The sequence below is a fragment of the Apodemus sylvaticus genome, chromosome 14 (genome assembly GCF_947179515.1).
Source record: "Apodemus sylvaticus chromosome 14, mApoSyl1.1, whole genome shotgun sequence".
Taxonomy (NCBI): Eukaryota; Metazoa; Chordata; class Mammalia; order Rodentia; family Muridae; genus Apodemus; species Apodemus sylvaticus.
In genome coordinates this window covers 56474944-56763301 of record NC_067485.1, presented here as the reverse complement: position 1 = coordinate 56763301, position 288358 = coordinate 56474944, and the positions used below count along the sequence as shown (strand labels likewise).

At 42.8% G+C, this 288358-nt stretch overlaps 1 protein-coding gene across 3 annotated transcripts; it reads right to left on the bottom strand.

Annotated features, from left to right (window-relative positions):
* Positions 1 to 57552: 57552 nt before the first annotated feature.
* On the bottom strand, positions 57553 to 179576 carry Znf438 (zinc finger protein 438). Of its 3 annotated transcripts, none has more exons than XM_052157234.1 (5): positions 179505 to 179576; positions 141990 to 142067; positions 83273 to 83340; positions 60492 to 62292; positions 57553 to 58665 (listed from the first exon to the last, which is right to left on the bottom strand). In XM_052157234.1, the coding sequence occupies exons 3-5, from the start codon at positions 83307 to 83309 to the stop codon at positions 58125 to 58127; spliced, it is 2379 nt and encodes a 792-aa protein (XP_052013194.1). In that variant the 5' UTR covers positions 83310 to 83340; positions 141990 to 142067; positions 179505 to 179576; the 3' UTR covers positions 57553 to 58124. The 3 variants fall into 3 exon arrangements, with proteins under 3 accessions (XP_052013194.1, XP_052013192.1, XP_052013193.1); XM_052157232.1 differs by lacking the exon at positions 179505 to 179576 and adding an exon at positions 179133 to 179479; XM_052157233.1 differs by lacking the exon at positions 179505 to 179576 and adding an exon at positions 178771 to 179123.
* Between the last annotated feature and the right edge of the window lie 108782 nt (positions 179577 to 288358).

Below are 288358 nucleotides of genomic sequence, written 5' to 3'. Positions count from 1 at the left end.
TTCTGTTAAGTAAAACATGGATTTATTTTCCCCCTGATACCACCACCTGTCACCTGAGCTGCACTCACTCTAATGGGCCCCTAAAAGGAAGGAAGGAGCCATTGTTAGGTTGTTCCTGATCACGGAGAGATGGCCTGGAAGCAGTGCTATCCTAGTCATGCACCGTGGGCAAGTTCAAATGTGGCTGTTTCCCAGGGTGCTTCAAGCAGCCAGACCTTTGGTTCACATGACGGTTCATTCCAGAAGGCCTGGATCCCTCACAGTCACCATCAATCTTACTCACTTTCCACAGTTATAAAGGAAATGGGTGGTTATTTTTAAATATCTGGAAAATATATTCATACACGGAGAACAAAGTAAAAGCGGCCGTGAGTCAGCTTGCTAGAAATCCAGGGCCTCTCATCTGGGTCTTCCCACGTGTGCTGCTGGAGAAGACGGCCGCCGCCATGCCGGGCCTGGGATTATGCAGACAACTCTTCCTTAAGAGTGTGACATGAGCATGTCACCCTGTGGGCTTGTGGACAGTACTGTTGAAGACTGGACCCTGGGGCTGGAGAGGTACTCAGTGGTTAAGGGTACTTATTGTTCTTCCAGAGACCTGGGTTTCGTGCCCAGCGCCCACACTGGGTCATTCACAATCACCTGTAACTCCAGTTCCTGAGGTTCTGACATACTCTTGCGGCTCCACGGTTACCTGCAAGCATGTGATACACAGAAACGCATAAGGAGACGCCTTTCCTGTGCTCGGTCCTCGGCAAGGACACCCGGTGTGTGCCAGGCAGTGTCATGGCTTTGAGGACAGGGCAGCAGACAAGGAAGCCAGCCTCCTTGGAGACCCTGGTCTGGTTCTGAGAGAGGCGGAGCCACAGGACTTGCCTGTGAGCTGGGTGGTCAGAGAAGATCCAGGAGAAGCTTCCCAGCTTGAGTGGCCAGGCAGACAGCCTGCAGCCAAGGTCCTGGGGTAGAATGTGAAGCCTTCCCCCACGTTCCCTCCTGTTGTGCTGGAACAGAGCCCAGTCTCCTGCCCACACCAGCCTCTCTTCTTTCAGCTCATTCCTGAATTCTGTTGCTCAATTGTATTTATTCAATCATTTTCATTTGAATTTGATAAACTCCAGTATATACTGGATATGCTTTTATGTACATGCGTTCACGTGTCCACGTGAGTGTGGGGGTGTGTACACGCGTAAATGAGCGCAGCGGAGCATGCCCCAGATGTCATCATCGTGAACCCCATCTACCGGGTTTTTTGGTTTGTTTGTTTTTGTTTGGTTTTTTTTTTTTTTTTTTTGTTTTGTATTTTGAGACAGGGTTTCTCTGTATAGCCTTGGCTGTCCTGGAACTCACTCTGTAGACCAGGCTGGCCTCGAACTCAGAAATCCGCCTGCCTCTGCCTCCCAGAGTGCTGGGATTACAGGCGTGCGCCACCACTGCCTGGCTATCCATCTACCATTTTTGAGACGAGGATTTTCACTGGCCAGGCAGTGTGGGCGCTGCCTAGGTTGTCTGGTCCATGAGCCCCAGAGATGCTCCTGTCTCTGCCTCTCCAGCACTGGGATTACAAGCATGTGCCCATGCCTGCCGGTTTCCATGGCTTCAGGGATTGGATGCAGGTCCTTGTGCTTATAAGGAAAGTACTTCACCAACTGAGCTGTCGCTCCAGCCCAAATATGAATACGTTTAAAAAAATCATTTTTCTCTTCTGTTGTGTTTTGGGGAATGTACACTGTGAGCATGCGATTAATGACCTGTGGGTAATGTTTGGTAAGATGTGTTCTATGAAGGTGTGTGCTGAGGGTATGTGTATATATTCCAGTTGCCCCAGTACTGCTTCGGGCGGTACCAATTCTACTCCCTGCTGGGGTCTGGTTTCCTTGGAGAGAGTTCCTCTGAGTCACAGGAAGCTCTTTAGGGCACAAGGGGACAAACGTGCTCCCACATAGTTAGGGGACATCGGAGATGAGTTCTCTTCCTCCCTGACCACTGAGTTGGGCTCCCAGTTGTGCCCTGGAAGGTTCTTGTCTCTTGCAGTTCTCTGTCCACCGATGGTTCCTAGGAGCATTTGCAGCTACGTTTTCCCATGAACACTGTCTGCCTGCACTCCACCAAGGATGGAGGAGGGCAGGAGCTATACGGCTCAGAACACGCGTGTCTCCAGGAAGAAAGTCTAGCACCAGCGATGTTGCCTGCCCTCCTCCAAAGGCTGAAGGAAGAGTCCACGAGCAACTTAGCACCTAAATTGTCCTCTCTTGGTCAAACCCCTGGGAGGGTTATTGGCCCAGGCTCAAGGAGGTGACCATAGGTGACCTTCTACACACAATGAGGCATTGTCCGTCCTGTGGAGGAGACTTCAGAAAGGGTTGTGTCCCGCCAGCTCAGCTGCAGAGGGCAGACTGGAGGGGGAGATCAGAGACGGACAAGAAGTACTGTTATAAACTCAGTGCATCTTTTACTTTATAGAACCAGGTGTGTAAAAGTCCTAGGGAATACCGAAGCCAAATGTTACAGAGATTTTATTGGCCTGTTTGTCAATGCTGTGGAGTTCACGAGTTAAAAAACCCGGAGATGTCCTGCAGGACAAGGGAGTGTCTCCTGCTAGGGACAGCCAGAGCCACTGAAAGGGTTGACAGACTCTGTGTGTGAACCTAACTCTGAGGGCAGAGATTGGTTCCTCACCTCCTCCACAAGGGCGGTCTATGCAGATTGGAAGCTCACCTGCACCACAGATCCCCCAGGGTCAGCCCTGTCTTTCTGGGACCAAAGTTGCCTCCCTATTTATCTGTATCCCTGCCTCCTGAGCTTAGTTGTTGTATTCACTGAACCCAGGAGTATTCACACTGATGTGGGAGTGTGTGTGCACAGTTCAGATGACCTAGTATCACCTTCATCTCTGTTCAAAACTACTGGCGTCCTGCCTCCCCACTCCTGCCAAAGACAATCCTATGCCTCTTGGGTATTCCACAGTATGTCCACTCGTTTCCATACAAGCTGGTGCTACCCTTGGGCACCTTGAGTTGTATAAGACAGGCTGAGAAAACCACAGAAAGCAAGCTCGTAGGCAGCGTTTCCCAATGGTCTTTACTTCAGTTCCTGCCTCTTTGTTCCTGTTTTAAGTTCATGCTTTGGTTTCCTGCAGTGGTAACCCATGAGGTGAAATAACCCCATTTCCTCCCCAAGTTACAATAGAAGGAAACTAAGACATTGCTGTAATCTTGGTGTAGACCAGCTCTTAACTGTAGTCTGGGGAGGTAGTTCAGTCAGAAAAGTGTTTACTACGTGTCGTAGTTTGGGTTTCTATTTCTGTGAAGAGAAAGCATGACCACAACTCATATAAAGGAAAATATTTAATTGGTGCTGGCTTAAAGTTTCAGAGGCTTGATCCATTATCATCATGGTAGAAAGTATGACAGCACACAGGCAGGCACGGTGTGGGAGAAGGAGCTGAGTATTCTTCATCTCGATCCAAAGGCAGCAGGGAGATGGAGACATATTTACCAGACTTGAGCTTCTGAAGCCTAAAAGCCCATCCACATCACACTTCCTCCAACAAAGCCACACTTACTCCAGCTGGGCCACGCCTCCTAATAACACCACTCCCTATGGGCCTGTGGGAACCATTTTATTCAAACCACCATACTATCCAGGTATGAGGTCAATTCCCAGGCATCTGCGCCTTTAATCCCAGCACGGGAGAGGTAAAAGTAGGCAGCCAAACCCTATCTAATCAGTGAGCCTAAGATTACAGTAAGACACCTTGTTTCAAAAAATACAGGTATTTGGTCCCTAAGAAATAATACCCAACATTGATCTGTGCTCCCAACACACACATACACACACACACACACACACACATTCACACACACACACATTCACACACACATACATACACATGCACACAGGTACCACACATATATAGTCACACATACTATACAAACACACACACACATATACACCATACACACCATACACACCATATACACACACCACACATACCATATACACACACCATACATAATATCATACACATACACTCACACACATACTACACACACTTTCACACATACCACACATACTATACACACACACACCATACACACAATACACACACCATATAGACAGACATTATACATAAACTCACACACACATACACATACATACCATACACACACTCTCACATATACTACATATAACATATACACATACCACACACACAAATTTAGCTTTCCTTACGTGCCAGTTTGTTTGTCTGGTTGTTCTTAAGAGAATGAATTTCACTTAATATATTCTCTTTTAAGTTTATTTTTATTGTTGGGGTACGTGTGTAGAATTCTTTGCACCACATGCATACAGGTGCCTACAGAGGCCAGAGGAGAACTTCAGGTCCCTTGGAATTGGAGTTAAAGGTGATTGTGAGCTTCCATGTGGGTTCTAGGAACCAAATCCAGAAACAAATGCAAAAGAAGTAAGTGTTCTTACTTGCAGAGCCATCTTTTTCTCCAGCCTCTATTTAATGGTATTCTGAACCAAAAGTAATTTTAAAAGGCAGAAGTTGTAGAAGAGAAATGCCAAAGTAGCCCCAAGTCAAACATAGTGTGTTGTTTGTGATGGCTGGCTCTCCTAGCTCCGTGCCAGCACTTGGCCATTTTGTGTGTCTCTTCCCATGCCCTTGGCCACACATCCTCCCAACTGCCTCAGCTCTGCTGCAGTAGCCAGTTCTTTGTACAGCTTATAACTGTGAAAGCTTATTTTATGTGGGTCTATTCTGAATAAATGTGGACAAAAATTAATGAATACCGACCTTTCTTTCTTTGTCTCTTGGCAGATAGCTCTGAGACCCATGCCAGAAATTCTCCCAGAAGAAACCAGCTGTTTCTAGTATCAAGTAGTGATTGGCACCTGTAGAGGATCAGGATGAGGTGCTGGTAGAGGCAAAACAGTGGGCAATGTGGCAGCTGTGGCACATGGTGTGTTATTACCAGATAATCTTAGGACAGCCAGTTATGAACTTAAGACATACTGTAGAAGTGTAAGGGCCTCTGTAGAACATCTGGGGAGACCTTTTTACCTGCAGCCCAAAGAGCAGAATGTGTTGAAAGTTAGACCTGTGATCTAATTGTGAAATTGACCAAACCATATAGGACATTGAATGTACAGCCTGGACAGGTATCCCTCACCAAATTCAGAGTACTGATAAGGAAACCCTAGGGCCTTAAAGTTTGGAATTTGGACTGTGCCTCAAAGACTTAAATCCCAATGATCTATCCTGACTCTTTTAAGCTACTATTTACTAGAGTGGAACATTCTCTTGATGCCTCAAGACCTTGCCAAGATCTTTCCCAGGGCAAATGACCGGCAAAAAGACACATTGATCTCCTTTTTAAAATTTACCTTGAAACCCTTTTATTTCTATCTAAATACTACTTATGGCTATATCTCAGCTTCACCCAAGCAGGAAAGAATAATGAGAAAATAACTTATTTATAGCAAAGAAATTTTGAAAAATCTTGCAGTAACTGGAAAAATGGGGCTAAGGGAGCTTGTAATGACGCTCGATTGAGCGGGTGGAACAATACCTTAGGAGAGGCAAATTCAGTTAAGACAACATTTATGTCTGACATTCAGTTCCTGGTAATATGTGGAGCCAGTCCTCACAGTGCTAGGGCAGGTTCTGAAGTTTCAATGGTAGATTTCAGTAACTGAGGTAGAGATGCTAAAACGAACTTTTCATGGCACTAAGAAAGAAGCTGAAAGGATCGGAAGTGTGGGAATATTGGAATGGGTTTATTAGGCAATCTTAGTGAACTGCTCTCTTGATTGTGTACTCTGGGAAGGCCAAGTATGTACCCAATACATGTAAGCAATGAAGAGCACACTGGTGGAGGGTGGAAGTAGCTGGGCACAAGCATTGGCAGGGTTGAGCTAGTTTGCAAATAGCTTTTCTGAGTCTGAATCCCTGTGGACCTGGGATTCCTGTTGCTTGCAGGCTTGCTAGAATTCTAAGTGAGAAGCAAAGTGAGTGTACACTAACGGTGGTTGATGAAACCACAGTGGCAGAGAGGTAAATCTTGGTGCTCTGAGAGTCAGCTATGAGGAAAGCTGAGCGGGGGAGCCATGGGATGTGCGATTAGAAACTATAGTGGAATTTCACAGTCCTTCACAGAGTCTCTTCTCTGAATTGGTTCACAGACGAGGATTGCTATTCTTGGTTGTCAACTTGACTATATCTGAAATGAACTAAAACCCAAGCTGCTGGGTACACATCCCTGTGAGAGATTTTTCTTGATTGGATCTTTTGTGTTGGGAAGACCCACCTCAAATCTGGACACTCCTTCTGGTGTCGGCATATGTAAATGGCATGGAAGAATGGGGCTTGCTCTTTGCCTGCTTGCCTGTATGCCCTCACTCTCACTAGCAAGTCCATTTCTTCATTGGCATCAGAGTCTACTTCTTCAGGATTCTGACATACAATGAAGACCAGCTGTGATATCTAGCCTCGTGGCTGGATTCTTGGACTTTCTGTCAGGAGACAACAATTGTTAGAATAGTTGGACCACAGTCTCTAAGCCACTCTAATAAATCCCATACATATATATTCACTATATGTTATTATATGTTCATATAATTAATTATATATTCTGTAAACACACATATATCATTTTATAAATTAAGCTTCTCTAGAGAACCTTGACAAAGACTCAAGCACCAATCATTGACGACAGAACAAATATTGTTGCTCTGAGTTATTGTACCATTACCACAAGTGTGTTCTATTGGTGGTCCCCTACTCATGCCCCAGAGAGACTTTTAACAGTGCGACATGCACTGGATAGAGGGACTTAGCCTTTTCCATGACTACTGGGTATAAGAACTAGGTTAGTGCTGACATCAGGGATGTCCAGGGACATTGTGTTCTTGAGCTGAGAAGCTGAGAGAGTTCCCAGATCAGACTGATTTGTCATGTATACCTTACATGTGGATCCACTTTCCTAGGTCTGCAGGTGTAAGTGGGATAGCTGCTTTTGACAGACATGCCACATTAGGGGGATGACAATGTGGACAACTCTCAGCCTAAAATCAGAAGATCTTGGGAGGAATTTCAATGGCTTCAGCCACCACTGAAGACTTACAGAGAACTAAGATGTAGAAAGCATGGGGGAGTTCATCCCCAGGTCCACAAAATTATATATATATGTGTGTGTGTATATAAAATATTAATATGTTAATATAATATCAATATAATATACCATAATATATGGTATATTGTTTATGATATATTATTTGTGATTATATGATGTATGGTATATGGTATATGATACATAGTATATGATATATAATATACAATATATGCATACATACATTAGTAAATGTAATGAAATAAACACACACCCACACAAAATTTTGAAATGCATGGATAATGGTTCCCAGCATTTTTGATTGTAAGCCTCATCTCTTTGGACCGAGTGAAAAATGGATGGACCACTGTAGATGTCAGTTAGGTCTTAAAAGTGATGTCCAAGGAGCCTGAGGACTACAGTGAGCAAGTATGTGGTGGAGAGATGGGAAGAGCAGAGAGGTTTGTGTACTAGGAAGAGAGGTGGGACTGGAGACAATGACGACAACGAGGAACAGCCTGATATGAGTAACCTCTACTGCCACCTGAGGCCATGGAGATGTCCAGATTTCTCCTTCCTCTTTGCCTGGGCAGCTTGAAAGAGCCAGCTCTGAGGGCATGAGAGCAGGAAAGCTGGCCACGCCCTCTCCTGGGCACCACAGGAGACCTGGCCCTGGTAGGTTAGGCACAGAAGAGTTGGCAGGCTGACCACCTCAGCCACCACCCTGCCCAGATCCAGGGCTTTGAGTTAGCTCACCCCAACGTCTACCCCATCTATGAGCTAGTAGAGCGTGTGGTCCTGTAAAACCAAAGTGCAGAATCTTCATTAAACAGGGCAACAATGGGATATCGAACAAGAGTCCCGGTGAGGATACAGTAGTGATAGAGTAGAAGCCAAAGGTCTCCAACCACACCAATGACACATAGCAATGAACATTTGCAAATAAAGATGTGTGGACAAAAGGGTACACTGTGTGACATATTGTGACATACTACAGCTTCCACAGTGAGACTTCTTTTTTTTAATTTGATTAATTAATTAATTAGGTTTATTTTTGGAGGGGAGATTATGAGGAAGGAGGTTATGAGGACATGACTGGGATTGAGGTGCATGATGTGAAATTCACAAAGAATCAATAGAAAGCTTTAAGAAGTGCTGTGTAAGTTGAAGACACATGCTCAGTGTGGTGTTTTAAACACCCGCAAGCCCTTGGTGTGGGGCTCTCTCATGACAGAAGTTCTGACCATTTTCATCACTGGCAGTTAAGAAGATCAAAACCAAAGGAAGAAAGACAGAAAAACAGAAAGAGAGAAAGAAAGGCAGACAGACAGAAAGAAACAAAGAAACAAACAAAGCAAGCTATATAGTTATGTGAGAGACAGACTAAAACCAGAACTGTGCTAACTCTAGCTGTGACATATGAGATGTCTTGACAGTCCATGCGATGGGTCCTGCTGATCCACAGGGGCTCCATCTTGTTTTTAATAACTGGACTCAGGGAGCAGTAAGTAACAGTCGCTCTACGTTTCTGCTGTGATGTTTCCTGTGAGGTGAGGGACAGGCTGAGGTGAGGGACCTGCTGCAGTACATTGACATCGGGAAGGGAAACTGCTGATGACCAGTGGTGACCTGCTTTCAATGTCAGCACTCTGCTCCTGGGAGACCCAGCCCTCCAGTCACTGAGTGCATGGGGAGGCTGTGCGGTCTCAGCAACAGGCCTACATTGCACTACAAGTGTCTTTTGACACTTGAGTGCTTGGACCTAGCTTGGATGCTACTGAAAATTCCGGGGTACAATGGGGGAGGGCTGTTTATAGCATCAGGAAACATCTAGTAGGAAAGGCCATGCTATATCCCATTCTCATCTGTCTTTGTTCCCTTCATTCCAGAACCCACATCTCACCTCCCTATCCTCACCAGAGCTAACCACCCCATCTCCCTGCCCTTGCCCTGCCCACCACTGCAGCTCTGCCTCCAGTTATTTATGCTGAGCTTGCTCTCCCATGCTCTTCCCCTCCCTCCCTCCCTCCCTCCCTCCCTCCCTCCTTCCTTCCCTCCTTTCCTTCCTTCCTTCCTTCCTTCCTTCCTTCCTTTCTTCCTTCCTTCCTTTCCTGTCTAATTAATTATATGGCACAGCATAGATACCAGTGTGTAGCCTACAGTGGTCCTATGATCCCCCTGCCTCAGCTTCCCGGGGTCTGGGATCACCTGCTTGGTAACCATGCTCAGTACAGGTCTGGCTTCTGAGCAGAGCCATCAATGGACTGTAAACTTACCCCTTTCCCACAGGACCAGCCCCAAGTCTCCGTGGAGGCCCAGTTGATCTGGTTCTGAAATCTGTTAGATGCCCCCCCCAGGTCCCCCAAATGGCAGCAACAATGTTCTAAATGACCAGCTGGGCTCAGGTGAACAGAAGGATTCCTACTGAGTCAACATTCCTCAGTAATCTGGTTAAGTGGATTTCTGATTGTCAAGAAAAACCATTGCTTCCCTTATGTGCCCCTACCCTAACTACCTGGAAGGACAAATGTCCAACAGATCAAAGCCCACACTACCTTGACTCAGGCTACCTCCAACTACTAGTTCTCAGACTACCTCCAGCTAGCTCATCAGTCTCCCACCACAACACAACACAACACAACACAACCCCTAGGAGTGCTGGGATCTCCTGCTGCTTTGCTCCCCTGCCCACTGAGAGATAACCTTGGCAGTCTGAACAAATGCTTCCTTTCCTACCTATGGAGTAGTCCAGTTCCGTGGTTCACTGTACCCTTACTTACCAGGACCAGGAGAATGTAATGGCTAGAGCTGATCGCCTAGACAATCTATGATTGGTGGAAGATACAGCACAAGGAATGGGCCTTCATCGAAAGATACCAAAAAAAAAAAAATGTTATTGCTTAGAGCGAGACCTTATGTCCTTGGATGCTTCAGGCAGGAGGAGAGCCCAACCTCTTACCCTCAGGAGGTCCAAGGAGAGTTTTCCAAACAGATAATGAGCTGCCTCCAACCCGAGCTATCCTGGCCACAGCTGTCCTTCCTGGTGCTGATGGTCATATAGGGAAAGCAGGTGCTGCTCTCACGGAAGGAAGCCAAACAAAAGATGAGTGAGTGAAGAAAAGATGATGGGAGAAGAGTGAGTTCACAGTGCCAGAAGATGCAGAGGGCTGAGCCAACTGACACAGCATCCCGGAGCGCCATCGAAGCTGCCAAGTCAGTGGGTGGCGAGCTAAAAGAGCCACAGTGACTTCCTGTTCTCCACGGAGAACCTGGCTCTTGGCTTAGTTTTCCTTCCTACTTTGGATTATTAGTGTTATTATTGTGGTTCCGGATCCTGCCAGGCAGGGCTGAAGGACGGGAGTGTGGACTAAGTTTTAGAGAGAGCTTGCTCAGCCTTTGCACTCCTGGATATCAGCCCAACCCAAGAAGCTGCTATACAGGGCTTGTCAAAGCCTGGGGCAGGTGGAGGTGAGCAGCGTTTCTTTAATGTATCGATGGGACAGTTGCCAGATGTTCTGATGGTGCAGAGGGGAGAGTCTATACTGCACACCAGCTCTTACAGAGTCTTTCCAAGAACTATTCGTCCCATGAGAACTGCAGTGAGCTTGGCGTTTTCATTCCCAGCACTGTGACAGCATGCAGATGGTTCGGGAAACTCTCCCCGCCATCCCCACCTAGCTAGAGGAGGAGAAATGTAGACACTAGGATCTCCCTGCAGTCACTCTGTGTTTATGGGGAGCAGTTCAGAATGCTCTGCATACTTGGTCATGTTGAGCAGTCATCCAGGACAGGCAAGGAAACAGGTCTATGGCTTGTCTGTCAGTTCTCTCTGTATGGCCCCAGGGTCTCAGAGTTTTGCTAGAGGTTGGGATCATGACATGAGAGCAGGGCTGAGTGTCTACCCTCAGGGACCACAGTCAACAGTACAAGTGTCATATCCCTAGAAGCTGGGATCACAAAGTGGCTAATTATCTGTTCTTCAGGAATAAACAGAAGCGGGACACATTTGACTTCCCCAGAGGTTGAACATGCTCTAATAAGGACACCATATCCTCCTCCTCCTCCTCCTCCTCCTCCCCCTCCTCCCCCTCCTCCCCCCTCCTCCTCTCCCCCTCCTCCCCCTCCTCCTCTCCCCCTCCTCCCCCCTCCTCCTCCTCCCCCTCCTCCTCCTTCCCTTCCTCCTCCCCCTCCTCCTCCTCCCCCTCCCCCTCCTCCTCCTTCCCTTCCTCCTCCCCCTCCTCCTCCTCCCCTCCTCCTCCTTCCCTTCCTCCTCCCTCTCCTCCTCCTCCCCCTCCTCCTCCTCCTTCCCTTCCTCCTCCCTCTCCTCCTCCTCCTCCCCCTTCTCCTCCTCCTCTCCTCCACCCCTCCTCCCCCTCCCTGTCTCCTCCATTCCTCCCCTTCCTCATCCTCTTCCTCCTCTTCTCATTTTGCTGTGGGTTAGGAAGCCCAGCAAGAGGCAGCGATTTGGACGTCATGGCTGGAGAACCATTGCCCCAAATGCAGTCCCCGGCTCCTGCTCTTCTTCCTGTTCGTCATTCATCACGCTGCTGCCACTGACACTGCCGCTGTGGATGCAGGGGAGGAGATGTATAGTTTTAGGGTAGGGGCTAAGCATGTAAAAGATGTAAGGAGAAAGATAGGCCCTGGCAGCAAGGCACCGAAGACACCACAGGGAAGGAATTCCTTCTAGCAAGGCATGGAGACCCCAGGAACATGCCAGCACCAGGGTGGCCACTTGTCAAAGTCCCTCACAGGACCCCCTGACTGTATCTCTCAGCCCCTTTGGGGATGGGGAAGGGGGCCTGGCCTGAAGGCCACTTTGGGGCAAGCACCACTGCGGACTTGGGTGAAACGGGACTAAAGGACTCTAAATAATTCATAGAGACACATGTTTTCTGGACCTTAGGATAATTTAGAGGCCAAGGTCAGTGAGCCCTTGTTTAAAATGTCTAACTCGAAACTCACTCATTGTAACCACTTGTCCAAAAAGAGGGTTTTATTTGAAGGCCAAACATAAAAGGTTCTTTATTAATTGTTCGATTATGCCCAGAAGCAGCATGTCTCAGAACCCCACGTCTTCAAGAGCAGATTAACTCCTTCTCCCTCCACGGTGTGCCCAGCCACTCTGCAGGCCTGTAAAACTGCAACCCCCATTCTCTCAATATAGTGGATATTTTATGGCAGCGGCAACCATTTCAAAATAATTTTCTTTTTCTCTGGAATGTGGAGAAATCAAACAGGGAAACCTTCAACAAAGCTCATTCTGATTTCTCAAGTATAGACATTTAAACTATCCCAGGGGAATTTTTTTTTTCTTGACACTGAATTAAAAATGAAAAACTGATCACATTTTAATTTTGTCGCATGTGTTGCTGTGGAGGTCAGAGGACCATTGTAGGAACGGATTCTCTCTGTCCATCACACATGGGTTCTGGGAATGAACTGGAGCCATTAGGCATCTTTATCCGCTGAGTTGTCCCACTGGCTTCCAAATTATGTTTTAAGTACGAAAACTGAGTCCAGCATTTGAGACAGGCCTGGCCTTGGAGGCTCGGTGGTGAGCGCACAGTAGGCTTTCTGGCTGTTCCCTGAGGCGTGCAGCAGCTGCTGGAGGAGGCTACACTCCTGCAGCTTGCCCAGGCAGGCTTTGAACACAGAGGCCTGGATGTGCCGTCAGTCAGCTGTCAGAGGCTTCCTCAGAAGCAAGTGAGCGACAGCTCTCTTCTTCCACACACCTGCCCATGCCAAGCCTGGCACCCTCTGCTTCTCTCTGCCCCTGGCTCTGTTGGGAGCCCTACAGTCTTTTGGGAACCACACTGCCCTCTTAGTAGGATGTGGCAATGGCGGTCCCCTTTCCAGCCATTTCTAAGCTATGTGATGTGCTAATTTTCTCGTTTGTGCCTAGAAAACCTCTGGTTTAAAAAAAAAAAATCACATTTGAGACCCAAGTGAAGTCAACCCCCCACATGAGGGTGACTTCAGCGACCCTGTGTGGTGGGGCACGTGATTACACTCTCCTTGCTCACCCACCGATCGTGTGATATCTGGTCCTCCCCTCTATCCTTTCCTTTCCTCTCCTCTGTGTTATAACACTGTTCCTGAGGCGATTCAAAGAAACATCTAGTCACCCTAGATAGGAAACTTCAAAGAAACATCTAGTCACCCTAGATAGGAAACTTCAAAGAAACATCTAGTCACCCTAGATAGGAAACTTCAAAGAAACATCTAGTCACCCTAGATAGGAAACCTACAGTCCACCAAACTGGTGAGGCCCGCCTTGGTGAGCCAGTGAGCTTGTTCAGTGTTACTTGCAGGAGTGTGAGTGGAAGGTGACTTGCAAAAGCAGAGATGCTGCGTGGTAGGCGGAGTCACCTCAGCACGAGCCAGCGAGGGATGACTCAGGCAAGCAGAGGCGCTGCGGCTCCTCACAAGACCTGCAAGGCCCAGCAGCCTCAGCCGCTCTCATTTCTTTGGGGCCATTATTCCTTGAATTCTCCAACAACAATTTTCTTGCTTATGTATGATTATTTATTTATTTATTTATTTATTTATTTATTTATTTATGAGACGTTGGAGCTTAAACCTAGGGCCTCACACACATGCAAGGCAAATGCTCTGTGTCTGAGACACTTCCTCGGGCCTGAGTAAGTTTTACATTTTTAAGTGAGTTTGTCAGGTTGATGCACAGAGCCTTAGATCTCACTGCGGCACATTTATATATATGTGGCCTTGTGCTTTGCTTCAACTTATTCCTCTACATATTTCCTTTAAATTCTGACAAACAAAGGTGCTGTGGGGCTTTGAGTGTAGTGTGTGGGCAAGGTCCTGGATTTGATCCCCAGCGCTAATGCATAAATAAATAAGTCTAGAGAAATTATTTTTTTAAAGAGAGAATTTGCTAAGGCAAACACAGCAAGGATCAGGGTTGAGAATGAGCCGGAGCCCTCCCGTGCATTCCGATGTCGCCCAGTGTGGCCCGCAGAGGTGTTCCATAAGTCAGAGTCTGCATGTTCTGACCAGGGAGCACTCAGGTAACCATGGTCAAGGGCAGAGAATGACCTGCCTGCTCTTAGAGCCCAGGCAGAGTGTGTCTAAAGTGACACCTACTGAATATTGAATATTCATTGAGCCGCTTAGAGTCTGTCTATGAAGGGAAGGAAGTAGACCAGCGTACTCCAAAGACATTAACTCACATGCTCAAGACCAGAGAGGGTCATAAAGATCTGCGATGTCACAGGTGGAAACCAAAGCTCAGATGGGCCCACCCACTTACCAGAGGCCCCTGAAAAGGCTGGCGTCATAAGTCAGGCCTGGCTCTCCTGTCCTCCAAGGGCCTCAAACCATGCCCTTATTTGGAAACTGTTCTTGTAGCTGTAATGAGCTAAGTTGAGGTCATTAGGATGGGCCTGATCCAAATGACTGGCTGGATGTGACTAGTACCCTGTAAGAAGGGGCTTTTGTGACTCAGATGCTCACATGGGGAACACGCCTTACAAACAAGAAGGCAGAGAGAGAGAGAGAGAGAGAGAGAGAGAGAGAGAGAGAGAGAGAGAGAGAGAGAGAGACTGTTAGTCCAAAATGGCCCCAGCCACGGGAAGCTGGGAGAAAACAGAGCCCAGGCTGTGCTCTATTGAGATCCCAAGCCTGCCCTCAGGAACTCAGTGCTGTAAAACAGTGATTGTTTGCGACCTGAGCCTGGGTTTGTGTGCACCAGCCAGGGCACAGAGCTGGAAGCAGGCAGGCTACCTCTAGGCCCCGTGTGCATCACCAGTCTGAACACCCAGCAGTGTTCAGGAGAAGCCTAGGGAGAATGAAGCCATGTGCCTCCAGGGGTGGGGGTGGGGTGGGGTGGGGAGTCTTCCTTGTCTTCACTTTGGAGAACTGCATTCCCAGTTGGGCTGTGATGGGTGCGCAGACTGCAGGAAGGGGCTTGTGCTTTCAGGTTACACAGGGCTGGAGGTGCCTCCTCAGAGGCTTCTGACTGAGCATGTGCCTGGCGAAGGCTGAACCTAGGGCTCTGACCTATGGGATTAAAGAACCTCCGTTGGTCAGGGGTGGTGGTACAACCTGTAATTCCAGCATTCAGGAGACCAAGACAAGAAGACTGAATTGAAACCCAGCCCTTATAGCCTGAGATTTTACCTCAAAAAGTCAAATGACCCATTGCACCTGAGGGCCCGACATGGACAGATTTCCTGAAGTAGGTGGCAAGTCTGGGGCCAGCACCTTTCCCCCCAAGCGCTTGGCCTGTTTCCTGCCTTCCTCGTCCAGGGCCAGAGGTCTGAGGCTGGAACGCTGGGTCCTGAACTTTTAACTCACTCCAGATGGCGTACTGAGTCCTCTTAGAATTTAGAACAAAACAAAGAGAAAAAGAAGATGGTGTGGGACTCAGTAACACTCCCTGTCGTTGTGTGAGACAAGGCATATTCCCCAGAGACCATGCAGCAATAAAAGGTTCTTCCACCTCTCACAGAGAGTAAGAAAAGTCCAAAGGGTGAGGGGCGGGCACCATCTACGGAAAACCCTCCCGCTCACAGCCAACCTGTGATGTGCTGTTCAGTGCTCAGGCTACCTTCGAAGCAACTGCAGGCTCAGAAAATCAGACTTGTTTATTTGACTCAGTGAGAACTTAAGGCCACACTGGAATGCCAAAGCTTTAAGGAAAACCCCAGTCAAGAAACTCTGGACTCCCTCCCTTTCTCCTCTCCCCTTCCCCCTTCTCTTTCCTTCCTTCCTTCCTTCCTTCCTTCCTTCCTTCCTTCCTTCCTTCCTTCCTTCCGTCCTTCCTTCCTTTTTTTCCTTCCTTCCTTTTCCTTCCTTTCTTCCTTTCTTTTCCTTCCTTTTCCTTCCTTCCTTCCTTCCTTTTCCTTCCTTCCTTTTCCTTCCTTCCTTCCTTCCTTCCTTTCTTTTCCTTCCTTCCTTCCTTCCTTCCTTCCTTCCTTCCTTCCTTTTCCTTCCTTCCTTTCTTTTTCTCTTTTTCCTAGTATAAAGATTTATTGAGGGGGCGTGGGTACCTGGAAAGGAGGGAGAAGGACGAGAGGAAGAGAAGAGAGGCCGGTGGTTGGAACAGAGAGAGAAAAAGGGTGAAAGAAAAAGGAAGCCATTTCTTTCTTTAAAACAAAACAAAACTTTATTTATATTCTCTATATATGACTGTTCTGTCTGTATGTATGCCTACATGCCAGAAGAGGGCCTCCGATCCTACAGATGCTTGTAAGTTAGTTACCTTGTGGTTGCTAGGAATTGAACTCAGGACCTGTGGAAGAGCAGCCAGTGCTCTTAACCACTAAGCCATCTCTCCAGGACTTAGAGTCCATTTCTTTAAGGTAAAGTCCAGGAGATAGGTGTGTGTGTAGGGCTAGAGCTCTGTCGGCTGTCCCAGTGTGACCTGGTTCCCATGCACTGGTCATCTCTCATGGGGAGGATGCCTCCACAGGTGGGACCCCCTACTTCCACTCAAATTTGGGGTCACCTGGAGAGCTGCCCAGGCAGGACTCCCAGCTGCTTCTGAAGTCCCTGACCCTTTGAGAGGGAGCATTTCTATCCTGAGCAGCTTTAAATGCAAACAAAAGAATGTCCCAGAAGTCACAGTCCATAGCTGTTTGGGGAAAAAAAAACAACCTTAAAGCCCTTAATACATTTTGTACATACTTTGTGGTTTTATAGTCACTTTAATCTTTCTCTTTCCACCAAAGATTCAGGCATTACCTGGGCCAACACACAGTTGTACTTCTAAGCAAGACACTTGTAAACCTGGCTTGGACCTCACCCATAGCAGCTCTGTGACACCTCCAAGGCCAAAGGGGAACACGATAGATTGAAAGACATCCAAGGAAGCACCCTGTGCTTTGTGTCAAAGGGTTGCTTTGTTGGAGTTCTGTGACTCTCTGTCAGGCCAGCTGGAACTGGGCATTCCCAAGTCTCCACATTCCAGTTTGATACAATTGGTTCCAAAGGTCCTGGAGACTGCACCCTGCCAGCTAGCTTTTTGCCTGCAGGGCCTGCATAGTCCAGACTTGGGCGGGTTGCTGAGAGCAGGGTGGCTAGGAGCTGGGTGAAGACCAGGAGGAGCCTCCTGCCTCCTGCAGTGCCTCAAAGCTCTGCAGGATTCTCCAGCTAATCAGGCAATTCTGGGATTCACTGTCTTCCTGACTAAGAACTCTGCATGCACCCGACCCTGACTGTCCTTCTGTTGCTAATGAACTGTTTCTAGTTCTGCCATGAGCAGTTTACTCCTGGTCCAAATTTTTTGTTTTAATGAAAAAGAACCTAGAAATCTCTACAGGGGCCCTCTAGACTCTGATCCTCTCCACTGGCCATCCGCGCTAGAAACCAGTGTTCGGGAATGGGGGGGCGTCACAGCTGTAAACCAGGGTGTGCTGCTATGTGAGGGTGGAAATCACACCATCGTGGCCTGGGAAAAGAGACAGAGCCAAGGTTCCAGGACAGACTGGGTCCCCACCATGACACATCCCTCAAGGGATCACGAGTCTCTGGTGAGAAGGCACCTCTCTCTCGCTCTCTTCCAGTCCATGGGTGTCACCAGGGCTCCATGTCAGGCTCCTGTCTCTCTAACATTCCTTCCTCATTGGCTTACCATCCTGTGACCAGCTTGAGGGGAGGCTGCACAGGTAAGTTTTGCTAGATGATATGGTGTTGTGCCGGTGCAGGCCTGGGGTGGGGGTGGGGCAGCACAGGGGCTCCAACAGCTCCGTTCGTCAGGCTTGCATTTATTTTCTCAGTGCTAATGATGGAGGCCCTCCTGTGTGCGAGGCTTGCTCCAGGGTTGCACTTCCATCACTGCTTTTGAAATCTAAAGCTTTATTGAAATAGAGCTACACACACACACACACACACACACACACACACACACACACGAAACCACATATTGTGGTGTATGCCATTTGACAAACTGGGACATGCATGCCTGGAAACATCCCCGTAGTCAGAGTAATAAACATCCACCCCGTCCCATAGATTCCTCTGCCTTTCCTTATCTTCTGTGGTATATGACTTCAAGTGTACATGATATTTTACTACATATATAGTCAATGAAATAATTTCTACTGCCATGCCCATGGCCAGAGCAGTTACCTCACACAGCTCCTGTGTGTGCACATATGTTAAGAGCCCTGAAGAGCTACTCTCTAAATTTTTTTTCTAATACACAACTCAGTATAATTAACTTTGTCCCCTGACCTCTGTGCTTGCCTGGGCTCTTGTATATTGCTCAGGATTTTTAAAGGTTTTTGTAAGAAGAACACTTAACGTGAGATTTAACATGACAAGTGGTGTCTGCGACACACAGAATGCAGGAACTGGGCTGTGCCTCGGACCACTAGAACTTACTCCCCTGAATCTTTGTGGCATGGCACATGTGTGTAGTGCATACGTATGTAGGTCCATATGTGTGTGGGTACATGTGTGCATATGAATGTGGAGGCCAAAGTTGACATGAGGTGTCTTCCTTGAGTGCATTGAGGCAGACAGAGGCTCTGACTTGTACCCATAGAGACTAATTCAGCTAATCTAGCTGTCCAGCCTGCTTCGCTGACCTCCTGTCTCTGCCTCCCAGTGTGTGGGGCTTCTACAGGTGGGCACACATCCTGAGCTTTTACATGGGTGCTGGATCCAAAGCTGGGTTCTCAGGCTCCTGTAGCCCCCATCTTGACCTTTCTATGATCTGACAAAAGGATGATTTTCCCCACTTAGCACAGTAATACCACATATCCTTATAAACCAGTTCATCTAAGTAAAATCCAAGTCAATTTAAAGATAAAAGATGCATATCTAATAATACGCTGGTGATCATGACTCTGAACAGCCATTGGGATTATGTGTGTTGCCAGGATGAATGGTACAAGGAAAATGGCAGTGAGGGAAGTCTGGGCAGTGTCCCCAAGGAGGCAGAGGAGGATGGGGCTGGGGTTACAGGACTGTGGACTCCCTGACTGGCCTTCAGAGCTTGTCGTGAGAACCACAAAATCACCAGGCAGAGTGGCCAGCTGTCTTGAACCCTCATTCCAAGTCAATAATGTGATTCATACACAGTTCTCGGATTGTGGGCATCTGGTATCGATTATGAGATAATATCAGCAACAGAAGGTAGCAGTGCTCACCCTGGTCCCTTGATGTCAGTCAGAGTGGCAACTTAGTAGCTGAGCCACTTTAACTGTAGCTGCGTGTGGATGTCCTGTGCAAGAAGAGACAGATGAGAAGTTAGAATTGCTGCTGTCAGTGCATAGACACAAGTCATGGCTCGGACTTGGGCCTTGCATGTATGTGCACAGCAGCAGAAGAATCGAGAAGAGGCAGTGGGCCGACAAAGGCTTGCAGACATGGGGCGAGTGAGGCAGGGCAGTCTTCTGAGGCAGTTTTCTCCCAGGAGACTCGGAGTCTTGAACCTCCAGACTGAGGAGAGAGAGCGCCCCTATGAACCAGGACAAGCTGGGAACCCTTCAGTGTTTCCACCTCCTCAGCCAGGACCATCATGTCATATGTCAGGCCACTGCAGGCCTAAACCCTGAGACTGTAGTGTGTGGATCAAAAGCACTCATTGCTAATTGTCCTAGAGTTAGTAGACAAATGTTGTTACACCCATTTTACAGATAAGGAAACCGGTTAAAAGGCTGACCTCAAGCTAGTCTCAGAATAAAGCTCACAGCCTCTGGCCTTTTCTTCCCTTTGCTCGCCAGTCAACAACGCCTAATCTTGCCTTGAAGGCAGCGCACTCCCAGGAGCCTGGAAGCCTCTGTTGCCTCTGGGTTCGTTCCTTCACCTGCTAGCCTCACAGCCTATAGGGCAAACAGCCAAGGTCTTTTGCTCTCTTTCTTTGCCTGACTCTCGCTGATGCCGTGAAGTGTGTCTCACTGCACCAAGGTGCAGGTGTCTTGTCCTTGGGTTTTGTTGTTTTGTTTTTACATTTCTTACTACATTTTATTTATTAATTTGGTGTGTGTGCATGTGTGCTCTTGCGGGACTCAATTCTTTCCTTCCACCATGTGGGTCCCATGGAACAAACTCAGGTTGCCACTTAGTGGCAATCACCTCTACCCTCTGAGCCATCTCACTGGCCCCATTTCCTCATTTAACAAGGCAAATCTTAACTACTGATCCCTCCTCTAGATTTGCAAGATCAAAGAACCAGAAGCCCAGGGACTCTAGCTCACGGAGGTGAGGTGCTTTGCTGCTGCCCAAACACCTAGCATTCTGTAGAGAACTATGATGGGACCAGTCAGCTCAACAAGAACTTCTCTGATTCAAAAGACCATTCAACCCATGCCCCAAGGGTACTGGGATGGAAGGACTGTGAGGAACAGAAGGATGAACCCTGAGGAGGTTACAGTGAGGCCCTTCAGCTGCCTATGAGATAGTCAAGCCCACTCTCTGAGCAAACACCAAACCTAAGCACCGCAGGTTTCATCTGGGTCCAGCAACCTCCACCCCAAACAACCCCCCTAAGTGTGCTGAGGTGCAAGCAAGGAACTGGTACCCCTATCGTGTAGCCTTACATCTATTGCAACAAAGTTAACCTTGAGTCAAGACAGTTCTAAAAGGTCTTCACCTGTTTCCAGAATGGGACCACCACAAATGGCCCCATAGACAAGAAGCTAGATACGGTAACTGAGAAAGCAGCAGCTATGGCTTGGAGGCAGGCCTAGGGGTCAGCTGCCTGGCATCAGTGAGGAGGAGGGTCTGCAGTGAACTACAAGCTAGCCCTGGAAAGGTGAAAGCAAATAGAATATGGTTGAATTGATGGCTCACATAGCCAAACAAGGTTGGGTCCCTGCGTCCCTGCCATTGTCAAGTGCTAACTGGCCAAGGCCAAGACTTGATAATCCAAGACAAGGTCCAGAAGGACCAAGTGACCTCTTTCCTAACTGCAGGAGCAGCACTCGGACATTGTGTGATATCTCTGATTGGTACACAGGAATATGTACTGGGTATGAGGCTCCCCATTGGCTTGGTCTATAGTACATGCAGAGACAGCCAATTTTAATAAAAATTCTCTAGGTCTTTGAATAGTTTCTTCTGTAAGTTGTTTAAAACAGAACAAAATAAAACAAAACAAAAAACAATAACACCTTGGTAAGATGGCACCCATCCCCTTCAGCTTCCCTCCCACACAAGACTCTCAGTCATGCCTGCTCTTTTCTTTTTTAAAGACTTATTTATTTATTTACTTATTTATTTATTTAATGTATGTGAGTACACTATAGCTGTCTTCAGACACACCAGAAGAGAACTCCTACAGCTGATAAACAACTTCAGCAAAGTGGCTGGCTACAAAATCAATGCAAGCAAATCAGTAGCCTTTATATATTCAAAGGATAAGCAGACTAAGAAAGAAATTAGGGAAATGACCCCCTTCACAATAGCTACAAACAGCATAAAGTATCTTGGGGTGACTCTAACCAAACAAGTGAAAGACCTATATGACAAGAACTTCAGATCTCTGAAGAAGGAAATCGAAGAAGATCTCAGAAAATGGAAAAATCTTCCATGCTTGTGGATTGGCAGGATTAATATAGTTAAAATGGCTATCTTGCCAAAGGCAATCTACAGATTCAATGCTATCCCCATAAAAATCCCAACCCAGTTCTTCATAGAGCTAGAAAGAGCAATTCTCAAATTCATCTGGAATAACAAAAAACCCAGGATAACTAAAACTATTCTCAACAGTAAAAGAACTTCAGGGGGATTCAGTATCCCAGACTTTAAACTCTACTACAGAGCAATAGGGATAAAAACTGCATGGTATTGGTACAATATCAGGCAAGTGGATCAATGGAATAGGATTGAAGACCCAGAAATGAACCAACACACCTATGGTCACTTGGTCTTCGACAAAGGAGCTGAAAGCATGCAGTGGAAAAAAGATAGCCTTTTCAACAAATGGTGCTGGTTCAATTGGAGGTCAGCATGCAGAAGAATTCGCATTGATCCATTCTTATCTCCTTGTACCAAGCTCAACTCCAAATGAATCAAGGACCTCCACATAAAACCTGACACACTGAAACTAATCGAAAAGAAACTGGGGAAGACCCTGGAGGACATGGGCACAGGGGGAAAGTTCCTGAATAGAACACCAATAGCTTATGCTCTAAGATCGAGAATTGACAAATGGGACCTCATAAAACTACAAAGTTTCTGTAAGGCAAAGGGCACCGTCAAAAGGACAAAACATCAACCAACAGACTGGGAAAGGATCTTCACCAACCCTAAATCCGACAGAGGCCTAATATCTAATATATACAAAGAACTCAAGAAAGTAGAACCCAGAGAACCAAATAACCCCATTAAAAAGTGGGGTACGGAGCTAAACAAAGAATTTTCACATGAAGAACTTCGGAGAGCTGAGAAACACCTTAAGAAATGTTCAACATCATTAATCATTAGGGAAATGCAAATCAAAACAACCCTGAGATTTCACCTCACACCAGTCAGAATGGCTAAGGTCAAAAACTCAGGAGACAGCAGGTGTTGGCGAGGATGTAGAGAAATAGGAACACTCCTCCACTGCTGGTGGGATTGCAAGATGGTGCAACCACTTTGGAAATCAGTCTGGCGGTTCCTCAGAAAACTGGGCATGACACTTCCTGAGGACCCGGTTATACCACTCTTGGGCATATATCCAGATGATTCTTCAGCATGCAATAAGGACACATGCTCCACTATGTTCATAGCAGCCCTATTTTTAGTAGCCAGAAGCTGGAAAGAACCTAGGTGTCCTTCAACGGAGGAATGGATACAAAAAATGTGGTATATTTACACAATAGAGTACTATTCAGCCATTAGAAACAATGAATTCATGAAATTCTTAGACAAATGGATGGAGCTGGAGAACATCATACTAAGTGAGGTAACCCAGTCTCAAAAGATCAGTCATGGTATGCACTCACTGATAAGTGGATATTAGCCTAGAAACTTTGAATACCCAGGACATAATCCACAAGTTAAATGATGTTCAAAAAGAATGAAGGAGTGGCCCCTGGTTCTGGAAAGACTCAGTGCAAGAGTATAGGGGAATTCCAGAACAGGGAAGTGGGAAGGGGTGGATGGAAGAACAGGGGGAGGGAAGAGGGCTTATGGGACTTGCAGAGAGTGGGGACCCAGAAAAGGGGAAATCATTTGAAATGTAAATAAAAAATATATCAATAAAAAAAGAAAGAAAATATCATCCTTAGTGAGGTAACCCAATTACCAAAGAACATGCATGGTATGAACTCACTGATAATTGGACATTAGCCCAGAAGCTCAGAATACTGAAGATACCACCTAGTCACTCTTATAATGACTTATAATGCTTTAGGTATTGTTCAAATGCCTTCATCTTTACTAGCATCTAGTGCTCATAACAGTCATATGAGGTGATTATTACTTAGTTTACTGATGAAGACATGAAGAGGTTAAGAGACTTAAGTCACACAACTAGCCAGATGAGATAAAATAGGACTTCGGGAACAAACTATTTTCTTTTTTGAGTGTACTGGCTGGTTTTCTGTCAACTTGGCAAAAGCTGGACTTATCACAGAGAAAGGAGCCTCCCTTGAGGAAATCCCTCCATAAGATCCAGCTGTAAGGCATCTTCTCAATTAGTGATCAACGAGGGGGAGGGCCCATTGTGGGTGGTGCCATTTCCTGGGCTGGTAGTCCTGGGTTCTATAAGAAAGCAAGCTGAGCAAGCCAGGGGAAGCAATCCAGTAACATCCTTTCATGCTCTCTGCATCAGTTCCTACTTCCTGATCTGCTTGAGTTCCAGTCTTGACTTCCTGATAAACAGCAACATGGAAATATAAGATGAATAACCCCCTTTCCTCCCCAACTTCTTATGGGACTTGCGGGGAGTGGGAACTCAGAAAAGGGGAAATCATTTGAAATGTAAATAAAAAATATATCAATAAAAAAAGACTTATTTATTTATTTATTTATTTATTTATTTATTTATTTATTTATTTATTTAATGTATGTGAGTACACTGTAGCTGTCTTCAGACACACCAGAAGAGAACAAAAAGAAGAAAATACACCCACCAGGAATAGACAGCTGGAAATAATCAAACTCAGGGCTGAAATCAACCAAAGAGAAACAAAAAGAACTATACAAAGAATAAACAAACCAGGAGCTAGTTCTTTGAGAAAATCAACAAGATAGATAAACCCTTATCTAATTCAGACTAACCAGAGGGCACAGAAACAGTATCCAAATTAACAAAATCAGAAATGAAAAGGGAGACATAACAATAGAAACTGGAAATTCAAAAAATCATCAGATCCTACTACTAAAATCAGCAGATCCTAATCAACAAAATTGGAAAATCTGGATGAAGTGGATAATTTCCTAGACACATAACAGGTGCCAAAGTTAAAACAGGATCAGATAAACCATCTAAACAGTCCCATAACCCCTGAAGATAAAGAAGCAGTCATTAATAGTCTCCCAACCGAAAAAATCCCAGGACTAGATGGTTTAAATGCTGAATTCTTTCAGACATTCCAAGAAGACCTAATAGCAATACTCTTCAAACTATTCCACAAAATAGAAACAGAAGGAACACTACCCAATTCGTTCTATGAAGCCACAATTATACTTATACCTAAACCTAAAAAGACCAAACAACAACAACAAAAAAAACTTCAGACCAATTTCCCATATGAACATTGATGCAAAGTTACTCAATAAAATTCTCTCAAACCGAATCCAAGAACACATCAAAACGATCATTCATCACAATCAAGTAGGCTTGAAGGGATGGTTCAATATACAGAAATCCATCAACATAATCTACTACATAAACAAACTCAAAGAAAAAACACACAATCATCTCATTAGATGCTGAGAAAGCATTTGACAATATTCATCATGCCTTCATGATAAAAGTCTTGCAAAGATCAGTAATTCAAGGCCCATACCTAAACATAGTAAAAGCAATATACAGCAAACCAGTAGCCAACATCATATTAAATGAAGAGAAACTTGAAGCAATCCCACTAAAATCAGGGACTAAAAAAGGCTGCCCACTCTCTCCCTATCTATTCAATATGGTACTTGAAGTTTTAGCTAGAGCAATTAGAAAACAAAAAGAGGTCAAAGGGATACAAGTAAAGCCAAAAAAAAAAAAAAATCACTCTTTGCTGATGATATGATTGTATACTTAAGTGACCCCAGAAATTCCACCAGAGAGCTCCTAAAGCTGATAACTTCAGCAACGTGGTTGGATATAAAATTAACTCAAACAAATCAGTAGCCTTCCTATACTCAAAGGATAAACAAGTTGAGAAGGAAATTATGGAAAGGACATCCTTCACAATAGTCACAAATAATATTACATACCTTGGTGTGACTCTAACCAACCAAGTGAAAGATCTATATGACAAGAACTTCATGTCTCTGAAGAAAGAAACTGAAGATCTCAGAAGATGGAAAGATCTCTCATATTCATGGATTGGCAAGATTTATATAGTAAAAATGGCCATCTTGCCAAAAGCAATCAACAAATTCAATACAATCTCCTTCAAAATTCCAACTCAATTCTTCATACAGTTAGAAAGAGCAATTTGCAAATTCATTTGGAATAACAAAAAACTCAGGATAGCAAAAACTATTCTCAACAATAAAAGAACTTCTGGGGGAATCACCATCCCTGACCTCAAGCTGTATTTCAGAGCAATAAACTGGTAAAAACTGTATGGTGTTGGTACAGAGACAGGCAGGGAGATCAATGGAATAGAACTGAGGACCCAAAAGCTCCTATGGTCACTTGATATTTGACAAAGGAGCTAAAAACATCCAGTGGCAAAAAGCATTTTTAACAAATGGTGCTGGTTCAACTGGAGGTCAGTATGTATAAAAATGCAAATCGACCCGTTCTTATCTCCTTGTACAAAGCTCAAGTCCAAGTGGATCAAGGAAGTCCTCATAAAACCAGATACACTGAAACATATAGGGGAGAAAGTGGGGAAGAGCCTTGAACACATGGGCACAGGGGAAAATTTCCTGAACAGAACACCAATCAATGGCTTATGTTCTAAGATCAATAATCAACAAATGGGACCACATAAAATTGCAAAGCCTCTGTAAGGCAAAGGACACTGTCAATAGGACAAAATGGCAATCAACAGATTGGGAAAAGATCTTTACCAATTCTACATCAGATAGAGGGCTGATATCCAATATATACAAAGAACTCAAGAAGTTGGACTCCAGAGAATCAAATGACCCTGTTAAAAAAATGGGCTACAGAGCTAAACAAAGAATTTTCAACTGAGGAATATTGAATGGCCGAAAAGCGCCTAAAGAAATGTTCAACATCCTTAGTTATTAGGGACATGCAAATCAAAACAACCCTGAGATTCCGCCTCACACTAGTTATAATGGTTAAAATAAAAAACTCAGGGGACAGCAGATGCTGGGAAGGATGTGGAGAAAGAGGAACTCTCCTCCATTGCTGGTGGGATTGAAGCTGATACACCTACTCTGGAAATCAGTTTGGGCTCCTCAGAAAATTGGACATAGTATTACCTGAGGACCCACCTATACCACTCTTGGGCATATACCCAGAAGATTCTCCAACATGTAATAAGGACACATGCTCCACTATGTTCAAAGCAGCCTTTTTTATAATAGCCAGAAGCTGGAAAGAACCCAGAAGTCCTTCAACAGAAGAATGGATACAGAAAATGTTGTACATTTACACAATGGAATACTACTCAGGTATTAAGAATAACGAATTCATGAAATTTGTAGGCAAATGAATGGATCAAACTTGGAAATATCATCCTGAGTGAGGTAACCCAAATCACAAAAGAACACACATGGTATGCATGGTATGCACTCACTGACAACTGGATTTTAATTAGCTCAACAGCTCGTAATACCCAAGATACAATTCACAGAACACATGTAGCTCACAAATAGCAAAGACCAAAGTGTGGATACTTCAGTTCTTCTGAGAAGGGCAACAAAATACTCACAGGAGCAAGTATGGAGATAAAGAATATGTAGTTTATGTAGAGAAGACTGAAGGGAAGGCCATCCAGAGACTGTCCCACCTGGGCATTCATCCCATATACAGTCACCAAACCCTGACACTATTGTGGATGCCAAGAACTAGTTGCTGAAAGGAGCCTATAAATGGCTGTCTCCTGAGAGGCCCTGCCAGAGCCTTACAAATACAGAGATAGATGCTCACAGCCAACATTGGACTGAGTGCAGGGTCCCCAATGGAGGCGTTAGAGAAACGACTAAAGGAGCTTGAAGGCTTGGCAACCTCATAGGAAGAACAACAATATCAACCAATCAGACCTCCCAGAGCTCCCAGGGACTAAGCCATGAACCAAGGGGTACACATGGCTCCAGCTGCATACGTAGCAGAGGATGGCCTTGTCAGGCATCAAGGGGAGGAGAGGTCCTTCATCTTATGAAGGCTCAATAGATGCCCCATTGTAGGGGAATCGAGGACAGGGAGGTGGGAGGGGGTGGGAGGAGGAACACCCTCATAGAAGTAGGGGGAGGGAGGGTGGGATGGGGGCCACCTAGGAGAGGGGAACTGGGGAAAGGGATAACATCTGAAATGTAAATAAAGAATATATCCAATAAAAACTGTTAAAAAGGCTTTATTTATTTGCTTATTTATTCATTGTATGTGAGTCCACTGTAGCTGTCTTCAGACACACCAGATGAGGGCGTCATATCCTTTTACAGACGGTTGTGAGCCGCCATGTGGTTGCTGGGAGTTGAACTCAGGGCCTCTGGAAGAACAATCTTTAAAAAAAAAAGTGTTGAAAGTGTTCTTAACCACTGAGCCATCTCTCCAGCCCCAGCCCGCCCTTTCCTCAACAACACCTGCTGTTGCCTTCCGTGCTACACATCCTCAGCCATCACTGATGCAAGACAATGAACTTGAGAGCCAGTGTCTCGGGCTGGCTTTTGGCGACCACTGATTGTCCAGTTCCTTAGCTTTTGTGTCAAGGCCCCGGGGGGGGGGCTGAGAGAGCCCTTGTTCTTCTCCAGGATGCAGCACCGTGGCATCAGGCACACCCTCCTCACCGACCTTCATCCCCAAGCTCACCTTGCTCCTCTTCACCGGCTCCATTCAGTTTTGATTTGCACCCGGCCTCCAACTCAAGTCCCGGCTCTGGTCAGAAGTCAGTGACCTAGTCACGAGCGATGGTCAGAAGTCAGTGACCTAGTCACGAGCGAGCGGTGAGATTCCCTGATGGATTGGAGTTTCTGCTGACCTAATTCCCACGACCTGTTTTTCAACCTTTTCTATCTTCCTCTTTCTTTTTTTATAAGAGTAAATTGATGGTCTGAGATCAAGCAGTTTGTGCTGCCAAAAATCCAGGGAGGCTACGGAAGGTCAGAGCACTGTAGAGAAAATGCTTCCCTGGGGCCAGGATCACCCAGAGCCTCCCACGCACTCTATGTCAGGCCCTTGTTGGACAGAAGGCTGCAATGCTGTGCCATGCGCTCTCACAGGGCAGGAGGACCCTGTGTGCCCTCACTGGGGCAGGAGGACCCCGTGCGTCCTCACCAGTGCAGGACTCCTGTGTGTTCTTACCGGGCAAGAGGACCCCGTGCGCTCTTACCAGGGCAGGAGGGCCCCATGTGTTCTCACCAGGGCAGTATTCCTGTGTGTTCTCACTGGGGCAGGAGGACTCCTGTGTGTTCTCACTGTCCGGTTCTAATGCCAGAGCTTAGGTGTTGAGGCACAAGTCACTCTGATGTAGGTCCAACTAGGCCTCCTTGTTGAGGAACGTGGGGCTCTCCATTTCATGCTCCCTACACTGAAGGCAATCCCTTATGCTGGGATGGTGAAGGTCTCCCTACAGCCTCTCCATGGGGTATGCCTAACAGACACGAGTTTTCTTGTGTCCCTTCAACAGGAAGGAGCCCCCGAGCAGGCAGGCCTATTACTGACTGGGATGGGCCCCCCTAGCAGTGACCATCCTCAGCACTTTCCTCAGCTTAGTGCTGAGTGGGCCCCTGCTCATTAGAACCTATCACATTACCTGGGCACTCAGGGGAAACAGGTTTAGCCGGGTTTGAGGTAACTCAGTGGGGGAGCTAGAACTACTGAGGCACAAGCCATGTGGTGCCATGTGTCTGCTTCCACCACAGGGCACCTCTGCTTCTTTCCTCCCTCCCAGCATCCCTTGCTCCTGATGTTGCTGGGTCTGTTATAGGCCAAGTAGAAACTGGACATTACAGGAGAGCCCGTCTCCAGGGTACCACTGGTCACATGACTCTGCTCACAGCGATAGCTGAGATGGAAGGTCTGGAATGATTTTCAAACGTCTCCTCCAGGGATTTAGGATGAGGGAAGAGAGGAAAACAGACCCAGCAGTGAACTCAGGCTCCTAGCCTTGCCTCTTTGACCGGCTTACAAATGCCTCAGGGTGAGCTGCAAGTGCAGGCTGGGCCCCTCCACAGCCCTGGGCTGCGGCAGGGCAGCGCGCACGCACGGAGGAGTAGGCCCAGGGGCCACAGTGCTTAGAAAGACTGCCTGGCTTTCCCAAAGATGCCTTGGGCAGGCCTGAGAGCAAGGAGAAAGGGTTTGACTAGGATTTCCCTTGAAGAAAAAATAGTTTTCCCTTCTGTTCTGAGAAAACCACAGCCCTAAATAAAATGCAGAGATTTACTAGTGTGGCAAGAAATTTCTGTCCCCCAAAGAGAAATTCCTTCATGTACTCTGCTGACTCAAGAGAACTGACAGCCATATTTGGACAGCTGCCCTCGGGCTGACCTCCCTGATACCTCATGGAAAAAAATGTCGAAGGAACTCTACTTAGAATAATTATATTTACAGAGCCCCTGCTCCATCCAGTCCCCCTCCCCTCTTCCTCTCCCCCTCCCTTTTCCTTCTTCCCCTTTCCCCCTCTTCCTTTCCCTCTCCTTTCCTCCCTCCTCCCTCTCCCTTCCCCCCTCCCACTAAGGAGAAGCAAGGGTACTTGCTTCTGGAATTCATCAACAGTAGCTGTTTACTTCCATTTGAAGCCAGGAACACATTTTTCCTCTTCTGTGTTTTAGTTTGGGTGGTGAGGAACTTACAAGATGGCAATCACAACTTTGTCACCACCGTAGGAAGTCAGTCCATTCACCTCAGATGTTAAATGAGAGATGATCACACACCAGGGCAGGGAGAGTAGTGAGGCACTGGGTAGCCCTGAGTCCAGTGTTTCTGAAGAAGGAATTCCGTAGCTAAACCTACTAAGGGACTGCTGTGCTCAAAGAGTCTGCTGGTTCTGCAGGATCTTTTTCTCTTCCTCTTCTTTTTCCTACTCTTCATCCTCCTCTTCCTCTCCTCTACTGTTGCTATTATCCTTGGTGCTGAGGAGGGATTGGGGTTTTGTATGTGCCAGACAAGCGCTGAACCCCTGAGCTACATGTCCAGTCCCCTTGTATTTTCTTGAGTTTGTTATTTTGGGGCTCTACCTCCCCACAAGACAATGAAGGGTGACAATGTTTCCCAGACTTCCCAAGGTCTCACAGAACTTGTAGGATTTTTCAAATGGTGCCCAATTTCTGGACCTTGACGAGGTAACCCTGCTCTAGTCCAGGAGAAGCCAATTAAGTCCTTAAACTTGGGAAAATACCATCTCTCAAACATGGGCTGGCTCTCTAAAACGCAGTCCCCAAGATCTTCTGTCTCTAGAATGAAAATTCCAGAAAGCTGTAGGCTAAGACTGCCTCAGGAAGGCTGGTCTAGAAAGCCACCGTTATGGCCGGGCACTGAGGAATCTTCCTTATCGTCCTGTGCACATGGGGCTGAGGCTGTGTCTCTGGGGCTCACAGAGAGCTATTTGTAAATGTGAGGGCTGAGCAGGAGGGTGTGGCCCCCTGGAGGAGGTGAAGAGCTCTCAGACCTGGGAGAGGCAGTGTAGGTCTTGCATTTCTGGGAGAGACAGGAGAAGGAGGTTTGCAGGAAAGGCCCTAGCGGAAGCTGTTCCCTGGGTCAAGGCCTAGCTGGCCTTTCTCTTCCAGCTTCATGAGCCTCGGCCCACTGAGCTCCCAAACACAGGCGTTCCCAGAATCTTTTGCATTTGGCAGTCAAAGCCTCCAGCGTGGAGTAAATGTTACTTTATGGGGAGCTGCTCCTTGAGGTGGCTTGGAGAAACACACTATTTTGTTTTGTTTTGTATAATTTAATTTGGTTTATTTTTAAAGAAGACTGTGAAGTGAGATCTCCCATCTGGCTTCCCAGGATGTCCCGGGTCTGGTGGAGGCCAATGCAGGGAGAAGAAGTTGTTACTAACAGATCGGGCTCCCAACTACCCACAGGTTAGGGTTAAATTGGTGGGTAAGCATGTTTGTAGCCGGAGGAAGGCAGACAGCAGACTTTAAATCAGCTCACTTCCTGCTGGGCCCAGGAGGGAGCAAGACTTGTGTGTCTGGTGTCCTCAAGCAGTGACAGCCCCAAGGACAGGTAAGAAGGTGCGGCAGGTCTGATGCCTGCTTACCCACCTGCTTCCTGTCCCTTTGTATTTCAAGATGGGATTATCTGAATTCTTACAGCTCTCAAGGACAGTTTTAAACTAAATCCAGGTGACAGCTTCTCCCTTAGCTCAAAATAGGACCCTTTTCACCCTGCAGGTGAATTCGACATGGAAATCTGCATAGGAAAGTAGCCAGGCTTAAATAATAAATCACTTTCTATTTCCTGACAGTGGCTCCAGCCTGGTGCAAGCAGGAGGCCTCTGCATTTATCACTCTTCTCTGAGGAATAGTAATGGTTCCTGGGACTCAGTGAGGGCTGCTGGTCGGTCAGGCACTGGTATAAGGACAGAGGGCTTGCTGACTCACTGAATCTGTTATTTATGCCCATTTTATAGATGGGATTTAAATCCTTAGCCTTTGTGCTCCTCCCAGGGCTAAGGTACGGGGCCTCTAGCCATTCTGATCCTATGCTCAGAATGAAAACATTAGGTGTGTGGATTCTCATATGCCTCCTCTAGAATGAGATGGGGATCTAGGGATTTCTCCTGGGAGAGCAGGAACTGGAAGGGGCTGGGGGTGGGGGTGGGGAGATACGTCCTCGGGAACTTTGTTCCTGGGGTTAGAGGCAAGAAAGAGGATCAGCTCACAGTGCTCCAGGAATAGAACAGGTACTCTGGGCTGGTGGGAAGCTGGTGACTCACAGGTATCTGGTCACCCTCACTGCACTGCTGCTCTGCCTGTCACCAAGAGGCTCAGTCCCAAAGGCCTCCATCTGCCCTGCTACCCTGACTTTTATGCGATTCCACACAGACCTGGGCCAGGCAGGCAGACTCTCACTGCAGAGTGCCTGAACCTTTGCCTCCTAAGGAGTTCTGGGGGGAGAGGTAAGGAGGCTTCCTCACCTCCAAATTTCCGCTCTAATTACTGTCTTATTTTGGGGTTTAATGCTGTGATCAGACACCACGCCCAAGGCAACTCATAAAGGACAACATTTAACTGGGGCGGGCTACAGGTTCAGAGGTTCAGTCCATTGTCATCAAGGCAGGAATATGATAGCATCTAGAAGGGCATGATTGGAGGAGGCCAGGAGGAGGTGAAAATTCTATCTTCATCCAAAGGAAGCCAGGAGCAGACCATCTCTCACATGGCCATGAGGAGGGTCTCAAAAGTCTACCCCCACAGTGATGCACTTCCTCCAACAAGGCCACACCCACTCCAACAAGGCCACACCCACTCCAACAAGGCCACACCCACTCTAACAAGGCCACACCTCCTAATAGTGCTACTCCTTGAGCCAAGCATATTCAAACCACCACATTCCATTCCCTGGCCCCCATAGGCGCGGTCAAACACATGAGTCTATGGAGGTCTTTACCTAGCCAGAAGAAAATGCTAAATACATTTAGTCCAACTTCAAAAGTCCCCATAGTCTATAAACAATCTCAACAATGTTAAAAGTCCAAAGTTCTGTGGGGGAAAAATCGGGGGTGGGGGTGGCGTGGCAGGTCTGTGCATCCTGGAACACTGGCAGGCAGGGCCCGCATAGAAGACTGGCTAGGCCAGCACACTGCACGATGGGAACAGCGGGCGCCCGAGTACCAGTAGAGCGAGAGACTGCCCGGCTAGTGGGAGGTCTTGGCCCTGAAGACAGGGCCTTTTGCACTGCCCCGGGGAAACTATAGAGGAAGCTTGACTGAGAAGAGGCTGGGTCCTTCCCTGGTGGCTGGAAACACTGAGGCCTGCTCCATGCTTCTATGTGGTGGGTTTTGATAATAAGAGACAGTTCATAGTTTCAATGCTTTATTACAGAAAAGTAGGAAGAGAAAAGGAGATAGAGAAGTAAAGAGGGAAAGAGAAGATAGAGGGATGAGGGATGGTCATGGCCACAAGGAAAGGGGGAAAGAATGGAGAGAGAGGGGAACAGAGAGAGAAGCAAGAGAGGGCAGAGAGGGCAGAGAGGGGCAAGAAGCCTTCTTTTTAGTAGGCTGGGTTACCTGGCAACAGGTAACCATGGGCGGGGAAGGCCTGGCTGTAGCCAGGTGACTGTAGGGGTGGAGTCCAGTCAGAACACTAGGGGTCTGGGGTGTGGCCATACATGGTTGTGACTGATGGCCACAGGATTATGAAGTTGAGGAATCAACAACAGTCTGGGAGCATGGCTCACAGGTTCTGTCCCTTGTAGAATGTTCTACTGGGTCTCCAGAGTAAGCCTTGCTCAACCAGGCCAAAGACTGCCTTACAAGGTCCCACAAAGTTCAAAGTCTTTTCTGAGATTCATGAAATCTCTTAACTGTAATCCCCTATAAATCCAGAAATAAAAAAGCAGATCACACACCTTCAACATCACAGGATAGACATTATCCTGTATATCCGAGGCTTTTCATTCCAAAAGCTCATGATGAGGAAAGACTGGACCAAAGTAAGACCAAAACCCAGCTGGGCAGACTCCAAACTCAGCATCTCCATGTCTGAGGTCAAAGCTCCAACTCCTTTTGTCTGTGTTGACTGCAACACAATTCCTTCTCTTTGTCAGCTTTCCCCAGCAGGGATCCCACGGCGCTGGCATCTCTCAGATCTTGGGGTCTCCAAGGCATCTTCAGCTTCACAGCTTCTCCTTCCAATGTCTGGGATCCACACATGTTCTCCTGGGCTCCTCCGGAGGGCTTGGGTCACTTCTCCAGCTCTGCCCTCTGTAGCGCTCTAGGCTCTGGCTGACTCCACGCCACTGCTCCTACTGTTCTTGGAGATCATCCCATGGTACTGGCATCTTCAATTTCTTGGGGTCTTTTGCTGCGACGAGGCTTCACTGTTAGCCTCTCATAGGCTCCTCCATGGTGCCAAGCCTCAACTTCTTCACATAACCCCCAGTCCTAGGCCATTGATTCCAACTGAGGCTGCACCTTCACCAATGTCTAAACATTTAAACCACCACAATTATCTTCTGTTCTAGTTGAGGCCTTCTATGTCCGCCGTGTGGGTGACACCTCCACCCGTGGCACTGCCTCTCCTGTCCACTAACACTTCTTTCCATGACTCTTCCCCACTCGCCCTGGTGCCCTACCCTCTTTAGGCAGGTGCCCCGTGTGGAGTCATCACCGAGCACTGCCGCATGAAGTGGGAAAGGATATCAGCTGTGGACGCCTGAGCCGAGACACATGGACTTCTGTCACCTCTCACTGGGGTCTTAGCAAACCCTGGGAAGCCAGGAGCACCCAGGAAGGGAACTCTTTCCTGTAGTCCAGGAAATGGAGAAGCTGGGAATTTACCGTCCTCAGATGTATAGACGAGAAATATAGGGCACACGTACTTTACCATCTGAGGGGCCTCCCAGCTGCCTTATGCACCCCCATGGCAGAATCAGGCCTGGCCATCATTCTCTGTCAATGCCAGACTCACACAGTGACTTACAGCAAGCACTTACTACATGTCTGCTAGGCTGACAGTGGCCACAGCCCCTGGGCATGCTTCTGGTGTTTGATCTCAGATGCAGGGTGCTTGGGTGAGAGCTTGGGTCTCCTGAACCTTGGCCTGCTTGGCCCCTGCAAGCTTCATTGGAGGGAAGGAGGCTGCCACAGGGCTATTCTGCTTCTTTGTTCTGCTGCCCCCGGTAGTTCACAGGACATAGACTAGAAACCAGAAAAAGCAGTAGGGTCCTGTCTGTTCCTGGAGGAAAAGCCAGGGCAGGTTGGGAGGTGGCTCAGGGGATAAAAGGTCTCTCTGGGACTCACATGGTAGAGGGATTGAATAGACTGAATCCTGGGAACCTCCAGCAAGCCAGCCCTCTTCCTCAGCCTGCCGTAGGGGTGACTCACCAGCGCTCCCCTTCCCTCTGCTCACCCCTGCACAAGGAACCCGATTCCTGTCTCTTACAGGACTCCTAGCTTGGTCCTGGTCTCCTTTTCCCTGCAAGCCTGCAGCTGTCTGTCTGTCTGTCTCTGTCTCTTTTTCTGTCTCTCTGTCTCTATCTCTGTCTCTGTCTGTCTGTGTGTGTGTGTGTGTGTGTTGGGGACTTCAGGGCTGAGTCCTAATGCTTGGATTGGCCTGGGCCTTTGCTGCTGACTAAAATCATGCCTGTCACCCTGTCACCCTGTCACCCTGTCACCCGCTCAGCCCTGGACACCCTTCCTGGCTCATCAGATTCCCTCTCCTCCAGCTCCCAGCCCTGCCTCATGGTTGTCCATCTTGGAATCCCAGAGACTCCCAGTGTGTTCCAGCTCTGCTTGGCCTGGCAGCCAGCTAGTTTGTGGATCTCTAGAAAATTGCCTTGCTGTAAAGAGGTTGGAAGGAACTGGTTTTCATTGCTATTTAAATGACAGGTTCTGGCTCTGTGAACTTTGGTAAAATTAACTCCTCATTCTTGTGGAAAGAAAGAAAGAAAGAAAGAAAGAAAGAAAGAAAGAAAGAAAGAAAGAAAGAAAGAAAGAAAGAAAGAAAGAAAGAAAGAAAGAAAGGAAGGAAGGAAGGAAGGAAGGAAGGAAGGAAGGAAGGAAGGAAGGAAGGAAGGAAGGGAGAAAGAAAGAAAGAAAGAAAGAAAGAAAGAAAGAAAGAAAGAAAGAAAGAAAGAAAGAAAGAAAACCAACTTCCTGAAATAACAAGTTAGTGGGCAAGTGGTGCTTTGGAAGCCGAGTCTGCTCCAGTATGCATGCTCCGTCTCCCAAGGCTGCATATGCTTGCTACGAACACAGCGCGTCACCATTTTGGAACATGTAATCTCATAGTCACAGGGCTGCAACATCTGCTGACTAGTTGTGGCCTGGATGGATCATTCACACAGCTTCTAATTTTACTCCTTGAGTTGAACAGGAAAAGTTCTACGGAGCATGTGAAATTCATCCTTTCCAGCATCCGAGGGCCCTAAGGAGACACCTAGCCTTCCATCAGGCCCTCCTAACCAACTGGCTCTATGGTTACACACCATGCCCTCCCCACACTCTTCCTTACACGCACTGGATCAAGGCCACGGGTGGGACAGCATTTTTCCCCCTTTGGTAAAATTAACTCCTCATTCTTGTGGAAAGAAAGAAAGAAAGAAAGAAAGAAAGAAAAAGAAAGAAAGAAAGAAAGAAAGAAAGAAAGCTTTAAGTTCACGTGACCTGTGCTGGCCTCTTATTTTGGGATTAGTCTGGTGGTGTGAGCCCACCTTCCCGTCTATAAAAACAAATTGAAAGTTAGCAGGAGAAACTCAACCCCTGAGTCATGTGGAGAGAATTCTGTTTTAAATCCTGCTTGGGCTCTCTCTGTATCCTGCTGTTCTTAAAATGAGATGGGGGTTAGTAATGGTCTGTTCTTAGCCAATGTAGCCCATGTTCCTCATGCCTCAGCCAGGCCTTGGCCTCCTGGTCAGGAGAGAACCACACCCAACTGAAAGCAGTTTGGGGTCAAGCCTTTGCTTCAGGGACTTGCTTCTCTAAATATATTTGCAGGGTAGTATTTTCAGAACAAGTTTCAACAGGCCATAGAATAAATGCTCAACTGAATAATATACGTGACTAGCCAGGCATCCCCTCCCCCAACACACACACACACACACACACACACACACACACACACACACAGAGTTGTTATAGCATTAGTCAAGTCCTGGGACCTCTCAGAGGGAATGTTCATACTGGTTAGGTCTTTGAAACTTCCAAGGTTTAGAAGCAAAAAGCCTGGATCTAATTCACTGTGGCCCCTATGGGAAGTTCTGCCCATATTTTGTTGGCACCTGTCTTTCTAAAGAGACCTTTCACCCAATTTCTCCTGGAGAACTGGGACAGTGATGCCCACAGTGAACAGCTGGAGTGAACCAGGAGACTCCTTTGGTTGGCGGTAAAAGATCAAGCAGACGGCGACCCTCCGAGTCTTTCTAGTTCAGGTCCACTCAGGAGCGGGATGACAAAGCAGCGTTTCCTGGGAAAGGCCATCCCTCAGTGTCTGCACCCCGAGGGAGGTAAGGTGAGGCAGGTGACCTGGACTCCAGCTGAGGTGAGGATCTTACACTGCATATCTCAACTTCCCGGGACTGTAACAATGTAAGGAGAAAAAAAAAATCAACTAATTAAGGTTTATTTGGACTCACAGCTTTGGAGCTATCGAAAGTCCATGCCTGGGAAGATTCATAGACTTTGGGGACTGTGGTGAGCAGCATATCATGGTGGTAAGCCATGATATGCAAAAGACATTCCCTTCATGGCTAAAATGAAGTCAGCAAGATGAAGCTCAAGTCCCATAATTCCCTATGAGAGCAGGCCAGTGACCTAGGACCCACTACCAAGAGCCTCACATACCCAGCAAGTCATGAGCTGAACTATATGCCAGCAGGCCAGAATTTCCTTCCTTCCTTCCTTCTTTCCTTCCTTCCTTCCTTCCTTCCTTCCTTCCTTCCTTCCTTCTTCCCTTCCTTCCTTCCTTCCTTCCCTCCCTCCCTCCTTTCCTTCCCCCCTTCCCTCCCTCCCTTCCCCCTTCCCTCCCTCCCTCCCTCCCTCCCTCCCTCCTTCCTTCCTTCCTTCCTCCCTCCCTCCCTTCCTTCCTTCCTTCCTTCCTTCCTTCTTTTTTCTTCTTTTTTGACAGGGTCTCACCATGTGCCCTTGAAGTCACTCTGTAGAGTAGCTGGCTTCAAACTTACAGAGATCTGCCTGCCTAGTCCTTTTGAGTGCTGATACTAAACCCCCTTCCATCATCCATGCTTTCACCATCTGAGTATTGACACTGGCTTGCTCTGATCTTTCATCACTCCCCAGGGGAGTAACAGAATCTACCTGAGGTAGGTCAGGTGCAGGATAGGAGACCCTGACTACTCACTGGTATTCTCAGAAGCAGCATTGGGTAGAAAGTGGGAACAGGGAGCAGACCTGAGTAAGTGAGTGAGGGATTCAGTGATTCATCGAGTCAGGCGGTACCTGCAGCTGCTGTGATACTCAGCGGCTCTGCCAAGACAGCACTCTTCCACTCGGACCGAGTGATAGGACCATCCACTGAGAGCGGAGAGGATGCCTACTGGCCGTGAAAGTCACCGGCCAAAGTTGGCGATTCCCTTCATAGTCACAGAAAAGCTCTGACAGGCCACTTTCAACTGGCTAGACAAACCCAGACTGTTGCCGGGGATTTTGGTGGAGAAATGATTCATCAAATTCCAAAGTGCCTCAACTTCAGATTCATGTTCCTTACTTAACTGAGAACTGCCCTTCAATGCTGGCCCAGTGAGAAAGAGTAGGCTGAGACTAGGGACAGCAGGGACACATCTCAAAGGGCTTGGTGCTGTCCTGCATGTTTCTCAGCCACTCTGTCACTGAAGCAAGGCAAGCCTGTCTAAATTCCCACACGTCGCATGGATGCTGTCATAGAGCTGCCATGATCTGGGTCAATGACATCAATAGTTGGAGTTTGAAAACAACCGTGAGCTTTAGCTGTGCTGTGAGGGGCCTCCGTGGGGGAAATGCTTGCTGTGTAAGCACGAGGACCTGAGTGTGGATCCCAGTACACACATGACTGCTGGGCATGATGGCATGTGACTATAGCCCGGGGTTTGAGGTGTTGGACACAGGCAAATCTTGTGGGCTTGGTATCTAGTTATCCTATGGTCAAGAGCAAGATAAAGATTGAGAGACCCTGTCTCAAAGAATAATGTGGAGAACAATAGAGAAAGACATCCCATGTCGACTTTTGGCCTCCACCGAAGACCAGCATGTGTACCGGTGAACATGTCTGGACCAGTCTCCACATACACACATAAATAAATGTCCTCTTGACTGTGTCCTCCAAGGAGAGCCAGGAGGAACACAAGCAGACTGACTGCTCCTCCACAGGTCCCAAGCTCAGTTCTCCATACCTGGAAACAGGAATGTATACACTTCCTTTACCAAGAAGCTTCAGGTGTCTGTGGGAGAACACAGGGCTGAGGCCGAGAGCATCCTGCACAGGGGACCACCAACCCCACTCCCTTTGAAGGCATGTACAGAGCCATATTGGGGCAGTCTTGCACTTGGTCAGAGTTTGACTTTGGTCAAGGTTAACTTCTCCCAGTTAGCCAGGATTCTGCTCCACCTAGGGTGGAGTGCACGTAGTAAAGGTTAAGTTCATTGTTCTTCCTGGTATAGGAATTCCTGAATTAAACAGGTGACCCACCCAGCTGCCGGAGCAGTCAAGACGAAGACCTCCAAGAGAAGCTAGACAACTTCCACCGGAACTCAGCCTGGAGTCTGGGGGGAAGGGTTTGCCCGAACTGTTAAAAGGTCCGGCGCCATTAAAGTTTACGGCTTTGATCAGTGAACATTGACTTAGCCGTACTTTTCGCCGCTCTTCCCTATGACCCCAAAATTCTCTCAACAGGTAACCCAGTTTACATGTAGCTGCTGGCGGCTACATAGTGGCGCCTGAACGTGGGAAGACCTGGCACGAGAGAATTTCTTGAGGTAGCCCTATCCAGCGAAGCTTCGCAGAAAAAAGGTGAAAATTAATGGTGTCCGCACGGTAAGCAACATAGAGGGCAAAACTAGCGCTAGTGAATTCGTGTCTATGGTTGTGAGTGCAGGAATGGATACAGTTTTTCAAGCATACTGCGTGGACCCAGCGCAGGACTGCTTGGGTTGATAAGATAGGGAAATATGGGGAAGGAATTTGGTAGGCATTTGCCCAAAGCTCGTAAGAGCTGATTTCGGCGAAAAGAAAGGGGTTTTTAAAAATAGGCATATGTCCATAGCTTCTAAGAGCTGTTTAAAGAGGAAAATGGATGCAATTGCTTAACAAGCACGCTTAACTTTCTGTGTATCTTTCCGTGTTTGTCCCGGTGCACCGACTGTCTATGTGTATGTTTATGTCCTCTCTGTGTCTTTGTGTGAATGACTGTTTCATGTTAAAAAGAAAAAATTGGTAAAGATTACATCTGCTGGTAACCTTTTGAGCTAGCCACAGTTTGTGTGGGGATTGATTCAAAGCCACGCTGCAGCAGCGTAGCTCACTCACCCAAGACAGAAACATGGCTGGGGAAAAAGCCGCTCTTAAAAGCCCAGAAACCTCGAGATTTGGGAAGACCTTGGTTTGGCTTGTGAAATTCATGTAGTCGCTTTATACATGTTTCTAATTGGTTTTAATGATATAAGGCTTTACATTTCTTGACTAAAGAGTTATAAATTAATTGGTTATTATGTAAAAGGTATAGTGTTATTAAGAAAAGGTTAGTTTAAAACTGGTGATTCAGTGTTAGAGCTATCTTAACTAACTACACGTGGCCTAACGCCACTCATGCTTTGTTCTTGTTTATAATTGGATTTAAAGGTATATTTTGCATGTCTTGACTATAGAGTATTGGCTTAAGTCACTGCACATGATTTAAAAGGTATAATGTTATTAACAAAAGTTAGGTTAAGGCTGGTAGTTTAGGGTAGTCGCCATTTTGAACACGTGGCATGATGGTTAAGGCTGGTAGTTTAGGGTAGTCGCCATTTTGAACACGTGGCATGATGGTTAAGGCTGGTAGTTTAGGGTAGTCGCCATTTTGAACACGTGGCATGACGATTAAGGCTGGTAGTTTAGGGTAGTCGCCATTTTGAACACCACATGGCATGACGCAATCCAGGAAATACAGGCCTTTAAGACGCTCCTAAATTGGCATGGTGTTTTGTGTGAATCTTGGCCTGGAGATTGGATTTTAAGAGTTAAAATAATGTCTCTTTAATAAGTTACACTGGCATACAAACCTTGTGCTGTAAATATGTGTTTGCCATTAATTTTAAAGAAAATAGATTGTTTAAAATTGAGATTTGCTTCCAAAATTACAATTGTGCTCTAATATTGCAAGAAAACATTGAGTTACAATAAAAATCAGTGTGTCATTGGCTACAGTTTTCAGTTTGCAGGCTCATAATTCTTAACATCTTGTAATTAAGATAATTTTAAGAGTGATACAGCTGTCTCCAAGATTAAAAAGGAGATCTCAGTGGAAATGTATTTGATATCAAGTAGGTTCCTTTGACCATGGAATTACAGGTTTCTTTTGTTTAATCCTTAAATTGTCCTTGTAGGTTTGGGTCTGGTCTTAGATAAAAGGCTCAGATTAGAAGATATTTACATTTGAGGAATCTCATACAATGTCCTTGCCTAGGACTCAAGGTGGATCCTAGGGCAGATAAAAAAAAAAAAAATTTACATTTGAGTTAATGCAAAGCTTAGAGCTGCCTCAGGGGAAGCTAGTGAGGAAGCTTGAGAAATTGTTTCTGCCTTACAGGCCCCACCTAGGGAGTGTTTGGCTTAAAAAAAAAAAAAAAAAAAAAAAAGTTTTTGACTTATCCAGGTGTGGGTTAAAATGCTGTTCAAATCTATGAAAGGTCAAGGAGGCTATAAAAGCATTAACATTTGGCCTGTCTACTCCCTATAAAATTATTGTAAATTTAAAGGGTTGGTTTTTTGCTTTACATTCTGATAGTTATAAAAGCATTTGCTTCTAATTTTAAAGAAACAACAAAACAATGTCATTAGAAAGTTTTTGCCTCAAGGAATGGCTAACAGCCTTATGTCCTGTGAGAAAAAAAATGTTTGTCTCTCTTTCAATACAGAAGTTAAGATCTTAAAAATTTCAGTGTATAATGTTCATAGAATGTTTGTTACAGGCCCTTGCTCCTATAGACTTTTAGAATTTTTAGGTAAATGGCTTTAAAAGTTGTTAGGATATATTAATTGGCTTTATCTTATTTACCTCATTTTAAGCTTGCCACAAAAGGTCTTAAACCTCTGTTTTCAAGGTAGGAAACATTTGTTCCTTGCTTCAAGCAACAATCAAATTTATTATTAATGGTGGGTCTATTACATGACAAGCATTTTTAGGCAAAATTAATAATTGTTATCCAAAAGATAATTTGTACTATCAGATCACATGTTTATTCCTTTAAGTTTCTCCCTGCTTCAACACAGATACCTGAATTGGGTGCTATAGCAGCTATTTTTAAGATGTTAAAGGTCAAGCTTTTAATAATAGTAGATATACATAGCTCATGGTTTATAATTGCTTAAAATTGGTCCATTTTTAATACTGCTAATTCTTAATATTTACAGTTTATACAAATGTGATTCAAATTTCTAAGAACAAAGGATATATTCTCTAAATGACTGTCCTTTAGGTATTTGAAATAATTTTATATTTTGTGCACATCAAATTATAAAGATTTGTTCTTGATGTCCTCAATTTCTACCTCTACCACGTAATGGTGTTAATCCTAGAGGACTTAGTTATAGATAAATGATATTCATATTTCTAATTTAAAAGATTAAAAAAATATGTACATGTGACTAATGATTCATTTTTAGGCTGTCTAGTTGCAACTGCTCTAACAGAAAAAGCAACTATATTTTATATAATTACATAGTTATTGCCTATGTTATGGTTTATACTTTGTGTTCCAACTTAAATTAATAAAACAATATCTTCTTGGAAGAAAGAAGAGAGGGGAAATTGTGTCCCTGTGCATATAATTTAAATTATGCTTACATGTTTTTAAGAAAATTTTAAAATTTTAAAATTGGATGCCAAGAAACTCCTTGCTAAATGTATATGACATCTTGTAATTAGACATATTGATGTCTAGGTGAAATGAAGGAATTCACTTACTAACATATGCCATGATCCTGATTTAATATTGGGGGAGAAGGCATGTCCTCTGTTTTTTCCACAGAATGCTGCAGAAGATATGCTGATTGTGCTTGCTGAATGCCCAGACCATGGTAACATAAGAGCTATATTGGATATATGTTCTTGACTTACCTCAATTGTTAAATGTCCCAGGTTAGATAAATTGCCTAGCTTCAAGCTTTTAGACTTTGTGGGACAGAAAATAGAGACTGTTAAGCTAGCTTAGGAAAAATTAATCTAAAGAAGAGTTAAAATGACTCTTCTCCTTATTGTGTTCAGCTGACTTAACCATAGACTAGTCTAGAAATAATCCCAATATTGAAGATTCCAATTTTGAAGATGGCTAACAATCTTCAGCCAGCTGTGTTAATTTAACATATAGTCTCCACTTTTCCTGAGAAGTAACAGCTTAATTCTTGATTCACAAGGCTACCTCTCCCACCTCAGAGGCCAAGCTTTGGGTCCTTAAAGTTGTTAATTTACAACTGAATTGGATACTTCTGGGACAAGTTAATCCTATTTCACCTTTAACTCTTGACCTTGTCTGTTAAGCAGACTGGCTGTCTCCACCCAGGCTCACCTGGATGGAGAGATTACATGTCTGTTAAAGACACTTGCAGACCCCCCTGGCTTCAAAACTTACACAAGTGGATCTCCAAAGAGGGAGCCACATAGAACTCAGATCTATGTGTGTTTGTTTATGAACAAACATGGGTACCAGCGAGACGTGCGAGGCAAAGCACTGCATGGGGAGGTGAATTTCTGCTTCTGAGTCCCCAGGAAGTACACCTAATTGCATAGGGGTTAACGTCGAGAGGCTGTCCTTAAAATAATAAGGGAGCCTATTACCCCTCCTCTGAAAAAGACGTTATACAATATTTAAGAGGAATTACGGTCAATGCTTCCCCTCCTGGTTAAGGCCCGCCTTCTTATGAAGGATATTTATCCACTTGTTTTCTACCTCCTCGTGTTCAAATTAATAAAAAAAGGGAGGACATGTACAGAGCCATATTGGGGCAGTCTTGCACTTGGTCAGAGTTTGACTTTGGTCAAGGTTAACTTCTCCCAGTTAGCCAGGATTCTGCTCCACCTAGGGTGGAGTGCACGTAGTAAAGGTTAAGTTCATTGTTCTTCCTGGTATAGGAATTCCTGAATTAAACAGGTGACCCACCCAGCTGCCGGAGCAGTCAAGACGAAGACCTCCAAGAGAAGCTAGACAACTTCCACCGGAACTCAGCCTGGAGTCTGGGGGGAAGGGTTTGCCCGAACTGTTAAAAGGTCCGGCGCCATTAAAGTTTACGGCTTTGATCAGTGAACATTGACTTAGCCGTACTTTTCGCCGCTCTTCCCTATGACCCCAAAATTCTCTCAACAGGTAACCCAGTTTACATGTAGCTGCTGGCGGCTACAAAGGCAGATGGTACCCAGGGACATCAGCAGTGGCTCTGTCTGAGCCCTGCATGGGGTGAGGGTGGGTAGGTGGTCACAACTACTGATTCGGGAGGGCTGGCCTTGGGCAATGGCTCCATCTCTTCCCAATGGCAAGAGAAAGACAGTACTAAAAATAATAAAATAAAAACAAGCCATTGGACACCTCTGAGTGCAGAGTGCTGTTAGGTAGGCATCACCCTTAGAATGTAAGCCAGAAAACTCTGGGGCCTGCCTCATTTAAAGACTCTAGGGAAATCCAGAGAGCCAGAGAGATATCTGGTCAGATAGTCCATGTTTAATGGTCCAGAAGGAAGAGGGAAAGTTTATGCTGGAATCGACACTTCTACTTCTGCAAAGGAGAACCCTTGCTCAGGGTCCTCTGTGGTAGTATCTCTGAAATGACCTGGTGCTGTATTCCCATCAGCTCTTGCCTTCAGTATTAATAACAGTACCATTCCTATCTGAAATGTCTTTTATAATTGTGTGATTACACACCTCATTTATCCAATTGTTAAGGCAAGAGACTGATTAAATATTAACCAGTGCTTGGTTCTTGCGGTGTCATTAGTTGGAACACAACCCTGTAATCTCAGGTAACACACGATGGTAATTAGCCTTTGCATTCAGTCTCGGCTGAAAAAATGGAGCAGTCAATCTAGATAAGGCCCGGCTGGAAAATGCATTGCCTCTAAATCCCATTTTATCTCCTAGTCTGGAGTGAGCTCCATTTCAGGTTAGCTCGGGGGTTTTAGGAGTAAACCTGCCATTGGTTGAAGGGTGATAGGTGGGGGAGCGAGGCAGGGCTGGCATACCAAACAGCTTAATTCCCAAATACACAGTCTTCTCTGGCCATAAATCCCACTGGGCTTTACAAGTTGTAATGGGAAATTTCTTCAAAGCACCAAGATGGAGAATCTGGGCTGGGTCAAGCATCATTCATTGTGCAAGCTCGTGCTGAGGCAGCAGTTGGCCCAGTTGCTTTTGTCATTTTTCCTGGACCAAGGAGGGGCAGGACCCAGGCTCTGGGGCCTGTCTGGACCAGTCTCTCAGGGGGCACAAGGACCCTCTCCTGACCTATGCTTTGTTTTTTTTTTAAAAAAAATTATTTCCACCCCTTCCTTTCTATGCACACAGCCCTCTTCACCTCTGCCCACCCCTTTTGGGGACAAACCACCAGTGTCTGGCTTAGTGAGAGTCTTAGGCATTAGGTTAGCCTGGTCTCTCCAATAGCATGTTTCAAGATGATACAGTCTGGAGATGCTAAGCCAGAGCAAGGCCAAGAGGGACCCAGGTGTCCTGTATGACCTGGCAGTTAGTGTCACTAAGGGCCTTCCTGCCCAGAACACCTGTCTTCTTGCAAGAATGGGTGACTTGTCATCAGATCTCTGACTATGTGGGGGCCACAGGGTCAACAGGTACCCTAGTAATTATTGTGTCCTAACTCAGGCATGATGGGATAGCATGTCCCATCAAGACTCCAGGCTGCCTAGTACCAGAGGAGCTCTGGGTCCCACAGAAGTGCTCTCCTTCTGGTGCAAACACACTGCTGGCAAACATCTGGAAGATGATCACTCTGAGATGGAAGACAGAATCAAAGGCAGTGCCCTTTGTAGGTACAAAGGGTGCAGAACTTCCCTCTTCCTGGCTACTGATGAGATGGATTCCAGAAGGAAAAAAAAAAAAACTAGCTAGTCATTACTCAGAGAACATAAATATACTATTTGCTAAACTTCAAGGGAACACCTACAAAGATCTGGGCTCAAAGATTTATTCATTTGTGGCTGAACCATATGAGGTAGCAGAGGTGCAGAGGCCGTGGGGTAAACTCCTAGCTCGGGCAAGGCCTGGGTGTGGGAGGCCCGTCGGGCGGACAGCAGGCTCCTTAAGACCAGGGCTTCAGACACCACAAGCTCGGCGTTTGATTGCTGTGTAGATTGGAGTTGATGAAAGACCATGGCTTCTGTATTACATGTCAAAGATCTATTTTAGGCTGAGGAACAAGATGAAATCAAAAGTCTCTGCAGTCAAGACCACATCTGGGTGGCAAATTTGGGGTTGGCATTCATTGTTCAGCAGGGGAGAACCATTTAAATTCTCGAAAACAAACAGACTGGCACCAAGCCTCCCTCCAGGGACACACAGGCAGTGCGCTTTTGACAACTCATTTGCTAGATCCTAATTATACCGTAGGCTTGGGCTGTCGTGCTGGTTGTTTGTTTATTTAATTGCAAAGTCAAGGGGGAAGCTGAGCGCAGGATTACCCATCATTCCCCTCTGGAGGCTAGAAACTTGGGGCCCTCCAGCAATTGGTGCACAGCATCTGGGGAACTGTTAAACCAGCCTTTCAAAATAAGGAGCCTCCATCACTGGCCCCTGCTTGCTAATTTCTGGCTTGACAGCTTACCTAAGGACTTGCTTCTGCATTTATTTAGCTCGAAGGCAAATTCTATTGGGCAGTTTCTCCCCTTCTGCTAGTTAAGAGATTTTATTTCTCTCCGTAAGGTACCCATGCTTAGCCAATTACCTCTTCCTGGTCATCCCATAGCGGAAACTGGTGCCAGGAAGCAGGGTTTTCCCAAATGCTGCACTCCGGAAGCACGCACCTTGGTGTGTGCTGATGGGTTCATAAAAGAGAGAGAAAGGGGTTTAGGGAGTGTGGCACAGCAGTGTGGGGGAGAAGGGGGTGCCCAGGTGGGCCCATGCCCAGGTATCTCTTCCCCCTGAGGGACCACACGCACACAGACATGGTATACAGGTTTATTCAGGGCAGAGGATGGGAGTTAGAGATGGAGAGAGAGAGAGAGAGAGAGAGAGAGAGAGAGAGAGAGAGAGAGAGAGAGAGAGAGAGAGAGAGAGAGAGGGAGAGGGAGAGGGAGAGGAGGGGCAAGTAGCCCCTTTTATAGTGGGCCAGGTCTACCAGGCTGTTACCAGACAACTATGGGAGGGGCACACCTGGCTGTTGCCAGGTAATTATAGGGTGGAGCTTAGACAGAATACTAACATGTGCCTAGGTCATTAATTAATCTATCAATTCATTTCCTTTCCTCTCATGTTGCAGTATCTATAGCATACCCTCTACATCCGGCAGCGTGCCCTCAGGGCTGCTGAGTCCCAGAGCCCTGACAAGCTTGCTTGAGCCTCCCCTGAAAAATGGAGCCTGGACTCGCTGCAGTGGGGCAGCAGTTTAATTGGCTCTGGTTTCAGCATTCCACCCGCCGTTTCCCCTGGAGGTGAGCGGCACGGGAAAGAAACAGCAGAAATTAATCAACTTCCCCTATCATTTGTAATGGGAAAGAGAGGGGAGCATTCAGACATTTAATTACAATATTTTGTAATTGTTAAGCCACCAGTGACATGCAGAATGCTCTTGGTGAGCAGACACAGATGTGTTTTGTGAGGAGGATGACATGCTCAGCAAAAGAGGCAGTGACTGTAGCCACCTCCTCTCTTTCTTCCTGGAGAGGGACCAATTCAAACAGATAATGTGACTAGATTGTTTTAATTACATTGCTCACATTTCATCAAAAAAAAATCTGGGATAAACGTGAACCAAAGTCAGCTGGTAATAACAAGGCCATTTCAAGTTCTTGGATGACAGATGAAACGCGTTCAATATATTCCTGTTTTGTGGCCAGCAAGGATGTTTAAGACGACAACTGAATTCAATTAGAATGCCTTGTTCAAATTGGCTTGGAGAAGAGGACAAGGAAAGCCTGGCGATCACTTACCTACTGCAGAGCTCAGGGAAGCGCCGTGGACCAGCATCTAGCCTCGTGCCGGGCGATCGATCGTCCAGAGGCTGGTGCTTCTGCCTTGGCCACGTCTGGCAAGCAGATCCTCGGAGAGAGTCAGCTGCTTGCGTTTTCAGCCTTCGCCTTCCATAAGCACTTAATTCATCAGGAAGGTATGGGAGTGGAGAAAACACAGTCAGGTGCTGAAAGACGGCCCCGCTAACCGCATCGCTTTCAAGAGCAAGGACATTCTGATGAAGTTCAGTTCCAAATGTTGTGGGAGGGGGAGGAGGCTTGTAGGTGGCTCCTAGTCTGGAGAATGAGTGCCTGTAAGACATGACACTTATGGGGCTAGCCTGTGGAACAGAGATGGCTACTCTTCATTTGCGTTGCCTCTTGGGGGCTTTTGTTGAAGTTCCTCATGGTAAGCTCCTCCACCCTCAGCTGTGACGTTCACAGCCCTGGAATTGGAGTGTGCCCACAGCGAGGTTCACACAGTTAATTGCTCCGACCTTTGGAGACTTCTGACGTGAGGAGCCATCTCTGAGCCAAGCTCACACCAGTGCTCCCTTTGTTCAAGTAGCTGTTCTGTTTCCCAGAGCGAGAGTCGGAGGGTAAGATGAACAGCGGGCTTCAAGGTTAAGACTGGTGGGATCCGTCCACCCTGGAGGGTGCATTCTGTGCGTGATACCTGGGCGCTCCTCAGGCATTATGTCACGCGGGAACGGGGTGTTTTTTATAGGCGTGACTCTAAGTCCCAGCCACTCACTCAAGTTTCTAGTCTCTTGGGTTCTAGGGCAAAGAACTGGAGCCTGAACAGAGTTCACTACGAGGTGTGAGCAGAGAGAGGGTAAAGAGAGAGGCAGTAATAGGGTGTTGCTAGAACTTGGAGGTTCCAAACTCGGGGCTGATTGAAAGCTATGCCGTGGTTGGAGGGGCGGGCTCATGACACGTCTGGTGTGTGTAGCAGGGCCTTGGTGGGCCTGGTCTCCTAGGAGGCTAGGAGAGCGGGGTCTCTTTCCACAGGAGAAAGCGAGGAGGAATAGGCTGGGGGCAAGGTCACTGAAACACATGCTCAGCCTGAGCACTAACTATTTTCACTCAAGTTTCCTGGTGATCTGCCATCTGGAGAGGGTGGTGTGGCCTGGGAGAACTGTGTGTCACAGACCCACGGCGCTGTCCCTTACTGTCTCTTTTTGTCCTCTATTTAAGACATTCTTCCAAGGATGTCCATGAACTTGAGCAGGCCTGGGAATGGCTTAAGGGATTGCGGAGGGCTGCGTTGGCACCAGCCAGAGCTGGTCCTTAGGAAATGGGTAAGTGCCAGACAATGGATGTCATCCAGACTGCAGAGTTCTGAATGTAAAAGGCCCAGATGAAACCTCACAGTATGCTGCCTGAGTACTGTGTGCGTTGGGTGGGGAGGGGGCTTGCAGCTCTCCCCTCGCCACCCACCCCTCTGTGCAGAGCCACCTTCCCAGGAGCCTGGGTAAACATCCTGGCCCCAGCAGTGGTTTGTCTTCCACTTCTCTATGGGCTCTGACACCAGCCATGGATTTTCGAGGTTATTAAATAAAAGGCTATTAATGTGGCAGTGCATGTAGGGTCTTGCTGGACATGTTGGAAGCTCCTTGCAACCGTAGAAGACCTCTGCTCTTTCTGAGTGAGTTTCCTGTGATCCCGATGGCCACAGCATAACATGCCCCCCTCTCTCATAGGATATATGAAGGAATGACTCGGGACGCAGTAGCACGAGAGCAAATGTCTCCATCCGGTCCTAGGATTCTTCCTCTGGAACTGTCAACAGAAAGCTACTAGTGTCTCTTATGACAGTGGACTTCATGGTTTGGAAATTTCTACAGCTGTCACTGAATAAAGTTCCTGGTGAACGAACGGGGCCCAGAAAAGCATCTGAACTTTGCGGATACTTATGGAAGCCTGTCCCCTGCAAGGCTCTTGCAGTTAGAGTTATTCTTTTGGCTTGTGGGTGCACACGTGCAGAGGCCAGGGGTTGTTATTGAATTTCCCCTCGACCATGCTTCACTTTCCTTCTTTTTGGCGGGGTCTCTCCTGAACCTGCTCATTTGGTTAGGTGGGCTGGCCAACACACCCCAGGGAGTCTCCTGTCCCTGCGTCCACAGACTTACAGATGCCCTCTGCTGTGGGTGCTGGGGACTGAATTCCTGCTTGTGCAGCAAGCATTTGCTACCTGAGCCATCTCCATAGCAATATTCATGACCAGTGTGACAGTCACTTCTCGTTTAAGATGTGTTTGACGTGGTGTTTCAGCACACACAGAGGGGAAGCAAGGTAGAACACCCAGCTGGGGCTAACACCTGTCCATTTCCTTCTCCCTCATGTCTTCTGCGCATTGCAAGAGCCAAACTCTCTTCCTCCATGTGTGAACAAATCAAAGAGCACAGCCTGGCGGCTTCCACCCCTAACTTACACAGAGCTTAAAGTGCAGGCGTCTTCTGGCCATGCTAATTACTCTGTGTTAGCCTGGCAGATTGAACCAGTGTCCAGACGGGCACACTGGGGAGGGGGGTTCTCCACATGAGTGAGAGTGCCCAGGGCCTGTGTGCTCATGATAGGGAAGGTCTTAGGGGACCTGTAGGGTTGGACACCCCACAGTTACTGGGAACTGGGGATAGCCTTAAAAAGGAAAAGCGTAGCTAGTCTCTTAAGCCAACCTGCTAACCCTAAGAGAGGGAGAGGGAGAGAGAGGGAGAGGGAGAGGGAGAGAGACTGCTGGCGAGCACCCGTAAGAACATGTAAATTATGTAGCCTTTACACTGGAATGACTAGGCCAAGCAAGAGCTAAGCAAAAGGGCTTCGCGCTACAGGGGCTTGCAGCACCACACAGGCCAAGACACAGTAGCATTTTGTCACCACAGAGACTCAGTCTAAGTCCAGAATCTTCTCTTGGGGAGAAAACAAGAAGTTAGAGAGCACTTTGAAATGTAAGCGACCTCTTCTCCAAACACATTCCGTTCTGCCTTTGCGGCCCTGCTGGCCTGGTAGCAGGACACTCAGCCTAAGGCAAAGCTGGAGGAGAGAGGCAGGCCCATCTGCTTAAAACTTGCCGGGCTCAGGGGTCAGGGGTGGCTTCCTTTGTAAAGCAGAGAAGAGAGGCTGTGGACCTAAGTGCCAGAGTCCCTGTGTTCTCTGGATGGCTTTCTGCCATGCCATTTCACCTTAGGATGAGAGATGATTTCAAGTCCCATCCAGAGCTGGCAACTGCTACCAGGTGGGACAGTCCTCAAGGGATGGCTTCACAGATGCACACAGCATGGCATAGTAGGGATGCCCAGGGCACTGTAAAGCAGGGGCGCCAAAGGCTTGTTAGCCATAGGTACCCTGATTCTGCTGAGCCTAACCTGCAAGTCTGTAAAAGTTACCCAGGAGGCCCCAACAGCAGGAACCTGAGGATCAAAGAGCCTGGAGAGGCCATGCTGCCTAGGAAGAGGGCAGCAGGCCAAGGCCTGTGGCATTTATCACACTGTAGTCGCCCAGCAGTGGATCCTAACGTCCACCTGGAGCAGCCTAGCCACCCAGACCAGTGACGCAGGTTAGAGTGTCAGTAGTATGCGCTACTTTTATGAAGCAAAAGCTGTGTGTGCTGGGTTAAACAATCTGGCTTTCTTATGGGTTGTTCTCTGTGGGACAGTCACGCAGTGACCTCAGGTGGGAAAACGCAGCTTGCTAGCAAGTGAATTCCTCACTTCAGAACTGTGCTGGGGTCTGCCTCAAAGATGACTGTAGTGTTAACCTCCAGTCAAGGGAAGTGGTTTCTATCTTTTCACAGTAGGCTTTAGTGTGTGTGTGTGTGTGTGTGAGTGTGTGTGAGTGTGTGTCATCTGTACATGCACGTGTAGTGGCTAGAGGTCAACGCTGGCTGCCCTGCTCAGTCTAATCCTCCTCATTATCTGAGGGCTTCTCCGTGAGCTCGGAGCTCACTGACAGGCTGGACTAGCTAACGTCTGAGGCCCTGGGATCTGTTCCCACTCCTTCAGCGCTGGAGTTAAAGACATACGTCACCGTGCCTCACTTTTTTTTAAGTGTTGAGGATCCAAACTCAACTCACCATGCTTCCATATTAAGGACTTTGCCCACTATGCCATCTTCCAGCCCCTAAAGCTAGTTTTTTTTTTTTTTCCAATTAAAAAAATAGCAAAAACATTCCCACAAAGAGACTATGTATCCTCCACCCACCTCCTGGAACTCCTTTCCTGAAGTCACCCTCTGTAAATTTTCTGTGTAAATTAGGCCTATATGTATTTTTTCCTCCATTTAAGAATGCAAATCTGGCATAGGACATGAAAATCTCAAGCTGGTACTGACACGGGAGCGTCCCATAGCAAGCTTACAGGATACTGGAAGTTGCTACCTGCAGGTCACTGGCGAAGAAAAGCCCACAGCTCTACCCAGCTGTGAACATTTTGAGTGACAATAATGACTTGAGTGGAGAGGCATGCAGGGTGCGACAGTCACGTGAATGTCATGGGATAACAGAATGCTTTCTGATTGGACTTAAGACCTGTTTGAGAGTCTTAACACTTGCCTGGTGCTGTAAATCTGGTCAAGACCCCATGTTTGGGGAGCTCATAGGCCCAAAAGGTAAGCCTACTACTTTTATATTAAATGAGCTTAGAGACAAACTGCCCCCTGACTTCGTATGTCTACACTCACAGATAAGCACAGCTCTCATGTCATCAGAGGTTCTTTGTACAGTTGACCCAGAATTTCACAAGTGGTCAGAGCGCAGACATTAAGTGGCCATGAGGTGCTCAGGACACACTGGACATCTAATAGCATTCCCCTCTCCACAGAGCTCAGAAATCATCTTGGAAGATGGGGTAGTCTGGAAGAGCCAGAAGCTGGGGAAGAATAGACCAAAACCCTTGGACATGACAGGGCCACTGCGCTCACAAGCTCATGGTCAAGCCAGCCAACACTCCAGCATGGAGCCGGGAAAGGCTCGGCAGTGGCCAAGGGGGTATGGGCGAGCTGATGGCTCCTATGGGAAAGAGGTGATGTCTTTAAGGGTGTGGCCCCTGGCGGACTGACCATACTTCAGTAGAGGAGCACACAGCCATGCGCACATGTGCAGCACAAACGGGACTTGGTGGGCTGTGAGAAACAGAGGGGGAACATGAGCTTGGAGGGGCTAGGGCATAATTCAAGAGAAGGTAGGAGAGGGAGATGACTGGTCAAAACATGCATGCATCATATTTTCAGATATTAAAATATTACATTAACCAAATAGGAACCCCATATGCATGCTTCTTTCCCACATATTTTAACATGTGATGGGCTATCTCAATCTTTTACTCCAAAGGACAGTGTGGTAGCTATTCTTGCTTTCGACTTCACTAATCTGGAATTAACTAATACCTAAGTGGCTGGGCACACCTGTGAGGGATTTTTTTTTGTCTTAAGACATTTAAGTGGAATGTCCCATTTCTAAACTAGCTCTTTGAGACAGGAAGATCTACCTTTAATGTAGGCCACAGCGTCTGCTGGCAGCCTATACCAAAGAAAGGAAGCTTGCTCTCATTGGCACGTTCATTCCTTCACCAATGTTAGAGCCTGCTTCATCATTCCATTGTACACCTGAGACCGGCTGAGACATCCAGCCTCTACTATTGGATTCTACCTTCTTGTTGGTAGCAAGCCAATGTTGATCTAGTTGAACCATAGCCTATAAACTAGTAGTTCTCAGCCTTAATGCTGCAACCCTTCATGTTGTGATGACTCCCAACCATAAAATTACTTCATTGCTATTTCATAATTAAGTTTGCTACTATTATAAACCCTACTGTAAATGTCTGATATATGTAGAATATTTGATGTGGTCATAACAGGGTAAGAACCACTGCTGTAAGCCATTCTAATAAATCCCTTCTCTCAGTGTATATATACATATATATGTATATACACACACATATGTATAATATATGTATATATACTTCTAGAATGTCTATATGGATATATACACACATAAACATATATATGTATATATACATTCATTCTATAAGTTCTGTCCCTCTAGAGAACCCTAATGTACATAGTATTCTATTATACGTAGTACTGTAACACTTTTTTAGCCCATTCTGATGAGTTGTACCTAGTCTTTCACTTATAAACAAAAATTCAGGGACCAGTTGTTCACCTGGGTCCTCACATACTGACTCTTAGAAGTGGGATTCTTGGATCAAAGGGTCTTTGCCTTTTAAATTTTATGTTGTCCAATTTCTTTCTATTAATGGTAGATCAACATATCCATGACATTTTCCTGTCTAGACACTGGGTCTAGCCTCCCAGTGCCAGACTGGACTCATTATTGTCAACAAGTTCCTCAGTCACATCATGATGTTACACTGTTGCCCTGTTCCTTCTGCAAACACTGTTTGGACTGGACTGCCTGCGTGTGAGAGGCAGCATATTTGCCTTGCATGTGCTGGGGCTTTGGATTGATGCCTGGTACCGTGACTCAAAAACAAGCACCCGTGAAAGTCAGATTTCATGGCACTAGAGGTAACTTTTTTGGGTATCGTCATTGTCAAAGCTTGGCTCCATATATCCCATGACAAATGTCACAAAGGTGCTTCATTGCTGACAGGGTAGTGGAGGCACACATCATTACATTTACCCTAAGCCAGAGCCTCAGGGTGGTTGGTAGTACCTGTGTTTGGGTCACATCTGTGCATTGGGTCATCTCTGTGCACTGACCCTGACACTTAGGTGACAATGGATTAGACTGCCCTTTCTGCCATGTCTCTGTTGAGGCTTGCAGACTTGAGTTCTCCGTGTCAGCCTTTTGGTATGGAGTCAATTCATGCCTAATGAGAAAGGTTCTTAAAAAAGTTTGACTACTGAATAGGTATTTGGTCTCTCAAAAATAACATGACCTATTGTTAACGGCTAACAGAAATGGGGGCATTTGGGACTGGAACCTGCTTAACTTTACATGAAGCCTAGAACAAGGGGTTGTGATACCACTTTTAGCTGCTATCTCTGGTTTTCCCCACAGCTTCCTAAGGTTAAACAGTATACTGAGGCATTTCAACAAGTCCTCTGTGGTCACTGTGATGTGTTCCCCAAACAGTGCTTGCACCCTGACCCTGAGTCCACCATACACCCGAGAAAGAGGGCTTGTGGTCTCATGATGGAACCACCATGGTCCAGGGTAAGCATGAGAAGTCTCGCCCTGAAGTCACACTCCTGGAGACAGTTCAGGGGCATAAGCCAGCACCAAAGCCTGGATCAACTGCTGCCTGTCCAGCAGGACTTGAATCTGAAACCCTATGCTGTTAAACCCGACAAATCCTCTTGTTCTCAGGAGCCCAGTAAAAAAAAGAAGACTCTATAAAACATGCACAGAACAAAGCATGTAGGCACTTGAATAGAGCAGCCCCGTCCAAGCTCCAAGAGATTGGAGACTCTTAGTAAATAAACCAAGGGCAACATTTATTGCCAACAATCGTGTCACTGGAGCCGTGCAGCTGGGAGAGGAGGAGCCTGCAGTTTGGAGCCAGAGAGTTCCGGCCGCGGAGCACACCCTGGCTCAGTTATTTACTGTGTGCAGATGAAGAGACATCCTTTCATATGAGGAACAGTTCTGCAGAGGAGGGTGGGCTAAACCAGGAGGAGCTCCAGAGAGCCAGCGAGTGCAACAAAAGGACGGGAATAAACATGACAAGTAATAAAACAGATCAGAAGATGCTCTAACTCTCAGAAATAATTTACGGCCAAAAGAAAAGGGGGGAAAGTCTGGCTTTGGGACAGTTTTCTGAGAAGCAAAGACATTAACAAAATTAAAGTGCTAGGATGAAGACCCAATTTGCCTCAAAGCCGTCCTAGCTACGTACAGGCTTGGCACTTTATTAAAAAAAAAATGCAAAGCGACAAATTTACATTTAGCTGATGTAGACACATTTCCTCCCCTAGCAATGATCTGTGTGCTATTTCCTGCATAGCATGAGCTTTTGTGTGACTCCAGGCTGACAAGGGATCCTTCCTGTCCTCAAGAGGCTAATGGTCTCAAACCAGCATCTGGGTGGTGTGTGCTTAAGACAACAGCTTCAGCAGAGGTGGGCCAAGGGGCGGGTACAGGGAAAGGGCAGATCTGGAGTGCCTACCTTCGCATTCGTAAGTGTGCTTCTTCCCCTCTTCAAAAGCTTGAACCCAGGATCCTGCACTCTACCAGTGAAGCTATGTCCCCAGGGCGAAGAGTCTTAGAGATACCCTGTGGGTGACCCCAGTCCCTCTATGCCATGAATTGGTGCCAGCAACTTCAGCTGCTGCCCTGAAACACATTCTGGAAAAAAATGTGGCGCTAGGCATGCCTTCTGCTCACCTCTATTCTCTTCGCACAGCTTGCCACCTATTTCCAGAGACTGTTCATCTCTACATCAAGGGCTTGTGGCTGAGTGGGAGCTGTACAAAGTGCTACCAAACTCAGCTCTGCCTGTGAGGTATGCATCTACCAGAATGACCATTTTGCTCTTGGCCAATAGGCCAGCTTTTCTGAAATCCTGCTTTGTACCTCAGGGACTGGATGGTCTACGAATCATTTCAGAGTTTGAGCTTAAATGGTATTCTTGATAGATTATAGGTTTTATAATCTTTATAATACTTATTCTTAAAAACTAGCAAAATTATTGAGTGGGACAGGTATTCACACTGTCACCTAACAGAAGGGTCTAAAAGCATCGAACACTTGGGGGGGGGCTGCTGTGATCTCTCTGAAGCTGAGTTGAGGGTGATCAATGGATAAATCATGGCAACATGCTTGTGGGACTCCAAACCAGATCTCTTACACAGGTTTGCAAAACTGTTAGCACTAAGAGTCTCCTCCTTGCACTGATACAGCCACAAGGTGCCTATGAACAGCTAGATGCTTAAAAAGTGATACAAGACTTAGTAGCTTATCCATTCAAATCTTTCTCCATTTCTGGGAACTTTCTCAAGCCTGTGCCTGGCAAACAGAATAGGACTTGCCACGTGCATGGAGCTGAGACCCCTCTGCTCAGAAAATAACTCTCTGGGTTGTACATTTTCCAGTCACAAAGACTTCCTGAAAATAACTTTCTACCGAGCAAGTAGATTTTTTTTTATTAGCTGAAGTATCTATTTTTTCCTATTATTTTGAGAAAGAACACTAGAAGACTTGATGGCAACTCTTCAAAGCACTGCACATTTAAGAAAACAACAAAAATTTTAAGAAAATGCGTCTTGAAAACAGATTTTATGTTACGGTAGAGTGTACACTTTTAAAAAGACTGTTCTAGAGCATATGCAAATAAGCCAGAGACCAATAAATGTCAACTTTATCATGTAACTTTATACTACAGTTGGGACATTCCACAGCTACAGAATTAACTGTTAATAAATATAATCAAATAGCATCAACATAAGAACACATGTACATATATTTCCATTCTCTCTTTCTCTCTCTCTCTCTCTCTCTCTCACACACACACACACACACACAAAACACACATACTCGAAAGCTTGCAATTGAGAACAATATTCTTTACATTTCAATTTCCTAATTTTGATATATTTATTATTAAGTAGTCTACGATATTGGAGAATGCATGGAATTTTAAAGTGAGACATATGTTTAAAAAAAGCATCCAGGCCACATATTTTATTTCTTAAGAAAATAAAACTACACACAAACATTTCCTCTGTACCCTGGCCCTGGCCCTGGCGTACTGGATCCTTCCGGTTAAATGCTAACAGCACAGACAGTGAGACAGGTGGCACAGCATCCCTTCGGCTGGGCAGGACGGCCTCAGGTCACAGCCTTGCTTCACTGGGGAGCTCAGAAGCTCCCTGGTTAGAGAAGGTTCCCAGAAGAGCCCAAAGTCTGGTGGGGTCCTCACAGTTGTGCTGGTGCACCCAGTGAAGAAGCAGGTCCTCCTTCCTCCCGAGCATCTGAGCGCAGAGCAGGCAGTTAAAGCCTGCGCGGGACCAGAGACGCCTGGCTGGGTGCTGCGGGCCAGTCATCCCCCACTGGCCAGCCTCCTCTCTGTTCTCAGGAGGGGCTGGGTGTCTTTTCGCTCTAGGGAATGCTGGAGAGCCCTCCATGGAGGCGTAGGGCTTCATCTGATCCCTTCTCTCTGTGTGCCGCTGCAGGTGGGGGCCATCAGATCTGCCGCCTGGCAGCATTGCTTCTTGCAGCCGGCCTTGAATTTCCTCCCCATGAACATGAAGCAAGTGAAACTTTATTTCAGCAAAAGACTGAGCAGTGATCTGGCAACGGCCACACCTGATTTGCAATTTGACTTCATCTGCCTGGTTTAGAAGGAAATCTTCTTCCAAACTTGACTTGGTTTCCCTGGAAATGGAGAAATAGTCTAGGTAAGATATACTAGAAAAAAGCAACTGGATCTCTTGCTGCCGGGTCTTGGCATTGAGGGATATAAAACACCATGCTAGGAAGGCAGGGACTGTACAGAGCTCTGTAGAGCCTCTGCAGAGAACACAGGCCACTCACGGAGTCACTCACAGAGCCGTGCAGCTTTCAGAACACCAGGGACCATTTCAGAGGAGTCCTGCATCCCCCTAGTGAACCAGCTCCCTGGGTACCACAGATGTACACAACAGGAAGATTAGGTAACAAGACAGGAGCTGCCAAGGTCCCCTGTGGCACTGCTGGAGATGCCCCACTCTTCTGCCCCCCCCCCCATTAGGGAAGTCCCAGCATCTTATTTCAGGATGGTCTAAGCACATGGAGGGCACATTAGGGAAAGGCACATTAGTGGAGATGGGAAGTGTTAGGATTCTGTCTAAGCTCCACCCCACACTTACCTGGCAAACGGCCAGGTATGCCCTGCCCCATAGACCTGGCCCACTATAAAAGGGGCTGCTTGCCCCTCCTCTCTCTAATCTCTCTTGCCTCTTGGCACTCTCACCTCTCTGCCCCTCTCTCTATGTGGTCATGGCCACCTCCACTTCTCTCTCTCTCTCCTCTCTCTCTCTCTCTTTCTCTCTCTCTCTCTCTCTCTCTCTCTCTCTTTCTCTCTGCCTCTCTAACTCCCATCCCCTACCCTGAATAAACTCTATTCTATACCATGTCTGTGTGCGTGTGGTCCCTCAGGGGGAAGAGGTGCCTGGGCATGGTCCCACCTAGGCACCCCCTTCCCCCACACCGCTGTGCCACACTCCCTAAACCCCTCTCCTCTCTCTTTTTATGCCCCCTTCATTGGTGCTGAAACCCGGGAACAACCCCATCAGGAAGAACTACTGATTTAAGGCGAGCCGAGAGACAGGAAAAGCTGGGCAGGCGGCTTGTTTTTATTCATCATAATACAGAACAGAAAATATTTAGAGCAACTGGAGCAATAAAAACAAGGAGCAAAGAAGCCAAGGTCCTGGACAGGGCTGCCTTCTCACTCCTCAGTCACCGGAGCTGTGCGTGCGTGGGCCACACTATGGGCACTGCCCTGGTCATTACTGCTCAAGTGCCTGCCCTGTCAGCTTCCAGATTACAGAGCTTGTTTTTCGTTTTTGGTTTTGTTTTTTTAAAAATAATGTCAAGGAGCAGTGCTTACAAAACAGAAAGACATAGGAAAAAGTTAATTTGGCTTGTCAGGTAACGAAAGACACATGTGGGGGGTGAGCTGGAGCACCTCAGGGCCTGGTGAGGGGGGTAGCCTCACACAGCACATGAGGTAGATAATGCTGGGTAGGTAAGAATTCTGCAAACAATAATTTGGGGGAACTATTTTATAGCGACTACTAAAAGCTATATATAATAATCTATTATTTTAATTTTTAGACACAAAAATAATCTGTCACCTAACTATTTCCAACATACTCCAAACTAGAATTTGTGCCTTGACTTACACAAGTCTGAGTAGTTGTGACTGAGCACTGTGACCAACAAGAAACCAACAAGAAATGGGGTCATTTTTCACAGAACTGAGGGGGTGGGAGAGGTGGCTTATTTTACCTATGATAAAGATATTGCTATTGCTGTTGTTTTTGAGCCAGGGTCTCGCACAGCCTAGTCTGACCTTAAGTTTCTGACTTTGCTGTCTCTTGCTGCCAAGTGCTGGCACTATATAGGTGTGCACCACTCCTCCTGATGAGTTTTCTGAATCTTAATCTTTTCAAAGCACAATAGACTTTCCTGTCAGCTGCCCTCCCATGAGCACTTACCTCTCCAGTGAGCAGTCAGGTCCTTGCATGGCGGGATCTCTGTCCTTGTGTTTTGGTGTGTCTCCTGGCTGCAGTTCACTGGGGGAGGGCTCTGTGCTGATTACAACCCTGTGTACCTCCTTCAGATGGCCGAAATAGACTCGGACATGACCAAATACTTTGGCACAAAATTCACAGCACACTAGTTTCTTGGGGCGATTGTCACCATGGTGAAGTTTCATATGTGCACTCAGGCTGCCGGGACGCACATAGGTCTTGCGACAAATCCCACAACTATAAGGCCGCCTGTTGGTGTGTGTATTCATGTGGTCTAGAAGGTGGTGCTTGAATTGGAAGTGGTAGTTGCAGACTGGACACATGTGCCAGGGCTTCTTAATGCCAGAGAATCCATTTCTGAGTGCAGAGCTGGGCTTTGGGGCAAGGCTGTCACTTTGCTTGGACCCAAGACATTTTGGAGGCAGGGCATTATTGAGAACATCTTGACCTAGGCAGCTGGGAGCCTGAGACAGCACAGTGGCAGGAGATGCCAGGGGTGCCAAAGCAGACAGGACAATGACAGGCTTGGGCATGATGCTACGATACTTTCTCGAAGCAGCCCTGGGCTTCTGGTCTCTGGCTTCTTGGGGACTGTTCCTTGCCCTCTCCATGCTATCTCCACACATACCAAGAATGCATTTCCTCCTCTTCCCCTGCAATGCTAGAATCTCATCTGGCACTTTCCATTTTCTTGCCCTTCTCTTTATCCCACTGCTGGGTTTTGCCTTGTGGCTGAGATCTAATTTGGTGACAGGACAGAAAGCACTTTCACATGCACTCTGCTTAGACACATGCAGAGCAGGAATCTTGCTGGCTGTCTCCGTGGCTACATCGAACCCTTCTAGGATAGACAGTCTCTCATCACAGTTTGCTCTGCATCCAGATGAAGACAATTCTGCATTTTCAGCATCTGGTTCCACTTTGCCCACCTCTGTGGTTTTCACTCTTGGGAAGGGCGGGATGGGCAGTTTATCCTTGGGTACGACAGAGACCACCTGAAGTGCACTGCTGAAGACAGGATGTGCAGGAGCTACCTGTTCTTTGAGGTCTTCACCAGCAGCAGCAGGCATAGTGGGTACCTCCTTCCTGGCACAACCTGCCTTCTGCATACTTGCTGGGAGGCTCTGTGGGGAAGAACAGTCCTCTGTAGTGTATGCTCGGATGGCAGGAAACTCAAGATCTCCACAGCTGTTGGTCACTAGGGGACTCAAATCTCCTTGGCCAACACCACTGGTCAGTGTAGCTATGTTGATGTTGGTGGGAGAAGCGTTCAAAGTAGGCATTTGCTTCCATGGGCTATGTTTGTGAGGCAGCTCAGGATGGGCTTGTGGGGGAGGAGTCAAATGACATAGTTGGGCTGGGCCAGGAGGGTCACTGGAGCCACCCTTGGGAGAGCTCAGGTCCTGTTTCTTTCTTAATCCTTTGCTACTTAGTGGTTGGTATCGAGGAATAGGCAGTTTAAGGTTTTCATGTATGGACATTCTGGGCTTCTGAAGTGGCTGGGCTGAGGTAACATTTGGCAAAGCAACAAAAGAAAATGCCCCCTCTTGGCCGGCCACCTGCATCAGAGCATAGTTCTGGGTGGGCATGCCCAGAGGCTTGGATGTTAGAGCCAGACTCCCTTGGTCAGAAAGCGAGGAAGGGTAGGGTAGCACTCTGGATGTTAGGACTTTAGGCACAATTTTTGGTGCAATGGTCCTAAACTGACTCTTGCTCTGTAAGGTTTTCCCACTCTGTGCTGTTCCAGAAGGAATGTTTGATTCGCCTGCAATGACAATACACAGATTACTACAATGTATCTGTTCTGAGCTGTAACTTCAAATCACATCTGATCTGGGCTAGAGACCCGGCCCAGCACGTAAGAGGATACGCTGCTCTTGCAAAGGATCTGGGTTCATTTCTCTGCACTCATGTTGGGTGATTCACAGGGGCCTCAACTTCAGCTGCAGGAGATCCAATGTACTCTTTTGTCCTGTGCAGGCACCTGCACTCATGGACACCCCCCCCACACACACACACAGTGAACTTGTGAATGTGCAGACACACACACACACACAACATACACACACACACACACACACACAGACTTATAGAATTAAAACAAATCTAATTTATCTGTTCTGAACAGATAAATTACCTGTCTTTCAAGACAAGGCTTGAAGGTCAGCCCCTTGCCTTGCTTTCCCAGGGGCTGTAATTCTCCACTGTTGCAACACAAGTCTCCTGTTAGAATGTCAGCCATTAAACAGAGCTTCTAGAGAGCTGGAACTCTGTCCTTCCTGTCCTTATGTTCTGTTAGTCCTTTATCCAGCTTCTGTCTTTACCCAGATTTGACCTATCATTACAAGTCGGAGCACCCCACTTTCCTTCTGACCTCCAGAGCTGCCATGCATCCCCTCCCGTACGCCCTAGCATCTTTTGTTTCTCACAGATGCCTTGCTGGCACACCTGAGCCCGACGAAGTTGAGACACACTAAGTCCATCACTCCCCATTGCCTTCTGGTCTAACGCAGACGCTTTCGCACCCACTGGTTTCTTGCTGGGGGTTAGGCCACCCCTTTGGTGCTGGCAGTGCAGTTTGCTTTTCAAAGTGATGGGTTTTAGACTGAAGGTGGCTTTGGTGCTGTTCGTGTGTGACTTGTAAATTTTCTTTTCACAACTTTCAAAGTATTTATGAATGCTTTTGCAACTAAATAATAATTATTAAAAAACAACTGATGTGACACTTTAAAAAAATGTTAAACATAACCAAAGAGACACAGATGATAAAAGTACATAGCTGAAGGGGGTGGGAGTTGGGGACTCACAGAAGCATCTTCTAGGATCGTAATAGGGACAATTTTAACTGACAGAATAATGTTTCATTTATCTCAGATTTATTGGCCTGACCACAGAGCAATTACTACAACCTTAAGAGAACAATTAAGGAAACCTTTTGGCTCCTCAGTCTAAGGACTGAATCATCCATTTTATTCCCCAAGGCCTCAAGGTCACAAGGGCTGGCTGTGGAGAAGTTTCTTATTTTTAAGTGCCTCATATTAATCAAACTTCATTTAAGCTCAAAAGTACTAGTGCACACACTAGTTTAGGAACTGAATATTGCAAGTCCATAATCCCCTTTCTGAAAATTGTGGGGACGAATGAGTGTTGGAATTTGCACTTTCAGATTTTAGAAAAGTAGCGAGAAAGAAACACACACACACACATACACACACACACACACACCACAACTCTGCATGGTATCCATAATTAAACCCACCGCTATGCCTGCAGCAAAGTACATTAGTATCATAACACAGCAGGCAAATCGAAGATTTGAATGGTTTTATTTCGGTTCAGGGTTTTGCCTCTGAATGACTTAGGTACCCCGATTTTTGATTTTAGATTTTGGAGCTCTGTGTAAAGACTTTTAAGAAACATTTGTTTGAGGAGTATCAGGGATAGGAATGTGGGAATCTAAAAATCCCCTGAAATATACGGTAACAGTTTTAAAATCGACCCCTATTGACTGCACAGTTTGTGAGCCAACAATTTGAAAGTTGCTTGTTAACACTTTGGTGATAAACAACACAGTAGGAATAATTTGCAAAGTAGGAGAACTGCTTTGGAAAGTTCTTTACTATTAGGTTGGAAGCTCCTGTGGCTACCTGCACGACAGTAAGCTGCACACAAAGCTGCACTCAGTGAGGAGGACAGGGGCAGGTAGAGGATGCAGGGAAACAGCTCACACCCTTTGAAATCATAATGAGAACAGGAAATTATGCTGCCGAGGTTAAACTGAAGCAGTCAGAGCAGCAAAGAGGACAGGGCACACACAGATACACGCAGAGGGAAAGTACGAGGGGAGAAAGGGACGAGAAGAGGCACAGACGCAGAAGAGTTGACTCTCAGAGGCAGGACACAAAGATGTCAATCCAAAGAACAGCACTCAACAGCCAGTGTCAGGGTTCCTGACGGCTTCCAGACACTGAACTTGGGAAAAACGAATTCCTCCTTTTATGACTAGCTATTAGAAAGTAAGCTTCTGAGGGGTTGAGTTTCTGAAGAGAACCTTAATACATGTTACACTTCCATATCAGACAGGAGGGAACTGACTGCCACACATAACCTGCTCCACTGCTCTCCATGCATCTCTCCAACACGGCAGGGACAGAATCTTCCAGGAAAAGCAATGACGTCAGAGAAGAAAGATGCTGAGATGGCTTACGAGCTGTCTGGGAGACGAGCCTGTGGGAAGAGTTTAACTAAGGAGGCAGACCCGCACGAATGAGCTGGTAGAGTGCAAAGGATGAAGGAAAACGCGGGCTGGCCATCAGCATTGCTTGTCATCTGACTGGCTACAGTGTGAGCAGCCTCTCCTACCCCACCATACTCCCCTCACACCCCCTTCCTCCCTGCCCTGCCTCAAGTGGCTTTTGCCAGGCATTTTGTCACAGCAGGAAGAAGAGCAACCAACCAGAGGCCTTGCGTAGATGTGATCCCTGGAGGCCCCCAGCTCCGCCCCAGCAAGGCTGGATGCTGATCACTTGAGGAACAGTGTGGACATCCTGCTGTCACAGGCCAGGTGGTAAGTGGCAGCCAGAGGAGCCCGATGCTGGGGAGGAGATCCCTGAGTCAGCTGGCTCCAGATCTTAACCTGCGGCTGAAGAACAAGCTTTGCCAAGAACACTGAAGTTACTCTGCTGGCACGCACCTCTCAGGAGGTGCGTGAAAAGGCGGGGTTTCCCATAAGGCGGTAGGTACGGTGCTCCATTGTCCAGAACCACAATGAACTGGTGCTTTACTGGAAAAGGGAGGCAAAGAGCAGAAGCTCACAACGGGAGGAAGAAGAGAGCAAACCCAGGAGCTCCTTTAAGGCCCAACAGCGAGCTAAGAATATTTCAAACCCAACACTTGGCAGCTGTAAAAGGAAATGACAAACATACATGGGGTTTTAGGGGACACTATCTCATCACTTAAGATTTCGAAGTCGGGGAGTGCATACCCAGATATATCCCCCAGTATGACAGAAGGGTTCTTAGAGCGGCCTCTGTGGGTTTGGAATAGCTAGGGGAGGCCAAGAATCGGACAGAAGCTTATTGTCCACTTGCTACCCTGTCTGGCTCTAGGGTTGTACTAAAAAGCAATTTGCCAATGAACGAGAGGCTTTATCTGTGCTTGTCTAATGAGTATGTCTGAGCATGCCCAGGCAGTGGGGCGGATGGAGGGCGGGGGACCGCCTGCAGGAGTGGCACCTTCTGTGAGATGTGCTCTGAGGCCTGAACTCGAGCTGTCAGACTTGGTGACAGCTCCTTTCCCCACCAGACCACCTCAACAGCTCCACATGCCGTTTGTTTCTTTCTTTGTTTGGTTGTTCATTCATTCATTCATTCATTCATTCATTCATTCATTCAAGAACTGATGACCAGAGAGTGGCAGGCAGCACACCACTGTCTTATATATGGGGACCTACAGCTCATCTCCCCTCAAGGACAAGCAGGAACCCAAGCCTTGCCTCGCCACACATTTGCAGTACACTCCAGTTATGTTACAATAACTACAATTTAAAAAATAATTTTCTGAGCAGCAGGAGTCCTTAGAGGAGATGAGCGCCATTACATGTTTTTAAACTCTGAACGTAGGGAACGCACGACTGTGGGGAGCCTTTCCTGTCAACACAACAGCAGTTCACTGTACCACCCCTGACAGACTTTCAGAGACTGCACGGTCTAGCCCCGCACCTGCAATACTACGTTCTAGACATTAGGGAGCTATGCACTGAAGAACAAGCAGGGATTTCCACTGGAATTTATAATTTCTGGAAATTCTGTAAAATTAGCCATAACAGAGTTAAAGAGATTCATAGGACCCTCAGGTACTAAACATAGACTTTTATTAACTAAGAGCATAAAAGGCTCACTCAGTAAAATTAATTCTGTAGCATTATTCAATGAGCATACTTAATATTAAAATTTTAAGTGCGGAATGTTTTTAGAATTTAAGGATATTAAAGAAACCATTTTGAAAAGTGACATCTACAGCTGATGAGACTGATCAGACTGTGGAGTAAAGGGAAACAGGGAAGGGATGAGTACTTCCTATGACCTGAAATCTATAGCAGGTATTTAATTGGACCCACATTTAACTCCAAGGAAGTGTCATTGCTCCCCTTTTACAGATTAGGAAAAGCGAGGCCAAGGAGAAGGTTAGCAGAGTGCACGTAGCCGATGGCATATGTACACGGCGGGGCCTGACCTACTGCTTTTGGAGGAGCAACTTCCCTTTCCTTCCCTTTCCTGCATCCTAATCATTCCCAAACTAGATTAACAGTCTAGAATTTTAGGGAGAAAAAAAAAAAAAGAAGACAAATTGAAACTAGATGGCTTGACAAGTCTGTGACCCAGTAAATGATACTTTTAGGAAGTTATTAGATAGAGCTAATTTTTGTAAAATTCAGCGGGGTGGAAGGAAAGGTAATTTTTTGAGCAGAGCTCGCCACTTACTACCTTGGGATTCTGAGAAATCCACAAAGGCTGGAGAAACCAGCGTGGAGATAAACGGAGTGCGCCTTTCTTTCCCTCCTCCATCAGCAAATGCCTGGCTGAGGAGCACAGCTCGCATAGTAGTGGGAGGAGGGGTCAACCAGGGCTCAGGAGTGTCAGTCTATCTGTCCTATCATCAGAGTCCTCAAAGACAGGCCCACAGGGGTTCTCTAGATGGCTGTAATCCAGGCCCACAGGGGTTCTCTAGATTGCTGTAATCTGGTCCCTTCCCAGTGTCCAGGGCAGAACTGAGGGTCCTGCCTGGTTGATGGTACACAGGATGTTCCCACCCATTACTTCCCGGTTTGGTGAAAATTCCTTTATTCCACCTGCAGAGTTAGGAGGTGCTGTCAAATAAACTGGCAGAGACATTTTAGAAACTGTTCTGGTTTTAATTTCACTAAACTGGAAAAACAAAAACAAACAAACAAACCAGTTTCAATTTGCTGGGTGGGGGTCTAGATTCTCCCTCTTGCATTTGGCTTTGAAATTGGAAACTTTGGTGGGGTTCAAAGTTTTCAAGATGGTCTGTGCTTAAAATAAATATGTTAAAACTTAGAAATCTAAGATAAAAGAAATAATTCAAAATCCAAATGACCACAACTCATTTTGTTGAAAAAAATTAATAGATGCACCGGCAATGTGCTTCACAGCACAAACTTTGACGGATATAGGATGGCAAACACACCGACTCCCTACACTGTCGCACTGTGACGGCTCACATCATCATTACCTGGACCCAACGTCCAGGAAATGTAACACAAGAAAGCACATTTCCAGCTGAAATCTGGGTCTGGTTTTGCCCTGTCTCCCTGGCACACCTGCCCTGCACTTCTGAACTGGGCTTTCAGGTACCAAGCCCCCTCTCTCATGCCGACAGCCATAACCAGCAGGCTTTTCTACTTGGCTAGGGCAGACAGGTAGACTTAACTGCCTCTCTTAGTAAGAAAGAGAATTCTCTTTTCTTCTAAACAGTATCTCAACACGAAGAAGTATTTTATGTGCCACGCACCCAAAGTAAGGTGAATGAGGAAGTACTGTTATAAGCTTTCACAGATGATGATAAATAATAATAATCTAAATAAGATGCTGGCACTCAAATTGTGGCTTCTGGATGATTTCCCATGTCCCTGGGGTAGTAGCTATGGCCAAGTTCACTCTCTGGCAGAACAATGGAGGGGCTCAGGTTCTGTTAGATTTGATGTCACCTACCTCTGCAATGCTCTTGAGTTTTGGCAAGTCACACTGTGCATATATGTTGTTATCTATAAAATGGGTACAAAGGTGGAGTCCTGGTAAGAGACATGGATCCTGGAGGGTCCAGGGTGGCTCTCAGCAGCTGCCTGCTCAGCACATCCTCTTTCTCCTGCCAGTAAGCAATCATGAAGCTTCTTGTATTTATTTATAGTAGGAATTAAGAAAATACACAAAACTGAAAATTTCATTGTATGGATGGAATAAGTCTGAATTTTTTACAGATGTGTTTCTTTTATGAGAAGAAATTGAGGAAAGGGAAGAGAAATGCATGTTAGTAAGGACTGCTCAAACCCTGCCTCTCCTGTGTCCTTGCCCAGTATCTGATCCATCCTGTCAGATTTTATTCCCAGTGGCACCCGTCTCAGTTGTCAGTTGACTAAGTGTTAATTGGATTAACAGTTCAGTGTGAATGGAAGTTAGCATTTGAATTTTAAGGAGCTGAGTTGTGGGATAGGGCTCCTTACTTTTGTTTACACAGCAGGGAAGAAAGCTACTGGCTTGAAAGCTGGGTCCCTTTCTGGTCCACTAGGGAGGAAGGGTCTAAGAAGCTCACCGGACACATTTCTATAGGACAGTAGAAGTGAAAACTGTGGCCTGGGGTAGGAAAAGAGTTTTGATAGTGCTTATTTGTAGATTTAGTAGCTTACTAATTAATAAGAAATTAGTTCAATAGGACAGGAGAGATGGCCCGGGGGAAGGTAGAGGTACTTGTAATTGAGCTCAATGGTTCTAGGAGGAAACGATGTATAATATGTAGCAGCACAGAGCTGTTCATGACTACCACACATGTGTGCATTTCAGCTGACATGTGTGCATAGCACATGCCTTTAAGAACACAGTAGTAAATAAGAGAGCATCTTTACAAAAGCTTGAGTACAGAAAGAGGGGTTGGGCATCAAAAGGACCCGAAGTCTACAATACAGGGTAAATTAGATAAGCAGGAAGACCAAAGGAAGAGGAAACAAATGTTCTTTGTAAAGATTTTAAAAGTTAATTACTTCAAATATTAATGGTAATAAAAGAAAATATTTACAAAATGTGGCTACCGAGACTTAATCGCTAGCTCCTTAGGGAGCTAAAGTTCGTGCTCCAAATGAAAAGTAAGTTTAGAAGGCAGTTTTAGCTAAACTATCTCTTAGAAAATACCAATTTCAACAAGTTTCTCCTTGTTAAAACTTTTATAGTTTTTATTTTTATTTTATAAAAAGGACTTTTTATAAAAGAGCTTCAGATAAGAAACCCTGACAACCATGCAAGGAACACACTTTGTTTTTTAAGTTATCCTTGGCAGAAATAATATGTAGCAACACAAAAGCTTACTACTGCTATACAACAGTCAAGCCAAGTGTTTCTCCAAACCTACAAAGGACTGGAGAGTGCAGGGATTTATCGAAGTACTAAAAACTTGCCACAGACTCTGTAACTTCTGAATGTTTCCAGAACTGCTAACATTGTGTTACATATGAAATTCAGACCCTGGTAACTGAACTCCACACCATAGGTGCAGCAGACCTTCTCCTGGTGTCTTTACACTGTGATTAGTACCAGTGCACCCTGTCTTCCCAGGGCATTCTGATGCTAAAACAATGCGAACCATCTCCTGAGTTTAGTGCCTAGCACCAATGCCTAGGCATGAAATCTTCCATCAGCCAATGAAAATAGCTATTTTTTTTTTTTTAAAAAATCATGTTTTGTTTGTTTGCTTGCTTTTAAGATAGGGCTTCATATAGCCTGAAGTGGCATCCAGCTTACCATGTAGTGGAAGATGACCTTTAATTCTTGATCCCAGAAGTCATACTGCTGTCTTCACAGGGCAACCAACCCACTAGGTTCCACCTGTACTCTTTCCATAAGGACTAGGATTACATCTTTTCTATCTTGTATTCAATAGTAGTGACAATAGTTAAGTGTCTGTGATGAGGAATAAGATGACATTTGATAAGGAAAATGGAAAGCTAAGGTTCAGCATCAGGCAGTATATTTTGTGGGATCCATGCAGAAGGTTGGATGTTTCTTTCTGTTCATCAAAACGTCATCATATAACTTAAATGGTTAACCTTTTACCAATGGTACTATTAGAAGCAAGATCCTGGTACCACAAAGATACTATTTTTATTTTGTAATTTTAAAAGTAAGATTATACTGAAGGGACATTTTGGGGGAGTACACGAACTGTGTTTAGCAGGTGAGAATTGGAAGTGTGTGGCATAGCGATATCAGTCCTGCCCAACATGCCTCAGAGCCTGGACTCAACCCCTGCGAAGATCAAGAAAAGGAGTGAAGAGGAAAGGAGAGAGCTGTGCTTTCTAGTGCAGCCTTACAAACCCTTCATCTTAGCACGATTTATCTTTGACTCACAGTGATTTATAACATTTTTGTTGCACTTTTCCCCACACCTCAGCTTTTATGCCAACAGCTTATGATTTATAAGTACAAACATATGAGGGGCTGGGCAGCTGTGGATCTGCTGCAGGGAAAGCAATCCCTGTGATTATCCCACTGTTTCCTCACACTGGTTGTCATGTCAAGTCTTGCCTGTGGCTCCTTAGTCAAGGTGCATGTTTCTTTAGCATGGGTACCTACAATCCAAAAGACTGTGTAGGCAATGAAATGGACAACAAAATGCCAGGCGTGTGCTCTGCATTCACACTGACTAATCAGGTAGAGCGGGAGAAATCTACCTACCATGAATAGTGGCCAATGTCAAAAGCTTGAAACTTCCAGTCTCAAAAGCTCACCACAATCTACTCCATTGTTTGTCTGTTGTCCTTGGACTTAGTCACAGGGACTCATTCAAGATTCTCCAAGTCACATTTCCCATGATTCTCCAAGTCACATTTCCCATGCCTCTCTTGCCTTTCTTGCCAACAATTGTCAATGATCTCCTGAGAAGTGGCTGCCATGTGGGAGACCCTTCGCCAGCCTTCTTTTTGTTCTAGCCTCCATTGTGTTGTTAATTATGCTCACAACTTACCTGTCTCAACAGAGTAAAATACAGACAGACTTAGGGTGAAGAGATGGAAGACTGCTAACTTCACTTTGTATCCCTTCCTTGCTCTGCAGTCAGCATCATAGAGATCTCCCAGGCTCAGGAGGCCTGCCTGGACCCTTCTAGGTCACTGCTGGCTGTCTTCCTTTTCTGCTTTAATTGACCATCATGACTTTTATCTCTATACTAATACACTATCTGCCTTTTCCCACACACACAAAAAATAAGTTCCATAAAGCAGGAGTTGTTTCATCCACTGCCAGGATCCCAGCCCCTAGATTACTATCTGGCGGGTGCACACTGCAGTATTTACTGACTAAAGAGGCGAACTAGGAATTCTAACCCATATTGTTTTGTTTTCTTTCTCTTAATTTTTTCCTGACCATAAAAATATGAAAAGCACAACAGCAGTGAGTAGCCAGGCTCTGTCTTCTGCTGCAGCTCTGGCTCTGCACCCTTCTCTCATGAGAACATGTTCTGGAGGGAGGATGTGCATTTCTCCTGTCTGGCTAGGAACTTCCTTCCTACTCTTCTTCCACTTCCTCAATCCTTACATTCCATTAAGTCAGGGACAAGACATTCCGTCTTATCTTAACTTGACTCCATTTTCCACTCTATTATTAATAGTCAATCTATGGTTGTGGAAACTGAACATTTCTTGCAAGGTCACAAAGCTGAAAAGAGCTGGATTTAAATCCAGATCTACACGGCACCAAAGCACTTCCTTGTTCTAAACACAGTGAACTCACTAACTTGTTTTAAAGTTCATTCTTTAATGAATATGTTAGTCTCTACCAGTGGATCTATCAGGTTTCCAGGGAGGAAGGTAACTGTTAGTGAAGGTTGGTCTTCTAGTTCTATCAGCTGCTCATAGCTTAGGCTATAAAAGCAGGTAGTGGAGCTTGCATTCAACGGGTAGGCCTGGCACCTAGGGACATGCTTTTTCATGCTTTACTTCTGGTATGCATGCCAGGCTTGCAGCAAACTACTTCTTGTTCCAGCTGTAATTGTGTGTGTGTGTGTGTGTGTGTGTGTGTGTGTGTGTGTGTGCGCGCGTGCACGCGCATTCCTTGGCTTATATGTAGGAGTCAAGGGTTGATTCTTGCCTTCCACTTTATTGAAGCAGGGTCTCTTTTATTGTTTCTGACACTGCTGACTAATGCAGGCTAGCTGGCTTGACAGTGTCTGGCAGGTTCTTCTGTTTTCACTTCCTGTCTTAGGATAGGAATGCTGGGATCACAGACTCATGACACTGCATCCAGCTTTGTACCTGCTTGCTGGACACTGAATTCAGGCTGTTGGGCTTGGTGACCATCTTCCCCGGCCCTAGAAAGCTTTATACAGCAGAAATTCCTCAAGGAAATTACATGATATTTTAAAGTACTGTGCTAGCCAGCTCTTTGGTGCTGTTATTAAAATACATGACAGGGAAGCATAAGAGATGGAGGCTTATTCTCCTCACAGTTTCAGAGGGTTCTGCCCATGTTTTCCTGGATCCAAAAGGATCCTCTGGTGTCAGCGTGTGGTGGAGGAAGTTCGATACCTCTGCTGTCAGGATGTAGAGGGAAGGAGGAACACTAGGGAGGAGCCAAGCACTTTAAGAGGAACCATTGTCAAGTGGGAGCCACATTTAAAGAGTGTGTGATGTTTTTATTTGCAATGTTTTAAAATATAATAAAGTTTACAAAAACATAAAGACTTTTTACATGAGACTGAAATGAGATTCTGAAAATACTATAAGTATATAGAAGATCTGCATACCTTGGTCAACTAAAGTGTTCCAAATGATCAATATATGCTGCATATAAAGACTCATTCAAATACAAGTTAACTAAAACTATTGTTTCTATTTGTAACAGAATACAAGAAGTTCACAGATGTGGTTTAACAGTTCACTTTGTAACTAAACTCTAACATGGCACCAATTGATATTTATATTCTATAAAAATCATTAATTACCTGTAAAGGCTATTAAAGTAGTTTCCCCCATTCAGCTGCTACAAAGTTGGATTTCTCTTAACTACTTCAGTATGAACAAAATCACAAAGGATTAGAAGCAGGATCAGATATGGGACTCAAAGCTACCTTCAAGCCTGGAAGTCAGGGCTGTCAAGTCTGGACTCAGTAAAGTGTTTGCTGTGCAAGCATGAAGAACTGAGTTTGGAGACCTAGTATCTACAAAAAAGCCTGTGTGTCTATGATCCCAGAGCTAGAGAGAACAGGGAGCAGAAAATTGGATTCCTGGAGCTTACTGTCCAGCCAGCCAACTTAATATAATCAAATAAGCTAAAAGTTCAGTGAGAGACCTTGTCTCAAAAAATATCTGGAAAGCAACAGAAGAAGAAGCCCAACACTGATCTCTGGCTACACACACACACACACACACACACACACACACACACACACACACTCATATACACACATACACACACACACCATATCCATACCACACACAAACATATGCATACACATATACATCCTCCACACACATATACACACACATACATATACACTCATACACAAACACATATATACATCCTCCACACACATATACACACACATACACATACACTCATACACAAACACACATATACATCCTCCACACACATATACACACACATACACATACACTCATACACAAACACACATATACCATACATACATATACTCACATATACAAACATATACACAAACACACACAGACATATACAACATATACCATATAAACCACATATATACCACATACTAACATACACTACATACACACACATATATACACATATAGAAACATTAAACATACACACACCACATACACATACAAACATATACACCATGCCCACAGAACATACATACATGGTACCATATACACTATATACATACACACTCTCACACACACACACATATATATATAAACATATACACACATACATACACATACAAATGTATACATACAATACAGACCACACATATGCACTTACACACTCATATACATACACATACACACACACTCATACCCCACATATACACACATGTACACATGCCTACAAAGTTTTCAGTGACTATGGATTTCAAAAATATTGGAAAGGGCATATATACAATCCACACATATTCACACAGATACATACCCCATACATCTACACAAATACACATATATACACACACACACAGAATTTTCAGTGAACATTGATTTCAGAAATATTGCAAAAGACTTGCAATATTCTTTGATTTTTGTTCTGGAAAATAAAGTAAATTTCACTAAGCTAGCTCATTTATGTTAAGATGTAATGTGCTATTTTAAAATATATAAGTCCATATTTTCAGGCTTCTAATCATTAATGTGGGGAGTACAAGTAGCTACAGCTATGTAAGTAAATGCTCTGAGAGCTCGTCAGTAGCTTTAGGAGTTCTGAGGGGCCCTGAGGCTTGAGCAAGGCTGCAGCAGGTGAGATGCGACTCTTCCAGGTGCTACAACCTGTGCACAGGGCTGGGGTGCGAGCTGTGGAAGTGCTTTGCTTTTTCAGTTAAGTTTTCATCCCTAGCACCCTTGTCTCCTTAAGAATATGCCAGAGTAACAGGAAATGTTCTGACACTAACAGAAATTCATCTGAATGAAATATTATTAAAAATCAGTAATTGGCAACATTAGAACAGATTAAAAAATGCTTAGCAAAATTCTTAATTAAAATGTAATTTTCAGAATCGTATGTTACCTAATACGAATGGATTATCTCTTAACTTCTTTTCTATTTCATTAAATTTATAGTTTTCCTAATTTTAAAAATCACATGATTTTGTTGATAGTATATCTTTCAAAAATAAACATTGTTTTTAAAGCATCAAAAACCAGAAATATGTTAAAATTATTTTAAATAAGTTTATCAAAACCCAAACAATCATAAATTGCTCCGCTGCTTTCTGTCTTTGTAGCAACCAGGATCAAGCTCAGAACTTTAAGTACACTAGTAGACAAAGAATTCTGCCACTGAGCTAGACATCAAGCTGAGCAGTGCTTTCTACCATGCTGGTATTTTTGTAAATATCTTTAGGATTTTGATGTCAATTAATCTGAAGACAAGAACAGTATGTCAAACACTATTAAAAGCATTGCCACATTTTTGAGTCTCTAGTCCTATCAGTATTACATTTTTTAAAACAAAAATATCTATCTTATATTCTTGGTTTACATAACAACCTAAAAACCCCTCTCAAACTACTTGGCTTTTATCCCTGTTCAACTCATCACACCCACCATCTGCACAAATAAAGATGCAAGCATCTGCTCTATGGCAAGTGGTCTCAAGGGCAGATGTGTGCGCACCCTTGTGTTCATGTCACCAAGGCTGGATACATTATTAGAACAGATGTACACAGTCTCAAAGTGCTGTGTCCCACAGTGAAATGTCTCCAACTGCTTTCTATCAGAATACATAACTGCTATTTACACCTGCATTTATGATAATGATAGAACACAGCAGGGGTTCTGACAAGTGAGATGTGATGCTATGAAATATATTTACATGGTTAATTGGAATTCCTGGAGACTATGCTGCCAAGCAGCCACACTGACAGCAACACATGCCCAAGTAAACTGTCTGCTTACCATTCCGATGTTTTTATATAGGTATGTCAGAGTACTCATATTCTGAATTTACTCATAAGAATATTTTAAATTCTAATATTTTATTCCAAAATAAAAATAAGCTCCCAGCTATAGTCTAATACATTATTTTAGGTGACCCAGGTCATTTCCACCTGGCTATATAAGGTTATAAAACTAAGTGTGTATGTTTCCCATTTGTCCTTCTGTCAACAGAATAATGTACTGATAATATACAGCAATGTTTTTCAGAAGTTATTGCACTGGAAAGTCTCGATTTCCAACATTAAACAGCTAACTAACAACAGCTTGAGAATGTCATTTGTATTTGGTCGGCAGCAGAAAGTGGCACAAAGGTCTAAGAGCAACACTTAGACCATTCATTAGGATCAAATGTTTCCATATGACGATCACATCTTTAGAGCAATATTGGTAATGCATGAGAAGGATTCCCTCCCCCACCACCTAAGGAGGCCAGGCCAAAAGGCAGTGTTAAGTGCCACACTGGAGGCATAGACTACAGTGTTCTCCTTGCTCCCATTGGTTCATGCAAGGGCCGTGGAGCCTGAGCACTTACAACAGTTCTCTTTACAGCTTTTATGAGCTACCATGCCATGGTAACTTAGAGACTATCTACTTTACTAACTTGAAATTTAAAATGTCCCAATCACCCGTCGGTATAACTTGTGTTTGCACATAGCAGATGTATATGCATGTGCATGGATAGAGGCACCATATACCTTTTTTGAAACTCTTTTGAGTTTCTCACTGGCTAAGAGCTGGATAACTGAGATACCCTGGCTGCAGGTGAGTGTGCGCCCCAGGGGTCTGCCCATCTCCAGTGCTGGGATCACCCCCACTTCTTGTCTCCCTTTTATATATGGGTCCCAAAGTTTCAACTCAGGTCCTCAAGCACATTACCCACTGAGCCATCTCTTCTTGACTAAATACATTTTATTCTGTAAATTATCTTAAGATTTTATTGTGTTCTAAAGGAACATTTATAAAGAGTTGATTTTTATTAAAGATTCTGTATTCACAAATTTGTCCACATGATAAAATTTACTTGTAACTCCCAGTCCAATGCTCATGCCATCCTCCTGCTTACTCACACATGTGAGGAGCAAAGAGAAATCTGAGCTACGTGATTCACACCATTCACCACTGAGGTCAGGCAAGGTGATGCTCTGCCTTCTGTTCCAGCCTTCATGCTATAAATAAGAGCTCTTTTCATGGTCTATTTAGCACTAGGACTTTTGTATTTTGTGTTTGTTCTCGTTGAGTTACTAGAAGGGCTCTCAGCACAGTGCTTGTGTTTCTAGACACACAAGAAAATTGTGTGTCTTTTGAAGAAAGTGTGAATGACTGATACACCTTTGCTCAGCATACAGGATGCTGCTGGGTCTGTTCGTTTGGTGTTAATGAATCAAGTGTATTAAACTGGGTATCTTTAAGCTGAAATATGTGAAGCAAGATTATCGATTGGTTGCTGTGACCAAGGCCCTCAGAAAGTCAACTGTGTATCTCCAAAGGGTGGTGGTTCTGTGTTGGCTGGTGCAGTGCTCTTGGAGACTTCAGAGAGTACTCGACTGTAAATCCCAGCCAGCTGCCCGCATCTGCCCTCACATCCCAGTCTGCAGCCCTGCTCACCCTGCCTCTACAAAGGCATGCTGTGCGCCGTGGCCCCGGAATACATAAGAACTGGCTAAGTGTAATACTTCCTTCTTCTTTCACTGGAATGAAGATAAATCTCATTTACCAAAAAACAGATGAGGTGAAGAGAAGAGGGAGGAGAAAAACTCCTCAAGAGGAGGCTAAGAAAACATGCTTTGTAGCATGTTAAAAATGTAAGGCACATAATGAGGCAATCGATGCCTTAGGCAGGCCTCAGGGAGCAGAACTCACGCTGGCCTGGCAGCAGGGGCTCCTAGCAAGGGCAGGTGCTGAGCTGAGCCCACACTGTGTTTGATTAAAGAGTATTTGCTTCTATTGACCTTAGAACTCTATCCAGTTTGGTGTCTCAGTAAAACGCTAAGATTGAAACATTTTCACAAAATTTGTTATGATTTAGAAGCATGTTTTGGGACCTGAGCATCCACAATACAATTCAGTAGACATCTAAGAGTCCATTTCATGCCAGTGAATTTTTAACTCTGTTGAGGGAGAGAATGCATCAGCAATTTTATAAACAGTCCAAGATGAGTAAGATCTTTTATCTTCAAATTAACAAAAAGAGGCAAATATTGACTAATTATTCCAAGTATTTTTTGAGATCTAAAATGTCATAGTCACAAACACAGATACTTTATGTAATGGGTATACAACCACTCATGTACATGAGTCATAAGGATATCTTTCTGACAGCACCACAGCATTCTATTTACTTCACTTATCTCTTTAACAATGTACTACAACTTACTCTGGTACTTACTTTGTTGCCCAGGCTGCCTTGGAATACACTATCCAGCTAACTGACCCTAAACTCATGGCAATCCTCCTGTCTCATCTTCCAAGATAATTATAAGTATGAGCTTTCATACTTGCCTATTATTTTAAAAAGTGGTATTATTACTATCATTGTCATTGTCGTGGTGTATGTGTGTGTGTATGTGTGTGTGTGTGCGTGTGTATGTGTGTGTGTGTCTGAGAGTGAAAGGCTGATATTGGGTCTCTTCTTTAATCATGTTTCACCTTACTTTTTAAAAATTTTTATTTATTTTTACATGTATGGATATGCCTGTGTACCATGTGCATGACTGCCCTTGGGAGTTGGAAGAGGGTGCTGGGTTTCCTGGAATCGGGGTTAGATATGGTAGTGAGCCATCATGTGGGTGCTGGAAACTGAGCTATGTGCGCTGGAAGAGCAGCAAGTGCTCCTCACCTCTGAGCCATCTCTCCAGCCCTCAGTCAGCTTCTTTGACATGTGTCCTGGGGACTGAAGCTGGGTCAAAATGCATGTGCAGTAAGTACTTTACATAGGCCTTTAAAAGTATATTACTGAACCAGAAAGGCCTTTAAAAGTGTATCACTGAACCAGACTCTAAAAAAGAATTCACATATGGATTCACAAGAAAGATAGTAATAGCAGTGGCTCTGAGTCAGACAGTCTACACATGGTAATTGGATAACGTGTTTAGCTAAGTGCAGTGGTCCTGAAGGGAGCATTCAGACACACAGTGTCTGCCTCAAGGCATCTGCTCTCTCTACTTCCACCCCCTATTCTCATTAAGTAGAAACAGCACTCATAATGTGAAACCTCTCTTTAGGTTAATAAAATGTTAAGGTAGAGTCCTTAAAGGCAGCATGAGGATGCACAGCAAACACTTTGTACCTGCAGCTGACCTGCCTAGAAATCAACAAAACAAAATCACAAGCTTGACAAACAACTGAGATTCCCACGAAACCAAGCTTCCAATGGATTTAAAGGACAGACAGACCTTCAAGTTCCCCGACTTATCCAAAGTGTAGAGTCTAATGCCTAGCAGGCATGAACAGAGCGAACTCTTCTCAACACAGACTACCAGTCAGAGAAGTATTGACAATGTGATGTGTAAGTGTGTGTATGAATGTGTGTGTGTGTGTGTGTGTCTCGGTTAAACAGAAATTAAATAAATGCACTTGTATTTTCTCTTGTCTCTCATTTCCCTCCTGACCCTTACTTCCTATGCTGCCCAGGCTCCTTCTGCCTCTGCAACTATCTAGAGCATGAGACACAGCTCCCGATGAGAACCACCTAGGCCATCATTGAACTGGGCTTTCAACACATAATCCTCTTAGGTTATAGTATGCTAACAGAATACTTTTCTTAAGATTCAGTGCCAAAGCCGGGCGGTGGTGGCACACGCCTGTAATCCCAGCACTCTGGGAGGCAGAGGCAGGCGGATTTCTGAGTTTGAGGCCAGCCTGGTCTACAAAGTGAGTTCCAGGACAGACAGGGCTATACAGAGAAACCCTGTCTCGGGGGGAAAAAAAAAAGATTCAGTGCCAAAATTCTGCTGATATCCTATGTAAATTGCATTTTGAAAATATATGTGCTTAAAACCCTGAATTTTTAAAAATTCCATATTTATAATTAGCTATCATTAGTTGCCTAATTCTATCAATCAGCATTTACTTAACAAATGGAGTGTGCCCAGAAAACTCATGTCATACAATCTGTTTTCAGAGACAGGAATATAAGCAGAATCATAACAAATGAATCTAGTATTTTTCGTTGTTAATATATTAATCAGGAAACATTTGAATGAATAAATTAATAGAAAACTAGTTACTCATATAAAATTGATTTTTTTCCTCAAGTAATTTCCCATAGTATAATTTCTGTTTATGTTGACTTAAAATGACCTTAGGAATTCAAATATATAATTTAGTATTGATCAGAAAAGAAAAAGATGACCAAACAATTATTAGCAATCTACTTTCTAAGTTTATATGGTAACAATGGAAACAAATAGTGACCTTGGGGTTGTGACAGATCTGGGTTCAAACCAATGGCTTATTGGTTGGCAAAAAATTTCATTTTCTTGAACCTTTAAAATAAAAATTCCATTCAACCTACTGTGAGGTCTAAATGAGCAAAGGGCAGGAAGCTGTAGTGTAGTAGAGTGACCATCACACAACCCTGGACTAATCGTCTACTCTTTCTTACCGTTACTCCTACTTCTCTATCAAATTCTAGGATTGGGTCTTCAGCAAAGACCACGGAGGAAGTTCCTAGGGATTCTAAGTGTCTAAGAGACTCAAGGGGCTTCATCTGGAGGACAAGTTAAAGCTGGAAACCAAACTCACATAAGAGCTCAGACACAGCATAGAAACAAAAAAATGCCAAGGCCAGGCAAAGCAGGTAAGAGGTGAGAGGATGGTATGCTCTACTTCTCTATGAGCTAGAGGGCACGCAGTTCATTGATTAGAGACACATCATATGCTCTACTTCATGCAGTTCATTGATTAGAGACACATCATATGCTCTACTTCTCTATGAACTAGAGGGCACGCAGTTCATTGATTAGAGACACATCATATGTTCTAGTTCTCTATGAGCTAGAGGGCACGCAGTTCATTGATTAGAGACACATCTCAGAGACTTGTAACATCTTAAAACTAAAATGAATGTTTGATAATCCTGGACTTCGAATTGGAAACAGGTTTAGGCACAAAAGTAACCTGTCTGAGGTTTCACAGCTTCAGGGGTGGAGGTAATTAGGACAGGAGTCCACTTTCTTGATAGCTGACCCATTCGTTTTTGCTTGTTATTCTTATGCAACTCTGCTTCTTGTTTGTACAGATAAAGAAGTGGTACTAGTAAGGACCCTAAATAGCTACTGCTACTTGCCACTTCAAAGGATATCCACCCGAAAACTCAGAAAACTCATGGTCTTCATTTCTCCTTAGGACCTGCTCCTCTCTCTCATTCCTACATCTTTTCCTGACTTAGTGTTCAGAGCTTACATTCTGTGGGTCTCAAGGGAAGTGATTTCCTGTTGGCCCCATGTGTGGATGAGGTCTAAGACATGGAGTCTGTCCCAGCTTACTTGATGATGGGCACCTAGGATGATGCTTGGCTTTCCAGGCAACTAGACAACCCAAGTAGGAGGCAGCTGCTTGCATACCTCACTCATGGGGCAGGCATTGTTTTAATAACAACCATGAAGAGAGATGGTCATAAGTGCCCACTCTGTACGGTAACGTGTTGAGTGAGGAATGTAAATCATCTCATTAACTTCTATATATCCTATACAGTGGGATTTACTATATTTTAGAGAGTTATAGACCCAGGTATAAATCACACAATGTACCTAAGTCACACAGTGTACCCAAGGCTATAAGATTAAGAGACAGAATTGTGTTTCAAATGCAGCATCCATGCTTTGTAAAACTTAAGACTATTTTTTTAGGGGTAGAGATCTGTGTCTATCACATTTATTTTAAGGATTTTTATGAAAATTCTATTAAAATTATGATCTATACTAAGATTATTCAGTTTTACAGTATTAAAGATAACATCTTTTCTTACACTCATGTCAGAATATCTCTTCTGTATAGACTAAGCAAGGGAAAAGGGAGATATGTATCCCTCCTTCACGTCAGTTTATTCTTTATAAAAGGACAATGCAATTAGTCTTTATTATGGAGTCTATTTCTACCTATAATGTTTCTCTGAACATTCTAGAAATTTCTGTTAAAAATTAATTGTGGTATAATCTATGTATGGTATCAACATTTGACCTACTAAGGACACAGGGGTGGGCCAAACCTGAACAAGGACAAGAAAGATGCCAAAGTGGATGAGGGAAAGGCCATGAGGTGTCAACTAAGGAATGCTGAGCGTGAGAGAAATAGTTTTCACCATGAAAGTGGGCAATTATCTAATACCAAAAGCTCAGTTCTCGATTCACACATACAAATAATATCATAGAGATGGAGAAGGGTATATGTGGATGTTAGCCCAGGAGCTCTGAATACCCAAGACACAACTCACATATCAAATCATTCCCAAGAAGGAAGGAAGGAGAGGGCCCTGATCCTGAAAAGGCTTGATGCAGCATTGAAGGGGAGTACCAGGACAGAGAAGTGGGAGGGGTTGATCGGGGGAATGGGCAGAAGGAAGAGGGCTTATGGGACTTATGGGGACAGGGGAACAGGGAAAGGGAAAATCATTTGGAATGTAAACAAAGAATATGGAAAATAATTACAAAAAAGAATGCATACATATATGAATGTATTGACAGGTAATGAAAAAAGAAACCATGAAGTTGAAAAAATCTAGGAGGGGTTTATCAGAGAGTTTGGAGGGAAGAAAGGGAAGGGAAAATTGGGTAATTATTTTATAATATCAAAAAGTAAAGAAATAATTAAAATGTTTTTTATAGGTTTCATGAAGGGAAATTAATTTTTCTTACAAATTTCATTTTGAATGGTATAAGAACAGGTAAAAATATAAGCAAACATTACCTCTTAACATATGTGTCCTTGTGTGTGTGAATTAAATATGTATGAGGCATGAATGTAAAACTTATTAAGATACCTGAGTCATTATGCCAGTGAAGCCACATCCATAATCCCAGTGACATCTATTACCTCCAGCTAACTGGCAATGGTGAGCTGGCCTCCCAATTCTGCATACAATGAATTGGCCTGCTCTTGGGGCCTTTCAGCCTAGGAAAGGAGACATATCCATATAATGTTCTGCCAACCTGGGAAACCATAATCACTAGATTAATTTACCAAAGGAAATGAACTTTTGGATGTAATTGGAGGCTTTGCGTTTAATTCTAGGAACTATGACACCTTATGACTGGAGGTGGAGGCATTAACTAGATCAACTAAAAGCATTACATTGTACTGTGTACAGTGTCGTCCTCTGCAGCACGCACTGTCTTACCTTGATCTTTTGGTGGTACTGATGAAGAATTCCGCATTATGATATATATGACCCGAAGAGTAGCTTTCCTAAAATATTCAAACACATAAAATCATTAGGAAGTAGTTGAGGTATTTTGTTAATATGTAGTAAAGTATGAATTATACAAGCTTTTTAAAACTGTTTCTCTCCTAAGTGAATGGCAAATATGCTGGAGTGGACTTGAGGGATGCTGGGATACTTTTTTGAGGGCTTTTACCCCTGCTCACAGTCATACAGAAGTAAGCAAAGTGAAAATATCTGCCTGATAACTAACTATATTTCATTTAAAAAGTAATTACCAAAATAAATTAAAAATACTGATAATTATAATACTAAAACAAACACTAAAATGTAAACAGTAAGCTATAAGGATAACACAACTCTAACACAGTCACTTAACAATCTAGTCTTATCAATGTAAAGTGTGGGTCCGAAGCCTGTGAAGGAGCATACTAAATGCTGATACAATCATACTAAAAGACAGGTGCCATGCAGTAGTCATATAGGAGAGCACATGGTGGCAAATTCACACATGTGTCTGCACTATGCTTGGTCATGGAATTCCAAGTTTTCCAAGTTAACTACACATTAACCAGTAACATCTGGTCCTCAGTATTCATGGGCCTTGGTACTAAGAACCCTTCAGAGATCATAAGTCAAGGATATCCTCCAGTGTGCTATTTATATATAATCCATTAAATTCTCCTGCATACTTTGAATCATTTCTAGGTTACTCCAATCCTTGGATACAATGTAAATGTTATGTAAATAAACAGTTGTATATGGGTGTATCCAACTTGAGGCCTATGGCTGCATGTCTCCCAAGATAGCCATGAATGTGGCTAAGCACATTTGTAGGTGAAACAGTTCTATAAAATTATTTATTTGAGCCCAGGATGGTCTGGAACTCACAGTAATAGTTTTTCTTCAGTCCCCGCCCCAAGTATGAGCAACATGCTTAGCTATAGATGTAGCTAAAAAAATATTTTTAAAGCAAGGCACGGTAGTACATGCCTATAAATCCTAGCATTTGGAGCTGGAAGCAGAGAGATGAAGAATTCAAAGCTAGCAGCCTGGACTACATGATAGCTTGTCTAAAAATCAAAACAATAAAACTTATCACCACCACCACCACCACTACCACCACCACCACCACCACCACCACCACCACCACCACCACCATTATCACTATTATTTTGAGACAGGTTTCACTACATAGTCATAAATAGATGGTCTGGAACTTACTATGTAGGCTGGACTTGAACTTGCAGAAATATGTCTGCCTCTGTCTTTTCTAAGTGCTGGAATTAAAGGCATGTACCACCACATGAGACAAAAACGTATTTTGAGGATGTGAAATACAGATATGGAAAGGTAACTGTATTTGTGTAAAAAAAGACAAGACCTGTGAAAAAATATTAACCAATATTTTTATAAGCTTTTTAAGTACAGATGTTTTTCTAAGCAATAACAACAAAACCAGTTGTGATCAATACTGATGGAACTTTCCACATTTTAAAAAATGGAAACTGGGTTTAAAAAAGAAGATACAATTTTTAAAACAAATACAGAGTAGCAGAGGCCACAACAGTCCTTCTACATAAACAACAAAAAGTAAGGATAAAATAGGTAACATAACCTTTTCAAGACAACAGAAAGCAGTTCATAAGGGCGGTGGTAGCGCACGCCTGTAATCCCAGCACTCTGGGAGGCAGAGTCAGGCAGATTTCTGAGTTCGAGGCCAGCCTGGTCTACAGAGTGAGTTCCAGGATAGTCAGGGCTACACAGAGAAACCCTGTCTCAAAAAAACCAACCCCCCCAAAAAAAGATCCCAACGAGGCTGGAGCGATGGCTTAAGAGGGCTGCTACACTGTCTAGGCTCCCAGAGGATTTGGGTTAGATCCCACTGCCCAGTGTGGCAGCTCACAACTGTCTGCAACTCCAGTTCCAGAGGACCTGATACTCCTTTTCTGGCCTCTACAGGCCCCAGAAAAGTGAGTGGTAAGAAGACATACTATAGGCAAAATACCAATGTACATAAAATAAAAACAAATCTTTAAAACAATATGAAAACACAAACAGATAAACAAACACAATCCACAACAATGGATCCCAAACAGATAGGAAACCACAACAGGAAGCTGGATAACTATATGCAGGAAGCAGAGGCCTGACTCTCTTGGTAAAATGGAGGAAGAGTCTCTCCATTGTGTTTCTTCTTCCTTACAATTCTTCAGCATACAAAGAAGCTATAAAATATAATCCATAATAAAGAAAATAAGAAAAAGTCACCCAGATGTTAGAAATATGAGGTATTTATTTCATTTGTTAATGGATTGCTTATAAGGGATGCTGGAAGAATATATCAGCAAATTTTAAGGCAGAACAATAAACACTTCCCAAAATGAAACCCAGAATGGGGAGTTAAATAAAAGCAAAATACAGAAAATATAAAGCATCATGAACTGAGCTGTAAGACAAATAAAAAGCTCATGTCCTATGGGGATTCATCCCAGATACAGTCACCAAACTCTGACACTGTTGTAGACGCTAAGAAAGGCTTGCTGAAAGGAGCCTGATATAGCTGTCTCCTGAGAGGCCCTGGCAGAGTCTTACAAATACAGTTAGTTAGATGCTTGCAGCCAACCATTGCACTGAGTGCAGGGCCCCAATGGAGGAGTTAGAGAAAGGACTGAAGGAGCTCAAGGGATTTGCAACCTCATTGGAAGAACAACAATATCAACCAACCAGACCCAGAGTTCCCAGGGACTAAGCCATCAACCAAGGGGTACATGTGGCTCTGGCTGCATATGAAATATAGGACATCAATGGGAGGAGAGGTATTTGGTTCTATGAAGGTTTGATAGATGCCCCAGTGTAAGGGAATCGAGGATGGGGAGGTGGGAGTGGGTGGGTGGGCGAGCACCCTCATAGAAGAAGGGGGAGTGGAGACAGAAGAGAAGGTTACTGGGAGAGGGGGTAACCAGGTAAGGGGATAACACTTGAAATGTAAATAAATTAAAATTTTTTTTAAAAGCTCATGTAAATAGCTAGAGAGGGGAAAATGGGAAGACAGGAAAGTTTCTTTATGAAATATTAGCCCAAACATGATGATGAAACTGTAAACATATTGATCTAAGCACTTAAAAACCTGCAATATTCAAAAAAGATGAAGATCAAACCACTCCTTGGCATATACCCAAAGGATTCCCCGGCATGCAATAAGGACACATGCTCCACAATGTTCATAGCAGCCTTATTTATAATAGCCAGAAGCTGGAAAGAACCCAAATGTCCCTCAATGGAGGAATGGATACAGAAAATGTGGTATATTTACACAATGGAATACTACTCAGCAATTAAAAACAATGAATTCATGAAATTGTTAGGCAAATGGTTGGAAATGGAAAATATCATCCTAAGTGAGGTAACTCATTCACAAAAGAACACACATGGAATGCAGTCACTGATAAGTGGATATTAGCCCAGAAGCTCTGAATACCCAAGACACAACTCACATATCAAACATTCCCAAGAAGAAGGAAGGAGGGGGCCCTGGTCCTGGAAAGGATTGATGCAGCATTGTAGGGGAGTACCAGGACAGAGAAGTGGGTGGGGGGTGATTGGGGAATGGGTGGAGGGAAGAGGGCTTATGGGACTTTTGGAGAGGGGGGAACCTGGAAAGGGGAAATCAATTGGAATGTAAACAAAGAATGCAGAAAAATAATAATAATAAAAAAAGATGAAGACCACAGCAAAGACTATCATGATCAACCTACTCAAAACAAGTGCAAAGAATGGAAAGGCACCTGGAGAGAATGAGATTCCTTACAGAGAAAAATGTGTTCAGAGTAGCAAGAGATGCCTTATTAGGAACAATGCAAGTAAGAAAACACCATGCATGAAGGAGGGAGAGAGAGAGACAACCTGCAATCTAGAATCCTCTGTCCCTCAAAGAAATGCTAGGCCCAGACAACATTCTCTAAAGGCTCTTGCGTCATTAAGGAAGAAATTACTCCAGCCATACACACATTCTCAGAACCTGGAAAGGTAAGTTTGAGCAATGGCTCAGTTGGTAGTTGTTTGCTGTGCAAGCATGAAGACCTGAGGTTGGATCCCCAGCATGCCCATGTAAAACTTGGCATGATTGTACATGCCTGCAGTCCTAGCACTGGGCACACTGGAGCTTGCTGGCTAGTTTGTATAGCAGAATACCTGGAGCTCCAGGTCAAATGAGAGACTCTGTCTCAAAAAACAGTATCATAGAAAAACAATGGGAAAGACATCCAATATCAGCCACTGTGCTTCCACATGCACATACAAGTGTACCTGTATATGCAAACACACACATACACAAAGAAAACTAAAAAGAAGTTATTCCTTACTATTAAGAACTGAGCAGTATCTAGACACCAAAGATAGACAGCGACTTTATGAGAGAAGAAACTGATTTATTATGCTGCCATGAGCATATATGCAGAGGTAACAAACAAGATTTTAGCTAATCAAATCTAACAATGTGATACCATGCTGAAGCAGTCAGGGTAGCTTAGCAATACACACTGATTCAACATTCAAAACCAATGTCATTCATATATTAATCAACTAAAAAAGAAAACCATGCAATAACTTTAATAGGTACAGAAAATACATATGATATGATGTAAATCCATACCTGGTTAAAACTTTAGGAAATAACTAATTAATCAAAAATAAAATAAAAAAATGGATATTAGAAAGGACAGTCAACTTAGTAAAGAACACCTGCGAGAACCTTAATGGTAATGTTGGGCTAAGTCATGGAAAGCTGTCGCAGCTGAGAAAAGGATGCCATCCTTGCCACTACTATGCAGAAATGCTGGGGACAGTAACTTCAGCCATGACGGATCAGTGGATACCCGTTTGCAACACAACAATGAGAGACTTTAAACCAGCTCACAAAATTTAATATGCACCATATACCCAAGTCTAAAACTTAAAAAACAATAAAATTCCTAAATAAAACATTATGATTTTTATTACTTACTCATTTACTTATTCATTATTTTCCCAACTCTAACTCTAAAGCCCTAACTTTAGAAAATAGTGTTTTGAAAACTGGCAGGGTTGATTCATGACAGTCCTCAGCTCTGTCGTGTGGCATAAAATACAAAGAAAGTTGTTCTGATCACTAGAATTTGCAGTGTATCCTGAAGTCCCATTTTGTACAAATCTTTCTTTTCATGCAAGACTGTTTGATATTTTTAGGGTTTTTAGAATAACTTTAAATATATTCCTTGCATTTTGGTACCTAGAGTAGAATACTTGAGAGCCATAGTTGGGTGCTGTGTAAAGTAAAGGTGGATTTCATACAATTTAATTGAAAAATAAATACATTGTGCAATTAGTATACAAACAATAAAGAAAATACTGGATAATCATATCATAATGTAACAATTTAGATAGGATGGGAGCGCATCATATAACTATTTGAGAGGCGAAGAGGCATTAACATAATAACTGACTGTAGTTTTTAAGCCTCACACAAAGTGCAGCTCTGCACGATGGCAAGGCACTGGCATCTAGGTCTTCCTTCAAGGTGTAAAAAGACCTGTGAAAATCATGATCTGGCTTTTTGAAAAACTTGAAAAGGTGAAAACTATATTTATGTAGAAAAATCTATCAGAAACAAATCAGTAAAACCACCAGTTACAGCAAAATTTATCATATTGAGCTTAATAAATCACACATTTTGAGTTTAGTCACTATATAGTATTTAAAAAGTTGACAAATGAGTTGATAAGTTTACTGGATAAAATCAGGTAAATTGGTGACTTGAGAAAGTGAAAACTTGATTCCTTCTTATAGACAGACTTTATGGTAAGTAAGTATTGCTGGAATCCATCATACTGCCTTGCTAACTTTCCTACAAGTCAGTTTAGAGAAAGAGTCTCAGAGAGAAAAGACCACCTCTGTGTCCTCCTCATCCTGCTGCCATTGACCCACGCTGAGAGTTTGTGTGGCATGCTCTCATGTGTTTGTAGGGGCTCCGACCACAAGACTCAGTGCAGATGTCCATCTAGATTAGAGTTTCCAGAAGACTGTTTCCTAGGGATTCAACATGCCATAATCCCCATCAAGACATGCTGTCAGAGAATAAATGTCATAATAAATTTGACCAGTACATCTTGAAATGTGAAAATACTAAAGTGGAAATATAAAAACAGGAAACTTGACAGGGCGTGGGTACTGATGCTGGGCACTGAACTGAGGGCTTTGTGCATGTTAAGCATGGTCACTGCCTTTGAGCTCCTCCTGCCTTGTTGTTTTGAGATAGCAGCTTGTTCTGTAATCTAGGCTGGCCTCAAGCTTGTGATTCCTTCTCCTCAACTGTGTCACTGGTGGGGTTACAATTATGTACCACTGCACCCAAGCTCTTTACATAGTGACATATGCTACAGACCTAGCCTGACCTGCTGACAGATCTTTCCTGTTTGGTTCTGTTGTTATATCATGTCTGTTGATTCTAAAATATAACACAGTGATAGTCAGACAGATCTGATACTACAATAGGTACTCCACAGGTGACCACTCCACCCAGTCAACATTCTTCACTAGAGCTCTTGAGACAAGATTCTATTTACTGGGCATTCGCCAGCTTTGGCTTATCAAAAATAAATGCAATATAGTGAGTATTCAATTTCTGTGCCCACAAATGGTTTTCTATCTTTTGGGTAAAGGAGTACTTAGGAGTAACACGATCTCTAACTCTATAAGTAACTGCCTAGTCAAAGTGGAGGTGCGCTATTCCATTGTTTAAATAGTCATAGAATATACTTAAAAGGTAAATGTCCGGTTTCCAATTGTAAGATCTGTCTGTGCCTATGTTCTCACCTATACTGACTAGCAATGTTTTGAGGCAGTTTCTGCTATAATAATGGTTTCCCTTTTTAATTAAAACTTTTAAGTCAAATCTACATTAGACATCTTTATTTTGTTTTAAAGATAGAGATACCAGCTCTCTTCCTCAAAGACAAGCACTTTCAATTCTTAGAACTTAAAGTTTATATGATCAGTATTCAGCTATCCATATATCTACATGTGTTAAATACACATTTACAGTCTTATTCCTTAGTTTTAGGTAATATCTACTGCTGTCTTTTAAGAATGAAAAGTCACTCTGGTGTGTCTGAAGACAGCAACAGTGTATGCATATACATAAATAAATAAATCTTTAAAAAAATGAAAAGTCACTATCTCTCAATAAAAATGATGAGTAATAGTAATTTCTAGGTATAGACTTCTACCTGAAACTAAAAAGCTTTATTTCATTCTCCTCTGATTGACATTATCAGTATAAAGATACTGAAGATTTCAATGCTTTGCATAAAATTTATTTCTCTACAGAAATCATGTTAAGATCTTTTTTTTTTTTTTTTTTTTTTTTTTTGAGTCAGGATTCTCATAATTGTAGCTCTGGCTGGGACAGAACTCACTATGTAGACCAGGCTGACCTGGAACTCATAGAGATCTGCCTGCCTCTGCTTTTTCAAGTGCTGCAACTACAGGTGTGTTCTGCCTGAACAATGTTAGAAACATCTGCACATGTTCTCACCCATTTGTCCAATGTTTGGTGGGCCCTTTCAACCCGAAACCCTGGGAATTTCAGTTCTTGAATATTTCATTACACACATTTACACAGTTTGCCAATCATGATGACACACTATTATATTTAGGAGGTTGAGGCAGGAGGATTATAAGTTTGAAACCAGCCTGGACTATGTAGCAAGATTCTGTTTTAAACAAATAGTACTCATCCTTGACACTGTTATGTATCAGTTCTGCAAGGAAACTCTAAGGATCTGATTTATTCTCTAGCCCCACATAGAGATCTAGGAGAAGCAAATCTGAGCAAGTGAAGAAGACAGCAGTTGTTACCGCTGGCATCCACATGCACACACATGTGTAGTCATGTGCAACTGACGCTCTACCCAAGAGCCAACTAATAGAACCAGACTAGATGGTTGGCAACTGAGGATGGATAATGAAAATTAAGTGGTGGTGATGGCGGCGGTGGTGTGTGTGTGTGTGTGTGTATATGTATGTATGTATGTATGTAGAACGGAATTTTATTCAGCCAAAGAAAAATTAAATTGCAAAATGTGCAGCAGAATGAATGGAAACAGAAAGTATTATACTGAATGAGGTAATCAGACTCAAAGTTAAATTCACAAACTATCTCTAATATCCTAGCTTAAATTCTTAGGTTAATGTATTTTTAACTTAGAGTGTTTGCAGAGTTCAAGGAGCTAGAAACAGTGCAGGGGAAGAGGCCTTTAGGAAAGAATTAATACAAGAAGATATATTGATGTAAAAGTAGTCGTCTAACTGGAAGTTGAAGGATTTAAGTAGAAATTGTGGTGGAGAGTGTAGAGAAAATGGATAGAGAGAAGGATTAACCAAAACTAACCTGTATGAAAAGGCCACATGAAAATATAGTAGTTTATAAGCTTATTAAAAATACAATTGTAAAAAACATAATGGAGGTAGCCTCTTTATGACTTCTCATAGGTTATTAAACAAAAATTCCAGTATCAGGCATGGGATACCTCCATATAAGGTGTTGATCAGGAAGGCCCCAGAGGCCCATAAACAAATCTAGGTTATTGTCAGTGTTTTTTAATGCCCAGCAGAACTAAGATATCACACTTTGATTACAGGTATAGTGAAATCAAACTACTGCTGACCTGGAAACTTCCTCCCTGAGATCCAGCATTCATAGTCCTAGAAGGTGCTATGTAGGATGCTAGAGGCACATGATATCATGAGTCATGTAAACTACAATAGTGATATTATAGGCAAGATTTGGCTCAATGGTTATAAGTGTGACCAATTTCTTCTGGTTGGAATGGAGGCTGGTCTGATATTATAGAACTGGTCAAAGGCAGGAGCTCAAAGAACGTATAAAAGAATCTACTGTTGTTGTTCTGCCAGACAAATATGTTGCCAAGGTACCTTATAAACATCTATTTATATCTATAGATTAACATATTGTTAGTCTATTGTTCTCAATGTTAGACAATTTTGCAGTGTGTAGTGTTTAATGCAGGGAGAGGCTCATAACCAATTAAAGTGCTAAGAATGTGACTGTTGAATACTCAGTTAAAAATGGGTAATCTTTACCAGCCCCTTCCAAGGCTTGGAGCTCCTCATAAAGAGTGAGTAGAAGGAATGTAAGAATGGGAAAGGGTACTGAAAATCAATATCTTCTGGACATAATAGGGCTGTTTCACTTATGCACTAAGAGAAACTGTGGTTGCCTGCACAAGGCCTGAACAAGAGGAGGCCTGTCAACATTGTAATAAGGATACAGCAGGGACTCATAGGCCCTCCCTAGCTCTCTAGAAGGACTACTGTCAGTTAACAGCTCCTAGGGGTATATGTGATTTTCTTCATGGTACAGCCACCGGTAGGCTTTTCATGTCTAGTAAATAATCTCCAACCCATGCTTATGAAAACAACCCTAAGTAAACTCAGTGGTTCATATACACACAAAAGAAAGAAGGACGGAGACGTGGTATGAAGAAGGGCTTCAGCAGGTGAGGAAAGAGAGAGAAGTTATGGGGTTGACAATGACCAAAGTACATTATATACATACATGGGTTTGTCAGACACAACAAGTTTATCTTCCTGTTTCTCTGGATTTTAGCTGGATGTGTGAACAGTTCTTTGTTGATATACAAATTCTGACAAAAAAAATGAGAAGCAGGGCTCAGAGCCCGAGGCTTTGACAACTGCCTCCAGAACAGCAGTTGTAGGACAGTGTGATGCTCCCATCCCTGAAAGGAGTGGGTAGTGTTCAAGAGGCCTGCCCTGACAGCACCAGAACATTCTTGCTGTGACTATTAAAAGACAAAGTGGTTTTTTTTTTAAATAAAAACAAACTAGATTAAAGCAATGAATGAAAAAAATCTTATATATTTTATTTGAAGAAAGTAATCTTTAAGCCTTTTTGTGTAGTTCTGGACTAATTTTCTAATTATAAAAATCATGCTTCCTTGAGTAATAAGAATGCTGTGTTGACTGAGGTGTAGCCTAGCTGAAGATCAGGTGAACCCAATTAACCCAGTTTTATCTTGCACATCCTAAGTGGTTTATTTTAGCAGTACAATGCTCCCTAAGTCCTTTAGGACCCTGCAAGGAAAACCCATAAACAGACTCTCAAGGCCATGACATTAATTTTGCTGTCATTTTTATGCCTTAAGTGTACATCCAAGAGTACAAAAATTCTTGTCCTTTGGGAAAGAAGGCAAATCTGAAACTAATTATGGTAGTTATTATCATAATACTATTAAATTAAACACTATGACCTTAGTAAAATTTATTTTGGTACAATTTTGCTAATGAATGCATCTTCTCAAATGAGATTAGCTCATTCATGCCTAGAGCAAAATGGTTTGACAGAGGCCTAGTAGAACAAAAACCAACACACAAAACATGGAGTTTTCATTTTCATAAGGCTCAACTGGAAAGGCTGATGTAATGAACTTGGCGCCTCTGGACTTGTTTTGCAAAAAAATGTTACATGTGTTACAAAGTTTTATCTAAGAGACAAACCTTCAAATGCCATTGGGTGGAATACTGAATCAAGAGTCTTCTCTGTCATAATTACTGCCTCCCAGAGACAATCATTACTACTTCCTCCTGTCATCTGTGTGCTATGGATTTGCTTATAGTCATCATTACTATTTATTAAAACTTAATAGAAAGTTAAGAGAGAAAGGAAACACACTAGTGTTCTGATAGCAGATTTCTGTGATTGAGTTTTTTAATATATATTATTTTCTATATTCTTTGTTTACAATCCAAAAGCTTTCCTCTTTCCCAGTTTCCCCCTCCCCATGTCCCATAAGTCCTCTTCTCTCCATCCATTCTCCTATCTTTCCCCCTCCCTTTTTGTGATTGAGTTTTTAAATATCCTTTTCATGTGTGAGGTGTGGGGTGACTGTGCATGAACATGATGTAGTGGATGTGTGGAGATCCATCAGAGAGCAACTTTGGATGCCAGGCCTCGCCCTCACATTACTTGAGACAGAATCTCTTCTCTGCCACTGTGTATGACAGGCTAGCTGGCTCACAATCCTGTGGGCATTCTATCTCCACACCTCATTCTGCCATCGGAGGGCTAGGTTTATTTACTCACATCACTGGGCATACCTTTATATGAGTTCTAGGCATCCAAACTAAGGTCCTCATACTTGTACGTTAAGTGCTTTTACCCACTGAACCATCTCCCCAGCTCCTATACCTAAACTTCAAAGAATCAAGTTGCTTTATGTATTGGCAAGACAAGATGGACCAATGGCAATATGTAAGCTCAATGATGTCCTGCTAGATCAGGTTCCTAGCACCATACCAGCACTGGGACTGAGCTTCAGGTAGAAAAAGAAGCCACTTGGACTGGCATGAGGACATGTTTTATGTATGAATTCTCCAGTGCTGAAATTGTGTAGATAATCAGACCACAATGGGCTTATAAATGCTCAAGGACAGAGATTAGAGCCAAGGCCAGTGAAAGATTACTCTGATGGACAGTGAAAGAAAATTAGGCAAGTAAGATTACCAACCTCATGCAACTACTAATGAGCAGGAAAAAAATGATGAGGTTGAATTCAGAGAAAATACAGACAGAAAAAAGAACACTGGCGATATTATTTGAATGGAAATATGCAACCTTGGGAGGTGGGAGGTGGGAGGTGGGGGGACCCTCTAGAATGTAGCAGAGACCTGGGAGGTCAGAGAGTCTCAGGACTCAAAGGGAGGGACCTTAGATGAAATGTCCAACAGTGGGGAGAGGGAACTTGTAGAGTCCACCTTCAGTAGAAAGACAAGGCATCAAGTGGAGGGATGGGATTGCTATCCCACAGACAAAAACTCTGACCCAGAATTGTTCCTGTCTAAAAGAACTTCAGGGACAAAAATGGAGAAGAGACTGAGGAAAAGGAGGTATGGTGACCAGCCCATCTCAAGGGAATCCTCTCAAGTGGAGGCTCCATACCTGACACTATTACTGATGTTATGGTGAGTGTACTTACAGACAGGAGCCTAGCATGGCTTCCCTCTGTGAGGCCCAACAAGCAGCTGACTGAGAGATGCAGATACTTACACCCAGCCAATGGAATGAAGCTGGGGACTCCTGTGGTTCAAATAGGGAAAAGCTTAAAGAAGCCGAGGAGGAGTATGACCCCACAGGAAGACCAGCAGTTTCAACTAACCTGGACCTTCGAGATCTCTCTGAGCCACTAAGCAGGGAGCATCCACAGGCTGGTCAGGGGCCCCTGACACATACACAGCAGAGGACTGCCTGCTCTGGCCTCAGTGAGAGGAGACACACTTAACCCTTGAGAGACTTGAGGCAGCAGGTAGTGGGGAGGCTTGGAGGGGTGTAGTGGGTATATGGGATGGGGGTGGGGACATACTCTTGGAGACTGGGGGAGGAGGAATAGGATGAGGAACTGTCAGAGGGCAGAACAGGAGTGGGATAATGATTGGACTGTAAAAAAAAGATGAAAGATAATCTAAAAAAAAAAAAAGAAGAGGAAAAATGCCATGTGAAGAAATAAATTCCTTAAATTCTATTAAAACCAAGACACAGGTGTACTTTCCTAAACTTAGCAGAAATGCTTCTAGACACCTTATTCCCTGATGACGGACTTAGCAACAAGTGTCAATGGGCCTGCTGCTGATCAGATGCAATCATAAGCTGAGATAACATTAAGTACTTTAAAAACACTTTTTATTTGTCTAAAATCGAAAGTTAACTTCAGAATAAGATTTCAAATGTCTTTGTTGGGAATTTTAACTTAATATAGACACAAGGTCATGGAAAGGTGAGAAGACTGTGGAGGGCAGTGAGAGTCCACGTCCCTGTAAGGACTTCCAAATCAGTTTACTGCGGGCATGCTAAGATACTGATCCAAAGACGACTCTTGGGAGAGCCTTTCTAAGTCTCTATTTTTATTTCTTTGCCACATTTACCCCATCTAGTCCATCAATCCCTATTTCAAGATATAGTTTGTACTTCAAACTGAAACATTTTGCAAACTTTCAATCTAGTGAATAAAACATTTTAAAATTAATATTTAAATGCTCCATTGTATTTTGTTCTTAGCATTTTTGAAAAATAGTGAAGATAAAATGATTAAAACTAAATGTAACAGATATGACAAGTACTCGGATAATGAAAATAAAAATAGATAATATATAAAAATATATAAAATTGTGTGTCTCATCTAAGGTCACCCAAATTGACTCCTGGGAGCTTCCTCCATCCCAGGTCTCTGAGAGTTCCAAGAGATTCCACCCTACCCCTGGACCCCTGCAGTCACAGATTTCCATTCATTCATTCTCCTGGCCATCAGGCCCTCTCTCCTGTCTCTCCCCACACCTGATATTGACTCCCCCATTCCCTTCTCCCACCCAGTTCCCTCTCTCCCTCTGCCTCCTATGAGTAATTTTTCCCCGTTTCTAAGTGAGATTCAATCTTCCTCAATTGGGCCTTCCTTCTTGTTCAGCTTCTTTGGGTCTGTGAAGTGTATGATGGCTATCCTGTACTTTATGGCTAATATCCACTTATCAGTGAGTACATACCATGTATGTCCTTTTGGGTCTGGGTTACCTTACTCAGGATGATATTTTCTAGTTGCATCCATTTCCCTGCAAAAGTCATGGTGTTGATGCTAGTGACCTTATCCTAGACACTCAACAATGGGATATAGAACCTGAAGAGGCCAGGATAAGGATACCAATCCACCCACAAAAATTTCGACCCAAAATCTGTGCTGCCTAAAAGAAATATAGGGACAAAGATGGAGCAAAGACTGAGGAAACAGCTAACCAATAACTGGCCCAACTTGAGACCCATCCCATAGGCAAGCACCAATCCCTGACACTATTAACAATACTGTTATGCTTGCAGACAGGGGCCTAGCATAACTGACTTCTGAGCGGCTCCTTCCAGCAGCTGACTGAAACAGATGTAGATACCCACAGCCAAACACTGGATGAAGTTAGGGACTCATATGGAAGAGCTGAGGGAAGGACTGAAGGCCCTGAAGGGTATAGGATCTCCAAAGGAAGACCAACCGAGTCACCTAACCTTAGGAGCTCTCCGAGACTGAACCAGCAACCAAAGATTATACATGGACTGGACTGAGTCCCCCTGAATATATGTAGCAGATGTGCAGCTCAGTCTCCATGTAGGTACCCTAACATTTAGAGCAGGAATTGTCCCTAAAGCTGTGCCAGTCTGTGGAATCTATTCTCCAACAAGGCTGCCTTGTCTGGCCTTAGTGGGAGAGGATGCATCTAACACTGCAGAGACTTGATGTGCCAGGGTGGGGGAGATACCCAAGTCCCCCCCCACAAAGGAGAAGGGCAGGGAGGAAATGGACTCTGTGAGGGGGGAATTTGTAGGAGGGGGCAGCAATTCAGATGTAAAAATATATATAATTAAGTACTTCTATGTATCAAAGGCAATTATAAAAAGGTAACTGATAGGAAGTTATTTTTAAATCAAATAATAGGCTTGTAAGATATTAATATTCAGAATTTATAAAGATACAATTAAAACTAAGAAAACCAACCATGTTTAAAAATGAGAAAAAGACGGTAAAACTATTGTTGAAAACATCACACATTTTAAGTTGTTAGAAATACAGAAACCACACTGTAACTAACCTCAAACTTCCTCCACACTGGGTATCTTTCATACCATCTTACCAGCAGGTATGATGCAGGCTGTTAGCAAATAAAAGTCACCAACAGCCTTAGCCACAGCAGACCGGTATTCTAATAATGACATGACAGGCAAGATATGCCCACTGGTGTAATAAGGGTATGAGTGTTACAGAGGTAACCAACTCCTTCCTGTCTGGACTGAAAGCTTGCTTCACAGGGCAGAATTCATGCCTGGCCCTGTTCAACTGGTCAAAGGCCCACGACTGGTCATAGGCCCTAGTAGGGAATCTACTAATACGGTCTGCTAAATGGCCATGTTTTTAAACTGTCTTCTAAATATTTGTGCTTATACTAAAGATCAGTACTCCTCTGAATCTTGACCAGAGGTTAATACAAAGACTCAAAGCTGATCAAATTACTGCGATTAGGCCACCTGGGAATGTGCATCCATCACAGGGACAATTGAACTTCCTCACGCCAGTATCAAGGAACATGCAGAAGATGGGGGCATAAAGAATATAAAAACCAGATGACCAGAAAGAACTTTGAGAAATATGACCTTTGGACATGGCATGGCTATTATACTCATGAACTCATAACAGCTGTGGTTATCTGCACACGATCAGTCAACACTCCAAGATGTATGGGAGGGAATTAGGAGGTCCCACCTTTGGCCAAGGAGTTACTGGCTACTTAGGATAGGAAAATAATTTTTCTTTGGGGCTAGTATGCTGCTCTTACTCAGGTGGACGGCCCCACACCAATATGCAGGCAGGCAGAGATAATTTGACTCGACGGGGAAAAATTTTAAAAGGTCATGAAGGTTGGATGGGGACATGTTGAGAGGGTTGCTAAGGTATGGGAGGGAAATGATCAGGATACATTGGATATATGCATGAAATTATTAAAATAAAAATACTAAAAATGTTCAAAACCATGGCTAAAGACATTTCTCCAGAAAAGTATGTAAATGGCCCCAAACATATTAAAAAGATCTTCAACATCACTAATCACTAGGAAAATAGAACTCAACTCCACAATTACTCCATGATTACTCATTAAAATAACTATTGCTTAGAACAAAAAAAAAAAGACAAAACAAGTTCTGGCAAGTATGTGGAGAAATTAAAAGTCCTGGTGGAAGGTAGCAAGATCTCAAAGAGAAAATATACACACACCCATGTTCATTTATCATTCACACCAGCCAAGAAGTGAAATAACTTGTTTCTGACAGCAGCAAAAAAATGGGTAATTGAAGTATAGTATTTCCATACAATAGAATATTACACAGTCCTACAAAGGAAGCAAACTCTAATAAATACTGTAATACTACAACATGGATAAACACTGAGACCACATACAAAAAGACAAGTATTGCAAGACTGTTTACATACTAGGGTAGCAGTTAACAGAAACTGAAGCAGACAGTAGTTTCTGGAGGAAAAGGAAGCTGTTTGATGGAAATTTCAGTCCTACAACACAAATGAGTTATAGAGTTGGTTGTATATACCTGCCAGTGTTCAACTGTACAGTTAAAATGGTTATGACAATAAGTTCTATTAAGTGTTTCTCTTGTTAGGAAGAGCCAAAGGTACCAGTAGTTACGATGCCCAGGTCCTAAATAAAGCACACAACTAGGCAAGACGGCAACCACTCAGTATGCTAATTTCTGGAAGCACACCAGACAAGTCAGACATTAGAAGATTAAAAACAGAGATGAAATAATATTTTAAAATATGCAGCACTTACACTAGGTATTTGTCTATATAAGAATGAAATATAATAAGTTGTACAATGTTTCTTCATCATTTTTATGAGCATGAATTAATTGCAAAAAATAATATGTTGTTGGTTTTTTGGGGGGAGGGGATGACAGCTTCTCTTATAGCTCAAGGTGACCTTAAACTCACTATGTAGCAGATAAAGCCCTTGAACTTCTGAGTGTTGGCGATACAGGCACCATCACACTGGGTTTATGTGTGTGGGCTGGGATCAAACCCAAGGTTTCATTTATGCTATGCAAGCATTGTACTAGAGCTCCATCCGTCCGTTGCCTCCAATGAGTTTCACTGTGACATTTTCATATACATATAAGGTGCTTGATCTTACTCATCAGTGACACTGGAATGTCTTTTGATAAAGCATATTCTATTTTTTTGTTTATTGCTGTACTTATGCATTTTTGAGGAAAATATTTAATACAGAAGTAGTAACTATAAACAAAAGGTACCAGCCAGGAGCTCTTTAGGTCTTGCCTACCAACAGCGGCTCTTTAGTCCCTGTGTTGGGGCTGCTTTGTTTCTTTACTTCTTTTTTTGTTTTGTTTGTTTTTTTTTTTAAATTTACTTTTATATATGTGAGTACACTGTCACTGTCTTCAGACACATCAGAAGAGGGCATTAGATCCCATTACAGCTGGTTGTGAGCCACCATGTGGTTGCTGGGAATTGAACTCAGGATCTCTGAAGAGTAGGCAGTGCTCTTAACCATTGAGCCATCTCTCCAGCCTGCTTCTTTACTTCTGAGACACATATCACTGCACTTCTCTGGACACCTTACCAGAAAAGCTGGCATCTTCAGGGTAATGTTAGCAGTGGACAGAGCTTCAAGTGACAGAAAGTGATTTCATAAATATCAGATATAGGCTCTGGAAGAAATCCCAGTACCTGACCTACCATCACCCAGATAAACTCTCATATGGCAGGTTCTGGGCAACATCAAATTTAAATAATTCAACTAAAATGTACCATCATAAAAATTAGAAATCCTTAAATTCTCTTTGAGATTAAAGCAGCAAGGCCACTGCTTCCTATGCTCTCCAATACCAGGTGAGCATGAACACCACCTCAGCAAGAACAGCAAACAGAAGAGGGAACCACGGCATGTTTGAGGTTTCTCCTTAAACACTAAGCTATAGCTTAAGGATCTAAAATATGGAGAAAATGTTTACCTAGAGATAGTCCTGTCTAAATTTAAAACTTAAATACAATTAATGGGTTGAATCTCTTTTGATTTTAGTATCCAATATTAAGTACTAACATTGCAAAAATCAATCATCTGCCACGATGCATTGACTAAACACTGTTCTTTTTCCTCTATGAATTGGCTAGATGGCAAAGTTAATTTGAGTTTAAGAAAAGGATTATTAAAATAAAAAATTAGTTTTGAAAGTAGAAGCAACAATAAAGTGGGAGGGAGCTGGAAAACACTGCTAGGAGGCACACTTCTGAGTGAGTACAATTCCCACTTAATACTCTTCTGGAAACCTCTCAAAGGCCTGTCTTATAGACAAACAGCTTATCCCTTTCAATAGTACTCAGGGAAGGACTGGCAGGGAAAGACATCATGAAATAATCTTAAGAAGGTTGTGGGATTCAATGGAGGAATGGATACAGAAAATGTGGTATATTTACACAATGGAATACTACTCAGCAATTAAAAACAATGAATTCATGAAATTTGTAGGCAAATGGTTGGAACTGGAAAATATCATCCTACATGAGGTAACCTAATCACAAAAGAATACACATGGAATGCAATCACTGATAAGTGGATATTAACCAGCCCAGAAGCTCTGAATACCCAAGACACAATTAGCATATCAAATGACTCCCATGAAGAAGTAAGGAGAGGGCCCTGATCCTGGAAAGGCCTAATCCAGCATTGTAGGGGAGTACCAGGACAGAGAAAAAGGAGGGAGGTGATTGGAGAATGGGTGGAGAGAAGGCTTATGGGACATATGGGGAAGGGGGAACTGGGAAAGGGGAAAGCGTTCTGGAATGTAAACAAAGAATTTAGGGGGAAAAAAAAAAGGAAGGTTGTGGAATACTGGGGAAACTCTAACCCGGCTAGGTTAGAGAGAAATACAGTCACATTTACTGAAATGCTGGGTCAGCAGTAAAGATGGCTTGTAGGGCTTGGGCTCACTGTGCTTCCTCTTTTTCTATATCCACCATATGCAAGTATGTATATGCACTATCTCTGTGCATTACTAGTTCTCAAGTCTAAGTATATAATACATATAATCACATCCTACATGATAGCATTCAGTTAACAGCAGACCATATGCTACAGTAGTTCTCTGTCAGTAAGTTTCTGTGTTGCTGTAACAAGAGAAAACCAAGTTAATGGTAGACAAATCATTGGCTCTAGTTTCAAAAGTATCACTATTTCATTGTGGAGAGGGCAAGGGAGAGCTGAGAGATGTGCAATATAGTGTCCAGGAAAACAGAAGAAAATAACACAGAAAGGAGGCTGGACAAGATATACTACTACTCAGGGACAAGTCCCAATGATTGGCTTTATGTAGCCCTCCTCCCAATAGTGTCACTGAAATACAGAAAGGCATACTCATGCAGTAAGCCAAGGACTCATGACCTATTAAGTCTCTGGAAAGCCCTCACAGACACACCCACAAGTTTGCCTTACTAATCTTAGGTATCCTTGATCCCATCAGGTTGATCAGAAGAACCACCACAGGTTCCATCACTATCATGAGCTGAAAAAGTCCTCTCAACTAGAAAAATCACAGCATGAAGTCACAGCTAGTGTAGAGAAATCTGCTCAAGTCATGTAGAGACAGTACATATAGTCATTCAATGTCTAGGACTTAGTAGTGACAGTCAATCTTGATGTTACTGGGTTATTGTGACTATTTCAGCATGGATTCCTTCTACTTATTAAAAAAAGTGACTTTCACAGAAGCCTTGGCCAGATCTTTGTGGAAGGATCCCCGAAGACACTATTATCACATGAGTGACAACTCTACGTATGCCATTGTTCTTTAAGACCTTTCAATGGGAGTGTACAAGGTGAAGGTTACTGTGGAAGAACGTGGCCCTATGTACGTATAGGCTAGTGTGTGTACATGCGGGCATGTGTGTGTGTGTGTGTGTGTGTGTGTGCATGTATATGTGTGCATGTGCATGTGTTTGTCTTAGTTTAACACAAAAGTTAAGTAAAGGATTTAAAAAAATTTTTAAAAGGCTTATTAAAAAATATTAAAATATTTTTGTTTATCTGTATTATTAATGAATGTCCTTGTGCTTACACAGTTATTATGAATGACTAAATTTTTAGAAGGTCAGTGAGTTGGTTCAGCAAATGCCTGTGGCTAAACCTCATGACTGGAGTCTAGACCCTGGGGCCCACATGGTGACTGTTAGCTGTCGTTTAACTTTTATATCTGTGCCATGACATATAAGTGCCAGCTCTATCCCCAGAAAAACAAATAACATGTAAAAAACTTAAACATTTTATGAAGTAAGGTACCAGTAACTTAATAAATTAATTAGAATAAAGAAATAAACTAAAGTAAGATATAAAAAGTAAATTGAGTTTCTCCTTTGAGCAGAGCCAACCAGAGGAGTCATTTAGCCTAGGTCGTCTTCTGCTCCATCCCCTTGCTGGCCAGGACCTGCAGGTCAGTTCTTTAAGTTGCACTCAGATGGCCGCCCTAGATAGGTATTCGACCTTCATTTCTCCTGCACTGTTCCCAAATGCAGATATGTACACAGCACTGTGCTAAATGTCTGAAGTATCCAGTCAGGGGATGTACACGATGGGTTTGTAGCTTAGGGGCCATAGACTGCCATATATCACCTGTGTTCAGGTTTGTGCCAGAACACACTATGTACAATGATCTGCTTTGTACTAAAAGCAGTCAGTAACTATTCTGAGAGAGAAAGCTAGGAGCTACTTTAAGATACTTTTCTATTCATGATCAAATACTTATTTTGATTTTCAAGTAAGATAACCTGAGAATTTTTAAAAAATTCTTTGTGCCTTCTTCATTCTAATTTTACAATGTTATTATACTCAATAAATACTTTTCTAGTAAAATCAACTGTGCAAAATCTATCCATCAGCCATATAACACAGAAATTTAGATTGAAGTTCTATTAAGATGACATTATATGTAAGTTCATCAACTTTTTGTTTTTCTACTTTTTCCAAACTGAAAAAATCTGCTTATTAACAGATTAATTAAAATGTCAGTACCAAAGTCAAAAGAAAAGTAATCTAAAGTGACAAGTATGCAGACTCACCCAGAGGAACGGAAATCCTGAGACACTATGCTGCCTACCCTTGTACAATTTAGCTCTTTCCTCCCGATAAAGACCATCCTTATACTGATGAAATTTAATGTCTGTCTTCCCCAAAGACTCAAGACCCTACAAGGGCAGAGCTCACATCTGTCTTGATCCCATTACTCCAAGAGCCTTGGTGAATCATCTTTCAAACACATTTGGCAAGTTGTCTTTAAAGCATATAAACCTAAGCAAAAGGAGCCTACAATATTTTACATATATTCTAGAACAAAATACTTCCATTTATAAAGGTTACATAATCAACCAAATACACCAAAGTCTGTAGAATTAAAACATAGGATGAGGACAGAAACAAAAATAATTTGTCCAAATGACCGAGAAGTGTGACAAAATTGAAGCACATGCTTTCTAAGCCCAAAGCCTCCACCTCTACCTCCTAAAAAACAAAACAAAAACAAAACAAAAAAACAAACAAAAAGAAAACAGTCCCAAAGGCAAACCCTTTAACAAAATCGCAAATGCCTTTTGAAATAGGATTATAGTACTACTATACTCTAAAGGCACGCTACAACTGAAAAAATTATTGATAGATTGCTTCAAAACTCATCCTGAATTAAAAAAACCACTTTATTGAATTTCCTTAACACACAGAGATACAGAATACACACAGGCACTTTTTTTATACACAGACACTTACATACTTACACATCAGCTTTTACTCCTGATAATTAATGAGAGGAAGCCAAATTTTAACATTCCCTAACAAAAATGTAATTTTCATTATATTTTGTACAATGAATTGAGTTATCCATGAACTTGTACTCTAGCTCTAAGACAATCTTAAGCAAGAAAAACGTTATACTTTTTCTAAATCATATAGAAATAAAAGGTTCCTGGGGCAAGAGAGATGGCTCGGTGTTTAAGGACACTAGCTGCCTGGTACAGGGCCAAGTTTGGTTCCTAGCACCCTCAAGTGGCAGTTCACATCTGCCTATATAACTCCAACACTAGAGCATCCAATGCCTCCGACTTCCCATGGTGCATGCATTCATGTGTATATACTCACATAGAAACATACTTGAAAAGACTGAATAGATTTTTTTTGTTGGTTTTTTTTTTTTTCCTGAGATAGAACCCTGTGTAGCTCCATAGACCAGGCTGGTCTCAAACTCAGAGAACTGCTGGCCTCTGATTTCCAAGTGCTGGGATTAAAGGTATGAGCCACCACCACCTGACTAGAATAGACATTTTATAGTCACAAAAAATGGCTGATGAAAAATTATATACATCTGTATTCATGTGTTCATCTTTTATCAAAGCAGCTTAGTTAGTCATGAGTAAGTCAACACTATCAATGACCACACAAAGCAGGTGTGGGGAACTTCTGTAAAGGCTCAGAGAGGAAGTACTTTCAGTTTTGTGGCAGGTCTACTGTCCCTCACTATTCCTGTGATTAAAACAACATAAAGGATATCTATAAAATTTCCCCAAACTTCTTCTGAGCACTGAAACTGAATTATCTAATTTTCATTTATATCAGGATAATCTTTTAGGTTTTCCCCTACCCTAATAATTCAGAAATGTAAAATTCTGAGTTTCAGGCCAGCCTAGCTTATACAAAATATTCTAAGTTAGCCAGGGAAACATAGAGAAAATCTATTTGAAGAGAAAAAGAAAAAAAAGAAACAAAAACCCACACAAACAAACAATCTCACATTCTTAGTTTGCAAGCCTTGCAAAACCAGGTGCAAGGTGGCCTGTAAGTTATAGTGTGATATCCTATGTCAATGGCTTACCACATACAACTGATTCATACAACTAATACAGAAGTTCTCAATTTGTGCAACCCTTTTGGGGGGTCACATATCAGATATCCTGCATTTAAGAAATTTACATTATAATTCATATCAGTAACAAAAATACAGCTATGAAGCAGTAATGAAATAATTTTATAATTGGGAGTCACCACTACTTGGAACTGCATTGAAGAGTCATAGCATTAGGAAAGTTGAGAACCACTGACTTAGTAGCTATGTAACCTTCTCTTTAATGCTATCTTAACCCCAAGCCAACAAAGGAGGAAGTCTGCTACTATCACTAAGAGGGAACTAAGCAATCAGGCACGTGCAGGAGTAAGCTATACAAGTAATGTAATAACTGAAGCAGAAAGATAACATGAATAAGAAATTAAATGTAACGAGCAGGAATCTCAGCATGTGTTAGTTTAATTTTCATTACGGCTAAGGGATCGTTATTTTTATGATCCCTATCTTACATACAAAGAAATCTAAGCTCACACAGTGAGTAAATGGACAGGTATCATGTTTTTTTCCTGACAGGTACATTGTTTTCATCATCTGTTATTTTCTTATAGTTTCCACTTCATGTGAAAAATTTCAGAAATTAATATGTACCATAGATTAAACAATGTGGTAGGCTTCGTGTTTAATAATAAACTGCTATGCTTTACTGAGACTTTCTGGACAGTAACAGAAACTGGAGGGTTCAAACAGAGACGACTGGTATTTTCAAGAATGGCTGGGCACCAAGGCCCTCTTCCTTCCCTTGTGTTAATCACAGGAGTAAATGCTGGAGACAAAGTCCCAGGAAAAGTGTAGCAAAGAGGCAGGTCATCTCCACGATCTCAGAAGGACCTCTGAGCTTTCTTACTTCCAGTTCCTTGCAGCTTTGCTGTGTGCAGAGAGCATGCAGATACCAGCAGCGTCTGTCCCTTCCTGCTATGCTAGCAGTGCGGCTGCTCACAGCCGTAGTATAGTGAACCTAACTGTGTTGATTTGCATGATGTTCTTGTTTCTACTGCTTTGTTGGTTCTGAGGATTGCTGTTCCAAATCCAATAATCTGCAGAATAATGGATTCTTTAGTGGGCATTTGAAAAAAGTTGGGGTTATTAAAATTACCTAAATACTTATAATTTATTTTAGCATAGTGTTAAATTGCAAAAGTGGCTTTCAGAATTTATAATGAAAGACTAACTTTCAAATAACTTCAGAATAAAAACAGTGAAGAACTTGACATTTGAGGACTTTGGCTGGCTAAGGAAATAAGAAATGGCTAAAAGTGAACTTATTCCAAAGAGCTGTCAGTGGAAGGCAGCTCTGTGCCAGACAATTACTTCAGAGTCTGCCTTCATTACTTACAGAAACATGAGGGAACGTAAATGGCAGATGCTCTCCACGGCACTGGGCGAGGGACATGAGACACTGAGATTCTCAGCAGAACAAGAGTCAGGGAAAAATTAATCTGGCCAACATTGTAAAATGTATTTGCCAAATTTCCTTAAATTTGTACTTTTCCAAAGATCTTTGCTCTCAGTAAACTGCACAATTCTCTCTGCGTGACTAGCACAGTAAGAACATGATACTTCTCACCAGAAGGCAAGCAGCCATGTTTCCTGAGGTGGTTCAATCAATGAGTACTGCGAGGGGAATTTTCTGGCTGAAAATTGTACTCCAACATTTTCATTTTCAAAAGCCCACATCTCAGAGCTATGCCTCCCTCTCCCTCACCTTTCCTGCCCTGAAGCTCATCAAACTGAAATGGTCCGGCCTTGAAAGCCCCTCGGATGGGCATGTTTCCTCTTCTGCACTGTGGACCTCCTGGCACAAGCGGCATCGTCTGACTGGAACCTGGACATCTGAGTCTCCTCTGGGTTTTCCTGGTGCGCTCCTGGTCAGTTCAGCCTATGTGCCCTCCTCAGCTCTACAGCCCAGGCACACCAGCTTTCCTGACTTTCCTGAGCAGGACAGTGCTGTCTCAGTAGTTTCCATATATGTTGCACTTGCTCCCTGTAATGACTAAGTGCCCAAGGTGGTCGCCTGAACAGAGGGTTTGCTTTACTCATGGTCTCTAAGGTTCAGATACTATTTGGCCAGGTCACTCTGGGCCTGTGGTGAGGGAGTCCATTTCATGATAGGAAGAATAGCAGAGAAGGCTGCTCTCCTAACAGTGGCTGGGAAGCAAATGGAGAGACAGACAAGAAGGGGTGGAGTCCCAACATTTCTTACAACAAAATAATTTCCTTCCACTGGGCTCCAAAAGGTTCTCCTACCTCTCAATGGTGCTACGGACTGGCCAACAAACCTCAATTCATGAGCCTTTAGGACACACTTAAGATTCAAACCATAAAAAAAGTTCTCAAGGCAAAATCATCCAGACCCAGATTGGTTCACATAGCCCCTTTCATACATGCAGCGAACCATATATCTTTCTCTCACATTACTGAGATTTTACTTACATACTGCCTAGTAACTATCAGGGAAGCTTCAGAAGAGCGGGGCTCACATGCCTTTATGATGAGCACCTATCAAAACAACAGAAAACTCAAGAGGAGCTGGGTCAATAATTGTGATACAACTGACATTGCAAAGTCTTCTTTTAAAGCGTTTTATCTACAGCTAGAGTAGCTGCACTCATTGCAGCCATAGGCTGGGTTATAGGGCACCAACCTACTTATTACAAATTCTCCTTTAAACTGTTCAACATATGATGAGAACAGGCATACTCCACACAGCCACTGGCCAGGCCACAGGGTATGTCATGCTCAACCTTCTGAAGAACTGCCAGGCTTTTTTGTTGACACTTTCCACATAATCCTCACTGGCAGAAGATGAAGTTTCCAGGTGCTACACATTCCCATAAATACTTGTTTCTATTTTCCTCTTTATCACATGATATCTCACTGTGACTATTCTGAACGACCAGTGATATCAAGTGTCTTTTCATGTTCTCACTGGCAATGTGTGAATCTAAGAAAATAAAATGTATATTTATGTGTACATATTTAATTGGGTTATTTTATTATTGTTGAATTGTAAAAGTTCTGCAACAAGTCTGGATACGAGCCTTTTACCAGAGATATGATTTGCAAATATTTTTCCATGCCCTGGCTTGTCATTTTTGCTCTGAAAGTTTTTAATTTTGGAGAAACCCAATGTACTAATATTTAGTTTGTTGCTTGTGCTTTGAGTGTCAATCTGATAAATTATTTTGCATAACTCAAAGTTAAAAAGATGTTAAACCCTGGCTTCCTCTGAGAGTTTTTCATATTGTTTACCTCTTATCTTCACGTCTTTAGGTAACTTCTCTATGTACCACAGGGGCCCCTTTTGTTTTGTCTGTTGTTCTTGGAGCACTGGTTGAAAGCCACCCTAACCCTATTGGTTTGTCTGGACACCATTACTAAAACTCAGCAGAGCAGAATGCCAGGGTGCATTCTATTCTATGCACCTGTCTATCCTTATCGGAGTACTGAACTGCCTTCTTTATAACAACTTTTAACTTAAGTCATGCCACTAAGAAGGACAAATCAATATTCTCCCCCACAAGACAACTTTGCTGCTCTAAGTCCTGAAGATCAGATTGTTAATACACGCAGTACGAGGATGTTTGGGTCCCACGGAGCTCACTCTGAATATGTAGTTTAGTACGTGCAGGACTGCCATGCTGACAGTATCAAGGTTCCAAGCTTAAGAACTCAGAGTGTCTTTCCTTATTTAAATCTTTAACTCCCAAATTAATTCAACATTTGGGCTTACAAGTGTTGAACTTTCATTAAACTTATTCTTATTTAGATGCTACTATAAATGTTACTTTACTAATGTTATTTTCAGCTCACAGCTAATACATAAAAATGCCATGACTGTGTTCTTCAGCCTTGAAAATTTTATTTAGCATAACCATTTTTTCTTAATATGTTTCTTAAGAGATCTTACAAACAACATCTTGTGATATACAAATTGGAACTTCATTCCTTGTCTATTTGTCCTGGTTAGAACTTTCAGAACAAACAGAACTGAACAGAAGCAGAAACAGAACAAAGACTAATCCTTTTCCTAATGTTGAGGGAAAGTGTTTTAGTCTTCCACCACAAAATATACCTGCTGACAGGTTTTCAGAGATTCTCTTCATTAGGATAAGAAGTTCTCTTCTACTCTGTGTTCTTTCCTACCACACGAGGAACTTAGCTGTTATTAAATGCATTTTCTGTGTCTGTTAAGATGACATATGGGTTTAAAACCATATACATTGATGTACTATGTTCCTTGATTTAAATGTCGCATCAACCTTGCATTCCTGAGATTGACCCACCTGGTACTAATTTACAATTCTTTTAGTTACTTCATTTAATATACTGGTATTTTGTTGAATACTTTTGCATCTACATCCACAGTGATATTTGTTTAGTTTTCTTGTTAAAGTGATACTGAGCCACAGAATAATCTGGGAAGCATGTTCTTCCCTTCTACTCATTTTAGAAATCATGAACTACTGTCAATTCTTCTTTAAATTTTTAATAGAATGCATCAGTGCAGCCATCTGAGCCTGAGAGAGGGAGAGGGGACAGGGATATGGGAGAGGGGACAGGGATATGGGAGAGGGGACAGGGATATGGAAGGGGGAGTAGTGTATGGGGAGAATCAACTGCTTTACCTATTTTCTTTGTTTTCTTGAATAAGTGTTGGCATATTTTGTCTTTTAGGAACTATTTCATCTAAGTGAGCAGGAGAATGTATTTGTTGTTAGTATTCATTTATAAGTCTTTACATCACTGCAACATAAGCAGTTAGGTCCTGTTCTCACTGTTGACTTTAGTATTTGGACTGTTCATTAATGTTTGTCAATTGTTCTTTAATGAATCAACTTTTCCATTCATTGACTTTGTTCAATAGTTTTCATTATCTACTTTATTTGGGTTATTATTATTGTTGTTATTGTTATCATGAGACAAGATCTCATGTGCTATTTGTTATGTGCTATGCATTATGTAGTACTACTGCTGCTACTACTATGGCTGCTCCTAACAAAGTCTCAGTATGTAGCCTAGGTTGGCTTAGAATTTGCTATGTGTACCAGGCTGGCCATGAACAGAGATACAACAGAGAAGCATCTTAAAAAATGCTCAACCTCATTAGTCATTAGGGAAATGCAAATCAAGACATTTACTTTTACACATAACAGTAAACAAAGCTTCAATCCTAAATATGCTCTCTTGAGCAGATCTCCATCCTTTCCTGAGACATCTTCTGGAATCTCAGTGAGGAGAATCTCAGTGAGGCTCTCTCACTATGTTTGCAGTTAAGAGATCCCCTACCTTCCTGTACCTCTGTGATTTTATTGATTGTGGTCCTAGCAGATGCCCCTTATCAACCATCCCATGACCTCACTTAGATTCTATAGCAACCTCTGAAGACAGTCACTTCAAAACCCATTAAAATGGCAGGTATGTGCTGTGAGAATGGTGATGGGAAGGCCGCTGAGAAGCCCACACACATGCTCTGAAGCCTTCTTTCTTTTTTTTTTTTTTAAATATTTTTATTTTCTATATTCTTTGTTTATATTCCAAATGATTTCCCCTTTCCCAGATCCCCCCTCCACATATGTCTCATAAACCTTCTTCTCTCCATCCATTCTCCAATCACTGTCTCTGTCCTTATATTCCCCTCCAGTGCTACATCAATCCTTTCCAGGATCAGGACCCTCTCCATATTTCTTCATGGGAGTCATTTGTTATGCGATTTGTGCCTTGGGTATTCAGAGCTTCTGGGCTAATTAATATCCACTTATCAGAGATTGCATTCCATGTGTATTCTTTTGTGATTGGGTTACCTCACTTAGGATGATATTTTACAGATCAAACCATTTGCCTAAAAATTTTGTGAATTCATTGTTTCTAATTGCTGAGTAGTACTCCATTGTGTAAATATACCACATTTTCTGTATCCATTCCTCCTTTGAGGAACATCTGGGTTCTTTCCAGCTTCTGGCTATTATAAATAAGGCTTCTATGAACATAATGGAGCATGTGTCTTCATTGCATGCTGGGGAATCCTTTGGGTATATGCCCAGGAGAGGTATAGCAGGGTCCTCTGGAAATGTCATGTCCAGTTTTCTGAGGAACCGCCAGACTGATTTCCAAAGTGGTCGAACCATCTTACAGCCCCACCAGCAGTGGAGGAGTGTTCCTCTGTCTCCACATCCTCGCCAACACCTGCTGTCTCCTGAGTGTTTGACCTTAGCCATTCTGACTAGTGTAAGGTGAAATCTCAGGGTTGTTTTGATTTGCATTTCCCTAATGACTAATGATGTTGAACACTTCTTAAGGTGCCTCTCGGCCATCTGAATTTCTTCAGGTGAAAATTCTGTTTAGATCTGTACCCCAATTTTTAATAGGGCTATTTGGTTCCCTGGGATCTAACTTCTTGAGTTCTTTGTATATATTGGATATTAGCTCTCTATCAGATGTAGGGTTGGTGAAGATCCTTTCCCAATTTGTCGGTTGCCTTTTTGTCCTTTTGATGGTGTCCTTTGCCTTACAGAAACTTTGTGATTTTATGAGGTCCCATTTGTCAATTCTTGATCTTAGCGCATAAGCTATTGGTGTTCTGTTCAGGAACTTTTCCCCTGTGCCCATGGCCTCAAGGGTCTTCCCCAGCTTCTTTTCCATTAATTTCAGTGTGTCTGGTTTTACATGGAGGTCCTTGATCCACTTGGAGTGAAGTTTAGTACATGGATATAAGAATGGATCAATTCGCATTCTTCTGCATGCTGACCTCCAGTTGAACCAGCACCATTTGTTGAAAAGGCTATCTTTTTTCCACTGGATGTTTTCAGCTCCTTTTTCCAAGATCAAGTGACCATAGGTGTGTGGATTCATTTCTGGATCTTCAATTCTATTCCATTGGTCCACTTGTCTGTCACTGTGCCAATACCATGCAGTTTTTAACACTATTTGCTCTGTAGTATTGCTTGAAGTCAGGGATACTGATTCCCCCAGAATTTCTTTTGTTGTTGAATAGTTTTAGCTATCCTGGGTTTTTTGTTATTCCAGATGAATTTGAGAATTGCTCTTTCTCTGTGAAGAACTGAGTTGGGATTTTGATGGGGAGTGCATTGAATCTGTAGATCGCTTTTGGCAAGATGGACATTTCAAATGTATTCATCCTGACAATCCACGAGCATGGCATTTCTGAGGTCTTCTTCGATTTCCTTCTTAAGAGACCTGAAGTTCTTGTATAGATCTTTCACTTGTTTGGTTAGAGTCACACCAAGATACTTTATATTGTTTGTGGCTATTGTGAAGGGTGTCATTTCCCTAACTTCTTTCTCAGCCTGCTTATCCTTTGAGTATAGGAAGGCAACTGATTTGCTTGAGTTGATTTTATAACCAGCCACTTTGCTGAAGTTGTTTATCAGCTGTAGGAGTCCTCTGGTGGAGGTTTTCGGGTCACTTAATTAGACTATCATGTCATCTGCAAATACTGATAATTTGACTTCTTCCTTTCCGATTTGTATCCCCTTGACCTCCTTATGTTGTCTAATTGCTCTAGCTAGAACTTCAAGTACTATATTGAAAAGATATGGAGAGAGAGGACGGACAGCCTTGTCTAGTCCATGATTTTAGTGGGATTGCTTCAAGTTTCTCTACGTTTAGTTTGATGTTGGCTACCGGTTTGCTGTATATTGCTTTAATGATGTTTAGGTATGGGCCTTGAATTCCTGTTCTTTCCAAGAATTTTAGCATGAAAGGATGCTGAATTTTGTCAAATGCTTTTTCTGCATCTAATGAGATGATCATATGGTTTTTTTTCTTTGAGTTTGTTTATGTAGTAGATAGCATTGATGGATTTCCTTATATTGAACCATCCCTGCATCCCTGGGATGAAGCCTACTTGATCATGGTGTATGATCGTTTTGATGTGTTTTTGGATTCGGTTGGCAAGAATTTTATTAATTATTTTTGCATGAATATTCATAAGGGAAATTGGCCTGAAGTTCTCTTTCTTTGTTGGATCTTTGTGTGGTTTTGGTATCAGCATAATTGTGGCTTCATAGAATGAGTTGGGTAGAGTTCCTTCTGTTTCTATTTTGTGGAATAGTTTGAAGAGTATTGGTGTTAGGTCTTCTATGAAGGTCTGATAGAATTCTGCACTGAAGCCATCTGGTCCCGTGCTTTTTTTGGTTGGGAGACTTTCTATGACCCTTTTTATTTCTTCAGGTGTTATGGGACTGTTTAGTTGATCTATTTGATCCTGGTTTAGTTTTGGTGTCGGATATCTGTCTAGGAAACTGTCCATTTCCTCCAGATTCTCCAGTTGTGTTGAGTATAGGCTTTTGTAGTAGGATCTAATGATTTCTTGAATTTCCTCAGTTTCTGTTGTTATATCTCCCTTTTCATTTCTAAGTTTGTTAATCTGGATACTGTTTCTGTGCCCTTTGGTTAGTCTGGCTAAGGGTTTATCTATCTTGTTGATTTTCTCAAAGATCCAGCTCCTGGTTTTGTTGATTCTTTGTATGGTTCTCTTTGTTTCTACTTGATTGATTTTGGCCTTGAGTTTGATGATTTCCTGCCTTCTACTCCTCCTGGGTGAAATAGCTTCTTTTTGTTCCAGGGCTTTCAGGTGTGTCATTAAGCTGTTAGTGTATGCTCTCTCCATTTTCTTTTTGGAGGCACTCAGGGCTATGAGTTTTCCTCTTAGCACTGCTTTCATTGTGTCCCATAGATTTGGGGATGTTATATCTTCATTTTCATTAAGTTCTAAAAAGTCTTTAATTTCTTTCTTTATTTCTTCCTTGACCAAGGTATCATTGAGTAGAATATTGTTCAGTTTCCACGTATATGTAGGTTTTCTGTTGTTTTTGTTGCTATTGAAGACCACTTTTACTCCATAGTGATCTGATAGGAGGCACAGGATTATTTCGATCTTCTTATATTTGTTGAGGTCTGTCTTGTGACCAATTATATGGTCGATTTTGGTGAAGTTACCACGAGGTGCTGAGAAAAAGGTATATTCATTTGCTTCAGGATAAAATATTCTATATATATCTGTTAAATCTAATTGGTCCAAAGGTTCAATTAGTTTCACAGTGTCCCTGTTCAGTTTCTGTTTTCCTGATCAGTCCATTGAGGAAAGTGCAGTGTTGAAGTCACCCACAATTATTGTGTTAGGTGCAATGTGTGCTTTGAGCTTTAGTAAAGTTTCTTTTATGAATGAGGGTACCCTTGCATTTGGAGCATAAATGTTCAGGATTGAGAGTTCTTCTTGTTGTATTTTTCCTTTGACCAGCAAGAAGTGTCCCTCAGAGTCTCTTTTGATGACTTTGGGTTAAAAGTCAACTTTATCTGATATTAGAATGGCTACTCCAGCTTGTTTCCTGAGACCATTTGCTTGTAAAATTGTCTTCCAGCCTTTTACTCTAAGGTAGTGTTTGTCTTTGACACTGAGGTGTGTTTCCTGTATGCAGCAAAATGTAGGGTCCTGTTTACGTATCCAGCCGGTTAGTCTATGTTGTGGTGGTGGTTGTCTTTTTATTGGGGCATTGAGCCTATTGATGTTAAGAAATACTAATGAATAGTGATTATTACTTCCTGTCATTTTTGATGTTGTTTTTTCAATTTTATTGGTTATCTTCTTTTGGGTTTGATGAAAGAAGGTTACTATCTTGCTTTTTCCAGGGTGAAGTCCCCCTCCTTGTATTGGTGTTTTCCTATTATCCTTTGTAGGGCTGGGTGTGTAGATAGATATTGGGTAAACTTGGTTTTGTCATGGAATATCTTAATTTCTCCATCTATGGTGATTGAGAGTTTTGCTGGGTATAGTAGTTTTGGCTGGCATTTGTGTTCTCTTAGAGTCTGCATGAGATCTGCCCAGGATCTTCTAGCCTTCATAGTCTCAGGTGAAAAGTCTGCTGTGATTCTGATGGGTCTTCCTTTATATGTTACTTGGCCTTTTTCTCTTACTGCCTTTAATATTCTTTCTTTGTTTAGTACATTTGGTGTTTTGATTATTATGTGACGGGAAGTATTTCTGTTCTGGTCCAGTCTGTTTGGAGTTCTGTAGGCTTCTTGTATATTCATGGGCACCTCTCTCTTTAGGTTAGGGAAGTTTTTTTTCCATAATTTTATTGAAGATATTTGCTGGCCCTTTAAGTTGTAAATCTTCACTCTCATCTATGCCTATAATCCTTAGGGTTGGTCTTCTCATTGTGACCTGGATTTCCTGGATATTTTGGGTTACAAGCTTTTTGCATTTTGCATTTTCTTTAACTGTTGAGTCCATGGTTTCTATGGTATCTTCAGCATCTGAGATTCTTTCTTCTATCTCTGTATTCTGTTGTTGATATTTGCATCTATGTCCCCTGATTTCTTCCCAAGGCTTTCTATCTCCAAAGTTGTCTCCCTTTGAGTTTTCTGAGTTGTTTCTACTTCTGATTTTAGATCCTGGATGGTTTTGCTTAGCTCCTTCACTTGCTTGTTTGTGCTTTCCTGTAATTCTTTAAGAGATTTTTGTGTTTCCTCTTTCATGACCTCAGCCTGTTGACCAAAGTTCTCCTGTATTTCTTTAAGTGTTTTTTGCGTTTCCTCATTATTGGCTTTTGTATTCTCCTGGATTTCATGTGTTCCTGTACCAGCATCATGACCAGTGATTTTAAATCCAAATCTTGTTTTACTGGTGTGATGAGGTATCCAGGACTTTCCCCCAATACTTGCTCTAAAATCTCTTTATTCAATCCCAACTCTGTTTTATATAGGCTAGCCTCCAAATGTTTGGTTGAAGTCAGGAGTCCCACCTTGGTCTGAGTCCAATACCTAAAAGTTTTCTCTAAAATTGCCTTTTCCTAACTGCATCCTATAAGAAATCTTGGCATTCAGGTTTTAGGTTAAATTCATAATATTTCCTAATTTACCCATGGTCTTTTCTTCTTTGACCTTCCAATTATTTGGGAGTGTTATTTAATTTCTACATATCTGTTTAATCCCCAAATTTCTTTTCATTGCTGCTAACTATATTGCATGGTGGTCAGATAGTGTATTGTGATAGTGCTTTCTTTATACTTGTTATATGACCTAATAGTTTGCTCTAGAGAGGTCCTACATAGGCTTCAAAAGAATGTTCATTGTATTTGTTCTATAGCTGACTGTCAGGTGTTCTTAGTCTAGTGTTGACCCTGGGAAAGGAGCCCAACTTGCTCTGGTATATTTAAAATAAACACTTATACCATCCCCAATAGTAAGATGCACATGTAATAAAATCTAGTTTGGAGTTACTTTCTTACACATTTATTTTTAATAGTTCTGAGGGGCACAAATTAGGAAATAAATTTACTTGTCCTATTTTTTATGATTAATTTCATATCCTATAATAGAAAAGATTATCACTTAAAAAAGTACTGAGATTTCTCCAACAACATGTACACTGATGTAACTTAAAGACTAACCATTGATTTATATGAAATTACAGATCAAAGAAAGGCCGAAGTTTTGTTTCTAGATCATCTTGTAGTTAGCACACGATCACCAGCTATTGCTTACCAAAGCATGGCTCTTAGTTAGCAACAGGGGGATCCTATCATTTTCAAATATAACATTTTCTGTGTTACATGCGTGTGCATGCACACACAGACACACACACACACACACACACACACAGAGAGAGAGAGAGAGAGAGAGACAGACAGACAGACAGACAGACAGAGACAGAGATAGATAACCCTGAGGCTGTAAAGAAGAATAAGAGGCTCACAATGCTTACCCTCCCTCCAGGGGAACTGAGTTCAGTTCTCAGTATCCATGTGAGATGACTTATAAGCACTGTAACTGCAGTTTTAGGTATATGATGTCACCTTCTGGTCTCCATGGGCACCCATATATATGTGGCATACATTCATATATACGTGTGTGTATGTGTGTGTGTGTGTATGAATGACAAAAGTATATGTCAATATTGAACCACTGGTTTTGTTGTGTCCTTTACTGAAAGTAATGAAAATACTTTCCTTTTTTCATTTTGTTTATTATTCACTTTACACCTTCGTTGCAGCTACCTCTTCCTTCCCCATCTTCTCCCAGTCCCACCCTCACAAACTTCTCCCCCATCTACCCTCTCTCTCTTTCTTTTCAGACAAAGGGAAGACCCATCCCCTATGGGTATTGACTCATCAGAGCACATCAAGTAATACCCCATTTCAAATGTTTTCAAGCCTGTAACAGTCAGTTTGAGTGAAAGAGAACAGCACCAACTGTGTGACCTACGTCATGAAGAGTGACGTGTTAGAAGGGAGTATTTAAAGCAGTTGTGGCTTGTGCACCCATGGCAGCTACCAAGTACAGGCCTGAATCTGAAACATGCTTTCAAACTCATATACTATGCCGTCTTTCAGGTAGAGGAGCACATTGCAAAGTCTCCACAAAAGAAGGGTATATGTAGAGATTTAATGAAAGTTTTCAATGACCTTCATCATATAGGTCTTGCTCTAAATCTTATTCGCTCCTAAGGACTGGAGGGAAAGAAGGTCCAGGCTCTCTGGGCTCCATCCCTGCCTATGAAGCTGCATGAAGGAAACAGTGTGCCTTCCCACAGTGAGCACTTGAGGGAGAGGACAGAAGAGTCACGAACAACACAAGAGTGCACTTAAACGGGGCATCGACTAGAGGAAGCAAGATTTGCTGAAGGAAAAATGCAGGCTACTGGATTAATGGAGGAAACAGGAGGAACTAGCACTTGCTGGTACTTAGGAGGCAGGGGTTCTACACTTTGACAAATGCTGAAGGTCCCCTAGTCCTCCAGGGAACAGCCAATGATGGGCCTCTCAAGTGACAGCTGGGCACAGACATAGAAGGGTGCACACTGTCAAATCTTCCCAGACACAGAAAGAAACAGGGGCTGCGCGGCTGGTGAAGTCAGCATCTTGCAGAGGGAGCAGAAAGGCGCTTAATCTAAAGGACTGGAACACCACTTCCCTTTGACAACTGCAGTTTAAACACAATCTTTCTTTCTATGTTGGCAAAGAATATATCTCCAAAAATATATTATCCCTTCACCTACAGTGCTATTCAAAAAACTAGTGAAAAACATGTTTTCATCACTCTTTTGTTTATTAAGCAGCAATTCTGCCGTTCCTAAGTCAATTCTCTTTAATGTAAAACAATTTCAGGTTAAATAGTTAAATTTTAAGCTATTATAATAAGCATTCTTTCAAAAAATAAAAACTAAAATCTGATATATTGTAGAACAGGAAATATTCAAGAGGATAACTATCAAAATCCCAACTCAGTTCTTCACAGAGTTAGAAAAAGCAATTCTCATATTCATCTGGAATAACAAAAAACCCAGGATAGCTAAAACTATTCAACAACAAAAGAAATTCTGGGGGAATCAGTATCTCTGACTTCAAGCAATACTACAGAGCAATAGTGTTAAAAACTGCATGGTATTGGCACAGTGACAGACAAGTGGACCAATGGAATAGAATTGAAGATCCAGAAATGAATCCACACACCTATGGTCACTTGATCTTCGACAAAGGAGCTGAAAACATCCAGTGGAAAAAAGATAGCCTTTTCAACAAATGGTGCTGGTTCAATTGGAGGTCAGCATGCAAAAGAATGCGAATTGATCCATTCTTATTTCCATGTACTAAACTTCACTCCAAGTGGATCAAGGACCTCCATGTAAAACTAGACACTCTGAAACTAATAGAGGATCACCGTAAAAAGTGATTTAGGTTGTCTCATGTGCTCCTACCTTCACCAATCAATCAATGTAATAAAAAGGAGAAAACAGAAGAAGATGGAAGACTCTAAAGAATGCATGTGTGTGGAATGCAGTCACTGCTAAGTGGATATTAGGCCAGAATCTCTGAATACCCAAGACACAACTCACATATCAAATCATTCCCAAGAAGAAGGAAGGAGAGGGCCCTGGTCCTGGAAAGGCTTGATGCAGCACTGTAGGGGATTGCCAGGACAGAGAAGTAGGAGGGGGTTGATTGGAGAAAGGGAGGAGGGAAGAGGGCTTATGGGACTTATGGAGAGGGGGGAACCAGGAAAGGGAAAATCATTTGGAATGTAAACAAAGAATATAGAAAAAAAGAATGTATGTGTGGTGACATCTAACACAGACATATATATATGTATGTATGTATGTATGTATGTGTATATATATATATATGCATGTATGTATATATGTATGTATGTATATATACATGCACACACAGTATGTACATGTACATAATTAACCAGATGTGCACCAGCCTATAATCCCAGCACTAGGGAAATAGCAAGAAGCTCTGCTGCAAACTCCAGGCCAGACTTGGCTGCACATCAAGACTGTCTCAAGAAAAGAACACACATATACATGCACACTCATATTTCAATTATGACAGGTACTCTTAGTTACCCTAAATAAAAATTGTATTTGGCTAAGGGAAAGTAGTTTTCTTGTCAGGTTATAAAGAAGAGGTCCAACTTAAAATTATGTTTAGTAAAAAAAAAAAAATCCTGACCAAATAAAAGTGTCAGAAGTGTCTCACACTTTGCCCAGCATCTCTCAGAGAGGAGGCACATATGCATAGGCCTGACTGGTTTGCTTGTAAAGGTTTGCTCCTGCACAAGTTCTTTGAAGAGTCCTACTTTTGAAAAAATAATCTTTTAAAACAAGTACAATATAAGATACACATAAAGAATCAGAAAAATGTTTTTTAAATTATGTGCATACATGTCTATCTATGTGCCAGAAGATCTGTGAGCTATCCACTATAAATGCTAGGAGCTGAACATGAGACACTGCAACAGCAGCAAATGCTCTTATTACACTGAGCCATCTCTTCAGATCCAGAAGACTCTAACTAAAGAAAAGCTAACATCAACCACTGCAAGTGTCTTAGAGCATGACAGCAGGATCAGCAAGATGGCCCAGTGGGCAAAGGCATCTACAGCCCCGAGCCTCATCATAATCTTCTCATCTCCTTTGGCACAAGTCATGGCTCCAAGTCTAAATTTCCTGGTAGCCTACATTTTGTATTGACCCATTTGCTGTTTTACATTGTAGACCTGCACAATAGCAATTATTAATAACCATGCTACAAAATTAGATCATCTTGAATTTTCCTTGAAAGAAATGAAACTACTTTTAAATTTAGCCCCGGGCAAGTTCTTAGGACGAAGGCAGGAGCAGAGACACTCTTTCCCCAAATCTCACAACAATGATCCCTACCCCAGTTGTTAAAATAATTTTCCTCTGAACCCTTCTGACTTAGGACTTTAGTCTGCATTGCTTTCGGCCATCTTCTAAGCTCCTACTAGGATGGTGCATTAAGTTCTGCTTACAGTGCTCAATTACTTTTCAAGTTCCAAGTTCCAAAGCCTTTTAAATTCTTAGAACAAACCAAACCAAACCAACCAAACCCCACATGGTTAAGTCTATCACAGCAACACTCCTGATAGCACCTTCTCTCTTGGTTACTTTTCTATTGGTTCTATAAGACACCGTGATGAAGGCCATGTATTGAGGAAAGGATTTATGTGGGGTGTACAGTTTCTGAGGAATAAAGGTCCATGGCCATTGTAGAGGACAGCATGGCAGAAGGTGCGCAAGCTGGAGCAAAAGCTAAGCGTTCACATCTCAAAACACAAGTAGAAGGCAGAGAGAGGAGCGAGAAACAGGAAGGAGAGAAAGAGGGACAAAAGGAGGAAGGGAAGAGAAAGAAGAAAGGAGGGGCAGAGAGAAAGAGATAATGACTGAAACTAACTCAAAGTGTCATGCATCTTTTGAAATCTCAAAGCCAACCTACAGTGACACACCTTCCAACAAGACTATACCTCACAATCCTTCCCAAACAGTTCTACCAAACTGGTACCCTTGACTAAAGCAAATGAGCCTATGGAGACCATTCTCATTTAAACTGTCACACACAGCACTGGCATGCGCTCTGGTTCCAGTTTTGCACAGTACAACATTTTCCTCCTTTCTCATCTACAGCATGCCCCCACCACCAGTGGTAACATACACATACTGTAAGGGCCCCACTGTGCCTTAACACTGAGCTCATCCTTTGGAAAATGGGCACAACCGTGAGCTACATGGCAGGCCTGCATGCCTCCTTGTACCTGATGCACCTCTGTTCCATAGACCTGCAGATGTTTATCTGCTCAGAAATGGAGGCCTGGGGAGCAGAGTGAAGCTCACTACTCTTTTCTCCTTTCTTTCTAGAGAAATATGAATTGCCTAAGGGGAAGCCTTCTCAGTATTATTCATGGCCTATGGAAGACCCCGAGTACTGCCTGATCTGTCCTGATACACAGAACGCTGATCCTCCTCCCTAAAACTAGGCCCAAGCTCAGGCTAGATTTCCTGACCCTTGTTTTCCTCAACAATAAGGAAACAGCACTGCTCTTGCATAAGTCTTTGCCTTAAGCATACTAAACAAACCCACGTCTCTTCTGTAACAACAGCAGTAATATCATGTGGCCTTATAAGTCCCTATATCTGCAGCCCACCAGCCTGTTTAACTTTTCCCTACTGCAAATAAACGTCTGTGTAGCACTGCCTAAGTGCTCTCATTCATGTTCTTGTTTCCTGTTCCCTCCTTGTCTTGACATCTTGCCCATTCTCCATGATGGCGTCTGCACACATCATCCGCAGGGCCTGCTTAGTCTCTATCTTACTTGACCTCTTCGCCCCAAGTGACAACCATTCTCAACCTTCTAGTGCTGCTTGCTTCTCAGTGAATGTGAGGGAGAGTGCTGATTTCCCCCTACGTGAACATCAGACCTCACTGTATACCTTCTCCTTAGGGAGTCTTACCCAGTTATAGCTTTATTTACCACACTGACAGCTTAAAATCCAGCTATTGGTATTCCTAATCTCCAGTTCAGACAGCTCTTTTCTGAGCTCCCACCTCTAAGCCTATAGGCTCCTGTCTGTCTGCAGCCTAGCGTGAGCCTTACAAACAGGAATCTTGGATTTAAAACTATCTCTCCCATCACGTCTGACATCAGGGAACTTAACACTGGTGTCTCTCTCCCTTCCTAAACCACACAGTAACAACTGGCTCCATCCAATTCCTGTCATGTACCTTGCTCTCCCTTCTCATCCCTGAATCTTCCCTCACCCTTTCTTGAGTTCAAACTGCTCATTTCCTAGTCAGCCCTTACAGTTTCAGATCCCTGTTTACCTTTCCTCCCTAGGGAAGCAGAGCAAGGGAAGGAGGGAGAAGCAGTGCAGTCAGACTGAATTAAAGAAAACACTAGGCCATCCAGAGGAGAAACCAAACACGGGCACACAGATAAGAGGTCCACATGGGCAACCCTAAGCTGTACGAAGAGCTAGCTGAGTGATCACAGGCTGCACACAGGTGAAAAGGCAAATAATAAATTTTCGACAATCAGAAGGAAGCTGCCTGGTACTCCCATCCCTGCAGGTTTTTATCTGGGTGAACAAGGGTAGAGAAAGATGTCCCCCTTTCCCTCTGCAAACAGTCTGTCTCAGCACAGCACACTGACTCACCTGCTCTGAGGATGCTCACACACAAACCTAACTGAAGTGTCAGCCAACTAACATGTCAAAACTACTCTGTACTCTTAATTAACAACCCAGATTAAACAATGTAATGCCTCTGCTACTTTTGAAGTGACGTTTTACATTATTTTGTCATATATTATACATAAACAAAAAAATCAAAATATAATTTCCAGACTATTACTCAATAATGAAAAGGAATGAACTCATGTAACAACTTACATATAACATGTAAAACTCTCAAGTGAATTACACTAAATGATTGCATACCAAGAGCTTACTCACTTAATAGTCCACAATGCTGAAATGAAAATACTATGAACACAGGAAGATATCAATGATCAGCATGGCTTATGGATAGAAGGAGATAGCTAAGAGGCTAGGCAAACATGGCTTAAAAGAGTAACTTGAATCTCTGTGATGAAAACCATCTTTGAACACAGTTACAAAAAGCTTTATCTCAAATAAAAATTACACATGTGAGCATAGGCACATGTGCATACACACATATGAGTTTAAGGATAATTAAAAGAAATTTGATAAAGATGAAGACTGTTTCAGAGTTAATACTCTAGAGCAATGGTTCTTAACCTTCCTGATGCTGTAACCCTTTAATACAGTTATTCATATTATGGTGACTCCCAACCTTAAAATTATTTTGTTGCTATTTTATAGCTGTAATTTTGCTACTGTTGTGAATTGTAACATCAATTTTTAATATGCACAGTATCTGCTATGTGACCTCTGTGAAAGAGTCATTTGACCTCCCCCCAAAAGGGGTCCTAACCCACATGGGGGAAGCACTGCTCTAGAGGTGACCACTAAGGGAAACCGAGTCGAGTGCATGCCATATAAATTACATGGGGGAAAGTTCATGCGCCTTTATCATTTTCTCAAATATAAATCTATCAGGGAAAAACAGCTTTACGGATAGGGAAAGAAAAGTTGTTTTGCATGTATGAGGCCCTGGATTTCATAGTGGGAATTTCAAAATAAAAAAATAAATGACAGACAAACCAATAGACAGTATACAGTCCTTTAAGTTTTAAAGTCTAAAGTACTTCCCCACTATGATAGCAGTTTTGGTTGTCAATCTGACATAGTTAGAATAACTTGGGAAGAGAGTCTCAACGAGGGCTGCCTTGTTAGTTGATGTGGAGAAGGTGAAAAGACCCACTAAGACTACGTATGGCTGGTACCATTTCCTGAATGCAGGAGAGGGGAGTTGACCCCTTGTCAGCATGCACATAGGTGTTCTCTCTCTGCTCCTGACAGTAAATGTTACCAGCTGCTTCTTTCTGCTTTGACTTCTGTACAATAATGGACTGCAACCTGGAATTGTCGCTAAAATACGCCCTCTCTTTTAAGTTGAATTTTTTTTTTTTACCCTACATCAGAAACAAAACTAATACAAGCACATTCTCAAAAGTGATATACTCCTTACCCTAGCCACCAACTTGATGCTTTTCACAGGTAGTCTCAAGTTTCTCCATATTCCATATTGGTATCAGCTCATGGAGAAAGGATAAGAGGGTAGACAGATATCTTTAGGTCATACTGAACACAATAAAGCCCTAGTATTTTAGAGAGGACATCTTGAAATGAGCTTGAAGGTCTGAGATCATAATGACTCTATATAAGACAACTACTTATGACCTAAGAAAAACTGACTTTTTTGGCACTTTGAAGTGTTAAAAAAAAAAAACCTCAGAATTAAATTACAAAGTTTGCACACTTGTTTATGCAGCTGGTCTTTTTAAAATTTGTGGTGCTTTAAGTCTACAATTCTAATGGGCTCACTGGTGACATTCCAATCCTTTGAAAAATAAATGAAATGTCATAAATCATTTGACAGTTCTTAAGCTTAGATTTTTATCATCACTCTGACTCTAAAAATAAAAAGCAATATGTAAGGATGGGATCTTATTTAGTGCCCTACAAAGCTCAAGACAGAAGATAAATCATACTATTACATGTCATTTAGAACCCCAACTTTAATACTTGGGATTAAATTGCCATAATGCCTGTGGTTACTCCCATGAGAATCCATACAAGGAGAACAATTTTTCTACAAATATTGTAGAAGTCTGGTCCTTCCTGTGATAAATGGACTGTGCTTGTGTATACTCAAATACTTCCTATCCACACCTATATGGCGTCCTACTAGATATCTGGAAGGCTAGACTTACTCTTCAGTCTCTATCCAGTAGAATGCTGGATTATGTATAAAAAGTAAAATACTGATGGGAGTCCTTTGAATTAAAATATGGTTTTGCATGTATGTCAGTCTACATGTATGTGTTTGTAAGACTGTTATACTTCCATATAACTTTTAGAATTGATTCACTACAAAAAATAAAAAAGAAAACAAAACAAAAACATCTTTGTAAAAATGATAAAGATTCAGCAGAATTAAGGGATGAATTTGGGGGAAATGTCATGAAACCAAGTCTTGCATTCCTTGAACAAAAGGTCTCATTTATTTAGACGTTTGACTTCTTAGTTTTGATTTGCTGTTTTAACAATATAGATTTTATATGTGTTTTATTAAACATGTTCCTAAATACTCCATTTTATTGAAAGTAAGGAAAGCATGTATTACTAATTATTACATTTCAAAAGTATGTCTCTCAGGCCTGCTGTATCATAGTCCCTCTGGAAATGTCAAACACATCAACCTCAGAAGCTATTTTAATAGCACATTTCAAAAATGGAACACTGACTCTAAACTTGGCAGTAAAAGGAATGAACAGATAATATCTAACAAGCCCATGCTGTTAATGGGATCAGGTGGCTTGTGTAAACTGCTCTCAGTTCCTCTGTCCGCTACAAAATAGATACTGTTCAGATAGGGTAACCGAGAGCTGCAATGTCACCCATTCTTAAGTCAAGGGACTCACAGTGCCTAGCTGCTCTGTAGCCGAGTCTTCTAGCTAAATTTCTGCCCAGTCATGACCAGGGAATTTCAGACAGAAGATTAAAGCAGGAAGTAGTCAGTACTGACTAGGAAGCAGTCACGACACTCCATTTTTGGCCTGTATCCAGAGTCAGAGCTTTCTGATTTACTTTCCTGATTTTCCATCTTCTTCTCCAGGCTGTCAGTCCCTTCTTCCCATTCCTTTGCTCCCCCACCTCCTTTCTTTTAATATTCCCACCTAGCCTTTGCCCCACTCTTATTAATTCATCGAGACAGGTCCTGCTTCGTGTAGGCCAGGGTGGCCTCACACAATCCTGCTCTGCTCCCCTTGTCTGACCTTTGTTTGCCTTCTGCTGGCTTCTCTTCTGGTGTTCCTCTGCAAAGTCTTCTGTGCAGGCTTTGCTTTGACCTTATTTCACATTCTTCTTGATCAAGACACAGAGAAAAATACCTTTGAGGTCTTTTGTTTAATTCTCAATCTGTCTTGTTCTAAATGTCTACAGGCTTTTTTGGATTACTTTTCCTTTCTATCATAAGACACTCTCCTCTTAGGCAATTAATATTTAATGCATCTCTTTTTAGTCAGAGTCCAACTGCTCTGTGCATGAGCTGGCACCTTGGAGTTAGGAAGCTGAGGGGTTTATTTCATTCTTACGCTGCCCAGGACCCTGGCTGCTAGGCTAATAGCAATGACTATGGATGCTCTAAGACAAACTCACTGCAGACTTCCTCTTCCTCCCTATTGTCATCAGTCACAAAGGGGAGGAGTAGGAATGGCTGGGTAAAGTCGGTCAGAAGCTTGATGAATGCAAGTAGAAAAAGAGACATGTTCTTTAGAGACTTTTCCAGAGCGAACAGGAACCACTGCACTGCCGCTCAATGCCTATGTAGTTATGTTTCAGTGTCATGGTGTGCTATATTCTATTCTTCTGACCAATACAACGGGGTTTAGAATTTTTCAAACTCAAGAATATAATAAGATTTTTTTAACAAATTTAATTTGTTCTATAGAGAAAAACACAAAATTGATGTTTATTGGACAAATGATGGCAACAACATTTATGGTTTCAACCAAAGCCTCTGCCTAAAGACTGTCAGCTTCATCAGGACTGTATGAAAACCCCTTCATCTTGAGATATAGCCTATGTACAAACAACTAATATTTATGGGTTTGTTCCTCAAGTAACTGTTTAGATCCTTGAGACTGCTGAGAAGTACTGACATTTCTGCTTTGTGGAAAATGGCCACAACCTCAGTAACAGGTCAGTTCTGTTACAAGAAGCATCAATCAAGAAATCCACTATCATCATCCACCAATGGTCCACATAAATGATAAAACCGTGTAGCACTAAGACCACATGTCCTGGCTACATCAACTCTTTATCTTGAAATCAATGTTTAGAAAAGTCTTTTTTTTTTTTTTTTTTAGTGTTGGCTCAATGAAGGCTTAAGAATTGCTTCAAACTTAAGAAAACTTGGTGACTTACACTTGAGAGACTACATTGATGGGCAAAGTAAACTTTTCTTTAAAATCTTAAAGAAAATTAAGTTCTGCTTAATTAAGCTCTGAAAATTATGCTTCAGTTCTGTGTTAAATGACATATGTGGCCAACATCCAATATCTCAAAGCACTTGCCTAGTTCTCCTGAGTAACTGCCTTTGCCTCCAAGGTCCAGCAACTTTACTGGGTTCTTTGAATATTTAGATTCACTCTCTCTTTTCAACTCTAAAAAAAAAAGTTAATAGTAAAGGTTGGCTTAATTTCACCGGTTTGGGAGTTTGGCTGAATCATTAATTCCATATATAATGGACCTATTCCATTTACTTCTTGAAATGTAGACTCTTCCAGGGTGATATAAAAGGGGGGGGTTTAAAATAATGCTACCTAACATTGTACCTTTTATCAAGAAATGGCAAGGTACTGGTCTTTACCAGTCTCGTATAAATCCTGTTAAGAAATAAGAGTTTTAGAGCACATGTAATTTATTCTATCCTGAAACAAAGCAGTAGGTGAGGAGAAACCTCACTTACACAACTAGCTCTTCCACAGTGTATTACTTACCGTTAAACAGCATCTATACAAGACAGCTTCCTGAACACAGAGGAAGAAAGACTGCAGGAACAGTACCTTATGGTATCTAGGCAACACCTGGTGTAGCTCTGTGCCCTATTTATTTCTATTAGAATTAGAATTCAGGCATGTGATGGTTGTCATGGTGGCATATATTAACACATTTGAGTTATAAAATCAAGTGGACTTTTACTGAAAGATGCTTGGTTTGTAAGATAAATTTACAAATGAAAACTAGCTTTGCTAATTAAACAGGAGACATTTTCTGTAAATCTACATTTATAGGTACAAGGATGTGAGACATACACACAATACTTTAAAAACCCTCTAAAATCTATTAGGAAATAGATGTTAAAATCAATAATATTCCCTTCTATGATTAATATTGGATTAGATATAGGATGCCTCTTATATAGAAATAAGATGAACTGTCATTTGATGAATCTTAGCTAAGCCTTTCTGAAGCTTCCCCAGACTGAATTACCTTGGCAAGCAGAGTGACTTCAGTCTGGTGCTTTCCAGGGGGAATGGAGCTTTCAGTAAGGGATCCTTAAGCCTTTACCTCTCCTCCACACAAGTCCGCAGCATGAGAAAGGCTCTCCACATGGTGCACTACATGCCTAGCTGTGCTCAGGCCCCAGACCTCGTGTGGCTCCGGAGGTTGTGCCCCACTCACTCCTCTCCGGCTGCCTTTTCGCTCCTGTGATCCTTCCATTGTGTTGTTTGTTTTGACAGCAGTGTTTCTGAGTCCCTGTTTTTCCTGAGTTGTGCTTCTAAATTTACAAATTCTTGTTTTCTAATTAAATTTAACTGTGTCTAAACTAAATTATAACTTTAAGTTTCCCAGTTATCTATAGAAAATCCCACCTCATTCTCTTCCCTATGGACAACCTACTGCCCCACACTGCAAACGGTCCATCCTTCCTCCCACTGATTTGTAATATACTGTTTTACTTATAAGCCATGTCTACACATAGAAACGGGTCTATTTATCAATTCTCTTTCTTTTTCCACTGGCAATTTTATATATTCTTATATCAAAGATAGTTTCAACTACTTTGGTTTTTATATTAAGTCATGGCACAAAGGCGGGAAAAACAGATCCTTGATACAGGGTGCAAGCCCTATAGGGGTACATTCACAATTTTTGGAGGCTATCTCTTTCCTAAGTTCAAAATTATAATGTCAAAATTAAATTTAATCAAAAATTAAAAACATAATAGCATTTAATGCTACTAAGATGTTAACAGAAACAAAATCCCCCCAAATTTGTTAGGCATTTAATTTTAAGAGCATTGAAAATAACATTTTCTCCAATGGTAAGTCTTTCTTTCCTAAATTTTATTTGTTGAGGTCTCACAGAAGCAAGGCTGACCATGAATTTGCTATGTAACTGAGAATGACCTTGAACTTCCAGACGCTTCTATGTGCACCTCCCAGCTGCTGGGATCCCAGGGCTGGGCCACCTAGTTTGGTTTCTGTAGTACAAAGTCTGAGCCCATGGCTTTGTGCATACTAAGCATGAGCTCTGTCCAATGAGCTATATCTTCACCCCCCTTTTAATCTGTCGATGTAAGAGTTTCCTTTGTACCTTTTCAAAGAAAAGTGCCATTTTTTCATTTAAGTCAATTATATTGTGTGCTATGTAACTTGTACCCTTTAAAATTATACCTTTTAGCACTTTCCTTGCTCCCAATCTGTAGGTTTGCCTTCTATGGTTTTAGTTACCCAAAGTTGACCATGAAATAAAAATATTAAATCATATTTTCCAAAACTAAGCACACCTAAAGTTTTCTTTTATCTTTTTTATGTTAATTGGTCGGACTTTTAGAGCTTTGATAGCACTTTTTATTCTTTTACAAAATTTTTCTTTATATTTCAAATATTATCACCTTTCCTGGTTTCCCCTCCGCAACCCCCCTATTCCCATCCCCTCTCACCCTGCTCACCAACCCATCCACTCCCACTTCCCTGTCCTGGCATTCCCTTACACTGGGGCATCAAGCCTTCACAGGACCAAGGGCCTGTCCTCCCATTGATGACCAACAAGACTATCCTCTGTTCCATATGGTGCTGGAGCCATGGGACCCTCCATGTGTACTCTTTGGTTTGTGGTTTAGTCCCTGGGAGTACTAGCTGGTTCACATTGTTCCTCCTATGGCGCTGCAAACCCCTTCAGCTCCTTGAGTCCTTTCCCTAGCTCCTCCATTGGGGGACCCTGTGCTCAGTTGAATGGTTGGCTGAGAGCATCCAATCTCTGTATTTTTCAGGCTCTGGCAGAGCCTCTCAGGAGACAGCTATGTCAGGCTCCTGTCAGCAAGCACTTGTTGGTATCCACAATAGTATATGGGTTTGGTAACTGTATATGGGATGGATACCCAGGTGGGGCAGTTTCCGGATAGCCTTTCCTTCAGTCTCTGCTCCACACTTTGTTTCTGTATCTCTTCCCATGGGTATTTTGTTCACCATTCTAAGGACTGAAGTATCCACACTTTGGTCTTCCTTCTTCTTGAGCTTCATGTGGTCTGTGAATTTTATCTTGGATATTCCCAGCTTCTGGGCTAACATCCACTTGTTAGTGAGTGCTACTATGTGTGTTCTTTTGTGTTTGGGTTACCACACTCAGGATACTTTCTAGTTCCATCCATATGCATAAGAATTTCATGAATTCATTGTTTTTTAATAGCTGAGTAGTACTCCATTATATAAATGTACCATATTTTCTGTATCCATTCCTCTGTTGAGGGACATCAGGGTTCTGTCCAGCTTCTGGCTATTATAAATAAGACAGCTATGAATATAGTAGAACATGTGTTCTTATTACATGTTGTGGAGCATTTTCTGAGTATATGCCCAAGAGTAGTATAGCTGGGTCCTCAGGTAGTACTATGCCCAATTTTCTGAGGAACTGTCAAACTGATTTCCAGAGTGGTTGTACCAGCTTATAATCAGACCAGCAACGGAAGAATGTTCCTCTTTCTCCACATCCTCAACAGGATCTGCTGTCAACTGAGTTTTTGATCTTAGCCATTCTGGCTGGTGTGAGGTAGAAGCTTAGGTTTGTTTTGATTTCCATTTCCCTGATAACTAAGGATGTTGAACATTTCTTTAGGTGTTTCACAGCTATTTCATATTCCTCAGTTGAGAATTCTTTGTTTAGCTCTCTACCCCATTTCTTAATAGGGTTATTTATTTCTCTGGAGTCTAACTTTTTGAGTTCTTTGTATATATTGGATATTAGCCTGCTATCTGATATAGGGTTGATAAAGATCTTTTCCTAATGTTGGTTGCCATTTTGTGCTATTGACAGTGTTCTTTGCCTTACAGAAGCTTTGCAATTTTATGAGGTCCCATTTGTCAATTCTGGATCTTAGAGCACAACCTATTGGTGTTCTGTTCAGGAAATTTTCCCCTGTGCCCATGTATTCAAGACTCATCCCCAGTTTCTTTTCTATTAGTTTCAGTGTATCTGGTTTTATTTGGACGTCCTTGATTCACTGGGACTTGAGCTTGGTACAAGGAGATAAGAATGGATTGATTTGCATTCTTCTACATGCTAACCATCTGTTGAACCAATACCATTTGTTGAAAATACTGTATTTTTTCCACGGGATGCTTTTAGGTGTATGGGTTCATTTCTGGGTCTCCAATTCTATTCCATTGATCTACTTGCCCGTCACTATACCAATACCATACAGTTTTGTTTTTGTTTTTTTTGTTTTGTTTTGTTTTTATCATTCTTGCTCTGTAGTACAACTCCGAAGTCAAGAATGGTTATTCCACTAGAAGTTCTTTTATTGTTGAGAAGGGTTTTCGATACCCTGGGCTTTTTGTAATTCCAGATGAATTTGCAAATTTGCTCTAACTCTATGAAGAATTGAGTTGAAATTTTAATGGGGATTGCATTGAATGTAGATTGCATTCAGCTAGATGGCCATTTTTACTATATTAATCCTGCCAATCCATGAGCATGGGAGATCTTCCCATTTTCTGAATCTTCTTTGATTTTTCTTCAGAGACTTGAAGTTATCGTCATACAGATCTTTCACTTGCTTAGAATCACACTAAAGTATTTTATATTATTTATGATGATTGTGAAGGGTGTTGTTTTCCTAATTTCTTTCTCAGTCTGTTTATCCTTTGAGCAGAGGAAGGCTACTGATTTGTTTGAGTTAATTTTATATCCATCCACTTTGCTGAAGTTGTTTATCAGCTTTAGGAGTTCTCTGGTGGAATTTATGGGATCACTTAAGTATACTATCATATCATCTGCAAAGAGTAATATGCTGGCTTCTTCCTCCCCAATTTGTATCCCTTTGACCTCCTTTCGTTTTCTAATTGTTCTGGCTAGGACTTACAGCACTATATTAAATAGGTAGGGAGAGAGTAGGCACCCTTGTCTAGTCCCTGATTTTAATGAGATTGCTTCAAGTTTCTCTCCACTGAGTCTGATGTTAGCTACTGGTTTGCTGTATATTGCTTTTACTATGTTTAGGTATGGGCCTTGAAATCCTGATTTTTTTTCCCAAGATTTTATCATGAAGGGGTGTTGAATTTTGTCAAATGCTTTCTCAGCATCGAATGAGATGATCACGTGGATTTTTTCTTTGAGTTTGTTTATATAATGGATTATGTTGATGGATTTCTGAATATTGAACCAATCCTGCATCCCTGGGATAGAGCCTACTTGATCATGATGTATGATCATTTTGACAAGTTCTTAGATTCAGTTTTTCGAGAATTGTATTGAGTATTTTGCATGGATATTCATAAAGAAATTGGTCTGAAGTTCTCTTTCTTTGTTGGGTCTTTGTGTGGTTTAGGTATCAGAGTTATTAAGGCTTCATAGAACGAATTAGGCCGTCTTCCTTCTGTTTCTATTTTGTGGAATAGTTTGAGGAGTATTGCTATTAAGTCTTCTTTGAAGGCCTGATAAAATTCTGCACTAAACCCAACTATCTGGTCCTGGGCATTTTTTGGTTAGGAGACTATTAATGACTGCTTCTATTTCATTAGGGGTTATAGGACTGTTTAGATGGTTTATCTGATCCTGATTTAACTTTGGCAACTGGTATCTATCTAGAAATTTGTCCAATTCATCTAGATTGTCCAGTTTTGTTGAGTATAGGTTTTTGTAGTAGGATCTAATGATTTTTTTGATTTCCTCAGGTTCTGTTGTTATGTCACCCTTTTCATTTCTGATTTTGTTAATTTGGACACTGTCTCTGTGCCCTCTGGTTAGTCTGGCTATGGGTTTATCTATCTTGTTAATTTTCTCAAAGAACCAGCTCCTGGTCTGGTTGATTCTTTGTATAGGTCTTTTTGTTTCTACTCAGTTGATTTCAGCCCTGAGTTTGATTATTTCTTGCCATCTATTCCTCTTGGTGTAGTTACTTCTTTTTTCTAGAGCTTTTGGATATGCTAGTGTATGCTTTCTCCAGTTTCCTTTTGGAGGTACTCAGAGCTGAGTTTTCCTCTTAGTACTATTTTCCTTGTGTCCCATAAGTTTGGGTTTGTTGTAGCTTCATTTTCATTGAACTCTAAAAAGTCTTTAATTTCTTTATTTCTTCCTTGACCAAGTTATCACTGAGGACCAGCAAGGAGTGCACAAGGCACAGGAACAGTGTGGAGCAGCTGGGACAGGCCCCTTCCAGTTGCCATCTGCACCTGGAGCTAAGGCTGTTCCAGAGCCCTCTGTACACAGGTCCCTCCAGGAGAGAGCTGGTCTCACAGGAGTGCTGACACAGACTTACAGACCCACAGAAGAGACAAGCTCCAGCCAGAGACAGCAAGACCAACTAGCACCAGAGATAACCAGATGGCGAAAGGCAAGCACTAGAACCCTACCAACAGAAACCAAGGCTACTTGGTATCATCAGAATCCAGTTCTCCCACCACAGCAAGTCTTGAATACCCAACACACCAGAAAGCAAGATTTGGATTTAAAATCACACCTCATGATGCTGATAGAGAACTTTCTGGCTGAGATGTGCCAGAAAGACTGAGCTTCATGAAGATTCAAGCAGGGATCCATCCCATCGAAGGAGTGACACAAAAGCACTGAGAGTAAGGGGCAGTGTCTAGATGAGTGTGCATTAAAATCATGGAAATTTCTGAGGGAAGTCATTCAAGAAGTTGCCAGGCATTTGTGGCAGTTAAGCGGTTGATTCTAAGGGAATAGGACAGAAGCCAAAGCAAGTGCTTAGCCTGGACAAATGCAGACTCCTCATGGAAGAAGAACAACATAACAATGCAGTCATAAGACGGCATGGGCACCGGGCACAGGACATGGAGGGACCCATGTGGTAGTGCTGTGGTACAGAGCAAGACCAGGCATCGTGTGCAGAGCAAAGAACCAAGACTTGAAAAAGCAAAAGCAAAAATGATATTGAGTCAAGGAGGGGCCATATCACATCAGTTTTGTTATTAATTTTTATCATTAAGAATTTGTTTTACTATACCTAACTTATAATTAAACTTATTCATTGGCACATAAAGTAAAAACACAGTTATTCCTAGAGTTCAGCACTATCTGCAGCTTCAGACTGACATCTACTGGAAGATGAAACATACTCCCCACCAATAGGATCTACTGTCATTCTTTCACTGCAAGAAACCTGGCAGAGGCCACCCTAACCAAGACCAAATTTAAGCCCACTAGTAATAAGTCATGTTGATATACTTTACCTCTGATCTGCAGTGATATAAACCTAGGAAAACATTAGACAAATACCAGTTGAGGCCCATTCTACAGAACACATGACCACTACTCTTGAAAAATCTCCAGTCCCCAAAGATAAGGAAAAAAAAAAACTGCGCACAACAGAACAGACTGAAGAAATGAACACTGGACACAAGGTGAGACTCTGAAATGGACTAGAAGGGAACTGTAGAAAAAAATGGAAGCAATCAGAGGTAGTCTCAGAAACAGCTGCATTCCACTCATGTTGTAGTTTTGGAAAAGGGACGGCTTTCTGGGTGGGAACACCATTTCATGCTCCAGCTACCTGTTGCCACTGGTCTACAGAAGTACAGCTAGTGCCCTTCTACTGGCTGGCTTTCTATCAAAATCCTGGCCAAACTTACCAGTTCATGCTAATAATGTACTTATGAAACTCTGAAAGGTTTTTTTTAAATTGTTGTTGTTTGTTTTATTTTATCATAGATAATTTATATCATATGCTCATGACAATATTTTATTTCTTCTCATTTCCTATGATGGTTATGCTTGGCTGTCAACCTGACCATATCTGGAGTGAAGTACAATCCAAAAATGGAGGGTACTCCTGTGATCCAGATCTTGAGGCTGGAAAATACACCTTTAATGCAGATCTTGAGGCACACCTATAGTATGAACTACACCTTCTGTCAGAGGCCTACATAAAGACAACGGAAGGTTCTTCTTCTTCACCTGCTTGCACTTACCTACCAGCATATCTGTTGGAGCCTACCTCTTCAGGATTCCAGAGTATACAGAAGACCAGATGAAACATCCAGCCTTGTAGGACTGAACATCTCCTAAATTCTTAAGACTTTCATTCACAGCTGGCCACTGTTGGGTTAGTTGAACTGCAGCCTGTAAGTCATTCCAATAATTTCCAAAGAGTCATATATAGGACACTGGGGCAGACAGCAGGAAATATGGCCAGGCAAGCTATCTTTCTGTTTATGTTGCTAAATTCAAGCAGGCAGTATAAACCTTATTGACTAATATGTCTGTCTGAAAAACTGTAAAGCAACCAAAAGAGTGGGACAGATGAGATCATTTGAGTTCCTGGCTTCAACCACATCTAAAGCCAGATGTACCTGTGGAAACCAAAGTTATATGAACAACTGAGTTCCCTTTATTTTCAAAGGCAGCTTAAACTAACCCAGTACCCAAATGGAGACTGAATCTTAATCAGGAACAGGTTTTGTTTAAGTCTCCGGCATGACCTTGGCATGTCCCCGGTCACTTCCAATCCACTCCTAACACTGTCCTTACAATTTAATGGGTGCCCCAAATTTCTCACCTCTTTCATGTATACTTGAAAGGATCATGAATGGATTAGAATATCTGTAACTATCTTTCAGTATGTTCTACCCTGTAAATCATTAAAGTTTACCAGAAACCTAAAAATATTTTTGAAAGCAATTTTGTGAAAACATTTACAAAAAAGGTTACTTTGTTCTAAATCTTCAAATTACAGGTACAGGTTTAGAGACTGAGGCCATCACCTCTAGTCCAGTATATCACACTGCTATTCAGAACCTTACTGCCATTATTGGCAATGAGCAGGTACCAGAATTCAGACCTAGCCATGGGTGCTAATGGCTGCTTCAGACGAATGGCAAGAAATACAAAGTGAACTGTCAGGATATTCTCTGACCATGGAGGTGGCAAAAGCATAGCAATGTATTCCGGTTCACGAATGTTGGAAGCATGCAATATTAACCAACACTAGTTCTGGAAAGTTTATAGCACTAATAAAAATAAAATTCCATAAAATCTATATAAATTATCTTCTCTCTCTCTCTCTCTCTCTGTGTGTGTGTGTGTGTGTATGTGTGTGTGTGTGTGTATGTGTGTGTGTGTGTGTGTACATGGGAAGACTGCATGTTTATGTGTGTGTGTGTACATGTTTGTGCAGTGGGATGCCAATTCGGCTAGAATGGCCTATCTGTAAGTATAAGGCATTTTCCTGTCTCCCCATCCTCAGGACCCCAGGCTTGCATAGCAAGCACCATACTGACTGAGCTAGTTTTCCAGACTCTCAAATCATCCTAATGTATACTTTCATTAGGGTTTTTTTCTTCTATTTTTGTTTGATTTTTCTGCTTGAATTACAATTCTTTCAAACTATTCCTGCTTTTCCTGCCTATCTATAAAGTCACAGTGACTCTCATTAGTGTATTATTCTCACAACACCCAAGTTGTTTAATACAAATACAAGACAGTACAAAGTTTATAGGCTAACAGATAGGATTTGAAGAAGTTTGTCAGTGATAAAGTAAGGCCTGTGCTCAACTCTTGATTCTAAGTTAGTTCTTTACATTATATTCCCTTATAAGTAAAATCATAAAGTTATAAGACCAGGCTATTCAGACACACTAACCTGCAACCAAAACTAGTTTCTGTTGTTGCCCAGACTTTGAGTTTCAGAAATCCCATTTCCTTGTTTTTGAAATTGAGTTCTATGATAAAACCTATATGAAGACTGCACAGAGTGGGCCCTGTATAAACACTCTGATGCTTCTCCCTCTCTCTGAGACCCCAGTAAGTCAACCATCAAGTGAAAACTTAAATATCTATTACAGAAGTAACTCAAAAAGTATAGCAATATTGATGAAACATAAATAAACTCATTGTTAACAGTCAAAAAGCTCACAGTAGCACATGTTGAGACAGAGGCTGGCGCTGGGTGTCTTCCTTGACCACTCCCCACCTCTTCACTGAGGTAGGATCTTGCTCTTGAACCTATATAGTCTCTGTTTGGGAACCTAGCTGGCCAGCTTGCTTGGGAATCCCCTTTCTCTGCCTCTCAAACACTGGGATTACAGGCAGTCCACTGGGGATCCAAACTGAAGTCCTCATGCTCCCCAGGGAAGCACTTACCCACCGAATCACCTCATTAGCACCCATGTTGAATCTTTAGAAGGAAGGGGGAATCACATCAAAACTTCATGCCTTGGACTTACTCTCAGTTGCTCATGGTCTTTAAGGTAAACAATAAAAAACAAAGAGCCCAGAAATGTTCTACCACAGGATAGTCTGGGGAACACTGAGTGTGGGTGTACTAAAGCAGCTATGAGGCCACAGCAAGAGGCAATGCCAGATTTGCTAAGGACCCAAGCGACCCGAACTTCTGGCTCCTGTAAGAAACCACTCTTCTGCTTACCCGTACCCTTGCACAAGGATGGACCCAAGGTGTTTGTGACTGACACAAGCAGGTGATTAGCTAAGTCTAAAGCAAGGGGCTGCACTAAACACAGACATGTGTAGGGAGGGAGGTGTATGCATGAGGAGGATAGGTGTTAAGGTTGGGAACCAAATACTGATCTGTCGCCAGAAAAGTAACTGGTTACCCAATTTAACTAACTATAAAACATTAAAATACATAGCATGACTTAGAACACTGCTTCATATTTCAACTTAATGATGGAGAACAGTATGCCAACAACTACTTATACATGTAACTCTGACTCCTGAAGTGATCCTGCAGGACTAAGGCTGTGTTACTGAATATGTGGAAGGTTGTTAAATGTTTTATAATGATTATGTTAAAGGTCATATTCCTCATACACATAACCTCACTTACTATTATGAGTTAGACATGTACATGAACAGACAATGGTCTCCTTCCATTAAATGCAAACTTTCTGAAATTACTGCTGAAGCTGCCAGGCTCTAAGAGAAAAGAGATCAAATTAACAAGAGTGAGGCTGTATAATCAGTTTATGAAACAAACTGTACTGGGGATCAAGGGTGATAGCACCAACTCCCATATATCCAAGGATACTTTCCAATGTGACTCCTCTCCTTTTCTCAGACCATCACAAAGTCTAAGTCAAGCTTTTTCTTACTTCTTTCCCATTCAAATATACTTGAATAATCAACTTATTTTGGTAAACACCAACTTGATCATGCTACCCACTGCAGAAACCTCTGAGGGTTGACTTCCCACTGCCAGAAGCACAAAGACCTGGCTCCTTGACAGGACATTAATGGATTTCCTACGTTTGGCCAATACTTCAAATCTAGGAGTCTTCTTCCTTAGCTGAATATCAAAACCAATAGGGAGCTTTAAAAGCTAAGTAGGTTGATAGCCTATGCCCCAGAAACTCTATTTAACAGTTCTGAGGTGAGATTCTGAGACTTGGGGCTTTAAGAAATCTGGGTGACACCCACGAACTGCCAAGACTGAAACATTTCAGCTATTTTCCAATGATTCTCACCAACATAAGCTAACTCTTCTGTCCCAAACAGTGGTGGCAACTTGCTTGTCTCTACTCAGGCCGACTATCCCCTTAGACTATCATTTCTTCCCTATTCTCCTTATAGCCCCCATTCATCTGGAACCCAATGGACCCCACCACTGTCTTTGGAGACATGGGATCCACAATGGGATTGCCATTCTGAGCATCCTAACTCCTCTCATTTCTTCTGTAAAATCTTTTATGGCAATGACACTGTTTCACTGAGGGTGCTTCTTTAAGACCTTGAGCCTTGGGTTTCAGGCCCCAGGGGAAAGTAAACTTTCTCTAGCATCTTTTGTTCACCCTTCCTAGCCTCTAGCTTTGACAACAGTATTAAGCATAAATCAGGTACTCATGTGTGTAACACTTAATGATCACTGAATAAATTAAATTCTCTTAAATTTATGAAGTGATTTTTCTTACAGTCTGACAACCTAAGCTGTCAACCTCGAGATTGTTTATGCACACAGTGACATGTTTTTCACTAGAAGCATCGTTATATCAATGTAGGAATGATAATCACTTGTTCACAAAGAGTGACGTGATGTCAAATATGAGGGTGATAGCTATTAATATGTTTTCCCTATAGATAGAATGATTTCCATGTTTATGTATTTTCCATGCATATGTATTATGCTGTGTAGATGAGCAGGGAGGGATAGTGAAACAGCTCTTTATCTCTCTACACCTGCTTAAAACAGCCCTCTCATGGAAAGGGACAGCTGAGCCCCTCCTAATCACTGTGGGGAGGACCAGAGAGACTGAGTACTTCTCACTCAGTTCAGAGCAGTAGTTCTCAACCTTCCTAATGCTGTGACCCTTTATGTAGGTTGTGGTGACTCCCAACCATAAAGTTATTTTATTGCTACTTCATAACTATAATTTTGCTACTGTTACAAATCATAATGTAAATATCTACTATATAGGATATATGATGTGCAACCTCTGTAAAAGGGTTATTCAACACCCCTCAATGGAATATCGACCCACAGGTTAAGAATACTGGTTTAGAGTGTCAGGAGCCTATAGGTCAGTGTCTGACATAGTCTCCAAGTTGTACTAAAGGGAGAGTAGTCAGAATGAAAACCAGAGCTCCAGTTCAGCCCATTAAGTCCCTGACCAATCTCTAGAGCCTTTGAGACACAGAGGTATAACTTCTCCACAGAACAGCACAGCGCATGGCAGCTGCCTGGAGTTAGAGCAGTATTGCTAACAGGAGTGAGAGTGAGTGTGTGTGTGTGTGTGTGTGTGTGTGTATGTGTGTATAAAATGCCCTCTGCATTCCAAACAACAGATTAGACATGAACTTCTGGGTTCATAAATAAGGAGTATTTGTGAGGTTGGGGCTGACTGTGCCTGCACAGTATTTTCCTAAGCTAAGGTAGCAGCCAGGAGAGCATAACAAAAATAACTAGCTGCCATGAACATGGGTCAGCATCTGTGAGAATGACACCAGAGGGAATGACGGGAAAAAGCCAAGGTCATTCTTAGTTTGCTAATTGAGTATTACTAGACACTATTAAAGGCTGTGTTAAATCTTGTGGGAGACAAATATTAAGTAAGATCTACAAATAATACAAGACTTTAGCATTAATTACTATGAAAAAGTGTGGGAAGGCTCTTCATCCTGGGAAGATGAGCAAGATGGACACTGGGAAGCTGACAGAATGCTAAGTGGGAGAATTAACCTCATAACCTATGATGGGGAGAGGAAATACAAATAACAAAAAGGCCACATGGTAAAACACAAGAATGGAAACTAACATTACATACAGATAGCAGAGAAAGCAAGATCCAGTGCTTCCAACCAGAAGCTGAAACTTCATGGTTGTACATGATACGGTAGTTTGAATAAGAATGCCCCTCCTTCCCTCAAAGCGCATGTATTTGAACACTCAGTCCCCAGTTGGTGGCACTGTTTGGGAATGTCTAGGAGTGTGGCTTTGCTGGGGTTGGGGGAACTCTGAGGGTTCAAAACTTCACACCATTCTCAGTATGTTCATATATGCACTCTCCCTCCCTCCCTCCCTCCTTCCCTCTCTCCCTCTTCCTTCATCCCTCCCTCCTTCCCTCTCTCCCTCTTCCTTCCTCCCTACCTCCTTCCCTCTCATTCCCTCTTTCCTTCCCTCCCTCTCTCCCTCCTTCCTTCCCTCTCCCTCTGTCCCTCCTTCCCTCCCTCCCCCCTCTCTCATTCCCCTCCTCTCTCTCTCTCTCTCTCTCTCTCTCTCTCTCTCTCTCTCTCTCTCTCTCTGATTCATGCTTGTGGTTCAAGGTGTGAACCCTCAGCTTCCTGCCCGGCCTCCATGCTTGCCTACTGCTTCCATCTTGCAGTCATGGGCTCTAACCCTCTTGAGCCAAAGGAAACTCTTGCATAAGTTGTCTTCTTTGTGATGTTCTACCATAACAGAAAATTGGTACACATGAGAATTAAGACAGAGGAAGCAGCCAGCTTGGTTTAGCAGAAGCCACCACTGAAATCAGAAGAGCACAGGTATCATGCAATTTAAAAGACTAGCATGATGGATTTAAGAAATTATTGATGTTCCATTTCCCAAGAAGGATTGCATATTCAAGAGAACAAGGTGCTTTGAAATTTGAGAGTCAAAGTGGCAAAGGTATCAGTCACCTTTATTCTTTATCCTTTATTGAGCTGGGGCTAAGACTTACGTGAAGTAACTTGATTTAGCAAATGTCTTCTAACTTCTGAAACTTCCATACTGGATGATGCATGACTTCCATCCTTATCTGAAAGCAAATGTAATAGATGTGTTAAAACGGAAAGAATTGATAAGTAGCTTACAGAAACTAATTAGATGATTGCACCTGAAAAGCAATAAAAATTATATGAAGTACTATAAAACTGCCATTCTTTATACTAGGCGCCCAAAGAACCTAAAATAAAACCCTAAGCCAATGTTCGCAGGCTTTTAAAGGTAACATATATAATATTCTCATTCGTTTAGTTCACTTCAGAATAATAAAACTTTGAAGAAAATGTTACTTAACACTTAAGCCTGGTTTTAAAAAGTATTTAAAATGTACACGAGATCTGAAGTCCAGTTACTCTCCTGGTGAACAAGGGAATACCACACCAACTATTAGTTCCTGTTTTCAAGAAATGCATAACCCTCCAGATGAGATAAGCAAGAAAAAAAAACCCATTGAGGTAGGTCCATTAAATGGTACAAATAATACAAGACTTTCTGGGACTTCCGCATTAATTACTATGAAAAAGTGTGGGAAGGCTCTTCATCCAGGGAAGATGAGAGATGACAGTGGGAGGCCGACAGAATGTTAAGTAGGAGAATTTACTTTGAGATCATATCAAAGATTTAAATACTATATTGTTTCCTAAGGAGTTAGATATTAAATTCAGCACATGAAGCTTCAAATTATACCTACAGTAAGCCACAAAAGTTTTCAGCAGGAATCATTCAAGTTTATATTTTAAAAGCATGGCTATTGGGCTGGAGAAAATTGCTCAAAAGGTAAGAAAATGTACTGCATATGCGTGTTCAGAATGCAGTACTCATATAAGAAGCTGGACACGTGCATATATGTGTACCTACAACCTGGGCTTGTTGGCTGCTATAGTAGCTCCAGATTCAATAAGAGACCCTGTCTCCAAGGAACAAGGTGAAGAGTGATAGTACAGAACATCTGATGTCTTCTCCTTGCCTCCACACATATGCACACGGGCACTCACATGCAAGCCCTATATTTCCATGCATACGGAAACACACACTCTCTAAATGAACTTGATTATTTATATAATGGAATGCACATAAGATGCTGTGAGAGGAGCCCATAGGCAGGGAATCTCTCTTGATACTACAGTAGTCAAGGTGAGAAGAAATTGACACAATTGCAATAGAAGTAAAGCATTTTAAAAAAACTCACTTAAGATGTCCTTTAGAGTAGGAACTAGATTAGTGACCCCATCAATCACCCCAGACACACAACTGTAACCTCCACCAACCTTGTCACAAAGTGACAAACACAGGTAATCTAGGCTATAATAGACTTTCTTTCTAATCTGAGGCATTAACTATAACCTTAAGGAAGCTGTTCTAGAACACCAGAGCCCAATCTGTGACCAACAGACACACAATCATCCACTTGAAAGGCCAACTTTAGAATGGTCTCAGTGGCTGCTCTCACTGCTCTGAGTTAGTATTTGTTCATCTTATAAGTAGTTTATTCATCTGAGGATGGGATTCCACAAGGAAAGAAAGGCAAAACAATGGGGTACCTGCCCTGTCTTCTCCTCATGGAAGAAAGCAGTCTGAGATGAACTCAATGGGTACTTGTAATCTTAGAAAAAAAATTCAGGAAGGCAATGAAAGAAAATAAGAGCATCCATGAACTGGGATATTTAGAAGAAATAAGTAGAATTACTAAACCATATCCTATGTATTTATAATTATCACTTAAAATATTTTCTTAGGACAGATACAAAATAAAAACTTATTAACCTATATTTTTAAATTATTTTTGATTATATAACACCAATGGTTGATCCTGAAAGCATACTGAGTAGGTTATATTTAGAAATATGTGTGTGTGTGTGTGTGCAGGTAACAACGATTAATTTAAAAGAGGCTTTGAAAACACATGGTATGTACTCACTAATAAGTGTAAGATCCATCCACCTTTAATCCGGACCATACTTTCTGCTAGCAGCCTATAAAAAGAATATGGTAGAAGGAAGTGTGGTCTCTTTGCCTGCTTGCTCTTGCTGGCAGGTCCATTCCTTCACTGGTATTAGAGCCTACTTCTTTGGAATTATGGCATATACTGAAGCCCAGCTGAGACATGCAGATTCCTGGGCTAAATAACTACTGGATTTTTGGACCTTCTATTGGTAGATAGCTATTGTTGAACTAGCTGGACCATAACCTGTTAAGCCATTCTAATAAATCATGTGTGTGTGTGTGTGTGTGTATTATACACACTCTGTGAGTTCTGTTCAATTAAAGAAACCTGACTAATACTAACCTATAATGTAACTGATCCCAGTTAAACTTAGTGAGTCATAAAACAAAACAATATGAATGGTAGAAAGGTACTTGAAGAGAGATGCAAAGGTCTTAAGGGGATTTAGAGAGGCTAGAGGATGACAGTAGTCATAATATACTAGATACATGTATAAATTTGGTAAAAGACCAAATTTAGTAAGTTATACAAGAACAAACAATCAAAAATTCCCAAATGATTTGACGGTGACCAGCAGTAACATATTCCCTTAGGAATGGCTGTAGATTTCTCTCTCCTGTGTCTACCGTGAAGGAGTGCCTGCTGGATTCCAACCATAGTAATAGGTGGGAAGACATAGACACAGTAAGATACAATTCTCATGATGAACAGCCAAGTAGGACAGAGCACAGTATACTGACAGCAGCCATAAAGGTGTGTGTATAGGATGCCAGGGCTCCATAGCATGAGATAGGAGCTTCATCTATTAAATTTCCTTTACTGCATATGACAAAATGATTTCTAAAACAGTCCTTTATAAATCTTGGCATTTTCTAAACAAAGTGAGTTTACAGATGACAGAGAGCAGGCTAATATTCATGAAAATTTTAAGTAATCTTTTAAATAAGTGAAACTTTTTTCTTTGTTTTTTGGTCTTAAGGTTGCAAAAGGAGTTTAGACTAAAGGAAAAAAACATATAGAAACATATATATTTAGAGTAAAAAGAATAAAACCCACCAATCCACCAGCCAACCAACCAACCAAACAAACAAAAAATCCTATCTTCTACTACCGCAACCTGTCCCTCTGTTCCTCTGGAGATAACTTTTAATATGCTTGGTTAACTGCTTATTATTGTGAGCAATATGGCAACAGGCTTCAATGAAATCATGTATATATGCATACATGTGCAGTGTGTGCATATATGCAGTGTGTGTGAGACTTCAAATCCAACACTACAGGAGATTTTAATAAGAGTTTTTAAAGAAGAAAGGAAAGAAATTAGAAGGGTAGAATAGATATGTGCAAGCTCAAATACAGGAAATACCGAGCTATAACAAATACAAATATACACTGTAATCACGCTCAAATTCCTTAAAATTAGCTAACAAACCCTTTAATTGTGGAATACCAAGTAATATCTTGAAAGACCCCAGATCTTAACAAAGCAGTGTGGGAGGATAGATGGTTCACATCTCACTGGCAGCAGCTCATGCAGTTGGACAATGGGGATATCCAGACATGAGCACAGGCCATGTGACCTCACCCTGGCAGCCAACCTAGAAACCAAAGCTGCAAATCGTCCAACTATGTCTTCTGTGCTGCTTTTCCTGTGACCAAGTAACAAAAACATCCATCTGCAAAGTCTGATGCTAAAATTAAATACACTGGGTATCAAGGGTCTCAAGAGAAAATAACAAAATTTGTTTTACCAAACCAAAAAGTAGGGCTAAATAGTTTGTGAGACTAATATAATAATTGCTTCATTATAAAAGAACCTTTCAGAAAGAAAAAAAATTCCTAGGAAATTACATTTATAATGACTTTAGCTACACATACATGCAAAAATAGTGAATTTGGAAATACTTTTTTTTTCTGTTCAAATTCAAACCAAGACTTCACTCAGCTGTATGCAGTTGATCTTACCAGTGAGGGTGGGTGTGCCTTTCTGTACTCAGAAATGTTAACTTTTCAATATTTCTCCCTAGTTTTCTGCGGCAATGTTTGACTGGGAAGGAGACAGTGAACAGAACCAATCCTATGGGTAGCTATAGGAGTATGTTCTGGGCGGAGGCTTCTCTGCACTTCGCTGCAAGGGAACAAAGAGCTCATAGCTGAGAGGAGGCAAGTCTCCACGGGACAGCGACAGGACAGAGGCTGGAGGAGCAGGGAGTAACTACCCCTTGCATATAAATGGCCTCCCACTTCTTTAAATCCAGACCACAGCAGTTTGTTTCATGTTTTATTCCCACTTCCTCTACAAATCTTTCACCACTCTCTAATCTCCGCTCAAATGACTTCCCCTAGCCTCAGCCTCTCACTTTGCACATAATCAGACCTAATTTACTTTAGGTTGGTTACCTTTGGACTGGATCAGTTACTGAAAGGTCTAAGGAACCTTGGGAACGAACATTGGGAGGCACAATGCTCACATTAGCATTCAGCCAATACCTGCTGATTTACTGGCATTGCTATTCAATGTTTTCCCTAGAAACAGTTAGTCCTTGGGAGAAATTTATGCTTTCTATTGTGAAAATGGTGAATTTGTTCATAGACTGGCAATAGGTTGTATGCAAAGTAACTTATTTTCTGCGACAGAGCATTATCTTAACTAGGCAAGTAAGATACAGACCACTTAACAATTTGGGGTTCAGAGTATTGGTAAGGAATTACTGTTTCTTGGCAAAAGGATTCTGAGCAGCATCTAGCAGTTGAAGCTAACAGAAATGGTGAGGGCGACAGATTCAGAAACATACATAAGCATGCACTTGTGGATCAAGAATCTACAAACAGCAATTTATGTACCATTCAAAAAAAGTTTTTACTCATATCTATTATGTAACAGGCTTCATATTACACCAAAGAACTAAAGACAGATGAGAAACTCTAAGCAGGATTATTGACTCACCGAAGATGCAAACACAGTAAATCTAAGAACGTAGCCAGCCTCCTCCACATAAAATTGCACCACTGTGAGTAAAGTGCATTGCGAACAGTGCATCACACTGTAAGCAGCTGACTCTGCCAGGGTGGCATCAAACTGATACCATCTACAGCTCCTTCGCCTTAATTTCTATCCTCAAGTCCTCAATTTCTAGGATGCTGAAAGAGGATGAAGACCTGCTATAAGCAATAGGAGCCAGTATGACAAGAGAGCTATGTCCTAGTCACAGAATGGTCCCAGGTGCTTGCTGTCCTGTAGACACATCTAGACTGCATGGCACTACACATCTTCTAAAGTAAAAGATAGAAAGGCAAAGATAGAAAACATGTTGCCAACCATAAAAACACATGTATTTAAAACATGGAATCAAAATGGGCTGCTGTGTACTTTTAAAACTAGAGAAAAAGTAGGAAGCACATATTCTTCTGAACTGTCAAAAAATTAGGAGTTTTGCCACTTTGCATCTGATACAACTTCAGATGACTGACTGAATAACTGGCTAAAAGTATGGCAGGAAGGTCGAAATGTGCTCCTTCAGAATTGAAACCCACTTCTCTAGAGTGGTTTTAAGAGGAAGAATATAAAATCTAAAAGAAAACATGTTTGCATTCAGACATAAAATCACTAGATCAGCACCAGCAGAACAAAATCCCTACAGAGTTAATTTGACAACATACACAGTTGTTAGATACTAGTTTTAAAACTAGTATGTAGAAGGATGCAAATCGATCCATTCTTATCTCATGTCCAAGTGGATCAAGGATCTCCACATAAAACCAGACACACTGACTCTAATAGAAGAGAACATTGGGAAAAACCTCAAACACATGGGCACAGGAGAAAATTTCCTAAACAGAACACTAACAGCTTATGCTCTAAGATCAAGAACTGACAAATGGGACCTCATATAATTACAAAGCTTCTGAAATGCAAAGGACACTGTCAATAGGACAAAACAGCAACCAACAGATTGGGAAAAGATCTTTACCAACCCTACATCAGATAGTGGGCTAATATCTAATATATACAAAGAACCTAAAGTTAGACTACAGAGAAACAAATAACCCTATTAAAAATGAGGAACAGAGCTAAACAGAGAATTCTCAACCGAGGAATATCGAAAAGCCAAGAAGCACCTAAAGAAATGTTCAACATCTTTAGTCATCAGGGAAATGTAAATCAAAACAACCCTGAGATTCCACCTCATATCAATCAGAATGGCTAAGATCAAAAACTCAGGTGACAGTAGATGCTAGAGAGAATGTGGAGAAAGAGGAACACTTCCATTGTTAGTCTGATTGCAAGCTGGTAAAACCACTCTGGAAATCAGTCTGGCAGTTCCTCAGAAATGAGGCATAGGACCCAGCTATATCAGTCCTAGGCATATACACAGAAGATGCTCCAACATATAATAAGGGCACATTCTCCACTATGTTCATAGCAGTCTTAATTATAATAGGCAGAAGCTAGAAAGAACCCAGATGTCCCTCAACAAAAGAATAGATACAGAGAATGTGGTATATATACACAATGGGATACTTACTACTCAGCTACTAAAAATAATGACTTCATGAAATTCACAGGCAAATGGATGGAACTTGAAAATATCAGCCTGAGTGAGGTATCCCAATCACAAAAGAACATACACAGTATGCACTCACTGATAAGTGGGATATTAGCCCAAAAGTTTGGAATACCCAAGATACAATTCACAGACCATATGAATATGAAGCTCAAGAAGAAGGAAGACTAAGGAGTGGATGCTTCAGTGCTTCTTAGAAGGGGGAACAAAATACTCACAGGAGGAAATATGGAGACAAAGTGTGGAGCAGAGACTGAAGGAAAGGCCATCCACATACATACACCCTATATAGTCACCAAACCTGGACGCTATTGTGGATGTTGGCAGTGCTTGCTGGTGTGACCATGGTATGGATGTCTCTTGACAAATACAGAGGCAGATGCTCAGATGCTCACAGCCAACCATTGGATTGAGCAAGGTGTCCCCAATGGAGGAGGTGGGCAAGGGACTGAAGGCGCTAAGGGGGTTTGCAGACCCATGGGGAGAGCAACAGTGTCAACAGGTCAGAAACCCCCAGAGTTCCCGGGGACTGGACCACCAACCAAAGAGTACACATGGAGGGACCCATGACTCTGGCTGCATAAATGGCGCAGGGTGGCCTTGTTGGACATCAGTGGGAGGAGTGGCCCTTGGGCCTGAGGAGGTTCAATGCCCCAGTATAGGGAAACGCCAGGGCAGGAGGGCAGAGTAGGTGGGTGGGTGGGTGGGTGAGAGAACCCTTACAGAGGCAGGGGCAGGGGAGAAGAGACAAGGGGTTTCTAGAGAGGAGACCTAGAAAGGGGATAACATTTAAAATGTAAATAAAGAAAATATCCAATAACAGAGGAAAAATAGTATGTTACTTGTTGCTTTAATCAAAGGGTTCTTTCTGGGACTGCAAAGCAGAGAGCATGGTCTATCTCACAGAAAAAGCAATTGCTACTCTTGAAACAGGAGGTTGTTCGCCTACACAATCACCTGGGACAAACTTGGCCAGAGCAAGCAGGCCAGAAGGTTAAAGGAGCCTGGGGACATTTAGCATTGTGAAGGAATTACATCTCAGGAAGATCAGAGGGAGCTGCACAGGAAATGTGAACAGTAACCCTTTCATATCTTTGAGCCTCTTCCTACCGCCTGTGATAAATGGAGACCTACTGCCTGAACATACACAAGCCAGGAGCAGAACAGACAGGAAAGAGAAGGCATTTTATCCATATACATCAGAGCAGAGCATAAATCTACGATGACTTGACAACATGGTGCTGTTCTAGAAAACAGACACTGGCCTGTAATTCTAACTGCCACGTATGTGCTGTATCACTGCCTTTATCCAAGAGAAATGAGAAGAGTGGGCGGGGAGGGAGGCTGGGGGAGCTGGCAGATCCCTCACAAGTGGGGAAATGTGGGACCTGAAAGCTGACCGACAAATAGGTTTCCACCCCGGCTGACAGTTAAACATCTTGTTCCCAGTAAGTCTTTGGGAAAGTATTCTTTCCATAATAAATAATATGCTCTCAAATCAGACATTTTTATTCCATCTTTTATATACTCTTATATAAAAGTTTCTTCAATATTCAAAGCCAGCTTGACAGTTCAACTGATTATAAACCATTTTAAAGAGTAGCTTAACTAAAAAACATTATAACATTCTATATAATTTGGCAAAGAAGATGTGGCCCAGTAGGTCTTAAATAACTTTACAAGGCCCTCACTGGGATCTCTTCTTAGTGTACCTGCTCTTGGCAAAGAGGAAGTGCTCAGTTATAGGACCAAGTGCAATGAATCGATACCAATTGAACATAACATGCACAAAAACATTCTTCAGATGGTGGGGCAACAAAATAGAAAAAAAAAGGCTATATCCAAATGGATATCCTTAAATCCCAAATGGAACTCCTCAGACCCTCTGAAAGAAGATGGCACTTCCATCATTGGCTTAACCTTAGGATAGATGATGCGCTATAAAAAGCAGGCAAACCAAACCGAAAAGTGAATGCAGACACAGCAAAGCAAACACCAAGGAGCTTGAAACAACTAGACAGAAGAGTGAGTAAAATCAAGAGTTTTCCATAGCAAAGTGCCTTCTGCACTGCCCACAGAGGGGTTTCTCATAGCCATACTTTTTCACACAATGAATGGCACAATGAAATTCAAAGCAGCAGGTGAGATGGACACTCAGGCTTCTTGGCTGCTTTAAGTAGCTGCCAGTGTCTTTCGCACCAGCTCTCAGACATGTAATGTCGAGAGCACAGTCAAGCCGAGGGGGCTCGTCCTTTCCCAGGGTGCTGATCCTTATAGTGTGGACCCTGGGCTGCACACGTGCAACCCGAGAAAGCTCCACCTGCAGTGGGAACAGGCGTTCTCCAGATGCTGGCACTCACCACCACTTTAGTGTATGTGTTGATCTATTATCACAAAGTCCACCAGACATTCTTGACTATCACTAGAGATTTTAAGACAAGTTAATAATTATAATCAAAAGAAAACTGAAACAAGGCAACTGGACTTTTCCAGTGTTCTATCACAACAGATTTACTGACACACTTTAAGAGACCGTACTTTTTTTTTTTAATCTTCAGTAAACATCAAGAAGCTATTCAGTGGAACTTAGACACTTTCCGCTCCTGTTGAGTGCTACTGTGAATGGTCCTAACCATCAGCCAGAAGAAACTATGTAACTGACGTTTGCAATTTGTTAAACACACAGCAACTATGCTTCTTTTTCTATTCTGAAGATAATAGAATGATACAGTAATTTTTTTAAGTAGCAAAGCATGAAAGCAAGCAGTCTCAGTCCTCTCATGGGGCTATCAGCAGCAGGGGCACTTCAGAAGGCCTTGACAAGTTAGGGCAATGGGCAGGCAAGAATGCCACCAGCTACTGGCACGGTTGCACGGAGCTTGGTAATGATCCATGTCATCTCAACCTGGTCCCTCATGAAGTGACTATTACTATCACATGGTTAATACAAGTTAACAAGGCTTTTCCAAAGTCTGTTGCTGGTTAAACAGCAGAGGGGAGTTAGACATTTCTGATAACTAGCCCATTCACTAAAAGTCCTTATCATGGAATATTGAAATATCCTCAACCAAACTACCCCAAACCAGTTACATAGAAGCGCTTTCCTCCTTTGCCTTAGTTGTCTTAACATCACTCCCTCCCAACAGTTTCTGTAACCATTTTGAGTTCCCACCGCAGGCCCTCCTTACACCAGTGTCACTAAGGCCCACAACAAAAGGCACCTTTCAGAAGCAAACTTCCTTCACACTGGCTTTATATTTCCTACAACTGTCTCCAAAATAAGAATATAATCACAGGCACAGGCTTCTAAACTATTATCTGCTGAGGAAATGTCCAGGGTTATACTCCTCCTAGATAGAGCAGGGCATGCTGCCCCTCATCCCTGAATCCCAGCCTTCCTATCTCCAGCCTCTGGCCCAGCATACTCTGGACTCCATAGACCTGATAAAGGCCACAGTACACAAGGAACAAGAAGCTCTCTTCTTACCAACTTCTAAAAGGCATTCTTTCAAACAACAATAAACCTAAATGTTTTAGTCTTAAGGTGCAAAGCTTCAGGCATTACTATGGCAAGATAAAGGAAGATGAAAGTGGAATTTTACAACTCAAGGTTTTATGCAGATTATGAGACTAAGCTCTATGAAGAATGCTAAATATCCTACCCAAGTACATAGGGACTACACAATAGATGCCAACTACTACTAGTGATAGATATCAAGAGTAGGAAAATCAAAACAGAACAAATGGTCATATTAAAATAAAGCATCAATTGATGTAGTCTGGTCTCCTATAACCATTTACGTACAACCAAAATTGCTGTTCCATGGATGTGTGTGTGCAAGCGTGCATGTGTGTGCGCTCACACATGTGCACGCATGCATGCAAATATATATGATGTGGAAGAATAAATGGCAAAATGATCTCTGGGAAGATGGAAGGGTCATGATCAAAGAAAACTTTGGTCTCATCTAGAATGCTTTAAAAACATACCCTGCTTAAAGAAGTATCTTAACTTATAAACTGTTGATTACTAGTCTCAGTTTTACAATTTAAAAAGTGTATTTGCAGTCGATGGACCTCAGTTTCTAAAATGCCAATTTCTTTTTGAGTAGTGCCATTCACAGTCATACACAATGCTCTCAGGAATCTTTTCAATGGCCTCCCGAATGCTGTATTAATAATATCCAATTATACCAAAAGGCCCATCTGCACAATTTTATGAAGTTTAAAATCCACTGACCACATTTGATCAACGAAGAAGAAGGGTTTCAAAGTCCAGGAAAACATGAATCAATGTAGTTCTATATATAAAGATTACCCTTTCCCTTTACATTGTGTATGTTTACATTAATAAGCCATACAGAGAAAGTCAAATCTTTGATTATTTATAAAAAGGCCAGAGGATGTCTACTCAAAAACATCCTAACCATTTCAGTGTCCTGAAGGTTGCTGTAACGAAAACCTTCTTCCAGGCTCCTCCTAAATTTTCAGCTTGGCTGGATCACATTGGTATTGGTGAAGCTTTTTAAAATTCGAATCCTCCTCCTAGTTACAGGGCCACAACGGACTTTTTCATCCCACTCCCTTCTCCCTCAGATGCTCTAGATTTGGGCTCATAAAGTGGGACAAAGCAGTCAGCAAAGCACACTAAGAGCAGCCAGCAGTGGGCCTTCCTATGGCTCAGACATGGACATAAGCCACATGTTCTGCCAGATAGCCTGAACCAATCCATTTACATATACAATGTATAAATTAAAGGCTTCTCATACAAAAAGGACACTAACATTTCACCAGAAAATGGCTAGAAAAATCAGCCCTTGCCTTGACTAGGAAGACATTGGACTATATAAGAAATTCACACACAAAAATAATGTGGGCATGGGAAGTTAGGTTTGCTAATCTTTTTAGGTGAGTTTAAAATGCAAGAAGAGCCTTTCTGCGGATTAGTGAAAAATGCCGCTGCTCAAAAAGCATCATCCTTTATGTCAAATAATAAATTCTGGATATAATTTGTAGGCAGCACAGGACACCTCAATCATGAACATCATCTTTGCCCTCAGTTTTATATTTTGAAAATGGACAGCATGAATGTCAATAATATCTTCTCCCAGATGCTAAATTATGAATCTGATGAATATCAAGTAGCTCCCTCACAAAAGCATCAAACTCTGGTTCCTCCAGCAGTTGACTTCTTCTGTTCTATCAGGCTGAGTCCTAATGTCTTGCAGAATCAGGAGATGTAGGTGCTTGAGGCTTGGGTTCTAAGAACACAGCAAAGCTACTGGAATCATTCATTCTGTTTACTCACCCGGTTCTACCTATCGACTCACTCTGCCTGGAGAGCACCCTGTAGTCTCATCAGATAGCACAGTGCCTAACCATTGTAAATCCACACAAACCTGAATGACACATACTAGACACTTGCTATTTACCTGCCTGACTCAAAGACATTCTTAGTATAGCCCCTCAAATGCAAATGGACTGTAAAATATAAAACATATGGACCATATATATATATATATATGAAATATATATATACCTGTTAATCTAAGTTCATATTTTACTTGAGTTTTTTGTATTTATTCTTGGTATACTTTGTTTATTAAGACAAGACAGCTCCTGAAAACTTCCCACAAATGCTCCTGAATGACGGAAATAAAATGATTCCAGCTTTTTTGTTCTCAATGTGATGACCAAAGAGGATACCTATACAATCTGCATAGCCTCTTTTTCCATGCTGCCCTGGACAGGCTTTCTTGATAGCTTGTCCATTATGATACAGCCAGAGAAAAGACTTTCTTCATAAAGAATCATCCCATGACTGTTGTGCGGCTTTCATTTGCCCAGCATTGTGTCAGCTCCTTAACTACTGTGATATTTTTATCACTTGGAAGTTCTGCCAAGCCTGTTCTTGGCCATGATCAGTTAAACTTTGAAGAAATCAGTGCAGACAGTACCCTCTCACTGCTTCTGTGAAACGCTCTCGGGGATACAGGCCTTCCCAGCACTCAGGAGCCTGTCAGAGAAGAAAACTGTCCAATGGGAACCTGCAGTCTGTCTGACTGTTACCACCACGGGTCCGTCTCCCAGTGTCCTCCATCCTAGTATACATCCCATCCCAGTGAAAAGACAAGCATTGTTTCTCATTTGTTCAGGGAAAGATGACCTGTTAACATTCCTCTGTGTTATTCTCTTATCATTCTCTTATCAGATCTTGTCATTCTCTTATCAGATCATTTGCAGGTGTTATGATGGGGAAGATCAGTTGCAGGAGGCTTACTTAGTTGGTATTAGGTTGGAGCATAACTAGAAGACTGGCATGTTCCTTCTTGTAATCATCCTTATTCAAAACAACAAATGAGTTCTTCCTCCTTACTTCATAGAATCTTAGGCAACTTCTTCACTTACTAGACCTAGTTGGAGACCCAGAAAAGAAAAAGAATGGCTGACTAGAGCCTCAGGAGAAAAGTGAGCAAAGCCAGGTGGATCCCCTGCACAGCCACGGCTTTCCAAACGCCATACCAACTGAGTCTCCTACCACCTGCCTTCCCCTGACCAGCCATCCTGGTGAGACTGTTTCTTTTTACATCTTGATAGTCCAGTCTTATTATCATCTGCTACAAGAGATGATTAATATAAGCCTCATATCGGGATATAATTTAGTGATGTTACCATTAGTAACTGCTTACACACTTCATCTTTTCCCGCCCACTCCAAGACAAGAGCCCTTCCTCCCCTAAATGGTTTCCCAAATGTTCTGAAAAGTCTGAGAAAGCCTGTTTAAGCATCTTGTGACATACAGGGAAAGCAGTATTGTCCACTTGCTGAGGTCACATGACTAGGAAGATGCACAACTGGGATCAGAGTACATCAAAGATTACAAGCAGTAAGGACAGTTCCACTGAGCAAACATCGGTAAAAGTCTCAGCGCTGAGCACAGTGCTGTCTCCTAGAGTCACCAGCAGGAACAACCCAAAGGACAAGCCCACAGGCTTACCTGGTAACTGTTACTACTTCTCACACAATCAGCACCCAACACTCCAACAAACCCAAACACATACAGACCTTATACCTTGCTATAGAAGTTGGCAAATGCAAAATTTTAATTTCAATTATTTTTCTACTTACTTTCCTAGTCTGATGAGGACAGAAGTGGTCTGAAGGTAGACAACAAAAAGGAAAATGGTGGTCTTTTGAAGGAACAGATCAAGAACATACTGAAGACAAATGAAGTACAAAAATATATTCTTTAAGAACTTTCTTAAAACTCATTTTGACATCTGAAGAAGCTATCAACTTATTTAAGGCTGTGACATTAGGATTTCATAATCTTTATGCCCATAGAAAAAGCAATGAAAAATAAATTATTAAAAATTACAATTTAGTAACACTCTAAGACTAAAACCTCAGATCATATCAAGGAAAATGGAGAAGAAAGTGAAGCACTCAAGTACTCACAGAACTGAAAAGTAATATCGGATCCTACTTTTCCACTCATTTTTATTTTAGTGCCAGGTACAGATACAGCCCAGGACCTCAGACATGCTAAGAACAATCCCAGTCTCATATGATTCCTGATTGTTAAATTAAAAACTTTAAACTAATTAAGCAAAGATAAAACATAAAAGAAAATTCTCAAACAAAATGGAAACAAGAATTTCTAAGAAGTTGTTTTTCTTTGTGTTTGCGTGTGTTTCTCTTTATCTGAATGAACAGCAAGTGCAGACAAAACCCCACAGGAGCCATAAGAGGCCATCTGAGTCCTTGGAGCAGTTGTGAGCTCCCTACTGTGGGTGCCGGGAACCAACCCAAGGTCCTGTGCAAGAATACCAAATCCTGGAAACAAGGACTCAACCATTCTCCTGGCATACTAACTCGGTAGTATCTGTAATTACAGCATCCAGGAAGCTGAGTCAGGGCTGCGAGGGAGCCTGAGTCCACCCTTGCTTATAAGACCCTGTCTGTATTCAGCTATTACATGTAGCAGGCCACAGATCACATGAAAATAGGACAGCAATCTTTTAGGGAGAAGAGGTTTGGTGGGAAGGGGAAAGGGATTAAAAATAACAAGGAAGAGTATGATCAAAGTACATTGCATGTACAGAGTGAAATTGTAACAGAAAAAAAAAAAAAAAAGAGCCCAACACGTTTCTTAGTTGTGTAGTTAGCAACTTTCAATTTTAGTCCCCACTGAACCAGCATATAACTATAACTGGCTTATATACTTAAGAGAAAAATATTAGCAGGCATTTTTAAGAACACTGAAAACAGTAACAGGTAGTAATGTTTCCTATTGAGCTGCTAGAATTGAAAATTGTTAATAATTTTAATAGCTATATGCTACATCTACTAGCTATGCAAGCTCACTATTAAAAATGGAAACTTTTCAGATAATAAGAGTAAAATAATAGTCTTCAGACCCATCCTTTAGTAGATAACACCTTACAGGATCTGAGAGGTCAGTATAAACCCAATGGCACAAGTTAGAGGTGCACTGGCTACAGTGAGACTGTGGAGTGGAGTAAGACCGTCTGCACCAAATGCAGCTGCGGCATTTTACAGTGGTTTGCCATTAGAGTGTTCATTCAGATAATGCTTGCCTACTAGGAATTACAAACTTAAAACATTTTTCAATCTTAAACATGTTTTGTAAAAATTTAAGGAATGTCAATTCCTACTAATCCTTTTGGGTTTTTCCTTCTGAATTACTGGGTAAGTAAGGTGAATGTAGATGACTTACTGGTTTCATTAATGAAATAAAGATTTGTTAGTGGGAAGCAAATAAAACACATTTATGCTGAAAAAAAAAAAAAAGGAAGACCTCTGCTGCTTGAAAGGAACTGGAACTGGAACTGTGCTAGAGAACAGTAGGCAGCAAGGCGGAGACTGACCGTGAGGGTGGTGGCTCTGAGGCAGGTCTGCTGAGTGCCATGGTGCATTCTGGAAAGGCGAGTGTTAGGAACTGTTTAACACAGCCTGAGCACGACTCCTAAGGAATGCCCGCATCTGCATGGCTGCATCTGACCTGTCAGATGTGCACGCACAGCATTCCATGTTTCCTAATTTCTGGACCCAAGTCCATGCTGACTAAGAGCTTCACAATGTCAGAGGTAAGCATGTCTCTAGAGCTGTTTCAGAAGTTCATGGCATATGATCAGTAAGCAAGTATTTGGCAATTAGTGGAGCCAAGAACAACTAACAAGTTGAGATATCATAGGATGAGCCCAATCAGGGCTGGAACAAGAAACTCACTCAGTAAGGAGAACTTACTCAGGCTGGACACTCCCAAGAGAATCCGCTCGAGGTCCCTCCATGTGAGCTGCCACTTGCTTAAGAAAGGGTGAGGTTATCTAGTTTGCCATGTGTCAGCATGTGCCAGAAGCTGTACCAGCACAAATAAAAGTGTGGCTAGCACACAGAGGGCCCTTGTTTAGAGGGCCTGAAGTCTCAAGGATCGTCTTGAGGACAGCCCAGCACCTGGCACTCTTCCAGACTGACCTGTGAAGGGCCTTCAATTTATCTCAGAGATGGGGTGAGAAAAAATAAAAATAATAGACATAAGCAGCCTGGGAACAGGAAATATATATTAACTATTCTCATTTATACTTTGATGGTCACACAGTCATATGAATGGTGGTGAGCAGGTCCCTGAAGCAACGTTTTAATGTTCTTTGGTTGGTTTGATTTTGTAAACTATTACATAAACAATGAAATTTAGAGTTGACCTGGACATAACAAACAAACAAAAATGCCCTCCTTTTTGTCCTGAATGCCAAGATTAAATCATGTTTTACAGTCAAGAAATAAAGTTGTAAATTCCATTAACATAAGATTAATAACAACAATTATGAATATAGACTATCATGCAAAAAAGAAAACTGCCAAAACCTGAAAATACTCTGGGGCTTTTATTTTAAATAATTATATCCTTTAAGTATAATATATTTCTATTTCACTTTATGAAATTTAACTAAATCATTACAGTTGGCAACAAAATCAGGAAACGGTTTATATGACCTGCATGGCTATTTCACTCTGAGTAATGATAATAGCTTTGGCAAACTACAGAGTGTTCTTCTTCCAGTCTGAAAAGTTACACGATACAGACAGTTTTGGAAGCTGGGGATTTCCACTACCTGGCAGCAATCATTACTCAGTTACACGTCAGAACGATGTAAGGGTTCTGTGTTCCTCTGCATTCATGCTCACTAACAGCAGATAAAAGTGTGTCTAGTACCAGATAAAGATCTACTCCAGTAGGCATTACCATAGAGAAATGACACTGAGGACTCAGTGCCAACAGAGGGAGGGCACGAACAAAGGACAGCAGACAGACAAGTAGTGCTTTGGGGCCATTCTCAAGGCCTGCTTGCATTGAAAGGAAATATAACAGAAAGTAGAAAACAATACCAAACAAAACAAAACCCCACAAGGACCTCCCCTTTAAGGAGTCAAATAGGAAATGCTCATGGGCATCACTATAATGTTTAAAAGACAAAACTCTATACTTTCTAGAGTTGAACAATACCCTACAACCACATACTTCCTGGTTTCTTTATTTCATGAAGTCTAAATTTTTAAGGTGATTAATAAATTTTCTTTAAACATTACATACAAAAGTGACCTATATACTATTTCTCAAACTGATAAATTTTGATATTGTTGCTTTAAATAAGCTTTCCTTTTAATTTACAAAATCTACAGTTAGTTTCTATACACATTTTACCCATTTCCCCTAAAGATAATCATGATACACTTCTCAAAAGCAAAAATAAAGCTGTTATATTACTATGAACTAAACTATAAACTTAGCTTTTACCTGTTTTTCCCACTGGCATATTTTTTTCTCGGTTTCTATGCACAGCTTCAGGTACCATGTCACATTTAATGATTTTTTTTCAAAAGCTGTAAGTTTTGGTATATGCCTCACTTCTGTCTAATAACAATATACTAATTATAGTTATTATAAAATTAAGCCTAAATTTTTATGGAGAATACTGAGTACTAGGGAAAATTACAGGAAAATTCATTTAAGCATGGTGTTTTTATTAAAGTTTTATCTGAGAGAAAAGCAAACAAGCCATTGGAGAAAAGTATTCCACATTGCCTATTTTGCCAAGAATACCAACTCATATTAATAATATAATATATAATGCCAAATTACTTAATGTCCCAGGAATTTCTCTTCAAGAACATGCTGCCACTTACCTATTTTCTAAAACTCTCATTCTTATCAGATATATAGTAAATCTTTAAGTTAATTCTGTAATAGTATATAAAGTTAAATTATGCTCATTCAGATAATAATCTACTTTTATCAAGTAGATATTCATTTTTGACTTTCACTTTTAATTACTGTATATTTTAAATAAAATATTACTGTATATTTTAAATAAAATAAAAACCAGCTAATTTAAGAGAAAATGATTGGCTGCTTATTACTAATTCTATCTTTACATTGAAAGGAATAGAATATAACAAAATGTTCCAGAAAAAAAGAAATGTCACAATAAATAAAACTGGCAAAGCAGGATACTTCACACTCTTTTCCATGTGTTTAACACTGTGAACACTAACAGTCACAAACATGCAATTCAACTGAGGGCAGATGCTTTCCCTGGGAAACAGTAATGAAGTGACTGGTGTTGGTCCTATTTGATTTTACGATGACAGGGTTCTGCTAAGTATCCCAGACTAGTCTCAAACTCTCAGCCCTTCTGCCTTATCTCCCAGTGCTGGAATTACATGTGTGTAATATACCACAAATAGACTTGGAAGGCTTCTGAAAATACACACACCCAATAGTAATTGGATATAGTTTATCTGAGATGTTCTAACTTATTTTAACTGCTGAGTGTCCTACCTAGTGTAACACATGTACTCAACTTTTTATTTTCCAATGAGTTCTTTATATACTTGCACTAAAATTAGCCAGGACTTATTTATACACACATTCAGGATCTGCACTCAGTCCTCAACATGCAGTTACATCTGAAAATATATTAGCCCACACCTCGGTTCTACAACGGACATCTCCTTCTCAGACAGTACTCAATGCTCTTGCAGTAGAAAGTGACTGAATACCTGGTGCAGCTGTCCTGCTTTATGCTAGAAAAAAAAATACATGTCACAAAAGTAGAGAATATGTTTTATACAATACTCAATAAAGTGTAACTTCATCTAGATCAAGTAAGCTCTAAAAAAAAAAATCTCCTCAACCTTAATTTAAACCATCTTATTTATACAGTCAAAGTGCAGTGATGCTACTTTGTTGGCTTCATAAGTCCATGAAATTCACAGTTCAATGATGGGAGCTTTCTATCAGTGTCAAGAGATGTGTCAAACAGAAAAATCAGTCAATTCCTATAATGGTTTGACTATTTCATTTAATTCATGAAATCAAAGCAAAGCTTCCAGATGTTCCTCCCGTAAGCATGGAATACTCCTTTCCTTGTCTGCTTACTAACATTCAGTTAAAAATGGTTCCGAGAGCAAAGACAGAAACTACAGTCAGCTTGTACTAGTCACAGGAGTCAAGCTTTAGGAAGCTATCATGAACCGGGAGTTAGTGATTCACTAGTGATTTTAGAGCAGCAGTTCTCAGTGTAGGTCATGGCCCCCTTGGGGGGTCACATGTCAGATATTTGTATTACATTATGAATCATAACAGTAGAAAAATTAGAGTTATGAAATATAGCAATCTAGAAATACAGCAATGAAACGAATTTATGGTTGGGGTTAGCACAACACAAGAAACTGTTAGAGGCCACACTGTCAGGAAGATTGAGAAGCACTGGCCTAGAGGCTACACACTAGGAGGCTATGTCACCTTTCAACAGCTCGTCAAGTTAACCACTGCTGCCCGTAAATTTTTATTTCTATACACCTTATTTAACACAATCAACAAAACTCTAAGACTGAATGAAGCCTGCCTAGAACATGTGCTTTCTCGGTTAGGGCACATCATAGCCTTCTTCCACTTAGGAACACTATACAACACTCTATTTCTCTATCTGATAGTCATTTTAAGAGAAAAACCACTAACACACTTTGAACACAGAAACACAGCACTGCGTAAAGGGTAAATCAGCACTAGTTTACAGTTCAAGCAGACGGTGTGTGCTCTTCCTGAAGCACACACAGCCAGCAGCCCGAAATCCAAACTCTGGGCTTTAAAAAGGATTTCAGAGTTATAAATAAAATTTAATAATGCAAAGTTCATAAAGTAAAATCTGTGAATAATAAAATCAGCTGCCTTCAATTTCATGGTAACAGCAAAACAAACATTGGTGGAGCACGACATCATAATAAAAACAATGTTCTAGCTAAATTAAACTGTTATAGAACAGAAACATATGTAGACGGTGTTACAGCTCACAAACATCTCTCAATTCTGTCCATATACACTGTAATATACCACCACCAGTCACAATAGAAGCAAACGTATGTTACAACAGCTTTCACAGAAGTGTGTGAACCCCATCAAAACTTACACATAGGTGTCAATGCTGAACAAGCATTTTTTGATATTGAGTCATACAAAGACACTCATTTCATCACAGCAGTACTTGCTTTTGTTTCACTACAATTGAGTGGGGTGAGTATGTGTACATATATGTAAGCATGTGAGTGTTTCTTCAAGACAAGTTTTGTTTTATTTTGTTTTTCACTAAACCTAAATCTCTCCATTTTGGTCAGGATAGCTGTTAAGTGAGCGCTTGGGATCTCCTTCCTGCAACACTGAGACCCCAGGCACATGAGGCTATGTTTAGATTTTTATGGAACTATTGGGTATTTGAACTCAGGTCCTTGTTGTACAGCAAATGCTCTTATCTATTGGGCCGTTTTTTCCCAGCCTTGAGTATTTAAGCGCCACTTTGTAAAATTATCAAAAGCAATGACAATTTGCAGTAAGCACACAATGTAAATCCTGGTTTCATTGGCAGCTAAGTCAGCTGGAAACATGGGCTAATGCTTATCTCCCTCCAAGTCTTCAGCTGAAGAGCTCACTCCCACTGTGGGGGCCTCGGAAGGCAAGTCCTCTAGGAGGGAAATGTAATTAGAATAGGTCCCATACTTAAGGGGGTCTATACTCACATTGGTTTTCTCTCTCCTGCCCCTTTCTTTCTCCCTCTCCATAGGAACAAGATCCAGAAAGGAGCCCTCCCCACACCATCCATTTGTTAGCACCCTGGCCCCACACCCTGCACAGACTGAGTGACACATGATGTCTATGGTTTTTGCTAGTCAACATTGGGATTTTTAGAGAGAGTATACTTTTTTATTTAAATAACTTGTTATTATGTAGTAGGATAAAATGAGTCTAAGAATATCCACAAAACAGCAGCATGGAAATTTAATAACATTTTCACAACTTCAAAAAGTGATACAACTTCTGTGACAAGCTTTGTTTTGTAAAAAATTTTGTTGAATAAAAATATTCCACAGAATAAAAAGAATAATATGTATGAAAATATATGGCCTGGAATATTTACATGTTTAAGTGTTTTAAAAATCTAAATTTATTATGTCAGTTAGCTAGAATCAGCTTTTAATTTACCAGGTAGCTTAGTACATACAAATATGAAATCATATTTTAAATATTTAAAATTCTGATTTACAGAAAAAGATAACTTTAAAATCAACAATTTCAAAGTTAGTAACCATAAAATATAATTTGGAAACACTCAAGTTTTATGAAAAAATAAAAAATAATACAACCACACTTTAAATGCATTATTTCAATTATAAATACTCATATTTATGGTTAAGAAACTGCCAGTTCGGCCACGGTGACACACACCTGTAATCCCAGCCTTGAGAGGCTGAGGTAAGAAGCCGGTCAGTATGAAGCCAGCCTAAGCCGCATACTGAGACTCTGTCTCAAAGAGAAACAGAAACTGAACGATACAGGCCCACTTTTACTAAGAAATTCACTTATATTTTTTTGACTGTTAGGAAATTCAACAAAATAGCTTTTATTTGTCTTTTATCAGTACTTATAGTACATTGTCAGTACTTATAGACTAAATTTGTTTTTAAAATAAGATCTTTTTAAAACTTTATTATAAAAGAAAGTCTTAGAAATAAGCAAAAACATCACATACCAAAATTAATCAGATCCAAAGACCATGTAACTTAATGAACTAACATGCACTTAGAATTGACATTCAAAATGGAAATAAAATATAATACAGGGTTATCAATATTTTTTACTAAAAAAATAAATTTAAGTGAAGTAATAAAATTTATAATTTTATAATATGGAATTCTATTTACTTATAATTTATAATACTAAAAATTATAATTAAATGTTATTTATTTTTCCATATAATCTCAATTTGAACAATAAATTAAGAGGTTAACCTACATATGATAGTTCATTTATCAGGGATTTAATGCCCACATGCTGCAGAAGTGGAGATGATTAGTATTTACCATTTAATAACTTTAAATCACATAGATAAACATCCATAGTATGGTAGATGTTATCCAATCAGGTGAAGGCCTTACTAGAAAAGACTGGTGTTTTTTGAAGAGACTCTTCCTCAACACTGCAGCATATAAACCCTGCCTGAGTTTCTATCCTGCCAGCTCATCTTACAACCATATGAACTATCCCATTCCTGCAGACTTTCTTCCTATCTGTTTATCTCTTTCCTAGTTCTCCCAAATCACATACTAGGGAACCAGTATCACTATCCTAACATCAATATAACAAAGGGATAAAAAGGTCAAGAATTTGTCTTACTTCTGTAAACTGTATCACTGGGTAACCAGACAGTAGACAAGGGAAAGTGTCTATAAAATATTCCAATTGCTAAATAAGAAAGTGAGAGAATTAAAGAATCAGAATAGGTCCGTTTCTCAAATGAATGAATGAATGAATGAATGAATATGATAAACGCAAATGTCAGCTAAAATCTTAAGATGCCAGACCAGAAACCATCATGTCATTTAGTTTCCTGTCAGGAATTCTCAGGCCTTTCCTATATTCTCAGACGGAATATATCAGAATTTACCAGGGTCTCTGTAACCTGTGATGTAACACATCTACCACATGACTCGGATCAGCCTCGCTTTGCAAACTTCTACAGAGTATAGGTAATAGTCAGAGCCTCAGTGCGTTTCTGGGGACAGCTGCCAATTTTACTGACAGAGTTTAAGAAAGCATAATGGTCTGTACCACAAACATGGAAAACTGAAGCTCAGAATGGATCAAGGGTCAAAGTCAAGCTTCCCAGGTTCTTCAAACTGCATGGACACTACAGAAATAGGACAGTAATCTAACACTAGGAATCTGTGTACTAACAGGCTGACTAAATGAGACAAAATTTATCAATTCCTTTTAAATGTGCAAAATAGGAGTCTAGATTCTGTAAAGCGAAGTGCACAGAATTCTCCAATAAACAATTTAAGTGGAAAAATCATTCAAAGCATTATTCAAAGTCTCTGACCATTTTTCTAAGAATGTACAACAAATGGATAAATATTCATTCAAGAAAACCCACCAAGTCCGAGCAAGAGCTAACTGGTGACATCTGAACCACAACCCGCCCCTACTGGCTTCTCCTGTACTTGTACTTCCGGCTGTGACCTAGTTAATAACTCCAGAAACTCCAGGCAGGCTCAGTCCTTGTGGGTCTGTCAGGCCTGCAGGCAGCGGCTCCTGGGAAGGCAGAGTGCTGGTGCCCTCTCCCTAGTCCTTGACTGCCAACTCTAGTCTGAACAGGCACAGTCGAAAAGACCAGGGCTCCTGTTCTCTGTAGCGAAGCTGCACTCCAGGGGCATGCAGCCCAGAGAAGCCAGGGACTGAGCGGTCCTCACCCATCCTGATTCCACATGCAGAGAGACAAGGCAGGAGTGTTCTTCCCTCACCAGCCCCGAGAAAGCAGAGCTGCCACTATGGGAGAGGGGAAGCAGTGCCTTTGCCCAGTTCTTACACAATGGTACAAGCACTTTCTCCCCAGGAAGAGAAGCGAAGCAGAGCAACAGGCCCTCAGGACAAAGAGCTCAAATGCACTGGCAGAAGGAAAACCACCACACAGAAATTCAAATCACAAAAAACAAGTGCCATGAAAAGTAACTTTGTGTATTATTAAAAATTATTTTCAAATTCCATGTGTCTTCCCTTTTCTCTTTGTCAAAGTGTAACTCAGTAAGACAGGAAGTTTGCAGTTGTGCTGCTGAGATACCTCTCTGTGATGGTGTGCACTCGCTGTCAAGAGTGGACAATGCTGCCGACTCACAATCAACCATGAAGTACAGAAAGACGAATACAACTACCTACATTTCCATGTTCTCCTTTCTCCCAATTCCTTTTAAGGGTGGATTAGACAAAATGTAAGTTATGATGATGTACTTTTGAGTTTCTCACATACAGAGATTTAATATATAATAATAACACAAATACAGGAGGTAAAATGGAGTTACATATGCAGGGAGGAAGTTCTATTTTGCTTACGTTTGGTAGAAATCAAAGACTCTTCAAGGTACAGAGTAAGTCAGCAAGTCCTCTGCGTCTACTGATTATGTCTTTATTTTCAACCAACTTAGAGTTGAACATATTTGGGAAAGGGCCACAGCTGTGCTGAATGTGTGCCAGCGTTCTGTTCCTTCTTATTATTCCCCAAACAAGACACCAGAGTAGCATGGCTATTTACTAGCACTTAGGTGGCATGGAGCCTACAAACGATTAAGCACACAGAATTCTGTACATATGTGATATTTTGCTACTTTCTACAACAAACTGGTGCATTTATGGGTTCTGGTATCTCCAGAGGGTCCCAGAACAAATCTCCAACAAAAATTAAGCAACAATGGATCAAACAAACGAAAATCAACAAACAAAGCAAAAAAAAAGCATTAAAAATTCAAGATATTATTAAATAAAAATATCACAAGAATCAAAATGCCACACTAAAAGATACTAATTTCAAGATACTAAGAGAAAATGGTGGCATGAAAAAAAATAGAAAGAAAAGACATAAGCCCTCAAGAAAACAAACGGTAAGATTATGGCAAATAATACCCATGACCCTTCAGTGCACATGAAACACTCCATAGCAGATCCTGTGCCACATCCAAAACAACCCTCACTAATTTAAAGAGATTAAAATCATGCAGTATATGAACCTAGTGGGTTGCAAATGAAAAATACTATGAGAAAGAATTTTCAGGAATAAATGTGCAAATATTTTAACGAAAATAAAAAAAGAGACTTCTAAATAACCAATGAGTTAATAAGAAATGATAAAGAGAAACAGAAAATGCCTTAAGAGTAAAAACTAATAATGCAACATTTCAAAGCAGACCCTTCTGAGATACTGCTAAAAAAAAAAAAAAAAAAAAAAAAAAAAAAAAAAAGGAATGTGTAGACGACAATTGCAGTTATAATAAAAACCCATTTTAAAACAAGAAGCTCCCAAGTCAATAACCTCATCTTATATTTGAGAACACTCTAGAAAGAGTAAATTATCTCTAAACAAAGAGGAGAAAGAAACAGCAGAGGGTAAAATATAAGCAAATTAAACAGAGACTACAAAAAGGAAAATCAACAGGGGACACAAAACAGTCAAAGAATTCGTATTCTGGTGATTGGTGATCACAGACTATGACAAGCAGGAAGACCTATGACAAAGATCGGCTAGACAGAGAGCTCATCTATAAAAAGTATGCACTGCTAGAAGAGACCTTAGTTTGTTCCCAGCATCCACAGCAGGCAGCTTCTTACTCCAGCTCCAGGAGGGTTTACACGGCTAGGCACCTATGTCCACATGCACATCCCCACACACATACACATAATTAAAAAGAAAGAAAAGATAAAAGAACAAATAAAGAGAATAGGGTGGGTCTTTAAGAGGCCAAAAGAAATTAAGAACTCATGGGGGAAACTTGTCCTTGGAAAGTTCTAGAACAACAGACTCCTAAATCCTGACCGCCTGGGCCAGGTGAGAAACCACCAGTCTTTACTAATCTAAGTCAAACACAGAACCTTACACTCCTTGCTACTTAAAAAGGACATGAAAAGGAGCCAGGCAGTAGTGGTGCACGCCTGTAATCCCAGCACTCTGGGAGGCAGAGGCAGGTGGATTTCTGAGTTCAAGGCCAGCTTGGTGTATAGAGTGAGTTCCAGGACAGCCAGGACTATACAGAGAAACCCTGTCTCGAAAAAACCAAATCCAAAAAAAACCAAGAAAAAAAGAGCACGAAATACAAGTCTAGCCAGTGAAGAAGTCAAGGCTTCCAGTAGGTCTTTGAAAGTTCCCTCCCCACTTCAGAGAAATCAAGAGAGAGTCTTTAGGATAAGAGAGATCTTATCCTAGATCCTTGAAGGCTTTGATACAAAGATAAAATACCTATAGCTAAAACTGTACTAAAAGCTGTTCCTCTAAGGTTGTAGAAAAGAAAATCAGTCTAATCATGAGTATATGAACTAAATATAAACCAGATACTACAATTAGACTATTAAATATACTTCCTCTAATTTCATTTCTGTTGCTGCAATTACACCTTGGTAAAATTTCACCTTATAGTATTTTATTTAGGGGAAATCAAGGCTAGAATTCAAGAAACTAATCACAATACATACACAATAAAGAGCAAAGAAAATAAATATATTCTTGCTTGCTTGCTACTTAGGCTCAGCTAGCCTCCCTTACTCCTAAACAGTTCAGAACCCAGCCTAGGGAATGGTGCTGCCTAGAGTCAGCTGAGTGTATTAACATTAATAAACATGCCCAACACACACACACACACACACACACACACACAATCTATTGGCAAATCGGATCTAAATAATTACTCATAAGTTGTGGGAAGTCGACATTTAAAATTAACCATTACAATGTACAAGTTGTCAACTTGACACCCAAACACATCACTTTTAAACCGTAACTTTGCATTTCTGGTTCCCAAGGTCTTATCTCTATCTCATAATGGAAAATACAGTACATGTTAAAAAGCCAAAAAGTGATTAAAAATCCCAAAACTTTAAAAGTCTCTTGACTGTGAGCTCCTGTAAAATAAAATCACAATATACAGGCATCCTTATTCCAAAAAGGAAAAAAAATCATTGAGAGAGGGTTGCATGCAGATCAGGCTGGCCTCAATTCAGTTTGTAGCTGAAGATAATCTTGTACATCTGATTCTCTTGCCTTCGTCTTCTGAATGCTGAGATTATAAGCCATCTTCCATGACCCACCCACGCTATGCTGGGGTCACTTAGCCATGCTACACAATTGCTCTACCAACTGAGTTAATCAAGAAATGTCTGACACTCAGAGTGTCTACTGCTACAGCAGCTACTGAACTCAGGGTCTTTTTTAAAGCTCATAGTTTAAACTTTTATTGTTTACTTTCTACATTCCAATGACTTTAACAGTAAAGACACACCAATATTTTACTACTTGGAATAATTTCCATGTTGGTTTCACTCTTTAGACTTGTGACACACACAATGTAGTTTACTGATGAGCAAAGAGAGTAACAATGTTGAGGAACACTTTGAAAGTCATATAATTTATTAAAACACTTCTGTGTTTTCTAAGTCTACTTAAGGAAAATAAATTTCAGTGACATCGGTGAAATAACATACTTGACTCATACCAAATCAGAAAAGTCAACATTAGAGCCACAAGGCACCAGAAAAAGCACAAGTTTAACACAAATAACAAAACCCCTAAAATATATGTGTATCCAAGCAGCATCAACACAGCTGAAAGCTGATTAACTTGTAGCATAGCTTTGGTGGTCTAAAGCATGGTTACTATAGAAATATTAACCATGAATCACCCGACAGGAGCTAGTCTATCAGCATCCCATGACACTGTAAGCCTAAGACTACCATTTAAGCTACACCAGGGCAGGATATTATTCTTTCCTCTAGAAAATGCAATCCCTCTTGACTACTGCAACACCAAGTCCCAGGGGACAGCACCTGGTCATGGAATTTGTTCATTTCTCTAAGGGCATCCCATCTCTCGCTTCCCAGCTTGATGGGTCAGCCACACTAAGTTGTCCCTGGAGGGTCCTCCCACTAAGACACTCCCATCAGAACCGTTCCCTTCCCGTTACTGTGGGAGCTGCCCTCTCCTGAGGCAGGTGTTCTCTTACCGGGGCATACTTCATGTGTCATACTTCATGATGACCATTCCTGTCACTCTCCCCTTACACCTCACTACCTGAAGGATTCATTTAACCCAAAACTTGTGACACTGTTTAGCATTTTGAAGATGCTTAATATATTTGTTTATATGGAGGAATTTTCATGAGAAAAACTATTTTAATGCTTTTAAATTTAGTCTGCTGAATTTTTAATCTGACCTATGGCAACTACTAAAGAAGTAGGTGATTTTTCAAAGACTTCTCTACTCTTGAATTTATCCCTGAAAATTATTCTTGGGGAGAAAATTTAGAATTCCTTTCCTGTTGCCAGTTTATAGACACTTAAATGAATTTTCAGATTCCAGCAAACCAAAGCATACTTTCTAAATACTAAACTGATCCCTTTCTTCCAGGGAATACCATTAAGTCCTATGACATTTATTACAAGCAACAAATGCCAATCCCCAGATGGGTACCTCTAGGTACGATTTTTTCTTTCCTCTTGAGCTTAATATCTACATTTCCAATTGTCAATACTTTTATCTGGTGCCAATATTCATCCATGTTAAACCAAGTATCAGGATATCCATAATTTTCAATGGTAAATGATATTCCATTGTATAGATATAACATTCTGTTCATCCATAAATCACTTATTGGTAGACAAATTTGGGTGGGCTGTACTGATAACTACTATAATAGTAGCATAATGACTTTTTACACTATTATGTGGCTGTGTGGTTTTAGTTATTATAACTAGCTACCTGGGAATAGAATTGCTAGGAAACTACTTGCTACTATTGGAAACTACTTGCCAACACAATAGACAACCCTCAGGTACAAACTGGAATCCATGTTTAAAAACACTCTTACCACAAGGGAAGTGGAGACAAGAATCTCCTGGAAGTTAGTGGACCAACTAACTTGCAGTATTCAGCTCAGTAGCAGAAACCAGAAGACGGAGACCCTGCCTCAAAATAGGCAGAAGGGGAGACCTGACTCCTGAAGGTTGTCCTCTGACCTAGACATACAAAACCCACATAAAAAGAAAAGATTTTATACTTTTCTATTAAGTCAGAAAAGACTACTGACTCAGAACCTAGGTCCTGGCCAGACTTTACTTATGCTGTATAAGTATGTTATAATAGTTCCATTAAATATTAAAAAAAAAAAACCAGAAAACTGCAACTCTGAGAAGTTAAAGCATTTCATACTAATACTACTTTTTAAACTATACATGGTTCCTTTTAGTGTAAAACATACAAAATACTCAATTAGGACCAATAAAGACTGTATTGAGGACAGATGGAGCCCATGTTCTGTATTTAGATGTCTATTAATTTTTATTATATGAGTTTAATAAGAAAAGAGTAGTGAGTCAAGGTTCCCATGGGATACACCACCCTCTGAGTGCCCTCTGTACAGCAATATAGAACTTGAGCATGCAATGCCATTTGTGGCAAAGTTCACGCCTAAGGATTAAGAAGATATAAGCTAGGCTGGGAGAGCACGGCCTGAGGTGGCCGCAGGGATACCCAGTTCAATGGACGGCTCTTTCACAATGTGAGTTAGAGCCTGGAGGTCTTTGGGAGAAGCCCTGTGAGTTGCTTCAAGGTTCCAAGGGCAACACCAACTCTGAGCTACAAAGGCAGTTTGCTGAACTGCCAAAACATAAAAGGTCAGAAAACAGATCTAGAGGAAGTTGTAGCCAGGAAGACCTTATATATATCAGATCTAAAAGACAAGGTGAAGAAAAAACTAGGAGAATGAATAATGAAGCTGGAAAGGGGCAGAGTGAAAACAGGAAAGGGTGTGGTGTAAGCCAAGGGTCTGGGTCAGGCCTCTAGCCACAAAGAAGAATTCCTATTGTGGGGTAGGTGTGTCTGCTTAAAGGAGCAGGAAACAGCAGGATTCTTCTCCCAGAAGCACTCAGCTGCATAGTGACAACTCCTGAAGGCCACCACCTCTTGTCTTTCTAGCTCTTTCAGCTTTAATTCCCATTGCCAATCAATTCTCCAAAACCCAGCACATGTAAGCGCCTTCAGAAAGTATGACAGATCTTGACGACTCTGATTCAAACCTTCCAGTGTTTTCCCCAAGGCACAGTAAAACCCTAAATCCTTCTGCTGTCCTCACTGATCACCACTCTCCTTTCTGCTCACATTTCCCAATGCCAGGGATGCTCTAAGTCTTCCCATCAGTCAGTGCTGGGCCTGACCCGGAGATGTCCGTGAATGGTTATGTCCCTGGATACCGTCCTGTGTCTGCTCTGGTAATTTCCTTCTAAGAGCATTCTTCTGATCACATTATTTAAAAACAGCAACTGTATCACTCTTTCCCTTCCCTTCTTCATTTTTTTGGTAATCAGTTACAATTCAAATTTTATATGTGCATGTATGCATGTCTATATACTTCTCATATGTGAATGTGTACACACACACACACACACACTATTCACTTCACCAGAGAACTAATGTCTATCAACACACAGACACTATTTCCATCTCTTCTTTGACTTAGGTAATAACAGTATCTACAGCAGTGTCTGAAAGAAAATTGCTTAATAAATAAACTTCAGCTTCCATTTTTTTCTCTACTTCCCTGTCTATTTTCTTGCATATTAACCAAGTTCTCAGCTTTATTCCTTTTCAACATAACCTAGGAACAGACCATCCAGCTTTGCCCACTCCCTGACCTGAAATTCTCACCTTCGTGTTGGCTTCTATCTCTACTAGATACCCTATCACCTAGCCAATCTGGAAATCAGAGTTATAGGAAGCCCCAAGCTAGAGTGTGAACCCTACAAATGCCTGGTCCCCCCACCCCCCCAGGACGTCCTTCTTACTGCTGGGTAGTGAGTCCTTCTTGGGTTCCAATGACCTCCCCTCTTACTTCCCACAGAATCACAACCAAACTTATACCACTTTTTTGAGCTTCCTACTTCCCCCGTCACTAAACAAATTACATCACTTCTACAGAAACAAAGGAAAGGTTATTAGGTCAGACTCCCTCGGTTTCCTCCTTCCTCGACCAACGACCATTTCAGAATCCTCACCTCCTTCCTGGAGTACTGAGGAAGCAATGGCAGGCCTGTCACTGACCTCAGCCTTCTGCTTTTTTAGAGATCTGACATCATTTATCCACACACCCTTCTAAACTTTTTTCTCTCTTCTAATAACCCAGTAACCATGCATCCCCAAAGAGCTTGATGCACAAATACAAGGACCTAAGTTAGATCAACAGAACCTACTCCATCCACCCTCTAAAAATACCACATATGGTGGGGCTTGCCTATATTCCCAGAGAGGGGAGACAGACAGGTGGATCCTTGGGACACCTTGGCCAGCCAGCCTGGCAGGACCAGCAGATTCCAGGCCAACGATAAATTAAAAACGCTATCTGAAAAAAACAAAAAAACAAAAAAACAAAAAAACAAGGTGGGAGGCAGCAAGATGGGCAAGATGGTTCCTCCTGCAAAGGCACTTGCCACCAAGCGTATCAAACTTTGATTCGATGCCTTGGGGTTCATATGGTGGAAGGAGAGAAGCATTTGCAAGCTGTCCTGTTTCTGTGTGTGCAAGCAGAAAAGAAGAACAAAGGAGTCTGGGAGAGAGAAGAAGGGGAAAACCCATCCAAGGTGAACAGTGCCTTAGAACAATAATGGAGGCCTGTGCACAGGTACCCAGACATAAACACAGGCACACACGCAAAGAAGTTACACCAACACCTTTGTTTGTCTGCTCTATTTTTGAAATGAATGTCCCATAAGTTTAGTTTAACAACTATACAGAAAAAAAGGTTCTAACTAAAACATATTGCTATGAGAGATCAATTCACAAAAAAAGCTTTACAGTAGTTCCAGTACGATAGATTTTCATTTTGTTCTGAAGAAGAAACACTCTAAATATTAAATAGCTGAAGTGATTTAAGTAGTGTTTTAACACAATAATCGTGGTAAAATGATTCACAGATATTTAAAAAATGATCCAGCCAACCTTGTCATGCAAAAAGCATACAAAAAAGTCATTAAACTTCTAAACTGTTAATAAACAGTGTCTAGTTAAGTTTATGAAAGTAGTCAATTCTAGTTGTATCTCTAACAGCAAACCAACAAGCTTTTACATATGTATGTATAAAGACTGACTTTGGTGGGTCCACGAAACACACTACCTCAAGAAAGAAAATAGACAAAAAAATAATGCAGCCTTCCCCGAGTTTTTAAAGAGCTAGAGCTTTTCTAAAAATAACACATCTCTTTTAAATATTTCTCAAAGCAGTCTGACTCTCAAATATAAAATAATCAGGAGAATGGAAAAAAACAACAACAAAAATCCCCACAGAAACAACATATTTTTATACACATTTTTTAAGTTCCAAAAGAAAAGCAAGATCACAAATATGTTGTATTAGCTCAATAGCTATCATTGATATGCTAACATAAACGTTATTAAAAAGTACATACTCTTCAAGTAAGGAAGACTGTTCGTTGGATGCAAATAGGTAATCACAAAACTGGTTTTCAATCTGTCACAATCAATCAACTTTTAAAGTCTATTCAACATTTCTCAACAATTCAGTTGAGAATTTCAGCCAGTCAGCAACTGCCTTGCTTTGGAAACCTCAAAGCCAGCCAATCTCCAATTTCCAAGTTTAAAGTCCTTCAACTATGTCACCTTTGGAAATCAGCCAATTGTAAATGTCATGCTTCCTTTAGAAGCCTGGAGGATTGTGATATCTCTTGCTTAAATAACATATAATCCCGTCTTTGCTTTAGCTCCATTTGTTGTGATCGCTTCATGCCAAAATACAGCTAATTTTGTGGCTATTTGAATATTAATCTTTTTCTTCTTGTGGGTAAGAAAAATATTTGTTAAAACAATCCAGTTTCATAAAAGGTAAAATTCTTCAAGACCTTTCAAGTTAATTATAACTTGCCTGCAACTCTTCCCCACCCTTAAAAGTTACAATCTCATACAAATACTATTGTATTTTATATAATGCAACCAGTCAGTGGATGTATTATATAAAATATTAAAACATCTGACTGATAAAATGCACACCAAGAATTAATTGCTATCAAATAATCTTCAAACAAAATAACTGCTTAAATAGATAAATAGCTATCTTATTCAGCTGATAAAAATGACGACACAGCTTGATTTTTATAAAATGTAAAAATCAAAAATCTTATACTGTTTTTTTGGGGGGAGGGACAAACTGATAAACTCTTGCTTACAGTTTAAGAAATAAGGAATTCTCACCAGCTCTTATCATATCACAAAAGTGAAATATCCATTAGAGCGGACTAAGTCTGTTTCAAAAGGAAAATACATTAACCTCCATAATATTGTTCTGTCTGTGGATTAGCTCAGCATAGGAAAAAATACTAAAAGGAAATACCATCAGATCTAACATGAAGCTAATTGAGTGTGTATTAAAACATGAACGAAATCTGAGGTTGAAGAGATGGCTACTCTTGTGGAGAGGAGCAGGGTTTATATCCCAGCACCCTCGTGGTGTTCACAAGTATCTGCAACTCCAGTTCCAGAGGTATCCAATGCCCTCCTCTAGCTTCTACGCACACTGTGTACACAAGCATAACATGCAGATAAAACACTCATACACATAAAATAAACATATTTTAAATCTGCATTGCTAAAGCATTCATTGACAATCATGAAGGAAAGAGAAAAATGAGTGAGTGAATGAATGAATGAATGAAGAGCAAGCATTATGGTTTGGAGCTTAAATGTCTTTCAAAGGCTCACATGCAAAAGGGTTGGTGGCCAGCCCACAGGACTGGAACTTTTAGCTTACTCAGACCTCCTCCATTGTAAGTTCCTCCCCACACTGAACTGTGCTACCATGGGCCTAAAGCAATGAGACAAAGGATGTGTATGCATCCATCCTAAGGGGCTGGCTAAGAGAACGCAAATACTATCATGGCACCACACACTTAGGAACAGTGGAAACCTCCCTAAGTATTTCATACACGGCCCCTCCACTGCCCTCTGCTTTGCAGGCAACAACTTTTCAAACAAGTTCCTTACTTTACTAGTGAGCCCTGTCAACCCTGAGGTAACACAACTAGAAAAAGTCACCACTCCAAAGAGATAGTCAAAGATAAAAATTTATTTCATTTGGTAAAAGTTATTATCAATGCCAAATAAAACTAATGCAGATTTTGTAAAATATGCAAGACTTTGAATAGTTCTTTTGTTCAAAGGACTGTGGGGGAGCTTCCCATCCGTCATGCAATTGCGTAGGCCTTCTTTTGCTCTTTTGCCCTTTCACACCCCATCTCTCAAGAGCAGGGCAGGGGAAAGGGCGCAGGAAGCCAGAATGGGCTCATCAGCATGTATTTATGCATGTCTTCTACTCTGATTCTATTCCCACAGGTTCTTCCTCATGCTATGCTCCTCCAGGAAGAGAATCATGTTTATTCATCTCCAAACTCCCCAAACTTAACCAACACCCTTCACAGAAAGTCACTCCTACCAGCTACAAATGCGTCAGTCGAAGGAGACTAGAGATGTGAACAAGACAAAAATCTCACTGGCTCTGAACCCACAACACTGTGGAGAGGAGATACAGAAGAATGGGGTTAGCTGCAAAGATCCAGTCACATAAGGAAGAACCAGCCTGCACAGTCTTACCATGCACAATTCCTTCTCTTGCCTTGTTATCAACTAAGGATTAGAAAAAGAACAAAATCAGTCCATCTCTTTGAAAGTGTGTGTATTTCCATCCCTGACCACAGTCATTTCATATCTACTCAACATGTCCACAATGGGGTAGTTACAGACATCAACCTGCATGGACTCTAAAGTCAAAGCATTTGGGTATGAATCCCACTTCCAACACTCACAACCTCATGACAATGGACAGGGACTGGAGATAAGTAGTCAGAAGCCCGCCCTACTAGGCAGCTCCCCATATATCCATTTTTTTCATCTGCAAAATGTAAACGGTAAATTCTTAGGACATACAACTGTTTTAAGGATTAAATGAATATATGTAAGAATACTTAAAACCTTGTGGAATATAGTTCATATATACATTATGCTAATTATTAGGATTACTATCAATCATTACTATATCTAACAAGCATCTAGAACTTAAGAATTAGACTTTTATTTCTCCTCCCAAACCTCTTATCTCAGAACGTAGCACCACTATTCTCCTAGTTCTTCCATCCCAACCCTGAAGAGCTATCTGTTCTTTCACTTAACATCTCTGGGACATCAGTAAGTCCTGTCAGTAGTCTATGAGTTTTACCTCTTAATGTCATCTCCCCACTGCCTCTACCAGCCTAAGGTACCACACCATCTCCCTTCTCAAGGTACAGCACAGCAACAGCCTCCTCCCACCCCCAGCCCCCCTTTTCAGGATACCTCCACCACTCTCTAACTCTACAGTTACTTCTCCGTGGAGTAAAGCAGAAAGCAGGTGCCAGTCCTGTGACACAAACTGTCTTGTGGCTTTTCATTAACTTCAGAGTGACATGTCTACTTAGCCACACACACTCTCCACCCGTCTCTGCACCCTCCCCCCACCCCAGCATATCAGAGGCGTCACGGTTATAAGACCAACACTTTCTTTCTCCATCCTTACCATGTTCTAAGACAGAATAGACATTTGGAACACAGCCTCTCAAATCAGATTACCTAAATTCAAATGGTTAAAAAAAAATGACAGCAGTACTAATGTAAATTTAGTAAAATATGCAAGACTCTGAGTCTCTTAAGCTTTTAGCTTAAGTATACATCTAACGTGTGCCAGTTTCCTAATCTATAAATACAGAGGTATTTTTCTTAGCTAAAGAGGTGGTTGTAAGACGTTCAAGTGCTTAGAACTGTACCATGCGTATAGTCCGCCTTACAGGCCAGATGGTTACACTGTCTCCTTCCACTACATCCAACTAGAGACTGAAGCCAGGGCAGGGGCTCTACCACTAGCTATATATTCCTCAGTTCAATTTCTACGCAGGCAGGCCTTGGACTCCATTTGCAGCCACTGTGGTTCTTCAACTGTGTTTCTCCTGCCTCTGCCTCCCAGGGAGCTTGAATGCCACCAGTTGGGCTCCTGTCCCACCTCAGAACAAGTCACCACCCTTCCCTTACAGAGTCAAACCAGCCTTCACCGGTCCTCACAGCCCTCCTTCCTTCCTTTCACTGCACTTACACAAATCACTTTGTGAGCTCATTGTTAGTGTCCTAGGAAGTCAGCTATAGTGCAGACTTTATTTGCAGGTCTGACTCAGAACTGGTATCTGGTTGTGGGTGGGGTCTGATGCACACAACAATGCCATACTTAGAAAGCTGTTCTCCCTCAAGGTCTCTCTGATCCTTTTAAAAGTAACAAAAGCTATACTATCATCTCCCAGTTTAGAGACAGACTTTAAAAAAAAAAAGTTCTAAGACTTAGGTGACTTGCCTTTGGAAAGCTACTAACAGGAGAACAAAACTCAGAGAAGCCCTGCTTTGATTCAAAGGGTCCTCTGTAAGGATTTTACACCCTCCACTGAAGTCAAAAAATCTCGGCCTCTTAATCTACTGCATTAGTCCATCCTAAGGTGTGTATATTCCCTTCAAAGTTCCTGAGAAGTACTTGTCCCAGAGTTGGAGAAATGTTACAGTGTTGTAATTAACTCATTGGAAGGCAAGATTTTTAAACCATATAGGCAGACAGACTGACTCTATACATTTGTGTTGAGTGTAATACACTCTGGGCTGCTAAAAACATTTTTCTGTAATAGCCAGACCAGGGAACAAGTATTGCCAAAATCTCTATGATAGTGATACTAGTTATTATTTGATTCCTGATCAACTGATACTATAGCTGAGATACCTTCAGGGTCAAAAGTCATGATCCAATGGGTTGGGGCAGGTGTGTGTTGGGGGGGGGGGAATAATAAATGCTGTCTTAACTGCTGTGTAGGATTACATAGCTTAGGTTAGCTCACAGGGTTTCAAACCACGGCAGCCCTATGGAAAGGAGAAAAAAGAAGGCTTGAGGCAACACGTAATTTGTCACCAGCGACCTGGGCATTTGCAGGATCCCTAGGGAAGATAGACACAGGGCAGCTAGTTGAGGGGGCACACTGACCGTCCCAGACTGACCGAGCATGTCCTACTGGAAGATGAGAATGGACTCTGGGAATCTAATCTCTTTATCAAAGAATTTTAAGGAGGGCCTTGCCAGTTCCCCGTTCCCAGGTCTTAGTCGCCAGCTCTTGGCTGTCACAGGCCAGCAGGAATGGCGCGGGCCAGGCTCAGGAACAGCCTCGCCTCCATAAGCCGGCACTGCAGGGAGGGCGCGCTCCCACTTGGGGCGGCCACCAGCCCGGCGTCACGCTCGGCAGCTCCCGTGTGTCCCGAGGCTTCCCGGTGCCCGCGGCCAACACCACGACCGCGATAGCGAGCAGCCCGCAGGCCCCGCGAGCCCCGCAAGCCAGGCAGCTGCAGGATCCTCGCAAACTTACAGTTTTCCTACTGCGTACGCGTCACGGCGGGGTGACGTCATGGGCCGGCTTCAACGAGGTCAGCCCGCGGGCGCGGCGCTCCGGCCTAGGCCCCGCCTCCAGCGCGCACGGCGGGAGACGCCCCGCCCCGCCCTGCCTGGACCTGCGCGCAAGCGTACACGGCCAACTGCCGCGTGCCTGTGAGCGTCGCAGGCTGGCGCTCTTAGGCGGCCACTCTTCACCATCTTCACACAGCCCCAGAGGCGAGAAGGTCGGGGATCGATCGACAGAAGGGGAGAGACCTCGGGAACAAATCAAGTTCTCGCCCGGGCTTGGGGCGGCCTAAAGAGTTCTTACGTTGTTCTTCCTCAAACACTGCTTTCCTCCCCTCACCTGTTAACTAAAACTGCTACACGTTAGGTAACAGACACTGTTCTCCGCCCAGGTCATAGGGGCACCTTTCCCATGGTCCTTTGCGCTGTCTCACTTCTGCCCAGACCCAGCCACTCCCAGTGGCCCATCCGCCCGCCCGCGCCTGGCCAGACACGCCCACCAAGAACAGACCACGCCCTTCCAGGCTAACCGCTGAAAGCCCCGCCTATGCCAGACCCGCCCTCGTCTGGCTAGGCCACGCCCCATAGACCCGCCCTTCCGGCTCAGGCTCTTTCCTGCAGAAGAGCGGCCCCGCCCTCTCTGTGTGCTCCTTGCTGCCTATTGCTGAAGGGAGTATCTTTTACTCTTCTACTGATTACCCTTTCTGGCCCCAGGAAACCTTTTACAAGTCACCTGTTAAGTTTAACAAGTGGTGACCTGTGAAACTTTCCAGCCAACCACCACATGAGGAAAGCTCAGCTGTCAAAGTCCAGTTCTGGATAAAAGACCTCTGAAAAGAAAGAGAGCAGAGTGGACCATAGAATCTGAAGACTTGAAATCTGCTTACTAGGAGTCCCACGTTACTCCTTTAGACTGAAAATAGTAAACATTCTGATTTTTAACAAAAGCAGTTCAAAGTGTGTTGGAGCTAGTCTTAGAAGAGGATATACTGAATATAATTTGTATATTCAGTATATAACATTACATATATTCAGGATGTAATTTATAGACAAATAGCCAGGTCAGGGATTTTGCGTGGCAATTCCTGTATCTAAGTCTGAAACAATGGCTTGTTTACACTTTACTTTGGGAATGACTGCTGGAAAATGGTTATCTAAGCAACAGAGTTCCAGGACAGTCTGGACCGAAGAGATCTGGCCTCAGAAGAGTGAAGTACAACAATAATATAATCCAGGAAAATATACATAATTCGTTTTAAAAGAACTCAATCTGTGCATTTAAATACCATGCAATGTTTTGATTCTTATCAAATAGCATAAGATAAATTTGCAGTCTGCACATAATTTTAACAAGACTTTTATTTTGTGCAACAATATAGAAAAATGTCATTTTAAAACTTCCACATATCTTTAAATTGTGGTATTTATTTTTCATTAAGAACATATTAATATACCATGTTTATATCACTCACATATTTATAAGTCTTCTATATCATTTCTCAAAACATAAATTTTTCTAAAGTAGTCACAGGCAAATGACATATGTAATTTTTTTTAGAGTGGAAATACTATGTTCCAAATGTGTTAAATGTTTTTAGTATAGGTTTTAGTATAGGCCACGGTAAAATATTATTGAATCATTTGATTGTTCAACGTTATTTCCCTTAATGCCACAAATTTGTTTGTGTATGTAGGATGTGTGTTGGTGTGTGTGTGTGTGTGTGTGTGTGTACATGCACTGGTCTATATGAGTATCAAAGTATACATGTGGAGGTCTGAGAAGCGTCTCTCTTGTGGATTCTAGCCTTCTACCTTGTTTGAAGCAAGGGTTCTGTTAGTCACTGTTGTGCTGTAGATTAGCTGGCCCAGAACCTTCCAGAGATTCTTCTGGTTCCCCTCCCATCTCACTATAGGAACACTCCAATTAGAGATTGGACTTACTAAATCCAATTTTATGGGGATGCTTAAGGTCTGAACTAATACAACAAGCAAGCATTTTACCCATTGAGCCAGTGCCCCAGTCCATACATACATTTTTAAACACCTGCACCTTCATGCAAGAAAGAAGAATATGTGTTGAACAAAAGACAGAGGAGAGAACTTGAATGTCAAAACGAAATGTGGAAGAAATGGCTATGAAGTACACAGTACACACTACGTTAAATATCTCTGATGTGGGATACATCTGCCTGCAAAGGGTGGCACTACAGAATATACTCACAGCCTAGTACAGTCACATTTGGTGGACTCTGTAATGCACTGGAATTCGGTCTAAATGAGTAAAGAGAAGCTAGCACAGAAGTGCTTCATGCAGAGAGAGGAGCTGCAAGCAGAGCTGCCTCTAAGAAAATAGATGTCTGCACTGTCCAGGCTTGACACTCCGAGCACTAAGGCGCTCCACCCGTAGTCTTGGTGTTGTTGGTTTATTCTTGAGATTCTTTCATTTTGATATCTGTTGCCCCAGCAATCTACTTTCCAGAGTACTCTACTTCAATACACATAATACTTGCCTTATTTCTGCTGAGCAAGCTGAGGAAAGCCCCACCTCACCCCTGCGAAGAATGATTGATGTTCCCTGGGTATTACATGCCAAGGACCATCCTTGCAACTGGGTGTATACTGTCACTATTCCCATCTTACCCATTGGGCAAGCAGGATTGCAGGAGACAAAGTCAGATGTGGATTACAGATAATGAATAGCAGAAGAAAGACTTGAAGCTTTACTTCCTAACCCACACACATAATAATCATTGCTCTGTATGATTTCATGTGAAAAATAATAATTTAAGAAACAACCAAAAAATGAGAGTCCAAGATACATTATGTAAAACTTAACTCAAAACAGTGATCGCTACCCACTATGCTGGGCTGAATATCCCAGCCCACAACTCTTGCAGAAAATTCCTACTCTACTGGAGGCCAGGCCAATGCTAGGAACCCCAGAGACCAAGCCAATTACTAGAGCCCTGGAGCTCACACAAGTTACTAAAACCCCAGCAGACACATCCTATATGACCTGAAGACTCGCTGGTCACTAGAACCAAAGGCCACTCAGGCCAGAAGGCCAGATATGAAACAGAAACCAAGGGTAAAAAACATCCATCCAACAAAGATAAACTCAAAATTTGGCACCTGACCCCAAACGCAGATGACTAGAGACCAGGTAAGAACACAACTAAAATACCTAGATCAACAACAGTGCCGCCACCTGAATCCAAATGTCCTAATACAGCAATTCCTGGATATTCTAACATAGCTGAAGCACATGAAAAGAAAGAACCTGAAATTCTATCTTATGAAGAGGATAGAGGCTCTTAAAAAAGAAATCAATAAATCCCTTGAAGAATCCAGGAAAACACGAACAGGTGAAGGATATGAATAAAACTATTCAAGACATGAAAATGGAAATATAAGCATAAATAAAACATAAACTGAAAGAGTCCTGGATATGGAAAATCTAGGTAAAAGAACAGGAACTATAGACACAAGCATCACCAACAGAATACAAGAGATGGAAGAGAATCTCAGGTGTAGAAAACATGATAAAAGAAATTGACCCATTGGTCAAAGAAGATGTTAAATTTAAAAGTTAATGACACAAAACATCAAGGAAATATGAAAACTAAAGAAAGACAAAAATCTAAGAATAATAGGAATAGAAAACAGAGAAGAATTCTAGCTCAAAAACTGACAACATATAATTAACAAAATCATAAATGAAAAATTCCCTAAAGAAAGAAATGCATATAAACTTTCCTCTAAAATCAGGGACAAGACTTTACAACTCTCTCTGTATCTATTTAATATAGTACTTAAAGTTTTAGCTAGAGCAGTAAGACAACAAAAGGAGATTAAGGCAATGAAAGTTTGAAATAAGTCAAAGTATTACTATGTGTAGATGTTAAGATAGTATACATAAGTGACCCCAAAAATTCTACCAGGGATCTCCCATAGCTATAAACACCTTCAACAAAGTGACTAGATACAAGATTAACTAAAAAAAAATCAGTATCCCTCCTATATATAAGCAATAAACAAGTGAGAAAGAAATCAGGGAAACAATACCCTTCACAATAGTAACAAATCATATAAAATATTTGGAGGTGACTCTACCCAAGCAAGTGAAAGACATGTATGTCAAGAACTTCAAATCTTTGAAAAAAGAAATTGGAAAAGATAGCAGAAGATGGGAAGATCTCCCATGTTTGTGGATTGGTAGGATTAACATAGTATAAATGGCCAGCTTACCAAAAACAATATATAGACTCAATGCAATTCCCATCAAAACTCCAAGGCAATACTTTACAGGTCTTTAAAAAAATACTCAACTTCATACGGAAAAATCAACATGCAGATAGTTAAAACAATCCAGTACAATAAAAAAAAATCTTCCAAAGGAAAGTTATGATCATCCCTGATTAAAACAAACAAACAAACAAACAACACATGCCATTGGCATTAAAACAGCCAGGAAGATCAATGGAATCAAATCAAAGGCCCAGATGTATCCACATATCTATGGACACCTGACTCTTGACAAAGGATCCAAAATTATACAATGAAAAAAAGAAAGCATCCTTTATAAATGGTGCTGGTCTAACTAGCTGTCTGCATGCTAAAACAAAGGGTACAAATAGATCCACATTTACCACCTTGTACAAAACTCAAGTTCAAGTGGATCAAAGACCTTAACATAACTGGAATACACTGAACCTGATAAAAGAGAAAGTGTAGGGGGAAAGGTGTGTGTGTGTTGGGGGGGGGGGGGGAGCCCTGGATGCATTGGCAGAGAAGACAACCTCCTGAACAGAACACCAAAAGAACAGTAATTAAGATAAGTAATTAATAAATGGGACCTCACAAAACCAAAAATCTTCTGTAAGGCTGAGGATATATATTGTCAATAGGATGAAATGGTAGCCTACAGAATGGGAAAAGATCTTCACCAACCCCACATCTGACAGAGGGCTACCTTCTAAAATATTTAAAGAACTCAAGAAATTAGGCATCAACAATCTAAATAATTTGAATATAAATTGAATACAGATATAAACAGAGAATTCATTATAAAATGAATTTCAAATGGCCAAGAAGCACGTAAAGAAATCTTCAGCATCCTTAATAATCAGGGAAATGCAAATTAAAATGACCCTGAGATTCCATCTTATACCTATCAGAATGGCAAAGATCAAAAACACAAGTGACAGCTTATGTTATTTAGGATGTGGAGCAAAGGGAACACTGCTCCATTGCTGATAGAATTGCAAATATATACCACCATTTGTAATCAATATGGTAGTTTCTCATAAAATTGGGGGAAAAAAATCTACCTCAAGACCCAGGAGTTATCAATATAGTAACACTTCATGGGCATATAACCAAAGGATGTTCCATCATATCACAAAGACACTTGGTCAACTATGTTCACAGCAGCTTTATTCTTAATAACCAGTACCTGGAAACAACCTAGAAGATGTCCCTCAACCAAAGAATGGATAAAGAAAATCTGGTACATGGAGTATTATTCAGCTGTTTGAAAAAATAACATCATGAAATTTACAGGCAAATAGATGCAACTAGAAAATATGACTCCAAGTGAAGTAACCCAGACCCAGAAAGACAAACATGATGTATGTACTCACTTGTCAGTAGATATTAACTATAATAAAGGATGCCCATGCTGTAAACCACAGACCCAGAGAAGTTGAATAACAAGGAGGACTTAAGGCCTGATGTTTGAATCTCACTGAGAAGGAGAAATAAAATAGACACTGTGGGTAGATGGGGCTGGAGGAGTGGGTGTCCTGGGAAAGTGGAGAGGTGAGAAACAGAAAAAGGAGGGATCATGTCGACGGAAGATGGAAAGGGAGACAACTGGAACTGGGAGGCATCGCCAGGGCAAGCTAGCAATCTAATGTAATGGAAACTCCCAGGGTGACCCTAGCTAAGACTCCTAGCAATGGTGGATATGGAGCCTGAACTGGCCATCTCCTGTACCCAGGTAAGCCTTCCAGTAAACGGACTGGGATACCAACCCAGCCATAACACCTTCAACCTACATTTTTTTTTCCTGCTTACAAAATGCATTATATGACACGGAAATTGTAGGAGTGGCCAACTAATGACTAGTTCCACTTGAGGCCCATGCCGTGAGAGGGAGCCCACCCCGACACTGGCTGGAGGACCAGGACCCAAAGTCTGGACAGTCCAGAGATCTAGGATAGAACCAAATACAACTAGCAAAAAAAAGTAAAAAAGAGAAAGGTGTCAATGAAATGATTCCTAATGATACTCCGCTGTACTCACAGCTTGGCATCTAGCCCAGGGTTATCACAAAGGCTTCATCCAGCACGTGATGGAAACAGGTACAGAGACCCAGGGCAGAGCTTGGGAAATCCTGCTGAAGAGGGAGAGGAAGAACTGTAGGAGCCAGAGGGGTCAAGGACACCACAAGGAAACCCACAGAATCAACTACCCAGGGCTCACAGGGCTCACAGAGGCTGAACCAACAAGCAGGGGGCATGCACGGGACTGATGGAAGCCCTCTGCATGTATGTCACAGTTGTGTAGCTCGGTCTTCTTGTGAGATTCCTAGCGGTAGGAGCAAGGGCTGTCCCTGTTTTGCCTGCTCTTTGGAACATTTTCCTCCTACTGGGTTGCTTCACTCAGCCTTAATAAGAGAGGAGGTACCTAGTCTTACTGAAACTTGATGTGCCAAGTTTAGTTGATATCTATGGGAGGCCTGGGTTTTTCTGAAGAGAATCTGAGGAAGAGTGGATGTGGAGGCAGAGGAGAAGTGGGGGTAGGAGGGACTGGGAGGAAAGCAGGAAGGGGAAACTGCAGTCAAGATGTAAAAAATTAAACAGCAAACAAACAAACAAACAAACAAACAAAACACTGGGTATCGCTACCATCCCAATGTCCCATTCTGCTTTTAGCAGGTGATTCTGGTTTTAAGGTGCTCACTGTGACTCAGTAAGTTAAATTTGCTTATCAATGCATTTCCACCTTAAGAAACAGAAAGCATGAAGTGCCTGACTAACACATGTAAAAAAAATAATCTTGGTCAGGTTTGGTGACACCTGTCTTTAGTCCTTATACCCTAGAGGCAGTGGCAGGCAGATCTCAATGACTTCAAGACCAACCTGGTCTGTGTAGTGAATTATAGGCCAGCCAGAGAGTGAATGTCAGAAAATGAATAAGGACATAAACAAACTCAAAGAAAAAAACCACATGGTCATTTCATTGGATGCTGAAAAAGCATTTGACAAAATTCAGCATCCTTTCATGCTTAAAGTCTTGGAAAGAACAGGAATTCAAGGCCCATACCTAAACATAGTAAAAGCAATATACAGCAAACCGGTAGCCAGCATCAAACTAAATGGAGAGAAACTTGAAGCAATCCCACTAAAATCAGGGATTAGACAGGGCTGCCCCTTTTCTTCTTATCTTTTCAATATTGTACTTGACGTACTAGCTCGGGCAGTTAGACAACATAAGGAGGTCAAAGGGATACAAATTGGAAAGGAAGAAATCAAACTATCGTTATTTGCAGATGACATGATAGTCTACCTAAGTGACCCAAAAAACTCCACTAGAGAACTCCTACAGCTGATAAACAATTTCAGCAAAGTGGCAAGTTATAAAATCAACTCAAGCAAATCAGTGGCCTTCCTATACTCAAAGGCTAAGCAGGCTGAGAAAGAAATTAGGGAAATGACCCCCTTCAAGCCACAAACAGTATAAAGTATCTTGGGGTGACTCTTACCAAACATGTAAAAGATCTGTCTGACAAGAACTTCAAGACTCTGAAGAAGGAAATAGAAGAAGACATCAAAAAATGGGAAAACCTCCCATGCTCATGGATTGGCAGAATCACTATAGTTAAAATGGCCATTTTGCCAAAAGCAATATACAGATTCAATGCAATACCCATCAAAATCCCAACTCAATTCTTCACCGAGTTAGAAAGACCAATTATCAAATTCATCTGGAATAACAAAAAACCCAGGATAGCTAAAACTATTCTCAGCAACAAAAGAAAGTCTGGGGGAATCAGTATCCCTGACCTCAAGAAATACTACAGAGCAATAGTGTTAAAAACTGCATGGTATTGGTACAGTGACAGGCAGGTGGATCAATGGAACAGGATTGAAGATCCAGAAATGAACCCACACACCTATGGCCACTTGATCCTCGACAAAGGGGCTGAAAACATCCAATGGAAAAAAGATAGCCTTTTCAACAAATGGTGCTGGTTCAACTGGAGGTAAGCATGCAGAAGAATGCGAATTGATCCATCCTTGTCTCCTTGTACTAAGCTCAAATCCAAATGGATCAAGGACCTCCACTTAAAGCCAGACACTCTGAAGCTAATAGAAAAGAAACTGGGGAAGACCCTTGAGGACATCGGTACAGGGAGAAAGTTTCTGAACAGAACACCAATAGAGTATGCTCTAAGATCAAGAATTGAGAAATGGGACCTCATAAAATTACAAAGTTTCTGTAAGGCAAAGGACACCATCAAAAGGACAAATCGGCAACCAACAAATTGGGAAAAGATCTTCACCAATCCTACATCAGATAGAGGGCTAATATCCAATATGTATAAAGAATTCAAGAAGTTAGACTCCAGAAACCAAAACAACCAAACAACCCTATTAAAAATGGCGTACAGAGTTAAACAAAGAATTCTCACCTGAAGAACTTCGGATGGCGGAGAAGCATCTTAAAAAATGCTCAACTTCATTAGTCATTAGGGAAATGAAAATCAAAACAACCCTGAGGTGGGGGGCTAGAAAAGGGGAAATCATTTGAAATATAAATAAATTATATCAAATAAAAAAATTTAAAAAAAAAAAACAACCCTGAGATTTCACCTTACACCCGTCAGAATGGCTAAGATTAAAAATTCAGGAGACAGCAGGTGTTGGCGAGGATGTAGAAAAAGAGGAACACTCCTCTACTGCTGGTGGGGTTGCAAATTGGTACAACCGCTCTGGAAATCAGTCTGGCGGTTCCTCAGAAAACTGGGCACCTCACTTCCAGAAGATCCTGCTATACCACTCCTGGGCATATACCCAGAGGATTCCCCACCATGTAATAAGGATACATGCTCTACTATGTTCATAGCAGCCCTATTTATAATTGCCAGAAGCTGGAAAGAACCCAGGTATCCCTCAACAGAAGAGTGGATGCAAAAAATGTGGTATATCTACACAATGGAGTACTATTCAGCCATTAGAAACAATGAATTCATGAAATTCTTAGGCAAATGGATGGAGCTAGAGAACATCATACTAAGTGAGGTAACCCAGACTCAAAAGATGAATCATGGTATGCACTCACTAATAAGTGGATACTAACCTAGAAAACTGGAATACCCAAAACATAATCCACACATCAAATGAGGTACAAGAAGAAAGGAGGAGTGGCCCCTTGTTCTGGAAAGACTCAGTGAAGCAGTATAGGGCAAAACCAGAACAGGGAAGTGGGAAGGGGTGGGTGGGAGGACAGGGGGAGGGAAGGGTTCAATTGGAGGTCAGCATGCAGAAGAATACGAATTGATCCATTCTTATCTCCTTGTACTAAACTCAACTCCAAGTGGATCAAGGACCTCCACATAAAACCTGACACACTGAAACTAATCCAAAAAAAACTGCGGAAGACCCTTGAGGACATGGGCACAAGGGGAAAGTCCCTGAACAGAACACCAATAGCCTATTCTTGAAAAGTATCTTAGTTTGGAGTAAGTCCTTTAGGAACTCTGGGGAATCAGGTCAGGCTACCTGGAGCCCTATTTGCATGCCATCTCCTTGAAGAGCTAAACGGACTGGGGGATCATAGTGATAATTAATTCTCTTAAAGGGTTTAGGACAAAAGAAGCCCTAGTTGCCAGAGGGAGGGGAAGGAGCAAAAGGAGAAAGAGAAAAACAAGGAGCCTGCCCTTGTTCTCAGCAGCCCTTCTCTTGATGAAGTCAAGAACCAGCTGTGTGGTTTTGTGTTGACAACTGAAAGAAGCAAGTTACTCCTGTGGTGTGTGCTGAATCCAGAGACCAAGAACACAAAGGGGAAGTTCTTAGAAATATTTGAAATTCTGTGAGGAATGTGAACTTCGCCTAGTCCAGTCTGTTGTCCTCCATAACCTGAGTATTGGATGAAATATTCCAGCATTGGGCCTTTATATATTCTATTTTCAGGACTATTTCTTTCCGAATGGAGAAGACCTACTCACCTGCAAGCCAATTTGTGCCATTAATTACCTCTGCTGATAATAGGCACATTTTATTTAACACTTCCTAGGCTTAAAACATTCTTAGCCCTCTGGGCAGTTCAGTGAGATAGCCCCTAGTGTTTTCCTATTTTACAGAAGAAAAATAAAATGGGTGAAGGACCTTCTGATTCCCACCAACCCCACATCTTGTGTTGAGGTCTTAGCTCTCACTTCGAGTGTATTTGGAACTAGGATCCAAAAGGTAAAGTTAAACAAATGAGGCCATCAGGATAGGATCCTAATGTAGCAAGGATGCTGGTCATAAGAGAAGAGGAAGACTGTCCCTTCTATGAGAACACTAGAAGAAGACAACCATCTGCTAAGGAAAGAAGAGATCTCCGGCAGGGACTATCTGTGTGAGACCTCTATAGGGCACTATAGTAGCCAGAGATATGAGAACTAGTTCTTGATGTATAGGCTGTAAACTCTGGCAGTCTGAGTAGACTCATACCAGTTAAAATAATCTGGCTTCCAATTCTTTCTGAATATATTTCATTTTCTTCTTACTATTTTATTTTGTGGAAAGTATTTGCCTGAATGTGCCATGTGCGTGTGTGGTACCCATGGAGGCCAGAAGAGAGTGTCAGATTCCCTGGAACTGGAGTGACAGACTGTTGTGAGTTACCATGGCCTGCTGGTGCTAAAAACTAAAGCTGGTCCTTGGAAAGAGCAGCCAGCTCTCCTACCTTCTCTCCAGCCCCGGACTTTCACTCCTAAACACATCACTGTCTCTCCTGGCTCCCTTGTAGCCAAGATCATTTCTTCCTTCTGATCCATGGCATCACTTCTCCTGTTCTATATTTATGTTTAACCAATTTTTTCCCTTTATTTTGCTCACTTGTTTATTTCAAGATGGTGTCTTGCTATGTCACCCAAGCTGGTTTCAAACTATTGTTATCAAGTGACCTCCTGCCTCAGCCTTCCAGATGTTAAATCTTAGAGGGTTGCCAGCACTTATAGGTTTTTAACACCCTTATAAAATATCAAAATACATCTAGAATCAGATACACCTTAGATTTGAAAAGAAATCAAAGGTTAGTTTTTAAAGGCACGAAAGACAATAAACAACGTTATTGATGACATTTGAGATTAAGGAATATCCAATACATTGCATTACAGTGGCTTGTCACTTGTGTCTCTCTATCCCTCACTGAGCTGTGGCTGTGGTTTACTCAGCGGTCCCTCATTCCCTGATTCTGATGCATACAGTGCATTTTACAAATGTATTTAATTAACTCAAAACAGGAATGACATCTGCCAGATGAAACGGCAAGTGGTAGAGTTGGGACCCAGCGTCGTCATCAGAGCTTTTTACTGTCCCCAAGGCCCTGGTGGCCTGGGGAAATAAAGTCATCATTTCTCCAAATACAACACTAGTTAAGTCCTATCTGTCCCTAAAGTTCTATAATCATTCTCACTGGCAATTAAGCCAGCCTCTCTCTTTTCTATTTGGCAAGTTGTGGCATATATAAGTCACCCTTTATATTGGATTCTGAAATTTTTTTAATTAAAAATGTTTTATTGATTCTTTGTGAGTTTCACACCATGTGGCCCAATCCCATTCGTCTCTCCATCCTCCCATATCTGTCCTCCACCCTTGTAACCTTCCCTCAAAAGAAAACAAACAAAAAACAAACAAATCTCCCGTGGAAGCTGTGGTATGTCACCATGTGTCACAAAGTACACCCTTTTACCCATACATCTTTCCTTGCAAATGTTCACTGCGCTAAATCATTGGTCTGATTCAAGGCCTCTGCCTTCTGCCACCCTATCTATACTGGATCCTCATCAGGACTCCTCACGGACACCATTGATGCCTAGCACCATGGAGATCACACAACATGGAATCTGCAGCATCAGACCTATCATGTGCTCCAGCAATTCATGGAAGGGGTGGATGTTGGAATGGGCCAACTCAGAGTCTTGGATCTGGAACCCAGATAGAAGCTGACTTGGTCTGCACTGCCCAGGTAAGGGGCAGGGCCAGATCTCCTGCTCTCCCTTGCCCATGCCACCAGGGCTGGCTCTATTGTGCTGCCTAGAAGATGTGCAAGATCTGTTCTCTGCTATCCTGAGTGCTGACACCAGTGAGGGGCAGGAGTCAGCTCTTCTGCCCTCACACATTCCTCACCTGCCTGCCATAGGAGGTGGCAGTAGTGGTGGGCATCTCTCCAGTGCCCACATCACTGCTATGTGCCTGCTCCCCCATGCTGCCCAAGCCAGGGGCCAGCTAGCACAGTGCTTGGATATCAACACAGCCTCAGCAGCAGTCCAGACCAGGGACATCCACATTGCCTTTGGTGGTAACAAGGGCCTTAGACATCAACCCAGACCCTGGTGGCAATCAGACCATAGATCCAGACATGGCCCCCAGTGGCAGCATGGGTCTGCATGTCACCATGGCCTCAGGTGGCAGAAAATGCCACCCAGATTACTATGTTCCCCAGAGATAGCACAGCTCCTCAGACATGGTCTCAGGAGACAGCTCAGAACACCAAAATCCTCATGGCTTTTGCTGGTAACTCAGGCCACAGATATCAGCACAGACCCTAGCTACTGCAAGACCACAAAACAATCCAGACATGGTCCTCAGCAGCAGTCAATTCCCAGACATCACTAAGGCCCCAGATGGTTGTGTAAGTTCCTCTTATCTCCTGTTCCTCACCTCCATCTTTTCTCCAGTTCCATCTCTTTCCATGGTGCACAAACAATCCTGTGTAATTAAAGAACTTCAGGAGGTATCACTAGTTCAATATTTCAAATAGTGCTACTGAGCTATAATATGCATATTATAATATGTATATAATATGAATATAATGACTACATAGTAATAGCATGAAACTTGATATGCATTTTCTTTATTATACTGGGTTGTTTTCATAGTTTTGTTATTTAGCTAACCTGGGTTTTTTTTCATTATTTTATTGGTTATTTTGTTTATTTACATTTCAAATGTTATTCCCCACAAGCCCCCTATTACCTCCTCCCTCCTCCTGCCTCTAAGAGGGTGTTCCACCACCTGCCCACCCCTACCCCTGCCTCAGTATCCTAGCATTCCCCTATCTTGTGTCATCAGGCCTCCTCAGGACCAAGAGGCCCCCCTCCCAGTCATGCCAGATAAGGCAATCCTCTGCTACATATCCAGCTAGAGCCAAGGGTCCCCCTCCCACCTCCACCCCCATTAAAGGATTGGTGGTTTAGTCCCTGGGAGCTTTGGGGGTCTAGATGGTTGATATTGTTGTTCTTCCTATGAGGTTGCAAACCCCTTCAGCCCCTACAGTCCTTGCCCTAACTTCCCCATTGGGGTCCCCACGCTCCGTCCAATGTTTGGCTGTGCACATCTATCTGCATCTGTATTGGTCCAGCTGTGGCAGAGCCTCTCGGAAACAGCTATACCGGGCTCCCATCAGCAAGCACTTCTTGGCACCAGCAATAGTGTCTGGGTCTGGTGTCTGCAGATGGGATGGATACCCAGGTGGGTCAGTCTCTAGATGGCCTTTCCTTTAGTTTCTGCTCCACTCTTTTTCCCTGCATTTCCTTTTGATAGGAATTCTGGATTAATATTTTTGAGGTAGGTAGGTGGCCCCATCCCTCAACTGGGGGCCATGCCTATCCACTGGATATGGTCTCTACAGGTTCTCTCTCCCCTTTGTTGAGTATTTCAACTAATGTCTCCCTGTTGGGTCCTGGGAACCTCTTGGGTCCCTGGCATCTGGGACTTTCTAGTGGCTACTCCCAGTCCCCCTCCACTGCTACACATCTACTTTCAAATTCCTGACCCTCTGTACTTCTTCCCCATCTCCTCCCAGATCTGAACTGGGTCCCCTTTCTCCCTCCCCCTCCTCTCTCCCTCCCAGATCCCTCTCTCCCTCTACTTCCCAGAGATTACTCTCTTCCCCCTACTGAGTACGAGTGTAACATCCACACTTTGGTGTGATCTTCTTTCTTCTTGGATTTCATATGATCTATGAGTTGTATCATGGGTATTCCAAGCTTCTTTTTGACTAATATTCACTTATCAGTGAGTGTATACCATGTGTGTTCTTTTGTGACTGGGTTACCTCACTCAGGATATTTTCAAGTTCCATCCATTTGCCTAAGAATTTCATGAAATCATTGTTTTTAATAGCTGAGTACACTACATAGTGTAAATTTATCACATTTTCTGTATTTCTAGTCTTCTGTTGAGGGCATCTAGGTTGTTTCCAGCTTCTGGCTATTAGAAATAAGGCTGTTATGAGCATAGTGGAGCATGTATCCTTGTTATATGTTGGAACATCTTTTGGCTATATGCCCAGGAGTGGTATAGCTGGGTCCTCAGGTAGAACTATTTCCAATTTTATGAGGTTTTTTTGAATTTTCATACAAAGCTGAAAAATTATCCTTTCAATATCTGTGAAGAGTTGTGGTGGAATTTAGATGCAGATTGCATTGAATCTGTAGATTGCTTTTGGTAGGATGGCCATTTTCACTATGTGAATCCTATGGCGCCATGAGCAAGAAAGGTTTTTTCCATCTTCTGAGATCTTCAATTTTTTTCTCCAAAGACTTGAAGTTCTTGTCATATAGGTCTTTCACTTGCTTGATTAGAGTTATATGTAGATATTTTATGTAATTTGTGTCTATTGTGAAGGGTGTTGTTTTCCTGATTTCATTCTCAAACTGTTGATCGTTTCTGAATTAATTTGTACTAAATCCTAGAACTTTTTTTTCTTCTTCTAAAAAGTCTTTAATTTCTTTATTTCTGATTGACCCAGTTGTCATTCACTAGAGATTTGTTGAGTTTTCATGAGTCTGTAGGCTTTCTGTGGTTATTGTTGAAATCCAGCTTTAATCCATGGTGGTCTGATAAAACACAGGAGATTATTTAAATTTTTTTGTATTTGTTGAGAATTGATTTGTGACTGAGTATGTAGTCAATTTCAGAGACGGCTCCCTGAGGTAATGAGAAAATGGAATATTCGTTTGTGTTTGGATGGTCTTCTATAGATGTTTGTTAGGTCCATTTGAGTTATAACGTGTTAGTTTCATTGATTTTCTGTTTAGTTTTGTCTGGATGACCTGTCCATTGGTGAGAGTGAGGTGTTGAAGTCCACCACTATTAATGTGTGGTGTTTGATATGTGATTTAAGCTTTAGTGATGTTTCTTTTACAAATGTGGGTACCCTTGCATTCAGGGTACACATGTGCAGAACTGAGTTGTCATCTTGGTGGATGTTTCTTTTGGTGAGTATGAAGTATCCTTCACCATCTCTTCTGATTAATATTAGTTGGAAGTCTATTTTGTTGGATATTAGGATGATTACAGCAGCCTGCTTCTTGGATGCATTTGCTTGGAGAATCTTTTCCCAGCCCTTTACTCTGAGGTAATGTCTATCTTTGATGTTGATGTGTTTCTTGTATGCAGCATAAATATAAATTCTGTGTTTCCATCCATTCTGCTAGCCTGTGTCTTTTTATTGGCTAATTGAGTCTTGATATTGAGCAATATTGATGGCTAATGGTTGTTAATTCCTCTTATTTTGTTGTCATTGGTGGTGGTAATTGTGTGTGTATGTGTGTGTGTGTGTGTGTGTGCATGCATACACACACACACAATGCATGAGCACATGTGTGCACATGCACACACACACACACACACACACACACGTGCGCGCGTGCATGCATGTGCGTGCATACACCTCCCCTATATTGTTTTTGCTGCTGTGACATTTATTTATTTCCTGTGTTTTAATGGATGTGGTTAATTTCCATGGGTTGGGGTTTTCTTTCTAGTATCTTCCATAGGGCTGAATTTGTGGATAGATATTGTTTGATATTCATGGGATATCTTATTTTATCTATGGTGATTAAAAGTTTTTCTGGGTACAGTAGTCTGGGCTGACATTTGTGTTCTCTTAGATCTGTCCAGGTCCTTCTGGCATTTAGGGTCTACATTGAGAGGTCAGATAAAATTCTAATAGGCTTTCCCTTACCTATTACCTTTCCTCTTTCTCTTGCACATTTTAATACTCTTTTCCTGTTTATTTAATATTTTGATTATTATATAGACGGAGGACTTTCTTTTCTGGTCCAATCTGTTTGGTGTTCACTATGCTTCTTGTACCTGGATAGACCTCTTCTTTAGGTTAGGGAGATTTTCTTCTATGGCTGTTGAAAATATTTTCTGTGCCTTTGAGCTAGGATTCTTCTTCTATTTTTATTATTCTTAGTGGTATTTTCATAGTGTCTCAGATTTTCTGGATGTTTTGGTTCTAAGTTTTTCAAACTAAATATCTTCTTTGACAAGTGTATACATTTCTTCTTTCATGTCTTCCTTGACAGAGAGTCTCTTTTCCATCTCTTGTATTCTATTGGTAAGTTTGCCTCTATGGTTCTTATTTGAGGTCCCAAGTTTTTCATTTCCAGATTTTACTCAGGTTTTGTTTGCTTGTTTGTTTTTTTTTGAGTCTATTTCCACTTTCAGGTCTTGAATAGTTTTATTCATTCCCTTCCATTGTTTGTTTGTGTTTTCATAGATTTCATCAAGGTATTCATTCATTTATTCATTACTTCTTTAAGGATCTCTATCATCTTCACAAAGGCTGTTTTCAGGTGTTTTTCTTGTGCTTCAGCTATGTTGGAATATTCAGAGCCCACTGTGATAGGGTTTCTGGGCTCTAGAGGAGACATTTTTCTGCGTGTTATTGATTATATTTTTATACTGGTGTCTAGAAATGTGATATGAGAAGATTGTAATTCTAGGTGAGTGTTTTGTTCCTTAGTTTCTGTTTCCTCGCTGGTTCTTAGGAGACTGTAGTGTCTGTATGTTGCTGGTAGAGGTCCTGATAGGTGTGGTCACTTGGGATATCAGTTAAAATGTGTTTCTGGGTACTGTGAGTTGTTGTGTTCTGGGTATTGTGTGTTGGAATAGAGATAGCTGTGGGGTTTGGGGAGTGAGTGTCCACAGGAGGGGGAAAGCAGGGCATTCTACCAAGATCAGCCTAGTCCCCTGGGAATAGGAGCAGAGAGTGAGGAGGGGTCACAGCAGAAAATCTGCTACAGGGTTGGGCATGAGCCTAGTGGGTTGGACAGGGCAGAGGATCAGAGGGATGGTGAAGATCTGCGGTTAACCTACATGCTTTCCTGGCCAGTGTCCTGAGGGGTCCCGAGGAGCGTGTCCTGGCACTGGGGGCTGGGACAAAATAACGAATGAGGAGAGGGGAGGTGGAGATCAACTGGAGATGGGGGGAGAGGAGGCTGCAGAGCCTGGGGAGGAGCAGAGGGAGAGATGAAGAGCTTTAGTTGGCCTTCTTGCTTGCCTGATGCAGACAGGTGGGGTGGGACTCGTTAATAAGTCATGAGGGTGGCATTGGCAGCCTTATCTCTTATGTGAACACAGAAAGGTGCTATGCAGAAACCAGCCAGGCAGGCCTCCTCAGACATTTAATCTGCTTAAAAGTTAAACCTGGACTTCCCAGCCCCTCACACCATGAGAAACAAATTTCTGTTATTTACACACCGTCTCGTTTGTAGTGTTTTGTTATAGCAGCCCAGATGGGTTAAGACATTTGTTCTACCCACTATCGGGTAAAGCAACCTGTTAAGTGGGCATAAAGCAGAAAAATCAATGTCAGTGGAAATTTTTAATGATCCTCAGAGCATCCCAGACAAAGATGGTGAAATCTCTTCTGTGATATGTGCTGGCATGTCTGACTCTTTCTAAGGGCCAGGGAAGGGATAAAGAGGGAAAGTAATTAGCATTAGATTTACAGGTAAAAGAGGGGATAAGATAAAAGGCCATTTTCCTACCTAGACATTCCTTTGGCCATCAGTGTTTTCTTGTTACTCCGAACCGATTTAGGCAACCGAGAAGGCACTTCCTATTTTCATTACATATATACACATGTAAAGACGTGCCTGTTGGATCCTAAATAGCTTTGAATTTTCTTAAAGGCTTGTAATCTTGTATTTAATTATTATTATTTGAATCTTGTCAAATAAAATAGGCTGACTTCTTACAATGGACCTGGTTCATATCGGTCCCTGCAACTAAAATATTGATACAGCTAATTCTCAGGCCACCCTTCTTTTGGAAAATTGGACCATTTATCCAAAGCACAGACTAATGTAGTTAGCACTCAGGAAATAAATGCTGCGGGTTACACCGAAACCCACAGCTGAAGGAGACAAAACCTGAGGTTGCTCTATTTGCGAACTACTTGTTGGTTGTATTTCATTTTGTACTCTAAAGATGAGCTTTTCATTGTTGCTTGTTTGTTTCTTTGCTTGGTTTTATTTCTGAGACAGGGTCTCACTGGCTAGCCCTGGTTGGCCTGGAACTGGATTTGTAGACCAGGCTGGCCTCAAAATCACTGAGAGCCTCCTGCCCCTGTCTCTTGAGTGCTGAAATTAAAAGCATGTGCCACCATGCCTGATACCCCAGTGCATTTTAAAACTTTGATTTTGAGACAGGTTTTTGCTGTGTGGAGCTCACTGTGGGGACTCAAGTAGTCCCTGGGCTCATGATTTCCCTAATTCTATCCCTCAAATATCACCATGCTGGCCCAGCACACTTTAAAATATGTCTACAAGAGTGCAGGGCTAGAAGATGACTCAAGTGGCCAATCATTTGCCACACAAGAATGAGGACCTGAGTTTCATCCCCCAAATAAAATTTGGGTATGTGATATCCACGTAAAATCTTGGGTGAATAGCAGCATACCCCCGTAATGCTATGTCTGTGGAGAGTGAGACATGAGGATCTCTGGGGCCTGCTGCTCAGCCAATCTAGCCAAACTGATGATCTGTAGGTTCAGCGAGAAGAAACTTTATCTCAAAAAAAAAAAAAAAAAAAGATAGAATGTAATCGAGGGAGGTACCTTATGTAGACCACTAACCTCCACAGACATGTACACACACACACAATACATATTATATACCATATAACTCACACATAATAATTATATGATCAAATTTTAACCAATATATAGCTACTTACCCATCATGCAGTTGTGATGTATTGTAGAATAAAAGCTCCCTGATACCTCTGCTATGAAATTCTTCCCCATACCAGGTCCTGGGCCCACAGATCCTCTTGTTCTTTATTGACCATGGAGTCATGTAGTTGTCATCTTCTGTGTCTATAACTAAGCACAATATTTTTGGAGATATTATGTCAGGTATTCAAAACTTTCTTATTGCTGAGCATCACACAATGATATGACATCAAAATGTATTTATTTGAATAACTGTTGACGGGAATTTCATTGTCAAATTAGATATACAGGCAGTAGAGTTTCCAGGATTTATCTATTATAAATAAAACTACTATAAATCTTGGAGTCCACCTCTATATTTTAGTCAATAGTATATTTAGTAAAGTTTAGCAAGCAATGTAGTAAATTTAGTAAATGCCTTGTACTGGAGCTGGATTTCATGGCCCACCTTTAACTTTATAAGAATTACAAAATTGCTTTTGCAAAGTCACTGTCCAGCTCTGTATTCTTATGAGTGATGTTTGACAGCTCTTGCCTGCATAGTCTCAGCGACATTTTGACCTTGTCAGTCTCTCAGCGCTTATATTGCTAATTCTAGGCTTCTACCAAACAGTTCAGATTAACCTAAGGGCTCAGAATTTTCTCTTTGTATTACACACACACACACACACACACACACATATACACACACACACCACATTAGAAGATGTATTTTATTTGTAGTACATAGGGAGTACACATGTGTATGCATGTGTGTGCAAGTAGGCTCAGAGGATAGAAATGCTGGGTCCATTTGTGAGCTTTCTGAAGCTGGGAACTGGGCTCAGGTCATCTAAAAGGATAGTTGGCACTCTTGACCACTAAGTCATCTCTAGAGCTACTTTCATGGAAGTCTTGTAGTTTTTCTGTGGAACTGTTTCTGCTCCCACACACTATGCCAATTCTGAAGCGATAACTTTTTGAAACCATAAGTTTTGGAGAACAAATGGGCATATTTCCAAGATGGTGGAGTGTGGGGGTAGGAAACCTAAGTCTCAAGTCAGCTTTCCCAAGGAGTTTGATGCTATACATGAGGACGAGAAGGCATGGGCTAAGGTGAGAGGGAGCTTCCTGGGAAAGAAGGCATCAGTCACAACCACTGCTTCTCATGAGAGGGGTTTTCAGAAAATGGCAAGACTTGCATCACATGAAGAGGGAACTCTGCTCCTGACCTCAGAAGGGACTCTTCCATTGCACTTGTGTGAGCTCAAAACACAGCCTTCAAGATACTGACCTTGACAACTGTTATCATAATCAACACGTCAGAGGTGTTACCCACAGCAAAGCTAGTGGGAGTCTAATGCATTGTTTCAGTGTGGCTTTTTAAAAAGTTAAGAGAATCAAGTGAGACTAGAAAGTTTGTTCCATTGTCTCTCAATCTGAGTTTCAGCTTTCATACTGCATTAAATACTTTCCTGTTGTTCCAATAAAACACCTTGAGAAAAGAAAGTTAGGGGGAAGAAAGCCTTTATTTTGGCTTACAGTTCAAAGGGATACATTTCATTGGGCTGGGGTGTGGCAGACACACACACACACACACACACACACACACACACACACGACACAGGACTGTAGAGGTCGAGAGACAGAGTCTGGGAGAACAGAAAGTGGAGGAAGCAGAACGAGGCTCTAAATCCTCAGAACCCATGCCAGGGTTCAACTTCCTCTAGCTGAGCTCCACTCCTACGGGCTCCATTCCTTCCTGACAACACCACCAACCAGAGATGGGGGTGTTAAAATACATGAGCCTGTGGGGGCACTTCTCACCAAAGCAACCACACATATCCCAATCCACTTCAAGTTGTCCTTTCCCTGCTACCTGGATGGCCACTTGCCCAGCTTTCTTAACCCTTTCCCTGCAGCTTCAGGCTATCTTTCCTCTGATAGATGACCGCACACTGTGTTGTCATCCTCGGCATCATCCATTTTCACAAAGTCCCATGTGATCTCTCCTCACTACAGATGATCCTTACAATGCTCAGATTTAGACAAAATTATAACAACAAAAAAAGCTAAATTAGAAAGGGACCAGTTTCCTGTAGTGAATTCTTCAATGGCTGATCAGTTGCTGTTAAGACAGGAATGGTCATTTGGCTGCTAGAACTGTTCGGTGGTGATAAGTCACAGTTGAGTCCCTCTGTAGGCATTGCCCTCAGTGTATGAAACCACCTTGCCTAGGATCACCCTCCTTAATTGCAGACATCCAGAAACCTTTCAGTGTTGTGGGAAGGTGTGGTAGCTGACCCCAGGGGCTACAACTCTGGATGGTGGGTGCAGTTCCAGGACAGTCCGTGGGAATGAGTTGTGCTTCTGACGGGAGCTCACCACCACTGGTTGTTCTCCTGCCTTCCTTGTCACGTGAAGATCATTTCCCCTATGATCGGCTGCATGCAAATTTCCAAGTTCTAAAGACTTTTTTCCTTAGGGAATCTTACCTGCTCTCAGTGCAAAGCTGATTATGTCATTCCTCTGCTCAAAAATCCCTTGCCAGCAGTCAGCATTAACTCCTATGCCTGGCACAGAAAGGCTGGCTGTGTTCCATGTCTTTCTCCTTTGTCACCATCGGCTGCCCTTCAGCAAGCCACGGATTCCGGTCTCCCAGTTTTCCTCACATGACCTCGCCTCCACTCAGTCTCCTGTTTCACAGCTATGAACAGCTATTTCCTCTGGAGAGGTGTCTGTTGCTGTACCTGTGTTTGTTTTCCTCCTCCCTCTGGAATGGCAGTGCTGTGGGCTGACCCCATGCCTCCTACATGCTAAGTAATCCCAGGTTTCTCTCTCTCTCTCTCTCTCTCTCTCTCTCTCTCTCTCTCTCTCTCTCTCTCTCTCTCTCTCTCTCTCTCTTTAAAAGATTTATTTTATGTATGTGGGTACACTGTAGCTGTTTTCAGACACACCAGAAGAGGGCATCAGATCCTATTACAGATGGTTGTGAGCCACACCATGTGGTCACTGGGAATTGAACTAGGGACCTCTAGAAGAGTAGTCAATGCTCTTAACCGCTGAGCCATATTTCCAGCCCCCACATTTCTTTTTATCAAGTCAGAATCTTCTTGTGGCTCAGGCAAGACTTGAATTTGGCAATCGTCCAGTCTCTGTCGCCTGAGTGTTGGAATTACAAGTGTGTGCCGCTATGCTAAGCTAGGACTATATAGCTCTTTTCTTTTTTTGTTTTATTTTTTTTGTTTTTTTATTAAATATATTGTTTATTTACATTTCAAATGATTTCCCCCTTTCTGGCCCCCACTCCTGGAAAGTCCCATAAGCCCCCTTGCCTCCCCCTGTTCTCCCATCCACCCCTTCCCACTTTCCTGTTCTGGTTTTGCCCTATACTGCTACACTGAGTCTTTCCAGAACCAGGGGCCACTCCTCCGTTCTTCTTGTACCTCATTTGATGTGTGTATTAGGTTTTGGGTATTCCAATTTTCTAGGCTAATATCCACTTATTAGTGAGTACATACCATGATTGATCTTTTGAGACTGGGCTACCTCACTTAGTATGATGTTCTCCAGCTCCATCCATTTGTCTAAGAATTTCATGAATTCATTGTTTCTAATGGCTGAATAGTACTCCATTGTGTAAATAAATATACCACATTTTTTGCATCCATTATTCCGTTGAGGGATACCTGGGTTCTTTCCAGCTTCTGGCTATTATAAATAGGGCTGCTACGAACATAGTGGAGCACGAATCCTTATTACATGCTGGGGAATCTTCTGGGTATATGCCCAGGAGTGGTATAGCAGGATCCTGTGGAAGTGACATGCCCAGTTTTCTGAGGAACCACCAAACTGATTTCCAGAGTGATTGTACCAATTTGCAACCCCACCAGCAGTGGAGGAGTGTTCCTCTTTCTCCACATCCTCGCCAACACCTGCTGTCTCCTAAATTTTTAATCTTAGTCATTCTGACTGGTGTAAGGTGAAATCTCAGGGTTGTTTTGATTTGCATTTCCCTAATGACTAATGAAGTTGAGCATTTTTTAGGATGCTTCTCAGTCATCCGAAGTTCTTCAGATGAAAATTCTTTGTTTAGCTCTGTACCCCATTTTTAATAGGGTTATTTGGTTTTCTGGGGTCTAACTTCTTGAGTTCTTTGTATATATTGGATATTAGCCCTCTATCTGATGTAGCGTTGGTGAAGATCTTTTCCCAATTTGTTGGTTGCTGATTTGTCCTTTTGATGGTGTCCTTTGCCTTACAGAAACTTTGTAATTTTATGAGGTCCCATTTGCGAATTCTTGATCTTAGAGCATACACTATTGGTGTTCTGTTCAGGAACTTTCCTCCTGTACCAATGTCCTCAAGGGTCTTCCCCAGTTTCTTTTCTATTAGCTTCATAGTGTCTGGCTTTATGTAGAGGTCCTTGATCCATTTGGAGTTGAGCTTAGTATGAGGAGATAAGGATGGATCAATTCGAATTCTTCTGCATGCTGACCTCCAGTTGAACCAGTACCATTTGTTGAAAAGGCTATCATTTTTCCATTGGATGTTTTCAGCTCCTTTGTCGAGGATCAAGTGGCCATAGGTGTGTGAGTTCATTTCTGGATCTTCAATCCTGTTCCATTGATCCACCTGCCAGTCACTGTACCAATACCATGCAGTTTTTAACACTATTGCTCTGTAGTATTGCTTGAGGTCAGGGATACTGATTCCCCCAGAATTTCTTTTGTTGTTGAGAATAGTTTTAGCTATCCTAAGTTTTTGATTATTTCAGATGAACTTGAGAATTGCTCTTTCTAGCTCTATAAAGAACTGAGTTGGGATTTTGATGGGTATTGCATTGAATCTGTATATTGCTTTTGGCAAAATGGCCATTTTAACTATATTAATCCTGCCTATCCATGAGCATGGGAGGTTTTTCCATTTTTTGAGGTCTTCTTCCATTTCCTTCTTCAGAGTCTTGAAGTTCTTGTCATACAGATCTTTCACTTGTTTGGTTAGAATCACACCAAGATACTTTATATTGTTTGTGGCTATTGTGAAGGGTGTCATTTCCCTAATTTCTTTCTCAGCCTGCTTATCCATTGAGTATAGGAAGGCTACTGATTTGCTTGAGTTGATTTTATAGCCTGCCACTTTGCTGAAGCTGTTTTTCAGCTGAAGGAGTTCTCTAGTGGAGTTTTTTGGGTCACTTAGGTAGACTATCATATCATCTGCAAATAATGATAGTTTGACTTCTTCCTTTACAATTTGTATCCCTTTGACCTCCTTATGTTGTCTAATTGCCCGAGCTAGTACAAGTACAATATTGAAGATAAGAAGAAAGGGGGAAGCCCTGTCTAGTCCCTGATTTTAGTGGGATTGCTTCAAGTTTCTCTCCATTTAGTTTGATGCTGGCTACCGGTTTGCTGTATATTGCTTTTACTATGTTTAGGTATGGGCCTTGAATTCCTGTTCTTTCCAAGACTTTAAGCATGAAAGGATGCTGAATTTTGTCGAATGCTTTTTCAGCATCCAATGAAATGACCATGTGTTTTTTTTTCTTTGAGTTTGTTTATGGAGTGGATTGCATTGATGGATTTCCATATATTGAACCAACCCTGCATCCCTGGGATAAAGCCTACTTGATCATGGTAGATGATTGTTTTTATGTGTTCTTGGATTCTTAAAAAACAAACAAAAGCAAAACAAAACAAAAAACCACCCAGCATGGAAACATCTAGGCCTTTGCCCATCTGCCCTCCTGCTGGTTGGGATGTCCAGGCAGGGATGTCCAACACTTAGCAGAGTCCCATTACAGTTTTGAAAAATGAATAAGCCAATGAGTTCATGAAAGAATGGATGAATAAACTTGAAAATGAGCTGGCCATTATTACAAGGAATAAACATTTATAAATGTATGCTAGATATGGTTCGTGGTATCACATCCAAAATATTATGTATTGTTGATAGAGTCTACATTTTTGTTTTGAATTATGAACTTCCAGGTTGACCAGTGACAAATCCAAGTACATACTTTGTGGAAAAATGAAATCCAAACCTTAGATCTTTAAAATTGGTTCTGCTTATAAAAAAAGAAAGAAGAGAGTAAAGGGGTGTGCTGGGGTGGGGGGACACTCATAATCTCAGGGAAAAGTGGAACACGGTGAACACGGTGAAAGGGACCTGACTAAGCAGGATTGCCTAGCGTCTTCTTCCCAAGAGGATTGTTCTTATCTCGCTTTTCCACACTGTAAAATGTCGAATTAAACTGCAAAGTTAATTCTCATGACTGCGGATGGGATTCTAAAGGCATTAATTAAGGATTATTGGGCATTTAATTTTATTCCTTGCAGATAAAACTTTTTAAATAATTAAATAATTAATTTTACTTCTGCTTATTTATATAATTATAGAATGTTACAGTTCAACATCAGGACTTTAAACTCTGTCTTCAGAGCCTTGGGAGGCTATTTTAACATATGATTTGTACTTATTAGAATATTCAAGATTGTGATTTATAATCCTAGGGTTCCTTTGAATAATATTTCTCTCCAAAGAGTAAACACATCACAGGCTGAGAGCCTATCTTCTGGGAATTCACTGTGGGAATGGTATAGGGCTCACCCTGGGAAAGTGTGAAATATTCACTGTCTCTCTTTCAGTGACTCACCTTAGCAGGACAATAATCATTAGCATTGTCCAAAACAGATGACATTATCTTTTTAGGAACTAAATGGATTTTATACAAGAAAGTTTAAGGGTAAAAAGAATAAAACCATCTTTTTTTTTGGTAATACAGTGATGTGAAAATAAGATTTTTTTAAATGCATGCTTGTTTGAAAATTCAAAGGTCATGTAAAAATACCTATCTTCACATATTTCAGACATTGAAATATTCATGGGAAAATTTGGAATCATTGTCATACTGACAAATAAGACATGCAGACATTATAAGTTCAAAATGGCAAAAAAATATGAACTGATAAAATATAATACAATTTAAAATTCAGCATTTTTTTTTCTGAACTTGCTGCATTTTGGGTTTTCCTTTGGACCATTCAGCTATTCTATCAGTAAACAAGTTACTCTAATTCACACACACACACACACACACACCACACACACAGGACACAGCAATGGTAGACATAGTACTTGAAATGGCACCAAAATTCAGTGGTTTTTAAAGTCAGCTATGTAGTATTGCCAAGATAAAGTTTTAACTTGTATATATAGATAGAGACATTTGCACTGAAGCACACAGCCCCCCTCCCCCCCTCCCCCAGTCACCCCAATGGCAGATTATTATAGCCAACAGTGTTATACAGGCACCCAGAGAGCCTAGGATTCTGACTGTGAGGCTTTGCAGGCTACCAGGGTAGCAGCTGTTTTACATTTAAGAGGACAGGGGTTAGTTAGCACCATTTTGTAAGAAATAAATGAGCTTTCAGTGAACTGCAATTTCTGGTCACCTCTGAACATGACAAGCATTCTTCAGCAAGAAATCAAGATAAGAACACCTGCAATGACTTATTTCCAAAACAGAAAAGTTGTGGCTGTAGGATGCAGGCAGTGGGTGAGATTTCTCCAGCACTCCCATTTTCTCCTCTCCCTCCATCTCTTTTAATCAGGACTATCTCTAAAGCTCAGTACTCCTTAAAACCTCTGAGATAGGGATCAAAGCACAGCAAATGAGGGTCTGCCCAAATATCACAACCCAAAGCGTCAAGCTCCACGTTACACTGGAACTTGGGAGGAATTTTCCAATATTTGCTAGACAGAATTTTTCCCTTTGATGTATGATTGTATTTTCTGTGAAATTTGCACCATTTCAAAAAACAGCCAAACAAAAATCAAAATAACAAAAGGTTGAGGTGGTTTTGTTTCTTTGTTTGTATAAAGCTATGCAGAAAGCAGCACAGTCCCAAAACCACAGGACGAAGGAGCTGAGGCCACAGAATGCAGCTAGCGTTTCTGTCCTTGACGGGATCTCAGAGAACTGGTTTAAAAAAAAAAAAAACTTTGAACGACCCCTTTCATTAAGCTAACTGGGTAGGATCTCAAGTTCATAACTTTCTTGTATCTTTGCCTATATCAGATGCCTATAACAGATGCCTATATCAGATGCCTATATCTTTGCCTATAACAGATGTGAATGAGTAGTCTTATATATCTGACTTAGGTTCTTGCTGTGTAGCCCAAGCTGGCCTCAAACCTGTGTGTATTCTATCTTAGCTCCTTAAGTGTTGGGATTATGAGAGTAGACCACCACATTTGGCTATTTATATGACTTAGTAAGCCCAGTTCAAGGAGTAACTTCTGAAATTTGCCATTTCAATTCTGTGAAATAAATTGTTATGTCTATCACCCACAGACTATTATACACATGCATACATATAAACATGCATACATATACAAATATATTCCTTCTTTCTATCTTCCCCCTCTCCTTTCCTCTCTTCTCCCTTCCTTTTAGAATCAGCAGTCAGCCTGTGATCTCCCCGTAACATCTGGACCCATAGATGAACGGGAATGCCTGTGCAAACAAACACATGTGACTTTCAGAGCTTGAGCTAGACACCACAGCACAGTGTCAAATACATTCGGAATAAAGACATAGCGAGTTCTTTAATGGAATATTTGCTCACTCAAAATTAGTGTTGGGGATTTTAGCCAATTAAAAAAGGCCACAAATCAATAACAATATAAATCCTGGGAAGTAATACATAGTTCACACTTTGCAGAAGATAAAGAACACACCCCCCCCAAGGTATTAGAACACTTAGTTTTGTTCTGGTTTTGTTTTGTTTTGTTTTGTTTTGTTTGTAAGTAGGGGAACTGGCTAAGGTTCCAAAATGTAAGCTAAATATATAAATGTCAGTGGATTTTTTTTTTTAAATTCATGATTGCAACTTTGGTGTATAACCAAAAACCTCTAGCTTCACAGCGGCTCACAAGAGCAAACTCTCGTTTCTTTACTAACAGTGCATGAGAGCGGATGCTCCGTAGGTCTCCCACTCTGCTGTAGCTTTGCTAGGTGTGCTAAACATGCAAGGGCCTAATCCTTTCCTCTCTGAAATGTACTCAGCTTAGCGATTTTGATGGAAAAGGCTATCTCCACCTCTCGGTGGAAAAACAGCCTGGCTTGCAATTTGCTGTGAAATATGGGTATTCCAAGCCTGCTGTCCTGCTGCCATCCACTGTTTGTCCAGGCCACATCTGGGCCCATTCAGATCATCACTGTAGAGATGGAGACCCAGGGAACCAGTTCAAACATGCTGACAATCTGGTTATGGCTTTTGCTGACTATAGAGGTTTGTCTCTAACCAATGTGTAATCTATGAATCCAACAACTTTACATGATAGCATGAATGTAAGCTAAGCTAATGAGGGCCTTCATGGTTCTTCACAGAGGGCTCTGCCCTGTTAGGAGCCAGAGCTCAGCTCCAGACAGCTCCTGTTATTCTAGAAACTAGACTGAGGAAGGGATCCTCACCTGAATGCGTTGATGTCAGAGACTAAGTCTAACCAACAACTGAATCTGAAATTTCTGCTTTGTGTTAGTTCATGTTCAGTTAGTCATTGGCTAGAACAAGTCATGTGACCAGCCTAAATGGAAAGAGGAAGCATGCTTCCCTTCTGGAAAAACTACTTGTTGGTGATGTTGCTCAGTCATTGGCAGAGCAGATGGCAGTCCCTTGTTCATCCTAGCTTGATGCCTGGTGTGGTAGCCAAAGCTGTTTTATGCCTAGGACACCTAAAATCCAATCAAGTCAAATCAAATCCAGACAGCACAGCTTGGGAGGAGGAAGACAGATAGAGACCTGCCAACCACCATGCCACCCACAGACATGCACACCAGAGCATGGCACAGGTTGGGCCATAGATGCTAGCCGTGCCATGAGGTAGCGTGGGTTCAAGAGTGATGCCCTTTCCCTTTTCTCCCTCGACACCTGTGGTAGTTGGGAGAGCTGACCCCAAGCACTTGAGACTAGGGGAGCTAGCCCAGCCCCCTCACTGTCTGTGTACTCAGGAGAGCAGACCCTGCACCTCACCTGGGCAGTGGAGGTAGCCCTGATGGCAAAGGCACTGGTGAGCCAGCCCCTAGGCTGTGTAAGCAGGAGAGCTGGCCTAGCCCCTCATAGGATGCAGCACTTGGGAAAGTGGGCCCCATGCTCTGACTGAGCAGCACAGTGGCTCTGGCTCTGGAGGCCTGGGTACAGGGGAGTCAGCCCTGAGGGCAGGAGAGCAGGCGAGCTGACCCTACTTCCTGCAGCTGGCAGCACTGCATGGGCTAGTTAAACAGTGTTGGAGAGTTCACCTTGATAGCATGGATAAGGGAGAGCTGGGATTGAGCTCAGTGACCATCCATGTCCACATCAGGGCTCTGAGCTGGCCCACCCTGAGATCTGTATCATCTGCAAATGGAGGGGACTCGTGAAAGAAAGAGTCCTGCTGATCCAAAGCTGCAGGATCCCCATGACACAAGGCAGCAACAGGATGACTGAGAGGAGTCTAGTGAGGATCCAATATTGGTGATGTCACAGAAGCCAGAGACCTCAAACTAGACCAATGACTCACTGCAATGAACATTTGCATGTGAAGATGAATGGACAGAGAGGTGTAGACTGTGGGACACACTGTGACATACCACATCTTCCATGAGGAGATGTTTTTCTATGTATGTGCGTGTGCGTGTGCATGTGTGCGTGTGTGTATGTGTGTGTGTGTGCGTGTGTGTGTGTGTGTGTGTGTGTGTGTGTGTGTGTGTTTTGCTATTTGGAGGGATTTACAAGAGTGGCAGATATGAAGGGACAGGGAGATGAGCAGGACTGGGATGCATGATGTGAAACTCACATAGAATCAACAAAAACATTTTTTTAAAAAATCTTGCAAAATGTTATACTCAGCATGTGATTGGACCTCCAATATTTCTTGTGTTAGAAACTTGGTTCCCAGGGAGATGGTATAGGCCTTGTGAGAGGCCTATGGAGCACTATAGATCACTAGAACTTGGTATTGGCAGGGAGTAAGGCAGTCTTGTGTGATCACTAGGTAGTAAGTAGAGTTGTAAAAGCCCACGTCTGAACCTACCACCCCCTCTGGCTTGCTGTGTGAGATGTGACATCCACCCAGCTTCACACTCTGTCCATTGCTGTTCACCATTATGTGACAGCCAAGAGACTTCATGAGAACTGGCCAATGCCAGCATCAGGCCCTCACAGCTCCAAAACTGAGAGCTACAGAAGCGTCTTTCTTCATATACAGCTGTCTCAAGTATTTTGTTAAAACAATGAAAACCTAATAGCACAAATCATATTGAACAAGCACAGATTTATAATATTGCCAAGGAAAAATTAATAATAATAACCAACAATAATCTACCATAGCAACATATACTACTACTTAAATATAAATGGAGACAAAATTCCCTCCACAATAGCAAAAAAACCTATCAAATGGGCACACCTAAAATATGTAATAGCTTTATAAAAATATCTTTTTTTGGAAGCACATAATACGTAAGTATATTAAAACTTAGTGTCATATTGATGGATGAAAATATAGTATTTTAAGACTCCTTTCTCAGTTGTGTATGGGTCCCAGCTCATAATTCCATTCTTTGGTAGGCTGACTGAGAAGGATTGCAAGTTTGAGGGCAGCCTAGACTACATGGCAAGTTTGAGGTAATCCTAGGCTACACAGTAAAACCCTGTCTCAAAGACAAAATAGCTTGACCAATTTTAATATTTTCTAATTAAAGCAGAATCATAATCTATTTATGGTGTTATTTCACATGAACATGAATTATACATTTGAAGTAAAAAATTGCAGGAAAATATGCAACACTATTTTACAAAATTCTTTGTTTGTGTATATGCTAATATAAATGTATCTGTGCCTTAGCACATGAAGAGTAACTTGGTTTACATCCAATGAGATAAGTTTGTATGCAGACTGGAGGAATCACTATTTTGTCCTTATGCATGCTGGTGTTTGACAGTGGAGTTCAGGCCAACAGTGACTTAACAGTCTAAGTCATAAAAGTATTTCAAACCTTGTGTAAGTTTTTAATTAAAAGCTGGCATGCTATAAACCTCGACATGTAAGCTGAACAACCATCCTGCTCAGTGGGTTCTGCAAACTGAGAAATCATGGACCAACTGCCATCCATCTTCGGTGTTGTTCATTCCTCTTCAAAACCAGCAGGGCAGGTCTCAGAAGACTGCATTACGTTAATTTTTATATAGTAGCTGTTGTGGTTTGAGAAGAAATGTCCCCCAAAAGACTTGGTTCCCAGCCTGTAGTACTGTTGGGAGGCAAGGAGTAGGAGAACCTTTAAGAGACAGAGCCCAGTTGGAAGAAGTAGGATCCCTGTGGCATGCTGTGGAAGGAGCTACTGGACTGTAGTCATTCCTTCTCTGTTGGCCTCACTGCTTCCCTGCCTTATGGTCACACCATCATGGAGCGCCCGCAAGCTCAAAGGCAGTGAAGACAAGTGATCACAGACAGAAAGGGTGAGCCCAAACCACCCCCTCTCCTTATGACCTATCCTGGTAATGGAACCCAGACACAGCAGGTGAAAGACGGTAGCTGAAACCCAATTTTGTTTATACCTATGTATAAAGATATATAGCAAACAACACAGGCTCACCTTTCTCAGAGCAGGCTGTCTTAGTAATAAATAAATGAACCCAACTCACAAACTTTATTTTTAGGTAGGTAGACATCACAATCATCATCACTATGAAGTAATTCTCTGAAAAAGCAAACTAAATAATATTGGAACTATTTAAGAAGAAACTTTAGAGCTGGAGAGATAGCTCAGTGGTTGGTTTAGATCCCTGACTATGGGAACCATAGAAACCATATTCTATTCCCAACATATACTTGGCAGCTCATATTATCTCTAACTCTAATTCTAGGGAATCCAACACTCCTTTCTGGTCTCCATAGGGGCACCAGGTATCCTTGTGATGCATATACATATACGTACACGTACACGTACACACACACACACATACACATACATATACATATACATATATATGTGCATCACATATATACATGTGATATATATCACATACATATATGTATGTGATATATACATATTCATATACATATACACATACACATACACATACACATACACATACACATACATATATGTGATGCATATATATATGTGTATATATATATATATATATATATAAGCAGGCAAAATACTCATACACATAAAATAAAATTAAGATATAAAACAATTTAAAGGAGAGCCTTTAATGGATGAAAAGATTTGTACAGAGGAGCCTTTGTATTTTATTCACTTTGGTGGTGCAGTGATTGAACATGATAGACGAGTACACGACCCTGAGCTGTACTCGCTAATCCATGGTTTTGCAATCACTGGAGAACAAATCTTTAAAGCCCGGGGTGCATTTTGAGGAAGCTGTGCCCTCAGCTTGCTGCCAAAGATTTATCTGAGAGGCCACTCAGAAGCTAATCCAGAAGTTCTCCCTTGGCTCCTATGGCCAGCCATGAGCATGTCTTATCTGATGTTATCACACTAAGTTTTTCCAGAGATCAAAGTGTTCTACTTTAGTACTGCTGCTTCCATGCAGTATGACTGCCCCTAAGAACTTATTGCTGCCCTGTGTTTGCGCATGACTCGCGGTGAAAGGGGAAGTGAAAGAAAGAGCTGTTTTCTCAAGCCTTCAAGGCTACAACCAAAACCAATATCTTTGAAGCCCTTTCAAAATTCTTCTGAACAAATGAAGAGGGAAAAATCAATAAGAATGCGCATTTAATCGTGTTCCAGCAACATGGAATTCACGGCAAGGAATTTGGCAGGACAAACAAGAGCCATTATTTTCTACTAAGCATCCAAAACCCTGTCCATCTCTCTGTGAGATCTGCTCACAGCCTCTGGAAGGTGCTTTGTGGGATGTCCTTGAAGCCTTGCCTTACCCGGAGAGGATATCTGTTCCAGTAAATAGTATTTGGGGGTTTCTACCTCACCTTAGGCCATTTAATTCCCAAGTAAAAGACATAAAACCTTTATATTTATAAGCCATAAAGCACTAGAGCTGAGCATATTAACCCTCTGTGCTATTTTGTCTACTTCCCTGTCAAGAGCGTCAAGATAGCGCTTGTCACGTACCACCTGAGCCGCTGCTACTCCAACAGACTGGATCTCATGGCCATGCGTTCATGACCTACCTGACCCCATTGTGGCTTCCTTCTCTCCCCACGCACCTCCTATCTTGTGAGCCCTGGCTGAGAATCCCAGCCTGGGAACCTTCACTCTGCCGACTCTTTTCTGCCCAGCCCAGGCTGGACATCTTTATTAACCAGTCAGGGATAACTTGGGGAGCAACATTTATACAACCAAGCAGATATGCGTGAAGATCTGCTTGTCTTGGAGTATTGTCTCATTTTGGGATTCAGTATTTTAGCATTTGAATACATAGCATTAAACCAACCCACTATAGATGTGAGTGCTAACAACAGAATTCTACCTGAATAGTAGAATCTGTTCATGATCACATCAAAAGAAGAGATGTTTGGGGCTCAGTGGTAGGACACTTCCCTAGCACACATGAGGCCCTTGGTTTAATCCCAGTACCAGAAAAAAAAAAAAAAAAACAACTAACAAAACCAAACAAGCAAGAAAAAAGAATATTTGACTAAAGAATCTGGAAATTATGGTTTCAGAATACCGAGGAGACCAGAAATTATCTCAGATTTTCAAAATGAGTGTTTTCCATCAGTGCCTGTTATGCTTGGCTGATAAAGGTTGGAATTTTAAAAGATGAATAGCAATGTGAGTGTGTACTATGAATATTTCAGGTGGTTGTAACTAAAATATAGCTACAAGGAAGATACACTAGTACTAAAATGGATCCTTCTCTTTCTGATTTAATTTCCTAGGCTGTTTTCAGGGGGGAAATGTAAAAATATCATATAGGCTGCTTACAAAACAGATTTCAATAGTATTTTCCAAACACTGTTGCAGAAAATTCTGTTAGGGAGTTTGAAAAGAGATTTTTGCTCATATTTTATATTTGTTTATACAGTTGCCAAGAAGAGATTTGGGGGGATCAGTTTTGATTAAGTTGCAACTTCCACAAAACAACTCTTAAACATTTTGGGTAAAATAGTTCTTATTTCCTCAAAGATAAATGAACAAGCCTTGTCTAACCTTTCCTGATTTTTTTTTCTGGCTCCATTTGTAAACTCTTCCTCCTACTTTTATACTTCTGGCTAAGAAAGTAAAGACCCAATATGGGATAGATACTCTAGAAGTGTAAGCAAACACCCTATCTTGTATTATTGCTCCACAGTTTCTTCTTGCCCCTGACTCCCAAAGAAAGTTGAATGGCAGGCTTAGCATGTGCAAAATACCATCCAAAATGTTGATCAGACAAGGTGCAGCACTCAGGATTCCCATCACTGAGACAGATAATGATGGTTTAAAAGAGAAAAGACTTGGTTTGGCTCATGGTTTTGAAGGCCTCAGTTCCCAGACACTTGGTTCACTGATGTTGGGCCATGGTGAGGCAGAACATTGTGTTGGGTGTGTATGGTGGTACAAAGTAGCACACCTCATGGGGGACAGGAAACAGAAAGACAGACAAGAAGGAGTCAGAGCAAGATACACGCTCCCAGGGACCAACTTCCTCAAACCTCCTAAAAGTCCACTCAGCTTGGACTTATCAATTGACTAACCAACTGAGGAAATCAGTGCCCTTATTATATGGTCAGTTCTCAGTGACTGAATCCAGCATCTGGAGACCAAACCTTTAATGTATTGGCCTTGTAGGACAGAGACACTTCATATACAACCATAACATATATCTCAGGCTAATAGTCAGGTCTTACTTCTAAAATACAATTGTTCGCATTAACTTTAACTGTGATATCTAACTAGCAGCCAAGGAATCATGGTTTTAAAGGATGGAGGTTCTTAGAGTACTTCTTTGCTTATTTCTAATTACTTTTTAGGAAGCATATTTTCCTGTGCCAGTGCTGACCTGATTGCCATCTATGAATAAGCTGTATGAGCAATACTCATGCCTCTCAGATACCACTTACTTCCCAATATTTTCCTCAATTTATTAGCTGAGCTAATTTCCCTGTCTTGCCTATCTCAAACCAAGCAAGCCATTTTTTCCAGAAAAAAAAAAAAACCCTACTTATAATGGAATAGCCTGTTTAGTAACCCACAGTTCCTTACTCAGCCTATTAACCCGGCATGCTGGCCATGACCATTTTATAAGGAACCCACTCACAGAGCATCCCTGTCATTCTCTCAGCATTTGTCAGGCATCTGATGGTTATATATGAATACATGCAGCTATGCATGCCACAGAAAAGTCAATGTTACCTTGGTAGCAGTGACTGTTCAGCCAAGAAGAGCAATATAGGCTTACGGGGCTGCTGTTTGTGGAGGCATGGATTGAAGGGAATGTGGAGGAGGAGAGTCCCAGACATGAGATCCCTAGGAAGGAAGGGCAGCAAGAAACAGAAAAGGTAAGGAGATCTGGGGTTCTGCAACAGAGCATCAGGGGCTGCAATGAATTAAAGCATTCAGTCCCCTTCCTCTGAATCTTCAGCATTTTTAACGGTACCCATGCTGACTGGGGTTTGATGAGACCTCACTGTAGTTTTAATTTGCATTTGCCTAATGGTCAATGGTATTGAGATTTTTTTTTCATGTATTTTTTCAGGTCTTTGTATTTCTTCTTTTAACAAGTGTCTACTCAAGTCCTTTAGAATTTTTTTTAATTGGGTTGCCTATTCTTTTGTTTTTTGTTTTCATTTTAAAGTGTTTTATGTTCTTTTTTTATATTCTGTGGAAGTGTTGCATTGAATCCTGTGTATTCTAGATATTAACTCTGTCAAATGAATAGTGGACGAATCTCTTATTTCATTCTGCAGATTTGATCACAGTATTCAATCAAAGAAAACAAAATCAGAACACCAAAGAGACAGCGGAAATCCTTGTTTATTATTGTACTATTCACAGCAGCTGAGATGTGGAATTGCCTTGGGTGATCTTAAGAGATGAATGCATAAAAAACTGTTGCCTGTAAACACAATATAGCACTATTTGGCCATAAAATTGAAGTCCCTAGAGCCACAGAAGTGGCTCAGCAGTTAAGGGCACTTGCTGCTCTACCAGGAGACCTAAGTTCAGTTCCCAGTACCCACCTGGCAGCTCACAACAATCTGACCCTCAAGCTTCAGAGGATACAATGTCATCTTTCATCCTCCAAGGGAACCCACTGCATTTATACATATGCACACTCACATGAACGCACGCGCATGCACGCACGCACGCACACACATAGTCTTTTTTTTTTAATGGGCTGCAAAAAAAGAGAAAGAAATAGAAATCCTGTCATTTTCAGCAAAGCGGATTGTTTTTAGTAAACTAAGCCAGACCAAAAACCAAAAACAAAATTACATCATTCCTTTTTACATGTTAAAACAAACTATGTAAACAAATACAAAAGGTTGCCCTAAAAGGTGATTAGGAATTAAGAAACAGACATAGTATGAGGATAGAGGCAATCAAAGTGGATGAATTTGATACGTGCATCATTTATGCACATGTGGAAATCCAATCTTGAATCCTACTAATATGTCCAGTTAATATGCAATAAAATGAAGCACAATGAAGAATAATTTTGAGTTTCAATGATGACATATTTCAGTTTTAATAATTGGCAAGTAATTTAAAGCCTTAACAGAAGTTAGATACATGCACAATGCGTTTTTACATCTTTCGAAGTCAAGGTCTCTGACAAACAAGCTATGATTATAGGTTGTGGAGAGATTGTATGGTGATGCCTGTTGTGCCAATCCTGAATATTCTTCCTCAGAACATCAGTGCTGCCATATTTGATTTTTGAGGAACCCTGAAGAGTCTCATACTCCCAAGTGAGATAAAAAGATCTAGAAAAACTACCCCAAAACATCGGCTTTTGGTTATTTATTACTTTAGAAATTTCCCAGTCTGTGTCTGCATCAAACCTTTCCTGCCTCAGTTTCTAGAACTACCCTGGATCGTTACCTTAAAAATGCACCAAAAATGAATATAAAGGAGGAATAAGCAAAGACACAACAAGGACCTTCAAAGTGCTTAGTGGGTGAGAAAGAGAAGGAAGCAAGATAGGGAGAGCGAGGAAACCTTGCCACGAAGCAGGGGATTGTGGCCAAGAGGCCATTTGTCTTTGTTATTCTTAGTCTGTTTATTCAGAGCATCTGTTTTCATTAATAAGAGGACATGAAAAGTGAGTTTAACGCCTGTTATTTCTGCCTTCGTGTGTGTGTGTGTGTGTGTGTGTGTGTATGTTTTGAAGAGTTAACATTCCCTAACAAATAATCCAGATTGGAGAAGGAGATCCACATCTGCTTTACATTAGCCATTCTACACAGGAAAACAGTCCCGACTCTGCCCAGTTTTCAAACTTGGAATTGTCTCGCATGAAACTAAAAAGCCCTCACACAAATTGAGATCAATCTTGTGGTGTTGAAACTTTTGGAAACCTGGCATGTAATGTCCTTCTCAGATTGGAAACCCATTGGAAATGAGAGAGATGTGTGCCTCGGAGACAAACACAAGAACAGACTCACTGGTGTAGGGATTCACGGTACACAGATAGGAGCAGCAGCGGCAACACAACTGTCATAAGCTCACACTGATGACGGCTCCTGAGGCTGCTTGCTTTGCCGTGTGTTCTCTTCCTTGCTGGAAGCTGCCCAATTGGACTGACCCCTAAAGGAAACCCGGGAGTGCGTATCAACAGACTTGAACTATCTGGCCCAGTACTTTCTGGAATCTAATTTGAAAAATTATAAAACAAGAGGAAAGACAAGTTTAGTAGGCTTGGCTTGGCTTCTGTGAAGCAACCAGAGTTAGGGGGTGTTTTATTGTGATAGAGGGGGCTGGTGCTTATAGGAAAAATTCCCCCCAAGGGATTGGGAATGCAGCATGCAAAAAGCTGGGTATTTTTCAGCTTCAACAGTGAAATAGTCTAGACTGGTCTCACCACAGTGAGCTCTGCTACAGCCTTGTCCCAGACTGAAGGAAGAAACTTCTTGCCTAGTGTTGTTCACTGGCGGAAGTTCACCACTGGATCGATCGAGGGCACACTTTCGCCAGTTTTTCCAAGTAAGACAGGGAAGGGTTCATTCCACATTACTTGGGAGATGGAGGCACTGGCCCAGTAAAGGGACCTAGGAGTTGGCCTTCTATCCAAGAGTTTAACTAAAACGCATACAGAATCCAATTCCACTTATGCCAAAGTGAAGCATCTATACCTAGGACATATCTCCTACCCTGGAGGGTTGCATGTAGTCCCTTTCCTTTCTATAACCAGGAGAATAGTTCTTCTAGAAGAAGCTACTAACTTGTTTCTCCAATAAGCTCCACCCTCACCCTCCTCATTGTGGCCAGGGATCAAGAGCTGAGGAGATTGTCAACACAAAACAGTAGAACCCAGAATCAGCCACTACTAGTTCAGAAGTTGGGGAATATGATATGTTTGGTTTTTTTACACACACATATACATACACACACACACATATATATATATACACATATATATGTGTATATATATATACATATATGTATTTTATTTTCTATATTCTTTGTTTACATTCCAAAAACTTTCCCCTTTCCCAGTTCCCCCCTCCCCATATGTCCCATAAGTCCTCTTCTCTCCATCCATTCTCCTATCTTTCCCCCTTCCTTTTCTCTGTCCTGGTACTCCCCTACAATGCTGGATCAAGCCTTTCCAGGATTAAGGCCCTCTTCTTCCTTCTTCATGGGAATCATTTGATATGCTAATTGTATCTTCAGTATTCAGAGCTTCAGGGCTAATTAATATCCACTTATCAATGATTGCATTCGATGTGTATTCTTTTGTGATTGCATTACCTCACTTAGGATGATATTTTCCAACCATTTGCCTAAAAAATTCATGAATTCATTGTTTTTAATTGCTGAATAGTACTCCATTGTGTATATATACCACATTTTCTGTATCCATCTGTCCTGGTATATTAGTTACAGAACGGGTGAGTCAGAAGCAGCCCTTTCTCCTTCAGGCACATTTGTCCTGTTTTGGTTGAGATTTTCCAGCCATGACTTAATTTAAATAATGTGCTCCTCTGGTTAAGCCTTGACTGGCCCAGGCGCTGGAGAGTCAGGCTGCTCTCCTGCATTTGATTCTAGATTTCCTTTCCATTTTTAATTGTTTGATCTCCCCTGGGGGAATGTTAAAAGAGAAATTGGGAGGAATCTCAAAGCTGTCAAAAACTGCCAGTCTGCTGCCATGTTCATTCAATAGAACTTTAAAATAGAAATCAAAGAAAGTGCTCACACATCTGAGGACTTTGAGAAGTCTTTTCGATTTGGGTCTTCATTTAAAAAAGAAAAAAAAAGGCTTCTGGTGTAAATTAGATGCTCCTATTTCTAAATGCAATTCAGAAATAAATGATAAAAATTCAACTGTAAAAATAAACAACCAAATTACTGAGCATGCAAATTACTGAGGCCTTTCTAACAGAATCTTCAAACATTCCAGAGGCAAAGGATGTAATAAGGATTTTGGAGCCTACACACCCCCCCCCCTCCACAAACACACAAGATGAATTTGGGAGGGGCCCGCCAGACCAAGTGCCTGTTTTCAGTTTGAGCTGTTTTGTTTGCCATTCAACAATCACAATTCAGGACAGAGTTCTTAGTCCCTCTGAGCCCCAGATCCTTATTATAAAGCAGGGATGTTCCTTTCTCTGCAGGAGAACACAGTGCTGTTCTGTGCACTGAGTCGGGTGCTTGGCCTTCAGTGTGGTGTCCCCTCTGCTGCAAACCAGCAGTGTGATCATCAACCGATCAGCTCTCTGGTACCTCAGCTTCCTTTGCCAAAAAACTGAATGTAAGACGGGGGAGATGGCTTATGGTGAAATACTTGCCAAGGAAGTGTGAGGACTAGAGTTCGGATTCCTAGGACACACGTAAGCGCAGGTCAGCTGTGGGGCCTGCCTGTGATCCCAGTGCCGGAGAGGCAGAGCCACACTGTCCCTGGAGGCGCAAGCTGGCAACCTAGATGAGCTTTGGATTCAAGTGAGAGACCCTGCCTCAGTTAACAGAATGGAGAGGGCTCAGGGAAGGCATCCAAGGTCTGCCACTGGCCTACATGTGCACACACATGCACCTGTACACCTGTGGACACACAGACACACAGGCATACCACAAACACAGTCATGCCCTCAGAAAAGTTGTAAAAATATGGAGCTGGCAAGATGGCTCAGTGTGTTAAGCGCTTGTGGAAGAAGCCCAGTCCTTCCCTGGGAAAATAGAACCACCCAACAGCGCTGGCCTCTAACCTCCTCCACATGTGTGGTCACATACACAGTAAGAGTTCATAATAGTATTTTTTTTTAAATAAACACAATAAGGCTACTTATCTTCTAGGTGAAGATGTGGGCATTAAGTACTGCTGAAACACTTGGAAAATTATTTGGCACATAGTATTTTTACATGAGCTAATCAGCTTTTACTCTTATTTGTAATGTATATCATAAAATATATTTATAATATATTTATCTGTAATGTGTGTGTGTGGAGAGAGAACATGGTAAGTGTATAATGGCTGCTGTAATAAGGATTTGCTCTCTGTATTTCATAATAATATCCCAATATTCTAAAATTTCAAAATAATGTCTGTATTTCATAATATTCTACACAAATGCCAACTGGGGTGTTTTCTGTTGTTGTTTTATTTTGTTTCTTATGTGTCACCATTTGGGCAGAATACACCCAAATAAGGTGAGCTTTATGTGTGACTTCTGAGAACAAGTGAGCAGCTAAGTAAGTAAAAAGTCGTGGTATGATATTCTCTCATCACTCCCTTCTTAAGGAATATAACTCATTCTTTGTTTTCTTGGCATGATGTGTCATGTTGATAACATGCGAATGAAGCAGTCACAGGGCACAGAAAGAGACACAGACTGAGCAGACAGGTCATAAGACTAAAACAGCAGAGTCTCAACATCGCTATTATTTGCATCTCAGATGTCTGTTGAAAGCCTGTATGTTTAACATGAGACATAGGGAGGGAGGTAATCTTCAGAGGTAGACCATGAAGAAGCTATGTTATCAGGGAGTATCCTGGAGTGAATTATGAGAAACTGGTTGTTTCTTCTCTTTCTGGTCACAGGGTCTACCATATCCCCTACTGCCATGATAATCTCTCTGCCTTGCCACAGGCCCGGTGGGGCAGGCTGATCACTTAATGGACTGAAATGTCCAAGGCTGGGAGCCAAAACAGCCTGATGTGTTCATAAGCTGAGAGCCTCAGGGATAAGTTACAGTGGTGAAAAGCCCAGTAACAAAAATGTATAGCTGAGAAACTGAAGTCTATACAGAGTCATCATTTTTTTCTTATGAAAGATATACAAGGTTATTAGAACCCTCATCTCCCAGCAAATGAGTGCCTAGGTTTTCTTTGCAGTAATAAGACTAAACAATAGTAGACACAATGTAGATACAGTACAACATGTCTTCAAATTGTAATAAAAATCGTGCAAGTATTTCTGCTTAAAGACTTCTTTAAAAAGAAAGCCAAGTATTTCACTGCTTATACACATACAGTCAGTCACTCTGTAAGTGAACTTAAGCAAAAATAAGGTTGGGGCAGGCCATTCAAAACTATAAAGCTTATGCAACTAGAGCAGTGTAAAAACAAACTTGGTTCCTGGAACAATAACCCCAAGAGCCTCTTTAGTTGTTGTGCTGGCCAAGTGCTCCTGACAGCAGAGTTGGCTTGGCCGGACGACTGGGGCAGTGATGAAGGTAGGGGATGGTGGTGCCAGCAATAGCTCTGGCCACCACGTAAAAGCCACCAAGTCTAGCCTCTGCTTCCTTAAGACACTTACCCTGCAGACAGAAAAGCTTTCTTTTGTAAAAATGGTATGAAGTGGCAAATCCGGTTTTCAAATTGTCTTCCCTAGTTACTGACGATTGTATTCTGACCCTGCTACAACAGAATCTTTGACCTAGAGGAAAGTCAACGTTCTGATATTACTAATCATATTCTCATCAATTATCTATGTATGACTTGATTTACATTTTAGTTTCTCTGAAGGGATTAAAGTGGGTTGAAATTCTTTGTTTTTGACTGCCTGAAGGTGAGTTAAGATTTGAATTAAACCGGTAAGAATCTTTAGGGAACTAAGAAGTGAATTGGGGGGATTGGGAGAGCACCCTCATAGAAGCAGGGGGAGGGGATGGGGTTTGCAGAGGGGAAACCAGGAAGGGGATAACATTTGAAATGTAAATAAACAAAATAACCAATTAAAAAGAAGTGAAGGAGGAAATCAGGAGAAAGCTTGGTCCTGAGTTTGTGGCTCTATTTTGAAGAAGGTGGAGCCATAGGAACAGAACACCAATAGCGCATGCTCTAAGAGCAAGAATTGACAAATGGGACCTCATAAAATTACAAAGTTTCTGTAAGGCAAAGGACACCATCAAAAGGACAAATCAGCAACCAACAAATTGGGAAAAGATCTTCACCAACCCTACATCAGATAGAGGGCTAATATCCAATATATACAAAGAACTCAAGAAGTTAGACTCCAGAAAACCAAATAACCCTATTAAAAATGGGGTACAGAGCTAAACAAAGAATTTTTATCTGAAGAACTTCAGATGTCTGAGAAGCATCTTAAAAAATGCTCAACTTCATTAGTCATTAGGGAAATGCAAATCAAAACAACCCTGAGATTTCACCTTACACCAGTCAGAAAGGCTAAGATTAAAAATTCGGGAGACAGCAGGTGTTGGCAAGAATGTGGAGAAAGAGGAACACTCCTCCACTGCTGGTGGGGTTGCAAACTGATACAACCACTCTGAAAATTAATTTGGCGGTTCCTCAGAAAACTGGGCACGTCACTTCCGGAGGATCCTGCTATACCACTCCTGGGCATATACCCAGAGGATTCCCCAGCATGTAATAAGGATATATGCTCCACTATGTTCATAGCAGCCCTATTTATAATAGCCAGAAGCTGGAAAGAACCCAGGTATCCCTCAACGGAAGAATGGATGCAAAAAATGTGGTATATATACACAATGAAGTACTATTCAGCCATTAGAAACAACGAATTCATGAAATTCTTAGACAAATGGATGGAGCTGGAGAGCATCATACTAAGTGAGGTAACCCAGTCTCAAAAGATTAATCATGGTATGCACTCACTAATAAGTGGATATTAACCTAGAAAACTGGAATACCAAAAACATAATCCACACATCAAATGAGGTACAAGAAGAATGGAGGAGTGGCCCCTGGTTCTGGAAAGACTCAGTGTAGCAGTATAGGGCAAAACCAGAACAGGGAAGTGGGAAGGGGTGGATGGGAGAATAGGGGGAGGGAAGGAGGCTTATGTGACTTTCGGGGAATGGGAGGGCCTGAAAAGGGGAAATCACTTGAAATGTAAATAAAAATATATTGAATAAAAAAGATTAAAAAAAAAAAAAAAGAAAGTTGATCCAGGCCTTAGAGGTCGCTAACCTTTGTACTTAAGCCTGGCCACAGTTCTGGTTCAGCTTTCTTCTTGGAACACTGCCATACTGAGTGTCTATTCTGTATTCTCCCTCCACTGTGAATGTCACCACAGACAACTGCTCTGTGACCTTCCTCGCCACGAGAACCTGAAAGCCCTCAGAACCAAATATATTCCTCCCCCAATAAGTTGCGTTTGTTAGACATTTTGTGTCAGAGATGAAAAGTAACGACCACCATCACCCCAGCTTTGGCACCTGGCAGGGAGCCTAACATATAGCAGGTGTTTGATATTGATGTTAAGATGAATGAAAACCAACAGAGGCCTCCACGGTGCCCCTTTCCTTGCTTTGAGCCTCTCTTCAGCCCCCACAGCCTCACCTCAGCCAGATGTTTCCCATTCATAGCTTCTCCATTGGCCTTTTCTGGTCTGGAATTCTCCCCCTCACTGGTCTTACTATCTAGGACATCCTTCTACTCATCTTTCATCCTGAAGGGGAATACTATTCAAGATGCTGCTTCCTCTTGCACCACAGAGATTATAATAAGAACATGTTTATCTTATGAAAGCTTTTATCATTTATGTAGTTGTCATTTTTCAATTCCAAGTAAAAAGTAAGCTCATTGAAAGAGGGCAAAGAACCTTGTATTTTATCTGTAATAAGTGTGGTCTGTGTATTCATATGCAGTCCATTTTCTGTTGCTAATAACAAAATGATGCAGATAAGTTAGAAAGAAAAGAGGCTTGTTTTGACTCATGGTTCTTGTCCAAGGTCAAGATCCTTTGAGACAGCCTTCTTGCTTTTAGCCCTGAGGTGATGGTGGAATAGGGTGGGGTGTATAGTCAACTTGCTAAACTGACTTTTCAGAAAACTCACCCTAAGATAAGTCACTAACTGAATAGATCAGTCTGCTCATGAGGGCGTGGCTCCATCTCCATCCTGCCTTATTAGAGTTCCATAGAAGGGATTAAGTTTCATCATGAGACAGGCCATATTCACACCATGGAAGAGGCTAACTATTAATGTGGTGTTTTAGAGATGCCTGTGACTCTCCAAACAATGACAAAATCTTAAAAATACTGGAGTGGTGCTTAAATATGAATGTGCTAGCAATTAAGGGAATTAAGTTGTTACCTTGTTTTTCCATACACAGAAACTTCTTAGAAGTGGGATTTAGTAGGTTTTGATGTTTTCCTTTCTCAAAGCATTAATCTATCAAGTATAAACACATTCACTTAGGCAGGTATTGCAAAAGTTTCCTAATTTTTTCCAATAGCGTGCAAAGAAAAAGAATTCCTATTGTGCTAGAGTTTTTTTTCTTTCAACCTCTTCTGAACTTCTACCTCTGAACCTTCCCTGCCCTTCACACATGCACACAGATTCACAACTCTCCCATCCTCCACACATATACACATGCACACATATATACATACACACATGCACACAGATTCACAACTCTCTCACCCTCCACACAAACACACATGCACACATACACACATGCACACAGATTCACAACTCTCCCATCCTCACACAAACACACATGCACACATACACACATGAACACAGATTCACAACTCTCCCACCCTCCACACAAACACATGCACACATGTACATGCACACATACACACAGATTCACTCTTCTCACCCTCCACACAAACACACATGCACACACATACACACATGCACACAGATTCACAACTCTCCCACCCTCCACACATACACACATGCACACATACACACATGCACACAGATTCACAACTCTCCCACCCTCCACACATACACACATGCACACATACACACATGCACATGCACACATACAGATTCACAACTCTTCTCACCCTCCACAAACACACATGCACACATACACACATACACATGCACACATACACACAGATTCACAACTCTCCCACCCTCCATACATACACACATGCACACATACACACATGCACACATACACACATGCACACATGCACACAAATTCACAACTCTCCCACCCTCCACACATACACACATGCACATATATACACATGCACACAGATTCACAACCCTCTCACCTTCCACACATGCACACATATACACATACACATGCACAGAGACTCACAAACCCTCCCACCCTCCACAGATGTGCATTATATAATAGAAGGTTCAACAGTCAAAATTATTTGATTTATGGCTGCAAATCTACTTTTTGCAATTTTCTGCTTTAAAGGCTAGCTCCAAAAGCTTCCCCCCTTCTCCAAAGCACTGACTGTAAGTCTCCATTCTCATCCTGGGAACCTCATTTTTATTTGATTTTGTTGGCGCCGCTCTATTGGAACGTGCATCGCTCCGGCCCCTGTGGAGCCCTGAGCAGGTGTGAGGGAAGCAAAGCATCTTTTGTTAATAGACATTCACTCTGGGAGCTCATGAAAACAGTGTCATTCCAATTGCTTTTATGAAAATTTTGTAGATTCCCATGTTGTGAATTTCTAGCCGAACCCAGGAGACCAACCATCCTTAGCACAAGCCAAAGATATGATTGTTGCTATGACTGAAATAAACATTCAGCTTGCTTTCTCGCAAAAATAAGTTCAGATATTTAATTTGAATATCTAAACCATAGCGGCATCATATTAGCATTGGGCTTGGCTCTTCTAGCTGAAATGGAGTTAACTCTCAGATCAGCCCACAGGAAGATGATATGACTTTCTTGGACAACTTCTCAAAGAGTGAAAGACAACTTAACTATCCTTCACCTGGTTCCAAAGTGTCTGGACAATGGCATCGCCCACATCCAGCCCACGTCACATGCTCACATTTCAAAACCAAGGGAATGTGGACAGTCCCCTCAACCTCGTAGCAGAAGAGTATAATATATTAATCGTCTGTGTCCCTTGGATCAGCTGCCACAGAGGATCTGGGGGAGGCCAAGTCATACTTTTCCCCTAGGCTAAGGCCAGACATATATGGTGTTGCACTCTGTCAAGTTGGAAGGAAAGACGTAGCTCAGTATATTATAGAACTGTATGTGTCATTAGAAAAATGCCAGAATGCTTTATTTAAAACTTTGTTTTCTCAGGTTGTGTTACCCAAGTGTATCTTGGCATAGACGACTTCAGATTCAAAAATTCCAAGACGTACGTCGAGTTTCACATAGCCGAGGCTATTACATTTGGTTGTCCGCCACTAACACCTTGCTCCTTTCTTACCCACTGAGGAGTGAATTGATGACTGAATTTCCACTAAAAAATGTCACTCTCTTCTTGCAAACCACAGGATCTGTTCCTGACAGGCTCACCTGCTCCAAAATGAAAAACACAGAGTTCAGAATGTAGTGGGACCACTGGGGTTTCTTAGATAAGGTCATTAGAGTCAAATAGCTTTCCATTCCAGGAACAACTTTCAGAAGAACGATCTAGCAGGCTGCTCTGATAAACTTGCCAAATTGCTCATACTTGGCTAAAAAACCATAGGCTCTTCAGAGGCGTATCTTTCCTCTACAGAGCAATTGAGGCTGTATCTATAAGAGCTGAGTAAACTCACTTTCTGTCCTTGAAAGTTTTCAGGATGAAGAGGGACTCTTGTAAGGAAGAAGTGACAGCTGACAGCCAGCCATCTTCAGGAGCACTCAGCCATGCTGAAGAGAAGGTAACTCCAAGAAGATACAGCCTTCGCAAAGAGCCCTTGTGCCTTCCTGTACTGTGTGGCAGCCGAGAAGAGCGGTAACCAGACCTTGGTTATTTTTCCCCATAGACTCTCATAGGGGAACTTCCGTACTTTTTTTTTTAAGTGTAAAAGTTTGGTTGTCTGTTGGATTTTCCGTACCTTTGAACTTGTCTGGGAATACAGTCCTGTGGGAAGAGACTAAGTCTGGTCCTTCCATGAAGGTTCCAGTCCTTGCCAGTTACCTGAGCTAGTAGACACAGACCAGACTGGCTTAAGTAATATTACCTTGTTTGCACAGTTACATTATTCAGCCTTTCATTGTTTCTACGAGCAATATCGGGATTTAATTTGGGCCCCTTAGGCATATGAGTAGGAATTTAGCTATAAACTACTGAGAATAAGAAAGGTGGTATCTGACAATTAGTGACCCTGGGAAATCACTAGAGCAAGAGAGTCCATGTGGTTTTCACAGTTGCTAAAAACCTCCCTACCTAAGAGGGCCCGGTGTGGTGGTGCACGCCTGGAATTCAAGCATGACTGTAAGTTCAAAGCCACTTAAGTAGCACAGTGAGACCCTAGTGTACCTCAAAACCCAAAGCAAGACCAAGTGAGAAGGCTGGAGGTTAAGAGCAGATCCTGCTCTTGCAGAGGACCCAAGTTTGGTTTCCAGCACCCACGTCTGGCAACTCATGACTGTTTGTAACTCCACCTCCAGGGTATCTAATGCTTCTGTTCTCCAAAGGGACCTACACTCAAATACGCACGAATGCAAACACACACTCAAAATAATGAAAATAAATCTTAAAAACAACAACAACAACAACAACAACAACAACAGAGAATAAGACAAAAAGGTCCTGCTACCTTAACTGACCCTAAGTCACTGTTATTGAAAGATACCAATAAAATGGTGTGGTTCCTACCACAATGATGGGGGAGGGGGCTGCTGAAAGCTGTTGCCATGTCCAGTGGAGCCTTGCAAGTGTTTCACCTAAGTCAACTGCTCACCTTTTTGTTCACAGGCAGCTGATGGACCAGAAGGGCAGCATGTCTGAGCAAGGAACTATTTACAGTGCAGACGCCCTGCTTAGCTTCTGTGACTGCAAGTACACCATCTTTATTTTCATAGCAAAGCACTGGCGGTCTGTGCCTAGCATGGAGTCTCTTTGAACATCTATGCTGCTAATTATGGCTGACCCATTTGAATCTCCCACTCCAGACGGGTCACTGAAGAGGGAAGCAAGGACCTGGTAAATTCCATGATGAGTGCTCTGGAACTCTGGAAGGGAATCAGGAAGCTAGGGCTTTAAAAAGGACACCCACATAGAATAGGACCGCTAAGACGAGAGTTGGCTCCACCTGCTACCAAGGAAAGGAAGACACTAACTGTGATGTGTTTCTGCTCCAGCAGCTCAGCTGCAGGAAAGAGCATTGCTGGCCCCATATCCTAGACCTGAGAGGGGCTGGCACTCTTTAGCTGTGCCCTTACAACACCCTCTTAGTACCTGCCTCTTTGTCCATGGCTATAGAAAAGTCAGCACCTAGATTTGTATGACATATGCGAATGCAATGGTTTAGATGAGTTGACCCACATTTATGTCCCAGCTATTACATAGCTAGGTGTGCTAGGCACCTTGTAGTTGTATTAATGTTTATTCCGTTATATATGCCAGTGCTTCTCCAGACTCTATAGCTGTTGAGTATATGGGATCATTGTTTTCATTTATCACCTGAGCACCCAAATTCTTAGACAACAAATAATTAAATATAAACCTGTGGTGGATCTCCAAAATTAACATGAAGAAGAGAAGAGATATTCTGTGGTGCTTGTCAAAGTACAGATTCCTGAGACACACTTCCAGAAACCCTGAGTTAGTGGATCTGGGAGGAACTGAGGGCTCTTAGGCTGTTAATTTGTACCAGAGGCAATCATAACAGTTGTGGGAGGGACATGGTGGTAACTATCCTAAACACATCCCTTTACCAGACCCCATTGTTTAAATGCCTGTCTCTCAGTTAGACTTTGCCTATCCCCCACCTTCAAATTCAGTGAAATGGACTCCTGAGCTTCAGCCATGGATCCTAGTTCTTATACCTCATAGCTCAAGAAGCAGCTCCGACAAGACACATCCCTGTCTCTGATGTGGCATCCTTTACCATCACTATTGACTTTACCATTTCATCACACGGCGCTAGGGTTGGTACCATAGGTACCATAGATGTTTCTACATATAGAATGAATGCACGCACAGTTGTTATTTCTTCTGGGAAATGTTTTCTTCTAGTTCTAAAACAGGAATCCAGACCTACTTGTCCTTAGACAAAGACTCCTCTAGATCTCTCCACACCTCCTAGAAAATGCAAGTTACTCTTAGTCCCTAGTAGATGGGTGCTAGAAATTTTCGTGGGGTGTGGCAGGATGGAAGGGTTCAGGCTCCAGATGGCCTCCCCAGACCCTCAATTTGTGGGGGGAGAGCTTCTTTTCTTTACATCAGTTCATTCCTCTTCTTGCAAAAATTCTTGGGTTTGCTCCGTTGCTTTGATTTCCAGTGTCTCCACCTGTTTTGTGGGATCAAGGTTTCTTTAGTTCTCTGGCTCCTAAGCCTTGGGATCAGCCACAAATACCCTCCCACTCACTGACTCCTGAAGCAAGTAAGCCACAATCCTTTAATCCTTTTGAAGTTGGAAACAGCTGGAAACAGGCTGACTGTAGAAAGAGCAAATGGAGACCAGGGGATATTAAGTCTCTTGGGCCACTTTGTTCCATCAGGCATTTGGCCACATAATTGTGGCCAGTGCTTCCTGGATGTCCTGGATTCTGGGAAGCCCCTCCCAGGTCCACCTACTTGAATCCTAGGGCTCATCCTGGGTTTCTCTCTCCCCCAAAGACCTTCTCCCTCCTACGTTATTTTGATATTGACTTTATTTCATTCCTCTTCCTCAGGAGAAAATGAAACTGGGAAGATATTAATGATGGACTCAAAGAATCCCAAGAAAGCTTCCAGCAGAAATAGGCTGCCCCTTTCAGAGCCAACTTTTTGTTTTAAACAAGCCGAAGGCCCCTTACTCTTCCTTGCAGGAGCCAGGGCTGCTAGGGAAGGGCATCAGGGCTAGGGCCTGGGACAGGAGAGAAATGGCCGATGATGACCCAACCTGGACGCCATCTGGAGGCTGCGGGCTGCTCAGTTGCTTCCCTTTCCTCCCACTTTGGCTTGGAGAAATGATCTCACAGCCAGCACCTCTGACTTCATATTCTCGCCCGTGCTTGAGGAGGCTGTTTACCTGATGCAAGGGCTCACCTTAAGCCCAGATGTAGACTTGCCCCTTGCAGGAGCCAGGGCAGCCTCAGAGGCAGCATTTGAAAGGCAGGTGGATGGAGAAGGCCCCTGTGCAACCTTAGGATCTGCGACCTCTTCATGTGACCCCTGCTAGTGACAGTTTCTGCGCTCATGTTTCTTCATCTTAAACCTGGGGTACGACAAAACAACCTAAAAATGATCACTTTGATTATTAGTAGGCTAATCCATATGTACTAAAACCAGTGCTTCCCACATACTGACTATATCCTGATAACTCACCCGACTGTTCTGCTTGACTGAGCCTGAGGGGATATTTTACATTCAAACCATAACAGTGATATGGACCGTAAGGGTTCCTCAGTGAGGCATGCCATTTCTCCATGACACCTCTTGGAAAAAAATAGAGAAGTGTCTAAAATTCACCACGACCAGCAGAGGATGAGAACACAGGGGCTGCCAGCACTGATCACCACATGTGTTGCTTCCATTTCAGAAGGGCTGTTTGTAAAGGAAAGCCTCAGTCTATTGGCTCCTACATGTCATAATTGACTCCACGACCAGGAATTACAGGCATCTAAGAGTAGGAAGAACATGCCTAGCCACTCAGGAATGTGAGGGAAAGGAGTTATTTGCTTTGGATTGGGTTGGTCCCTTCTCAGTGTGCAATGGTGGCTCTTGTTCAGTCAGCTAGTTCAGTCTGGAATGGTCTTTAGAGCTGGAACCTACAGAGAAGAGGTTTTAGAGGTGATATCTCAACAAACTTGTGTGTTGGGATAGATTTTGAAGGATCCATCATTTCTTACTAATAATGATTCAAAAATATAAACTAATTCAACATAGTTTATTAAAAAAAATGAATGTTGGAAAAAAGGTGGATGCTTATAAATGGACTCCTCTCCCCAGATGCCTGAGTTTCCCCCTGGTACACTGCTATGGCCTATGTGAGTGTTGATGTTGATGGGTTTACATACAAGGTCAAGGGAAGCGCCCCTTGGTCTCTGTAACTCTACTTTCAACCCTATTAAAGAATGAATGAGTGCAGGAGAGAGGCGAAGCGGCAGGGTGAGGCAGCAGGCCACGCCTGGGAAATCTGTGTTTGAGCAGCACTCACAGAAATGAGGAAAAGAGTTGCTCTCATTATTTATTCTAATAAAATATAGTATTTTTGGATCAACAGAAAAAAAAAGTGTTTTTCACTAAAACTCTTTGAAAATCTGTTCCTTGATTTTTCTTTTTAGAGCCAGTGTTTTGGGACTTTATCAGGATCACATGTCTACACTTCCCATTTGACAGGCAGAGTCCAAATGATAAATCGGAAGCTGTGGGAGCATCGAACTGTCACCACGCCAAGATTGCTTGGATGCAGGCGATGGGTCACAGCCATCCTAGCTACAGACTCAAGCCAGTGCGGTTTCTACAAACAAACCCAGCAAAAGGCTAGGCAGGTCCTCAGCATGTTTACTTCCATGTAAAGTTAACAAAATGAAAACCCAGCGACCGAGGTTTCTGGGAAAGTTCAGGACTCATAATTCTAGGTTTGCCTAAGTTAGGTGTCCAAATATGGATGAGCATGGACATTTTCTGGGACTTCTGCTGCTTCTTGGCTTGCAGGTACTAAGCTTTGGTTAACTGATGAGTGAAATCTCATTTCCCTGTGTTTCTGGCTCCCTGCTGCTTCGCTCTTTCAACGTTCGAGAACAGTCAGTAGTCACTTTGAAGTGGTATCTGCCCTTGTCCACTAAACTCACTCCTGGCTTGAAGAATCTTATGGGCAAGCAAACATATAAAAGCAAATATTTACCCTGTACCTGCAGGTAAGTGCAGCTCTCATCCTTCAGTAAAGAGGCTTCTCTTGGCAGCAGTGGAAACCATCACAGCAAACCACAACCGGTCAAAATACAGGGAATCACTGAGGGTGGGTGTCCAGCCCCAGCCGATACGTCTGCAATATAATTTTCATGCTTAAGGCTCAAGGAACATTTTAAAAGAGGGAGCAGGAAGTTTGTAAGAGCCAGAGGACTAGGACGTCTGCCAAGGCCTTGTGTCTCCTGAGATGACAGGAAACTGCCACAGTATTGTGGCCTAAGTAAGACCCGAACACAACACCACCAATGGACATGCTACTGTCGAAGGGGGGCAATTACAATGGGCTCCATCATAGAGAGCTACAGGGAACTAAAGATTGCTGAGAGAGGAAATCAGTCTCCTGAAGGGATGGGCCTTCTGGGCTATCTAATACCAAGCATCAGCCCTGAAAACATACATACAAATAGCACTAACTCAGTGGTTTTATATATGTATACATATATATATATATATATATATATATATATATATATATATATATGTGTGTGTGTGTGTGTGTGTGTGTGTGTGTGTGTGTGTGTGTGTAGCAATAATAACCAAAAAAAAGAAGATGCCATGGAGAAAGAGTGGGCTGTGGGAGGAGTTGGGGGGCAGAAAGAGATGAGATAATTATATTATAATTTACAAAATTATTTTTAAAGCCTGTGCCAATGACGAGGCATCAACATGGCATTTTTCTTTCGAGGAACAATGTAATAAGGGTGTCCTAAGCTTCTGTGGGTGTGGGGAAACTCCATGAGCAAAAGCAGTGTGGGAAGGAATGGGTTTCTTTCACCCTACAACTCTCATGTCCGACTCTATCACTGAGGGGAGTCAGGGCAGGAACTCCAGGCAGGAATCTGGAGGCAGGAGCTGTTGCAGAGGCCTTAGAAGAACAGGGGTGCTGCTTACTGCCTTGTTCCTCCGGCTTGCTCAGTCTGCTTTCTTTAACACCTCAGGCCTGTGGCCTAGGGGTGGCACCACCTACAAAGGGCCAGGCCCTTCCACAGAAGTCACTAATTGAGAAAATATCTCACAGGCTTTCCTACAGGCCAGTCTTAATGGTGTCTTCATGTTTCTCACTCGTGGTAACTCTAGCTTGTATCAAGTTGACAAAACAAAGCAAAATTAAGCAGGACAGAAGACATCTGTTGAAAGCATGGAGCTGGGGCCTAGATTACCAAGGCTCAACTCTCAGATCCAATATTTACAGGCTATGACCTTGTCCAAGTGTCAACAACTCTAGTTCACTTTTCTCATCTGTAAAGAATAAAAAAAAAAAAAAAAAGACATTATCTGTCTTCCTCATCTGCACCTGAGGAGGGAATGCTGTGTGTTCCAGTGTGCGGACACAGGCCTTGGGTAGTCATTACCAGGCAGGGCTGAATCATTATGTTACCTAATGTGAACGCATTAAAATTACCACTCTGCTGCCCTTCCCGAATCAACCAATTACCGTGGTTTCCCTCTGAATATCAGCTGACCCCAGACATGCCACGCTGTACTCTGTATCACTAATCTTTAATTATGCATGAGTGAGGTCTGGTTCCCAGTGTGCGCATACCAAGAGAGAAGGTCAAGTCTTTTGTGCACAAGGCCTTTCGAGCTACATGGTTTGTATTTATGTTCATACTGATAACCAGACCTAAATAAGTCATCCAGTATTTTTATTTTTAAAGTGGCTCAAGATCTTACAGGATTAACGATTCTGTGGGTCCTGGGTCTCTTTCTGGAGGTGGGGTGAACTTGAAGAGCACTCTGGTGTGGGATCTGGCACCGGGAAGATTCCAGGCCCAGTTCAGACCGCTGAGCTGCAGAAGGAAGCCAGGGGTCGGCCAGACGGAAACAGTATCAGCCTGCGGGGTCAGAGGGGCAGGAAGCAAGGCCAGGGCCGTGGCCTCGCAATCAGGAACAGGTGGGGAAAGGAAGCAACCGTCAAGATAGACTGAGGTAAATCTTTCAGGATGTAGCCTGGGCACACACAAAACCTGCCAGGGGCTTTCAGCAGAGGTGTGGGGCTGCCCAGCTGGCTCTTCTCTCTCTCTCTCTCTCTCTCTCTCTCTCTCTCTCTCTCTCTCTCTCTGTCTCTCTGTCCTCTCTCTCTCTCTCTGTCTCTCTCTCTCTGTCTCTCTGTCTCTCTCTGTCTCTCTCTGTCTCTCTCTCTCTCTGTCTCTCTGTCTCTGTCTCTCTGTCTCTCTCCCTCTCTCTCTCTCCCTCTCTCCTAAGGTGGCACATTCCTTCAGGAATCTTTTGAAGTTTGAGGTAGAAGGGAACTCTGTAATGTGAACTCCAGCCTCCCTCTGGACTCCATGCCTCCGACTGAAGACTGGGAGAAAATGTATTGAAAATGAAGTTACATGAGTAAGCTATAAGAGCTTCATTGATCAACACCACATAGCCAAGGGAACTGCTGGCTACACATCACGAGGGCCCATCGAGGCAAAGCTGAAGCTGCCCGGGGTGACTAGCTCGTGCTGAGCTGCAGTCTCTGCTGTCCTTATTTAGTCTCTGTCGGCAGCATGGTCTCGCTGCCTCACCCACTCCCCTGCATGGTGAACAACAGTTTACATTTGCCACAGGCAGGTCTGAGTCTCAGGACGTGTGTGAATACCTTCGTGTGTAAGAGATGGATTGGTTTCCTGAAACTCGCCTGAGGACAGAGGTTATTATTGTCCGCCTTTGTGGATGAAGACACTGAAGCTGACAGTTTATGTAACTTGCCCAAGGCCAGTTTACAAGGTCACGGTCCGTGCACTTGGGAATTACGTTCAAGCCTGTCTGACTTCTGTGCCCCATGCTAAGGTCCTAGTAAGGATCAATCACAGTCACTTAGGGGCTCAGTGTAGCCAGAGGATGGCAAGTTCTAGGCCAGGGATGATTGGTTCTCAGGCCGCACTATTAAAGTATGGCGTCCCTTCAGTCGAGAGATGGAAGAGGAGGACAGGATGCATTCGGAGCACAGATGGAGGGGGGGATGAGCACAGATGGGCTTATTCCTTTAGTTGACCTGAGTGAATGATCCAGAAAGGTCAGTGGGCCTTGGCCTCCCACTCCTCCAGAGGGACGTGTGGGCAGTCTGGGCCTCCTGCCAAAGCCTGTTTTCAGAGCCTGAGCTCATATCTGCCACGTTATTATCAATCTGCCCTGTGGCCTGCGACCCTGGTGACCCACACAGCCACACAGCCCTCCACATTGCGGCCTGTCTCTCCACAGGGACTGGCCCTTTTCTTCTCCTATCTCCCTGGTCTGATTCATGTGACACTGTCAACGCTGCCAGGTCCAAACACCCCACAAATTAACTCCTGCATCAAATTCTCCTATATTTAGTGGCTTAGAATCTTTGCACCCAACTCTACCATGGTCTCTGCTCTCTTCTCAGAGTGTGTTATTGGGTGTCTTGTAGTCTACCCCAGGTGATGTGATATTATCAGAATGTGTCCTCCTTGTCCAGAGGCAAATCTCTGTGTTCTCTCCTGGCGTCTGTCAGTCCTGCCACTCCCAGCTCATTTTCTCCCCACAGTCAGCAGCTTAGAGCAGTCGCTGCATTTTCTAGATCTTTCTAGGTGCTGTGGAGGTGTGCCTGCTTCCTCCACAGTGCCATGTTTTCTTCCCTAGCACATATTTACAGCGCCGTACTTGTTCCTCAGAATTGGCTCTGAATGTTCATTCTTTGATTTACTTACTTTAAGGGGTAAGGTCGTCAGCCCTGCAACTCTACACTGCCGACAGAGGAGGCTCCCGCCTCTCTGTGTTCTGAGGCTGACTAACTTGTCAGCTCCGAGTAGCCATAAAATACGGTTCACATCCCAGGCCCTCACGCTGCAAGGTCTGCCAGCCATGTGGAAGCTGTAGACAGGCTTCTGTCTTCCTTCCCTTCCATCCCCTCCAAGACAACAAGCAAAGCACAGCACGCCACAGTTCTCCAACCCACAGGGCCAAGGAGGGAGACAGAGGAACAATGTCACAGCCACTCTGAATCCCATGAAACAAGGACACGATGGGTGCTTGTTTGTTTGTTTGTTGTGATTTCGATAAATACGAGGCGCATTGAGATTAGAGGCCATAAATTTAGGAAGGAAGAGGGGATGACTTAGATTTAATAGAACAAACTGCTACATAAAATCTCCTTTATTAAAGTTAATTAAAGGAAGTGGAAATGGTCATTTATTAGCAGAATGTAGCCTTCCAAGTACTAGCTCGTGAAGACAGATGCATTTCTACATAGAGCTATGTGTGAAGCCATGGAGTACATGCCTGGACTTAAATATAATACGTTCCTTTTTTTAAAAAAGATATTAACTCACTACTTAATACAGGCTGCCCTTGAACTATTGATCCTCCTGCAGCAGTCTCCCAAGTGCTGGCAGCTGGCATTACAGATGTGCACCACTGTGTTTGACACAAACAAGATGAAATATTTTAACATTTTAAAAAATTCCCTTTCTCTACTTATCGTATGCACAGTCTCAAGCCTGCTCCATGGAGCTCGTGGGAAGGGCAGAGAGCAGCTGTGGGAGTGACCTTCCTTCCGCCATTCGAGTCCCGAAGGTCAAGTTCAGGTCATCTGGCTTGGTGGTCCTCTCCCCAGGAGCCATATCGATTGCATAGCACAAAATCTTTTGTTTCAAATCATAAAAACAATGGCATCTTTATCTGATCTGTGAATTTTCATACAAAGAACACTATAAAGATGTAGAATCTGAAGATAATTCACATATGCTTATCTATTATAAATAACATTTTATAAAATAGTCCTATGTCAAAATAACTGGTAAACTTTCCTCCTCTCCTGAACAGAAAAACAGAGCATTAGTTTAAAAAGTCACTTTTCAAAGGCATTGTGGCTGGGTTGAGGGCTGGGCCTGCTGGCCTCTATTCTCAGTAACTTGAGAGTCTGAGGCAGGGGGATTGAAGTTTCAGGGCTTTCCTTTGCTCCACAGTAGGTTCAAGGTCAGTCTGGAGAGCTTAGTGAGGCCTGTGTCAAAATAAAAAGTGAAAAGAGACATGGATGTGGTAGAGTAGGGTAAATGTCTATGAGAGAGAAAGGCACACAGTAGGGTACAGGCCTGTAAGAGAGATAGGCACACAGTAGGATACAGGTCTGTGTGAGAGACAGGCACACAGAAGGGTACAGGCCTGTGTGAGAGACAGGCACACAGTAGGGTACAGGCCTGTGAGAGAGATAGGTACACAGTAGGGTACAGGCCTGTGTGAGAGACAGGCACACAGTAGGGTACAGGTCTATGAGAGACAGGCACACAGTAGTGTACAGGCCTCTGAGCGAGGCAGGCACACAGTAGGGTACAGGTCTGTGAGAGAGGCAGGCACACAGTAGGGTACAGGTCTGTGAGAGAGACAGGCACACAGTAGGATACAGGCCTGTGAGAGAGATAGGTACACAGTAGGGTACAGGTCTGTGAGAGAGACAGGCACACAGTAGGGCACAGCCTGTGAGAGAGACAGGCACACAGTAGGGTACAGGCCTGTGTGAGAGACAGGCACACAGTAGGATACAGGCCTGTGAGAGAGACAGGCACACAGTAGGATACAGGCCTGTGAGAGTGACACAGGTACACAGTAGGATACAGGTCTGTGAGAGAGAGAGGTGCACAGTAGGATACAGGCCTGTGAGAGTGACAGGTACACAGTAGGGTACAGGCCTGTGAGAGAGACAGGCACACAGTAGGGTACAGGCCTGTGAGAGAGACAGGCACATGGTAAGGTACATGCCTAGCCTGTGAAATATCCTAGATTCAGTACCTAGTAACACACATGCACACACACACATGCACACACACACAGGACAATAGAAACAAACTCACATATAAGCAGACTCTTACACACTGAAGGACATGGAGAATTTCTTCATACAAACTTTTAATTTAAAGATCACTAAATCTTTAAAATTTATAATAAAGTTATAAATTTTAATATTTAAAAATAAAAAGGTAAGAATATAAACCCAAAGGCAGAGATAGTTACTCATTCTGTCTCAAGTACTTTTAGAAAAATTGACTCTGCTTTTATTTTTTTTTATTTTTTATTTTTAGATTTATTTATTTGTTAGTTTGTTTGTTTGTTTTTTGGATTTGGGTTTTTTGAGACAGGGTTTCTCTGTATAGCCCTGGCTGTCCTAGAACTCACTCTGTAGACCAGGCTGGCCTCAAACTCAGAAATCTGCCTGCCTCTGCCTCCCAGAGTGCTGGGATTACAGGCGTGCGCTGCCACCACCCGGCGACTCTGCTTTTAAATAGTTTTAAATGAATTTTATGTTTAAGTCATGCTTTTGTTCTTCAAAGTTACCAGCTAATAGTCCCCAGCCTATACTAGTTATTCATACAGACTCAGAGAAATTGGGGTAAGCTTGAGACTGACTAGGACTCCTTAAATAGTGTGCTTTTAGTGAGGGCTGAATTCCTAGAGTACATGCACTGTAGGGAAAACTAAAGAGGAGGAAAAAAAGTTTCTTTAGCCAGAAATTTGGTGCACAACTATAACATCTAAATTTGGAAGACTGAGACAGGAGGATCACTAATTTGAGCCAGCCTGGGCTACACAGTGAGCTCCTGCCAAAAAAGTAAACGAAGCTTTGTAACCTGGTAGCCTGAATCAAAAGGATGACTTTTGAATACACCCCAGATTTGTAAATCAAATCTTTATCCACTAGTCTAGAACATTAGTCAAGTGAGGTCACAGGTCCTAATCTCTGTGCAGTGAGCACAGGTGTGTGTGTGTGTGTGTGTGTGTGTGTGTGTGTGTCTGTCTGTCTGTCTGTCTGTCTGTCTGTCTGCTTGCTTACCAGGTCACAATGGGAAACCTTGAGGATTCAAGGCACTGTCTTGAATCTTGTAGGTACAGAGGGATGGGGAACATCGTAGGTTTCAGCCATTTCATGTTCATGTCCACGTGCTGTTGGCAACAGCACAAACTGAAACAGTTGGATTGAGAAGCAGTTTGGCAATCAGAGGTGCCACGGCACTTTCCATGCCCTCTGACGCAGAGATCAACCTTGTGAGATGTCCCAAGGGGACGTACAGGAGGACAAACGTGGGACTTTTTCAAGACACTTTCATTATCAAAAGCAATACTGGGGGCATAAACATGAATGACTAACAATAGGAAATGGTTAGGTAAGTGGGGTTTAAAAATCACTGTACAGACGAACTGTTTAACATGTGGGCTTTGCAGTGACACAGAAACAGACCTAAGATACAGATCAGTCGGAGTCACTTGCTTTCATCTTATAAAGCTACTTTCTTCCTCTGGGAACCTTGCTCTGCAGAGCCAGGGCTGGGGCCTTCCCCATAGGATTGCTTGGCTGGCTAGCTCCAGAGTCCACCTGCAGGGGCCCAGGGGGACTGAAGGCAGGGGGAGAAAGATGGGCAACTGCCTTGTATGTGGGCTTCTGGCTTCTTGGTTTCCTTCTTGGTTCCAACAGCCTTACAGACACACTCACATTGCCCTTCCCTTTACAAACATTTCTCTGTCCCCTTCCTAGAGGTCTAAGTCTCCATTCGGCCTCTCTTTCCCTCCTGAATTTCCTGGTCCTGACCACCCCAACTCTCCTATAGATGCCCCAGTTTTGAGGGGCGTGGTATAGTGACCACTTCCTAGTTTTATTTCAGGGTCTTCTTTGTGTGTTTTAGTTCTCCCATATCCACTTAACCAAGTCTCGTAGTTAACTTCAGCTGTCAGCTTGACAGTTTAGAATTATCTGAGGGAGTCTCAGTTGAGGAATTACCTCACTGGATTGGCCTGTGGGCATGTCTGTGGGGCATTTTCTCAGTTGCTGATTAATATAGAGGACCCAGCCCACTGCTGGTGATGCTTTCCCCTGGGCGGGTGGTCTGGGGTCCTAAGAAAGTTGGCTGCGTCTGAGCCAGGAAAACAGCTTTCCTCAGTGGTTTCTGCTTCACCTGTGAGTTCCTTCCTAGGCTTCCACAATGGGTCACAACCTGGACGCACAAGCCAAAAAGCCCTTTCTTTTCTAAGTTGCTTTTGGCCAAGGTGTGTATCACGGCAACAGAAAAAACGAACTAGAACACCAATCCTTAAACCAAACAACTTCTACAGAATTAATGTTGTTTCTGTTTTCCTGAGTGATAAAGGAAGGAAGGAAGGAAGGAAGGAAGGAAAGGAGGGAGGAAGGAAGGGAGAGAGGGAGGGAGGGAGAAAAGAAGGGAGGAAGGGAGAGAGAGAGAGGAAAGGAGGGAGGGAGAAAGGGAGAGAGAGAGAGGAAAGGAGGGAGGGAGAAAGGGAGAGAGAGAGGAGAGGAGGGAGGGAGAAAGGGAGAGAGGGAGGAAGGAAGGGAGAGAGGAAGGGAAGGAGGGAGGGAGGGAGAGAGGGAGGAAGGAAGGGAGAGAGGGAGGAAAGGAGGGAGGGAGGAAGAGAAGAAAGGAGGGAGGGAGGAAGGGAGGGAAGAACGGAGGGAGGGAGAGAGGGAGAGAAGAAAGGAGGGAGGGAGGGAGGGACCAGTGTGTTGGCTTGTCTTACCGAATCCTGGTGCTCGTGCTGGGCTCCGTCAAGCTTCAGAGATTTGTCTTTTCCTCTGTTCATCCTTTCTCCTTCTTCTGTCCTGGGAACGGAGCCGAGTGCCTTGGTACACAGGGAGTTCAGGCAAACACATCCCCAGATCCAAATTCTATTTTCTTTACTGCTTGATACTGTATTTATATTAATTCATAGCAAAATATAAGTTATTTAGGTATTCAGGTTTGTCTGTTTGTTTTTTTGTTTTTTGGTTTTTGTTTTTTTGGTTTTTTTGAGATGATGTCTCCTGTGTCTTAGGCTGGCCTTGAACTCACTATGTAGCCAAGTTTTACCTTAAACTCTGGACTCTCCCGCCTCCATCTCTCAAGTGCCAAGATACGTGGCATGCAGCAGCATTCATATTTTAAAATGTAAATTCATACATACAAAAAAAAAGAATATTCGGTTCCAAGTAGAAGAGTTTGCCCCTGAGGAAAGCCTGGCCTCTAAGATCAGGTAAATTATGATGTGGGTGACAGGAAGTGGTAGCAGGGGGTGACACAGCTTCACCTGGGGAACTCTTGAAAAAGAGAAGCAGAACCAAGGAGGCTGACTCTATTGACGTCTGTCTGTCACTGACAGGAAAGGGGAGACAGTCAGAAGTACTAGAACCTCACCTCAAAAAGCTCCTCAGCACGCTCTGGGAAGAATCCCAGGGTCACAGACCCCAGACTGTTCAAAGTTCACTTTGTTTTGGTATGTCTTATAAGTTGATCATGTTTTTACTTTTTAAAACTCATTTATACAATGAGTATTTGTTATGCGATTACTATGTTCCAGTAAAAGTCTTGGCATTGAAGATGGAAATACTATCTTCTAGTGGGTGAGACAGCTTTGTGACATTCAGATGCTGTCAATATATGTCCTGCTGGCCAGGGATATGGCCCAGTGTAAGGCCACCAAGACTGAGAACCTGAATTCAATCCTGAGACCGGCACGGTAAGGTAAAAGGACAGAACCATCTCTGATCTCCACACATAGCCATGGCAAATGGGTAAACACACACACACACACACACACACACACACAAGTAAATTTAAAAATATGTCTTAGAAAACAAAGCATTCAAATGTAGGCTTGCCCCCTCTTGCCCCAGCTCTAGAGAAATGTCATTTTTAAAACTTATCAATCATTTTGTTTGTTTACATTTCAAATGTTGTCCTCCCCTTCCTGGTCTCTTCTCCATGAGCCCTTCACCCTATCCCTCTCCCCTTTTCCTCTAGGAAGCTGCTCTCCCACTCCCTCCTCAACCCTCTAGCATACTCCTTCTCTGGGGCATCAAGCCTCCATAGGATCAAGTGCCTCCCCTCCCACTGATGCCAGACGAGGCAGTCCTCTGCTACATATGTAGCAGGAGCCATATATACTCTTGGTTGCTGGTTTAGTCATTGGGAGCTCTGAGGGGTCTTGTTAGTTGATATTGTTATTCTTCCTATTGGATTGCAATCCCCTCAGCTCCTTCAGTTCTTGCCCTAAATCTTCCATTGGAGTCACCAGGCTCAGTCCGACCATTGGCTGTGAGTATCTGCATCTGTCTTAGTCAGGTGCTGGCAGAGCCTTTCAGAAGACAGCCATACCAGGCTCCTGTCAGCAAGCACTCCTTGGCATCAGCAATAGTATGAAGGTTTGATTTCTGCAGATGGGATGGTTCCCACAGTGGGGCCGTCTCTGGATGGCCTTTCCTTCAGCCTCTGTTCCACTTTTGTCCCTGGGTTTCCTTTAGACAGGAACAATTCTGGGTTAAAAATTGAGATGGGTGTGTGGCCCCATCTCTCCACTGGAGACCATGTCTATCTACTGAAGGTGGTTGGTTTTTTGTTTGTTTGTTTATTTGTTGTTGTTGTTTTCAGATTCTATCTCCCCTCTGTTGGGTGTTTCGGCTAATGTCATATCCATTGGGTCTTGGGAGCCTCTCTCATCCTTGGTGTTTGGGACTTTCTAGTGGTTCCCTAAGTTCCCCATCCCCCACTGCTATTTATTTCTATTAATTCCCTTGGCCCTCTGGACTTCTCTTCTGTCTCCTCCCATACCTGGTCCTGCCCCCTTTCTTCCTCCCAACAGTCCCCAGGTCCCTAGGCTTTTCCTTTTATTCAATAATATAGGGAATACAAATGGCCCTCATTCATCACTGCTCCCCCGGCCAGAGAGGAGAGTGGAGTATAGGGAATGGAGAGGGAGTGGGACAAGGAGAGCCGGCCCGGGGCTGGGTGGGGTGAGGCGCCATCTGGCAGCCAAAACACAAAACCAGGTGGCATATGTTTTCCACACTTGCTCATCTCAGCAGGGGCCATCAATCATTCTAAATAAGATGTCTGCTCATTCTAATTTCACATGGATTCTGAATGATCCACACCTCAATTCCCTGAATTCCTCCTTAATGCCACAGTGACCAAACACACTTACCCTTTAGTAATAAACCAATTTAGTTATTCAGTAATGGAAACCATTCTACTTCTGATCTGAACACTTGGCTTTTTAAAGCATTTTTTTTTCTGATTTGATTTTCCTGATTGATTAAATATATACAGAGTATCAGAGTGGGGAGAGATTTTTGTTCACAATGGGATTTTCTGTTCTCAGCTCTCTAGTAAAATAAATTCTAACTGTTCTTTGCTTTTCTCTGTTGTGTACATTCATCTTAGTTCATATTTTAAATCTCTATTAAAGTGCTGGTTGGAGGAAAATGACTGAAACATCTCTTGGAGATTAATCTAGCCACAGACTTCCATATATCTTTATCCTTTCTCCCCCTTGGTGATAAGAGGGCTGTATTCATAAAATTACAAGCAATTTAGAAACAAATGAAGTAGAAAATGAAAGTGGAGGGTGTTGGAGGTGGAGTAAAGGAGTTCAACTGAGTACCAGCGTTGGTTATGAACACTGATTAATTGTGCCTACGTGAATGCACAACATCAGAGTGCTCTGCTGGGGTGGTCCCTAAGTAAGCCTTTGTCGTGAAACGTCCTAAGGACACCGATGGACAGTTAGGAAGAAAACAAAGACCTGAGTTGGAAAGGAGTGGATGAGATTAAAGTCTAAAGGCTGGGGATAAATAATGACTGTTACCATGCTTAGCATCCAATAAAGTAATCACCAGTTAATTTATACTCAACCATATTTCAAAATGTACAAGATGCCTTATTCAAATACATGTAGTTGGGGGAAAAGTTCAAGAAACAAAAACAAACCCAGCATGTTATAAGTTGAGACAAGAGAATTAAGTATAGGAAAAATAAAATGAATGCATGGATAAGATTGGTCTACAATCAAATAGCACACAAAATATATGTGTTGGAATCATTTGAGCATAGGCCACAACTTTGGTTCCTTACTGCATCCACCTCTTTCTGCATTGCCAGTTGCATAAAATATCTAATTTGGCTGCTGCTGTAAATTGCGACTCTTCTTGGAACTCTGACTATGAGAATTATTTTCCCTTCATAAAGTACAATGGACTAATACAATGATAAGTACTGGGGCTTTGTCAAGATGAAAGGTCATTTTGTTGAGGACTTTCTCAATGTCAGTGGCCAAAGGAAACTGAAGTAAAATTACTCTCACCAAATTCAAAGGAATTCAGAAGACAAATGTGGTATGGATGTATAACACCCTGGGGAAAATTTCAGGTCAATAGTCCTTAAGTTTTTAAATTGTGAGCTACTTTGGAAAGCTTTCCAATCAGTCATTTAAAATAAGTATTTGAGGGCTAAAGAAATGACTGAGTAGTTGGGAGTACCAGCTGCCTTCTATGGGACCCAAACTGATTCACAGCGCCACATGGTGGTTCACAGCCATCTGTGACTCCAGTCCTAAGAGATCTGACATCTTCTTGCCTTCTCAAGCACCAAGCAAGCACACAACACACAGCATACATGCAAGAAAATGCCTTTACACAGAAAGTAAAAATCTGTCTCGTTCTCTTCTCTTCTGTATTTGAAACCATCTGTCACAGGCTATGGTAGACTGGAAATATACACTGATCAGCTCTGCCCTAAGACGAGCCACTTCAGGATCCACAGCCCATGTTTGCAGTAAGATCTTAACTCTGGAGCTACTGGGAGCCCAAAGGGAAAGGAGGCTACGGAGAAGGGGATGGTGCTGAGCTGTTCCTGCAGGGGTGGGGATCCCAACGTTGGCTTTGACTTGAGGACCTCCCTTGGCCTGACAACTCAGAACTGTCCTGCAATCTGCCAGTCCTTGGCCCCTCCTGCTTCGTCCATTCCTTTCGCCCGCCCTTTCCCTGGATTCAGACTTTCCTCTCATCTGTGTGTTCTCCATGCCTCTTCCTGATACCACCTCTTTGTTTTTCACAGGTTTCCTCCCAGGACATCTCTTTCACATTCCGTTCCATTTTAGCACTTGCTTTTCCAAGGAGGAAAACTTACTTATGCATACCGACAGTGGTTACCATGGCAGTCAAGAGTCCTGCTCAGGTGGAGCGATGAGTCCCCAAAGCCACTAGGAATCTAAGGGGAGCAAAGTAGGGTTATTTAAGGGAAAGGGGGGGGGGGAGAAGGGAGGTGTGGTTATGGCCAGGGTGGCTTCATTCGTTAGCCTGACACCCAAATGTCAGGCACACACTACACAGAGGAGGATGGATGGGCTGCCAAGGGCTACAAGAGTCTGAGAGGGAATTTCGGATCCTATGCTTAATGTGATGGTGAAATGCAAAGTGTTGAGTATGCTTTCAGGATCTTCCCAACATATTGAAGTGTCTCCAAAGTATGTGTACACAGACACATAGACACAAAAGCACACAGGCACACATGACACACACACAATCACAGACACACAAAGACACACACACACACCTACACACATACACAGATCCACACAGAGACACAGACACACACAGAGAGACATACACAGACACAGACACACATAGAGAGACATATGCAGACACAGAAATACACAGAGACACAGACACCCAAACACACACACAGTGAGACAGAGTGTTTTCTCTTGTCCAATTTCCATAAATATTATTTGTTACATATTTTATAAATGCATTTGAAAACATACTATATAATTACTGGAAAGAAGATTGCTAAGCTTACAGAAAAACACAAAGAAAGCCAAACATCACCACTCTTAGCACCTATAGATGATTGTTTGAAGTATTTGGATAGATGCCTTTTTAGTCATGTTTAAATGTTTTGCACTGGTACAAATATGTGTGACAATCTACTCTAACATGCCACTTAACATCTTCTGGATGTGATATGTTACAAGCATTTCACACCCTTGACTTTGAACAGTATCTGAGAATCCATGGGGTAACTTGTGTCCAGGCAGTGTCCACTGTTGGCACACTTGCACAAGCATCATCACAGACAGGGGTTGTGGATGGCCTAGGAAAATCTATTAGCAACAGGTATGTTTTCTTTTAACTCTAGAAAAGGGTCCTGGGGGAGAATCACTAGAGTGAACCAAAGGTGGTTTCTCAGTATTCTCAAAGGATACTAAAAAGTATCCTTTAACTAAAAAGGAGTTCAGAATCAGCCAATTCTAAGTAACTGCAAATCCAGGTGGGAGGTAGGGCCTGTCCATTTCATGTAGTCTTAGAAAAGACAGTGTCCATTCCATGTCACAGAGGACAACTCTGCATAAAAAGATATGGACACTGATGACATTTAAAAGCGATACACAGCAAAGGAAACAGTGATCAGAAGAATCAGCCTACAGAAAGAGAAAAGCTTACCCAGCAGCTCATCCCTTGGAAGATTAACATCCAAGAGTAAACACCAATCCCCTCCCCAGTAATCTAATTAGGAAGTGGGCAAATAACCTAAACAGATACAAAAGAAGGCATGTAAATGGCCAGTAAGTACCTGAAAAATGTTTAATATCCTTAGTCACCGAGGAGCTACAAATAAAAATGGCACTGAGATTCTCTCTCACCCCGGTCAGAACGGCCATCATCGAGAAAATAAGCTACAAATGCTGGAAAGAGGCAGAAGACAGCCAGGGTCCCTGAACGTGTTGGTGAGAGTAGGCTCATGGATGTTCTTCAGACTAAAATTAGAACTATCACACCATCCTACTATAGGGCATATGCCTGAAGAAATGAAGTCAGCATTCAGTAGTTAGTTGTGTCATCATGGTTATTGTGATGGGGACACTGTTTGCCACCGCTAAGCTGTGAAATCAGCCCAGAAGCCCGTCAGTGGAGGGATGGATAAAGAAAACTGTGTAATGGAGTGCTTTTCATCTGTTAAGAAGAACAAAACGTTTGTCCACATCAGTTTTGGGAAAGTGAGTGGAACTGGAGAGCATCCTGTTAAGCAATATAAGCCAGACTGGCAAGTGTCCCATTCTTCCTCATATGCAGGCTCTAGGAACAGGAAGAACATAAAAGCGGAAGTGGGGCAAATAGGAAATAGTAATAGACAAGAAGGATGGGAGAGGGGACAGGAGAGCTGAATTACTATCATAGAGGTGTGTTATATACGAGCATGACACACAGTGTAAGCAATTACTGTGTACAACTAATATTCACCAAGAGAAATAGCTGTGCATTGATGTCACTGGGTCACCGTGTGTTCGGAAGAGCTGAACTCTAGAAGCGAAGGCCTGTCAGGAACATAGTTAATTATGCTGATTGTTTTTCTTTCATGGATGCAGAGAAACGGTGTGTAATTTAAATATGCATATTAAAAAGAAGTGTGTATAACAGGAAATGGCTAAGTATGTTTTCTTAGCATTATAGGATGATGCATCTTAAGCAAAATAATAATAATAGTTAGACATCTTGTCAAATATGTTTGTAAAAACAGATGACAAGATTTTGAAATAAAGTTAGTTTCCTTGCTAAGAAATAAATTCTCACCTCTTGTCTCCTTAAGTACGCTGAGATGATAGCAATCCTAGGTTCCTAGACTTCATAACTATGAGAAAAGTAACTGTTACCAGTTTACCTTGTACTAGCCACAGTAACATAATACAGATATTCGAAGAGGAATTGGTTTGCTGTTCTAATAAATAACTAAAAATATATGTCATCTCAAACATAGACAATGGTTAGAATTTTGAGAGGCTGATGGATAAAAGATTGGTGTTCATTACATGGCCTGTGTGTGCTAGTAATAATTTGAAAAGAAATGTCAGACCTGGAATAGAAATATATAACATATTAAAGTTATCAAATATATATATATACATGAGAATATATACTATATCTTAAATACAAGGAAAGTTGAAATATGAGTACTAAACACATTTGATTATGCTTTAGGACTATGTTGTTATGGAAACTTTAGGAGATACAACTTTTGTTATATTGTGGCAGAATGTTTCAATTGTGTCACATAGTTATGGGGAAAGCAGAACTTGTAAGCAAGGAGTTGGCTGCTTAATTCAAGGGATTCCTAAGTAACATCTTACAGGAATAGCTTTGTTTGTTCTTGGCAACAATAAACTTGTCACAGGAGAAAAATAGATTGGTAAAGGGAAAAAATAGGATAATGCATCTTAAAATGATACTGTCTCGGGTCTGATAAAATGAGAGTTCCTACCCTCACTTTCAGGCTGTTTACTGTTACAGTGTGCATTGAAATTCACAATTTATATGAGCAGCTCTCTAGTGATGAACACCCTCAGACACTGTAGTTCTTATAGTGTACACAATATTGGAGCAAATGGTCTTGGGCACACATTTTTTTCAAATGTGTGTAGTTTTATCTCTCATATAAAAACTAGAATTTGGTGTCGAATTACAGAGATTTGAAAGGGTACACTTTGATATCTGAAGTGATAAGGAATTGTCTTGCTTGAATGCCATTCATTCCTTAAAAGCCTGCATGATCATTCACCCATCCTTCTATTCTTCCACCCACCCACCCATTCATCCATCCTTCTATCCATCTGTCTACCCACCTACCCACCCACCCATCCATTCATCCATTCATCTATCCATCTACCTACCCATTCAAACATCCACCCATATCCATCCATCTACCCACCCACTCAACCATCCATCCATCCAGCCAGCCAGCCAGCCAGCCAGCCAGCTATCTACCTATCCACCCATCTACTCACCCAACCACCCATCCATTCATCCATTCATCCATTCATTTACTCACCCACTCAGCCATCCACCAATCCATCAATCCACCCACCTACCCACACATCCATCCTCCCACCCACCCATCCATCCATCTACCTATCCACCATCCACCCATCCATTCATTCCTCTCATCACCACTTTATACACGCATCTATCTCTTTTCCTATTCATCTGTCCACCATGTTATTCACCTATCTATAAACTCATGTAGTCCCACAGTCTTTTAATACTCCATTACTTAAAAGTTCAATGTCTCTTTAAAATAATCCAAAGTCTCATAAATGTGATTCCTATAAAGTAAAAAACAAGTTAAATACTTATTCTAAGAGAGAAGCACCAGAGAATGGTTATAGTCAGATCAAAGGAAGACTGATATTCAACTGTGTAAAAAGCTTAGTGTCCAAAATTTGGGACTCATTCATGATTCTCACTCCAAAAGACTTAGGCAGTCCCACGTCCCCTATCCTGCCATCCACACCCCACCCTGCTGTCCCTCATGGACATCTCACAGTCATAGCATCATGGGGATGCTCAAGTCTCCACTGCAACTGAGGCTGCACTTTCACTAACAGCCTCTCCCGGCTTCTGCCCGTGCTCCACCCCTGCCTGTCACAATGGGCTAAGCCTCAGCTGTTCTGCATGACCTCTTCATGCTGCCCAAACCTGTACCACAAGAGAGACTTGCACATGGCCAAGTTCAGCTGCCAGCTTAAGACATAGCCTTGATCCCCAAAGATCACAGCTGTTGTGCCCTGACCCTGAGAAAACACTTTCAGAAGATCTCACCCCACTGACACTTGTTTCTTATTAATCATGGCTGAATTTTTTTCAGTTCCAACTGACCAGCATCCATTTTCCCACTACAGCAAAGGTTTCAGACTCACAGACTCTTAAATATGTAATACATATTCTGTCTTGGTAGATTCCTTGCTTTCCTCTAAAACTTCACAAGCCAGACTTCCACTGACTGCATTGATCTCAATATTCCTATTTTCTGAGAACCCACAGAGAGCCTAGTAAGCTCGGAGCACTCAATGGTTTTTCCCAACCCTAAGATCCAAATGCCTCATTGACCCTCCCCAAACCCAATTTGGTTAAGTTCATCAAGCAACACCATGCACGCAACACCAATGTCTGTCCCAGTTTGCTTTTTATTGCCTCGATAAACACCATGACCAGAAGCATCCTGGGGTAAAATATTGCTATTCTATCTCAGGGCTCCCAGGTCATAATATCTCTGAAGGAAGACAGGGCGGGGACTCAGAGCAGGAAATGAAACAGAGATCATGGAGGGATGCTGTTAACTGGCTTTCTCAGCTTTTTACTGTTCTTTTATACCCATGCTCACCTGCCTAGGACTAGCACAGTCTGCAGAGGGCTGGGCTTTTCCACATTTACCATCAATCAAGAGAATGTCCCACTGGCCAACCTTATACAGAAGTTCTTCTCCTCTCTATGAGGTCCCTTCTTCTCCAATGTGTTGAGTTGGCAACGGAAGCTGATTATGATGCCTCCCAGCTGTTGATCCCTCTCTTTACTGGGTTGAAGGAGAACTAGTCCTATAGGCATGTGTATTTGAACACATGATTCCCCGTTGGTGCCATTGTTTGGGAAGGTTATGGAATCTTTAGGACCTTTAGATAGTAGAGCTTTTCTGAAGGATGAATGTCACGCAGGGGTATTTGGAGTGGGGGTTGGAGGGAGTGAGAAGGGGGAGATGCAAGTTTTGAGAGATTATGGCTTGGCCACTCTTTCTGCTCTCTCTGCTTTCTGAGAACAGAGGAAAAACATGTTCTGTCAGCTCTCTGCTCTGGCCACCAATTAGCTTGCCTTCCGCTCCATTATGGACTCTTGCAATAGAACTCATAAGCCAAAATAAACTATTCTTAAATTGCTTTTGATCTCGGTATTGTGTCATAGCAACACAGAATAGCTAAGACACCATCCATCTCTTCCTTTACCACTCACCCACCCATCATCCCTCTGTCCATCCACCTCTTCACCTATCTGTCCACCCACTCCTTTGCCTGTCAATCCATCCTTCCATTTACCTACAAATCCATGTCTCTACATATGCAGGCTTAATTCCCTCTGTAACATTATTTTACTCTGTGTAAGTTGATTGTGCTCAGTGACAATATAGAATTAGCTGCTACTCTTCTGGTAGCTTACTAAAAGGTTTAGCTTTACCTTAAGAAAACTTTGTTTTGTTTTTAAATTCCGTAAGCATTACATTAAGAAGTTTTAAATAGAGAAGTATCACAAGCAGCCTGATTGTTGTCTGAACGGAAATGCTTGACATTCGATCAGGTTGAACAGGTGGCAGAAATGGAGCCGACATCTGGAGCCATCTGTCTGAAGATGGGGGTCTTCTCTGAGAATCACATTTACCCAGAGCTTCTGAACCAAATGCTCCAGACAAGCAGATGTCACCAGGGCCACTTGGAGAGCAGCCTGAGCACAGCTGACCTGGGTTAGTAAAGAAAGGAGACTGAGTGTCACCGGAGGCAGCAAGAGGAGTCTCCAAGGCTCCTTACACTCACCCCTTGCTTACCCTGGCCTCCGAACCCCTTGTCCTTGTCCTTACAACGTGGAACTTCCTTTTACTGGACGACTCTTCCTTTCTCTTGGCTAACTAGGCTGATTTCTCTCAAGTTTCCTTTGTAGCCATTTCCTTTGAGAAACCACCTCGGAGGCCCAGCCAGGTGGTGTTGCTAAGTGTTGCCATGCGTAGTCCATCTCCTGTCATTACTCACTGCAGGTGAGTAACAATGTGTCAAGAGCCAGTACTGTGTGGTTGTGCAGGCCTGGCTTGGAAATGAGGCACCATTTATGCCATAGCGAGTGTAAACAGTGTGCCCTGAAGGTGGGCAGTGCACAGCCTGTGCTACTGTATATACACTCTGGTACTTTACCCTATTGTATGCCTTTCTCATTAGATTGTCTAGTCCAGAGGACAGAGGCACCCCACCCACCATATCCCAAGAAACAAAAGAACCAGAGTGGGGAGGAGGAGGAAGCAGAAGGAAGATATGAATATGCATGTGACAGAGTCTTACCTCAAAGCCCAGGCTGGCCTGCTTCCATGTGTCAGACTGCTCAGATTATAGGCCCAGGCTACCAAATTCAGCAAGGATCATGCCTCTTTTGCTTAAGATACTCCCAACCCTAGCATTATTGCTGATGATTATGAAGCACTCACATTTTGTGAATTGTAAAATATCAATTCTACCCTTGTTAATACTGATAATGGTGAAATATGCCCTTCCTGTGAGGCTAGCTACATTCTTTCAAGGAGGTGTGTATGTAGCAAGACTTAATTCTATCTTGCATTTTTCATTTTTGTTTTGCATACTGCTGTGTTAACATGGAACATGTTTGCTATTTTATTTCCTAATAAATTTGCCAGGCTACCCACTAGCAGGGTAAGGCATGCTTTTGCAGGGACATGGAGAAGGTCTGGTTTGAAGGGCTCAGCTGCCCATGGATAAAGAATAAAAAGGGATAAAGAATAAAGAATAAAAAGGAATATCCTATTCCTTGGATAGCCCTAAAACAATGGGTCTCACAAGTTCTACTCCAAGACACAGGCTGATAAGTGACAACCTTCTGTCTTTCCAATCAGCAAGGGCGCCGGGGAAATGAAATCCTTAATGGCATGGTCCTGTGTAGTAAAGGTGAATGGATACAATATAGGCTAGGAGCATTTCTAACCTAGGCTCTGAAAGTGCTTCAGAGAAGGTCCTACCCATTACCCATCCACCTCAGCAGAGCTGTCTGCAGAGGAGTGAGGCTGCTGTTCTGTTTCCTGGAGTTAAAGAAACTCCAGCTACCTTTCACATCCACTGACCTGAAGGTTCTACAGATGTATATTTAGAGTAATTTTCCACTAGGTGCTTACAACTAACTTAATGATGAGCCCGAGAAAGAAACCGCCCGGCTCCCACAGGGTCCTAGGCAGGGTGCCAGGGTTCTGCTCTCTAGATAAGCAAAGACAAATGACATATGGAAGCAGGAGAGATAACATGTCCCTTCACAAGGACAGTGTAAGAATTCGGAACAGTCACGTCCTGCTTCCTGCCACAACTCAGGCATGGTGCGTTCACAAGCTAAATCAAAAGCAACAAACAAAACTAAGCAAGAAATAGCAACAGATCCAATGTTGTGTGGTGTGCCTAAGCGAGGGAGGAGGCCGCCTGCTCACAGTCCTGGCCCAGCTCATCTGTGAGCCCAGGGGATTGTGAACTCAAGGTCAGTTTGGGCTACACAGTGAAAACTTGTTTCAAAAACAATTGTAAAATTAAAAAGAGACTGCAGGCTAAGTTCACTTGGGTTGTGGAGGAGACAGGAAGACATATTTGGTCAGCAGCTGGAAATTTGGTGTTGCAAATGTCCTGCCAGGTCCCAAAGAACAGGTTTGTGAGCTCAGAGAGGACAGAAGGAACAAATTCTTTGAGGATTTCACTCACGACTGTCCATGTGCTTCACTGTAAACAAACACACAAAACCAGAACTGGAGCCCTTCCTGTTTAACTGGAGTCTTCGGGATTCAATCACCAAACAATGAAAGATGTCCATCTGTTTAAAAACAAGAGGAACAAACAGTTTGAGTAAGAAACACAAGGAGAACTATCCCCAGAGAAACTCCTCTGTAGCACCATGCAAAAGAGGTATGGATAAATGTCATTATTTTACAGTATACCACACTTGAGGAATGGTTTTTGTCTGCCTCAAATCACACCTCGCTGTCTCAGAGAACTGCCTCGATGGTCCAGTAGCTCCATGATTCCATCACACCCATCAACTGGTTCACTCTTCTCCAGAAGGGTGCCTGCCCCAGTGTGTCTTTTCATTTTGTGGTTTTAACCAATAACAAAGAGCTCACCAGGAGCTGAAGACACACCTATTTCTGCCAGGTGTATCTTAGAGCAGTGACAGATACCACAACCATGCCGTGTGCATGATGCTGTTAGTTTCAAGCACTATGAAAGCTGCCTTGGTGAGAATGACTGGCTAGCCTGTGAGGAATTGTAGTGGAATTCAAAGAAAACACCTTTGAGAACAGCTTAGGTAATCTGATGTTCCTGACTGGTGTGGACTACAATAAGGACAGACTTAAGTCTAGAATTTCAAATAACAGTACAACATGACTAAACTTCATTTTTTTAGGATAGCCAATATGCATCCAACATTCTGAATAATGCCCTAAATTCTATGACTTCTGAAATTATCAACTAAGTAAGTCATTGCTTTGGTAAAAGCTTATGGTATCAGGACCAGCAAGATGGCCCCGTAGGGAAAGGGTTTGATCCCTGGGATGCACGGGGTAGAAGGAGAGTGCTAACTCCAGTAATTTGTCCTTTAGCCTCTGCCCACATACCATGATACATGTGCAAACAGGCATGTCTGTGCACACGCTTTCACACACACACACTAATTAATTTTTTAAAATGCCATTAAAGGGATTCTTCCCATATATCAGCACTTTCTGCTTTTACTAAGACATGCATCTTTCAGTGGTTCCTCCTACTGCCTTCCTTGACAGACATTGCTAATCCATCTTCGCACAGTCTCTCCCTGAGCACAGAGCAGCTTCCTCACAACAACACTTCAGTACTCTGCTGAAGGATTTAGATAAAATCTTGCAATTTTACCTTTCAGTTTATTTCCAACTACAGCTTCATTTTTTTTCACCAGGCCTAGGATTCAATACCAATAGTAAGTTTAGGGTTTTGGTTTTCAATTGTTTAAACTTTATCCCAGTTTTGATGGACTTGGTCTGTAGGTTTTAAACTCTGGTGTCGAGTGGGGTTGGGGAACCACAGAGAAACACATGAAGCTGTGCTTCATTCACATCTCAGGTGTCTTACATGCCTGCACAGGTCAAGGTTGGGGGTAATACTCTGTAAGATTCCATTGGCAGAATCCCGACCACTGCCTTTTCTTCTTTACACTTCCAGGAGCAGCAGAAGACCCGATTCTCTGAGGATTTCCTCTCCCCACACCCTCCCTTCTCTCTCTCTGGTCAGTTGTGAAGGGTCAGGATGGGCACTGGAAGGAAGCAGTTGGCAGCAGCCCTCAGTATCCCCCATCTGGCATTGTCACAGTGTGAGGATGAGTGGGATAGAAGCATGCAGTTAGGTTGGTGCCCAGGGACCTGCTGTGGGACCTAGAGCAAAGTGTAGTATACTGAAAGATAGAAACCTGCTTTTTAAGCCAGTGCCCAGAATCTCATTCTGCTGAATTCTAATTTTAAAATCAGTATTGAATTTGCTCTTTCTTTTTGTTCCAGGTAATGGCTGCATTAGCAAGACATAGATTCTCGGATATAAATTCATTTCTCTTAGGTGAAAATACCTTATTATTCTTAACTGTTTCTTTCAAACTCGCTCAGTCATTAGCATACATAATCTTAGCAGCGTAGGCTAATCAGCTCAGTTCCACAGAGAGGGGGTCTTTGCAGCTTTGTAAGCCCCTCCTTGTACTCCCCCCCTACACCCACAACCCCTCATTTTAAATTAAATGAATGTTTGTACACATGTGTTATTAAAGTACTGTCAGGCTGGTTCAGGTAGGAACATGGAAGCAATTGCTGACATCTAGAACGCTGGTCCTTTAGCTGCTCTTCAGTTTTCCAGTATATTCATATGGTAATATCTCCCAGCTGGTAAGGAACCCAGCTCCTGGAAGAGGAAAAAGAGAAACCCAGCCTGCTCCCCAGCTGCATGTCATTATGTTATTCCCAAGTCACAGGAAATGAACAATCATTTAGCCTTGACAGGTACAACCAGAAACGCACTGTCTTCCTTTCAACCTCCCAAAAAGTCAGGGTCTGCAGAAGGTTAGCTTTAAAGCACACCTTTTTTTTTCCGCCAAAATTATGAGGCTATCTTGTGCAAGCTTTTGAAAACACTCTAGAAAAATGTTGCCAACAGGGGCTGAGAAACCTTGGAGGAAAAAAAACTAAAAAACCAAAACCAAAACAAAAACCAAAACAAAAACAAAAAAACCCCAAGCAACCAAAATATGTTCTGCTTATGAAGATAGGAACTTAGTGGTCCCTTGTGACTGGGGAAGGTCAGACTTACTTGGTAAAAACCGGGGCACAACTCAATGGTGGTTTTAATGGCCTCTCAGACCTCACTCCAAAGAAAAGCTGTCAGCAGTGTGATCCTGTTTCCAGGAGCTCCTAGCAGTGACGGCATGCGTGCCAGGGAGGAGTTTATCTCTGTTGTTATACTTATTCCCTTTCTGCTGGTGATTTGTCCACTGGCTGAAAGTATTTCCCTCTGTTAAAGATACTTTTTCTAAAGTAGAAATCTACTCAATGCAAAACAATTCTCTTCTTCTAGTTGTTGTGTAGTTAAGGGGGGGGGGGGCACAGCTCCTGTCTCGCCACCACCTAGAAGGCCTCCATGTGACATGACAACATAGCAACAGGATCTGGGGAGGCTGTGTGGCCTCCTGAGTGGCATGTCCTCTTTGGGCTACCCAGAGGGACAGCTTGGCTCCGGCTCCCAGGGAGGCAAAGCTGTTTAGTCTACGGAGCTGGGGACTGTCAAACATTTATGCCGGCTTACCTCGCCTTGCCCCTCACTGCGGTCCACTTGTGAGTGTCATTCTTTATCATGGAACCCACATCAAACTCTACGCCTCCACTACCTCCTCCTGTTCCAGAAGATCAGGGTCATAGCTTTAAAATAGAGCCCAGATACTTCTCATTGGGCTATTCAGGAGTCCCCTTTCTCCCCGTGTTTCAACACCCTTTCCAGGGGCTCTGATACACGCTGGCTCATGACTCACATGAGTCACCTAATCCAGTGAGCCCTCCTTGCTTCCACTTTCCCTTCCTGCTTCCATCCTCTTCATGGTCTTCCCTAGCGGTTGGTGGGAAATCTGCTTCTTTTCCCCCCTGGGTAGATTCAGCAGTGTGCAGCAAGTGCTTGGTAGACACCTCGGTGCAGAAACCTGGAATCTTCCAGCAGCTGGCTGGGCTGCTCTGGGCAGTGTGACTCATGGTGACGGTGATGGCATGCATTCCTGGGCAGCATTTATAGGTAACCAGTGGCTGAGCCATTTGCAGGTGCCCCACACGTGAGCCTTCTCATCCAAACTCACGTCCACACTGCACTGGCGTCTTCTGAAGTCCACCTTCGCAGGGTGAGCAGGAAGACTACAGCACTTTTATTACAGTTGGCTTCCTTTGCTGAATTAGCATTTATATTTTCCCAGTAGAAATACCCCAAATTGAAAATAGAGAGGTGTCAGCTAGCACCACTTTAGTTACGATTGTGTCAACATTTCCTATAAACCTTGTTTTTCTAGGGTTTATAACTAGACCATAAAATTTTGCTCAGCTCTGAGACTTGGCATAGAGAGTAAACCTGGGAACGACTTCTGCAGAATTTGAGGAGGGAAAAAAATAAGTTCAGCTGTTGTTAACACTTGCTTGTGCCCATAGCAATGAGCTTAAGATGCACTCTGCAATATATAGAGAAGTGAGCTCCTCAAGAGGTTATCTCATTAATATGGGCTAATTGCTCTAGGTAATTTTTAGAGAAAATGCTAATGACTGGGGTCTTTAACTTGAACCCACTGGCTGCATCTCCAGGTACCAGTTTGTGCAGAGAGGAGTTAGCTGTGCATAGTAATGCAATTTGGCAAATTGCACACATCTTAGGGCATCAAACCAATAACCCAATAACGCTTCAAAGGAATCTTGATAGGAAGCTAATGGGCCATTCAAGACACGTATTCACTGAGGATGGGTCCATCTTTTCTTTGCCTATAGCTCAGTTTTCTCTGATGACCTAAAATAGTAATGTGATGCTTAGAGGAGGAGTCTCTTTATGTCCCTAGGCATCCTACTCCAAGGAGGGGTGTGTCCTCTGCGTCCCCAGCTGCTCCGGCTCCCTCAGTGGTGGGATGTTGGAGGCCTTGCCCATGCCCACAGTTGCTGACATTTTGGGTGCTTTGCACTGGGCTATCATCTCTGGGATGATATCAGAGAAGGTGACAGGAGAATCATAGAGCAAAAGTAATTATCTCTGGAATTTTGAGTGTGAATTCCTCCTATATTCAAAGACTGAAAATGAAGTTCTGTCAACCGCTGGGCAGTCAATGACATGTCCAGGAATGACAGTGATAGTAACCTTCTGAGGTTACTGTCACAATGGACCCAAGTCATTATTCACAGGAAAGCACTCTCAAACCTGTAACCCACCATGTAACCCAAAAGCATCTGCATCAGCACATGGTATCCACAATGAAGTAACCATTATGCCCCCTTCACTGACTCATGGGGAAAGGCCCTGGGCCTCTCAGCATAGCAGCCATAACCACAGGAATCAACCTCAGCCTGTCCTCTGCAGTTTCTGGAAACTTCCTCTTCTCTCTCCTTGAGTCCTGCTTATTAAGACTGCTTGTTGAAATGGAGATGACATCAGATTTGGGCTGCCCATCGCCATAGACTCTAACCCAGACTGACTGAAAATGTCACTGTTGTTCTTTGATGTCACCTGCCTTTGACCACATTCATCCGGCAGCATGCCATCTTCGCTGGAGGTGAAAACATAGTGGAGTGGAAATTTAAGGATTCTTTAGAGAATGTTGGATGGTGTTTTGCTGGGGCAAACATGTGAAGGAATGTTTTCCTGAAGTGGAGACAGGCGAAAGACTAAGGCAGACTCATGAAGACACTGAAGCAGACACAGGAAAGAGGATGCTCTGCTTTAGCAAGCACATGAAAGGTCACGCGATGGAGGATTCTTTGCTAACAACACGCATGTATTGGTCTGACTTACATTGTGTAGCTGGGCTGCATTTGTTGGGACTCCACAGACTTGGAATGATGGGACGCACATGCTGAGGCAAGGCACTTGGAGAATGTGGGATGTTTGGAGGATAGAAATAGAACTCAACAGAGTGACAGAGACAGAGCTTGGCTTGCTGGTACTGCTAGCTCAATTCCCAGAGAGGCACAGCTGAGAACTTCCCCTGGTGTCCCTCCTGGCTGTCTCTGCTAGGTCCTGTCACTGCTGCTGCTGGCCTGTCTCTACTGAACTGTGGTATATCTGAGAGGTGTTTGTGAGTAGACCGAGTGGCCGCTGCCTGCTGACCTGTGAATTGAACTGCTGATTTCCAGACAACACAGACAGGAGTTGCTCCAAAGAATCTTTCTAAACAGGTCCACTTCCTCATAAACTTTCTTACCACTATGGGTGGGTAGTGGGTTAGAAGGAAGGTTAAAGTATTTAAGAACCATTGTTAAAAGTAGGATTTGAAAAAAAATTAAAGCTAAAATATAGTCCTGGTGACTTAAGGTGTCTTTCCAATTTTTGTTTGCGATGGGGTGCCCTGTAGCTGAGGCTAGACTTGAATGCTCGTCCCTTCTGCCACTGCCTCTGAGTGTTGGAGTTAAGGTTGTGCCATCATACATGCCTTCATGTTCTTCATGGGATCACTTCCCACTCTGCCTTAGAAGAACCTGTCACTCACCTCGGACAGAAGTGATCTGTATCTGATATAGATGACTGCCTGGCAGGTTCAATTCTGCCCATAGCTGGCTTCAGGGGTGTGTGGCTTGTGCCATCACCATGCAGGGCCTGCACTGGCTTTCAGGTTCTGTTCTTGCCATTTTGAACTAATAACTTGTGAACAAGGGGTCTCGTGTTTTCCCTTTGCCCTAGATTACATTGCTGTGTCTGGCCTGACCTTTCCCTGGCTGGCTATGAAGACTCAGCCTGAAATGATTTGCTGAGTTTGCTAAAGTCAGGCTGATGAGAGGAGCTGAGGTGGGAAGTCCCCAGTCCTGAGTAGCAGAGGGGTTTAGTAGGGTCCTGGGGCACTGTACTGCTCTGGTGACTGCCTGCCCTGGAGCCTCATGTGAGCAAATCCCAGGTGACAGCCTTAGCATGGTTTCTGCCTGGGGTTTGCTAAAGAGGGGTCCGCTCAGCTGGCGTGACTGGAGCTAGACTCCCTGTCTGTGCATCTCTCCTCTCGTCCAGAAGCCTGGAACATGAACATGAAGGAGACATTGCATACCTCAAAGCACCCGTGCTCGGGAACTGAGGCCGTTCCTCTGAACCAGCCTACCCTCTGAATGCCCTGTTTTCTCAGAACAGGTGCCAGACACCCTGTGTGCACTGAGAATGCATCAGTGAGCAGGACATGGATGTCCCAGTCCCCAAGGGGAAGAAGACAACAAATGAAGTAGAACAAGTAAATACATGTATGTGTTGTGTTAAGAAGGGGGATCTGACTCCAGATCCCAGAGAGCTCAGGACGGGTCGATTACCTGAAAAAGAATATCTCAGTAGAAGGTTGGGTGACTGTCAGACCTAGAAGACAAAGCACAGGCTAGCTGGTGGAGGAGCAGCCAAGGACCTGTGTGACTGGAAGAGGTGATAGAAGAGAAGGCCAAGAAGAAGGCAATCTTGTAGGTAGGCCTTAAGAGGCTCGGCTTCCTCTGGGTGACATGGGGCCATCGGGTTAGCTTGGACAGGACACATGACTAGATCTGTTTCCCAGGATCTCTGTGAGAAAAGCTACAGAGAACAAAGGTAGAAGGTAGGGAAGGGAGGGAGGCATTCAGAACAGCATTCAAAAGCTCAGAAGTGACCTGTTAATTCCCACCATGGAGTGACCTCTGCCCTAGAGATGCTTCTAGAACAGTTCCCTGGATGTTCACCTGGGGAAGTTGATGCCCGCAGCTGGAGGCAGGGCTGGCTCTCCACGCTAACCTTCCATCCTGGCTTTTTTTAATGATGCTTTCTCCGCGCTTGCTCCGCACCTGCCTCTGGGCTGTTGGGCTCACAGTGAGCTTGTGTTCCAACTGGTCCCCAGAGCCATGAACTCAAGTTAGTAAAACAGCTTTGCAGGCAGTAAAAGGTGCAGCCCTCTGAGGTCAGAAAGCTCGTTTGGCAAGAGAGTAAATGAATGTTGCCCAAGGAGCAGAGAGAACTCAAGTGTGGGACAGAATCCCAGGGCGAGGGCGCAGCAGGCCCGGGAGGGAGTGCCTGGCGAACAGGGAGGAGGGCAGTCAGAAACAGAAGCTTGTCCTCTCCCAGCCCCCATTTCCACCTACCCAGCTTCTTTCCCCCTTTCTGGAAGAAACTTAGCGTGTAGCTCAGGCTGGCCTAAATTCATGATCCTCCTGCCTCTGCCTCTTAAGTTCTTGGACTGTAAGCATGCATCACACCAGTAATTTGGCTGCCCTTGCAAAGGAAAATGCGACCTTACTTCCAAGTCCCAAGTTGTTCAGGACCAGTTAAGAGCATTGGGAATATACTTTCCCAAGTTGAGGCAACACCATCAGCAGGGTAATGTCTCCAGTACTCTGCTTCCTCACTGGGCAACACACCTCTGTCCCAGTGACTGTCCAGTGATTTGCCCAGATGCTTGCAGAAGCTCTCTCCGGCCTTCAGAACCTGTAGTTCCCTGCATTTCCCACTATCTGCAGGGTATCCTGAGCAGAATGGGTCCTGCGCCCAATGTCAGAAAACCTACTGGGCTCTATAAGCTGAGGCAAGTCATTTAATCACCCAGAGGTGACAGTTCCTTATCTGAAAAACACCTCCTGCTTCACAGAGTTTTGGTAAAATCACATGGTTAAGAAAATTCTGTATCAACTGTTCTGGGCATGCAACATCACTCAGCTGCTCCCAAAGCTGACCCAGCTGTGTATACAATCAAAACCTGGACCTCCTCAAGAGCCCTCTCAGAAATCTCTCCCAGAGAGCCAAGGGCAAATTAAATATTATAGACATTTTAAGGACCTCCCAACCATATCTTCAGGTTTTTAATTGTTATTTATTTATTTATTTATTTATTTATTTATTTATTTATTTATTTATTTATTGTTTAAAAACACAAGAAAGCCAGGTTCCTGGGTCATACTGCTCAAATTTCCTAACATTGAGAAGTGCTGGGTTACAGGACGTGGCAGCAGCAGAGAACAGGAAGTAATGAATGAATCCCACAGATTAGAATCAAGTAAGAAAAGGGAGGGGGACGCTCTAGTTAAGGCCGAATAAACAGTGCTGTAAAGTGACTGCTCTGTGGGGCTCTGGGAGAGGAGTGGCTGGATCACTAATCAGTGTATTTGAAAACATATTATTCGGGGACCTGGGGAGGTGGCTTGATGAGGAAAGGGCTTGGCATGTAAGCATGAGGACCCAAGTTCAAATCCCCAAAGCCCCCGGTAAAAGCAGACTCAGTAGCATGGGTGCCCCAACGCTACAGGCGGCTGGAAGGTAGATACAGAATCCTCAGAGGGTAGTTGGCCACGTGGTGTGCACAGTGAAAAGCAATAAAAGAGACTCTGTCTCAGATAAGAACTGACATGACGACCCTGGTTGTCCTCTGACCTCCACAAACGCACTGGGACATGGACACACGTGGGACCACACTGTGTAGAGGGATAGGTCTCTCCCTAATCATAGGGAGTGCTTGCAGAGGAGGGAGTTCGTTGGGGGGGGGGGCTGACACACTGTTGGATCTTGCAACAGCTGTTCTCATCAGGAACCGTTTTACAGAAAACCCTCCCTAGGCAGCACTAAAGCAGCAACGAAAGCACTGCCTGGTTGGATGCTAGGGGCCTTACAAGTCTTGATACACTCTAAGATGGCCAAGTCTTACAAGCAGGCCCTGAGGTTCCCATGCTCTCCGAATGCCAGGATGTACGAAGCACAGTGCTCTGCTGCAGAGAACATGGGGCCCTGGTGGTCCACAGCCAGGGCCCCGTCAGACTCCAGCACAGATTGACAGCTCCTGTTAGCTGCTCCTGATTATTCACCTGGGCAAAAGCATCCATCAGTGAGTCAGACTGAGCCTGAAGCAGGACACTGTGTGCAAGAGCTTCCCAAACATACATGGCTAACACATCTTGACTTCTTAATGTAAGCCAAGTGCTGGGCAAGTCACTTTTGCATGAGTCATTTTATGAAATTTTCCAGTGACTCTGAGCCAGGCACTAATCATACCTTTGTGCATCGGGGCAGCCTGAATCCAGCCAGGATAGATTGAAGAACTTGATACTCCGGACGCCTATCCTATTCAAGTCCTGTTTCTTGTCTTCTGGTTGTTGAAGTGCTGGGGACTGAGCCCCTGTGCTTTGCACAAGTCAGGCAAGAGCCTCCCCCTCCCCTCCCCCCCCCCCAGCCACACCCCAGCTCCTTGTTCTTATTTCTTCAAAGTACATTCTTTTGATTACAAATGCCCAAGTTTGAGAATATTTTCCAAGCAGCCACAGAACCTTAAAAGGATGTTTAACATCAGGAATTTAGCAGGGATTCTTCTCTTAGGTGTTTAATAATGTGTGCTGGCACTCTGAAGATAGGGGAGGTTCCTTTAGCTAAACTTGAGTTTATTGCAAGATAAGAGGTTCACAGCTTGATATCTATCCTTAAAAACCCAAAGCAGAAGTGCCGCTTGCTCTCTTCATTGTATAGAAGAGGAGACCAGGGCATTGGTATAAGTAATATGCCTGAAGTCACACAACTGAATGAGCTTGGGGCCAGCTCTTTGCTACAGCCATGACTTTGGCTCTTTGAGAGAGGATGGGGGGAGAGGGAGAGGGAAGGGGAGGGGGATAGGGAGATGGAGAGAGGAAGGGGAGGTGAAGAGGGAGAGGGAGAGGGAGAGACGAACTATACTCCTTCAGCCCCTCTACATAATCCAGGCTTCAGGGAGGCCTCAAAGCATGTGTTGTAGTGTTGTATGTGCATATCAAAACTACAACCCATACTGTATGTGCACATCAAACCTACAAAGCTACAACCCATACCCAAATGGTATCTGCTCTGTTTTTGGAGGACCATGAAGAGAAAGTTGAACAGCTATGACTTTCATCTCAAGAGCAAAACCCCAAACTGTTTCATTCCCAGATCCTTTGCTAGAAATAGCTCCTTTGAATGGGAATATTCTTTAATCTTTAATTTTGGATAATAATAATAATAATAAACCCTGCCTTGGTAGCAGTTTTGATCTTGGTATGCCATTTACTAAAGGTCTGTTCAGGTACCCAGAGTCAAGATTGTAGCTTCTGGGGTAGAAGTGGCTGCTCAGCCGCTGCTAAACTAGTGCTAATCTTTGCGCATCCTCTGAGGGACCATCTCGTGGTTAATAAGATCATTCTGTGAGGATGGACTGCACACTTATAGAAGTCAAGGTTACTTTATTAAGAGGCGTTACGTTTAATGCAGATAATTGGGTGATTCCAGTCACTCCATTTAAGAAGAGGAAGGCCCTCACTTTGCCCCAGAGCTAGCACGCCATGCTGACTCGGCTTCAGATGGTTGTGTGTTGGACAGGTGAGAGACTGAGGGTGTTTCAGCATCTTCTGGGGACTGGATCGCTCTGAAGTCAGTGAGAGTCCCATCTGTCACTGACACTGTGATGCAATCACACCATTTGAGTTAGTGGCACCATTTCTCTTGGCCTTTAGGGCGCACCACCCAAACCTCTGCAGAATTCTGAAATCTATAGCTCTCTGGGGTCCTTAGAGTAAGAGGTTTGTGAAGTAAACTCTCGTCTTCATATCCAGTTTTTCTAAGACCCCAGTTGCAAAGAAGGTTGCCCTGATACTCACCTGCATAGCACAGAGTTCTCAGACTCCACAGATCCTCAAGTTCAGTATCCAATAAGATTATGATGGGAGGGGGTCCCCTTATAAGCAGATCCTACTTGACTGTGAACAATAAGTTTTCAGGGCAAAGGCAAGTCAGGACTGGGAGAAGTGGAAAAGCAGAAGTCACCCAGGAGAGGCAGCGGGAAACTGTGCTTCATTTCTCCTTCCTAGGTACCTGGGCCACAGCATTTTCTTTAACACCTGTCAGGGCTGTTGGAGAGAGGTATCCAGATCCCTTCTCATGGGCCAGTAGCCCGATAAAGGTTTGGACTTTAGGTTGCGATCACCCACTCCTCACTGTAGGAGACTGGAGGCTGCAGTTTTATCTGTGCATGGGAACTAAAAGTCTAGGTGCCTGCTTCCTGGGCCATTGTGGCAAAAGCGCAAGCTGCCCATTCTTACTTGAGTTCACTCTGCTTCTGACGTGTGGGAGTTTCCGTTCCTTCCTTCTGCATTCAGCTTTGTACTCAAAGAGCAGTCGCGCAGCCACAAGCCTTCGGCCATTTACTTTGTCTAAGCATTTTCCTTTCTGTGATGCTAGCAATAGGTCAGTGCATTTCCAGATGCCAAACCCACACTCTGCCCCCGCTGGTGGCTGAATTTGACCCATGCCTTTGCTCATTCCTAGCACATGCTGAGCTCACCCCAAGGGCTGGCTTTGCTTGTGTGTCTGCGTCAGACAAGTCACGAGTGCTTTTATTCCCCCGTTGGTGGCTTTTGGTGACCTACTAACTACCCTCTGGAGAGAAACCTCAGAAAACTATGTGAGGAAGGGACTTCATCCCTTGGAGCCTCTTCATTTCCCTCTCCTCGGGCAGCCTGGGTAGAAAGGAGATATCTCACAGTCAATCAAGGTTTTGGGGATCACAAATTCCTTTGGGAATATTGTGAACTATGTATTCTGTCTTGAGGACAAATGAGCACAGAGCATTCCGCATGAACTCGATGAAGCCCCTCACTCCAGAACGCCATGCTAAAAACTTGAGTTTGGAAGTTAACAAACAGTTCTTTGGTGAATTTGGAACCCCTTCTGCCTTTGTTCGCTTTATCCAAATGGAGCTTACAATGCAATTGCTATTATAATCTCAATTTTTTTGCTCCTTTGCAAAGCATAACAATGGTTGAGAGTAAATGGATAGAGATGGCTCCGTATAAAACTGGTCCTTCACACCTCGTGTGGACTAGCTGGATAACGCACAAGCGTGCTTTCCTCACATCTTTCTTCCTATCTTGTTTTCTGACTCATCCATGCCACAGACTAGGCAAAGGACTCTTTACAAAATGAGATGGAGCCAGTGTGGCACCGTGGGAAGAAAGCTGGGTTTTCTTCCTGATTCTGTTGGGGAGGGAGTGGGGAGGAGGGAAGGGAATCTGTCTTTGCCTTGGCCAGCTAGCAACTCTGGGAGATTCCAGTCTCTTCAGGGTTCTTTCTCCTTATCTGTGTAAAATGAGGAAGCTGGACTGGATCAAAGGGAAGCCGGCAGTCTGAAGCCCGGTGAGCCAAATGCGGCTCTCAGCTGGATTCTGCACAGAAAGCTTTATTGGTGAACAGCCCACTTGTTCATTTTTGCATTATCTACAAGGGCTTGTGGGTCAAGTGGTCACATTGAAATGACTGACAGAGACTATAGAGCCAGCAGAAGCTGCTGAAATATTTACTCTTGACCTCTTATGGCAGAGTTTCCCAGGTTGCTTTGGCCAAGAGGACCAGAGCACCCCAGGACTTTCTTCTGCTATTCTGCAATCCCCAGAGAAAAAGGGAGTTTGACTCAGGGCCACTGTAGGGCCTCATGTGGATCAGTAGTGAATTAGGGGACTGTTAGCCCACTTTAGACACTGACCTGGAATAGAAATGGATGGAAGGAACCTTACTGAGTCCACTGTGAAGACTCACATGGAATGGAAGTAATTAGGGGAACATTGCTCAGTCTGGTTCATGGGATGTGGAACTAAAGTCAATGGGGAGTAGCCCAGGATATATTATTTTCACTGTGTTTAAGTCACTCTATCCATGGAGTCTAAGCTCAATGCTAGTGAAGAGTCAAGAGAAACTTTATTTATTTATTCATATTTCTCTCACATACTTAACTCCTACCAGTCCCTCTCCACCCCCTCTCTTCTCCCAGGTCCACTCCTCTTCTGTTTCCCTTCCAAAAAAAGGGGGGGGGCAGCAGAACTCCTCCCAGGGATCTCAACTGAACATGGCACAGGGTATAACAAGCTACAGTGAAACTAGGCACAAAGCTTCATATCATTTCACACAAGGCAGCCCAGTGGGAGGAAAGCAGGCTCAGGCACAGGCAAAAAAGTGAGACCCTCAACACTCCCACTGTTGAGAGACAACGGAAACAATTTCTTCTTCTTCTTCTTCTTCTTCTTCTTCTTCTTCTTCTTCTTCTTCCTTCTACTCCTCCTCCTTGTCCTCCTTTTTCTCCTCCTCTTCTCCTCCTTCTCCTCTTCATCCTTCTCCCCCTCCTTGTCCTCCTCTGTTCCTCCTCCTTGTCCTCCTCCTCCTCCTCCTCCTTTGACATTTAGTTTCTCTGTGTTGCCCTGGCTGTCCTGGAACTCGCTTTGTAAACCAGACAGGCCTTGAACTCAGAGATATGCTGGCGTCTGCCTCCTAAGTGCTGGGATTAAAGGAATGCACTCCAGCGAAACTTCTTAACCCAATTGAATTTTATCAAACTCAAAAAAGTGTTGGAATCCAGATACATAGTGGCTCAGGGCAGCTTTATTCTGCTGAGACTTTATAAAATGTTACTCTGATACTATATATTAATAAAAGACAATGAAAGACAGCATGCCCCTGCTTTCACATAGCTCAAAGCTTGTTTTGAAATGAACCAAGGCATTAAATAAGAAAGACATGCAAGTCTCTGGTTGGGAGGTCTCATGCAGGATCCATCTAAGCGGGAATTTTCTGGCCTGAGCATCCCACAGACTGATATATTTTAATTGTTCAAACCTTGTTTCTCAAGCATCAGGAGCTGGAAAGTCACAAGGGCATGGCCACAGTACAGTGGCAGGCATGGCTGCAGTGGAAAGTGGCTCAGGGTGTGGGGTTTCCAAGCAAGTCCCGTGTTCAACAGTCACATCACATTAGAATGTACTTGATTTTAAATTCACTTTTCCTGTTCCTCTTTGCTCATTCTATGCAAGAATGATTTGAACTCATCAGCAGAAAGCTCTCCTTTCTAAAAGGGATACATTCAGAAGGGCTGAGCCTCTCTCTGGAGTACTGGAAAGTAAGATGTGGCCTAGCTCTGGAGGTACACCTGTCCCAGGCCCAGGACAGTAACTCCTTTGGTCTTCCCCAACTAGTAAGCTGCTGTCTCTTTTTTGCCTTTCAATAGGGTCACCTGTGTCCTGTTGAGTTTGCACTTGGGAAGATGACTTATGACATGATGCTGTCACTTAGCTCACACTTAAATGTTTTTTTTTTTTTTTTTTTTTTTGCAGTTTAGGAAAAAGAATGTTCCTTCTGCCATTTTGTTTGGAAGTGACAAACGGGACACATTTCCTCAAGAAGATGTGATGATAAAGGACAGAATATTTGAGTCCATTTTCATTTTTAATCAATAGAAACTGAGAACCTCTAGCCGGGCAGTAAGATTCCTCAAGGTCAGGACCAGAGCTGAGACAACCACTAGAGGTAGCCAAACTGGAAGGCGTGTGTGTGTGTGGGGGGGGGGGCAAAATGGAAAAGTAAGTGATTCCTGCAAAAGTTAGAGAGTGGTGGAGATCCTGCTGGGCTAGAATATCAGGGCAATGGGACAGACTCCCAGTTTTGACGATTGATTGGAGAGTCCTTGATCAGACTGTTCGTTGCTGTTCCTGCTCGGAAGCTTACTGTTGTGATCATGAAAAGAGAAAGAGGAGTCAGAATATGTTCTATGGCAGTGTGGAGGAAGGGCGTGCCTCAGTGGGCCCATGCTGAGACATCCCTTCCCCCTGAAGAACCAGACTCATGATGGTATAGCAGAGAATAGAGTTATTTAGGGCATGGGATGGGAGTAAAGGGGGTAGGAGAGGCAGAGAAAGGCAGAGAAAGGGAGAGTAAGGAAGCAGAGGCCAGCCATGACCACATGGAGGGTGGGGAGAGCCCAAGAGGGGCGAGAGAGAGTGAGAGAATAAGAGAGAGAGGAGGGGCCGAGCATCCAAGCATCCCCTTTCGCCAGGCCTACCTGGCTGTTGCCAGGTAACAGTGGGGTGGAGCCTAGACAGAATCCTAACACTTACCATTTCTTCCGTGAAAAACTCTGGACATTTGACGTCCTTATGAACATTTTCACTTTCTGCTGTTTCTGAAAGAATCTAAGCACCCTCATATGTATATCTCCAAGCACGGCTCTGCCTTCCTCCTGGCCTGCTGAGTTAATTCCTTTTCCCAGGAAAGCATATAATGTTCCTCTTTGCCCAAAGGATTTCTGACCTAAAAACCCCTTGAAAATTTCTGCCTTTTCTCATTCTTATGGCCCGGGTCCTCCACTCCTCCTAATTTAAGTCACTCCTCATCTGGGCTGAAAACATTCTCCCCTTACTGCCACTGGGGGCAAACTCAAGTAGATGAGTCGCATATGAAAGGGCTCTTTACCCACTGCTTGCTTTGGGTGAGGAAAAGGTGAGGAGAGAGAAGAAAGACAGAAGGGAGACAAGAGAGAACAGGAGAAGAGAAGAGGAAGGGGAGGGAAGGCTTGGAGAGGAAAGACGGAAGGGAGGAGAGAGAAAAGAAGGGGAGAGGAAAAGAAAGGCGGGAAGGGGAGGAGAGAGGAGAAGAAAGACTAATGGAGAGGAGAGGAGGGGAGAGGAAAGAGAAGGGCGGAGAGGAGAGAGAAGAGAGCAGTGGACAGAACGTTGAGGGCAGTTATGTAGCTAGGCTGTGGCCCATACAAACTTCCTGGAGCTGGCATCATATGGCCCTGGCCTGCAGTTGAATTCCTTTACTTTTCCCCTTCAGGTTACACTTACACTGCCTTGTCTCATGGCTGGAAAGGCTGGTCTTACTAAGAGCCCTGCACTTAGTCCCAAGGTCTTCTCTGTGTAAATCTGTGGTTTAATTCTGCTCTATTGTTTATGTTGTCTTATTCAACTTCCTGGTCTAAACTCCCTAGCGGTCACCTTTAGCCTACCCAAGTTGTCATACTTTCTAAATTAGGTGCTGGCAGTTCCCAAAGTACAAACACCAGACTTAGGAATGTCCTTTACATGGAAAAAGCTGGGCCTTTATGCTTTCGGGCAGCATTGTCAGAACTGGCAAGGGAATGTCTCTTCGCCACTAAGCTTTAGCAACTGGGTAGTTCTTCCCATCAGGAACAAGTGTGACTATTTTTCTAGGAAACTGTTACGCACCGTGGTCCAGCTGCTGACAGTCCCACAGAGGTGTGTCCAGAACGTGACATGCAGTTGAACAATGGCAAAGAACTTCTCCTAACGAAAATGTCTTTGCCCACATAGAGTTTGGTTGTGGCCGTTAAAGTTACACAGCTGCATGGCTGTGTTTCTATGGGAAAATGTTTGCTTTTATTTCCCAAAACTGATTTACAAACAAATTCTCTCTTGGAAGGAAAAGCCAGTCTAAATTTAGAGCTCCCTAGATTAGCTCTAGTTTTCAGTACAGATTTCGTCTGTCATCCACAAAAGTCATCTGGGGACAAAAGTTATCAAAGCAGCCAGGTGAAACCAAGAGGAGACACCTGTCGAGTGTCAGCCATGCAGTTGTACCAGGGCTGGGAAAGAGATCTTTATAGCCAGAGAAAGGGTTTCAGTTTCACCTGGGCTGAATTTTCTGTTGATATTAAATGAATGCTATCAATGCTCTGCAGATGCAGAGAGAATCTTAGATTTGTAAATAAATCTCTCTCTATTCCAACATAATCATCCAATTTGTTGTCCTTTCGGGGGGGGGAGTGTTGGGGAGAAACAATACAAGTTCAGATTTCCAAATTGGTCTATCAGAACCAAGCCTATAGCAGTGGTTCTCAGCCTTCCTAACACTGAGACCCTTTAATAGTCTTCTTGTTGTTGTGATCACCCCCCCCAGCAGAAAATTATCTTGTTGCTACTTCCTAACTCTAATTTTGCTACTGTTATGAATCATCATATACATATCTGATATACAAGATATCTGAGATGGGACCCACAGGGGTCAAGACCCACAGGTGGAGAACCAATGCTCTTCAGTGAGCTAGACTTAACAGGTGCAGGGCTCACCTACAACTCTTGTTCCTGCAAAATTCCTACAGAAGCTGGGGTGCTCTTATGAGGACAAGGTTTTAGGTCTTTTCTTGTGGTCTGCTCACCTGAAAGAACAGAGCTATGTCTTGAGTCTAATTAACCATTAGTGAAAGAGGTTCCTTGAGGAGCACTGCTCTCGGGACAAGTGCCTGGGCCCAGTGCTCCAGGGTCCTTGCTGTTTATGCCAAGCCCCTACATAGTCAAGATAAGCCTTACTGCCTCCTACAGACACTGAAACTTTTGTTCATAGGGCTTGTAAGTTGCATTTTATTAGTAATAATGACCGGTAGAGAGGGCATTTTCTGATTCTTAATAATGAACTGCAGGAACTGTAAGCCTGAGGCAGTGCATATAACTATGCTATTAAACTCTGAAATTTGAAAATGTAAAGAAAAGTAATTACCTTCTTATGCACGTTACCATAGATACCAAGCTTTGTTTGTCATTTCAGCCCTTTCTTAGAGGTTAAAGTCCAGTTGTGTAACCAACAGGGAAGGGGCCCTTCAGCCTCCATTTCCAGTCACTGTGTAACACCTGACGTTATGTGGTGAGTGTGTTTCTCTAAGAAGCCACCCCTCTCCCTGCAATAGCTTGTGGATTGTCACAGGAAGTATTCATATTTCATGGACCAGTTCAGCAACCAGTCTTCAGCGAGGCCCATCTATGCTCCCGTAGAGGCAGGAACCTTCATATCAGTCTTTTACCCTAAAGAATGATCTATTTTTCAGCCTTCAGATTGCATGCACATATTTTATGCATTATGCATTAGCACCAGAAATACTTTTTCAATCGGATCTATTATTACAGTGCATAGCTCGGAGATTAACTTTTAAGGGTGAAGAAGAATATGCCCAGGGAATTACCTAATACTCCATAATTCACATAGCAACTATTTGCTCCACATGTTTTTGAGCTTGGGATACCACGTCTTTTTAAACTCCATGGAAAAGCAGGAGTCCAGCAATTTCACATCACTGCAAAAGTGCTGGCCCGAATTTGTACAACTAACTTCTATTTGTTATCATCCATTCTAGGGATAAAAGATTTTGAAGGAAAAGTTTAGGAAATGTCATCCAGAATTTTAAACTTTCTTCTTTGAATTTTTTTTTTTTTAGCTATTGGTTTTATGTTTCTTTATCATAATAAAAGAGTAATGCAGCAGATTTCATCAAATAGTTAACACAGAAACCCTAGTCATATGTCTGAGTATCTTGGAGGTGAGTTGAGCTCTGTCATGAGGCAGATCGCAGGAGCATGCAAAGGAAGAAGGCTCCTCGGGAGTCAGGTATAGCTATGCCACAGCACCCCGTGACACATGCTGCTCTAGAGCTGCAAGGAGATGGACTGATGGAGTGAGCCAAAGCAAGGCCACAGCGGGTCTCAGGATTTGGGAAGATGGCTCAAAAGAAGTGGCATTTAGTTTCTATGCGAAGCCTACCATGTAAGACACAAGTATAAGATTGCTATTATCTCATTTACTTAACTATTCTTTCTTCACTGTGTGTGGTGTATGTGTGTGTGTGTGTGTGTGTGTGTGTGAGAGAGAGAGAGAGAGAGAGAGAGAGAGAGAGAGAGATCTATGTGCATGTGTGCATGCAGAAAAAGGACAATGTCTTCCTCTCTTTCCACCTTATTCCCCTGAGATGGGGGTCTCTCACTGAACCGGAAGCTTGCTGTTTTCGCTAGGCTGGTTGGTCATCAAGCTCCTGGGACCCTCCCATCTCCACCCCTCCACACTGGAGTTACAGATACTCGTGGCTTTTATGTGAGTGCTGGAGATTCGAACTCGGGTTCTTGCGTTTGCACAGCAAATGTTCTTGCCCCCTGATCCATCTCCCTAACCCCCTTAGCCATCCTTCTACTGAAACACAAAAGTGGACATATTCTCACAGAATTAAAATAGAAAAATCTCATAGCAGCTATTAGGCATTCTGTACTCTACCCATCCAAGCGAACATATCACTAAGCAACACTAAACGCACCTAAAGAACCAAGTCTTGACATAGTTGTGACAAGCCACATTGACACAGGAACAGCGGAGACAGCTAGGACACTGGTTACAGCAGGTGAACACCTCTGAGCCGACGTCGCTGTTGACACTCAAGGCCGTGAGCACACCATTTCCTGTCCAAGGTGAGAATCCTGACACCTTTCTTTGTGTTGTTTTTACCTATAGACGGCCAAATCATACTCTATGCCAGTGTGGTTTATGTAGATTGTTGGTGTCACACTCTGAAAGCTTAGGTTAGAGTAGAAGGAAACAGAATGACCAGAGGAGACTTCATTAGGGAAGCTGACTGGATCCTGTGGATCTAAGAGCTTTGAAGACACGGTGCTCATATGTAAGGTCACACGGATGAGCTGCCATGGTCTTAAAGGGCAGGTCCTGGGGTTAGACCTGCAGCAGCTTCCCTGGAACAACTTGGGCTAGGGAATCCAGAGAACTTAGGTGAGAAGGTATGGGCAGGAAGGGGAGCAGACAGCAAGGGGCCTTGCCCTTTGCATGCAATGTAGATATGTTGGTGAATTCCTGCCATCTTCAAAACCACATCTTCCATTGCTTGCTTTCCCTGATGCTGACACCCACCCCAGGGTACCTTCACTCTCCAGCATTCTCCTGAAATGGCCTGGTTAGATGACATCTCACATCTGCCCTGCACTGCTTCCTTTAGTGTTCTGCAAGGCAAGCAGAATGTCTTCTTGAGTGCTAAGAGTCTCGCATGCAGCCCGAGGTAGCGATCTCTGACTCTGCCAACAGACACAGAGGGCCAACCTCCGGCCACCACTGTCCTAGAGGCACAGACACAGTAGTAGATAGAAAGAATGTATTTCTGGCAAGCGGGTCTTGAAGTAGGAGGATGTAAGGTTCATTCTAGATCTTACAGAGACTCTAGAAGCGCCATAGATTCTTGTGACCCAAATAAAGAAGAAAAACCTCAAACTGGAATCCCAGCTTTCAGCTTGGGGCCACTCGTTGTTTCACTCACAAACACACAAGTAGGTAAATTACAAGACAGGGAAGCCCAAGAAGGCAGCCGCTGACCGTTAAGGGGCCAATCTGAGCTGAAAACGACAAAGTGGCACAGTGTTTGGATGCCCCCTTCCCCTCCCCCCACCCTCAAGCAGAGATGTTAGAAGTAGGACCCTGAGTGGCTTAAAACTGGGAGGTTGCTTATCTCAGAAGAGACTTTCTGATAAATCCTGAGCCTTGCGTGCTTTCCCACCATGACACCCTCTACCATACTGTGGCACTACCGAAGGTCCAGTGACAGGCTCTGAGACTCCTCAGGCACCAGAACAATGGGAAATAAATCTCTGTTCTTCATAGGTTCCTCAGCAGCAGACACTCTGTCGCAGCAACAGAAAACCCACTAAGACAGTTGCCCAACACTGAGGACATTTTCTTAACATTTTTGAACAATAGCTTTTTCAGTAGAAAACTCCAGGGGGAATCTAAATGCTTTCGAAGGGAAGAGGGGAAAATTGCTTCTGCAACTAGTCGGACATCCAACTGTTTGTTGATGAGACAAACACAAAGGATAAGCAGTAGCCTCATAGACCGACTCCTCAGGCACAGGCTAAATCAATCTGGAAGGCAGCCTGAGGGAGACAGCCTAACCTAATTGAGAAAGCGCTCAGCCCGGAGAGCGGTTGTTCTGACTCAGGTTCTCACAGGGCCTGGGCTGACTCATTCCCCCAGGCTGCCTGGCTTCCCACATATCCATGCCAAACGCCCATGCTGGTGCCTCTGTGGCCCTCTGTGAGTAAGGCATGAGCAAGGCTGGAAGCAGGGGGCCTCGTCTGGCTAGTCTTTGAAAGCAGAAACTGGTAAACCTGACGAGGCCATCCGACTGTGAAGGACAGAGCTTGGGAGGAAACACAATTGCAATCGGCTGTACTTGAGGTATGGTCTTCTGGGGGCTAGGCGCACTGACAGCATTGTAGAATCAGCTAGCTTAGAAGCTTTCCTAGGAAGACAGTGGTGTTGTAGTAATTATTTGACCTCAATTGGGGTTTCTACTCCACCTTTGGCCATTCAGTTCCCAGATAAAAGACACACAACCATTATCCTTACAAGAAGCCTTTAAAGCACTAGAGCCGGGCAAATATCTACTCTCTATGCTATTATGTCTACTTTCCTGTCGATAATCCTGATTTATAATTTGCCATGTTCCATCTGGGCTGCTCTTACCTCCAATTGGCCAGCCCTCATGGCCATGTTTTCAAGACTTGCTTATCCCAAGATATCTTCCCTTCTCTCCACCTTCTTCCTCTTCTTCCTCACGGTCCTGCCTTGGACCTCCTGCCTGGGAATTGAAATTCTGTCTACCTCTCGTCTGCTCAACTGTAGGCTGGAGGCATTGTATTCAACCAGTAGTTTTCAGTTAAGGAGCAAGGTTGCATAGTATCACTTGGTGTGGATGAAGACTTTCCTGTCCAGTCTCTAGGGGCAACCAGACCTTGGGAAAGGGCAGTATTTAACATTGCTGTAATAACACGGGAGGAAACCAACCCTCAGCACAGCAGAGGGGCTCCAGCTTCCGTGGAAGTGCTAGGCCACTTGCCTTAGACTGATTGCCTGTGAGCAGAGCTCACCCAAGGCACGATGCACTTGCCCAGCTGCCACTGCTCTGGGTACAGGAGGACTTGTACGCACCCATTGTGGAGGACTCCGAAACAATCTCTTAAACATTTTCCTGTGTGTGTGTGTGTGTGTGTGTGTGTGTGTTTGCGTGCATGCACGCACACACGCTCACCAACCAGAAAGTAAGCAAAGAATGTGTGAGAATCATGGCATTTCTTTTACCATATGGGTCTAGGAATAAAACCCAAGGCTTCAAGCCTGTCAGCAAGTGCTTTTATCTGCTGATCCTGCCCACAAAAGAATTCTTTTCCCAATACCTCAGGATGTAGCCTCATACCTGGGAATAGAAGCAGACTTCTTGTCCACTTCTTTCAGGGACCCCTGCCTGCTAAGTAGACACGTGGCCAAACAGATGGTTAGCAGGGTATGCAACTATTCCTTTCGCTTTTTAAAAATAATATTTTATTTATTATTTGAAAATTTTATACATTTATACTATGTGCTTTGATCATATCTATCCTCCAGAACCTCCCTCCAACTCCCCCCAGTGCCCCCACCTGGGCCATCTGTAAACACAGCCAGTGCTCCTTACCATTGAGACCTCATGCCACTCTCTTTCTTTGCTATTAGTAATCCTGACTACAGTAAGTATTGCCCACGCAAGCACAGGTGTGGGGCTCTGCCCATAGGGCTGTGGGCAGCCTCCCAATGACCATATCCCTAAAGGAGAGTGACCCCCCCTTCTTCAGCAGCCACCAACTGCCAGAAGCTCCCCCAGCTAAGCTGGACCCACGACTGGCTTGGTCTTAGGTGGATCTTCTCTAGTAAGCACATTTGCAGTGAATGGATGCTTTGTGTCCAGAGCATCTTACAGCACTCCTCCACACCCACCACCTCTTCTGTGTTCTCCTCCCTCTCCTTCGCAATGTCCCCGACATTGGGGGGACCTGTCTCCGCAGGTGGGGGGAGCTGCTGTAGTGATTCACCTACAGCTGAGCACTCATGGTCTTACACTCAGCCCTTGGACCAGTTATGAGTCTCTGCCTTAGGACCTACCCATTGTGAAAAGGAGTTTCTCTGGCCAAAGCTGAGACCATCACAAATCCACGGGTATAAATATAAGTAATTAGATGGCAGTTTGACAGCGTGACCATTATTCAAAACAATCATAGGTTTCTGCTCACTGCCTTGAGGGCCTGTGATTCCCTCAGTCACTGGCTTTTGACTAGGTTTACAACACTAGGCATGAAATCCCTCCTGTTCTCATAGCTAGTCAGAAAGAGGTTAGTAAATACCCTAACTGCCCAGGCAAGATGTGTCCCCTTGTACAGCAGTGAGATGCCCCCACAACCCCTACTGTAGCCTGCATAGAAGTGTTCTGTAGGCTAGGAAGCAGGGAGAGAGTTTCCTGGTTAGTCAAGGGTGATTTTTCTGTGTCCTACAACCAAAGCGAACATTGTCTCCAGCAAGAGTCTTACCATTAGTTACAGTGGATAAAACAAGAGTTGTGGCCCTAGCCTGTGATGTCTGGGTACTTTTGGGGCTTCCCTGACCCATTATTTGTACAGAAGCATCTCATACCTGGCACTAAGATTTTCATTTAATAACTCTATCTTCTGGGAGCAGCATTGTCCCACCTGTCAGGAGACTGTTCCAACTCCTTTTTTTTATACATTATAGTTTTAATTAGCTATCTGACTAATTGAAACTAAAGTATTGGTTTCTGTAAAAAAATTTTCATATATCATTTTTCTGACTTTCGGGAACTGCTATTGTCTGAAATCCCAACTGAGAAAAGACCCATCAAGTTGGGTAAATTCAAATTACAGTTGTAAGTTTTTACAGTTGCCTGTGGAATACCAATGTCAGCACGCAGCTTAATTATTAAATTATCTACGTTTGAATGCAGTTCAGTTTCAAACTAATTTAGTTAACAAACAAGGCACGCATATAAAGGAAGCACAGAACTGTAAGATTCTGAAAATGAAACTATGGATCCACAAGTTCTCATAAAACCTTCTGACCATGAGTTGAATGTTGTGCAATCTGTGCATCTCCTGGGCTTGGAGACAGTGCCTTGTTTGAATGACTTGGAATCTTCACATCTGCTGGGCTGGGGGTGGGGATCAGGCTTAGAAGTCTGGGATCTGACATGAGATGTGCCCAGGATGAATGCATGTAGGACCCCTCATAAAGAATTCATTTCGCTTACATGTATGTGCACTTGATAAAAATCAGTCCACAGCTAACAAGACCCTTGTTAAGCATATGGCTTGGCATTAATTAAATGAATTGTTTTTTGTAACCAACATTTTTCTGGGTTTTTATCAGCCTGGAAACATAAATCACCTCATTTGTTATTGACCCACATTTTATAGGCTGTTGTGGGTCATGCTGCCAGGAAGTGCTCTTGGGCACCAGTGAGCTAATTCAGTGTGTAAAATAGCCTGGCACCAGGATGACAACTTGAGTTTGATCCTGAGAATCCGCACGGTGGAAAAAGAAAGTGACCCCTGCAAAAGTGTCCTCTGACTTCACACGTGCACCGTGGCGTGAATGCTCCCACCCCCACTCAGACAAAATCAATCAATAAAAATGCCATTAAAATGAAAAAAAAAAGTGCTCTTTGGATCAATATCCAATGAAGGGAGAGGGGTAAGCAGAATGAAACAGAGGGGACATTAAGAAATAATGTGGTCCCAATGAAAAAATCCGGCTGACCCACAGGGAACCTTCGCGGCTTCCTCCAGATCAGTTCTAGCAGGTCGTGGCTTCCGGCTTTAATGTCAGCCATTTGAATCAGGTCCTTCCTGGCAGATGTGACCTCCACAGCAGATGTTATACTTCAGATGAGTCAAAACCCACAGACTAACAGCCGAGGGCCATCTTCTGCCTATGCTCCCAGCATGTGGGGGGAAAGGCCTTCGTTCCTACACAAGAGTCCTCCTGAGTAGGAATGTGGGCAGCACATCAAAGCACAGCTCTAGTCTGCCCCTTGCAGCACTGGACACGACTCTTCCTATGGGTTTTTACCTAAGCTTCTCAAGCCTGTGCTCCCCCTGGGAACGGAAGAGAAAGGATAGAGTGATCCTACAGATTCCAAGGTCAACAGACACCACCTTCACCCCCTCTGTTATCTGCTGCACACTTTCCCAGTGGTAACTTCTACTTCTCATCTTGGTTTTCCCAGTGACAAGAATGGCTAATGCCTGAGGGGGAACCACTTGCCTTTCTGGCCTTTTCGGGCTATAGTTTCCTTTCTTCCAAAATTGAGGGGTGTACCAAGGGTCTTAGGCAGACACTCGGGTTTTATATCCCGAGTTCTTTCTCCTTGTCTATAACAGCAGCTGGACTGCTCCCTGGTGATCAGATTCAATGATCCTTTCCATTTCCACCCCTCCTCTACTTTGTCAATTGGTCCCTTGGAACAAGGAGCACCCACAGGTTAGCCAAAGGCTGCTCCCTGGCCTCTGCCAGAAGCATTTCTATATTAGAAATGGGAGCCTCAGAAGCCATACAGCTCAGTATTGAAAACTCAACTACATCACTGGGGAAATTGGGGAGACCTCCTCCCCATTTTCTACTCCTTTACTCCTAGACTCTTGAGTTTTAACCACCAGACAGATGTTTCAACTTAAGGTGAGGTCGAACCTCATAAAGAATCACCTACGAGCAGCACTGTCTGCTAAAGCCTTCGCCTGGTGTGTCTATATCTTTGTCCTCTGGAAGCTGATCACATGATCACAACTGGGTCCTAGCATGTGACCGAAGCAGTGGACTCCTTGGCATGTACCACTCCAATAGCTCCCTTGTTGAAAAATGGGTTCCTTACCCATATGCCATATGGGTATACGGAGCCCAGAAGTCCTCAGATAGGGGTCCTGACCAAAATTCCAAGGTCAGCGTCTTAGTCACTGTTCTATGGCTGTAAAGAGACACCTCGACCACTGCAAAGCTTATCAAAGAAAGCGTTTGGTTAGGGGCTGGCTTACAGTATCAGATGGTCAGTCCATTGTCCTCACGGCATGGAACATGGTGCAAGTATGGTGCTGGAACAGTAACTGAGAACTATATCTTAATCTGCTTAATCTGTAAGCAGAGAGGTGGGGGAGGAGGAAGGGGAGAGGGGAGGGGAGAAGGGAGGGAAGGGGAGAGGGGGAGGAGGAGGGGAGGGAAGGGGGAAGGGGAGAGAGGGAGGGAGGGAGAGGGAGAGAGAGAAAGGGAGGGAGGAAGGGAGGAAGGGGGAGGAGGAGGGAGGGGGAGGGAAAAGGGGAGGGAGGGGGAGGGAGAAGAAGAGGGGGAGGGAGAGGGAGAGGGAAGGAAAGGGAGAGAGAGAGGGGAGGGAGGGAGAGGGGAGAGGAGGGGAGGAGGAGGGGGAGGGAAAAGGAGAGGGAGACAGAGAGAGAGAGAGAGAGAGAGAGAGGAGAGAGGGAGGGACAGAAGGAGAGGGAGAGAGGGAGAGAGGGAGGGAAGGAGGGAGAGAGAGAGAGAGAGAGAGAGATTGAGCCTGGCATGAGTTTTTAAAACTTCAAAGTCAGACTCCAGTGACATACTTCCTCCAACAAGGCCACACTTTGTCAAAAAATGTCTCTCCCTGGTGAGTAGGCATCCAACTACAAGAGCCTGTGGGAGCCATTCTTAGGTAAACCACCACCGTCAGGAAATATAAATCCACACCGAAGGTAGTTTTTCATTCAGATTAAAATTAACTGGAAGATTTCCAGAGCACGTGGCCCGTGTCCTTGAGGGATGGTGCTGTGCGGGAACTAGCGCCACTCTGTAGCTGAAATATTAGACATGCTCCAGCAGTAGCTAGAGAAGCTTTGGAAAGTGGGAGGCTATGCCCGAGTGCTCACAAAGGGCCTCTGTGCCCCCCAGGATGGCGATGGGCCGGTGTGGACACTGGGGTGGCTAATGACGGAGACCGGTAGTCATCATGTCTACTGCATGTCTCCCTCCCAACTGGCAACATGTAATACAATGGTGTTCATACTCTGCTCACTTTCACGTGTACACACATGCACACGCATGCACATGTCTCACCATAGCATTATTTCCATCTGCCAATCTTCCTCTGTGTTGCCCATCTGGTCACGACTATGGTTGGCATATGTTGTTTGCAAACACAGCTCTTCAAAGTAGATGGCAGGGGACGGCCTGGAGCTCTCCCCATTGGCTGTGGTTCAAGGCCAGCCTCCAGGAACGTTCCCTTTGAATCCAGACATGGCCCGTCCCAGAAGCAAGCTTGAATTCTTTCTATCAGTGTGCTGATCATGAAAGAACTTCCTTGCGAACATATATATGTACAAGCTGCTAGAGACATACGGGTGGAGAGACTGGGCCAGGCAGAACCTCTGTGCAGTCTGAGTGCCCACACAATTCCAGCTGCTCTGCTCTCCTCCTGCAAGACTGCTTTCAGATGCATTGCTGCATCATCACAGCTCTGACAGAACCCGGCTCCTGGGGGCTTTGTTGGCACCTGGCCATTTGGTCTCCTAAACTTCATCTCTGCTCAGTACCTGTAATGTGTCAGAGGTATAGTTCAAACCTGTGGAACTTTGCTTCAGGCGGCTAATCCAACTGTCTACATTAATAATCCCACGGGGCTTGTAAAACATTCCACATGGCATCACTGGCCACCACTGATACCTCCAGTCCTGGAAGGCCCAGGTGGTGGGATCACTTGCCCGTGATGCATAGTTCTTCCCTTCTCTGTCCCACATTCAGATCCATTAACCTCCGAAAAATCCAGTTGTGGTTTAAACATGCAATGTTCCCCATGTCCTCACATGCTTGAACATGTAGTCACCAGATGGGGTGCTGTTTGGGCAGGCTTTGAGATCTTTGGAAGGTGGGACCTGGCACAGGTGGGCCCTGGAAGTAACACACTGAAGATCATCTAAGATACAGACAACCATAGCTGTGAACTCTGGCCTCTGTAGACAGACCTACTCCAGCCACCATGGCTTGCCCACCACGGAGGACTGTAACATCTCAAACCATGAGCCAAAGCACACGTCTCTCCCTTAAGCTGTTCCTGATGGGTATTTGGACATAGGAGCACTCCAGCCGTGAAGCAGGATTCCTGAATATGAAATACACAGTCTCTAGGCCCCATCTCTGTGTAGAGTGTAAGATGCCAACATTTGTCTCTTCCTTTTATGTGGTGTCCTGACATGACCCTGACTACTGCACGCATAGGAACAGTACTGATGTGGCTGGCTAGAGCAAGAAAATTCCCTCAGCCAAGGCAATTACTTAAGAGGACCAGTACCTAAGGGCAGTTTGCCAGTAGCTTTCTCAGTAGCTGGAAGAATGAATGTTTCTCTCCCGGTGGGTTTGGAAGGTCTAACACAATGACCTTGATTCTACCTGTCCAGTGTGGCTCTGTCTTCTGAACATCTTCCTGTCTTTCTCTCAGCTTCTAGGCGCCCCAGTGGGCAGCATGGCTGAGCTCCTGGCTATTATTCTCAGTTCTGCCCTGCACCCCCTTATTGGTATGTCTGTTAGACCACCCAAGGCAGGGGATGCTACTCTGATGGTGCTGTTCAGCTCTTAGTAGGACTCAGATACACTCTCGAGGATCCCCCAGTCCAGACCTTGTGCCTTCCACAGACTGTGAGGGTATCTCTTCCTCAGGCCCAGAGAGAAGCTCACCAGGATCAGCCACGTAACGCTCATAATGACCGCCAGCGACACGTCTACTGATCAATCTTCTGGACAGTTCCTCAACTGACACTTTTCTTGTCGGGTGACTCTGAGTTATATCATCTAGACAATTATGGCTGACCAGGACATCGACCAATCACCAGGCAAGTCTGAGAAGCAGATGTAAGAAGGGTCCTGAGAGCAGAGGAGGAGAAAAGAGTGGCCATCCAAGTGTACTGGAGCTGACTGGTTCCGGGGAGATAATCAGACGTTTAAGAGGCGGGGCCTACTAGGAGGTCTTTATGTTATTGGAGCATGTTCTCAAAGAAGACTGTGGAGCCCCAGCCTAGCCTTTTCCTCTCTCAGTTATCTCTGACATTGTGTTACAGAGTCAGAAAGTTCATCCAACCAGTGAACTGTTTCATACAAATAACTGGATAGGGACTTACACTGCAAAATGAAGGATGAGCTATTTTATTTTATTTTATTTTATTTTATTTTATTTTATTTTATTTTATTTTATTTTTTATTTGCTAGATGAGGAGGTGTGAAGACAGACACTATGATTTCCACTGGTGAGGAAAAAAAAGTACAAAATAACTTGAGTTTATCCTGGCCTCCCCGCAGATGACTGATTCTGAGACTAAAGCCCCAGTACAAATATTTACTGGGAACTATGGTCCAGAAAGCAGGAGTCAGAGACAAGACAACGAATCACAGAAGGCTGGAAAACCAATATGAAGATGAGTTATGACTTTGGACAAAGCTCCTGGCCGAGGGTTCCTGGCTCTTTAAGAGCTGCCCAAGGGACTGTATGAAAGATGCATCAGGACTGTCTGCCTGGGGAAAGGAAGGGAAGCATTTATCCAGGGCCACTCGTGTGGCATCTGCCAAAGATTTGCCTCTAAAATGTTTAATCTGAGATGAATAATAGAATGGCCCTAACACTCAGGGTAACTGCAGGGAAGGCTCTGGGAGCTTCCCATGTATTGGAACACAGGTGAGGATCCAGAGGGTGCATGCAGGGAGTGGCTGACAGAGGACAGGAAATACACAAACACACCAAGATGGCACCCAAGTGGTTCTTCTAAAGGAAAGCATCCTTTAGAATCCTTAGAACATTAGCAATGCTACTCTCTTGGTCGCAATCCTCCTGTAAGAGTTCAATGACATCACACTACTTGCCAAGCATTGTGCTCAACATTAAGAACACAGCCAACAGTTGACAAGCATGTTAATCAGTTAGAATGTTAAAGTTTGAATCAGCAGAGACTTAGTCTGAAAAGATACTCACTCCAAGCATCCAACCCAAGTTAACCCCTTGCACAAGAAATAGAGTCCAAAGAATGAAGCCCTTTGTCCTAAACCCATGGGTAAGAAGCCATTTCCACCCCCATTTCCAGGCACCTTTGGATTTCTAGAAGTAGCGTCACTAGGTGAAGGTTTTTATATGCAATTTTAAGCAATGTGAAAATGTTCATACTGTGCTCTGACTGGAAACTTCTGAAAATGCTTTTCCCCCCATAAGAATTTAGTACTGATGGGAGCTGGAAAGAGGGCTCAGTGGGTAAGAGTGCTGACTGATCTTCCAAAGGTCCTGAGTTCAATTCCCAGCAACCACATGGTGGCTCACAACCATCTGTAATGGGGTCTGATGCCCTCTTCTGGTATGTCTGAAGACAGCTATGGTGTACTCATCATATACAATAAATAAATAAATCTTTAAAAAAAATTAGTACTGATTCTTTTGTGATCAAACTAAGCTGCAATAACCAGGCAGAAGCCTAACCCTAACCCTAACCCTAACCCTAACCCTAACCCTAACCCTAACCCTAACCCTAACTCTTTCACTGAATGCTGGTCTTTACTGTTGAACACAACGTGGTCCCAGATCCTAAGCCTGTTGCTGGGCAGAGGGCAGTCTTGAATGAATGATGACAGATTATGTTCCCAATCCTGATCAATAGTTGTTCTTCCTCTCCTCCAGAAGAAACTATAAAGAAGTCCTTACACACACTTGGAGGAAGATCTCAGAAGTTCTGTGAAAGAGGCAGAACTCCTTTCGCTTGAAAACTATTAGGGAGATGCCAAGTACCCCACTGAAGTGCTCAGACCAAGAGCCCTTTGTGTGAGGAGATAAATAACCAAATGGAAGTTGAACTATAATCAATATTAGCATTTAAATCAACTTTTAAATTATGGGAGTTCTAAATAGATGGGGGAGCTTTAAAATAACCTTGAAACTGTTAGCCCCATTGTCTCTCCACCCTTTTCTGTGCTGGGGAGGAAACCCAGCCCCATGCCAGGCACGCTCCCTAGCACTGAGCTCCAGCTCTGGCCCGGCCCCCGCCCGGGCTCTAACTGGGGCTCCAGCCTAAGCCAAGGTTATTCGTACTCACAAACAATCTACCTGAGGCCCAGAGAAGCAAAGGAACCTCCACATTCATACAGCTAAGACACGATAAAGCTGATTCCAACTCAAGCAAAACCAGACCACAGCTGTCTTTACCTTGGATCCTTTTTTCCTGAAGTTTTGGTCACCCATAGTTAACAGCGGTCTCATTATATAAAATGGAAGATTTTAGAATCAAATAGTTCATGAGTCTTTTTACATGTGTAGATGTGCACATATGGGTGAAGGACAGATGTCAGCCTTGGGTGTTGTCTTCCAGAGATCTTCCACTTTGCTTTTTTTTTCAGAGCTGAGGATCAAACCCCAGCCCTCTACCACTGAGCTAAATCCCCAACCCCACCCTACCTTGCTTTCTGAGGCTAGATATCTCACTGGGACCTGGGGCTCATGGGTTAGAACCTCAGGAATCATCCTGTCTCTATGCTGAAAATATTAGTGTGGACATTTTACAAATATGTCCTTAAGGGGTCAAACTCAGATTCTCACACCTGCCCTCAAGTATTTTATAGACTGAGCTATCTGTCCAGTTTAGTTCACATGGTTTCTTTTTTAAAAGTTTTAATAACCGTATAATGTTGTGCTTACTATATTTTGTGGTAAATTATTGCTAATCTCTCATCTGTGCCCAGTTGATGAATTGTCATGTATAAGTGTGCTAGGTTGGTTTCTGTTGCTATGTGTGACTGCTGGTCTTGGTTGTCAACTTGATATACATAGGAAGAAAGAACCTCAGTTGAAGAATTGCTTGTATCAGATTGGCCTGCGGGCATATCGATGGAGCATTATCTTGACTGAGGAATGATTCTAGGAAGCCCAGCCCACTGTGGTCCACTCTGGCCCTGTGTCCCTGGTCCTGAGAAAGCTTGATGTGCATGAGCAGAGGAAACAGGTGGAAAACGTCATTCCTTCCTGGTCTCTGCATCAGTTCCTGCCTCCAGGTTCCTGCCTTGGCTTTCCCGATGAAGGGCTATAAGGCAGAATCTTAGACACACCATTTCCTCCTCCCCAAGTTGCTCTTAGTCTTGGTGCTTATCAGAAAAGACGTAAGAACATTGTGATAAACTCCGTGACACAAAGCAGCTTGGGGAAGGAAGTTTATGTGGCTCACACTTCCTGACCCCAGCCCACCATCTCAGGAAGGCAGGCAGGAGCTCAAGGAAAGCAGCAGCAAGAAGCATGAGAGAGAGTTGCTTACAGGCTGGCTCGGCTACCTTTCTGACGGGGATAGTACCACCTCCAGTCAGCCGGCCCTCTCGTATCAACTAGCAATTAAGAAAATGCCTCACAGACACGATGCCAGGCCATGATACTCCAAGGAATTCTTGAGTTGAGGTTTCTTCTTCTTAGGTGTGTGTCAAGTTGAAGGCAGGAGCTAACGATGACACAATATGGGGGAAATTCTGGTCCATTCAGAATTTGGAACTTTCCAAAGTTTCAAGCATCTGGATACTGGAGGGGGTGGTGGCATGTGTTCTATGTGGATAACTGGGGACTACTATGCCAACCATGATTCTTTAACCTATATCCCCAATTCTTGAAAAGGTGGAAGCAAAGCCAAGGAAAAAGAGCTAACCCTTCTACTGCAAGCTGATTTTGCTGGGTTCTCCTCTAGCAGCTTCACCCACCTTCCAGGGGCTAAGCAAGTAGGGTAAAGATTGCAAGTGTGGGGGCTGGAGAAATGGCTCAGGGGTTAAGAGCACTGACTGCTCTTCCGAAGGTCCTGAGTTCAAATCCCAGCAACCACATGATGGCTTACAACCATCTGTAATGAGATCTGACGCCCTCTTCTGGGGTGTCTGAAGACAGCTACAGTATACTTATATAATAATAAATAAATAAATCTTAAAAGCAAAGAATGCAAAGTGTGGAGCAAAGACTGAGGGAGAGACCATCCAGATACTGCCCCTCCTAGGGACCCATCCCATATACAGTCACCAAACCCAGACACTATTGTGGATATCCACAAGTGCTTGCTGATTGGAGCCTGATATAGCTGTCACCTGGGAGGCTATGCCAGTGCCTGACAAATACAGAGGGGGACACTCTTAGTCAGCCATTGGACTGAGCATTGGGTCCCCAATGGAGGAGCTAGAGAAGGGACCCAAGGAGCTGAAGGAGTTTGCAGCACCACAGGAGGAACAACAATATGAGCCACCCAGTACTCCCAGAGCTCCCAGGGACTAAACCACCAACCAAAGAGTACACATGGACAGACCCATGGCTCCAGACACAAAGGCAGCTGAGGATGGCCTTGTTGGACATCAAAGAGAGGGGAGGCCCTTGGTCCTAAGAAGGCTCGATGCCTCAGTGTAGAGGAATACCAGGACAGGGAAGCAGGAGAGGGTGGACTGATGAATGGGGGAGGGGGATTGGTTAGGGGATTTTTGGGGGGCAGGGGACAGGACAAGGGATAACATTTCAAATGTAAATAAAGAATATATCTAATAAAAAGATGAAACAAAAGAGTGTAGCGCTACCCTCATCCCTGTGTAGCTGCGGAATGTTAATGATGCCCCTTGGACACAGACAATCTGTGCACAACACTGCGTGGTCTGAGCACATTGCAGGCTAGGTGACATCTGCAACTGAGAAATCTGTTTGCCAGGGTGTCCCTTACAAGGAGTACCAGCTCCTGTTTACTCTGCAGAAGACAGGCTGTGATGTAAGAACATTTAAACTGTGTCCGTTTCCTTCCACACAGTCCTGCCTGGTACCTGGAGTAGAGCCGTCAAGTCTGGCTCACAGCACAAACAATTCCCATCAGTGGAAGAAAAGCCTGATTATTCATCAGTTCAATCAGTCTTAGGAAACACGGTGGGTAAGGCCCCGTGGCAGGCTGTGGTGACATTTTGTAGAGACAGAATGGCTGGCTGCAGTTTTAAGAAGAAATGAAGATGAATCTGTATGTGTGGCCTAGATTACACTGGAGATGCACAAAGGAGCTATGGGGTCAGTTAATGGAAGAACCTTATCTAGGCAAGGCAGCAAGGAGCTTACCTTGCCTGAGGCCTAACACACGGGCCAGAGGTGGTTGGGGAGCATGTGGGGCACTAAGATACAGCAAGAGGGGTGCAGGCAGAGGGACCGCAATACAAAGCACCTCTCCTCACCTTGCAGCCCCCACTTTCTCCTCTCTCATGTAGCATGTGAGCATTACTTGTTGCCCCGAGTCCCAGCAAGCTGACCACATGTGCACAGCACCTCTTCCAGGAAGTCTGTGAAGGCAAGAGCCCTGCCTCAGCGCATTGCTTGGTATCTGGCATGCAGGGACACACAGTGATGTCTGAAAGGGACACAGGGAGGAAAGAGACACGAGGAAACATGGACACAATGTAGCTAACTGCCACATCCCCGTGTTTTGTTTGTCATCACGGAAAACAAGACCATGACCACTGCTGGTCGAGCCCTCTCTTCGTTCACATGTTGATTTAACCTCAAATGTGTGCGTGAGGTGCTGAAGGCCCCAGCCTCAGGGTGACTAAGATGCCAGTCTGTTTTCAGTGATCTCACAGTCTAGGGGGATACTCAACAGAAGGACAGATCGCCCACCTTTACTCATCTATGAAATGGGATGGATTGGTTGGCAGATTTTGTTTTTCCATGTTGGGGATAAAACTAGGACGGTGCCTTGCAAGAGCATTCTTCCACAGAGTCACACATCATCCCTGCCTGAATACCCTCTCCCTCTCCCTCCCCCTTTCCCTCTCCCTCTCCCTCCCCCTTTCCCTCTCCCTCTCCCTCCCCCTTTCCCTCTCCCTCTCCCTCCCTTCCCCTCCCCTTACCCCTTTCCCTCCCCTCCCCCCTCCTTCCCCCTCCCCTCCCCCTCCCCTCCTCTCCCCTTCCTACCCTCCCCCCTCTTCCTTCCCCTCCCCTTTCCCTCTTCCTTCCCCTCCCCTCCCCCTCCTCTCCACCTCCTTCTCTCCCCATCTCTCTGTGTGCATGTTGGGGACAGAGGGCAATACTGGAAGCTGATCTTCCTCCTCCCCCTCCGTTCCCCCTCCTCCTCCACCTTCTTTGAAATAAGGTCTTTCTCGGTCAGCTGATTTCTCTAGGCTGGTTGGGCCTTAAACTTCCCAGATCCTCCTGCTTCTGCCTCTCATTTCAATGCAGGAGCACATTACAGATGCATGCTGGCAAATCCAGGTTTTCCTCGGCTTCCCGAGATCCAGACTCTGGCACTCACACTGGTGTATTAAGTGCTTTATACACTGAGCCTCTCCCCAGCCCCAGAATATTTTTATTAGTGGGGTTCGAATCAGCAGGTCGCACGGTGCCATTAACTGACCTGTGTATCATGTTCTTTAATGTTCTTTAACGTCATGCATCTGCTTGCTGTCCTCTTCCTCTGTTTCCGTCCACTTACCCAAAAGTCCCCTCTGTTTTTAAGTAATTTTTATGTGTGTGTGTGTATGTGTGTTTGTGTGTGTGTGTGTGTATGCCTGCTTGTCCGTTTGTGTGTCACATGCATTCAGGTGTCGTCAGGTCCCCTGGAACTAATACTGAGTTCCCTGGTG

Coding starts and splice junctions, on each gene's coding strand:
- Znf438 (XM_052157234.1), bottom strand. CDS start 83,309: ATGCGGAATTCTTCATCAGTACCACCAAAAGATCAAG. Junction 62,293..83,272: donor AGTACCACCAAAAGATCAAG/GTAAGACAGTGC, acceptor TTGTCATTGCAG/GCGAATCAAACATTCCTTCT. Junction 58,666..60,491: donor CCTGACTGCTCACTGGAGAG/GTAAGTGCTCAT, acceptor CTCCATTTCCAG/GGAAACCAAGTCAAGTTTGG.